Source organism: Centroberyx affinis, unplaced genomic scaffold (assembly GCF_046629955.1).
Source record: "Centroberyx affinis isolate AG114_WGS23_722 - 3 ecotype Tasmania unplaced genomic scaffold, CSIRO-AGI_Caff_v1 ptg000202l_1, whole genome shotgun sequence".
Taxonomy (NCBI): domain Eukaryota; kingdom Metazoa; phylum Chordata; class Actinopteri; order Beryciformes; family Berycidae; genus Centroberyx; species Centroberyx affinis.
In genome coordinates, this window is record NW_027278894.1 from 187,058 (window position 1) to 417,225 (window position 230,168).

Consider the following 230,168-nt stretch of genomic DNA (forward strand, 5'->3'; position numbering starts at 1 on the left):
ATGCATTAATATATGGCTACAGATCATAGCACCACTGAACTGAAGGTGCACCATACCAAACATGGAGGGATGATGAAGAGAAGAATGCAGACTTTCATCCATAATTCTTTTTCATGCTCCCCTCTATGGATATCATCCAGAGGAGATGTGTGGTTTGGCTTACTGAGCACTCATGTGGAAGCCATAGACACTTATGAGTGGTCTGGGACAAAATGGCCAAATGCCGATTGCTACAACCTGCAACACAGAGAGGACTATTTGCTTTTCCCATTTACATTGTCTCATATGTTTTACACATAATCAAGTTGTACAATGCTTTACATTGTTTAAGATACAAGCTTAAGATTAAGATAAAGCAAGAGAATTCTTAGGTCTGCTTTCCAGAACCAAAGTAGAGCACGCTGGGAATGTTGGAGGGTTTATGTGGCTTGTTTTGGAGAAAAGCTTTGCACCATATGTGGTTCTCATGCCTAAATCAGCATTTTTTTTCAAATCCACTAACACGCAAAGAACATCTGATTTACATTTATAATGAATAATATAACTTTGAATACTTATGACTTCTCTTTTGTGACACATGCTTGGTACTGTTGGATACTTGTGTGTGCAGAGTGGAGTGCTACTGTACAACGGGGCAAATGAACACACAATCCCTAATAACAGAGGATCTTCAGGATTGCTTTGAACTTTTGAAAAATTACAAACAGACCAACCACACTCCTTCAAACTACAGAGAGATGCTACATTTGATGCAGATGTTTGTAACTGAAGTTGTCTTGCAATGGTCTCTGGGTATAGATCCATAATTGATATATACTAATCAATGGACATGTAAGTTAAAGGATTAATAGGTTACACTTTTTACAGACATGCTGTTTTCATCAAAACACTGAGTCTGTTTTTAAACAAGTCTTTGCTGCCCCCCTATGGAAACTGTCCTCCCAAGCTCGTAGCTGATCTCTGTTTGTTGATATCCTCCCAGAGCAAATGTATTTTATGGTTGTAAACCACTACTGAAATTTAACATGAATTTGCAATAAAGACCATTATAACAATTTGATTATACTTACTGTAGTTTGCCTAATTAGTAAGACCTAACATCACTGACTGAGACTCTGGCTTTGCTCTATCTTGTTACACAAATTCAAGTTAAAGCTGCAATCCAGCCTTGTATTCACCATGCAAATCTGGGGGATCTACACTTGGTGTATAAAATATTAAAACCACCTTCCTAACACTGAGTTGCCCAATCTATGTTGCAATTGCCACAAAAACATTTTGTGGCATTTCTTTTTTTAAAATTTTAAACTGTCTCCTTCCTTTGATGTACATTTCCCATTCGTGACTGTGGATTAAATAGGTGAAATCAATAATGCATCATCAGCTTTCACCTAGATTTACTTGGTTAGTATATTTTATGGAAAGAGCCGGTGGTCCTAACATTTTGTACACAGTATACTGTATATAGGTATTTTCTGTAAGGGCTACCTGTTTATTAATGTTTGCCACACAGATTAGGCCTTTTAACTACGCTATCAGAAAATCAACACAAATATCACATTTTTTATACTATACTTTATTTGATTTTCATGGAAGAGAATTAACAATCCGTCTTAACTATTTCATGCATGTTGATGTGCTCTCTTATTTTAGTCGACGGCATAACATATTATGCCGTATATAACGTATTAATCATCAACAATTAATCAGCAAACACTGAACTAAAATTTTCTTATAATGTAAAGTGAGCAATGGATGGGCTGACACTAATCTGTGAAAATACAACACTTTGATCAATATAGGCCTACTTGCAATAGCAACAGGCGTTGCCATACAATTAACAATGAACGCTCATTTGCTGTAACCCGTATTGATTTTCACCTTGCATACATCTTAGTGAAATTTATTAGTGCATTGAGGGGAGCCTCCTCATCAAATGTTTCCTCCACAGAGATCTTATGTCTAACAGATACCTTTGTAGGACTGCTGAAGAAAGGTGTGTACTTGTTTGAGGTTGGATCATCCCAAGATCGTTCTGCTGAGGGCAGCGGTTGACAGTTTTTGCTGCTGTTCATTGCTTAAACCAGCAGGGGTCCTCACTGTTAAATGTAACTGAGACCCTGGATTGTAAGATGTGTGGACCGGATCCGGATTTAAACCTTAAACCAAATGGTTTCAGTACAATTCTAAACACAGCCTTCATCAGTGTAACTGAACAGTGTGGGCCAAACTTCCTACGATAACTTTCAGTCACAACGGCTACTTTCCTTCATGTCTCTCCTAATGCTATGTATGTAGTCAAGTAAAACTATAATCACTTCTCTGAGAATCATGATCTTGAATCTTGAGAGAGAAATCAAAGTCACAGTTCTCCTGCTCAGAGAGCTTGTCCCACATGTACCAGTATGCATTGTGTGAGGTTCTTAATGGGCGTGTCTACCTTGCTGCCAGCATAAGCTCCCTACCACGTTCCTCTACAGAAAGCAAGCATTTCTGCTTGCCTGTCAAACACGCAAACACAATCATTGCATGTAATGTTACAATACACATCAACTGAACAATGACCACTTTGTGCAGCTGGGAAGAGGCAGGTAAAACAATGAACGTCCCCATATTACAGTAGCTCTACTAACTAGCTGCAGTTAGCAGCAACTCTAACCACTTTTAGCAATCATGTAACTTCAGCAAACAATGTATATGTGCAAACTATTTTACATTTTAGAATAGATAAGATAAGATAAGATGGCACTTTATTAATCCCCTTTGGGGAAATTCAGGGATAATAATGTCAAAACAGCCTACAACATTCTTTCGATTGGCAAGCACACATATTGCTACAAAATGTAGCAAGGCGATATTACACTAAGCAGGTAAATGCAGGTTCAAAGCAATAGACCTACAACTTCCACATACCAGAAACACATCAAAATAATCTCAATATTCCCTCAAAAGTGGCTCATGTTTCTCCTGCTAGAGGAAACGTGACAAAAAGTCAGCTCTCAAAATATCATCCATTAATATTTATTATACAATGGCCTGGATGAGTACTTGATTCTGATCGGCTGGAGGGATGTTGATTCATTTCAGACAACCACATGGCTCTGACACACTAGTCCTTATCACTGGTCTACATTAATGCACCACGTTGAGATTTGCTTATGAATTGAATATTATTGTGTGCAAGGGTAGTAGCTAGGAGATGGGCATCACTTTTATGGCATCAACAACATTTTTAGCAAAACCAGGAATAGCCTACACTTATTTTAGCTTTATTAACTTTATTCACCATCATCTGAGGCTACCCCTCCTGCCTCCATTTGGCTCTGTTAAATAGAGAAGTGGATTTATTCAGAAGTTACAAGACTGATGACTGTCTTTTTAAATGACGATTCAGATCAGCTCAAAGATAATATATGATACACCACTGCAACATATTTAGCTAATGTTACAGTCAATCAAATAACAAGAGATAGCTACGTATTCCTTCATTCTCAGGTTTTAGGGCTATATTAATTTCAGTTATAAAGATCGTGTGAAAATGACAATGACACATCTGTCTGTTTACAAGTTAAATTCACTTGAACACATTGTTTTATCACTCACATTGGGCTGAAAATAAGCCAGAATGTCTAGTTTCTTCTTTCCCAACATTTTCTCCACACAATCTGTCAGCGGTTCAGATTAAACAGTCTGTGCCAGTCATTTTGTAACAGAGACTTTCCGTTATCATAGGACACCGTAATTATTGTACAGTATATTTGCACATAAAGGATACAGTAATTACACGTCAATTTATTTTGTAGTGATATTTATTGTGTATATTTGCAAGTTAATACATTCTGATTGCTTGTTATGATGACGTGTTGCAGACAACGCAGTGGGTGGAGTTAGCCAATCCACCAAAATGTATTGTTGGTATAATTGAGTATTAATATGTTGTTTATTTATTTATTATTCTTTAAACACTACTAAGTGGAGGCACCGCCATTTATTAATTCAGAGAGCTTTACTTATTTAATTTATTGTCAAATTGGAGTACTCAGTTTCTCCAGCAGTTCTCCTGTTTCGGCGTACTTATTCAATAAAATGTCATGTTTTAGTTAGTAACACTATGGAACATATGGTACAAGTTTGTCTATATTGCATGGGAAAGGAAACCATCCATTTTGATGAAAGGATGTGGTAAGGACTTTGTAATACCATGGGATTAAACATTGCTTTCTTTTACAGTACAGTTTCAGGTTACTTACTCCGTAAGTTGTAATGTCTTACTTAGTAACGTTGCAGAACATACATGGTAAAAGTTTGTGTTTATTGCATGGACAATGGAATAATCTGTTACAAAGGATATGGTAATACCATGGAAACAAACAAGGCTTCCTTTTACAGTACAGTTTCTGCTTACTTACTGAGTAAATTGTAAAAACATCTGCAAGGACGTACCCAGTATTTAAGAAGATGTACCCAATAATATACTATAATTTACCATATATTTACCAGGTAAATACGTAGTAATTAGGGGACCGTAAAAGGAGGGGTTACCGATTAGGGTTACTTGATGCTTTATAAACCACTCATTAATCATTAACTAATTATTATAAGCATTAGTTGCAACTTTATAATAGCCATCCAAATAATGTTTATAGATGGTATACAAACCAATTATTAACCATTGACAAAGTATTAACTATCTATCTAAATAATGTTTATAGATGTTTTACAAAGGATTTATTAACCATATAACAAGGCATTACAATCATCAGTTGCAACTTTATAATAGCCATCCAAATAATGTTTATAGATGGTATACAAACCAATTATTAACCATTGACAAAGTATTAACTATCTATCTAAATAATGTTTATAGATGCTTTACAAAGTATTTATTAACCATTTAACAAGATATTATAATCATCCGTTGCAACTTTATAATAGCCATCCAAATAATGTTTATAAACTGGTGGTTGGTTTACAAACCAATTATTAACCATTAACAAAGTGTTACAAATATCTGGTCCATCTATCTATGTAATGTTTATAGATGTTTTACATACGATTTCTTAAAGGTTTACAAATCATTTGGTAATCATTAACAAATACTTAATATAGTATATAAAATCTTATAATGTGTGCAACAATAAACTGTTAATAAATAGTTTACTAATGTAATCAGAATGTAATTTTTACCGTCTCTTATCAGCTATGATACAATATATAATTTATAAACAAATCATTTTATATTACACAAACTAATGATAAAATAACATAAATTATGGCATTACTAATAATTAGTAAACATTATTAATGATCATTTCATTGTTTGTTAACAGTAAAATAACTATTAACTAAAGTTTAATTAACTATCAATTTACCATTTATTAATGATGGTTATTATAAAGTGTTACCCTTGTCTGTTAAAGCACTTAAAGCAAATCGGGTATACACTTACCTGACATACGTACTTGATATAGCTGTGAAAAAAAAGGGTTATACACTTACAATTACCTGCCATACTTTGCTGATATAGCTGTGGAAACAAAACAGGTATAAACTTAACTGATATACTTAGCTGATATAGCTGGGAAAACAAAAGTATTGCAGGAAAGTATATACACTTTCCTGCAATACTTATCTGTTAAAGCTGTGTAAGGAAATCAGGTATACACTTACCTAAAATACTTACTTGGTATAGTTGTGAAAAAAACAGCTGGTAAGCTGTGGTAAGCCACAGCGTCCCTTGAAGTTATGCTTCACAGTTACAAAACATTGAACCATTGTCTGTTCTTTGAAACAGCTGAAAATGCTGGTCACCAGCTCACCATCATGGGATGGTGGTATGCTCGTCACCAGCATGGGATGCTGGTATGCGGGTATGCTGGTATGCTGGTCACCAGCATCACATGCTGGTAAGGTGGTGACCAGCATTTTCACCAGTTTCAAAGATGGCTCAAAGGTCTTTTTTTATCCTAGCATTTCCTAGCATCCCGAGCTGGGAAGCTGGTAACCAGCTTTTTCAACTGTTTCAAAGAACAGACGATGGTTCAAAGTTTCTTTAAGTTTGGTAAGCTCTGATAAGCCGGTGACCAGAATACCTGCATCCTATGCTGGTGAGCTGGTGACCAGAATCACAGCATCCCATGCTGGGAAGCTGCTGACCAGCATATCAGCATCCCATTCTGGTGACCAGCAACCCAGCAACCCACGCTGGTGAGCTGGTGAAAAGCATACCAGCATCTCATGCAGGTGACCAGCATACCAGCATCCCATGCTGGTGAGCTGTTGACCAGCATCCCATGCTGGAAAGCTGGTAACCAGCATTTTCAACTGTTTCAAAGAACAGACAATGGTTCAAAGTCTTTTAAGTTTGGGAAGCTGTGGTAAGCCGGTGACCAGAATACCCGCATCCTATGCTGGTGAGCTGGTGACCAGAATCACAGCATCCCATGCTGGGAAGCTGCTGACCAGCATCTCATGCAGGTGACCAGCATACCAGCATCCCATGCTGGTGAGCTGTTGACCAGCATCCCATGCTGGAAAGCTGGTAACCAGCATTTTCAACTGTTTCAAAGAACAGACAATGGTTCAAAGTCTTTTAAGTTTGGGAAGCTGTGGTAAGCCGGTGACCAGAATACCCGCATCCTATGCTGGTGAGCTGGTGACCAGAATCACAGCATCCCATGCTGGGAAGCTGCTGACCAGCATCTCATGCAGGTGACCAGCATACCAGCATCCCATGCTGGTGAGCTGTTGACCAGCATCCCATGCTGGAAAGCTGGTAACCAGCATTTTCAACTGTTTCAAAGAACAGACAATGGTTCAAAGTCTTTTAAGTTTGGGAAGCTGTGGTAAGCCGGTGACCAGAATACCCGCATCCTATGCTGGTGAGCTGGTGACCAGAATCACAGCATCCCATGCTGGGAAGCTGCTGACCAGCATCTCATGCAGGTGACCAGCATACCAGCATCCCATGCTGGTGAGCTGTTGACCAGCATCCCATGCTGGAAAGCTGGTAACCAGCATTTTCAACTGTTTCAAAGAACAGACAATGGTTCAAAGTCTTTTAAGTTTGGGAAGCTGTGGTAAGCCGGTGACCAGAATACCCGCATCCTATGCTGGTGAGCTGGTGACCAGAATCACAGCATCCCATGCTGGGAAGCTGCTGACCAGCATCTCATGCAGGTGACCAGCATACCAGCATCCCATGCTGGTGAGCTGTTGACCAGCATCCCATGCTGGAAAGCTGGTAACCAGCATTTTCAACTGTTTCAAAGAACAGACAATGGTTCAAAGTCTTTTAAGTTTGGGAAGCTGTGGTAAGCCGGTGACCAGAATACCCGCATCCTATGCTGGTGAGCTGGTGACCAGAATCACAGCATCCCATGCTGGGAAGCTGCTGACCAGCATCTCATGCAGGTGACCAGCATACCAGCATCCCATGCTGGTGAGCTGTTGACCAGCATCCCATGCTGGAAAGCTGGTAACCAGCATTTTCAACTGTTTCAAAGAACAGACAATGGTTCAAAGTCTTTTAAGTTTGGGAAGCTGTGGTAAGCCGGTGACCAGAATACCCGCATCCTATGCTGGTGAGCTGGTGACCAGAATCACAGCATCCCATGCTGGGAAGCTGCTGACCAGCATCTCATGCAGGTGACCAGCATACCAGCATCCCATGCTGGTGAGCTGTTGACCAGCATCCCATGCTGGAAAGCTGGTAACCAGCATTTTCAACTGTTTCAAAGAACAGACAATGGTTCAAAGTCTTTTAAGTTTGGGAAGCTGTGGTAAGCCGGTGACCAGAATACCCGCATCCTATGCTGGTGAGCTGGTGACCAGAATCACAGCATCCCATGCTGGGAAGCTGCTGACCAGCATCTCATGCAGGTGACCAGCATACCAGCATCCCATGCTGGTGAGCTGTTGACCAGCATCCCATGCTGGAAAGCTGGTAACCAGCATTTTCAACTGTTTCAAAGAACAGACAATGGTTCAAAGTCTTTTAAGTTTGGGAAGCTGTGGTAAGCCGGTGACCAGAATACCCGCATCCTATGCTGGTGAGCTGGTGACCAGAATCACAGCATCCCATGCTGGGAAGCTGCTGACCAGCATCTCATGCAGGTGACCAGCATACCAGCATCCCATGCTGGTGAGCTGTTGACCAGCATCCCATGCTGGAAAGCTGGTAACCAGCATTTTCAACTGTTTCAAAGAACAGACAATGGTTCAAAGTCTTTTAAGTTTGGGAAGCTGTGGTAAGCCGGTGACCAGAATACCCGCATCCTATGCTGGTGAGCTGGTGACCAGAATCACAGCATCCCATGCTGGGAAGCTGCTGACCAGCATCTCATGCAGGTGACCAGCATACCAGCATCCCATGCTGGTGAGCTGTTGACCAGCATCCCATGCTGGAAAGCTGGTAACCAGCATTTTCAACTGTTTCAAAGAACAGACAATGGTTCAAAGTCTTTTAAGTTTGGGAAGCTGTGGTAAGCCGGTGACCAGTATACCCGCATCCTATGCTGGTGAGCTGGTGACCAGAATCACAGCATCCCATGTTGGAAAGCTGGTGACCAGCATACCAGAATCTCATGCTGGTGAACCATTGAACCACTGTCTTTTCTTTGAAACAGTCGTAAATGTCTTCCAACTAAATACTTACCAACTCTCATGTCTTACCTTAGGTGACAGGTCTTGTCGTTCATTTTCTCAAGCCTCAAATCGATAGGGCATTGTTTTCAGTGTCCTTTTTGATCATTCTGACAAGGCAGTGTCCTCAAACCCCACCCTTTGAAAAGTGTCTTTCTTTGTTAGGAAACCTGCAAACGGAAGATTCAGACAAGCGGTGACGAGTCGCTGATGGTTGTGATGTATTATGCACAAACCAAGAATAGTTTGATTTTTGAAGATAAAAAAAAGAAGCATCACTTCCCTTGAGTGGGACGGATTTGCAATGTTCACTGAATTTTCTTTTGTTTGTCCAGAAATTCTTGCAGAATTTGCAACCATCATGTCTTGAGGCTATGAGGCTGAGGACATACATTGATAGGTAAGACATCGGCTTATTCGTTCATTAGAGAAAAAGCACATATCTGCAACAACTCTTAACTGACAGGCCTACATGGCATTTTAACTATGTAACTGAACTTAAGATCCACAGTAGAGCTCTGTCATTTACAGAATGCAAAATAGCAAATACACTGCTTGTCTTACTTGTCATTCAGGCCCTAGCTAGCTATCTACCAATTCATGTTCTTCAACAACAAAACATGCTGTAGAGCATGCCTTTTATATTAAAGCCAAAGTTTATGCTCACCTTTGTCAAATGAAGCTCGCAAGTAGTTTCAGGTTGAAAAATCGATGTGAAGAAAGTCAAGACAGAATTTAAAATACAAAATCCCAGTTGGCAACATGTAACACGCGCTCTTGTTCATTATTCATCGGAATCACTGGAAGAATAGCGTCCTCCGAGGCACACGTACAACGCGATCCACCAAATGAAACAGCGTCGACGTAGCATTGTTTCCCATGAAGTTACACTTCACAGTTACAAAACATGCTAAAAACATGCTGGAAAGCTGGTAACCAGCATTTTCAACTGTTTCAAAGAACAGACAATGGTTCAAAGTCTTTTAAGTTTGGGAAGCTGTGGTAAGCCGGTGACCAGAATACCCGCATCCTATGCTGGTGAGCTGGTGACCAGAATCACAGCATCCCATGCTGGGAAGCTGCTGACCAGCATCTCATGCAGGTGACCAGCATACCAGCATCCCATGCTGGTGAGCTGTTGACCAGCATCCCATGCTGGAAAGCTGGTAACCAGCATTTTCAACTGTTTCAAAGAACAGACAATGGTTCAAAGTCTTTTAAGTTTGGGAAGCTGTGGTAAGCCGGTGACCAGAATACCCGCATCCTATGCTGGTGAGCTGGTGACCAGAATCACAGCATCCCATGCTGGGAAGCTGCTGACCAGCATCTCATGCAGGTGACCAGCATACCAGCATCCCATGCTGGTGAGCTGTTGACCAGCATCCCATGCTGGAAAGCTGGTAACCAGCATTTTCAACTGTTTCAAAGAACAGACAATGGTTCAAAGTCTTTTAAGTTTGGGAAGCTGTGGTAAGCCGGTGACCAGAATACCCGCATCCTATGCTGGTGAGCTGGTGACCAGAATCACAGCATCCCATGCTGGGAAGCTGCTGACCAGCATCTCATGCAGGTGACCAGCATACCAGCATCCCATGCTGGTGAGCTGTTGACCAGCATCCCATGCTGGAAAGCTGGTAACCAGCATTTTCAACTGTTTCAAAGAACAGACAATGGTTCAAAGTCTTTTAAGTTTGGGAAGCTGTGGTAAGCCGGTGACCAGAATACCCGCATCCTATGCTGGTGAGCTGGTGACCAGAATCACAGCATCCCATGCTGGGAAGCTGCTGACCAGCATCTCATGCAGGTGACCAGCATACCAGCATCCCATGCTGGTGAGCTGTTGACCAGCATCCCATGCTGGAAAGCTGGTAACCAGCATTTTCAACTGTTTCAAAGAACAGACAATGGTTCAAAGTCTTTTAAGTTTGGGAAGCTGTGGTAAGCCGGTGACCAGAATACCCGCATCCTATGCTGGTGAGCTGGTGACCAGAATCACAGCATCCCATGCTGGGAAGCTGCTGACCAGCATCTCATGCAGGTGACCAGCATACCAGCATCCCATGCTGGTGAGCTGTTGACCAGCATCCCATGCTGGAAAGCTGGTAACCAGCATTTTCAACTGTTTCAAAGAACAGACAATGGTTCAAAGTCTTTTAAGTTTGGGAAGCTGTGGTAAGCCGGTGACCAGAATACCCGCATCCTATGCTGGTGAGCTGGTGACCAGAATCACAGCATCCCATGCTGGGAAGCTGCTGACCAGCATCTCATGCAGGTGACCAGCATACCAGCATCCCATGCTGGTGAGCTGTTGACCAGCATCCCATGCTGGAAAGCTGGTAACCAGCATTTTCAACTGTTTCAAAGAACAGACAATGGTTCAAAGTCTTTTAAGTTTGGGAAGCTGTGGTAAGCCGGTGACCAGAATACCCGCATCCTATGCTGGTGAGCTGGTGACCAGAATCACAGCATCCCATGCTGGGAAGCTGCTGACCAGCATCTCATGCAGGTGACCAGCATACCAGCATCCCATGCTGGTGAGCTGTTGACCAGCATCCCATGCTGGAAAGCTGGTAACCAGCATTTTCAACTGTTTCAAAGAACAGACAATGGTTCAAAGTCTTTTAAGTTTGGGAAGCTGTGGTAAGCCGGTGACCAGTATACCCGCATCCTATGCTGGTGAGCTGGTGACCAGAATCACAGCATCCCATGTTGGAAAGCTGGTGACCAGCATACCAGAATCTCATGCTGGTGAACCATTGAACCACTGTCTTTTCTTTGAAACAGTCGTAAATGTCTTCCAACTAAATACTTACCAACTCTCATGTCTTACCTTAGGTGACAGGTCTTGTCGTTCATTTTCTCAAGCCTCAAATCGATAGGGCATTGTTTTCAGTGTCCTTTTTGATCATTCTGACAAGGCAGTGTCCTCAAACCCCACCCTTTGAAAAGTGTCTTTCTTTGTTAGGAAACCTGCAAACGGAAGATTCAGACAAGCGGTGACGAGTCGCTGATGGTTGTGATGTATTATGCACAAACCAAGAATAGTTTGATTTTTGAAGATAAAAAAAAGAAGCATCACTTCCCTTGAGTGGGACGGATTTGCAATGTTCACTGAATTTTCTTTTGTTTGTCCAGAAATTCTTGCAGAATTTGCAACCATCATGTCTTGAGGCTATGAGGCTGAGGACATACATTGATAGGTAAGACATCGGCTTATTCGTTCATTAGAGAAAAAGCACATATCTGCAACAACTCTTAACTGACAGGCCTACATGGCATTTTAACTATGTAACTGAACTTAAGATCCACAGTAGAGCTCTGTCATTTACAGAATGCAAAATAGCAAATACACTGCTTGTCTTACTTGTCATTCAGGCCCTAGCTAGCTATCTACCAATTCATGTTCTTCAACAACAAAACATGCAGTAGAGCATGCCTTTTATATTAAAGCCAAAGTTTATGCTCACCTTTGTCAAATGAAGCTCGCAAGTAGTTTCAGGTTGAAAAATCGATGTGAAGAAAGTCAAGACAGAATTTAAAATACAAAATCCCAGTTGGCAACATGTAACACGCGCTCTTGTTCATTATTCATCGGAATCACTGGAAGAATAGCGTCCTCCGAGGCACACGTACAACGCGATCCACCAAATGAAACAGCGTCGACGTAGCAATGTTTCCCATGAAGTTACACTTCACAGTTACAAAACATGCTAAAAACATGCTGGAAAGCTGGTAACCAGCATTTTCAACTGTTTCAAAGAACAGACAATGGTTCAAAGTCTTTTAAGTTTGGGAAGCTGTGGTAAGCCGGTGACCAGAATACCCGCATCCTATGCTGGTGAGCTGGTGACCAGAATCACAGCATCCCATGCTGGGAAGCTGCTGACCAGCATCTCATGCAGGTGACCAGCATACCAGCATCCCATGCTGGTGAGCTGTTGACCAGCATCCCATGCTGGAAAGCTGGTAACCAGCATTTTCAACTGTTTCAAAGAACAGACAATGGTTCAAAGTCTTTTAAGTTTGGGAAGCTGTGGTAAGCCGGTGACCAGAATACCCGCATCCTATGCTGGTGAGCTGGTGACCAGAATCACAGCATCCCATGCTGGGAAGCTGCTGACCAGCATCTCATGCAGGTGACCAGCATACCAGCATCCCATGCTGGAAAGCTGGTAACCAGCATTTTCAACTGTTTCAGAGAACAGACAATGGTTCAAAGTCTTTTAAGTTTGGGAAGCTGTGGTAAGCCGGTGACCAGAATACCCGCATCCTATGCTGGTGAGCTGGTGACCAGAATCACAGCATCCCATGCTGGGAAGCTGCTGACCAGCATCTCATGCAGGTGACCAGCATACCAGCATCCCATGCTGGTGAGCTGTTGACCAGCATCCCATGCTGGAAAGCTGGTAACCAGCATTTTCAACTGTTTCAAAGAACAGACAATGGTTCAAAGTCTTTTAAGTTTGGGAAGCTGTGGTAAGCCGGTGACCAGAATACCCGCATCCTATGCTGGTGAGCTGGTGACCAGAATCACAGCATCCCATGCTGGGAAGCTGCTGACCAGCATCTCATGCAGGTGACCAGCATACCAGCATCCCATGCTGGTGAGCTGTTGACCAGCATCCCATACTGGAAAGCTGGTAACCAGCATTTTCAACTGTTTCAAAGAACAGACAATGGTTCAAAGTCTTTTAAGTTTGGGAAGCTGTGGTAAGCCGGTGACCAGAATACCCGCATCCTATGCTGGTGAGCTGGTGACCAGAATCACAGCATCCCATGCTGGGAAGCTGCTGACCAGCATCTCATGCAGGTGACCAGCATACCAGCATCCCATGCTGGTGAGCTGTTGACCAGCATCCCATGCTGGAAAGCTGGTAACCAGCATTTTCAACTGTTTCAAAGAACAGACAATGGTTCAAAGTCTTTTAAGTTTGGGAAGCTGTGGTAAGCCGGTGACCAGAATACCCGCATCCTATGCTGGTGAGCTGGTGACCAGAATCACAGCATCCCATGCTGGGAAGCTGCTGACCAGCATCTCATGCAGGTGACCAGCATACCAGCATCCCATGCTGGTGAGCTGTTGACCAGCATCCCATGCTGGAAAGCTGGTAACCAGCATTTTCAACTGTTTCAAAGAACAGACAATGGTTCAAAGTCTTTTAAGTTTGGGAAGCTGTGGTAAGCCGGTGACCAGAATACCCGCATCCTATGCTGGTGAGCTGGTGACCAGAATCACAGCATCCCATGCTGGGAAGCTGCTGACCAGCATCTCATGCAGGTGACCAGCATACCAGCATCCCATGCTGGTGAGCTGTTGACCAGCATCCCATGCTGGAAAGCTGGTAACCAGCATTTTCAACTGTTTCAAAGAACAGACAATGGTTCAAAGTCTTTTAAGTTTGGGAAGCTGTGGTAAGCCGGTGACCAGAATACCTGCATCCTATGCTGGTGAGCTGGTGACCAGAATCACAGCATCCCATGCTGGGAAGCTGCTGACCAGCATCTCATGCAGGTGACCAGCATACCAGCATCCCATGCTGGTGAGCTGTTGACCAGCATCCCATGCTGGAAAGCTGGTAACCAGCATTTTCAACTGTTTCAAAGAACAGACAATGGTTCAAAGTCTTTTAAGTTTGGGAAGCTGTGGTAAGCCGGTGACCAGAATACCCGCATCCTATGCTGGTGAGCTGGTGACCAGAATCACAGCATCCCATGCTGGGAAGCTGCTGACCAGCATCTCATGCAGGTGACCAGCATACCAGCATCCCATGCTGGTGAGCTGTTGACCAGCATCCCATGCTGGAAAGCTGGTAACCAGCATTTTCAACTGTTTCAAAGAACAGACAATGGTTCAAAGTCTTTTAAGTTTGGGAAGCTGTGGTAAGCCGGTGACCAGTATACCCGCATCCTATGCTGGTGAGCTGGTGACCAGAATCACAGCATCCCATGTTGGAAAGCTGGTGACCAGCATACCAGAATCTCATGCTGGTGAACCATTGAACCACTGTCTTTTCTTTGAAACAGTCGTAAATGTCTTCCAACTAAATACTTACCAACTCTCATGTCTTACCTTAGGTGACAGGTCTTGTCGTTCATTTTCTCAAGCCTCAAATCGATAGGGCATTGTTTTCAGTGTCCTTTTTGATCATTCTGACAAGGCAGTGTCCTCAAACCCCACCCTTTGAAAAGTGTCTTTCTTTGTTAGGAAACCTGCAAACGGAAGATTCAGACAAGCGGTGACGAGTCGCTGATGGTTGTGATGTATTATGCACAAACCAAGAATAGTTTGATTTTTGAAGATAAAAAAAAGAAGCATCACTTCCCTTGAGTGGGACGGATTTGCAATGTTCACTGAATTTTCTTTTGTTTGTCCAGAAATTCTTGCAGAATTTGCAACCATCATGTCTTGAGGCTATGAGGCTGAGGACATACATTGATAGGTAAGACATCGGCTTATTCGTTCATTAGAGAAAAAGCACATATCTGCAACAACTCTTAACTGACAGGCCTACATGGCATTTTAACTATGTAACTGAACTTAAGATCCACAGTAGAGCTCTGTCATTTACAGAATGCAAAATAGCAAATACACTGCTTGTCTTACTTGTCATTCAGGCCCTAGCTAGCTATCTACCAATTCATGTTCTTCAACAACAAAACATGCAGTAGAGCATGCCTTTTATATTAAAGCCAAAGTTTATGCTCACCTTTGTCAAATGAAGCTCGCAAGTAGTTTCAGGTTGAAAAATCGATGTGAAGAAAGTCAAGACAGAATTTAAAATACAAAATCCCAGTTGGCAACATGTAACACGCGCTCTTGTTCATTATTCATCGGAATCACTGGAAGAATAGCGTCCTCCGAGGCACACGTACAACGCGATCCACCAAATGAAACAGCGTCGACGTAGCAATGTTTCCCATGAAGTTACACTTCACAGTTACAAAACATGCTAAAAACATGCTGGAAAGCTGGTAACCAGCATTTTCAACTGTTTCAAAGAACAGACAATGGTTCAAAGTCTTTTAAGTTTGGGAAGCTGTGGTAAGCCGGTGACCAGAATACCCGCATCCTATGCTGGTGAGCTGGTGACCAGAATCACAGCATCCCATGCTGGGAAGCTGCTGACCAGCATCTCATGCAGGTGACCAGCATACCAGCATCCCATGCTGGTGAGCTGTTGACCAGCATCCCATGCTGGAAAGCTGGTAACCAGCATTTTCAACTGTTTCAAAGAACAGACAATGGTTCAAAGTCTTTTAAGTTTGGGAAGCTGTGGTAAGCCGGTGACCAGAATACCCGCACCTATGCTGGTGAGCTGGTGACCAGAATCACAGCATCCCATGCTGGGAAGCTGCTGACCAGCATCTCATGCAGGTGACCAGCATACCAGCATCCCATGCTGGTGAGCTGTTGACCAGCATCCCATGCTGGAAAGCTGGTAACCAGCATTTTCAACTGTTTCAAAGAACAGACAATGGTTCAAAGTCTTTTAAGTTTGGGAAGCTGTGGTAAGCCGGTGACCAGAATACCCGCATCCTATGCTGGTGAGCTGGTGACCAGAATCACAGCATCCCATGCTGGGAAGCTGCTGACCAGCATCTCATGCAGGTGACCAGCATACCAGCATCCCATGCTGGTGAGCTGTTGACCAGCATCCCATGCTGGAAAGCTGGTAACCAGCATTTTCAACTGTTTCAAAGAACAGACAATGGTTCAAAGTCTTTTAAGTTTGGGAAGCTGTGGTAAGCCGGTGACCAGTATACCCGCATCCTATGCTGGTGAGCTGGTGACCAGAATCACAGCATCCCATGTTGGAAAGCTGGTGACCAGCATACCAGAATCTCATGCTGGTGAACCATTGAACCACTGTCTTTTCTTTGAAACAGTCGTAAATGTCTTCCAACTAAATACTTACCAACTCTCATGTCTTACCTTAGGTGACAGGTCTTGTCGTTCATTTTCTCAAGCCTCAAATCGATAGGGCATTGTTTTCAGTGTCCTTTTTGATCATTCTGACAAGGCAGTGTCCTCAAACCCCACCCTTTGAAAAGTGTCTTTCTTTGTTAGGAAACCTGCAAACGGAAGATTCAGACAAGCGGTGACGAGTCGCTGATGGTTGTGATGTATTATGCACAAACCAAGAATAGTTTGATTTTTGAAGATAAAAAAAAGAAGCATCACTTCCCTTGAGTGGGACGGATTTGCAATGTTCACTGAATTTTCTTTTGTTTGTCCAGAAATTCTTGCAGAATTTGCAACCATCATGTCTTGAGGCTATGAGGCTGAGGACATACATTGATAGGTAAGACATCGGCTTATTCGTTCATTAGAGAAAAAGCACATATCTGCAACAACTCTTAACTGACAGGCCTACATGGCATTTTAACTATGTAACTGAACTTAAGATCCACAGTTAGAGCTCTGTCATTTACAGAATGCAAAATAGCAAAGACACTGCTTGTCTTACTTGTCATTCAGGCCCTAGCTAGCTATCTACCAATTCATGTTCTTCAACAACAAAACATGCTGTAGAGCATGCCTTTTATATTAAAGCCAAAGTTTATGCTCACCTTTGTCAAATGAAGCTCGCAAGTAGTTTCAGGTTGAAAAATCGATGTGAAGAAAGTCAAGACAGAATTTAAAATACAAAATCCCAGTTGGCAACATGTAACACGCGCTCTTGTTCATTATTCATCGGAATCACTGGAAGAATAGCGTCCTCCGAGGCACACGTACAACGCGATCCACCAAATGAAACAGCGTCGACGTAGCAATGTTTCCCATGAAGTTACACTTCACAGTTACAAAACATGCTAAAAACATGCTGGAAAGCTGGTAACCAGCATTTTCAACTGTTTCAAAGAACAGACAATGGTTCAAAGTCTTTTAAGTTTGGGAAGCTGTGGTAAGCCGGTGACCAGAATACCCGCATCCTATGCTGGTGAGCTGGTGACCAGAATCACAGCATCCCATGCTGGGAAGCTGCTGACCAGCATCTCATGCAGGTGACCAGCATACCAGCATCCCATGCTGGTGAGCTGTTGACCAGCATCCCATGCTGGAAAGCTGGTAACCAGCATTTTCAACTGTTTCAAATAACAGACAATGGTTCAAAGTCTTTTAAGTTTGGGAAGCTGTGGTAAGCCGGTGACCAGAATACCCGCATCCTATGCTGGTGAGCTGGTGACCAGAATCACAGCATCCCATGCTGGGAAGCTGCTGACCAGCATCTCATGCAGGTGACCAGCATACCAGCATCCCATGCTGGTGAGCTGTTGACCAGCATCCCATGCTGGAAAGCTGGTAACCAGCATTTTCAACTGTTTCAAAGAACAGACAATGGTTCAAAGTCTTTTAAGTTTGGGAAGCTGTGGTAAGCCGGTGACCAGAATACCCGCATCCTATGCTGGTGAGCTGGTGACCAGAATCACAGCATCCCATGCTGGGAAGCTGCTGACCAGCATCTCATGCAGGTGACCAGCATACCAGCATCCCATGCTGGTGAGCTGTTGACCAGCATCCCATGCTGGAAAGCTGGTAACCAGCATTTTCAACTGTTTCAAAGAACAGACAATGGTTCAAAGTCTTTTAAGTTTGGGAAGCTGTGGTAAGCCGGTGACCAGAATACCCGCATCCTATGCTGGTGAGCTGGTGACCAGAATCACAGCATCCCATGCTGGGAAGCTGCTGACCAGCATCTCATGCAGGTGACCAGCATACCAGCATCCCATGCTGGTGAGCTGTTGACCAGCATCCCATGCTGGAAAGCTGGTAACCAGCATTTTCAACTGTTTCAAAGAACAGACAATGGTTCAAAGTCTTTTAAGTTTGGGAAGCTGTGGTAAGCCGGTGACCAGAATACCCGCATCCTATGCTGGTGAGCTGGTGACCAGAATCACAGCATCCCATGCTGGGAAGCTGCTGACCAGCATCTCATGCAGGTGACCAGCATACCAGCATCCCATGCTGGTGAGCTGTTGACCAGCATCCCATGCTGGAAAGCTGGTAACCAGCATTTTCAACTGTTTCAAAGAACAGACAATGGTTCAAAGTCTTTTAAGTTTGGGAAGCTGTGGTAAGCCGGTGACCAGAATACCCGCATCCTATGCTGGTGAGCTGGTGACCAGAATCACAGCATCCCATGCTGGGAAGCTGCTGACCAGCATCTCATGCAGGTGACCAGCATACCAGCATCCCATGCTGGTGAGCTGTTGACCAGCATCCCATGCTGGAAAGCTGGTAACCAGCATTTTCAACTGTTTCAAAGAACAGACAATGGTTCAAAGTCTTTTAAGTTTGGGAAGCTGTGGTAAGCCGGTGACCAGAATACCCGCATCCTATGCTGGTGAGCTGGTGACCAGAATCACAGCATCCCATGCTGGGAAGCTGCTGACCAGCATCTCATGCAGGTGACCAGCATACCAGCATCCCATGCTGGTGAGCTGTTGACCAGCATCCCATGCTGGAAAGCTGGTAACCAGCATTTTCAACTGTTTCAAAGAACAGACAATGGTTCAAAGTCTTTTAAGTTTGGGAAGCTGTGGTAAGCCGGTGACCAGTATACCCGCATCCTATGCTGGTGAGCTGGTGACCAGAATCACAGCATCCCATGTTGGAAAGCTGGTGACCAGCATACCAGAATCTCATGCTGGTGAACCATTGAACCACTGTCTTTTCTTTGAAACAGTCGTAAATGTCTTCCAACTAAATACTTACCAACTCTCATGTCTTACCTTAGGTGACAGGTCTTGTCGTTCATTTTCTCAAGCCTCAAATCGATAGGGCATTGTTTTCAGTGTCCTTTTTGATCATTCTGACAAGGCAGTGTCCTCAAACCCCACCCTTTGAAAAGTGTCTTTCTTTGTTAGGAAACCTGCAAACGGAAGATTCAGACAAGCGGTGACGAGTCGCTGATGGTTGTGATGTATTATGCACAAACCAAGAATAGTTTGATTTTTGAAGATAAAAAAAAGAAGCATCACTTCCCTTGAGTGGGACGGATTTGCAATGTTCACTGAATTTTCTTTTGTTTGTCCAGAAATTCTTGCAGAATTTGCAACCATCATGTCTTGAGGCTATGAGGCTGAGGACATACATTGATAGGTAAGACATCGGCTTATTCGTTCATTAGAGAAAAAGCACATATCTGCAACAACTCTTAACTGACAGGCCTACATGGCATTTGAACTATGTAACTGAACTTAAGATCCACAGTAGAGCTCTGTCATTTACAGAATGCAAAATAGCAAATACACTGCTTGTCTTACTTGTCATTCAGGCCCTAGCTAGCTATCTACCAATTCATGTTCTTCAACAACAAAACATGCTGTAGAGCATGCCTTTTATATTAAAGCCAAAGTTTATGCTCACCTTTGTCAAATGAAGCTCGCAAGTAGTTTCAGGTTGAAAAATCGATGTGAAGAAAGTCAAGACAGAATTTAAAATACAAAATCCCAGTTGGCAACATGTAACACGCGCTCTTGTTCATTATTCATCGGAATCACTGGAAGAATAGCGTCCTCCGAGGCACACGTACAACGCGATCCACCAAATGAAACAGCGTCGACGTAGCAATGTTTCCCATGAAGTTACACTTCACAGTTACAAAACATGCTAAAAACATGCTGGAAAGCTGGTAACCAGCATTTTCAACTGTTTCAAAGAACAGACAATGGTTCAAAGTCTTTTAAGTTTGGGAAGCTGTGGTAAGCCGGTGACCAGAATACCCGCATCCTATGCTGGTGAGCTGGTGACCAGAATCACAGCATCCCATGCTGGGAAGCTGCTGACCAGCATCTCATGCAGGTGACCAGCATACCAGCATCCCATGCTGGTGAGCTGTTGACCAGCATCCCATGCTGGAAAGCTGGTAACCAGCATTTTCAACTGTTTCAAAGAACAGACAATGGTTCAAAGTCTTTTAAGTTTGGGAAGCTGTGGTAAGCCGGTGACCAGAATACCCGCATCCTATGCTGGTGAGCTGGTGACCAGAATCACAGCATCCCATGCTAGGAAGCTGCTGACCAGCATCTCATGCAGGTGACCAGCATACCAGCATCCCATGCTGGTGAGCTGTTGACCAGCATCCCATGCTGGAAAGCTGGTAACCAGCATTTTCAACTGTTTCAGAGAACAGACAATGGTTCAAAGTCTTTTAAGTTTGGGAAGCTGTGGTAAGCCGGTGACCAGAATACCCGCATCCTATGCTGGTGAGCTGGTGACCAGAATCACAGCATCCCATGCTGGGAAGCTGCTGACCAGCATCTCATGCAGGTGACCAGCATACCAGCATCCCATGCTGGTGAGCTGTTGACCAGCATCCCATGCTGGAAAGCTGGTAACCAGCATTTTCAACTGTTTCAAAGAACAGACAATGGTTCAAAGTCTTTTAAGTTTGGGAAGCTGTGGTAAGCCGGTGACCAGAATACCCGCATCCTATGCTGGTGAGCTGGTGACCAGAATCACAGCATCCCATGCTGGGAAGCTGCTGACCAGCATCTCATGCAGGTGACCAGCATACCAGCATCCCATGCTGGTGAGCTGTTGACCAGCATCCCATGCTGGAAAGCTGGTAACCAGCATTTTCAACTGTTTCAAAGAACAGACAATGGTTCAAAGTCTTTTAAGTTTGGGAAGCTGTGGTAAGCCGGTGACCAGAATACCCGCATCCTATGCTGGTGAGCTGGTGACCAGAATCACAGCATCCCATGCTGGGAAGCTGCTGACCAGCATCTCATGCAGGTGACCAGCATACCAGCATCCCATGCTGGTGAGCTGTTGACCAGCATCCCATGCTGGAAAGCTGGTAACCAGCATTTTCAACTGTTTCAAAGAACAGACAATGGTTCAAAGTCTTTTAAGTTTGGGAAGCTGTGGTAAGCCGGTGACCAGAATACCCGCATCCTATGCTGGTGAGCTGGTGACCAGAATCACAGCATCCCATGCTGGGAAGCTGCTGACCAGCATCTCATGCAGGTGACCAGCATACCAGCATCCCATGCTGGTGAGCTGTTGACCAGCATCCCATGCTGGAAAGCTGGTAACCAGCATTTTCAACTGTTTCAAAGAACAGACAATGGTTCAAAGTCTTTTAAGTTTGGGAAGCTGTGGTAAGCCGGTGACCAGTATACCCGCATCCTATGCTGGTGAGCTGGTGACCAGAATCACAGCATCCCATGTTGGAAAGCTGGTGACCAGCATACCAGAATCTCATGCTGGTGAACCATTGAACCACTGTCTTTTCTTTGAAACAGTCGTAAATGTCTTCCAACTAAATACTTACCAACTCTCATGTCTTACCTTAGGTGACAGGTCTTGTCGTTCATTTTCTCAAGCCTCAAATCGATAGGGCATTGTTTTCAGTGTCCTTTTTGATCATTCTGACAAGGCAGTGTCCTCAAACCCCACCCTTTGAAAAGTGTCTTTCTTTGTTAGGAAACCTGCAAACGGAAGATTCAGACAAGCGGTGACGAGTCGCTGATGGTTGTGATGTATTATGCACAAACCAAGAATAGTTTGATTTTTGAAGATAAAAAAAAGAAGCATCACTTCCCTTGAGTGGGACGGATTTGCAATGTTCACTGAATTTTCTTTTGTTTGTCCAGAAATTCTTGCAGAATTTGCAACCATCATGTCTTGAGGCTATGAGGCTGAGGACATACATTGATAGGTAAGACATCGGCTTATTCGTTCATTAGAGAAAAAGCACATATCTGCAACAACTCTTAACTGACAGGCCTACATGGCATTTTAACTATGTAACTGAACTTAAGATCCACAGTAGAGCTCTGTCATTTACAGAATGCAAAATAGCAAATACACTGCTTGTCTTACTTGTCATTCAGGCCCTAGCTAGCTATCTACCAATTCATGTTCTTCAACAACAAAACATGCTGTAGAGCATGCCTTTTATATTAAAGCCAAAGTTTATGCTCACCTTTGTCAAATGAAGCTCGCAAGTAGTTTCAGGTTGAAAAATCGATGTGAAGAAAGTCAAGACAGAATTTAAAATACAAAATCCCAGTTGGCAACATGTAACACGCGCTCTTGTTCATTATTCATCGGAATCACTGGAAGAATAGCGTCCTCCGAGGCACACGTACAACGCGATCCACCAAATGAAACAGCGTCGACGTAGCAATGTTTCCCATGAAGTTACACTTCACAGTTACAAAACATGCTAAAAACATGCTGGAAAGCTGGTAACCAGCATTTTCAACTGTTTCAAAGAACAGACAATGGTTCAAAGTCTTTTAAGTTTGGGAAGCTGTGGTAAGCCGGTGACCAGAATACCCGCATCCTATGCTGGTGAGCTGGTGACCAGAATCACAGCATCCCATGCTGGGAAGCTGCTGACCAGCATCTCATGCAGGTGACCAGCATACCAGCATCCCATGCTGGTGAGCTGTTGACCAGCATCCCATGCTGGAAAGCTGGTAACCAGCATTTTCAACTGTTTCAAAGAACAGACAATGGTTCAAAGTCTTTTAAGTTTGGGAAGCTGTGGTAAGCCGGTGACCAGAATACCCGCATCCTATGCTGGTGAGCTGGTGACCAGAATCACAGCATCCCATGCTGGGAAGCTGCTGACCAGCATCTCATGCAGGTGACCAGCATACCAGCATCCCATGCTGGTGAGCTGTTGACCAGCATCCCATGCTGGAAAGCTGGTAACCAGCATTTTCAACTGTTTCAAAGAACAGACAATGGTTCAAAGTCTTTTAAGTTTGGGAAGCTGTGGTAAGCCGGTGACCAGAATACCCGCATCCTATGCTGGTGAGCTGGTGACCAGAATCACAGCATCCCATGCTAGGAAGCTGCTGACCAGCATCTCATGCAGGTGACCAGCATACCAGCATCCCATGCTGGTGAGCTGTTGACCAGCATCCCATGCTGGAAAGCTGGTAACCAGCATTTTCAACTGTTTCAGAGAACAGACAATGGTTCAAAGTCTTTTAAGTTTGGGAAGCTGTGGTAAGCCGGTGACCAGAATACCCGCATCCTATGCTGGTGAGCTGGTGACCAGAATCACAGCATCCCATGCTGGGAAGCTGCTGACCAGCATCTCATGCAGGTGACCAGCATACCAGCATCCCATGCTGGTGAGCTGTTGACCAGCATCCCATGCTGGAAAGCTGGTAACCAGCATTTTCAACTGTTTCAAAGAACAGACAATGGTTCAAAGTCTTTTAAGTTTGGGAAGCTGTGGTAAGCCGGTGACCAGAATACCCGCATCCTATGCTGGTGAGCTGGTGACCAGAATCACAGCATCCCATGCTGGGAAGCTGCTGACCAGCATCTCATGCAGGTGACCAGCATACCAGCATCCCATGCTGGTGAGCTGTTGACCAGCATCCCATGCTGGAAAGCTGGTAACCAGCATTTTCAACTGTTTCAAAGAACAGACAATGGTTCAAAGTCTTTTAAGTTTGGGAAGCTGTGGTAAGCCGGTGACCAGAATACCCGCATCCTATGCTGGTGAGCTGGTGACCAGAATCACAGCATCCCATGCTGGGAAGCTGCTGACCAGCATCTCATGCAGGTGACCAGCATACCAGCATCCCATGCTGGTGAGCTGTTGACCAGCATCCCATGCTGGAAAGCTGGTAACCAGCATTTTCAACTGTTTCAAAGAACAGACAATGGTTCAAAGTCTTTTAAGTTTGGGAAGCTGTGGTAAGCCGGTGACCAGAATACCCGCATCCTATGCTGGTGAGCTGGTGACCAGAATCACAGCATCCCATGCTGGGAAGCTGCTGACCAGCATCTCATGCAGGTGACCAGCATACCAGCATCCCATGCTGGTGAGCTGTTGACCAGCATCCCATGCTGGAAAGCTGGTAACCAGCATTTTCAACTGTTTCAAAGAACAGACAATGGTTCAAAGTCTTTTAAGTTTGGGAAGCTGTGGTAAGCCGGTGACCAGTATACCCGCATCCTATGCTGGTGAGCTGGTGACCAGAATCACAGCATCCCATGTTGGAAAGCTGGTGACCAGCATACCAGAATCTCATGCTGGTGAACCATTGAACCACTGTCTTTTCTTTGAAACAGTCGTAAATGTCTTCCAACTAAATACTTACCAACTCTCATGTCTTACCTTAGGTGACAGGTCTTGTCGTTCATTTTCTCAAGCCTCAAATCGATAGGGCATTGTTTTCAGTGTCCTTTTTGATCATTCTGACAAGGCAGTGTCCTCAAACCCCACCCTTTGAAAAGTGTCTTTCTTTGTTAGGAAACCTGCAAACGGAAGATTCAGACAAGCGGTGACGAGTCGCTGATGGTTGTGATGTATTATGCACAAACCAAGAATAGTTTGATTTTTGAAGATAAAAAAAAGAAGCATCACTTCCCTTGAGTGGGACGGATTTGCAATGTTCACTGAATTTTCTTTTGTTTGTCCAGAAATTCTTGCAGAATTTGCAACCATCATGTCTTGAGGCTATGAGGCTGAGGACATACATTGATAGGTAAGACATCGGCTTATTCGTTCATTAGAGAAAAAGCACATATCTGCAACAACTCTTAACTGACAGGCCTACATGGCATTTGAACTATGTAACTGAACTTAAGATCCACAGTAGAGCTCTGTCATTTACAGAATGCAAAATAGCAAATACACTGCTTGTCTTACTTGTCATTCAGGCCCTAGCTAGCTATCTACCAATTCATGTTCTTCAACAACAAAACATGCTGTAGAGCATGCCTTTTATATTAAAGCCAAAGTTTATGCTCACCTTTGTCAAATGAAGCTCGCAAGTAGTTTCAGGTTGAAAAATCGATGTGAAGAAAGTCAAGACAGAATTTAAAATACAAAATCCCAGTTGGCAACATGTAACACGCGCTCTTGTTCATTATTCATCGGAATCACTGGAAGAATAGCGTCCTCCGAGGCACACGTACAACGCGATCCACCAAATGAAACAGCGTCGACGTAGCAATGTTTCCCATGAAGTTACACTTCACAGTTACAAAACATGCTAAAAACATGCTGGAAAGCTGGTAACCAGCATTTTCAACTGTTTCAAAGAACAGACAATGGTTCAAAGTCTTTTAAGTTTGGGAAGCTGTGGTAAGCCGGTGACCAGAATACCCGCATCCTATGCTGGTGAGCTGGTGACCAGAATCACAGCATCCCATGCTGGGAAGCTGCTGACCAGCATCTCATGCAGGTGACCAGCATACCAGCATCCCATGCTGGTGAGCTGTTGACCAGCATCCCATGCTGGAAAGCTGGTAACCAGCATTTTCAACTGTTTCAAAGAACAGACAATGGTTCAAAGTCTTTTAAGTTTGGGAAGCTGTGGTAAGCCGGTGACCAGAATACCCGCATCCTATGCTGGTGAGCTGGTGACCAGGATCACAGCATCCCATGCTGGGAAGCTGCTGACCAGCATCTCATGCAGGTGACCAGCATACCAGCATCCCATGCTGGTGAGCTGTTGACCAGCATCCCATGCTGGAAAGCTGGTAACCAGCATTTTCAACTGTTTCAAAGAACAGACAATGGTTCAAAGTCTTTTAAGTTTGGGAAGCTGTGGTAAGCCGGTGACCAGAATACCCGCATCCTATGCTGGTGAGCTGGTGACCAGAATCACAGCATCCCATGCTGGGAAGCTGCTGACCAGCATCTCATGCAGGTGACCAGCATACCAGCATCCCATGCTGGTGAGCTGTTGACCAGCATCCCATGCTGGAAAGCTGGTAACCAGCATTTTCAACTGTTTCAAAGAACAGACAATGGTTCAAAGTCTTTTAAGTTTGGGAAGCTGTGGTAAGCCGGTGACCAGTATACCCGCATCCTATGCTGGTGAGCTGGTGACCAGAATCACAGCATCCCATGTTGGAAAGCTGGTGACCAGCATACCAGAATCTCATGCTGGTGAACCATTGAACCACTGTCTTTTCTTTGAAACAGTCGTAAATGTCTTCCAACTAAATACTTACCAACTCTCATGTCTTACCTTAGGTGACAGGTCTTGTCGTTCATTTTCTCAAGCCTCAAATCGATAGGGCATTGTTTTCAGTGTCCTTTTTGATCATTCTGACAAGGCAGTGTCCTCAAACCCCACCCTTTGAAAAGTGTCTTTCTTTGTTAGGAAACCTGCAAACGGAAGATTCAGACAAGCGGTGACGAGTCGCTGATGGTTGTGATGTATTATGCACAAACCAAGAATAGTTTGATTTTTGAAGATAAAAAAAAGAAGCATCACTTCCCTTGAGTGGGACGGATTTGCAATGTTCACTGAATTTTCTTTTGTTTGTCCAGAAATTCTTGCAGAATTTGCAACCATCATGTCTTGAGGCTATGAGGCTGAGGACATACATTGATAGGTAAGACATCGGCTTATTCGTTCATTAGAGAAAAAGCACATATCTGCAACAACTCTTAACTGACAGGCCTACATGGCATTTGAACTATGTAACTGAACTTAAGATCCACAGTAGAGCTCTGTCATTTACAGAATGCAAAATAGCAAATACACTGCTTGTCTTACTTGTCATTCAGGCCCTAGCTAGCTATCTACCAATTCATGTTCTTCAACAACAAAACATGCTGTAGAGCATGCCTTTTATATTAAAGCCAAAGTTTATGCTCACCTTTGTCAAATGAAGCTCGCAAGTAGTTTCAGGTTGAAAAATCGATGTGAAGAAAGTCAAGACAGAATTTAAAATACAAAATCCCAGTTGGCAACATGTAACACGCGCTCTTGTTCATTATTCATCGGAATCACTGGAAGAATAGCGTCCTCCGAGGCACACGTACAACGCGATCCACCAAATGAAACAGCGTCGACGTAGCAATGTTTCCCATGAAGTTACACTTCACAGTTACAAAACATGCTAAAAACATGCTGGAAAGCTGGTAACCAGCATTTTCAACTGTTTCAAAGAACAGACAATGGTTCAAAGTCTTTTAAGTTTGGGAAGCTGTGGTAAGCCGGTGACCAGAATACCCGCATCCTATGCTGGTGAGCTGGTGACCAGAATCACAGCATCCCATGCTGGGAAGCTGCTGACCAGCATCTCATGCAGGTGACCAGCATACCAGCATCCCATGCTGGTGAGCTGTTGACCAGCATCCCATGCTGGAAAGCTGGTAACCAGCATTTTCAACTGTTTCAAAGAACTGACAATGGTTCAAAGTCTTTTAAGTTTGGGAAGCTGTGGTAAGCCGGTGACCAGAATACCCGCATCCTATGCTGGTGAGCTGGTGACCAGAATCACAGCATCCCATGCTGGGAAGCTGCTGACCAGCATCTCATGCAGGTGACCAGCATACCAGCATCCCATGCTGGTGAGCTGTTGACCAGCATCCCATGCTGGAAAGCTGGTAACCAGCATTTTCAACTGTTTCAAAGAACAGACAATGGTTCAAAGTTTCTTTACGTTTGGTAAGCTGTGGTAAGCCGCTGACCAGTATACCCGCATCCTGTGCTGGTGAGCTGGTGACCAGAATCACAGCATCCCATGTTGGAAAGCTGGTGACCAGCATACCAGAATCTCATGCTGGTGAACCATTGAACCACTGTCTTTTCTTTGAAACAGTCGTAAATGTCTTCCAACTAAATACTTACCAACTCTCATGTCTTACCTTAGGTGACAGGTCTTGTCGTTCATTTTCTCAAGCCTCAAATCGATAGGGCATTGTTTTCAGTGTCCTTTTTGATCATTCTGACAAGGCAGTGTCCTCAAACCCCACCCTTTGAAAAGTGTCTTTCTTTGTTAGGAAACCTGCAAACGGAAGATTCAGACAAGCGGTGACAAGTCGCTGATGGTTGTGATGTATTATGCACAAACCAAGAATAGTTTGATTTTTGAAGATAAAAAAAAGAAGCATCACTTCCCTTGAGTGGGACGGATTTGCAATGTTCACTGAATTTTCTTTTGTTTGTCCAGAAATTCTTGCAGAATTTGCAACCATCATGTCTTGAGGCTATGAGGCTGAGGACATACATTGATAGGTAAGACATCGGCTTATTCGTTCATTAGAGAAAAAGCACATATCTGCAACAACTCTTAACTGACAGGCCTACATGGCATTTTAACTATGTAACTGAACTTAAGATCCACAGTAGAGCTCTGTCATTTACAGAATGCAAAATAGCAAATACACTGCTTGTCTTACTTGTCATTCAGGCCCTAGCTAGCTATCTACCAATTCATGTTCTTCAACAACAAAACATGCTGTAGAGCATGCCTTTTATATTAAAGCCAAAGTTTATGCTCACCTTTGTCAAATGAAGCTCGCAAGTAGTTTCAGGTTGAAAAATCGATGTGAAGAAAGTCAAGACAGAATTTAAAATACAAAATCCCAGTTGGCAACATGTAACACGCGCTCTTGTTCATTATTCATCGGAATCACTGGAAGAATAGCGTCCTCCGAGGCACACGTACAACGCGATCCACCAAATGAAACAGCGTCGACGTAGCATTGTTTCCCATGAAGTTACACTTCACAGTTACAAAACATGCTAAAAACATGCTGGAAAGCTGGTAACCAGCATTTTCAACTGTTTCAAAGAACAGACAATGGTTCAAAGTCTTTTAAGTTTGGGAAGCTGTGGTAAGCCAGTGACCAGAATACCCGCATCCTATGCTGGTGAGCTGGTGACCAGAATCACAGCATCCCATGCTGGGAAGCTGCTGACCAGCATCTCATGCAGGTGACCAGCATACCAGCATCCCATGCTGGTGAGCTGTTGACCAGCATCCCATGCTGGAAAGCTGGTAACCAGCATTTTCAACTGTTTCAAAGAACAGACAATGGTTCAAAGTCTTTTAAGTTTGGGAAGCTGTGGTAAGCCGGTGACCAGAATACCCGCATCCTATGCTGGTGAGCTGGTGACCAGAATCACAGCATCCCATGCTGGGAAGCTGCTGACCAGCATCTCATGCAGGTGACCAGCATACCAGCATCCCATGCTGGTGAGCTGTTGACCAGCATCCCATGCTGGAAAGCTGGTAACCAGCATTTTCAACTGTTTCAGAGAACAGACAATGGTTCAAAGTCTTTTAAGTTTGGGAAGCTGTGGTAAGCCGGTGACCAGAATACCCGCATCCTATGCTGGTGAGCTGGTGACCAGAATCACAGCATCCCATGCTGGGAAGCTGCTGACCAGCATCTCATGCAGGTGACCAGCATACCAGCATCCCATGCTGGTGAGCTGTTGACCAGCATCCCATGCTGGAAAGCTGGTAACCAGCATTTTCAACTGTTTCAAAGAACAGACAATGGTTCAAAGTCTTTTAAGTTTGGGAAGCTGTGGTAAGCCGGTGACCAGAATACCCGCATCCTATGCTGGTGAGCTGGTGACCAGAATCACAGCATCCCATGCTGGGAAGCTGCTGACCAGCATCTCATGCAGGTGACCAGCATACCAGCATCCCATGCTGGTGAGCTGTTGACCAGCATCCCATGCTGGAAAGCTGGTAACCAGCATTTTCAACTGTTTCAAAGAACAGACAATGGTTCAAAGTCTTTTAAGTTTGGGAAGCTGTGGTAAGCCGGTGACCAGAATACCCGCATCCTATGCTGGTGAGCTGGTGACCAGAATCACAGCATCCCATGCTGGGAAGCTGCTGACCAGCATCTCATGCAGGTGACCAGCATACCAGCATCCCATGCTGGTGAGCTGTTGACCAGCATCCCATGCTGGAAAGCTGGTAACCAGCATTTTCAACTGTTTCAAAGAACAGACAATGGTTCAAAGTCTTTTAAGTTTGGGAAGCTGTGGTAAGCCGGTGACCAGTATACCCGCATCCTATGCTGGTGAGCTGGTGACCAGAATCACAGCATCCCATGTTGGAAAGCTGGTGACCAGCATACCAGAATCTCATGCTGGTGAACCATTGAACCACTGTCTTTTCTTTGAAACAGTCGTAAATGTCTTCCAACTAAATACTTACCAACTCTCATGTCTTACCTTAGGTGACAGGTCTTGTCGTTCATTTTCTCAAGCCTCAAATCGATAGGGCATTGTTTTCAGTGTCCTTTTTGATCATTCTGACAAGGCAGTGTCCTCAAACCCCACCCTTTGAAAAGTGTCTTTCTTTGTTAGGAAACCTGCAAACGGAAGATTCAGACAAGCGGTGACGAGTCGCTGATGGTTGTGATGTATTATGCACAAACCAAGAATAGTTTGATTTTTGAAGATAAAAAAAAGAAGCATCACTTCCCTTGAGTGGGACGGATTTGCAATGTTCACTGAATTTTCTTTTGTTTGTCCAGAAATTCTTGCAGAATTTGCAACCATCATGTCTTGAGGCTATGAGGCTGAGGACATACATTGATAGGTAAGACATCGGCTTATTCGTTCATTAGAGAAAAAGCACATATCTGCAACAACTCTTAACTGACAGGCCTACATGGCATTTTAACTATGTAACTGAACTTAAGATCCACAGTAGAGCTCTGTCATTTACAGAATGCAAAATAGCAAATACACTGCTTGTCTTACTTGTCATTCAGGCCCTAGCTAGCTATCTACCAATTCATGTTCTTCAACAACAAAACATGCAGTAGAGCATGCCTTTTATATTAAAGCCAAAGTTTATGCTCACCTTTGTCAAATGAAGCTCGCAAGTAGTTTCAGGTTGAAAAATCGATGTGAAGAAAGTCAAGACAGAATTTAAAATACAAAATCCCAGTTGGCAACATGTAACACGCGCTCTTGTTCATTATTCATCGGAATCACTGGAAGAATAGCGTCCTCCGAGGCACACGTACAACGCGATCCACCAAATGAAACAGCGTCGACGTAGCAATGTTTCCCATGAAGTTACACTTCACAGTTACAAAACATGCTAAAAACATGCTGGAAAGCTGGTAACCAGCATTTTCAACTGTTTCAAAGAACAGACAATGGTTCAAAGTCTTTTAAGTTTGGGAAGCTGTGGTAAGCCGGTGACCAGAATACCCGCATCCTATGCTGGTGAGCTGGTGACCAGAATCACAGCATCCCATGCTGGGAAGCTGCTGACCAGCATCTCATGCAGGTGACCAGCATACCAGCATCCCATGCTGGTGAGCTGTTGACCAGCATCCCATGCTGGAAAGCTGGTAACCAGCATTTTCAACTGTTTCAAAGAACAGACAATGGTTCAAAGTCTTTTAAGTTTGGGAAGCTGTGGTAAGCCGGTGACCAGAATACCCGCATCCTATGCTGGTGAGCTGGTGACCAGAATCACAGCATCCCATGCTGGGAAGCTGCTGACCAGCATCTCATGCAGGTGACCAGCATACCAGCATCCCATGCTGGTGAGCTGTTGACCAGCATCCCATGCTGGAAAGCTGGTAACCAGCATTTTCAACTGTTTCAAAGAACAGACAATGGTTCAAAGTCTTTTAAGTTTGGGAAGCTGTGGTAAGCCGGTGACCAGAATACCCGCATCCTATGCTGGTGAGCTGGTGACCAGAATCACAGCATCCCATGCTGGGAAGCTGCTGACCAGCATCTCATGCAGGTGACCAGCATACCAGCATCCCATGCTGGTGAGCTGTTGACCAGCATCCCATGCTGGAAAGCTGGTAACCAGCATTTTCAACTGTTTCAAAGAACAGACAATGGTTCAAAGTTTCTTTACGTTTGGTAAGCTGTGGTAAGCCGCTGACCAGTATACCCGCATCCTGTGCTGGTGAGCTGGTGACCAGAATCACAGCATCCCATGCTGGGAAGCTGCTGACCAGCATCTCATGCAGGTGACCAGCATACCAGCATCCCATGCTGGTGAGCTGTTGACCAGCATCCCATGCTGGAAAGCTGGTAACCAGCATTTTCAACTGTTTCAAAGAACAGACAATGGTTCAAAGTTTCTTTACGTTTGGTAAGCTGTGGTAAGCCGCTGACCAGTATACCCGCATCCTATGCTGGTGAGCTGGTGACCAGAATCACAGCATCCCATGCTGGGAAGCTGCTGACCAGCATCTCATGCAGGTGACCAGCATACCAGCATCCCATGCTGGTGAGCTGTTGACCAGCATCCCATGCTGGAAAGCTGGTAACCAGCATTTTCAACTGTTTCAAAGAACAGACAATGGTTCAAAGTTTCTTTACGTTTGGTAAGCTGTGGTAAGCCGCTGACCAGTATACCCGCATCCTGTGCTGGTGAGCTGGTGACCAGAATCACAGCATCCCATGTTGGAAAGCTGGTGACCAGCATACCAGCATCCCATGCTGGTGAGCTGTTGACCAGCATCCCATGCTGGAAAGCTGGTAACCAGCATTTTCAACTGTTTCAAAGAACTGACAATGGTTCAAAGTCTTTTAAGTTTGGGAAGCTGTGGTAAGCCGGTGACCAGAATACCCGCATCCTATGCTGGTGAGCTGGTGACCAGAATCACAGCATCCCATGCTGGGAAGCTGCTGACCAGCATCTCATGCAGGTGACCAGCATACCAGCATCCCATGCTGGTGAGCTGTTGACCAGCATCCCATGCTGGAAAGCTGGTAACCAGCATTTTCAACTGTTTCAAAGAACAGACAATGGTTCAAAGTTTCTTTACGTTTGGTAAGCTGTGGTAAGCCGCTGACCAGTATACCCGCATCCTGTGCTGGTGAGCTGGTGACCAGAATCACAGCATCCCATGTTGGAAAGCTGGTGACCAGCATACCAGAATCTCATGCTGGTGAACCATTGAACCACTGTCTTTTCTTTGAAACAGTCGTAAATGTCTTCCAACTAAATACTTACCAACTCTCATGTCTTACCTTAGGTGACAGGTCTTGTCGTTCATTTTCTCAAGCCTCAAATCGATAGGGCATTGTTTTCAGTGTCCTTTTTGATCATTCTGACAAGGCAGTGTCCTCAAACCCCACCCTTTGAAAAGTGTCTTTCTTTGTTAGGAAACCTGCAAACGGAAGATTCAGACAAGCGGTGACAAGTCGCTGATGGTTGTGATGTATTATGCACAAACCAAGAATAGTTTGATTTTTGAAGATAAAAAAAAGAAGCATCACTTCCCTTGAGTGGGACGGATTTGCAATGTTCACTGAATTTTCTTTTGTTTGTCCAGAAATTCTTGCAGAATTTGCAACCATCATGTCTTGAGGCTATGAGGCTGAGGACATACATTGATAGGTAAGACATCGGCTTATTCGTTCATTAGAGAAAAAGCACATATCTGCAACAACTCTTAACTGACAGGCCTACATGGCATTTTAACTATGTAACTGAACTTAAGATCCACAGTAGAGCTCTGTCATTTACAGAATGCAAAATAGCAAATACACTGCTTGTCTTACTTGTCATTCAGGCCCTAGCTAGCTATCTACCAATTCATGTTCTTCAACAACAAAACATGCTGTAGAGCATGCCTTTTATATTAAAGCCAAAGTTTATGCTCACCTTTGTCAAATGAAGCTCGCAAGTAGTTTCAGGTTGAAAAATCGATGTGAAGAAAGTCAAGACAGAATTTAAAATACAAAATCCCAGTTGGCAACATGTAACACGCGCTCTTGTTCATTATTCATCGGAATCACTGGAAGAATAGCGTCCTCCGAGGCACACGTACAACGCGATCCACCAAATGAAACAGCGTCGACGTAGCATTGTTTCCCATGAAGTTACACTTCACAGTTACAAAACATGCTAAAAACATGCTGGAAAGCTGGTAACCAGCATTTTCAACTGTTTCAAAGAACAGACAATGGTTCAAAGTCTTTTAAGTTTGGGAAGCTGTGGTAAGCCAGTGACCAGAATACCCGCATCCTATGCTGGTGAGCTGGTGACCAGAATCACAGCATCCCATGCTGGGAAGCTGCTGACCAGCATCTCATGCAGGTGACCAGCATACCAGCATCCCATGCTGGTGAGCTGTTGACCAGCATCCCATGCTGGAAAGCTGGTAACCAGCATTTTCAACTGTTTCAAAGAACAGACAATGGTTCAAAGTCTTTTAAGTTTGGGAAGCTGTGGTAAGCCGGTGACCAGAATACCCGCATCCTATGCTGGTGAGCTGGTGACCAGAATCACAGCATCCCATGCTGGGAAGCTGCTGACCAGCATCTCATGCAGGTGACCAGCATACCAGCATCCCATGCTGGTGAGCTGTTGACCAGCATCCCATGCTGGAAAGCTGGTAACCAGCATTTTCAACTGTTTCAGAGAACAGACAATGGTTCAAAGTCTTTTAAGTTTGGGAAGCTGTGGTAAGCCGGTGACCAGAATACCCGCATCCTATGCTGGTGAGCTGGTGACCAGAATCACAGCATCCCATGCTGGGAAGCTGCTGACCAGCATCTCATGCAGGTGACCAGCATACCAGCATCCCATGCTGGTGAGCTGTTGACCAGCATCCCATGCTGGAAAGCTGGTAACCAGCATTTTCAACTGTTTCAAAGAACAGACAATGGTTCAAAGTCTTTTAAGTTTGGGAAGCTGTGGTAAGCCGGTGACCAGAATACCCGCATCCTATGCTGGTGAGCTGGTGACCAGAATCACAGCATCCCATGCTGGGAAGCTGCTGACCAGCATCTCATGCAGGTGACCAGCATACCAGCATCCCATGCTGGTGAGCTGTTGACCAGCATCCCATGCTGGAAAGCTGGTAACCAGCATTTTCAACTGTTTCAAAGAACAGACAATGGTTCAAAGTCTTTTAAGTTTGGGAAGCTGTGGTAAGCCGGTGACCAGAATACCCGCATCCTATGCTGGTGAGCTGGTGACCAGAATCACAGCATCCCATGCTGGGAAGCTGCTGACCAGCATCTCATGCAGGTGACCAGCATACCAGCATCCCATGCTGGTGAGCTGTTGACCAGCATCCCATGCTGGAAAGCTGGTAACCAGCATTTTCAACTGTTTCAAAGAACAGACAATGGTTCAAAGTCTTTTAAGTTTGGGAAGCTGTGGTAAGCCGGTGACCAGTATACCCGCATCCTATGCTGGTGAGCTGGTGACCAGAATCACAGCATCCCATGTTGGAAAGCTGGTGACCAGCATACCAGAATCTCATGCTGGTGAACCATTGAACCACTGTCTTTTCTTTGAAACAGTCGTAAATGTCTTCCAACTAAATACTTACCAACTCTCATGTCTTACCTTAGGTGACAGGTCTTGTCGTTCATTTTCTCAAGCCTCAAATCGATAGGGCATTGTTTTCAGTGTCCTTTTTGATCATTCTGACAAGGCAGTGTCCTCAAACCCCACCCTTTGAAAAGTGTCTTTCTTTGTTAGGAAACCTGCAAACGGAAGATTCAGACAAGCGGTGACGAGTCGCTGATGGTTGTGATGTATTATGCACAAACCAAGAATAGTTTGATTTTTGAAGATAAAAAAAAGAAGCATCACTTCCCTTGAGTGGGACGGATTTGCAATGTTCACTGAATTTTCTTTTGTTTGTCCAGAAATTCTTGCAGAATTTGCAACCATCATGTCTTGAGGCTATGAGGCTGAGGACATACATTGATAGGTAAGACATCGGCTTATTCGTTCATTAGAGAAAAAGCACATATCTGCAACAACTCTTAACTGACAGGCCTACATGGCATTTTAACTATGTAACTGAACTTAAGATCCACAGTAGAGCTCTGTCATTTACAGAATGCAAAATAGCAAATACACTGCTTGTCTTACTTGTCATTCAGGCCCTAGCTAGCTATCTACCAATTCATGTTCTTCAACAACAAAACATGCAGTAGAGCATGCCTTTTATATTAAAGCCAAAGTTTATGCTCACCTTTGTCAAATGAAGCTCGCAAGTAGTTTCAGGTTGAAAAATCGATGTGAAGAAAGTCAAGACAGAATTTAAAATACAAAATCCCAGTTGGCAACATGTAACACGCGCTCTTGTTCATTATTCATCGGAATCACTGGAAGAATAGCGTCCTCCGAGGCACACGTACAACGCGATCCACCAAATGAAACAGCGTCGACGTAGCAATGTTTCCCATGAAGTTACACTTCACAGTTACAAAACATGCTAAAAACATGCTGGAAAGCTGGTAACCAGCATTTTCAACTGTTTCAAAGAACAGACAATGGTTCAAAGTCTTTTAAGTTTGGGAAGCTGTGGTAAGCCGGTGACCAGAATACCCGCATCCTATGCTGGTGAGCTGGTGACCAGAATCACAGCATCCCATGCTGGGAAGCTGCTGACCAGCATCTCATGCAGGTGACCAGCATACCAGCATCCCATGCTGGTGAGCTGTTGACCAGCATCCCATGCTGGAAAGCTGGTAACCAGCATTTTCAACTGTTTCAAAGAACAGACAATGGTTCAAAGTCTTTTAAGTTTGGGAAGCTGTGGTAAGCCGGTGACCAGAATACCCGCATCCTATGCTGGTGAGCTGGTGACCAGAATCACAGCATCCCATGCTGGGAAGCTGCTGACCAGCATCTCATGCAGGTGACCAGCATACCAGCATCCCATGCTGGTGAGCTGTTGACCAGCATCCCATGCTGGAAAGCTGGTAACCAGCATTTTCAACTGTTTCAAAGAACAGACAATGGTTCAAAGTCTTTTAAGTTTGGGAAGCTGTGGTAAGCCGGTGACCAGAATACCCGCATCCTATGCTGGTGAGCTGGTGACCAGAATCACAGCATCCCATGCTGGGAAGCTGCTGACCAGCATCTCATGCAGGTGACCAGCATACCAGCATCCCATGCTGGTGAGCTGTTGACCAGCATCCCATGCTGGAAAGCTGGTAACCAGCATTTTCAACTGTTTCAAAGAACAGACAATGGTTCAAAGTTTCTTTACGTTTGGTAAGCTGTGGTAAGCCGCTGACCAGTATACCCGCATCCTGTGCTGGTGAGCTGGTGACCAGAATCACAGCATCCCATGTTGGAAAGCTGGTGACCAGCATACCAGAATCTCATGCTGGTGAACCATTGAACCACTGTCTTTTCTTTGAAACAGTCGTAAATGTCTTCCAACTAAATACTTACCAACTCTCATGTCTTACCTTAGGTGACAGGTCTTGTCGTTCATTTTCTCAAGCCTCAAATCGATAGGGCATTGTTTTCAGTGTCCTTTTTGATCATTCTGACAAGGCAGTGTCCTCAAACCCCACCCTTTGAAAAGTGTCTTTCTTTGTTAGGAAACCTGCAAACGGAAGATTCAGACAAGCGGTGACGAGTCGCTGATGGTTGTGATGTATTATGCACAAACCAAGAATAGTTTGATTTTTGAAGATAAAAAAAAGAAGCATCACTTCCCTTGAGTGGGACGGATTTGCAATGTTCACTGAATTTTCTTTTGTTTGTCCAGAAATTCTTGCAGAATTTGCAACCATCATGTCTTGAGGCTATGAGGCTGAGGACATACATTGATAGGTAAGACATCGGCTTATTCGTTCATTAGAGAAAAAGCACATATCTGCAACAACTCTTAACTGACAGGCCTACATGGCATTTTAACTATGTAACTGAACTTAAGATCCACAGTAGAGCTCTGTCATTTACAGAATGCAAAATAGCAAATACACTGCTTGTCTTACTTGTCATTCAGGCCCTAGCTAGCTATCTACCAATTCATGTTCTTCAACAACAAAACATGCTGTAGAGCATGCCTTTTATATTAAAGCCAAAGTTTATGCTCACCTTTGTCAAATGAAGCTCGCAAGTAGTTTCAGGTTGAAAAATCGATGTGAAGAAAGTCAAGACAGAATTTAAAATACAAAATCCCAGTTGGCAACATGTAACACGCGCTCTTGTTCATTATTCATCGGAATCACTGGAAGAATAGCGTCCTCCGAGGCACACGTACAACGCGATCCACCAAATGAAACAGCGTCGACGTAGCATTGTTTCCCATGAAGTTACACTTCACAGTTACAAAACATGCTAAAAACATGCTGGAAAGCTGGTAACCAGCATTTTCAACTGTTTCAAAGAACAGACAATGGTTCAAAGTCTTTTAAGTTTGGGAAGCTGTGGTAAGCCAGTGACCAGAATACCCGCATCCTATGCTGGTGAGCTGGTGACCAGAATCACAGCATCCCATGCTGGGAAGCTGCTGACCAGCATCTCATGCAGGTGACCAGCATACCAGCATCCCATGCTGGTGAGCTGTTGACCAGCATCCCATGCTGGAAAGCTGGTAACCAGCATTTTCAACTGTTTCAAAGAACAGACAATGGTTCAAAGTCTTTTAAGTTTGGGAAGCTGTGGTAAGCCGGTGACCAGAATACCCGCATCCTATGCTGGTGAGCTGGTGACCAGAATCACAGCATCCCATGCTGGGAAGCTGCTGACCAGCATACCAGCATCCCATTCTGGTGACCAGCAACCCAGCAACCCACGCTGGTGAGCTGGTGACTAGCATACCAGCATCTCATGCAGGTGACCAGCATACCAGCATCCCATGCTGGTGAGCTGTTGACCAGCATCCCATGCTGGAACGCTGGTAACCAGCATTTTCAACTGTTTCAAAGAACAGACAATGGTTCAAAGTTTCTTTAAGTTTGGTAAGCTGTGGTAAGCCGCTGACCAGTATACCCGCATCCTGTGCTGGTGAGCTGGTGACCAGAATCACAGCATCCCATGTTTGAAAGCTGGTGACCAGCATACCAGAATCTCATGCTGGTGAACCATTGAACCACTGTCTTTTCTTTGAAACAGTCGTAAATGTCTTCCAACTAAATACTTACCAACTCTCATGTCTTACCTTAGGTGACAGGTCTTGTCGTGCATTTTCTCAAGCCTCAAATCGATAGGGCATTGTTTTCAGTGTCCTTTTTGATCATTCTGACAAGGCAGTGTCCTCAAACCCCACCCTTTGAAAAGTGTCTTTCTTTGTTAGGAAACCTGCAAACGGAAGATTCAGACAAGCGGTGACGAGTCGCTGATGGTTGTGATGTATTATGCACAAACCAAGAATAGTTTGATTTTTGAAGATAAAAAAGAAGCATCACTTCCCTTGAGTGGGACGGATTTGCAATGTTCACTGAATTTTCTTTTGTTTGTCCAGAAATTCTTGAAGAATTTGCAACCATCATGTCTTGAGGCTATGAGGCTGAGGACATACATTGATAGGTAAGACATCGGCTTATTCGTTCATTAGAGAAAAAGCACATATCTGCAACAACTCTTAACTGACAGGCCTACATGGCATTTTAACTATGTAACTGAACTTAAGATCCACAGTAGAGCTCTGTCATTTACAGAATGCAAAATAGCAAATACACTGCTTGTCTTACTTGTCATTCAGGCCCTAGCTAGCTATCTACCAATTCATGTTCTTCAACAACAAAACATGCTGTAGAGCATGCCTTTTATATTAAAGTCAAAGTTTATGCTCATTTCTGTCAGATGACACTCACAAAATGTCTCCACCTACTCATTAAGATGCTTGTTTGAAATCCAAATCCTACTTGGTACATATGCTCTCGTTTCTGGCAACACTTCATTGTCATTGGTACAATAATATATTGTGTTTATAAATAGAAAAAACTGAAGCATTCATGATGTTTTATGTACAAGTTCACATCAATGGACATACATTCATATTGCTATTGGTCTATTAGATTATCATTATTGATTACACCTTACATTATATCAATATTGAAATAAGGGGACATGTCATTGGGGCTGATGCCATGCTACATGTCCATTTTCTATATTAGATTAGATATTTACAGTTTAATCTGCATTATTTAGTTGTTAATGGATGCAATATAGGCCTTATGCTCACTTTAACAGAGATGTGCTTTAGACAGAGAAGACACTTCAACAGGATGGACATTACAATACATGTTGATTTTTCAGTTTAGGTTCATTGTTCAGTTTCCACTCTAAAGTAGATACCTAGTGTGTAGTGGGGACAAGGTATTTGGGTTTAGATAACATGAGTCCACTCTAAATGAGATTCCATGAAATATAACAGATAGGCTACTGCAACTATGAGTGTGGATTATCAGTAGTCTGTAGCTACATTCTGTTTATATATACATTCAATTACTGATAGCTACAAAGACCACATTGTACATCCATGTTACAGCCTATTAGTGGTTAGTGTCCTCTCTACAAAGTTTACGTTTTCATCACAGCATTAAATGCAAAATGTGGAGACCTCTTTGCAGGTCTATTTAACTGCAAACTGAAAAGTAAAATCCCAAAACTGACAGTGTCAACCGTCGTGATAACTTATAACAAAATGTCCTTTGAGGTTTATTTGAAAGTAAAATTTCCACTAAACCGAATAGGCTAACTACCACTTTGTCAGGTTGTAACTCCTACTTAACTTGACTTGAGCGTTCCTGTTGTTTCCTCCAGCCTTCTCACAGCGCGCGCTCTTCCCTTCTTGGAAATTCCTCCTTCAGAGAGGTGAGTCTTCGTTTGTATCAAAAGAAAACCGAAGTCAAGTTCAAGCCTACCGTCGTCCTCAAGTTACCTGCCTGTTCACCGCCCGACACCAAAAACACAATTTGGGACTTCATGCTGTTCTAGAAAGACTTGATTGATGCGTCACAACGAACTGTACACACTGTAAGACCGTATAGTAGCCTAATATTATAGGAATAGGCCTATTATAGAGATACCATAGGAGTAAAAAAACAACAACAACAAACAAAGCTACGATAAAGTCACAATAAACTTACTACTGCACAACACAGACACAAAAGACCCTGTAAGAATATATTGAAACCACCGGAGATTAAAAAAAAATAAATAAAAAAATAAGACGTGCCTATGGGAATATTATAGTTATTTTTTCTTCATGAAGGCACGGGAGAATAAAGTGTAGGCTATAGTGTGAAAAGTGCCTGTTTGGTGGAAAATATAGCCTAGGCCACCTAAGACATTGAAAACATCTGGGTATCCCTTTCAAGTGATCTTACATTAGTGTTTGTTGTAGTAGCGCAATAAAGTTTCTACTAATGTGTTATATAAGACAAGTCATATAGGAATTATTGCCAATTATTTTATAAATACCCAATGAAGAGAAGATTTGCCTAGTTTTTGAGTTAAGTGATGTAACTGACCATAGTGTACACTCCCTAACGAAAAATTACTGTAATATTCCTATAATAATCATATAGGGACTTTTTAACAATTTAACGCCAAACCTCATTGAAAAATCAGGGAATTTAATGTTGCCTTGCATATAGGCAAACGGACACACATAGTAGAGTAAAACCTAAGTGCTTGCACGAGTCTTTAGCATCCGCTCTTCAATTCGGCATAAATATAATACAGTTAACAGGTTACATTTCAATAAATTGTAAACTTATATAATTGGTTCGCCTGTTATTTATTCGTCTTCTTCCACCGCGTGGATGACGGCAGTGCAGAGTGAACCAACTGGTAAAGCTGTTTTTTTTATTAAAATAAATGTTGCTTGGTGAATCAGATTCATGCCGAATTAACGACTGGATCCTAGCGATTTAGAAAAGTTCTAAATCCTGTAGGCTACTACGAGGTGTGTAGTTTTGCCGATTAACAAGGCAATTAAATTGCCGTATTTTTTAAGAGTTTGGCGTACTCGAAAAACAGAACGTCTTCAGTTTCCTGTGATATTTGTAGCCTATAGTAGCCTACTTGTATTTCTAAAATATATTATAAGATTGCTTTAGTTCGTTTCGTAGGGTGCTAGTCCAAGGAGACATATGGATATGACAGGGCACATGGAGCCAGCAGCGCAAGTCATGTAGCCTAAGAATTATAGCCTAATGCTTTTCTAAAAACCAAACCACTTTCACTGTCCATTGTCCTATAACTTTTGGAGAGAGCTGATATAGTATTGGTTTCTGGATTAATTTAAAGCTAAAACTATATAAAAAATATAATATAATATTCTTATAATAATAACAACCCCATAGGGATTTTGTGTCTGTGGTAGGCCTACTTTATAGTGACCTTAATATAGCTACTATTATCTTTAATAGTAGACCTACTATTACTATTATAGTCTACTATATTTTTTATCTTCTGTGGTGTCACTATAATATTTATATAGTTATTTTCAAATTTCAAGTTATATTCAAGGTTATTACATATGGCTTATAGCCATTAGCCCCGATAAATCAGAAGTTATGAATTGTTTGGATCCTTCTTAATTAGATTCGGTTTACATCTAATCTACCAAGCAACGCTTAGTTTAATAAAATCTACATTTTTAGATTGGATTCACACCGCCTGCTGTCGCCCTCCACACTGTGTTTTGGTGGAGGAAGACGAAGGGATAACAGGCAAACCAATAATTTAAGTTGGCATTTTATTATGATAGGTGCTGCTTCGTGGATCAGATGAATGTCGAATTGAAGAATGGATCCTAACAGACTAGACAATAGCAATTAAAGATTTCTACGAGGTTTTTACGTTTGCCGATTTATGAATGGGTTTTGGCGTGACCCTCTCCATAAAAGGAATGTGGAATTTAGTAAGCCTTGACTGGCAGTTTTATTGCACAGATGGTGGGGAGCACATAGGCTACATACTGTAAATCTATTGCTCATCTGTATCTCTTTTATTGTATAGCCTGTATAAATATTTATAGGAGGCTAATTAATAATTAGCTCCCATCCATGGTCGTTCCCATATCTCCGATATCTTGGGCGTTAAAAAAACAAAACAAAACAAAACGACAGTTACAGTTATATACCAAGTTCCAATTTACTATACAGAGGCTGCACCTTGGCTGCAATTGGCTACTACAAATATTATGTTACCGTCTTTCACATAAAAAAATAGGATTTGGACTTTTTGCATTAATGCAAAGCCACTGTTACCAAAACATTTCAGTTTTTTCATTTTTTTTTAATCTTTACTGTAAATATAGTCTTAATATCTCTAATTAACTGCAGATGACAATTATTTACTTCTTTGTTTAGTGTACTGTAGCCTGGTTACTTGTATTGAAACTTTAGAAATAATGTAATTGTTCATAGGTACTGCAGGAGCCTAATAGTTACTGTCTCTTTAAGAAACTCGCTGATCAGTGTTCTATTCCTCGTGTACTTGTTTACTTACAAATTATAGATGAGTTAAGCTAGCCAGAATAACAAAATATAAGACTTCCGGTAATAGCCTTCAAAATAAAAGCATGAAAGTTTAAACGCAAACAACTATAGATTTAGCCTTTTTTTTCTTTTTCTTTTTTTTATTAATCATCAGACTCAGATTTATGTCTTCTGTCATGTTAATGTTAAAATACCATTTTGTGGCTAACATTTCATTTAATGACTTTAATGGCATTGTGCATTCATCAGATGTGTGTTTCTCATCCTTTAAAAGCAACACTGTGTGTTTTGAACACAGTGCTTTTTGCACTGGTTTGTTTTCTAAAATGGGGGAATTGTATATAAAAAGGGCTTCAATCCTACACGTTTCACCCAACATGGATGTAAACACCCTCAAATTGAAGCTGACAGTTAGCACTATAACCTCATAGTCATTGTTTCATTTCAAATACAGTGTGCTGGAGTACAGAGCCAAATAGGCTATAGATCATTATAGATATTTATAAATCAGTTTACATTTTTTCAAATGGTAGGTTACAGATAGGTCTACAAATCACTGTACATTTAGTATAGCATATAACACAATACAGGTATAATACATATTTCTGTTCTCAAGGCAATATACCAATATTTTAAAAGCATTAGTGACCCTTTTAAAAAAAAATAAAAATAAAAATAAAGCTCACTGTCTGCCAGGTTTATAAAAACTGCCAAAGCGGCAATAATAGTAGTAAACAACACACTATCATGTAATATTGCTTAAGTATTGTATCACATCAACTATTAATGAATGATACTATGTAGGCTACTGTACAGTTGATCACTTGTTTCACTACAGTTGAGATCACAGCATGTGTTTGTCAACTAAACATCACATTGCATTTAAATAGAGAAAATATACCTCGGTTTAGGAATGAGGATTACAAGGTTAAAATATATTTTTTTATCAGTAGCCTAAACAACTAAAAAATAAACAAGTCTAAAATGTAATAAGTAGGCTACTATTAATATGCATCACTGTTGTGATTTCTGATATAAATTCTTGGCCAGCAAAAATACTTTGGGTTTCTGTGCTGGATCCCATAGCATAAGTGCTACAAATATAATGCTATCACTTTGGTGAGTTCTGCATATTTTTATGTGAGATATTTTCATGCCAGTACAGTGTAAAAAGAACAAGAAACAGAGGAGAGTGCTAGAGAGCCAAAGTCAAACTCTTCCAGTCATCATGGTGTATGTCTGTAGAGCTAGACACTGAATGTTTTGTAATGGCAAAAACTAAAGCAGTATTACAGATTCAACATGTGTTCTTGATCCCATGTAACAGTCTGTGGTGATGATCTGCAGTGGTATATTGACATGTACCTATAGACGACCCTCTCAGTACCATTTAGTGGTTTTCCTTGGGATTACAGACACTTGGCTCCACTCGGCAGAGAAGATGCATGGTCCTACCTGACCTTTTGCAGAGCGGCCATTCCTCCATCATCTCACAGAGCCGTTGCTATCACCGTCACCTTGTCCTAGCCTCCATTCAAGTCTCCTCCTCTTGACTCACACTGAAAAATACATCATTATTTTACAGATGGCCTGGATGAAAGATGGAAGAAATTCAGTCATATTTCTCACATTGTGTGTGTGTGTGTGTGTGTGTGTGTGTGTGTGTGTGTGTATGTGTGTGTGTGTGATGGTTATCTTTCTATAAGTTGCTAATGATATGTAGTTTACTGTATGCCTTTAATATTTAGGCTAGAGTCCTTTAGTCACTGCTAGATTGGCGAGCTGTGTAGCCTATATATATATATATATATATCACATTGTTGGATTTAATTAACTTTTTTTCTCCTTCTACAACAGTAAACACCATATAAGCAATTTATGAACGAAATGATAATGCCAAATAATTACTGTACATTCATTTTAAGTAGTAGCAGCTATCAACCACCAGATGTCTCCTCCGCATGTTTCTCTTTGTCATGAAAATCCTAGTTTAGACCAGCGGTAACTTTGCATTGGATTGTCACACTGACCAAATGAGGAGGCAGAGGCTCCTCTAGCTACGTATGACTGATATTACAGATGCCATATGACCAAGTCTGTCGTGATAACTTAACAAAATGTCCCTTGAGGTTTATTTGAAAGTAAAATATCCGCTAAACCGACTAGGCTAGCTACCACTTCGTCAGGTTGTAACTAACGTACTTGACTTGACTTGAGCTTTCCTGTTGTTTCCTCCAGCCTTCTCACAGCGCGCGCTCTCCCTTTCTTCGGAAATTCCTCCTTCAGAGAGGTGAATATTCGTTTGTATCGAAAGAAAACCAAAGTCAAGTTCAAGCCTACCGTCGTCCTCAAGTTACCTGCCTGTTCACCGCCCGACACCAAAAACACAATTTGGGACTTCATGCTGTTCTAGAAAGACCTGATTGATGCGTCACAATACACACTGTAAGACCGTATAGTAATATTATAGGAATATTGTAGAGATACCATAGGAGTAAAACAAAAAATAGGCTACTATTAACCACGATAAAGTCACAATAAACTCACAAATGAGCAACACAGTCACACTTTACAATAAGGCCCTATAGGAATATTTTAGGATATAGAAAAATACCCTGGTTTCTATAAACTCACCACTGGGTATACTGTAGGCCTGCTACGGTCCCACTGTAAGCCCCCACTGGAATAGCCTACCATATTATAGTTATGTTTCCTTAGATAAGACACATTACAATAAATTCCCATAATGTGACAAGTGCCTGTCTGATGTGGAAAATTACCTAAGACATTGAAAACGTCAGGGTATCCCTGCAGTGCAGAAACCCAAGCCAAATGCAATTGAAAGATCCTTTAATATAATGTTGCCTTGATTATCGGCAAACGTACACACATAGTAGAACAAAACGTAAGACCTTTCACGAATCGGTAGTACCCACTCTTCAATTCGGCATACATACAATCCACCGAACAGCACTGAATTCAATTAAATTTCCAATTTTATTAACTAGTTCGGCTGTTATCTCTTCGTTTTCTTCCTCCAAAATATCGCTCGGATGGCGGTAGCGAGCAGTGTGACCCGATTTTAAAAGTTGAGATCTTATTAAAATAAATGTTGCATGGTGGATTGGATGTATGCCGAATTGAAGAGTGGATCCTATTGATTTAGAAAAGGTTGAAGTCCTATACTACGAGGTGTGTATTTTTGGCTATTAGCAATGGAATATAATATTGATAAGACTTGTGTATGGCGTTTGGCCTGACGTTCACTCCATTCAACACAATTGAGGCAAGAAAATGACGGGGCTGTAGGCAATAAATAAAAGTGAGTAGCCTAGTGCTGACCCTCTACTTCCCACTCCCAGCCTTGATATCTGTATGGCATCCTTCTATCATTTATTATAAGGTTTGGCCTACTATAGTTAATTTCATTGGAGATAACAGAAGAAACAGGAAAAATTGGTTGATCTGTGATTTACCTGTATATACATTGAACTCTGATATTTATGAACTTTGACATAAACATACTGTATATACATTGAAGTTTGATATGTATCTATCTATATATACATACTGTGTGTGTGTGTGTGTGTGTGTGTGTGTGTGTGTGTGTGCGTACTGTATATATTATATATATATATATATATATATATATATATATATATATATATATATATATGTATATACCTATGGCCACCCATAGGTATTTGTCTGGTGTGGTGAAAAACAAATTAAGAGAGCAAATTTCCTAACATCTCTCTGTAAAGGTATCTAATGAGTCTCAATCCCCTCAAGTCAGACCACAGGACAAGACTGAATTGGACTTTGTTGACATTTCTTATAATTCCTCCACTGAGGGAAATTGAAGGCTGCATGTTTTTCATTTCATTCAAGAGAACAGCATTATATCAGGACTAGACTTTTCATATGTGTAATAGAGTTTCAGTTTCACATAACTGACAATTCACATTCAATGCCTCAATATGAAATGCATGATTTTATAAAGTTGCAGCTGCCTAGAATAAAGCATCTCTGAATGCTTACTGGTGACTATGTATTTACAATTGGTTTATACAAAACAAGGTTATAGCATCAGTATTTTAAAAATCCTTATTACATTGTTCTCTCTTGATGAACCTCATGCCAGCCTAGATTACAGTGCCACTGTTGGCACCCAGGGGTCCTCAAACTGTTTTGTGTCAAGCACCCTCTGCTATAACATTGCTTCCTTATATATCCTTCCTTTTTCTTTTTTGACTTCCAGATTTATGTTTCTTGCCTAACATGATGCTGTCTGACCCCTGCCGCCGACCCTGACTTCACCTTTGTCCTCTATTGTACGAACACTGCTTACCTGCAGTGCAGTTTCAGAACCTGCAGCAGAGGACCGAACCATTTTTTTGGAAGGGGAGGAGGAAGGCACAGATTGGAAAATTAAAACTACTTTCATCACACATTCCATAATTTGTGGGTTTATTATTTTTATATTCCAAAGTATCCTCTTTGCAGAATCTATAGAGTACATTGAATTAATTCAGACATCAGCAATAGTGTACTGTTGGTGTATGACATGTTATACTAGTATCAATATATTGTATACTAGTATTGCTGCTCTTGGGGCAGAAACAATGTTCTGTAGGAATTTGACATTCTACCTTTGCAACAGCTAATGGTATACAGTTATGCTGCTCTTGGGGCAGGAATAGTGTACTGTATGTGTATATTGTGCTACTGTAGTATCAGCTTATTGTATATGGGATAATGCTGCTCTTGGGGCAGACATAGTGTCAGATTAGTAAGATTAGTTGTGATGCTGTATAGTAATACTTTTCTTGGGGCAGGAAAAGTGTACTTCATTACACGTTGTAAATATTCCATTAGTCAAAAGCTAGCCATGGTAGTTAGTTGGAAATTAGGGAGTTACTTGGGCACTAGAAATCAAACTATAACAGGGTTCCTACGCAGGTCTGGAAAGTCTGGAAAAGTATTAAAAATGAATTTGATCATTTCCAGGTCTTGAATAGTTTGGGAATTTGAAAAAATGTCTGGAAAAGTATGGAAAATGTTGTGGTTCAGGTCTGATACACACATAATTCTAGCTTTTATGTTGTTGTAGAGCCACTTTGAGTCCACAGTTTTTGTTGATGTGAAGAATAATGTTCAGATAGAGGGACGCTCTTATTACCCAGCCGCTGTCAGCATGCATTATATCAAATACCGACCAAAATCAAATCCAGTCAAGAACATAGGGTCTGGGAAAAATATGGAATTTTAAAATGGAAAGCGTGTAGGAACCCTGCCAATCATCTCACATATTCTGATATTTGTCGCTGTGAAGAACAGTCTTCATCTATACAGTGATATGACCTAGTTAGCAGGGGCAAGATGTCTGTCTGTGTAAATCATATTGAACACCAGAGAAAATCTTCAAAACAAATCAAGGTCTGGAAAAAGTATGGAATTTTTTAATTGAAAATGTGTAGGAAGCCTGCTATAAGATGTGTGTGACATAGATTGACCAATCACAAAGAGTTTGAGTGACACCACCATAATTTGCATAGTGAAGGAAAAATAAATTAGGCTATTTTATACATGGTAATGCTGTTCTTGGAGCAGGAAGAATATACAGTATACATATATCATGTTACCCTTTATGAGTGTATACAGAGTAATTCTCCTCTTGGTAGGAATAGTGTAGTGCCCTGTAGCCATATATCATGCTGCCTGAACTGATGTCAAAAGTGCTAAACAGCATTTGGCTGATAAATTAATCAAAGTGCATTTCTGCCACCTCAGTATTAAAGTAGTTCTGTATTGCTTGATTTGTAAAATCAAACAGCCACAATAAACTACTTTTATTACAGGGTCCATTTGTTATATCTGACCAAAAGCACTTGAATGTGCAACAAGTCCTGCTGAAGACTTTCAATGTTGTAAGTGGGAGCTTACCTATAGGCAGCATAAACTCTTTTTCTTGCATACCAGAAATCACTCATACAGAAATTGACATCTTAACAAATAGGTGTGCAAATTAGCAGAAGTTACACAATAGTAAGAACCTATACAAGCAATAAAATACAAAAGTAAATAAATGAAAACAAAAAAGCAGGGCTTTCACATGAATTTCCTATATAAACTCTGATGTCAGTGTTATAGAATGATGTATAAAGAGGCTTTTTATGGGCACATTTCTTTTTAAGAAAGAGATATGGTAAGACAGAGGTAGTGTAAGGACAGGCATCAGTTCTGTGGTGCAGGCGCAGTAACAGCACAGCAGGGGGCGTCAACCTCCGGGTTTTGCTTCCCCGTTACAGCCAACCAAGCTGCACTATCCAAGCCTTGACATTGCGAAGATGGAGGCTGTTATGATCTAGACCGGGATACATTAGCAAGCACGAATTGTGAGTTTCAGACCCTTGTTATGACAACAGTTGCAGTCGGTCCAGGTAATGATAAAACTACTGGTTACTTAGCTTGCGAGCTAACACTGGTCTCATTGCAAAGTTAGCTAGCACAAATGACAGCCAGCTCAGCTAATGTCAGCAAACGAGCTAGCGAACATTAGCTAAGCTAGCTACTAACATCGAATCAACTACAACGTAGTTAGAGATAATAGCTCATGTGTTCACTTCTGGTTATCCTTGCAATGTTTGACAACACTTAACTGTCTTATTCAGGGAGACAATCTGTTAACACAGAACCTAGTCAACAGCTAACTTAAGCTAACGTCATTAGCAAGATTACGAAGATGTGATGATATCGACGCTAGCTAGCTGACCAGTAACGTTAGCATTTCAAGAGCTGTTTCCTGGTTGTGATACCTCAGCTCTTGTTGTCGACCCGACGTTGCAGCTACAGTGTGGTTTGTTTATGCCATTACCTGACATTTCAAGGCCTAGAGAGCATAAAGCCAACTAACGAGCTAGATATAATGTAACGTTAGCCATGATACGTTCCATTCTCTGGTATGGAGAGAACACACGCCAAATTTCATGAAAAATCTGGCAATTGTGTCCTTGTTAACTGGAAAAAAATACACCCCTCGTTGAACATGACTTAAGACCTTGTACGAAATGTTTAGGATCCACTCTTGAATTCGGCATACACCCAATACACCAAACAACACTTATTGTAATTAAATTTAAACTTTTTACAGTTGATTTGCCTTTTAGTCCCGCAATCTTCTTCCACCAAAATACAGGGTGGAAGGCGGTAGCGGACAGTGTCAACCAATCCTATAAGTTGAAATTTTATTGAAGTAAAGTGCTGCTTGGTGGATCAACTGTATGCCGAACTTACCAGAACAACTGACGACTCACATAAAGGTCTGCAGTCGTGTTGTACGACGTGTGGACGTTTCTCAATTAGCAAGGAAACATTATATTGCCAGTTTTTTGAATGGACTTTGGATGACATTCTCTCCACACGAGAGTTAGTAACGTTACTGGTGCTATATACTACATAGCCCGTTCACTGCTTTCCTAGCCTGCCATATGAAGATATGTGATATGTGTGTCTTTGCAGGTGGAGGCAGGTGGTGTGAGTAGAGTGCAGCAGATATCGGCAGCATGTACTCTGAGTGGCGCTCGCTGCACCTGGTGGTGCAGAGTGACCAGGGCCACCTGAGTGTCCTGCACACCTATCCCGCCAGCGTGGGCACAGAAGTAGCCAACGCTGTAGTCAAGCCCCTGGGGACGGCTGTCAGCCCCGTGGCCACAGAGAACATCCTCAAGACAGACAAGGAGGTGAGGAAGAGGCCCACGCTGTTGTAACTCAGACCCATACATATATTATAACTCACTGGTTCTCAACCATGTGCCATCATGCGCAAAGATTCTGCAGGCTTTCATTCTAACCACACACTAAATTAAAAACTCAATTTTAATGACTCGATAATTGTTTGGTTCCTAGGTAAAGTGGACCATGGAGGTGCTGTGTTACGGCCTAACCCTTCCCCTAGAGGGGGACACTGTCAAGCTGTGTGTGGATGTGTATACAGACTGGATGATGGCCCTGGTCTCGCCCAGGGACTCCATGCCTCAGCCTGTGGTCAAGGAGCCCAATTTGTACGTCCAGACCATCCTCAAACATCTCTACAACGTCTTCGTACCGAGGTATGACACAGATGTTTAGTGATCCCTCATTAGCCACCAGGATTAGTCATTAGAGTTGTTCAGTTGGCTGGTTGTGGTCATTCCATTTGTCGTTTGTTTTTTTCCCTCGTCTAGTTTGCTGCTGTTTTTCTTATCAGTGCTGCAAACTAGTAATTCTGCTTTCATTGGACTTAATCTTGCGTTTTGATTGATTTTTGCAAATTTGTTTTTCTTCATATTCTCTGATTTTTCCTCATTTTTTATAAACTGCATATTTTTGATATTTTTATAGTTTTTCATTTATTTGCACGCTGCATATATGTTTACTTTGTATATTTTCACATCCTACATATTTTTCATTGATTTCTTTGTTTCTGCATGCCTACTGCTGTTATTCTGCACATCCTGCATACGTGCTGTTCATGTTGTTCATACTGTGCATTCACATAGAATACGCTTTAGTGTAGTCGTCCTCATCTGCTCCATTCTTAAGTTTATTTTTATTTGGTATATCCTTTAACTTGCTTCTACAATGACCAAATTCCCCACAGGGATCATTAAAGTTAAAATTCATCTTATCTTTCACTTGAGCCTCTCACTATTGGACTGTCTCCCCATTTCTTTTGCATCCACCAATTGTCCCCTGATGTGACTCACAATGCCTGATCTCCTCTCTACACTTCCTTTCTCTTTTCACCCCCCTGTATCTCATCATTTCTCCATTTTCATCCCTCCCCCACTTCCCCACTCCCTCCAGGCCTGAGCAGCACAGTCTGAACCACATCAGGCTGTGCCAGCAGGTTCTGACTGCAGTCCAGAAACTGGCACGAGAGTCTGTTTCCATGGTGAGGGAAACTTGGGAGGTGCTGCTGCTCTTCCTGCTTCGCATCAATGACACACTACTGGCCCCGCCCACTATTGGAGGTACAGCCTGCCTTGTCCACTGCAACCTCACTTGCTGGATTTACTTTATCAGTAGTAATGATAATATAATTATAATGATAATTCTTTATAGAGCACTTTTCAAACAGAGGGTGCTTTACGAGATGTAATAAATACATGTCAACAATAAAAAACAGTAATAGAAGAACAGCATACAATGGCCAAATGCACAGAGTAATTAAAGAAGTATAAAAACCCAATACAGATCATATTTCAAGTATAAGCAACTGTTGAAAAGTGCATTTTAAATGTGTTTTACAGAGGTAATCTGTAAGATTATATATATTTTTATTATCTAAATCATTGCTGCTATGCAGTCATTGCTGTGGTGTTTCTGCACTGCACTTCCCAGAGATCACCTGTCAATCAAACAGTTTGTCCAGTACTGTGACTTTCTCCTTGGATTTTCTGTTGATGCAGTTTGAGTTTCTCTTTTGTTTGTTAGGTCAGCCATGGTGGCTATCACTGTTCATGCTCAACTATGCAGTTCTTCTTTTCTTAAAAAAACACTATTGCTACAGGCGATGTAAAATGCATCACCTAAGCCTATTAAAGGTAAAGGTAGATTTTAAAATCAGTCCTAAATTATACTAGTAGCCAATGAAATAATGCTAAAATGGGACTAATATGCTTTGTTGTCTATGTTTATGTCAGGAATCTGGCTGCAGAATTTCGGACTGTGTGTGGCCAATGGCTATATAAAAAATGTTGTTGTTTTTTGACCCCAACTTTCAGAGCTAAGATCTATATGGCAGCATGAATGAATGCAAAATATGTCTACTTGCAGGTTTATTTACTGGATTCCTGGTAACAGTTGCTACATCATGTGATTAACATTGGTCCCTTTAGTGCACAGTGCTGTTTTCAATGTTTTCAGTAAACTAATCTATCATTTATCATAAACATTTTTTTTTTTTTTGCGTTGTTTCAGTTTTTTTTTACATTGGTGTGTTGAGACTGTTTTATAAAAGCAATAAGCTACCCAACCGGTTTTTCATTTTTTTTTATTTTTAGAAGAGGCATTTACTCTGCTTTGCACTGTGCCTAACAACGTCTCTTAGCTGTTTTAAAATCGCTGTGAATCACAGTCTCTCGGTGCTTATTGCTATTGACCAATAGCGACCCACCACTACCCAACCCCCCTAATATATTCCCCTCTGTCCAGTTGGGGTGGCAGAGAAACTGGCAGAGAAGCTGATGGCAGTGCTGTTTGAGGTGTGGCTGCTGGCGTGTGCCCGCTGCTTTCCTACGCCGCCCTACTGGAAGACGGCAAGGGAGATGCTGGCCAACTGGAGACACCACCCACCTGTTGTGGAGCAGTGGAGCAGAGTGGCCTGCGCCCTCACCTCCAGGTAAGAGGCTGATTGGGATATTTGTCCCATATACAGGTACTTCACTCAAAAATGCACATCAGCTCAACTGTATATGTGATAATATGTGCTTGCCTGCCTATCTTATTCAATCCAGACTGCTGCGGTTCACCCACGGCCCCTCCTTCCCTCCGTTTAAAGTTCCTGACGAGGATGCCAACCTGATTCCGGTGGAGATGGACAACGACTGCGTGGCACAGACCTGGTACCGTTTCCTCCACATGCTCAGGTGCGTAGACCTGCAATGGTACCTCACGTCACCCTCTTCCCGTTAAATGATTTCCCCTCTCTACTTACTCTACTTCCCATCTATGAAAAAAAAAAACTTCTAGCCTATTGTGTTTATACATGTTCTTTGTATCTTTCTGTCTGTTTTAATTTCCCTTTCTTTCTCACAAACTGCTTTCCCAAGAATGCAAATGCACAAAACTTTGTACAGTAGTCTGGTCCTGTCCAAAATGGTGCATACTGTAATGTGGGGCCAATCTTCCTAATGGTGGTGCTATAGCAACCGTCTAAAATTGAAAACATAGAAAATTGCACACCTGTAGCACATACAGGCTGATTTTTCATGCATTTTTTTGAGGATGCAGGCCCATGTGAGAGGAATGTTTTGTTCGCTGCTATCTTGTGGAAATTATGAAGTTCATCACTTCAAACTAATTAAGCTGAACTTCTCCAAAAAAGCCATGTATGAAACATGTCTGTTCCTCTTCAGAAATAGAATCCAAACAGGCTATATTGGCATGTGTAAGCTTTTCGCTGGACTTTAGCACCTGGTACCCTCTCTGTGGTTTCCAGCAATCCAGTGGACCTGAGCAACCCGGCGATAGTGAGCACCACCCCGAAGTTTCAGGAGCAGTTTCTCAACTCCAGCGGCATCCCTCAGGAGGTAGTGCTTCACCCTTGTCTGAAGCAGCTGCCCCAGATCTTCTTCAGGGCCATGAGGGGCATCAGCTGCTTAGTGGATGCCTTCCTGGGTAAGAGCACGCTGGGTTAAGGTGAAAAGCACATTCACGGGTCATTTGGGAGGAATTTGAGTGTCTTTATCACATTTATCCAGATGTCATACAACATGTGCCAAAGCTAACAAAAGGGATTCATCTCAGATTGAAATGGTAAAATGGTAAAACTCTAGGCTAAATGAAATGATGGGGTTGCACACAACAAAAATAGTTTTTAAAAGAGGATTATTTTAGTCCCAGCAGGTAAAACGTTTTCAGCTATGCGGCCTTCCTCAGTCCCCCTCTAGAATCAACCCTCTTCAAAATGACAGGTGCATGAGATGACTACAAACTAAATTAGCAAGTTCATTGACAATAACACAGATAAAGACTACAGTGTTAAATCTCTCATCACATGTAACACCACTCAAGTCATATATATTTACTGTTCTGCCAAGGTGGAAAATATTGGCCAAACATCTCGCAAACTCCAAATTAGACTAGATGAACATAGAAGCAATATAAAACATGGTGATATCACTTCACCTGTAGCCCACCACCTCACATGTATTGGAATTGAGACAGTTCGGCCAAATCACAGAGGTAGTGACACTGAAAAGTCTTTACTCAGAAGACAATGTTTTTGGATTCACACCCTTAAAATGCTCTATCCTAATGGCATGAATGAGGAGTGTAATTTGATGGTCTTTTTATAAAAGTTTGAGTTAAAGATTATCTCAAACTTCCTATTGGAAAGTCCAATTTGTGAATGGCCCAAAGCCTGATGTTAAACGGACAGCACTATAGTTTTTGGATACATAACTGTCTTTCAAATCTAATTGTATCAGGTTTATATGTAACTACTGAATACTGAAATTATACAATGTGCCTTTGATTGATTAACCTTGAAGAATTTGATTATTATATGTCTCTTGAGGATTCCCTGAAATGTAGTAATCTCATGCACCTGTCATTTTGAAGAGGGTTCATCATAGAGGGGGACACACCGCTAATCTACATTAAAATAATCCTCATTTAGAAACTATTTTTGTCATGTGCATTTCAATTAGCCTAGATGTTTTGATTACTAGGATCACAAACCGGCACAGTGGTTTCTCCTAAAATGGTAAAACTCAACATTCATGGCAGTGCCATGCATCAGGAATTTTCGGTTACAGCTGTTACAACATAGTCATTGAAGCACTACTCCTGAGTAAAAGCAAGGCTGAGAATGTGAGGAATACCTGCATGAATATTTGAATAGAAACATGTCAGTGTGTATTTCTCTCTTTACACTGTAGGTGTCTCTGTTGAAAAGAGAGATGTACGGGAGAGGGTGTTCTCTTTTTGTCCAGTGCTGCTGTCTCATGGTACAAACATCAGCTGACGCACCTTATAACAACATGGGCATATGGAGTTGTCCATGTTTATTGGTGGTGACGATGTTTAACACTTGGTGTTAGTTTTGTGCTTGAGCAAAATTACATGTCCCGGAATTGCATACAAGCTAAGCTACAAGATGATCATCAACAAGGTGTCTACTGCAGGCACAAAAAGTAAAGGCATTTGATCAAGGTGGATGAAGATCATGGGTGATTCATGTCTAACCGTTGTCTTGCATGCAGACCTGGTGTATTAATATTGTCTATGATCAACTAACTGGATCTGAAAGCACTTCCTTTTCTCCTCTCTCCTGCATAACATTAGAAAAGGCAAAATGCCTCCGAATTAGTTCATTTACCCAAAGTACAAGTTCTGTCCACTGGAAGAGAGAAGGGACAAGGAATTTATTAGTTGTAATATCATTTGTCTGTTAAGACTAATAAGACGATTTTTCCTCACTACGTGGGAAAAACTGTTTGTGCACATCTCATTTCACCTTCCTCTCAACAGGTATATCACGTCCCAGAGCAGACAGTGCCCCGCCCACCCCGGTCAACAGACTGAGCATGTCCCCGCCCCCCTCCGTCAACAACACCACGCCCCCTCACAGCCGCAAGCAGCGGCATACCGTGGTCACCAAAACCACCAGCAAGAGTTCAACTGTAAGTCTGAGCATGACATACAGCCATAACATAAGTGCAAAGTTGAAAAAGGTTGGAATCTTTACAAATGGTCATGTGAAGAAATCTCTAACAATGACTTGATTTTCCTTGCCTGGTCACTCTGGGCCTATGCTAGCAGCCTAATCAGACATTCACCACTGTCTCCCTATGTGCAGTTTGCTGACGTCACATCAAATGATTTCCTCTCGACTTCATGCCCCTAAACAATTTCCTGCTGTTCTTTTTTCTTTAAGGGGTTATTCCAGCTTTTTTCAACCTGGGCCTTATTTTCATAGTTTTTGCCATCATGACGAATGATTGTGTTCACTCACACACCCATAGGTCAAACACAATCTCCAACAGTTCAACCCAAAAATCGATTAAAATGTGATCTAGCAATTATCACAACATTTCAGTTCTAATAGTCCATTTGATACTTTTTTAGCATTGCTCACACATTTGTTTACTTTGCTGACTGCTGCTTTTCTGCTGTGTTCAGGGCATAATTAGCTATGTTCAATCAGAAATAAGCTGTGTCTGCCAGATTTTTGTTTTTAAATTGGTCTTAAATTCAATTTCAGGTAGCACTGATAATATCTTACTGTAAAACATCTTACATTTGGCTATCTGAAACCCACAGCCACCCTGTGAAGAAATCTCAAGCGATCACATGATTTTTCTTGCCTGAGCGCTCTGTATTTTGAAGGTATGGTGCTGTGTTAGCTATGCTAGTCATGTCAGCAGCCTAATCAGGCATCCACCTCTACCTCCACCCACCCCACCCCACAGGGCAGTGGTGGACAACCAACCAAAGCGTCCCAGCAGCAGCAGCAGCAGCAGACTTCGTCCTCCCCGACCCTGCTGTCCAGCCCCAACCAGAGCAGCTGGGAGTCTCGGCCCCTGCCGGCCCCGGCCCGGCCCAAGGTCAACAGCATCCTCAACCTGTTCGGGCAGTGGCTCTTTGACGCCGCTCTCGTCCACTGTAAGCTCCACAGCGGCCTCAGCCGAGACCCCAGCATGACTGGTAAGGAGCCAGCCTCAGGCGGCGGCCAATAGCTTAGCTGCCGTAACATGTTTAGGCCGACATTTCATTTGTGCATGGACAGGTGGGTGTTTCGTTGCTGTGTTCATTAGTACGTGTTTTTGTGGAGTTATCTGTGTTTTCAGTGTTTGCGTTTTTTACTGTATGTTGTGCAGGATATTCTTTCCTTTTTCGCCGTTGTTGAAAGTTCCTTGTGCCTTTTGTGTGAGTGGAGGGCTTGGTTAGAAGTGGCCTGGTATGAGATTTTAGTCTGATTCAAAAATCAATTTACATCTGCCCACTAATTAAACACAGCTGATACCGCATATAGGATATAACCATATGCGTTCTACATATCCTACGGGAGTCTCAAGATTTTATTCTGACACTCATAACATTGACTTCTTCATAACCTTACAGTGTAGAATAATTAATGGAGGAGTCAATAACAACGCACATTTATGCTAATAAGACAAGTATTTGAAGAGAAATTGGGCATATCAGTGTCTCTCCATTTATTTTCCTCTCTCTTTGGTGTAGTGTCCTGCACGTGTCTGCCATGTCTGAGTGATGTTCAACAGTTGTAGTGGGTCAAAGGTCATCCATTGAGGAGAACAAAAAACACAATTCATGCTTGATATGAATTGACCCCAAAATATTGGATTCTGCTTTGATTTTGTGTCTCTCCACTATTTCTGTTATCTTGCAGCCTCTTTTATCCAAATTCTCCTTTCTTATAAATCTTGTAAGTAGGAACGGCAGCTTTTTTTCTCACTTGATTCGCAGTCGGTTCTTGACAAATTCCTGCTTTTTAGTTCATTTCTTCATGATCCATCGCCATTGTTTTCTTTATCCTCATTTTTTTTTCTGTTCCCACTCCCTGTCATGAACGTTCACCAGCGTTCTCTCAGCGTTCTCCAATGGTGATGGAATGGGGCCACCAACTCACCACTTGTCTCGACCATAACGTTGCCAGTTTGTGACTACGCCACCATATTTAAATTTTTCATTTCCTTTTCTTTGGGTCACACTAATCCTTATTATTTAGCCTCAGACCCCCTCAAGTTCAGCATTAATGTTTCGTTTATTGTAATTTCCTTTTGTATTGTCAGTTCACTTGAGTTTGGACTATTGGTTTGGTGCCTCAATGCATGAAGTGAATGGTCTGTACCTTGAGTGACAGTGATATAATTGCAACAGCAAGGGAGCTGACACAGGGATTTTGCTTTGTGGTCTTGCAGCAGGGAATGAGTCACATTTTGGTATCAACACACTACACTTGCTTATGCTTTGTGCCAGTGATAGCCAGAACTTTCGTGGCAAACTCTTTGTGTCAGAGGTCCCTTCTTTGTATGCCTGTTAATGGCGTGAGTGTGTGTTTGCAGTCATTGAAGTCTTTGTTCTTCCTTGTTCTGAGTGTGATATTTTTTTTTTCTTTTGCTTTATGGTCTGTTGATGTTTCAGTTTGCGTTTTTACTATGTTTACTTTTTGTTGCAGTGCGCATATAGTAGATATACGTTTGCCTCAGTGTTTTTTTTTTTTTTTACATGCATGTATATACTGATGGCCACGCTTCAATTCAGGGTCCTTTCATTCTTTGTCTCTTCCCGTTCTCTACAGCCATAGCCACTCAAGTGGGTCTGGAGCTGAGGAGGAAGGGCTCCCAGATGTCCACCGACTCCATGGTGTCCAACCCCATGTTTGACGCCAACGAGTTCCCAGAGAGCTACGAGGCAGGCCGAGCCGAGGCCTGCGGGACTCTCTGTCGCATCTTCTGCAGCAAGAAAACCGGAGAAGAAATTCTACCCGTCTACCTGTCCAGGTAACATGATATATCATATCATTTTGGATGCAGAGTTAGTGTTGTGAGCTGTTGAAAAACCATCAAAAACAAGTAGGGAGCATAGCTACTGTATTTGAATTTGTCAGAAGCTCAGGGATATTTCTCTTTCTCTGCAGGTTCTACATGGTCCTGATTCAGGGTCTCCAGATCTTTGATTTCATCTGCAGACCAGTCCTGGCTTCTATCATCCTCAACTCTTCTTCTCTCTTCTGCTCTGACCTGAAGGGCATCAATGTAGTGGTGCCCTACTTCATAGCTGCCTTGGAGACCATTCTACCAGACAGGTTAGATTGGTAGTGGTTTACAGAATTATAGGCATAGTTAACGTATAATTAGCATCTTTTTAGCTGGTTAGTATCTTTTCGAATGTGTTATCTGTCAATCTACCCACCAAACCCTATGATTTCAGTGGTGGTTCTCATTAGAAGTCAATTTTTGGGATGTTGCTATAGTTTAAGAAGCTCAAGCTGATCAAATTTGCTTTTCTCTACCAGGGAGCTGTCCAAGTTCAAGATGTACGTAAACCCTACCGATCTGAGAAGAGCCTCCATCAACATCCTCCTAGCCATGCTGCCGCTGCCACACCACTTTGGCAACATCAAATCAGAGGTACAGTTTTGGTTCCTATCTGTCTTGTCTTCAAGCTAACAATACAGCCTTGGATTCAGTTGCAATGTTTGTTAATTACATGACATGAACTAGGGAAGTCCCAATTCAGTTTTTTTGGCTGCGATAACAATCCGGCTTATTAAATTTTGACTATCTACCAATACAGAGTAACAATCCAATATTTTCTCAGTAGACTTTTTAGCGATACATTATAGTCAGTTTTTTTTTTTTTTTTAGCTGACCACCTAAATAAAAATGTGAAACTTCTAAGCCCCAAAAAGTGTAATTGCATCTTTTTCTTGCAAAAGACCTTTAAATCACTCCCAGTCATACTTGAACATGTTTCAAATGGCTTTTCTCCTGAAGGTTGTCTTGTGCTCTTAGATGGTCTTCAACCACCCAGCCTTGTGCCCGAACTACCACATGGGTACCTTAGCCTTTAGTAAAATCCAGGGTGTTGACTGTGTTTTAGGTTCTGCTGGAGGGGAAGTTCAGTGAGGAGGATGGGTGTCCTCATGACCAGCCCGTGTCCTTCCTGTCCCTGAGGCTACGTCTGGTCAACATCCTGATCGGAGCCCTGCAGACTGAGACCGACCCCACCAACACACAACTCATCCTAGGTATCTATTGGCCTCTTTATATATTCAATATCTGTTCATTCCGCTTCTCCATATTACCTGTGCCATGTTTTTGCAGACACAATTAATTTTGGACTGTGTTCATATCTTTCTATTGTTGTCCCCCCCTTTTCAGGTGCAATGCTCAATATCGTCCAAGACTCGGCACTGCTGGAGTCCATAGGCGCACAAACTGAAACAGTAAGACTGATCACTATTGTCTCTGTTGATAAGCAACCAACCTTTTACTGGTGCTTGATGCAGTATGATGGGCTGGGTGTCAAGATTGTCGTGTTTTTGTCGTGGTAGGGCAGTATAGATGGGAGCCACATGACAGTGAGGAGCCAGAGCCACAGCCGCACCAGCAGTGGCATTAGCTTCACCAGCGGGGGCAGCACTGAGGCCACCAGCCCTGACTCTGAGCGTCCTGCCCAGGCCCTGCTCCGAGACTACGGTAAGGACACACTCGGCTACTCCACATAAACTAAGCTATCGTCCTAGTGCATGATGTTTTTACACGGTAGCCATAAGCACCAATAATCAGCTTTGGTTAGATCAGGCATAACAGCCTTGCTAGAAGACTATATAATTTCATGTGATCCATTACCTGGCTGCCGATCTGTATAGAAAATGCAACTCATTGGATTAACACCTCTGTTCTTCATAGCTAACGTGGTTAAAGTGGTATGCAGAGTTAAGAAGCGCTGGGTAAAATGTCTCTGTAGGTGAAACTTATTTGCTGTGATGCTGTGCTATTGGACAACAGTTTGCCGCTGGGTCAAACAAGTCTTGCAGTTTGTTTTTCTTTCTAATTGAAGAAATGCTGCCTAAACAAAGGCATTTCAAAGATTGTGTCTTTGCCTGGTCACTAATTTATTTACTGTATTCTGTAATCCAACAGTCTTTTAATAGTCATTGTGTGCAGTGTTGATTTGAAAGCCTCTTCTAATGCATGTTCTTTAATAGCATGACAAAACTAGTAACTGGGCATCCAGGATCCTCCCAGCTGTGTAAACCTTAGCTCTGATGTCCCAGCCTTGTCACCTCTATCCTGCTCTGTTCTTTTCTCTGCGGTGGTTGGTATTTCGTGGTGTTATATGCTCTAGCTCTTCCAGATACAGCGGCAGGCCTGCTGGTGCGCAGCATCCACCTGGTCACCCAGAGGCTCAACTCCCAGTGGAGGCAGGACATGAGCATTTCACTAGCCGCCCTGGAGCTACTGGCTGGGCTGGCCAAGGTAAGGCTACAATGTCCAGACACCACAGAGACTCAGTGTACCCTACCTAGGTCCAGTCTTCAATAACTTCTAGTCCTGGCCAAGGTAAGACCATGTCTTCCATGTTATCCAACCAGGGCTCAACCAGCTATAACTGGTATATTGCCACTTCACCCACTACTCTTTAACTTTCTTAAACCACAATGGTTCAGTGTAAATCTATCATTACTGTAATCAACTTTTGAAACTTGTCTTTAATGCACAAATGTTGAAGTGCAACGTTATGCAGTTATCACCACAACACCCATGTGCTGAAATTCTTCCCAAATAGATGGAATGGAGAATTTCACAATGTACCTTTTTTGTTTTGTATCTCTCCACCTGTGTGTTTCGCAGGTAAAGGCGGGGGTAGACTCTGCAGACCGTAAACGTGCTGTCAGCTCTATATGTGGGTACATTGTGTACCAGTGTAGCCGTCCAGCTCCTCTTCAATCCAGAGACCTCCACTCCATGATTGTAGCTGCCTTCCAGTTTCTGTGTGTGTGGCTCACAGAACACCCTGACATGTTGGATGAGAAGGTAAGTCTTCAGGCTAGATTCTCGTTTGGCCAGAATGTGTTAGGTTAGGTTAGGTAGGGTAAGGGTTATGTAGGTAGGGTTATGCTTTTTGGTTAACTGAAGTTTGAATACACAAACTTTACCCCACATTGTGATAAATGAATGGTCAAGAAAAAAATAGACTAAAATTCAAAAGGTCAAGTTTAATGACATGATTTTCGTACTTTCGTTTTCACTGCTATACCCAGATCTGGATGCAAATAAGAGAGGCTGAAGTCAAATGTAGGTGGTTGGACCATTTTTTTTTCTTTTTTTGCATCAGGACTGTCTGGTAGAGGTGTTGGAAATCGTGGAGCTGGGGATCTCTGGTAGCAAGTCCCGCCAGGAACAGGAAGTCCGACATAAAGGGGAGAAGGAGCACAACCCGGCCTCAATGAGGGTGAAGGACGCTGCTGAGGCAACTCTGTCCTGGTGAGGCTCCTTATGTCCTCAAAGCCTAGTCTTTCTTATGGCCCAGCAAAAAAAAACAGTTGATAGTACACTGGACAGACAGAGCATATTATTCTCAATATGCTCTTTTCTTGTAATTACAGTTTCCCCATGGGGATTATTAAAGTTTCATCTCATTTAATCTAAATATTATTGAGTATGATTTTCACTTGGAATGTGGAGTGATTTATTAAGTTTCCTTTTAGCAGAAATTAGTACTTTTTTCTGCTTAACCTCCACACAGCACACAAACGACCATTAGAGAAGAACTAGGAACCTCTACTGTACCCACTGACCCAATTTCCTTACATTTCTGTCCCTCCTTGTGTTGCTGTGGTGTTCCCCAGTATCATGCAGGTGTTGGGGGCCTTCCCCTCTCCCAGCGGACCAGCCTCCACCTGCAGCCTGCTGAATGAAGACACCCTGATCCGCTATGCCAGGCTCAGCTCCACAGGAGCCAGCAACTTCCGCTACTTTGTCCTGGACAACTCGGTCATCCTGGCCATGCTGGAGCAGCCTCTGGGCAATGAGCAGAGTGAGTAGCGCAGTCACTGTGGATCCTTCCTTTCACTTTATGTATGTCAGACTTTATTTGGATATCTAATGTTGACACTGAACTCAAGTGACTATAATGTGTCACTAAAAAGTCTACTAAGTTTCAAGTGAAACTCATAATTGTGTGAAAAGTAGTTTACAGATATTCAGTGTCTGGCCTGGGGTTGGGGTTAAAGTTAGAAATATGGTTAGGGTTACATAATTTGTGGAGATGTACCAAATAGGGAAATTATACTTTATTCAACACACAGCATTTCTATGAAAAATGTATATTAATCAGTTGGGTTGGTGAAAATTATCTTGGCAGGTATTTCTTTTTTTTTTCTTTTTTTTTTGCCAGCCTGTGGTTCACTAATGATAGGCCATCCTGCTGCTCCATAAATGATGATGTGTCTGTCCTCACAGACCCCAGCCCATCAGTCACAGTTCTGATCCGAGGGACGGCTGGAAGACATGCCTGGACCATGCAGCTCTTCCACCAACCCAGAGGAGCTCGGGCCAATCAGAGGGTGAGATCACATAGCATAGACTGCTGCATCACGAAAGGCTCTAATATTAAAGAATATTGACTCCAAAATGTTTTAACGTATGTTAGCACTATGTCATCGTAAAACTCCACATCCATTTCCTTGATGACAATAACTCTATTCCATATCCATCCACTTTTCTCCTCCCATACAGCAGGTGTTTCTTCCCGAGGGCCGTCCGGCACCTAACAATGACGTGGGGATCAAGTACAACGTCAAGCAGAGGCCCTTCCCTGAAGAGGTGGACAAGATCCCTCTTGTCAAAGCTGATGTCAGCATCCCTGACCTGGACGACATTGTCAATAAGGAGGTGAGAGAATTGCTCCCTATTGACCCCTCCATCATCCGGTTGTTGTTCTTGTGTGGCCAGTTATTGTCAAATAAAATCATTCTACAGGTATATGCTGGAAAGATTGTTTTCATGGCTGAAATGGGGCCAAACAGGAAATTTATTATTAATATTATTTATTATCATACAAACTCAGGTGGGTTGTATGGGCTGGCAGGATGAAGCGAGAACTACAAATACACTGAAGTGTAATCACCCACACGTGAGTTGTTGGAGAGGGTTCAAAGGTCACTCGGGTGTCTGGAGGAAAAGGGGTTTTCATAACAAATAATTGTTTTTCTCTCATAATCCAATATCTGGTTTGGCGCCAAACATTTGAACCATTGATATGAATTACCAACACTTGGCTGATAAATATATATTTCTTAAATTTAGCAAATAGTATATCTATCTATAATAGTATAATCCCAGTATATCTGTCTGGCCCTAGTTCACAGATGAAATGTTTGGTACCAACAGCAGCAAGGAAGACTAAACCTCTGGTGCACATTGACTTTGGGAGGTGAAACCTCAGTATTTGGACTGTGGGACAACAACTTTCTCTTTGTGCATTAACCACCATTCACCAGTGAACCACCATTCACCATCAGCTACGGCATCTTACAAACCCTAAAACTGCTCTTTTCAGCTGGAGGTTCAGCATGACAGGCTTCGCAGCATGATGACAAAGCAGATCGATTATGAGAACACCCTGGAGCGTCACAGCGAGGACGTCTGGAGGTCCAAGCCTTTCCCCGACCCCCAGACAGACTGCAAACCCCCTGCGCCCTCCCAAGAGTTCCAGACAGCACGCCTCTTCCTCTCCCACTTCGGCTTTCTGTCTCTGGAGGCACTGAAGGTCTGTAATTCTAGTTTGTTTGGTTGTTGTGGTTATTTGGTTGTTGTGGTTGACTGTAGTTCAAAAAATCTGTTGTATGTTTAAATTTGACCATTTCTGTGCCAAAAGATTTCCAAAGTGTTTCAGCATTTCGCACAGTGCTGTATTCTTGTCAGGGTGGAAAAGCCTCTGAAACAGCATTTAGACCACCATGGGACACTAAAACTCTCCACTGAAACACATAATAATAATCATAAAAATAATTATCGCCTATTCATGCATACTTATATTGATCAAAATGTCGCATTGGAACCAGTCAGATTAAGGGGTTCCCATAGGCAACCAGTGTAATATTGATAAATTTTACATAAATATGTAACCAAACAAACTACATCATATCCATCATATCAGAGGTGAACAACACCGACTGGTCAATATCTGATTTTTAATCAAAGGCCAGTATCGGCAAACCAATATATTAGTCTAAACCTAGTATGTACCTGTGTGTTGTCCGATAATTTATTTATTATTTCTATAGGAACCAAACAACAGTCGTCTACCTCCTCATCTGATTGGCCTGGAGTCATCCTTGCCAGGATTTTTCGATGACATCAGCTACCTGGACCTGCTGCCCTGCCGACCATTTGACACCGTCTTTGTGTTCTACGTGAGGGCTGGACAGAAAAGCAGCCACGAGGTGAGCGAATACAGCTTGATTGGTTCCAGCAAGACACAGTGCATTCAGTATAAAATAAGATATGATGTAAAAAAAAATTAAAAAGTAAAAATGATGCATGATCATTCAAAATTGAGATAAATGTCACAAAGAGTGTTGCCTATTGCAAGGGTTGGGTTGTTTGTATGGGGTAACTGCAGGTCCTGAGAGACTTTTAGATCTTATATCATGTTTCTATTATATTTCATTGTAACTGGCATTAAAAAAGTTTGAATATAACTTCAAAACTTAGACACTCTGTTGTTAGTCCTTTTTCAGTATATTTCCTATGTTGGAATATTTGTATAAAAATCTCTGAATAATCATGGATCTGTGCTTGTGGTGGTCAGATCCTGAGGAACGTGGAGTCATCGACCAGCGTCCAGCCCCACTTCTTGGAGTTCCTGCTGTCCCTGGGCTGGCCCGTGGACGTGGGACACCACCCTGGCTGGACGGGACACCTGGACACCAGCTGGTCCCTCAACTCCTGCTCTGACAGCAACGATGCACAACAAACAGGTAAGCTGTTCAGCTGAACAAAGTATTAGCTCTAAAAGAACTGAGCCCCTAACACCACTTTCACATTGGACTAGTGGCCCTGTGAAACTCTGGTCTGCTTGGTGTCAAAGTTCAGTGTTTATGAGAGGAGAAACCAAGATACAGTGTTGCTCCATATAAAGAAAATATTGTTTATTAGATGACGTTTCGGCCCTGCTGCCTTCTTCAAGATCAAGAGTTCAGTGTTTAACCGCTGTCGCTTTGTGTCTGCAGCATCATGCTGAACACAGACTGGAAACGCATCTGCTTTTGATGACCTTATATCGTGATGGCCCATATTACATTCCTGTGTACCAGGCTCAGTGTGAATTGCCTGCTACATGGGATTGATTTGGATCCGCATACCACAATACTCTCGGTTTGTGTGTGTGTGTGTGTGTGAACGGGATGTAGGAAAGAACTGAGCTTCAAATCTAATTGTGGCTGAAGATGCCTTTAGACACATGTTGAAAGGGGACTTCTCCAGTTTCTCACACTTTTATGGCTAGCTTTATGGCCAAAAGCATATCACAGTAACTCTTTGTCTGTGGTATATGTGTAAATGTTGAACAGTGTGAATTAATTTTCTTCCTATAGAGGAGGCAGCTACTCCGGAGGACACAGGAGGTTCAGTGTTCAATGGGGAGAAGAAGGTTTTGTACTACGCCGACGCTCTGACCGAGATTGCCTTCGTTGTTCCATCTTTAACTGAAAACTCTGGTCAGTGATTGAATTTCTTGAATATGAATTCCAAGTACATTTGATAGACATGTGATGAAAGCATAGCAAGGCACTCGTGGTTTACAAAGCAGCCGTTTCTTCTTTGGCGCTTCCCAGAGGAGTCGTCGGTGCACAGTGACTCTACAGTGGAGGCAGACACCAACTCAGACCTCATGCCTAGTATACTGAAACAACCCAATCTCACACTGGAGCTGTTCCCCAACCACTCCGACAACCTGGAGTCTGCCAAAAAGGTAATGTGTGATTGTATATGAACTGTATGCCGGTAACACTGATTGTGATCGCTAACCTGCATTGTATAACATGTTTTAGTGTCTGTTAAACCCTAACCTGTGTTGTGCTCTTTCTGTAGCTGAGTCCTTTGGTGAAGACCAAGAGGTCATCCACAGGAAAGTCTTTCCCGGCGCTGGGTCCTGAGACCAAGGTGTTTGTGGTCTGGGTGGAGCGCTTTGATGATATTGGTAAACACACATTGCCTATACTGCCTCCTCTCCTTGAGTTTCATCTTATGTGGCGATATTAAGTCTACTCTCCTCAAGTAGTTGGGGACTATTACTGGTGGGAAGAAGTCTTTCTATCTCTCTCCTTAGGTCTATTTCTTTTCATAGCACAGCGGTCTCAAACCGTGAATACCCCTGCTCTATGGTCACAGGAATATTGTAAAGGCACTATGGCCCTGACCTTTGACCTCCTTATTTTTGGTTGCTTGTAATTTTTGGTGATCCAGGCATTGAAGCTTATTCTGCTGTTGAACTCATTGTAAGTCACCCTGATTAAGTGCGTCAGCTAAATGCCCAAAATGTAAATGTAAGTTTTTAAAATGTTTGTTTCAATACCATGAACTGCTCTACAGTTTCTATATTGCTGCTGTATTGCTCTCCCCTTTATTGCTCTCCTATACAGTATAGAGCTACAAGTCTCAGTGAATTCAGTTCATTTCTAAAAAGTGTGAGACCAACGAAATGAGGAGAAAGTACATGAATGCCTTTATGTGTTTGTTTCCAGAGAACTTCCCGTTGTCTGATCTCTTGGCGGAAACCAGCACGGGCTTGGAGGCGAGCATGAGCAACAGCGCTTCCTGCAGGTACAGTGACAAGCCAAGTGGCTCAGGCTGAAGTGATACTAGTCTCAAAAAAGATTCTCAAGAAAATTCTCCTCCTCCTATCTCTCTCTCTCTCTCTGTGTTTTCCTCCATTTGTTGCTCGTGCTCCAGGTCAGGGTTACTAGAGAAGGACGTCCCTCTGATCTTCATCCACCCCCTGAAGACGGGCCTGTTCAGGATCCGGCTGCACGGAGCTGTGGGCAAATTCAGCATGGTGATTCCCCTGGTGGACGGCATGGTGGTCAGCCGCAGAGCGCTAGGTAATTGCTGACACGGCTTCCTCCCTTCCTCCCCTCCATTTCCTCTGCTTTTGCCTTGTCAGAAAAGAGCAGAGGCGACAGATTCTCATGCATCGCAGGGTTCCTACAGGAAATGTGTTAGGGTGGCGGGAGGGAGGGATCAATGAGAATAACCTCACCTAAATAATAACAGACAAGTGTTTGACAAGTTGAACTTGCATCAGCTTGCTTGTGGGCTAATGAAGGCTGCCAGTGGTTGCATGCAGAGAAAAAGGCAGTACAAATAGCATGGCTTGCAATGGCATGAAAGAAATCATTTGAGGTTTCTATCTTAATTGCAAACATAGCCAATTATAAAGGCTTTTAGACATGGATTGCTGATATTGTGGCTTTAAAATTAACTCACAGCATGATGCTCCCAAATATGCTCTTAATTATTGCTTGTGGTGGCACCATAGGCCAGCAGATGACACGGTTGGGAGCTGTGTTGCTTTGATCTCAATGAAAATAAATGCTTGAGTAATTAAAGTTTTATTTTTTTATGTTTTTATTTTTTTCTCAGTATTTTTCAATCAAGGCGGTAGTGTTACTTTCTGTAAGGCGGCCTGTCTTGACTACATAGCGCTGTGGGAAACCCTGCTATCTCCCTCCCTGATTTGCATTTGCAGTGTTTTTACCTTGTTAGACAGACGAGTGGTGACAAATGATAATGAGCTGCACCTGGAGGCTGAGAGAGTCCTGAATACATCCCAAATATACATCTCATATAGACCAAAAAAAACAAGATAAGGCAAGCCTAGTTTAGCCATCTGTGAATGCAGCCTGTGGGGAACATTGTCTGTCAGGAACTGAAACATTTGACCCATGACTTTCTGTCCATAAATGGTACAGGACCCTTTTTTCGTGTAGGTTCCAGAAGACTTTTCCCTATTGAAAGTCAGTAGTAGCGTTTCCATCAAGCCATTTTATGCAAAAATGGAAGTTTCGAATGAGAATAAGCTAAAAAAAAAGAAAAAGCTATAAAAAAAACTGCCCAAATATTGGAAAAAGGTTTTTGCAGGTGGATTTGTTGGTCTGTCGATAAAGAGCTTATTCGAAAAACAGCGTTGGAATAATAATGACGTAGAATTACCTTAACCCTGTATTCTGCACAACTGGCAGCTTGTATAGTCTCTCGCGATGTGTTCCTCTGGTGGAACTGGGGGCCCGAACGGCCCGATAATCCTGTACAGCAGATCAAATGTTGTTCTGGATCCAAAAGCGTTGCACCCAAAGGCTCTCCATAAAATGCCTTTGCACAGTGACCTCCCAGAATACGGCCACCAGCAGATTACATGACAGAATAATTATTACTTCTCCTATGGCAAATAACTCTTGGGAAGCTCATTGTGATCTTGTCTCACCCCACACACACGCAAACCTACTTATTCGGGTTAAAAGCCGTTAATGGAAATGCACCAGATTAGCATTTTAAGATTGTTGACTTTTCAAAAGTTTGCTTAGAATTTGCGCAAAACCTGAAGGGAAACAAAGCTAGTGAGACGAAGGGCAACATTTTCAGGCTTAGTGTAAAATATCAAGGTTCAACAATAGGGCATCTTCGGGAAGATCATTAATATTAGACATCTTAATGAAATCAGTGGAATTGTTAATATAAGATGGCAGTTTCTGATAATAGGCCTTAATAAAAAAAACAGTCAAACTCTGATAAAGGGGATAACAGAGAACCAGTTTTAGCTGCGATGGGTCAGCTTTGTCAGCCACTTTTTATACCAAGATCTTTATAATTAATCAGCTCATCTAAGGCTTTTCTCTCACCTTAAGTACGGTTGTAAGCAAATTTATGAGGCTGTTCGCATACTTTGAATAATTTGCTGAAATTGCTTTATATACCCATAAGAATTACAATACCGTCACATTCGGTCGCTCTCGACTCACGCCCCCCCCCCCCCCCCCTCTGCTTGGCGTCCTCCTCCCAGGGTTCCTCGTGCGCCAGACGGTCATCAACGTGTGCCGGCGGAAGCGTCTGGAGAGCGACCTGTACAACCCGCCCCACGTGCGGCGGAAGCAGAAGATCACCGAGATCGTGCAGCGCTACCGCAACAAGCAACTGGAGCCCGAGTTCTACACCTCGCTCTTCCACGAGGTGGGCGAGGGGAGGCCCCACCTCTGACGTCCCCGTCCCGTCCTAACACTGGCTCACAAGCGCACACAGGAACACACACACACACGCGCATACACACACACATAGAACGACATTCACACGCACGCACGCACACACACACACAGAATCTCTATATTTATACTGTACTATTTTGTTATTTATATCAACACATATATCAACACTGTCTGCCATTGACTCCCGAGAGCAAAGTGTCAAAAACCATGCCAAGGTGCAAAAAGCTAGATTTCTACATGTCTCAGCCACTCATTGAAGCTTTTGGATGGCTGAAGTTCAACAGTGACTGTCTCTCCTCGTTTAGGCTCACGCTTCGTGGCAAAAAAGAGTTTCTGCTTCTCTTTTAATCGCAATAGAATAGTTGACCTGTTGGCCTTTCTGAAACGGTCAAAAAAAAAAAAAAAAAAGCTGTTTGTTTGGCCTTGAAATCCTGTGATTAGACTGAATTTGTATGATGGTTTGGTAGCAGGGAGTTGTGTCCAAAATCCAGATTCGCACATCTGTTTTCGTTTTGATCAACGCAACACAGGTTGATTTTATAGGAGGATTTTTGGGAAGGAGATAAATTTGGAAGCAACGCAAAAAAAAAAAATGTCTCGTGATGCACATTTCTTTATTGCCGCTGCTTCAGGGTTGACGGCTGCAGTGGAGCGAAGAAGCGATTGACAGCATAAATCCGCAATCTAGTTCTACAAACAAATTTTGTCTTCTACACCCAGACTCCTGTGCAAAGTCTTCCTTGTGGGAACGGAGTTGGCCATCGCGGCAACTGACGGGGCACACAGATAATGCTGTTTTGTGTTTTTCTGATTTTCCGTCTTAATTTGTAGGACTCTTGCGTTCTTTTACTCTGTGTGGATGTTATTTTGACACCTGAGCTGTCTCCGTGCCAGTCTGAAAGTCATCCCATCTCACATGACAGCCACTACACTGTTTGCTTGTGTGCGTGTGTGCGTGTGTGTGTGTGTGTGTGTGTGTGTGTGTGTGCGTGTGTGTGTGCTTGTTCAGCCAGTCAAATCATTGGCACTACAAGGAGTCATAGGGACTCCTCAAAATCCTATACATTGGAAAAAAATGGATTATCGGTCACTTTCAACCAAGGAGAATCTCAAGATACTAAGGTTTGGAACGTTTCAAACTTCTGACTCAAGACGTCACCCTAGAATTAGTTTCCTCTTAACGCTTGCTAACATGTTCGTTTACAGATCAGAAGAGCAGTTACGGAGCTCCTGGAGCCAGTACTTGATGTTACAGGGCTGAAATGATAAGAGATACAGTGACGTTTTAAATTTTGAGTCTATTTTCTGCCAAGACCCAACAGAACCGTAGCAAAGTTGAAGTATCTTGCACCCCCCCCCTCAACAAATCTATAGTGATGGATTGAAAGGGCAAAATTGTCAAAGTAGCTCACAACAAACATTTGGCTGATCAAAAGTGAAAATTTAACTTCTAAACCCAGAGAAAGAATATAAATCTATCAGTGAGATTCAGTTTGAATAACAGAAATTGGTGCAGTTTTCGCACTCACAAATCTTTTTGCTTCACAGTTAGTTGACCCACTCTTGTTTACTCACTGTACTTTGGTTTTGACGCAAGCCCTTTTACTGTCTGCCTGTAACAATGTGAATTTATTTATCACAGAGATGGAGCAGGACAAACCGCCTCTAGTTTCTTTGTTCTATTGAAAAAGTCTTAATGCACTGAGCACATTTTTCCATTTATTTTCTATTCCCTTTGGTTACCCTACATGTCTTTTTGTACTTGTCTGCATTTTAAAAGACAACCCTGCTGAAGGAAGAGTTTTATCTTGTGAAATACGAATGAAGAGGAGGCATCGTCGATACGTTTTTAACCTATCATGTCTAATCGTGTGACTCACTTTTTAACGACTGTGCTTTGTGCACATGCCTTTTTTGAAGGAAAAGTACATTAAATATGCTTCAAAGAAACTACACAATCAATCATGCATCGTATCCTAAATTACTCATTTGATGTTTGGTCATATTTAAGGATTTTGCCATGTACAGAAACGGAGGATGATATGTAAATATATGATAGTGTAAGGCATATACAAGTTGTCTGTTGCATTCCTCGTTTGAAATGGCAAGAAAAGTTATGTATGTATGCAATTATGTGTGGGAGAATCACAATGGGTATTGAATGTAACATGCATCAATTAAAACTCTTAATGACCTTTTAATTTCTCCCCATCCTAATATTTGACTTTTTGTTTACAGGATGTCTATGAGGAATAAAATGAAGTTCCACTTTTATGCTTTTCATATTTGATTAGTATTTCAGTCGCACATGTTTATGCCCAATTTTAAGATTGACATCTTCTCCCCAGAAACCACATTTATTTTCTGAAACTAATATGAAATCACAACCATCCTTCTCAGATGGAGGAAAAACTTTAAAAGGAATACAGTGGCGCACAGTTCAGGCATTCTGAGTTGAGTATTTGCAGCACAAAAGGGAAGATGGAGTTTGTGAAAGTGGCTTGTGGCGTTAACGGTGCTCTTGTCGGGTGTGTTGGCAGTGACAAACAGGATGTGAACTGATACAACACACATGAGCTGTGTTTGACTCTGGAGCGTAACAGCTCCTCAGGCAAGAACTGTAAATGCAGGCGTGTCCCTTTTCCCTGAAGCGAACTAACTGAAAATATAAAACACTGGAACAATACTCTTATTTGTATTTGATTTACCATAACAACCAGTCTAGTCTATAAACTCAAGAACTTAACATCAACACATTGAACACATCTAATTGTGAAATGTTATTCAGTCATATGAAGCAACACTCAAAATTAGCTTGTTGCTACTTTTAGACTCGGCAACATGTATATTTATCTGTAGGAGCTTTGTGTTATGCCCTTCAATATCCAACTAATCAATGCATATTAGTTTGAGGATCATTGAGGTGAGGTGGAGAATTTTTTTTTATTTAGAGGTGTGACCAAGTCAGCATTGCTCGAGTCTCAAGTCTTGAGGCACAAGTCTGAATTCAAGTCTCAAGTCTAAATGTAGATTACCAAGTCAAGTCCATGTCATTAATGTCAAGTCTCAAGTCTAAATGTAGATTACTAAGTCAAATCCATGTCATTAATGTCAAGTCTCAAGTCTAAATGTAGAACAGGAAGTCAAGTCAGAAGAAATCAGGAGTCCAGTCAAGAGTCTAGGACTTTTCAATGCAATATGGTTTTAATGGGATAAAAACTTGGCAAGTACATCATGACTTTGATTTCTATAATCATAAAAAATATAACTTGCAATCTAAGTGATTTACACAAACACAACCTTTTCAAGTCAAAGTCTAGTCCCAAGTCACCAGAACCCAAGTCAAATCAAGTCTCAAGTCTTCTCTTCATACATCAAGTCAAGTCTCAAGCAATTCAAATTATGACTCGAATCCAAGTCATGTGACTCGTACTACAGACTAGACGCTTCTTTTCTACATAAAGGAAGACATGTTTACTGCTGGGCTGCAGCTGAGCGGTTAAACAGGCAGCAGCTGTGCTCGCTCTGGAGCCGACTGCTGCACCTGTGACTGAATCCACCAGAGGGCCCCTTCCTCTTAAATTTACCAAACGGGATCCTGCTGTGACACTCATCCACTGACTGTAACAATTGCACTATTTTGGTAAAGATTGCGATCAAATAATTGTTTACGAAATTATAGGTTATGCTCTTAGGTCCATGTAGCATCCTTTTAGCTTCATTTAAAGACTTAATTATGTATTCAACTCATGAATTACATTCTGTCTTAATAATTTGGAATTCACTGAACAAAAAAAGAGAGAAAAGTGAGTTTATACTGACCCTATGGTATTTTTTGTCTGCTATGGTATCACTATAATAATGTAAGGATATTCCTATATGGACATATAATGGGTTTGTGGTATTCAATAGTATAGTAATCTTACAGTAGCCTATTTTATGTTTTTTTTTTTTTATCCCTTTATGGAATCACTATAATATTAATTTAAGAGCTTATAGTGTGTTAACATATAATATCTGTATGGTATATATAAAGTTTTTCTGTGATATAGTAGGCTATTCCTATTATCTATAGGATTCCTGTAGTTCTTTTTTCTAAGGGGGTCTTTTCATTAGTTACTTAAGGGACCGGGGTAAAACTACACCCATTCAACGTTAGTGTGTTGTCATGGTCGTTACACACGGCCCCTTAAGGTCTGTGAACGTATTGTCACGTTTAGTGCGCTCAGAGCAGAAGTGGAGCCGTGGCCCCTGCGTGTGTGTGTGTGTGTGTGTGTGGCACTGGGTCCCGTGTGTTCAGATGCTTCTCACTGCTGTCCAGCTCGTGTGCGCGTTTCATTTATCACTGTTGCTGAAAAAGTGTTTGGTGCTGATCTCACTTTTCTTTTCGGAAGACGGGATCCCTCCTCCTCCTCCTCCCTTCAGTCTGACTTGATCTTCTGCTGCTGTGCTTGGTCTCAGCTGGTGTTGCCATCACACAGCCAGGCTCTCCGTTTGCGTTTGGTACTTTTATTTTTTTTTTTTCTGGTGAACTTTATCTCCAGAGTGTGGCGCATTGCGCATCATCGCCCGCGGGGGGAGGTTTTGGAAAACTTGCTGCCTCAACATGGACTGAAGCAACAACTCCGCGAAGTGTGGATACTTTTGGGAAGAGAATAGTATTTGTGTAGAGCAACCTTTTCTGGGGGTTGAATTAACCATCATGGAAGAGGAAGACGGGCATCTGGAGAACGGTATCCACGCCGCCAAGGACTCGGACCGACAGCAGCGGCTCAGGCTTTGCGTTTTAAATGAAATATTGAACACCGAGAGGGATTATGTTCGGACGTTGCTTTTCCTTCAATCGGTAAGATTTAACACTCTCCTTGTACGTTACCTATGGCTATGATGACTGAACCCCGGTCCTGATCCGCTCGCTCTCGCATGGAGAGAACGTGACGCCAAATTCCATTCATAAATCTGGCAATTTAATGTTGCCATGCTTATCGGCGAGCGTGCACACCTCGTAGAACAAGACTCGTGAGATTTTCTGAAATGATACGATACACTCTTCAATTCGGCGTACATCCACTATATCACTTAGCGCTTACTCAAGAAAATTTCAACTTTTAGAATTGATATGCCTGTTTCCCCCCGCATTCTGCTTTCACAAAACACACAGTGGAGCGCCGTAGAAAGCAACGAGAACGAATTCAAAAAGTTGATATTTTAATGAAATAAATAGCCGCATGGTGGGTCACTTACAAGCCGAATTTACCGGTAGACTCTGGTATTTCATACAACGTCTTCTTTCATGCTCTACGATGTGTTAGCTTTGCTAATAAGCAAGGTAGCATTAAACAATCCGATTTCTGTATTGGCTTTGGCGTCCCCTCTCTCTCCATACGACACTATGACAGTAACTTGTTTATCCAACGAAGCTGTTGATTCATTTTAACAGGCTGCAGAGGATAGAGACAGCTTGTTATATAGACTTACAGCTGATAAATCTATATTTGCTGTATAATGTGGCTTTCTTCTGCTATGATTGACAGCTTCCAGCGCTGCTGGACATTGCTATGATTTGACTTATCTGTGCGCGAGGCCAACACAACAACATAACTCACTGCATCTTTACCTAATATCGAATATGGGGATATTGGATATATCAATAGAGAAGTGAATGGTGGTTCATGAATGGTGGTTACCACTTGAGCATGAATGTCGGCGACATCATTAACGCCCCTCCATTGTGTGTTCACGCTCTGATTAAACTCAGTCAAATACCTGCCTTTACAAAGGAGCGCGCACAATTCACACTCGCTTGGCAATTTAATAGATATTCATGAGCATCGAGCGCCGCCCCGCCTCCTTTCTCCGGGCAGCGATAAGAAATCATCTCACTATACTCTTCGGCGCAGTCACTTATTCACACATTGTGTATCAGCAGCCAGTGATAAATGAGTGTCCCGGTAATTTTACACGCTCCTTTCAGCCGCCGACACAGCGCCAGTAGAGATGGGCTCCCACCTGCAGGCGACTGTTCAATTTGTCACCTCTGCTTGTCATATCTCTTTGTCTTTCTCCTCCCCTCGTCCCTGCCTTGTCATCTGTGTTGCTCTGTATGCACAGTGCAGGTGGTTTGGTCTCCCAGCTGAGCCATTGCACCACCACCACTGATGATACCTATGCTTTTTTTTTGCCAACAAAGTCCTTGGCCTTGGTTGCAAAATCTACAAATGGTTACATTTAACATGACAATAACAGTGTGACTTTATTATTAGACTATACTTTATTGCTCCCTGTAGGGATTCTCTTTTCTGTCCCCCCTCTACATGGAGGTCAAAGGTCATGGTCAGCTACAGAACAGCAGCCCTGCAGCTGGTGGGGATTCACAGTATCTCCTTACTATGCCACCCTGCTGCTGTTCTAACTCTTAAAAAAAAAAAAAAATGGCAGCATTTGCTCAGTTTTTTTTTTTAAGTTGCTGATTACAGGCTGCTTACATGGAAACGATTCTATGCATTCACCCATTTTAACATCTGGCAAGCATTTTTCTGTCAAACGTGATCACGGTTCCCTCATTGCAGTCATGCGTTTGGGAACTTCCTCAAAGTTCTTTATGTTCAGCTATGCATGAAAATACAGAGAGTTCCCGATAGTGCCCTTAAAGGTTCTTTTTTTAGGCCTTTCTATCTTCCAAGTCGAGGGTACAGAGAGAGAAAGCAGCAATTAACATTCGGGGGCCTCAAATCTTGGATCTTTGCGGGCACCGTCTTTTCTCAGTTGCGCAAGAGTCAGCCAGTGCTTATCTTCTGCGACGAGACAGACACAGGCAACAGCAGGACATGGCAGGACATGGCACCCCCCCCTCCCCCCATCCCTCTTCCTCCTCCTCCCCAATCCCTGCATATTGATAAAGATTCAGCGGAGAGAAGTCTTGGTTTCCCTCTCCCCAGCGGACAGCCGGAGCCCGTCGGTGCCAGCTCGGAGCCTGGCCCTGCCCATACGGATCGTGGCCCGGAGGGGGGGGGGGGGAGGGATATGGAAAAGCGCGAGAGATAAACTCCGCTATCACTTCCGTCTCCACCCTAAACACCCCCTTAAGTCAGGCTTCGGCTGCTGCGGTTTTTTGACAGTCAGCTTGCAGTGTCAGAGATTTGCTCCAGATTTGGTCTTCCTTTTTTTTTTTTTTTTTGGCGATAGGCTTATTTGATTTTGATTTCGATTCTTGGCAAGCCGCTGATAACATGCCGTGCATTTTAACGTCTCAAAAGTTAAGAGTAGAACAGTAGCTCTCGTTTTGCACATGTGCAGTGTGACAGTGTTGAACGCGGCTTAGCTGAAAAGCAAGCTGAAACAAACAAAGAGTCCTATTTAAAATGGTCTTGGATTGGATATACATGATGTCAGACATGGGACCGTTGTATCTCTCTTTTTGTATCATGTACACATTTGTAAGAGTCTGTGTTCTTGTGGGATAGATGCATGTAAATCTCCTCATTTATACTATCTTTGTAATGGCTCATAAGGAAGGTTTAGTTGACCCCCATTCAGCCACTGGTAAACGAATCATCATTCAAATCAAACACCTTTTGTACGCTCGCCTTTGTTGTTGATGTAATGATATCGCACGGCCTCTGGCTGTGCGTACGTACTAATCTGAATTTCTAATTTTATGATGGTGATAAATAGCTTTTGAAAGACTGTAACAGACCTCAGTGTGAGATGGGAGAATCAGTGTCTGCTTTGCTTCGCGCACATGTGTACATACAAGTGGCCTGCTTTTGTGTACTGTGTATTTATGTAATCTGGTAGCATGTGGATGTATGTGTGTGTACATGCGGGCCCCAGCACAAAGGCCACTGATCTCTCCAGCTAGAGACGGTGTGTCATGGTATCAATGGCTCAGCGGCTTACATAGTGAAAGGAGTCCATGGACATTTAAAAAAAAAAAAAAAAAATTACTTCAACCCCCCCACCCCCCCCCCCCCACCCCTGCGCAATCCTCTGCTAATCCTTCCCATGCTCTCCCTCCGCCCTCCAGGGTCCGGCCGAGCCCCGCTCCCCTCCTTCCCCCCCCTACCACCGGTGGGAGCCGGGGCTTTGTCACCACGCGGCTCACCGTGGTGTTGATAAGGGGAGTCTGGCTGTGGGAGCTCAGAGAACATATGGTTTCAGTAAAGATATAAGGGAGGCTGGGGGGTGGAGGTGTGTGTGTGGGGAAGGGGGGGGGGGGGGGTAAGTGGTTCCTCAGTCAGAAGAGGCTGAAGCCAATGATGGGCCTCCTCTTGGATCCTCTTCCACTGTTAGATCTCATGTCGTGTTGTGTTGTAATTTGCTTTTTTTTCTGGTGTACCCACATTTCCCTCAACCCGCCTCGTGCGCTTTGGCGTTCGTTAGCCATTTCCTACGTTTCCCAGAATGACTTTCAACCCCCAGAGAACGGGCGTGAGCGTTGCTCCCAGCTGTGGGTTGCACATGTAGGTTCTGAAAAGCGAGAGCGATAACGATAGTAAGAGAAAGAGAGCAAGAGTTTTTCCAGTCACGAAAAAAGTGAGAGTCGCGTCCCTTAACTGAAACCACAACATGGCTTGTGTCTGCATTGTATTCTGGTCTGTCGAGGCAGTGGAGAAATCGGTCTCTCTACTTCTAATACGATGGATTTCTCCTTGTGTGATTGTTGAACTTCGACTTTTACTGTTGATGTTTTAGAGCAGTGGTTCTCAACGTGGGGTCCGGGGACCACCAGGGGTCCTTGAGGGGGCTCCAGGGGGTCCCCAGCAAATTGACAAATTATTAAACAACACCATTATTTCATTTAGAAGAAGTTAACACAATTAGAGAATGTAGAAGAGTGACTGTTTTGATCATAGTTTCTCTGTTATCTCTCTACCTACAATACAGATAGTCATGGGGATTCTGGACAAAATCATATCTAACAATAAAGATATTCTCAGATTTGGGTCCGAGAGACAAAATGTCATCAAATGGGGGTCTGTGGCCCCTAATCTGGACTAAATTAGGGGTCCTTGATATGAAAAAGGTTGAGAATCACAGTTTTAGAGCGCTGAAGCATTTTCTATCAAAGTCCATCATAGCTGCACCGTTGCATTACAATAGCTGTTTTTAAACACAGTGTTTCAGGGTGGATTTTCCCTTTTAAAACCCTCCGGCTTCATCTCATTTACAGGCACCCGATGGTTTTGTTTTCCCCTCAGTCATCATCAGGCGCTCTATAAGGGTTTTTCCCCTCATGGTCCAGGGCAGAAATCAAACAGCAGCTCACTATTTGACCGCCCACCCTATTCTCCACTGCCTTATCACTGATTTACTTTCCACCTCCCTTTTGTGCTCCGCCTCAAACCCTCCACCCCCCCCTCCCCTCTATATCTTTAGCCTCGTCGCTTTCTCGATCGATAAGGGCGAACGATTGCGCGATGACACACAAAAGAAGATGCTTATCCGTGGGCTTTTTTGGCATCTCCAGCCCCTTCTTGCGTGTCACTCATCCCCTGGCAATTACCGGTGCCAACGAGCTCATCCAACGCGCCGGAGGGGAGGGAAGCATGTAGGGGGAGGGAGAGGTGAGAAGGGGGTGGGGGGGGGGGGGGGGGTGTGAATAGAGGGATTAGAGGATTCATTTCGCTCGGCGCTATCATTCCGCATCTCTAAACCAATTGCCTCTTCAAGTAGAGTCTCTCATTTGAACGAGCTTATTTCCATTCAATTCCCACTTATGCGCTGATAACCGCTCTCTCCGAGCTTTTGTGCCCGGCGAATCCTTTTTTGTTTGTGTTTTGAATCGGTCACTTCTTAATGCCGTAGATTAGCTTGGGGGTGGGGGGGATTTTCTTTCGGGGGAGCGCTTTGGTCGACTTAATCCACGCAACTGGATTTCCCCTACCGTGATCCACCAAAATGTAGGCCGCCTGTGACATGAAGACGGTTAGTGGTGTCATCCTTGGTAGGCATGAGGGATTTTCCTTCGAAACCATAAAAAAAAACCAAAAAAAAAACACAGGGGTTTTTATAATGAGTGACCATGTTGACCCACGTCTCGCTGCATCCTGCCCACTAAGGGCAACACTGGAATTATTCGGTCGATAAATTAGTCAGCTTTTGACCTTTCTTTATCGTTCCCACCAACCTTCAATGAGAGAGACAGAGAGAGACTGAGAGAGAGAGATGACCAGGAAGACTTGTCAGTACCATGGGAGAATAGGAAACATCTGGAAATCCTGCCCTCTCTGACCCTTGCTTGTGGCCACACACAAGTGTGATGTCACACGTGTGCATGTATGTAAGATGGATGTGTGTGTGTGTGTGTTGGCGTGTGTTTCCCTGTGCCAGGTATCTAGCAGTGTGGCTTCTTCACACCTCTTTCTCTTCCTCTTTTTCCGGCTGCTGTTGACTATTCTATAGGTACAACTGCACTTCCGATTTAACGAGGCTCACTATGCAAACAGGATGACACGTGTGCATACACGCACCGACCGGTGCCCAGGAAGTCACATCATGCAGGAAGCCACCCCTGTTTGCGCTTCCTCTTCCAAAAACTTCACCCTATGCCTACCCCCCCCCCCTTCCTTTCTTCTCTCTCTCTCTCCTCCATCTCTCCAGCCCTCCCCGGTTTCAGTGGGAAACACCAGCATCAGGTTTCTCTGGGCCGAGGGGGGGGGGGGTGTATAAGTGTATAAATAGCTCTGGTTTCTGACTCTCACCCTGGCCGCAACGCCAGTGGTTTCAACTCACTGCGACCTCAGACCCACTGAAGTCATACGGACCCACACACACACACACACACACACACAGGGGAAAACAGCCCGTAGAGTTCTTTACGGCAGGGCAGAGCAGTTACTATGGCGCACTGCTGGGGTCTTGTGAGGATTTTATTGTTACCGGGCCTTTAAAACTCACTGCAGCTTAATCAGACTTGAGAGGCAGGACACGGAGCCTCGTCATGTAGCTCGTAACTCCCAGATCAACCAGCCGAGTGCTGCGGGCGGCATCCAGTCAGGACTGATACTGCTGGCGTTAAGAGTTACTTGAGGAAATAATGAATTATCAGAGGAAGCCAAACTTCAGGACCCCCCTCCCCCCAAAAAAATCTTACCCTCCCATCCAAATGAGTCAGATGTTATCTCTCATGATCCTTTAATGGGATTCAGACTGGCAGAAGAAGGGTGGATCAATTCCAGGCTCGGGGCTTTATTTTTTTTTTTTGTCAGTGCACAAAACAATCCGTCTGACTCTTGAGCTTTGTGAGTAGTTCAGCGTTTTAAGCACCGTGCACCTTGCCATCTCTGTCCGTGTCGGTACGGCTATCGCCACGGCGACAGTGCCGGGCCGACCTATCGCAGCGCGGTGGTGCATTAAAAAAAAAAAAAGGGGGGGAAACGGCAACTTAATCTTTGTGCTTTTTTTTAGTCATGTGCGTCGATAAGCCAGTTCTCCGAGGCATAAGACTGCACCAGGAATTTTAGGAATTCAAGTTAACAAGTCTAAACCACTGTAGCGCCCGGGGGCATATATGATGTCAAAAAATAAAAAAAAACACAAATCCCCCTCTTTTCTACAGCGACGTTTTCAAATGTTCCTTGTTTTCCATGGGCGCTTACAGCAGTGAATTAGCATAGAGGGGAAGCGAGTTTACGTGATCAGCATTTGAAGATTTCTCTGAAGATGATGTTGATATCGATTTGATTTACGATTGTCATTTATTGGATTAAATGCATCTTTCTCTGTGAGTTGTGTAAAGCGGTGGTTAAGCGGTTACAGAAGTGAATCTGTGTGTCCTGTGGAATTTGAGGTGTTTGGGAACGGTTTCTAAGGTTAGAAAATCTTGGACCCTTTAAAAATGCAGGGATAGCACTACACTACTGATCTCTCTCTCTCTCTCTCTGTCAGATATCAGACTCCGCTCTGTCAAGAATGCAGACCACAGAGACTTTTCAGATGTGCAGTTTGGGGGTCACACGGGGACATTTTTTTTTTTTGACGGGAGTAAACGCCAAAAAAGAGACAGCACCGCCGTGGATGTGAAAAGCTCTGTGAAGTGCTTTTCAACAGGCTGATATATGAGACAATCGGTGACCTGGGCCTCGATTGTAAAAGCACGGGAACATGAGAGCACCGATGTCCCCTTAGAGAGCGTGACCCAGACAAAGTCAGGACAAGTACTTTCTCAGAGCGAGACGCTGGCTGCAGTAATTGTGCAGCCAGTTCTCTTCCTGAGGTGAATAGGTAGGAATGGAAGTGGCTCGGCTTAGACTCCCAGGAATTACCATTGCTCTCCCTGGGGAACTGGCCTCCTATTTGGTTTACGGACAGAGGCAGCGGGCCCCGCAACGTTTGTTGGGTTTCTCAAATACAACCAGATGTGTGGGTTCTTGAGAGGGTCAAAGGTCATTGAGAAATGCTAGACAACAAAACAGCATTCCACCTCCAGGCAGCCCTGCTGAAGCACGGATGATATGGCAAAGATGTTCGATTAAAGCCTAGATCACACTAGAAGAGTGTTCAAGTCTTGCCCAACCAGGACAGTTCACACTAAACCAGTGATTCTCAACCTTTTTCATATCAAGGACCCCTAAGTTAGTCCACATTAGGGGCATGGACCCCCATTTGTCTCTCGGACCCAAATCTAAGAATATTTTTATTGTCAGATATGATTTTGTCCAGAATGCCATGACTATCTGTATTGTAGGTAGAGAGATAACAGAGAAACTATGATCAAAACAGCCATTCTTCTACATTCTCTAATTGTGTTAACTTATTGTAAATTAAATAATGGTGAAGTTTAACAATTCGTCAATTTGCTGGGGACCCCCTAGAACCCCCTCAAGGACCCCTGGTGGTCCCCGGACCCCATGTTGAGAACCACTGCACTAAACGACTGGTCTGCTTTCCGTCTCATTGGGAAGCTGTTCACACTATGCGACGGGACAAAGATGTGTCACACATGAAGATGAGGCATCACACACCACCCGTTTTTGTCATTGCAAAAATATCCTCCCATTCGTTCAGAACAGTTCACTGTGAATTCAATCACAATGTAGGTGTTAACATTGTTTCTTGCTCCATGGCACAGAAGCTACAGCCAAAGCTTTATATGAGATTTATTCCTTCAAACAAAATTGCACAGCAGCTTAGCAAGAGTTGAGCACATGGAGCTGGGAATCTTACCAATGCAAACTATTTACATGAGTGGGTGTTCTCCTCCAGTGCATTCTCTCTTTCTTCCCCCCTGCATCTACACTCCCAGTAGCTGTTGCCAGTGTCACTCTCAGATTTCACTCTCGGTGAGTCTTGGACCGTTTCACACTACACAAGCCTGACCAGACCCGCCCCCACCCCCGCCCCCACCCCAACCCCCCTGGATCGGTACAGTCAAAATCGTTTAGTGTGACCTAGGCTTAAGGTTGAATTCTCGTCTTAATGTTAACCTAGCTGCTTTGATTTTTGCCATGGTTGTCATTTATTCTTGTTTTTTTTTAAGATTAGCTCTACGGTAAAATACTTCAGACTGCTAATTATCTGAGCTTTTGGCCTGTTTATGCTATTTAACCCCATGAGTTAAGGAGGCTGACTATGTTGTCATAAGTGCGTTAACTGCCTTTGACAGCTGCTGACAAATTTCCTCTTGCGCCACGGATGCTGAAGGGCTCTTATTTTGGCGTCGCTCCAGTGTGATGACATTTTTTTTTGCCAACTAATACCCCATGTTAAATGCTTGAGTCACACATGCTCGAGCCGTTAATGTGATGGCTGCGTTCTCCCGCGTTGACATGAAACCTTTACCGAAATGTTACCGCATTTACCCGCGGCCGATTTTTTTTCAGGATTTTGCGCTCCCGGCTCTTTATTTACATGACCTCCTGAAACAGAACGGATCTCTCTGACATTTATAGAAAAACATGCTGCGCGTGTGAAAGGAGTCCTTGTCTCCAGTGAGGTTTTTCAGCTGTACTGTTTTGCGTGTGGCCGCTCCCGCTGTACGTGTCGTGCGATTCGTGCGAGCGATCTCAGAAACATCACGCTTAGAAGTGGTAACTAACGTTAGCTGTTGTTTTCGGCGCGTTAGCGGCTGCCAAAAAGGGGAAGTTGAGGGAGAAATGTAGGTCATCGGTGTCAGTGTTTTCGAGGCTGAAAAAGACATTTGCAGAGAAGGGTTTTTTTTATCCAGCTGCTCTTTGGCCCGTCCGTTGAATGCAGCTCTCCCTCTCAGGTCGGCTACTGTCTAGCGTCTGATTCAATACCAGTGGGTGTCCTCTTTGATCCCCCCCCCCCCGCCTTGTCTGATGGCCATCACAGCATCGTGGGACGCTAATTCAGTTCCTCACCACCATCATCTCTGCGTCTGTGCCCATGACACTGCTTATGTCTGCCGAGCTGAATGCCAGGTGTGGCACTTTTAAGTGGCTTTGCTCTGGCGCACAGTGTTTATGGAAGCAAGCGCATGATTTTGTTCTCTCACACACACACACACACACACACACGCATGCAACTTTGTGCCATACTATTACACATAGTTCATTTCATCATAGTTATCAGGACAGGACTGGTGTGTACAGCCAATCTTTTTAAAGGGAACATCCAAACCCAAAACATTTAAAAAACAGTTATTGGCAATGCATCTTTCTGGGAATTTTTAATGGCACTGCGCAATACTTTTTATGATGACTATGTAATATTACCCATGACTTAATGCTACCAATGACGACTTGCACTCTTTATACATGACTTTAATTCTAATTCTTTTCTACTCTTATTCTTATTTACTTATTTTGTTTTTGTATTTTATGTCTAAAAACCGTTATACTGGACTGGTATAATGACAATAATTTGAATTGAATTGAATTCTGGGCCCATTCGGTTTGGATCTGTGTTTTTGTTATTCCTGTGGATAACTGGCCAAAGGCAGACAACTGCACAGCTACAGTGGAGTTTGGTTAGCAGAAGATTTTTCAGCGATCTAAAACATTAGTAAATGTCAGATTTTGTCCCTCAGAATCAAAGAGCAAGAGCTTCTTTCTAGAGCCGCCGTTTTGCACCAAGAGACGTTCAACGAACACACAGGGAGAAATCCATCGTAGAAGAGGGCAGAGAGACCGATTTCTCCACCTCAGTAGACCAGAATGCAATGCTGCCAGAAGACATGTTGTGTTTTCAGCTGCGATCGTAGACACACCCCAGTGTTCACAAACTAGTTGGCTGTCTAGCTATATTTATATGCCTCTTTGCCCTCTGTTGACTGAAAGCAAAAGCGCCTTGTCTGGGGGTTGTCGAAGAGGCATTCTGGGAAATGTAGAAAATCACTAATTGAAGTAGAAGTAGACGAGGCAGTAAATACAACACAAAATAACTCCTTGAATGCATCAATCACCACAAACTGATGAGACCTAACACTAGAAGACACTAGAGGATTTGTCCTTTAGCAGCCGACTCCACTACCTCTCTTTCCTCGGCCGCTCTCTGCTCTGTATTGGAAACCCGGCGGGTCTCTTGACGGCTCACTCGACGCCGCGCTCTTGATCCAGTCTCTGATCCCTACGTCTGTCGCCACCGACAAAAACACACGTCCCGACGTCCAGATGGCCTCTCCAATCTGGCCCTCGCGATGTTATCTCCAGCGCGCCACATGTCGCCCCCCCACCCCCCCTCGAACGGGACGGCCGGCCCCGAACCAGGCCCTCGCAGACAAAACCTGAGTGTCGCCGCTGATGGAGATGAAATTAGACGTCTATTTAGATGAGATGAAACTTGAACGATGCGATGCAAATTCACATCGTCATTATCACAAGGGTATATGTGAGAGAGAGAGAGAGAGAGAGTGTCCTGCCCCTCTGCAAGGGTGTGTGTTTTTGTTCCTATGGCTGCGTAATGACTGAGGTGAGAGCGTGTCTGTAATTATGCGGCAGGAGCGGCCCCAAACAAAACTTGAAAGCGCGGAGCCATCATAAAGGATATTTATAACGGATTCATTACACGTGCAGCCACTGTGAAAATGGGAGCACCTAGCTAAATGAGACGGTAAAGAGGGCCCGCCTCAATTTTGCACGCTCGGCGCCCAGCTTGGCCAACAGGCAACGCTTCATCATTACCGGAACCGATGGGAAGGCGAATGCCGGGGACTGCTCACTTGCATTACTGTCGTCACGCCATCATTTGGCTCGTAAAATTAGGGTTCGACCAATATGGAGGGCAATATTGATATTTTTGGATTAAAGCTGCCAAAGTATTTTGTGCCAATATTCAGCATCTTTAAATGTGAGCATGCTTGTGCCAAAAAAAAAATGTGTGTTTTCCCCAGAATTTTAATCTTGGTAGAATGGAAAAGCCCCTGAAACATCATTTAGATCAGTGATTCTCAACCTTTTTCATATCAAATTTAGTCCACATTAGGGCCACGGACCCCCGATTTGATGAGATTTAGTCTCTGACCCAAATCAGAGAATATTTTTATTGTTAGATATGATTTTGTCCAGAATACCATGACTATCTGTGTTGTAGGTAGAGTGATAACAGAGAAACTATGATGAAAACAGCCATTCTTCTACCTTCTCTAATTGTGTTAATTTCTTATAAATGACGGTGGAGTTTAACAATTCATCAGTTTGCTGGGGAGCCCCCTCAAGGACCCCTGGTGGTCCCCGGACCCCAGGTTGAGAACCGCTGATTTAGATCATGATGGGACACTAAAATTGCATTAGAATCAATTCAGGTTAAGGGTTTCCCATAGACAGCCAGTGTAGTATTGATGAATCCTACAATAAGTATGTGTTAAAACAAACTGTGTCATATCCGTTATATTGGAAGTGGATGACACTGACTGATATCTGATTGGTAGTGAAAGTGCATGATCCGCTCATGAATGGAATAGAGTGGATGTGGGCTTGATGAGCAGACAGTCTGGGTGCTGTGTTGTCTTCAGCAGGAAGTCTCCGGTCCGGTCCTGTCTGTCCGTCTTTGAGAGACCTCTGTGGCGGAGACACTGTCTCATCCCCCTGTAGCGCTCCCTTTCCGCCCGTGCGAGCCACTCAAAGAGCCCCTGAACTTTAAAGTCCTTTAAAGCGGAAGTGAGTGAGAGAGGGGTGGGGTGGGGGGGGAGAAAAAAAACACAGGACAAGACTCAAAGAAGACTTTGTGTTTTGGCGATGGGCACTGCCAAAAAGGGGTTTCTCTTGGAAGAGGGAGAGAAGGATGGAGGGGAGGGTAAAGGGGGGGAGTTGGGGGAGTTTTGGGAGGGTTAGGGGAGAGTTGTGAATTACGGCTTGAGAGAGAAAGAAGTCTGCCCGGGTTTGCTGGGGTCCCTCATTGTGGCGACGCCACGGGCCTTTCTCTGGCTCCGCTGTGCCCGGGCCACAAAGAGGGGATTTCTTCATTTATTTATTCAATTTCATGCCATGTCGACCCCAAAATGGCCTCCATCCCCTCTCCAAAACTGCCCTGTCCCCCTTTGTGGCCAGCCACCCCCGTCCCCTCTTCAAAATAAAGAGAGAGGCCCTTAATGGACGCACTGTTTTTAGCTTGGTGTTGTTTTCTGTTGGAGGTGGTTGGGTTGGGGGGCGGGGGGGAGGTAGAGAGTTTGGGAGAAAAGTCTTGAATCTGTGGATCTGGGTTGGTTTTTTTTCAGTAGGTGTGGGAACCGAAGCGAATTGAAAAGGGGCTCCCAGGGCCCGGTGGAAAAACCTTGACAAGTGTTCGAGCTGTTCTGGATACACGGGGGTCTCCTGTGGGACGGGCCCAGCCAGCGCCGAGCTGACTGAGATGGCCCGGCGTTGCTGCTGAATGCTGATGTGGCTCCGGTTTTGACCCGGTCCCCCCCCCCCCCCAAAAACATCCTATCCAGTTTTATCATGGTAGAACTGCTAGAATGGGAGAGATCTACTCCCCCAAAAATTGCTCTAATTCAACAAGACCAAAGTTTGATCATTCAGCTTCAAACAAATGGTGCAAGGACACATTTGACGTACATGCAGCCATTATAACATCTTCATATGCGTTTCCCATATGTTTCCTGTCAATTTGAACCAGCTTTGGCCAACAGGAAGCATGCAATCTGTCGGGTCAATGCCACATCTCGGTGTTTCCCTTTCTCCACTTTACTACAGAATCTATTTATCAGATGGAGGATTATGAACACAAGTTAACTGATGCAAAGTGAATTCCACTTGCCAGTACAGTACAGTAATATATGTGTTTCTCTCAATGTTATTGGAATATTCATCACTTTGTCTAGTAGAACAATAGGTAAACAATACATAGATAAGTATTTCCCATCAATTGTCCTTTTAGACGGAGAAGAACAAACACCCAAAAGTACATTATTTAGCAATATTTGAACTGCTGAACTTTGATTACATGTTCAGTTTGAGGCTTGTACACACACACACACACACGTACACACTCATATAAACACAGGGACACAAGATCAATGAGGCACCTTCTCACATCACTTCATTGTTGGTTTATTCTGCCATGATCCAATGTCAGGAAACCAGAAGTTGATTTGATTTGTTGCTTTTTTTTGTGATTGATTTAGGTCACGGGCCACTTCCACCTACAGTGCCCCTCATTGCATTACAACCTTCATGGCTTCAGCAGAAAGAGCTTATGGATTGATTTCATGGAAACAATTAATCCCAGAAGTAGCAGCAAACCTCTTTTCTCTCCACCGCCACCGACTCCGAACTCATCCCCTCCTCTGTCCTCTCCGCCTCACCAGAACGGCAGCGCAGCCTCTTTTGTGACTTCTGCTTTTTTCTCGTGCCATCCCGGCTCCCCCCCCCCCCCCTTCCTTCTCTTTCAGCCCTAAGCTGGAGAAGATCTGACCGTCAGCAATCCAGAGCCGCTGTGCGAAGTGGGAGAGAGAGAGAAAGAGGGCTTAGAAACGGCTTCGAACGCTCGCATTTCCCCCTTTTTGTAACCCGCGCACGTCTTTTTACGGCTTTGCTTCTTGCCCCCACAGCAGAATTAGCAACATAGGGTACACAAAAAAATATACCAGGCTTGGTGCCATGCTTCTACAGTAAGGATCAAAGAGGGTTTTATATATTTTTTATATTTTTCTCTGCCTGTGAATGGAAATTGCACTGCCTCTCCAGTGGAGCACCCAGAAAAATGTGGAGCTCAGTCTCAGAACCCTTCTTAAATGTTACAATTTTTTCTTATAGGCCTCTGTCAAAATTATGCAACATGCTCGTCAGTTGCAATATATGAGAAGGAGCAATACGTCATCAGCAGAATCATTTTTATGGTTTATTGCATTGTCCAAGAGCAGGGTGCTTTTATTAACCCTGTACTTCTGCGGAGAACTACTACCCCAATCCTCCTTTGTGGATCAGTTGTACCAGTCAAGACTCCATGATCAAACGTGCCCATAATTAGGCCAAGTTCTCATGAGCCTATTAATCTTCCCATTGGCTAACCTTTGCTGCAAACACATACCAGTTAAAGGGCCCCTCTCCTCATGACTGTATGCTAAGTGACCCTCGTGGCAACACCTCCTGCAAAACAGCATGACAGCAGCTTCCACTCGGTGTGCTTAACTGAACGTCTGAATGTACTCCACTTTCGCAACTTGACCCACTTTGAGTTGCGACATCCCTTCACTTCTCTCTAGTGGTTTTTAGCATTGTAGTTATGCTTATGCAGAGTTTCCCACGTTGAGAGATGATGTGTTGCTCATCGCCAAGAGTTGACGGGACGAGAACGCTTGTTAAAGAGACAAGATTCGGTGATCAAAGCTATGCCAGCTGATTCAGAGCGATTTCCTTCTATTAGACTTAAGTGAAGACCTTGACTGGATTGAAGTGAATCCCCTCTCAGATCATGCATGTCAGTCTAGCCGCAGGTAGAAGGCTCCGTTTAGAGGCAGACGAGGCAGACGCCAAGGCAGCAGGCCTCTTACTCACTGTCCAGTGGAGCGGACAGCGAGCCCACACCAGCATATGGACCATCTGCATCTTCGCACCTCGCTGTCTGGCCCCTCTCCGCTCCGCTAAACCTCGACAATCGGCCAACCCCACCAACCCACATGTGACCCTTTGGCTGTTGGTCATATGGGACTATGCCTTTGGTCAGCGGTGATGCCAGTTATTGGTGTTGAATGGAGTTCGCTCTGTCTGTGGTGGCGATGAAGGGTGTGGGCTACAGCTTTCCCAGCCTGTACATAATAAAGACAATGCTCATGTAGTTCTGTGAGCTGAATTTAATCAAGGTATTGAAGAATATGCATGATGTTGCACCAGTCATTAGGTAATCATTGGCACAAACTTGGATTGTGATTGTGTATTAGAGCTGAACAATGAATTGAAAAGAAATAGAAATCGCAAAATGAACTTCTGCAATTTCCAAATTGCCATAAATCCAAAAAACAAGATATTTTAGGTAATCTTTGGTCCATGAATCAAGTGCAGTATTGGTGAAAACCTTTCATCATACTCAAACTCAGTAAATCCTGCACACTGACATGTATTTTTATTTTTTTTAAATCACTTTTCTTTAAACAATTTTAAACTTCTAAAAAAATGTATGACAAGAAAAACTAGTGATGAAATGAGTCGCAGTTTAAATCGCAATTGCAATATTCTGTCAAAATAATCGCAATTCGATTTTTTGTGTATATCACTGCAGTGTAGCTACAGCACTACAGTGTTAAAGATGAAGTGCATGCTGTGACAAAAATCCTAATTTTACAACATATAGTCGGAGATGTGACAGTTTGTTACAGTTTGGTTGCACGCTAGCACAAAACTAGCAGGCCTCTGTTAGCACACGGCCTAGTTTGCAGTGTTCAGTCAGACATATCGTCCACTTCCCTTTCACAAAAGCCACACTTCCTGTCCAGAACCGACATCTGCTGCTTTTGTCTCAAGAGGCAGCGCTTCAACTCTGCATACAATGTTTATTTCCCTTCCCCTGCTGAGTCGAGCCGCTGCCTATCTGCTTGAAAGGAACAAGAATTTCTTAGGTGTCTGGAAACAAAAAAAGGTGGTGGCTTTTGTTCAATCGGATTTCTCGTGTTTTCACTTCCTGTTTGCATGCCACACACACACACACAAACACACCAACAAAGACGTGAATGTCCACTTCCTCTGTTGCAATTTGTGATTTTTTTTAACACTTGTCTTCAGGCCTTTCAGCGCACTCTTGCATGTGAAGAGTTGCAATAAAAGGGGATGGTGACTCTCAGCTGGTCGAAAAACCCCCCACCCTAACCCGCACCCCCCGCCACCCTACCATTCACCAAGTGACACATTTGACACCTTGTATGTAAACTAATTGACTCGTACAACTGTTTGTAAATGAGCGGGGGGAGGAGAGGGTGTCAGATTGGTGGAAAATGCTAATGAAAAGCTAACATGCTATACAAAGTTTACAGGCTTGTGTCTGGGAACTGGATCCTGTGGGTCCTATAGGATCGGCTCTCACTGTCTGAACTAACCCTCTTGAATGCGTCACTAATTTGTCTTTTCATGGAATGGAAATGTCCAAGTGCATACATAAGGACTTCATCTGTTGGGTTTCTGTAGCGGAGCATACATTTTATATTTCGACCTTTAGCCCAGATCATGAAATCCACATATAATTAACGCACACAGTTCTCCCTACATTTCACTAACCTATCATACTTCACTGCAATCCCTCTAGTGCCTGGTCCCTTCCTTTGTTGCCAAGAAATGTCCCCCACACATTTTAATATCAGGTGACATTTTGCTAATACCTGGTTATTGCTGTCAGGATTTAATAGTTTGCTCCTAGCGCGACCCCCCGTCGGATAATGGAGTTGAAGTGCACAGGCTTTTGAGGGCGAGGGGGAGATAGAAAGAGTGGCACGGGGAGAGAAAATGAATAATTCAGGACAATTGTTGAGCAATAGAAAGAACTCCAAGGAAACCCTGACAATGCTGTCAATGCTTGCATCACCCGCAGCGTTAACTATTAAAGCCGCCACTGCCAGGAGGAAGAGGGCCTCATACCTGGAAGCCACTATGCAGAGGGCTCTCAAATTAAATATTAATCACTAACTGGTTTGATGCTCATGACAAATCCCTGCTTTTATTTGGCTTGTTGATGGTAGTTGACACAGTTGTTTATTGTGGTGAAGTGGACCAGGTTGATTTCTGTGTGTCTTTTTCACTACAGTATGTGTATATTTCTGCATGTTGCATCTGTTGAGGGCATGGTTGACATTGAGTCAGTTGGCCATAAGCCAGCTAAACTCAAATTAATTAATGATGTCTCTGCCACACAAGCGCTGATAAGCACCAAGCGTTTGGAACCTGCTACTGCCACTTCATGCTAAATCATGCTGGTTGCTCACTCTATGAGTAAGTGATAGCGCGCTGCACAATTAATCATAGATATTTACATGCCATGATTTTATGTTTCCGTGATTAATAACTGTGTAATTCAGCGATACTGTTAAATTCCCCTGAAAGTTCTGGTGTGGTATGCCAAGCGTTGCCGTTACGCCTGACCAGTCACAGCCTTTGCATGTGGAACATGCACCAGAAGAGTTGTTCTAGTTCATAGATTCATAGACCACAATAAGACTAATATAGTAGGGGTGAAAACGAGACTTTCCAGCTGATGCTACTAGAAATACTTCACTGAAAAAGTAAAAAAAAAAAAAAGACAAATATATGTTGAGATGCAAAAGTGTAATGAAAAAAAACAAGTGTGGCTAATAATCATGATCACAATATTTAGCAAAATAATTGAGATCGTTTTTGCCATAATTGTGCAGCCCTAGTGAATGATCAATTTTTATATTCCAGCAAAAGCTCGGATATCCAAAAGCAACCACATAGTCATAACGCATAAACTATGCAAGGCTGCGAAAATGTGTCGTATTAATTATGCACATTTTGTTACATTTCTTTGGTTGATAAATCCAAGTAATTGACTCTTCTGGGCATTGTAGAGCATGCGAACATGCATATTTCGGAGTATGAATTTCTCTCATATGGCGAATATTTTATGGCTTTGACAACTTCCCTTACTGCAGCTTTTACTGTTCTAGCAGACTGATATCTTGGTGGTATAAGTCTGCATTAGTGTCGTCCTTGACAGCTATTTTGTGGTCTGTCTGGGAGGTCTAGAGTGTTGCTACTGGTCTCCTGTGGGATTGCAGCATGAGCAGTTTTCCCCATAACAGCCCATCACCCCTCTGGCAGGAGGCCGTCATGTGCAATATCTCTGTTCTGCTCTGTGCAGCAGCTGAGCCTCTGCGCAGCTGAATCACCACCATGAATCCAAGGATATCGAAAATGAATTTGTGTCCCATCTGACCAACTATTATTAACACATTATGTATTGATGCCGCTATTGAATTGAACTATTTTTAGACGTCTGGGAGTAAATGGGCAGCTCTTCCGCACAATCTGATGTGAGTTGCCCAGGGCAACAGATGTCGTCGTTTAGGAACGGTTACAATGTATAGCTTTGTTTTATCGATGAAAATCTGTCCTTTCAATGACCAAATGTTTTGCTTCAGGCAGCGGGCTTTAAGAACGAAATCATCTCCTGGTTCATCTCTTTCATCCAATTCTTTAACCAGTTTGGGTCGAGAGCCGACCTTCAGGCTGCTTTTGTCCGGTCTGGCACTCTAAATCGGGTGTCCGACAATCACTCTATCCAGCTCAACCAGTCTCTTCATCACTCTGAAAATGGAAATGGCATTCATCAATGCAACAACCTGTCCTTCACTTACCTCAACATGATTACTCACCATGAGCCAGAGCAAGAGATCACGCCGAGCTTAGAACCGGAGCCCTCCGATGACGGCGTATTGACGTCGGAAAACAGGCGGAAAGGTCATCTGAGATGTGGGTATGAAAATAAACGAGGAGTGTCAGCCGTGACCTGCCGCCTCACTGCCTGTTGATTTGGAAGTAATGAGCCTGAATTTAGTCATTCAAGAACTGTGTCCAATGGGTCGTGTAGAGTTACAATGTGTTTGCCATGACTACTGCGTTTGTTGTTCTTCATTGATCTCTCTTTTTTTCCAATAACACCCAGTATTTTGGAAAGGGTGGCGCTTTCAATATTCACGTCACATCTTTGTGTCTGTGCTTTCCATGCAAATTGTTTTCTGTGACTTGATGATGGGCTGAGGATTATCTGAGGGTACAATCACACCTACAGTTGGTTTCCTTTGGTCTGAATCAAAGTGGAAAAGTTGACTTTGCACTTTTGTCTTTGGTTCCTTTATGTTCACGCTGCCCAATTACAAGCTCCCCTGCAACGTTAGCTAAGCGTGACGGTCTCTGCGACGCTCTCCTTCTCTGGTGTTCATACCAGTTCAGAACACATGAGGAAACAGCTGAATATGAGCATGAGTCCAGACTTCATTTTGTTCTGCTAGGCTTTCCAAGCATGAGGAACTGCTGACTATCAGATGTCAACATCCGTGTTTTGTGGTTGCTTCCTATAGTTGGTTAGGATTACGTTCTCACTTCTAACGAACCGCACCTCAGTTTTCTTGGAGGAAGACCGAGACCTGCGTTTTCAGGCGTCTCGGTGCGATTATCTGGAGTTTGAATGGCATTGTTCTCTCCTGCCTAAATGACCTGAACTAAAGAAGTCGAAGCTCCAAAGTTAGAATAAACCGCTCCAAACATGCTTGGTGTGAACACCTCCTTACTGCGCTCCTCCTGAAGCCGGTGGCTCCCTTGTGACTCGAGGACAGAAAAACGCTTCCCCTTTTTCTCTTCAAATAAACTTGTGTGCTTTGCGATGGAACAATGCAGACAGCCAATACAACCCTGGGCGAGAACGGCCACGTCGGGGCGAGACCTGGACTGAAAGGACCTCTTTGTTGCTCCCTTCCCACCATCCACCTCACCCACCCCACCCCCCACCCCCCCTCCTACCGCCACATCTGTGTGGCACATTTTGTCTTGCGAGTGAATCTCGCCTGGACGGTAGCAGCACAGGATGTCAATCATGCGTGACTGTCTGGATACTTGGGAGTTTTTACCTCACCTTCTGTTCCATCCAAACAGGACTGCCGCTTTTCCTTTTTTTCCCTTCTTTTTTCCTCCCTCTCGCCCAGCTCTCTGTTGGAGTCTCCTCCATCCGAAAGAGACTGAGGAAAGCCTTGTTTCCTGGCCTGTCTTGTCCTCCCTGCCAGGGGGCAAATCTCTCACATGAGCGACTCCTCCAGTGTGGACACGGTACAAGTTGCCATATGGGAGATTTAATTAGTGTATGCCTCAAGCACAATCGGCCCTCCTCCCAAAAACCAGTCAAGAACACTACAACTACCACTTCCCTTTATAACCGGCTTTAATTAGGTCCCAGCGCACTGCTAAAGACCTTTTGCCTTCTATTTTGGTACGACCTGGGTAAATGCTAGTTAGGGGAAAAAAAAAAAAAAGCTGGAGCGAGTCCTCCCAAAGTGTTAGGTCTCGAGAGGAAACGATATCACAACTGCCTGACTGCCTGCTTGGCTGCGCTCTATCTTTAGAGCCGATGTGTGATTACAAGTGTCAGTCTTTCATTATAGGCAAGCGAGTTAAGTAATATATGCGCACATCTGTGCACATGTTGCATGTGTGCCTGAGGAGAGCATGCAAGGTTTTTTTTCCTCTCACGTCTGTGGACACTGTGTATGTGTGTGTGTTTGTGTGTATAGATGATAGTGCTGCTTACTGCATGGTGGCTTTGGGTTGGTAGGTGTGAAGCAGGCAAGGGGTCCGCATGGAACAACAGCAGTGAGCTTTGCCAATACTTTTACATTTAGTCATCGAGCCCTACACTCCCCCCCCCCCCCCCACCCCCCCACCCCTCTGTAACACACTTCTTCCACGTGGCAAGCTATCAATTTTCAGACTCGAGACGCCGAAGCGGAGGCAGACGCAGGCGAAAAGGAGGAGACTTGCCAGACGACGGAGGCGAGAAGGGTAGAGACGGAGAGACTGCTTTGGGGATACATATCTCCTCTCCCCGTATCCCTTTGTTTTCAAGGCAGTATTGACGTCTGGAGATGAGGCAGGCAGTCAGACTGCGACGAGTAAAGTGGCTCAGACACAGAGAGAGAAACGCAGAAAGAGGAATGGGGAATAGAGAATGAAAGAAACTGTTTGCAGATTCAGTTCCCTTCTCTCCATCACCCCCCTTTTTTTTTTCATCATTCAGGATTTTGAGTGGCAGGTTAAAGCTCCCTTAGAGGCTGCCATGTACACGCACACACACACAAACTCACGCACACACACATGCAAAGCTCAACTTGACATGAGCTTATTATGGTCCCCTTCAGTGAAATGGTGTGTGAAGACGCTGCGACAATGAGCCAGTTATTTCAGGTGGTGTCTCACAGCTGAATGCGCAGGTACCTTGGCCCCCGCTACAAAAGATCCATACACTGAGCGTCTGCCGTCTGCCATCAGAAGACAATGAGAAAGCGTCTGTCATATAGTGGGAAGCCGTACAGAATGGTAGCCGAGGGACAGTGAAGCCAAACAACTGTCATGCATCTATCTCTGCTACCAAGCAAGGCGGTTTTCCGTGAAGGATGTGAGCGTGCTTTCACATGAGTGTCCTCCTGCTCATATGCTCGTGTGTTTATGCTCATGCATCCATGTATCCACCTCCCAAAGCACAGAGTGCATACCAAATGTGAAATAATCAGTGGAAGGAAGCTGGACTTCCAGTTCCAGACCACGATATATCAAAATTCAATATATCACAAACCACAAAATAGCTGTCAAAATTCAATATATCGCAATGTGACAATATGTATCGTCACATTGCGATATATTGAATATGACAATTTGACAATATGTATCGTCACATTGCGATATATTGAATGCTACAATATATCGCAATGTGACAATACATATTGTCACATTGTGATATATTGAATGTGACAATGTGACAATATGTATCGTCACATTGCGATATTGTCACAGTGCGATATATTGAATGTGACAATATATCGCAATGTGACAATACATATTGTCACATTGCAATATATTGAATCTGACAATGTGACAATATGTATCGCGGAGCAGAAAAAATAATCACGATATTAGCTCCATTTTATTCTTCTGTAGTAAACACAGCAATCATGAATGGCTTGTGTATCATCATCATCCAGATTGTATTATTTGCACTTTGTGATGAGATTTTTAAATTGTTGTTTCCATTCTAGCAAGCCAATGCCATCGCTAGAAAGTTTTGTGTCTCAGAAATAAACAGAATTCTGCATAGTCAGACTTTATATCTAGACTTTATATCTATACTTTTATATATAGAGACGTATATCTTCATATCGTCCCATCGCTAGACAGAACACATCAGAGCACTTGAGTGCAATCAAACCCTCTTAGGGCGTTCAAAAGTTTTTATGCTGTGCTTTTATTTTCTGAGACGCTCCTATAAGCATCTGTAAGTGCAAGTCACTGGGAGTGCTTACAGAGGTAAATGGAATGGCCAGCGCATTTACTGACACTCTTTTTTTTTTTTTTTTCTTCCTTTTGTAAATATAACACAGATGATCTTGTGGCTAAGAGGCTTTTTAAAAAAAAAAAAAAAAAAAACTCTCCTGCTGCTGCATCCCACTGCGAGTATCAACAATGAATTTAACCACAACTGCCTCGTTTCTGTTTTTCTCCTCAGGCGTTTCTGCACCGAATCCGGCAGACCGCAGATGACCAACAGTGTCTCTCACCCGAACACGTCAAGGTATGACTGGCGTTCGAGTTCCTTCTCTAACCGAACTCCGCTGCATAAACACCCTGAAGTCCCAGCGGATTTGAAATTTCAGCTTTTTGTTTTTCGGGGGGCAATGAATATCATACAGAGATGATTGAAAAAGCTAATATTTGCTATTTATTCTTCAATTTCCCATCCCTCCTCCTCTCTCTCTCTATCCCCTCCATTTCCATATCATCCCCCCCCCCCTCTGTAGATTCTGTTTTCCAACATCGAGGACATCCTGGAGGTGCACAAAAAGGTGTTATCCGCCGTGGAGGCCACTCTGCAGCCCGAACCGCATCCTCAGCACGCCCTGGGACAAGTGTTTCTCCAGTTTGTGAGTGACACACACATGCATGCGCGCGCACATACGACAACACGCATACTATGTCAGCATGCAAACACACACGCAGAGGCACATGTGCGTTCCTCTTACATGCAAACGCACACAGAAACCCCTTTTCATGGGTTTCCGTAACCACAGATCCGGGAAAAGCGTGCAAAGCCTGCTGTGAAAAAAAACCCTTAATTCGCTCTTTCTCACATGCGCTCCCCCCTCCCATCTCCTACACACACACACACACACACACACACACAGAGAGACTACCTCCACCCCTCTGCCTTTCCTCTTTTTCCAAACAAGCCTGCATCCTGTCAGGCAAAAAGAGAGAGCCTCTCTCTCTCTTCCCTCCCTCCCTCTTCATCAACCCGTGCAAGGCTCTGTCTTTGGCATCTCCTCCTCTCTCTATCCATCCCTCCATCCATCCCTCCGCGGCTTCCTCTCCGCTCTGTGCCCCCCCCCCCCACAATCCCCCCGCCCTCCCCACTCCCCTCTGTTTGAACTCGTTTGGCCCCAGGGAACAAACAAAGAAGGGCCTGTGTCCGGGGAGGAAGAGATGGTGTGTCACTCAGCAAGGGGACAATGCCTCTACTGGTAGCGCTCAATCTCAAGCTCTCTCTCTCTCTCTCTCTCTCTCTCTCTCTCGCTCTCTCTCTCTCGCTCTCTCTCTCTCTGATTTTCACTTTCACTAAAACACGCAAACCCCACACACACACACAACAAGTTATTCCACCTTGTCAGCCTGTAGGACAGTATTTCAGTGGAACACTATTTACAGACTGCAGTTTCAGTTTTACAAACATGTTTCTCAGAGGCAGAGCTGCTCTGGAGGCAGAGATAATCTCATTGGTTGAGTTGCACATCAGTGGGCGGAGCCAAAGAACCACAGTTTTTCTGAGGGCACGTTAGCTAACTGGCAAGCTTTACTGGCAGAGATGAAACTGGTCAAACTATAAACAAAAAATCCAAATGGTAATGACTTCTTTTTTTCATTCACTCATGACTTTCATGGCATTCATGCTGATAGAAGGTCAGCAGGCTTGCTAACTAGCTTACCTAGATAGCTATCGGCTAGTATGGCTAGTTTGAACTTGGAAGGTCAGCTAGGCTAACTAGCTAACCTAGATAAGGATGGCTAGGTTGTATTTTTTCAGTTAGTAGTACTAGTCTACTACAACTACTACTTCTATCTACTACTAGTAGTACTAGTCTTCATAATATTAGCTTACCTCTTGTCATTTTCACTGGGCTTCAGTCTAACGCTACTTAGCCAGTCTAGCGCTACTTTGGCTCCGCCCACTGAGGTTTAACTCAACCAATGAGGTTATTTCTGCCTCAAGGAAATCCAACCTGCGCACTATTTGCTCACCCGGTTCACCACTCTGTAGTGAAACATCAGATAATCAATACTGATCTGTTCCATCTGCCTGCTTGTTGCGTGAATGACAGTTAATGACATCAGCGGGTAGCTGTTGAACGGGCTCATGCAGACGTGCCGTCACGGCCGTCAGAGGCGTCCTGGTCATCCCACAGAGAGTCTGTAAGGCCAAGGGTCAGAGCGGGGAATTGATTTAAGGAGCTCAACATGGTTTTTCCATCGCTCCGAGGTCAGACGGAGAGATAGAGAGGTCAGCCCGGATGGGTGATGGGGAAGCTGGTGGCGCTTCGCTTTCTAATTGAAGCGTTATGTCTGAAAGGAATGGTCTGGGTGTCTCTCTCTCTCTCTCTCTCTCTGACACACTCTCTCTTTCAGTTCCCTTCATATCAGCCTTTTCTGCCATGACAGGAAAGAAACCTATGTTGCCAAAGCAATATAGCGTATCAGTTCAGGTAATATCATAAGCATTAACAAATGACTAGTATTAATTAAACAAAGTCAATGAATGTTAGTGTTATTAGAAATAATAGTAAACATCTAATAATATTTCAATGCAATTATTCCATTCAATTAATTAAAACCCCTGTATATAGATATGCTTGAAAATGGAGGGCATATAGATATATAAAACAATATGTATGTGTGCGTGTGTATGTAGACATGGGTATAGTTGTATACACACACACACATATGTGTATGTCATATACACACACACACACATCTCACTTTTTTCTGTGTGTGGGTTTGTTCATGCCTTGTGGAAGTCTATCTCTTCATCTGTATCTCTTGTGTGTTTATGTATATGTTTCTGTGTGTGTGTGTGTGTATCTGTTACTATGTGTGCCACAGGGTTTGTGTGCCTGTCTGTTGACGCACTGAGCTTCCCACAGCCTCCACCTTTTGTTACTGTGTATCCATTACACTTCGCGCTCCAAACCTCCGTGACCTCTCTCTCCCTCAACACTGGCTCCTCTCAGCCAATCGGCCGGCCCCGTCTGGCGCCCTCCGACCCCGAGCCCTTGACCTCGGCCCGAGGTCAACGCCATGGCTGAGATTTGATTAACCCCCCCGCATTGTTCCGCGAGAGACTGTCTGCCACTCACGGCTAGGGGAGAGAAATGGGAAGATTCATTCCTCTGTTGCCAAGAGGGTTGGGGGGAAAAGAAAGAGCTCATCAGTATTAAAGAGCAAGGGAAGATCTTTTTAACTTTAACCAAATATTCATCTTGCTGACTTGAAGCAGAAATGCTGAATCTCAATTTCCTGCGAACACACCAACACACGCAGCTGTTTCAACCGCACCGGCATGCGTAGGATTATTCAAACGAAACAGATCTCACGTTAAAGGAGAATTCAGAGACATCAATATTTGCTCTGTTTCTGGGCGTGTGCCACCGAGGGCCACGCGAGAAGCAACAGTCATCTCCTTATGCACTTTCTGAACTACACTCATTATGCTTTGACTCCTCGGTGCGTGATATTGCCCTCTCGTGTAGCCTCTCGCCGTAACATTCCAGCGCCGGAGAATTAAAGCAAAAAAAAAAAAAAAAAGAGACTTATGTTTATCAAAAGGGACAAACCCGGCCTTTGAGCTATTCTGGGTACAAGTGATGTCCTTCAGAGCGGTCGTGGCGTTTTTAAAAAAAAAAGTTGACCCTGCGCAAATGAAAGGGGTCACATTTGAAGTCCCGGTAGAGCATGGAAGCTATTTAAGGAGCGCTCGGCTTGACTATCAAGTCGTCACGCGAGGAAAAGCTTGATTTCAGGCCTCGGCCTCTGACGTGCCAGTGTATCCAGGAACATGGAAGTGTAAACTGATAAACATGTTCCCTTATTGTTTGGGATGCTCAAATATTCGCCACACCCCGTTTTACGATAACCTGGAAACTCTTTGAGAAACCTGGAACGAGGTACCTGGGATATTCCGATATTATCTGGGGTACTGACGCATGTGAGGATGTTATCCTGTTTACTGCTGGGAAGAGAGCAGGTTATTAAAGGTGTGTATAAACAGTGTATCCTGAATGAGACTGTAACCGGGATATGAGCCAATATCCTGAATACGTAGAGAGAGAGAGTGGGAATAATCGACTTGGTTTGGTCCATTTTTGATGTCCATTTGCAAGTCTTGCCCTCCTGTCTCTCCCTCTAGCTGCGTAGTGTATTGAGTCAGTTTGACAGGATTTGGGGGTCTTGCGCCATATGCTGGCCCAGCTGTTGCTCCCAGTGGTGCTTTGGACTGGAGTCCCCTTTACACTCGTGTCATACATCCACAAAAGACTTGTAGCTCCCTGGTCATGGCAACGGCAGAGAAAGGGAGAGGTGGAGTTATATATATATATATATAAAGCCCATTAGCTTTTGTTTGGCTGCTGCTGTTGCCAGCCAGTGTCGGGGTTGCCATGCGAAACGGATGCGTGCACACATGCATTCGGCTGTGGCATATACTGTATGTAGTTTGTTGTGTGTGGGCGGTTAGGTTGCGGGGGAAGAAGGGGGGGGCGAAACCGCTACATAATCCTTTGGTGCATCCGTTTCTGTACAGGATGCTGGGTGGTTTAAATTTTTTTTTTTTTTTTTTTTTCGAGCGCATGAAAATTCAACCACCCAACTCTTCAGCAACAACAACAACAACAACAACACCGCCTGCCCCGTCAGTCTCAATAACTGATTATTGATTACTCCCTGGCCGAGCGAGGCCAGCTCTAAATGCGAAGCCCTCAGGCGAGCGGCGTTTCAGTCAAGGTTGCGAGGGCTCTCCTTCCGTTTTGGATTTCACTTACTGGGCTGTTTCGGATGACGGTTTTGGTTTCCAGACCCGGAGCTCGGACCACAGGCCCCACGACACTCGCGGGTTTCACATCCCCCAATTACTTTAGTATAGTACAGAACGCACAATAGGCTTAAATAAGCTTCAGGGTGTAAATTCAAGCGTATACGCCGTCGTCTACAGTACATCTGTATAAATAATGCATCTCAACCTATATCCACTGCCCCGGGTGTCATGTTACGAACTCTAATGAAAAAACGTCCCTTGGTGGCAAAAAGGCCGCTTCTCGAAAAGCTTCTGCATATTGACAGTGGAGTTGTTCCGCCTTGCTGCACAGTGTGACGCTACCATGGGGAAAAACAGGAAGCCTTTTATGGTCGCATGCTATTTATTTTGCCTGGTAGGCTGCAGAGTGCTCTCCAAAAACAGAAGTGTGACAAATGATTTCTATGAATACTTGTGCATAAAGAACAGAGAGCCGTGTCCGTGTCAGTATTTTTCTATTAGTTTAGGGTTAGGGTTAGGGTTGCAGTTACACTCTCTCATTGTAGTCTGGCAAGGCCAATTGCTGCAATTACTATAATAAGAATGATAATAGCTGCAGAACTACAATTGACCATAACTTTCCTTGCTGGAGTTTGACCTAGTCCTATGTCAATCTTCCTCACTGCCAGTTATCCCGGTGGAGTTATGCTTGAATTCTGCCTGCCAGCCAACAAAATATAATATAAAGTGTATCATCTGGGATTCTGACCTGTGTTTTTCCTCCTGTGTTTTGCAGAAGGGGAGTTTCTCAGTGTATGGCGAGTACTGCAGTAACCATGAGAAGGCCTTAAGACTTCTGATGGAGCTCAACAAGATCCCCAACATCAGGACCTTCCTACTGGTAAGACTCCCCAGCTTTACTTCTTCTACGTTCTACCGCTCCCAGTCCTCTCTTCTGATCTTGTCTTTTTATGAGCTCCCTTCTTCCTCCCTCTGTTATGATTTTTCCCTCTCCTATTCATTTCACTTAAGAGAGGTGAACTCTAGTTCCACTTTTTATCCTCCTCACCCCTTTACCTTATTTTCTTCCCGGGCCTCTTTACTACCTCCTTCCTTTTGCCCCAGATCCCTTTCCTCTTCTCTCCCTCGTTTCCTCTTTTGGTCTTCCCCCTCTCCATCCTCCTCCTTCTTCCTCCCATCACATCACCTCTATTTCCACATTAACACATGAATAAAGGACAGGAACCACAGCAAGGTCGGGGGGGGGGTTCTTCCACCACCCCCCCCCTCCCCAGGGCAGGACGTGACCGCCGTCAAGGTCACCCCTCGTCGCTGCCGTAGCGTTTTTTTCTGCCGCCAGCTGTTTCCGTGTTTTCGACACCCAAGCCGTCGGGGTCCCGGGACAATGAAGTCAGGATAGTGGCAGGGCCTTCTGAGCAGGGGCCCGGCCAATGAAGTCATCCACAGATCCCGGGCCAGCCAGCTGTGGACCGTTGGCAGCCGTTCTGAGATTGGCCGAGAGATCTGAGGCCCCCGTGTCCGTCGGTGCCTGATGGTTTTTCTTCCATGGCACTACTCTGACCCGCAGGACTGGGGACGGTGGGACCAGAGCATTTGCTGTGCGCTTGGGATATTTCGCTCCTCCTGGCCCGGTCGCCGAGTGGTAAATCGGTTCGGTCTGGCGGTTTTACGCGGCATCGATACGTCCAAAATGAATTTATTGCACAACAGCTGGCTAGACCTGCTCAGTATCATCTCAAGCATTGGACTCGCTCTTGGACTTTGTGAAGATTAAAGTCCCCATGAAATTAACTCCCATTGCTTTTCCTTCCTGGGAAACAGTGTCTCTTTAATGATGACCTCATGCTTCACCAGTAGGTGTACATATAAATTCCAACCAATAAAACCATCACAGATTTTTGAACAATCCCGCCCCTCTGCACCCCTCCCATCAAGTATAACTGCCTTTCTCTCCCTAACTGATCTCCCATTGGTTTACACTTTTGAATGAGCCGCCACTGCATTATGTCCCGCCCCCAACATCCTGTTTCAACAGGAAATGCATCAAATCAAGGAAGTAAAGATGCCGTTTTTATGGCGTCATTAGTGGGAAAAAAATGGCATCGGCTTGAAAACTGCACAGTAAATCAACCTGTTTCCGATTGAAGTCTTACCAGAATCCTCATCAATAGAATCAACGTGATTGATTCATTAAGAATTTGTGGAAGTGTAGTCCATTCAAAATATGTTGACTTACCAAAGGAAGGTGGTGATTGGTTCATTCTGAAATGGCAGAGCATGCACAATTTAGTAATCAGTTTTGAATTTACTCGAAATGATGACCATTGTGAATCGCTGTCAGTGTAATTAACACCATGGTGGCATGTGTTGCCATTGGCTTCTTTTCAGCCCTGCTTAATTCAAGTGGAGCTCTGTGGTGGCTTAAGCTATTTCCATGCTAATTGAATCGCACAGTGAAGGGAGCGTCTGAAATTGTGTGTCGAAACGAAGCGCTCATCGGGTCGGAAGAGAAGAAAGGGCAGAAGTGAAAGTCGGCTAGAAGGAGGTCAAAGTGAAGAGCGGAGGGAATTCTGGCTTCTGGGCCGGCGGATTACAAGTGAGCGGCAGACGAGAGGAAGAAACGAAAAGAGGAAGACGAGGACGATTTTGAAATTGGGGGGGGGGGGTGATTGAAGAGAAAGGCGGAGAGAGAGAGAGAGAGACTGTGAATGCATCGGTCTTGCCGGGCCTTCTGGAATCCGTGGAATCCTGAAGTTCTGCAATCATCGGCTGCGTTTCTACTTCTCGTTCCTCTCTTCCTCCGCTCCCTCGAGCTTTCCCCCCCTCTTCTCCCAAACAGCCGCTGCCAAAACGCCGCAAACACCCCCCCCCCCTTCCCCCCACTCTCCCCCCCACTCTCCCCTATTGCTCCGTTGCAGAGTCGGAAAGAAATTGGCATATGATTATCACGCTCGCCCCTCTAAACCGATCTCCGTTGCCGCCTCCTCCCCCCCCCCCTCCTCCAGCGGCGTATCTCGCATGGCTGCTTTTGATCTTTGATCTCGTCCCTTGAGCTCGTAGCGTTTTGACAGGCCACGCTCCTGCAAAATAGACGGCGCCGAGAAGCCATTACTGTAACTGTAACCCCTCACTTCTGAAGAAAGCCCTGTTCTTTCAACCGGTTCTGGGGGGAGCAATTTCTTGAAGCCCCGGCACAATGGTGGTTCTCCCTAGACACAGAGTAGAGAAACGTACCAGTTGTGGCCATGTGAAGAGTTTTGTTCTTCAATGAGAAATCCACAGTTTAGATACAGTATAATGACACTTCTGTTAACAAAAATTATTGTTGGCATCAAAATAAGACTAAAAATAGGTATACAAAAAAATCAGAAAACTGACATTACAGCTAGGTGTATGAAAACAAACTAAAACGTCTGCTTTCAAATTTAGCACAACTCAAATAAAAATGAGCCTTAATTCAGTTTAGCCTTTTTCAGTTTTAGTCTCTTCACTGTTGCCATATTGTGAGGGAAGCGTAGAGAGAATCATCTTGTAATGAACGGGCCCAGATCAATACATCGAAGCACAATTTTCAGTCAGTATCTGTAAAAAAAAAAAAGAATAAATAAAGGTATTTTCAACACACTTCATGCAGTATTGCCCATTGAAATGCTAAACTAACTGTATTTCTATTGTGAATCTCTCTTTCTCTCGTATGTCTAGGTGTACGTATATATGCAGTATATGTCTACAGCTGTGTGTTAAAGCCTGTGTGTTTGGGTTTCCTCCTCAGCACTGTATGCTATTGGGAGGGAAGAAAAGCACAGATATTCCCCTGGAGGGCTACCTTCTGACCCCCATCCAGAGGATCTGCAAGTACCCGCTACTACTGAAGGTACTGTGAGACTGCTGCTGTGAGACTAACACCATGCCCCTTGCTGTAAGAAAACAATACCAGTAGCCACTCTTGGGGCACCGCCGCCTGTTCAGACAACCGAAGTGCTCGGGACTTTCAGGGTTGTTGATCACTGTGATATCTGGCTTTCATAATCACTTTCTGGCCTGTAGTCTGTCAGTCAAAACTTTCCCTTCCGTTGGCATTTCAAGGCAATCTCCCCCCACCTACTCACATTTTCAACGGCTCAGTGATGGAGGACAGTGCCTCGAGCAGGCGACTGGCGCTGTTGCTGATAGAAACTGGTTAAGGTCATAGAGTGTAAAAATCAACCCCCCCCCCCTCTTCTTTCCCATCCTTGCCCATAGGAGCTGCTGAAGCGCACCCCTAAAAAGCACGCCGACTACCCGGCAGTGGAGGAGGCTCTGCAGGCCATGAAGGCCGTCTGCTCCAACATCAACGAGACCAAGAGGCAGATGGAGAAGATGGAGGCGCTGGAGCAGCTGCAGTCCCACATCGAGGGCTGGGAGGTGAGAACGAGAGAGAGAGAGAGAGAGAGAGAGAGGTGAAGAGGTGAAGTGGAGGAGAGGAGAAAGCAGTTATGAGGAGATGAGACAGGGAAGAGGAAAATAGGAGAGGAATCGCTTGTTTGAGAGCTGAAACCTTGAGAGAAGAAGGCATGAAGTGTGTGTGTGGGGCGAAGCCTGGGAAGTGCTGTGACATTTGGAGGGGGAAAATCAGACGGAAAGAGAGGGGGGAAGAGGTAGAGGGTGCGGGAGAGAGACGGGGAGGGAAAGGTCCTGCTAAATGGACTTTTAATAGAGCATCCTCCAGTGCACGAACCTGTCAGGGTTTCCGAAAAAAGAAAAAAGAGAGAAAGGCCCTCCGCCCGCCACCGTGACAAAAACCAGCCAGACCTCGGCCGCTTCCCTCCTCCATCTATCTTAAGAGTTAAGCGCTCGCCGCGGCCAAAATCGGCCCCCGCTCGGAGCGCAGGGGCCACGGGACCGGGGGGCTTGGGAAGGGTCCCCCCCCCCCGCTGCATTTTTCACGCCTCCCTCACCCGCCACAACGGAGGCCTTGTCCTCAAGCGGGCACCAACGGGGACAGTCTGCCCACTCGGGGGGGCGCCGAGGGGTGGGGGGGAGGATGCCAACAGGCACACGGCCCAATCAGGAGAGACTGAGGAGGCCGGGCTGTAGACTCACATGCAGAGAGAGAGAGAGAGGGCTATATGAGGGGACTTTTGGATGAGGGGGAGAGAGGGAAGAAAAGTGACCGAGGGAACCGGAGAGTGGGCCTCGCTGGGGCATCCCTCTATCCGCCTGCCAAAACGGACCCCTTCTCTCCCCCCTTCCAGTGTCACCATTTGACCCCGACGATTGTTTGCCCACCAAAGCAACACAAAACAAGAAGCCGTTGTTTATTTCGTACGGCGAAAGATCATGGAGCATGTTTTCTGTTCCCTCTAGTGATAAATCATTGACATGTCCCACAATTCTTTATTTTTAGGGGGGCGTTTCTGCTTTATTGGATAGTTTACAATGGAGTTGGGATGGGACGATATGCTTATCTCATGATATGATTCAGTACGCGATATGGGGTTCACGATTCGATACAAAGTCTGACCAAGTGAGCCACCATGATGCCCCCGATTCTTTATATTTACGTCTCAAATTGAACCCGCTCCCACAGTAAGTGCATTACCGCGAGTGGATCACTTTCAGATTGGTGCTGATGGTCTCTCACGTAAATGGCCAGTCTGTTGCGAACTGAACATTAGCGGCTATTATACCTGAAATAACATTAACCATTAAACAGACCAGCATGCCTCACTGGGTCAGAGCCAAAATCCACAGTTTTCTTCAGTCTACCCTCGAAACGGGACGCAAATCCGATTTCGTTTTCGGGGGGGGAAGACCTCGAACTGACACTGTTATTTTTTGCCGCCCCCCCCCCCGAGCCTCTTCGTTTCTGTTTCCCTCCCTCCCAATAGCTCGGTCGACGGCTCAGAGAGGCGCTCTACCCCTCCCCCCCTCCCCCCCTTCCCTCCCCCCACAGAGCCTTCCATCCTAACAGCATTAGTCTCACTCTTCTCCCCATCTCTGCAGCCACTCTCCGGGCTAATCACCTCCAGCCCTAATGGAGGAGGCCGCCAGTAGTGCCGATTCAGGCCCAGACGCATTACCGCTGCTCGGATACACCGCACGCACACACACACACACACACACACACACACACACACACACACACACACACGCATTTGTACACGTGCGCGCTCGCGTCGGCATTATAAATGCATGAAAGTGTACGCATGCTCTCGCACACACATGCACACACTCACCCCCATCACAGAGGCATGCCATCCCCCCCCCTCCACACACCTCACTTCAAGGCAGTTAACATGAGGTTGAATCGATCGGTCTGAAACATTATCCCATGCCCAGGCTCCAGTCGGCATCCACCTCGGGAGAAAGCTCAGAGAATCATTTTTCTCTGTATGAACTCGGGAGCAGTGAGCGTCCGTCATAAATATATACTCATGGGAATCAATTATGGACGCTCGAGAGGAGAGGGGGGGGGTGTGTGTGGTGGGCGAGGGTTTCTGCAGGTCTCTGGTGGACCCATGTCAGAGACATCAAAGAGTGCGGGTGAAGTCCAAATGTGTGTGTGTGCGTGGAAGGCGGGGGTTACTCGACAAGCCAACAGGGAGGTTGTCCCAAGTCCACACATGGGTGTACTTAGTTCCAGATGATTTGGAGTGGAACGATCCGTTTAACAATGAGCGATGAATTTTTTTTTTTTTTTTTTTTTTTGATGGCCCTGTTTTGATGTGCCTTTGTGCTCCAAATCTCCAAAGTCATCCATGTTAACTGAGACCTTTTTTACTGGGTTGTTTGAATCCAAATATCGGGCTGAAGACTCAACCAGCTCTCATCTCTTATTCACAGTCTTGCCAGGGATCATGTGTGTGGGTGTGTGTGGTTGCTCATGCATGCATCTATATCTCTGCATGTGTATATATATATGTATCGGCGTATATCTGTATCTCTAAGAGTGCGTTCTGACCTCTAGCTGAAAAGGGCAAAAAAAATAAAAGCCTGAAAATGTTTTTTCTGCCTTAAGAACATAATTGGTCCTGAAGTTCAGCCATGTTGTGAAAAGGTTAATTGGATGCCATGCTGTGGTGAATCAACAAGGCACATTTGACAGATCCAGAATGACATCATCAGCCTCATCATCCGAGATCACAAAGTGCGCGAACTCTTGATGAAGAAAACTAGGTCTAAATTGAGAAAAGAAGTAGGCTACTGCCTGATTCGAGATGATCAGCACAATTCAGACAACTCAATACTGAAAACCTAGTATTAGAAGTTGAATTGAGTAACACTGTATAGTTTAGCAGGGTTTTACGGTAAATGAGGTGTTGTATGTCCGCTGTGTATAGCCTGCAAAAGCCTAGTGTCTTGTTTCCGGTGTAAAAAGGAGCCTGTGGTTTAGGGCCTCTACCTGTTTTTCTGCAGTGGTTCTGTAGAGTTGAACAGGTTGCGGTGCACTGCACAGCGGATAAGAAACTGCTTTAAAGGAAGAAATGCTGTGATGGTGGCACATACTGATACTGATCTCCTGAAGCAGTGCTGTAGATTTGACAGATATATCACCTTGAGATCTGTTTTTTTTTTTTACTTTCCAGTTGCGGTCACGGAGGAACAAAACATTTCGATGAGGTTTTACTGCGGGACTTCAGCACTCTGCCAGAGCAATGTCGAAACTCTGACACTGCTGCCATAACACACGATAACAGCGGATAACAAGCCTTAACGCTGACTTGCCATGTTTATAATATTTTTCCCTCCTCTGCGCATGTATTTGTGTGTTTGCATCACGAGAGGAGAAGAAAAAGTCTTTGTTTGTGCATTAAAACAGGGGGTCCCACGGGGAGCTATATCTTGGCCGCCGCAGTAGTTTTTCCCCTCCTATTTCGGTGTTCGGTGCTTCCCGTTACCTTGCGCTTACACACTCCCTGAAAGCCCCAGTTGGAGATAACCCTGCTGTTCGGCTGGGAAGCCCTCCAGCTAGTGTGTGTGTTGACAACGCTCAGTGCGGCGAGGCTCAGTTTTGGTTTTACTTGTCAAAAGTTCAGGGATTGAGTAAGGTTAGGCTAACTGTCTTGGCAGAGAGGATTGTGTGCACTTACTGCTTTTGCTCCACAGGCTTTGCAGTCAGTGGGAGTAGATTGAAGCTGTGTGTGTGTGTGTTGGGATGGGGGGGGGGGGGCGGGAGGGGGGGTGATGCTGTGCTCATTCCTTCCTATCATTGACAATGGAATGAAAACAGATTGTTCACAATGTCGCAGCTGCGTTTCATATTGTTTCACCGAGGCTGTGAACTCTCGGAGTCGTGCGGCAGACAGCAATGTTTTGATTACGTCTCCTCCATTTAGACTGCAGCAAGTGATTCCAGCACGTGGCCACGCAGACTCCCTATCGGTCGTGGATCTCTCTCTCTACCCTGGTCTTTTTGTGTTTTTTCCTTCAGGGAACCAACCTGACGGATATCTGCACCGAGTTGCTCCTCCACGGAAACCTCCTGAAGATCTCCGCGGGCAACATCCAGGAACGGGTCTTCTTCCTGTTCGACAACCTCCTGGTCTACTGCAAGAGGAAATCCAGGTGAGAAATGAAGCGGCCCTAACCCTAACCCTAACCGGAAAGCCGTAGCTACCTGTGGAACGTATCGAGGGACAAGGAATAAGAAAATTGCTCAAGAATAGTTTTTATTACGGGATAATGTACGTACATATGTGTATAACGATACGTACGTACGTATCGTTATTGGATTTTACTTCAGCCCAGTACCTACGGATGATGAACATATGACTAAAACTTCACTCTTGACTGGAGAAATAGCCTCCTCCTAGAAAGAAGCCAGACATGGAAAATTAGAACTAATGTCCAAATTCCTGTTTGCGTAGACAGGTCATTAGTATGCAAGCAAAACAAAACGACCTACGTGCGTCTGCAGCCGCCCATACCTCCGCCTGTATGAATGTGCGTCCTTTTTCTTACAGTCGCACTGGCAGCAAACGGATATTTTCCCCTGCCGAGTGTAAACGCAGCGTTGTGTCTCATTTCCTAGGGTTTCTGGCAAGAAGTCCACCAAGAGGACCAAGTCCATCAACGGGCCCCTCTATGTGTTCCGAGGCCGCATCAACACCGAGGTGATGGAGGTGGAAAACGTGGAAGACGGGACAGGTTTGTTTTTGCCAAGTCGAGCAGCGTTACCCTTGGAAACTGTCTCAATGTCCATTCATCCATCTTTCTCTGAGCAATCGGTCAACCATGACCCATTTGTCCCTGGTTGTCCCTTACGTAACGGCTGTATAACTTCAGTTTGACTTCAGTTGACACAGAAAACAGTGCAGTAATAATGATAGTGACTGCTTCAAAAGGGGGCTGTTAGTGCTCATTTTCAGTTTCTGGATGTGCTCGAAGGGTGGATGATATGAATCTGGTACTTGTTGACAGTTTGGGTGGAGTAACGCATTTGCACCTAGTTTCACACAGGATGCAGCATCGGCCTCATCTACCACCTTTTGATGTCAGCTATTCAGCGTCGGGCCTCGGGTGTTGATACAACTCGGCGATACACTTGATCCACTCCGTATTTGCGAAGATAGTGTGCCAAAGCCAAATGTCTCACCTCTGAGCTGGTTGTAATGCAGCTTATTTTGCTGTTGCGGTTCCTCGCAAGGCACCATGCCGGGGTTGCTTGTTTGGCCTCGGGGGGGGGGGGGGAAGAAAAAAAAAACACACTCCGTCTTCCTCTCTCTCTCACGTTTCCTCTTTTTTTTTCAATTCTGTGCTAGCAGAATAGCTTTGCAAGCTCACATGACCTTTTTTTTTTTTCACCCTCTCGACTGTTGGCTGTCACACTCGGGCCGCTGAAGGGGAAACCACACAGAAAAACATGCCTGATTCGCAGAACTAATGGGTCCAGTGTGCAAGATGTGTTACTTACTACGTGCACCCCCAGATTAAGGGTTATCTGATTGTTTGAGTGGGAAAGATATGACTAAGTGGTATTGTGGTTGGGGTCATTTACTAAAAAATACTGACAGAAAAACATAGTTTGTGTTTCAGTAATAAGCCGATGTTCATAAACTACACACTGCAACCTAGAAAGCCACATACTAATAGAATTTTACACGTCATAACCCATATACACTGTGGGCCTGTTGTTATTCATGTATTGTAAATCGAGTGCAAGGCTGTTACCTGCCACACAAAGAAATGTCACCACGTCACTGTGAGTCATACACTTCTCTATCAGATTTCACTGGAATTCATCTTTTTTTTTTACATTTGCCGACAAACAAGACTAAGAATACGTGCCTCTCCAACCCCCCCCAACCCACTTCCCTGCTCTCCCAGGACAGCAGGAGCTGCTCCCTGTGGGGTCTGAGGTATCAGATCTATTTATATGACCTTTTGAGCGTAAGACTAATGCACCCCATTACCCAGGGCCATTCATTATTCAGCAGATATTCACCTGCGGCCAAATGGATGATAAAATTAGAATGGGGACAAGAGGGGAAAGAGGAGAGGTTTTTTTTGTCGAGTCAGTGGAAAGATTCACTACTCTCATGGTGCAACATGTTTGTCTTCTTAATTAGCTTGTAAATCTTTGCATGACTGGCAAACCCTTTTACATGGTGTATGCGTGTGGTTTTTGTGTCTAATTATCTTTAAAAAAAACCCAATTTATTCTTTATCTATCCAAATTAGTCCAGTTGACATCAAGGTTCTTTTACAAGAAAACCTGGCTAAGGCAACAGCAGCAGCTTTACAGTAGTGACAGACAGAAAAATGACCTAAAAAATAAATATTTCATCATAAATAATAGGTAAAATAAGAGAAAGTGAGAGGAAGAGACAGAGAACGAGAGACACAAAGCAGAAACAGTGAACCTTAGAGAATTTGCTGATCAACCTTCACATAGTTCGAACAACTATTTCAATTCGTTTCTTAGTTGAAGGGTAACTATATCCCTAAGTCTCAAATCCTTCCACAGTGTGTTCCACACAGAGGGAACAGAGTTTCTCATTATAAAAGTGATGTAAAAACATGAATGTGTCTGCAGCCTTAAAATCTTGACTAACACATACTCCAATATGGACTAATATGGGTTTTTGAAGGATGATACCATTACCGATATTTTGGACTGAAGCTGCCGATTTTGTGCTGATATTCATTCCATTTTCATGCCAAAATTTAAGTATTATGTTTTCCCCTGAACTCTCCATTGAAACCCAGGACAATAATAATGCAAACAAACTTTATATCCAATCAAACTGTTAGAACCAGTTCAGGTTAAGGGCTTCCCATAGACAACTAGTGTAGTATTGATCATTTATACACTAAATATGTAATGAAACGCACATGCATCATATCCATCTTAATGGAGGTGGACGACACTCACTGGCAGATATCCAGTTTTTAATATAAAGCCATAATAGGCCTGATATAATGGCAAATTGATACATTGATCTAACCTTACTCCTTAACCTTTTAATGTTTTTGATGACACCCATTTTTTTTTACTTTGGCAGCCGACTACCACAGCAACAACTACACAGTGACTAATGGCTGGAAGATCCACAACACGGCTAAGAACAAGTGGTTTGTCTGCATGGCCAAGAACGCTGAGGACAAGCAGAAGTGGCTGGACGCCATCTTGAGGGAGCGGGAGCAGAGAGAGAGTGAGTAGTCCTTGTGTTTTTAAAGAGTGTTTTTTATGGCATTTCTGCTTTATGGGATTGAATACAACAGAAAGAGAGAGACAGAAAGGGGTTGGGGGAGAGGTAATCTGTGAGATCCTTGTTTTTTTATTGTAACAAACCAGGATTTTCCCCCAGGAAAGACCTACCAGACACCAGGTGTTTAGAACAGCAAATGTAAAAGCTTTGATGAACTGGCTATAGGTTGAATCCACAGAACTTGAATTGATAGAATGGTCCTACTACTGTTTGTCATGGTAATTTGGCTAGTAGAGCATAAAATGGCGATTATGAAACTTTAAGGGTTAGTTACTATGGTGACAACGCAATTCTGGCCATTAAGGCCGTAAAGTCACACTTGCTTGAGAACTGAGCAGATGAGTCTGTTAGCAAAACTCCGCTGAAAGCTAACGTTAGCGACGAGGCTAACATAGCTTTATCACAGACTGTACTTCTCTCTCTAGCTCTTCTAGTCATTCTAGTCTAGTCATTAGCATGTTAGCAATCCATGGCAGCCAGGAAAGAGAAAAGCTGCTTTGGTTCTTGCTGTAAAACCTCTCAGCTCAGTGACTTGCCGTAAGTCGGTTTATACAGAAGCTAGTCCAACGAAACACATCAAAATGGGCGCCATTTCAACCATCCAGGAACGTTGATTTGAATGGGAATGACCATTCTATCCATTCAAATTCTGTGAACTATTCTGTTATTACAGTGATGCAGAGTAGCAAACTGGACATTTATTTCAATGAAATGTCGCACAATATTGCTTTAACCAAAAAAAAAAAACCTCTATATCTCTCTCCTTAGCTCTTACATGATCATTCTACAGTCACAGGAATGCTATAAAGGCACTGAAGCTTTGACCTTCGCACCTTTGCATAAGCGTGTCAGCTTAATGTCTCAAATATAAAACAAAGAGGCTCCCTCAGTTGGCACATAGTAATGACTGTGGACGTGGCTATGACCTGGATTGCCTCGTTTGTGTCCTACGGTTGTGTCCTACCTTGAACACGCTGGCCCAGCATTTTGTTTCATAAATAGAGGCTTAGGTGACATGACGTCTACCGCCAGCCCGGTCAACCTGCGCAACAAAGCAGAAGCTGGCACAGCAACGTATTGTTTACACGGAAAAAGTCAATTCCTGCTTACAATGCAGCCGAGGTGTTAGACTAATCAAAGCCTCGAGTGGGAAGCGAGTGTTCAATCAAACGTCTCATTCACACACAACACGAGGTGCGCTAAAAACAGCATCTTCGATCTTGGCCAGCACTTGAAATAGACTTGCTTTTGCTTGCCAGGGAAAGAGAAGCTCAACGGGGGAGGATGGTACCAAAATTAATTAAAATCAGGAGCATCTATTTTTACTGTAATTGAACTCTTGGTATGTCTAAACATCTGTGCAAGACATAGAAACTGAGTTGTATCTTTTTTTTTTAACAACCATACAATGATTTGACAGACCCACTGTGAAAAGGAAGCACTTGTCATCACTTCTGCTTTTCAACTTATTTGGAATTCTTCTTAAAGTGTATTGAACACAAAAAGATAATATGACAATCTGAGGAAGGGAGCATTTCCTTTAGATTGCTGATGTAACCTGATATTCTCATTGCTCCTTAAGTTGTTTTCCCTCCATAGTTTGACTTCCTTCTTTTGACCTAAAATGTGTTCCCACCTGTTCAGCACTGGCCATCTGTCTTTGTTATTGTGTGTGCATTAGAGGGTGTGAATAAAGCTTTGAAAGGCTTTGACCGGATCTCGGGGGTTGTAGACGACACGTCACCTGATAGCACTGATGGCTAATAATCAAAACTGATCCCAGCAGTAACAGGAGGCTCGAGAGTTCAGCTACACCTGTATTCTCGCCAAGTACAACTGTCACCTTAAATATTTCAAATGTCACTAATTAGCCTTTTGTAATTTGGACCGGACGCAAGTACACGGTCACAGCGGGGGTTCAAGGGTGCCGGCACCTGATCCTGTGGTGAAAGTGGAGGGTTACAGCGTATGAAGGAGTATGAAGGAGTATGAAGGAGCGTGCTGCGGCCGGCGGTGTTGGGTTACGACCCGGCGGAAATCGACCTGGGGCTAACAGATGCCAGATCAGTCACAGTGCCCAGTTTCCCCCCACCCCAGTCTAAACCCCGTTCTCAATGCTCTTACCTTTCTCTCAAACCCTTTGCTCCCATCTGGACAGCTACTCGATAATTCTTTACGTCCCCAATTTTCTCCCTCATCCCGCCCTCGCGCATTGTCGCATTCTCTCTTCCTGACACACCTTGTTCAATGCGACCTTTTCCGCGAATTGCCGCGGCCCTTCCCTCTATTGGACGCTCTGGCTCTCCTCAAACCCTCCCAAAGGACTTCCATTGTTCAACGACTGCCAGCTGGAGGTGCCTGGGTTTTATCTTATCAGATGTTTTCGTGGAAGTCGAGGGGGGAAAAAAATGCGTGGGTTAGATAATGTGATAGGGTACTAGCTTGTGCCAATGAGAGTGGGAAGATGAAGAGCAGCTCTGGACAAACTCCGACAGCTGGACCAGAAGCGGCGGGGCCTCCGCGTCGGGACAGGCCCCCGTCTGTTGTTCAATGACACTCATTGTTTAAGTCCGCTCCAGCTGCTGTCAAATGTAATCTAACCCCACCTCCATCAGAGGCTGCCAGTGCAGAGCCCGCCATTACGGAGCTGGAATTGTTTGAGTCCCACGCTGAAGTACGATCTCCCCCCCAAAGCCTCAACAGGAAAAAATAGGATCTTAAAGCGACAATGTGCAACTTTTCTCCTTGAGACAGGAAGTCCATTGTTAGTTCCGCCCCCCCCTCCCACTCAGTTGGTCACATTTCCATTCCACCACTTGTCACTTGTCTTGATTAGCTGTCATCTAGCCTGCGGCTGAGGTAACCGGCATCCATAAAGCCTCCACAGGCGGTGAAGAAGCAGACGCCGAACGCAGCCAATCTCCAATAAGAAAAGCAACACTGTTTTTGGCGGTTCTTTCTTTTCTTCTTGCTTTCCACCATTGTTGTTACTGCTATGGCTTCCTGCTCTATGGCTGCTAGCCTCGCCTTGATAGCCACAGCCAGCTCACTGCTGGCCGCACCCATATGACACAACCCCAGTAAATGGTGTACGTCCCGACATCATTGATAAGGCAATTTCAGGCTTTTAGGCATGAAGACACAGTGTCACAGACAGACAGATGTATAATATATCCAATTTATTTATTATTTTAATGACAAAAAAGTTGCATCTTGCACCTTAAAAGAGTCATTTTCACCGGTTTTGGATAGTGGACAGTATAGAGAGACAGTAAAGATCGGGGGAGAGAGAGAGGGGTGACATGCGGCGAAGGTCCCAGGTCAGATTTGAACCCAAGATGTCGCACATACATGGAATGCACCTTTGCCAATTGGACCACCAGGGTACCCCCGCATATTGCAGCTTTAAACTCATGTTTGTGAAGTGAAGTTTAGCGGCCGGATGAGTCTCTCAATAGAGTTAAGCGGCTCAGAGAGTCTCACGGTGCAGCTGCCCGAGTCCGAAAGCCTCGCAGTGCAGCTCCAGAGTTCATCAAGCCCCACGATGGAGTTAAGTGGCTCAGACAGGGAACTCCACGGAGAGGTTTTACCGGGGCAGTGGGCCTCACAATGGGGGCCCCCACATGTTCTGCCTCACAATAGAGAAATAATAGCCAACAGCCGCCACAGCGCATTGACAAACAAACACAGAAACGCGATTTTTTTGCCTCGGACAGATTAACATCTGGATTTGTTTCAGAAGGCGGTGGCAGACCCGAGCCGCCACGCTCCTTTCCTGCCACCATACCAGAACGCAACCAAGCCGTCCAGGCGAGGGCTTTGTCTCTCCTAACAGCCCCGTGACAGCTTTCCCCCCCGGGCTTCCATACATATGGATGTCTGGGGTTGCCGAGTGGAAATCTGTGTCCTGTAATGGGCCCCGCTGTGTTTTTCTTGGCATCGCGATGTGGTCACTGTTCTAGGCCCAGAATTTGTTTGCACGTTTACTTTCACTCCTCCATCTTCAGCCATCGGCTACAAAATAGTCAGCGTTACTGTTCTCACTGATCCCCGTGGAGCAGTTTCTTCAACTCTGTAATCCACTGCATAAATCCTTTGTTGTTCATAATTCAGCCTCAGCTGTTGGTTTAACAGCTGCCAAATCAACAAATACATTTGAATCTGATTTGTGTTCCTCTTGTTTTGTAGGTCTCAAGCTGGGAATGGAGCGGGACGCCTATGTGATGATCGCGGAGAAGGGGGAGAAGCTCTACCACATGATGATGACCAAGAGCCGGCACCTGATCAAGGACAGACGCAGGAAGCTCAGCATCGTGCCCAAGTGCTTCATGGGAAAGTGAGTTTGCCTTTGCCTCCTTAGCCCCCGGTTCATTTAGGTTCCAAGAATGTGACTTCAGTGCCATGCTAGGAATCGCCGTTCCCAGGCAGCCGTTCATCACAAGGACATCCTGACAAATTGTTATAAAGTAAGATTAGCAGGCACTTAAGAGAGCTGGTGCCCAGTCCTCCCAAGTCCTGGCAAAATGCCTAAACTGTTTTTATCACTGCATCCTCTTGTCCCTAATGAGCCACACTGTAATCACCTCTCAGACTATAGAAAGGGCTCCCCACACACTCATATCATCAAGCAGGCACTTCCTGAGTCAGCTGGGTTTTCTTGTTTTACTCACGCAATACACACAGACACACACACACACACACAAACTACCATCAGCATCCCAAGGCCCACTCAGTTGAGTAAGGAGACTCAAAATGATTTCCACTTCGGCTCAGAGCCAAAACGCTTTGTCAGGGGGGGGCTTGTATATTCGCTCCTATCAAACCGAGACGTGTGTACACACTCACACACACATCACACACACTTTCATTAGCGCAAGACCATCCCTTTTTAACTGAGGCTCTGCAACGAGCCGTTCCCCTTTCTGCCCCCTCAGTCTTTCAATGCCATGAATAGACAATGAGGGCCCTGCCTGAAGTTTTCCTCTGCGCCCCGTAGCTCCACACACACACACACACACACACACACACACACATACCCGTGTTTGTGAGATCCTGAGCAGCAATTAAAATTCTTCCTGGCACCGTTTTGGGGGAAAATAAACGAGGCAAGACCGCGATGGTGACTGATGACCGGTCTTCTAAAGAGAAACCAGGGAGCAAGCGTTTATGTCCATCCCCCATGTTAAATTGTATATTCTCGGGGAAAATCTGATGGACGACAACAGGGCGCGTGACTTCTATCCTCCTTGTTCAGTTTGAACGAATCACCCACTGCCAAGAAGCGGATGTAACAAGCTGCTTCAATATGTAATGGCGCTTCTGGGAGACGAGCTCCATCTCAGTGGCGTCACAGGTGATGCTCGTCTGGGAGTTTTCCACTTTCTGCCCGATATACCCGAGCTAGACGGTCTAGATCCCAAGGCCTTCCAGGAACTGCACTCTGCTACACTGTGTGTGTGTGTGTGTGTGTGTGTGTGTGTGTGTGTGTGCTCGTGATCATTTATGTACCAATGTGCATTAACATTGGAGTGTTTTTTTCCGCACTCTTCCTGCCTGTCAGCATCTAATGTATTAAGCCTAACCCTAAGAACAAGATAATAATATGTAAGGATAATGCCGCTTGCTGGTAGGGATTCAGTGTCTTGCTCAAGGGCACTTGAGCTTGCCACCCTGGGGGGTTTTGAACCCGGGTCCTATGGGTGAAGGGTGACCTCTCCAAGCACCAGCCCCCCCACCAGACGCTCTCTCCATCTATTTCTACCCTCTTTCACTCCCTCACCCACCGCTTTACCTCGTCTGCTACAGCTTTACTCCACTCCGTCCGCCTCTTTCACCCCTCCTCCATCCTCTCCTCCATCCCTTTCCACCATCTCCCTCTTTCCCCCCCTGCCTTTTATTACTCAATCATTTCCCGCTGATGAGTGCAGCCCGCATTAGCTCTGCATTCTGTCATTCTGATGAAATTATCAGCAAGCATAGTTTCAGAGGCTATTGCATTATATGGAGATGCTGAGTGCCGGGTCTGATAGCACTCTGTCATCTTGATAGCGTTAATTCCATCATTTGTCTGCCGTTCACCTCGGAAGACAGTCGGTGTTCTCGTTTAAACTCTCCTTACATTTCTTTATTGGATGATAATGGGCACTTTTTTGGGCATGCCAGTGCTCGCATCACATTATTATGGGTCTTTAAAGTGATAAAAGTTGAGATCCTCGTTTTTGTAATTATTATTTTGTCTCCAGCGTTGGTGCTGCCTTGTTTCTCCACTGCACTTCCCAGAGATCACCTGTCAATCAAACAGTGTGGGCGGGACTGTGACATCTTTCTCCTTGGATTTTCTGTTGATGCAGTTCGAGTTTCTCTTTTCTCTGTCTGTTCAGCCATGGTGGCTATCACTGCTCATGCTCACTACCCAGTTCTTCTTCTTCTGTTTATTCCAACAAACCAGAAATATAAAACACTTCCTGTGCAGCAGAGGAATTTTTCCCAGGAAAGAGCTACCAGACACCGGGTGTTTAGAGCAGCAAATTAAGAGTTTCCATCCAAAATGAGATGATAACCATTTAAACAAAATGACACCCACTCTCCCATACTGACTACTCGCAGGAAAGTTAAGCACATTATGGGTTAGTATTGAGGTTAGGGTGGAGGAGTCATCTAAAGGCATTTGCTTATAGAATAGTTTTTTGAGGAAGAAAATATTGCCAAAATGCTTATAGCAATCCCTTCAAATGTAAAAGCTTTCATGAACTGGATATAGGTTGAATCACTGTTGTGTTATAGCAGATAGAGAGGAGAAAAACAGACATTTACTTCCATGAAAATGTTGTGGATTATCACTTTAAAGGCACTATGCTCACACCTAGAATTTCATATTTGTGTTAAAGTTGAATAGTAAGATTGCATTATTAGCGATTGCACAACTCTATGAACTCTATGAAATCTGACTATTCACCAGTGAGCTTCCTCTCTGAAATGTGTACCTTGTGTACTTTTGCTTTTTTAATGACGAGGCCTCAAGCTGGGGCAAGAAGGAAGGAAGCCTCCACCATTGACTCACATATTTCCAATAGCTGACTGAGATGACTTCATCGATCGTGCTTTTGCAAAAGGAATGCGAGAACGGGCTTGCTACTGTCGCAGAGCTTCAGATACACACACACGCATACATGGCTAAAGTCTCTCTCTCTCTGTCTCTCTCTCTCTTCCCCTCTCTATCCTCCCTTCTCTCTACCCCTCTCTCGCTGACACACACACACTGTTCCTGCTCATCATATTAATTTCCACAACGGCTCTGTGTCCAAAATTAACCCGACTCTTACGTAAGAACCACACACACACACACACACTCTCCCCCAACACCCCTGCACATCCACTCGAGTCCCCTGTCAATGTCAATTAACAGCCACTGGCTTTGACAGAGATACACACACACACATGCAGAGAGATGAAGGGCACACACACACACACACACAAATGACACAGGCACAAAAACATATTTTCTCCTGGGCTTAGAAGAAAATGAAAGAAATCCTGCTGGGACTGACCCTCACACACACACACACACACACACACACACTCACAGAGGTCCTGGAGTGCAGTTGGCAGGTCGCAAGCAAGGATCTTATTAATTATGTTAAAATATTCCTTCTGTGCTTCAGCCAAACAAAAAGTAGTAGTGGCAGATGGCTCAAGGTGTCCGCGGTTCTGCATGAACTACAGTAGCAATCGTATGCTTTTAGCTCCAATTTACACACACACACACATGCACACACTCTTTGTATTGACATGCATGCTACTGTATGCAATCAGACACATGCACTCGTACAGTTTTTTGCATGACTTTGCTTGTAAGCATATTCAGTTTCCAGGATGGATTTGACATGAAAACACACACACACACACACACACACACACACATACACAAGCGGTTCAAACTAATTCCCAACCTGCTTGTTCAGCCTCAGCAATCTCGAACACACACACACACTCTCTCTCACACACTCTCACACACACACACTACTCCCCCACTCTCTTATTCACTGTTCATCATTCTCCGGGGAACTGATTTTGCTCAGCAGCGTGAAACGGGGGAGCAGGGGGAGAATGTAATTTTCTCCTTCAAACATTTGTCCGGCGCACACTGGGTGTGAAAAGAGGGGGAGCCGGGCGGAAGTGCTCGAGTATGGCTGGCAAATACATCTGCCAGAAAATAAGTCTGAGGGGGTATTTGCAGCGGGAGACAAGGGAGAAGAATAAACCCTAAGCGGGGTGGAGAGAGAGCGAGGAGGAGGGTGGCAAGGAATGAGAAGGAATTGAAAAAGATGAGGAAAGGTGAATTTTACGGTGGACAAGAAAAGGAATAAACAGAAGCCACCATGGCTGAAAAAGGCAAAGAAAAGAGAAACTCAAACTGCATCGACAGCAAATCCAAGCTCCGCCCCCACTGTTTGATTGACAGGTGATCTCTGGGATTGCAGAGGTGTCAACAAAAACAAAGGAACGAGGAACTCATGGTTTATGTCTCTGTGTTGTGCCCTCAGTGAGTTCGTGTCGTGGCTGATAGACAGCGGAGAGATCAGTAAACCCGACGAGGGAGTCAACCTGGGACAAGCCCTGCTGGAAAATGGCATCATCCACCATGGTGAGAAAGAACAAAACACTCATCTTTCTCTCTCTCTCTCTCTCTCTCTCTGTCTCAGTCTCTGTCTCTGTCTCTGTCTCTGTCTCTAGTCGATTCATCCTCCCTGCCTCTTGGCCTCTTCCTCTGCCTCTTTCCCTTTCTCTCTCTCTCTCTCTTCTCGTCACTTTCACTCCCCCTCCCCTTCATCCTTTCACTCATCTCTGTCATGAATCCGCTTCCCCCACAACTTCCCGCCTATCGAAAGCGCGATAGCATTCTAGGGACGGGAAACCGACGGCGGTCCGAAGACATTATCCGTCTGTAAGTTATTCTCTGCAGCGCTACATTCGCAGGTGCGCCCCGCCAGAATTATTGCATCGAGAAGTGGAACGAACACACACACACACACACTATAAATAATGTATGAAGGGAGTTTGCCAGTGCAGTGTGTTGCTGAAGGGGGCCGTTGTGTCCGCGGTAATTGCAAGCCGTCGTTGCGATTTATGCACACCGCCCCCCTCTCAGGAAAACACACTGAGACCCGGCGTTCATATTTCTGACACTTAATACCTGTGGAAAATCCCCTGAAATCCTGACGCAGTGATGAAACACAGGGGTTTGTGGGACACTAGTGAGGCTTTGTGGGACAGCGGGGGGGGGGACACTCTGGCCCTGCAGGGACAGTGTAGTTGTCACCAATTAGTCAGTGGCCCTCAAGCAACGGAGCGATGATGTGGAAGCAGAGGTTGTGTGACAAAGCGGGCATCTACCGGCACTGCAATGCATTTAGCTCTGTGAAAGTAACAGTGAAGACAGACCTGAGTGTGGGCAGAGATTACAGCAAACACGGAGCAGACTTGGCCTCGATCCAGCGCAGCCAGCAGTGTGTGTGTGTGTGTGTGTGTGTGTGTGTGTGTTTGAGCCGCCGAGATGCACCAGTTCATACTTGACTGGTACTGTATGTTTGCGATCTTGACAGCTCCTTTGCTCTCCTGATAATTAAGCTATCATTTCATTCACCGTAAAGGCCACGTTTGACATTTCACACCGGCTGATTTTCGCGGCGCATTCCAGCGCGTTTATAAGGGCATTTTAAGTCTAGACTCAGGAAAGCCAGCAGCTTGTTTGGCTCCGTCACAACAAGTTGGCAGGGGCTCAGACTGCCTCTGTTAGGCAGGTAGCAGTGCTGGCTGCTCCCACAGCCAGGTATTTGTGTACTCCTTGGTCATTTTCCACACTGGAGTGGATTTGTTATGTGCAGGAGCTTGTTTTTAGATGTTTCTGTGAGTGTTTGCAGCACTAGTTGAGAGATTTTTTTACGGGGATTGGCGGCTGTCTGTGTTAAATAATGTAGGTGTCATGGCTAACTAGAGACAGACGTGGATTTACAACTGAAGTGTTTCCCCGGTGCCACACACTGATAGACATGGAGCCCGGCTCAGTCTTTTAACTAGGTTTCATGCCTCTTTCCTTTCTTTTCTACGCCCACAACAAATATATACAGCAAATTGAATGGATAAAGCAAAGAACATCATAGCTAGTAGATACAAGTATCATTATTCATTTACCAAATTGCTTGAATTCTCTGTACACTGCAAAAAGACTAATCTTAACAAGCCATTTAGTCTAGTATTGTATCTTAAAATCTTGTTTTTGGAAAAATAAGTGAACAAAAATCAGTCAATGGTAGTGAGATAATTTCACTTGGTTCCAATGCAAATCAACTTGTTCAGATTTTTTCTTGACATTATCTTAATGCTAGTGGAGTGATCTGCCTTATTTCATATTTAGTCTACTCTTGTTCATGGAAAACGGAAACTTCTCCAAACAGGTGAAGCTGCATTGCAAACAAGTTAAATTATCACAGCCACTGGCAGATTTTTTACACTTGTTTTAATGAAAACAGGATTTTCAGATTCAATATTAAGACTAAATTACTTAAGATGGACAACTTTTGAAGTGTAGAAAAACTCAAAGCAAGGAAACACATGAAAAAAGACAATACTTTATGGGTTATGAACTCTGAACCACCAACTTGCAGAGTTGACATTTTGTCCTTCTGCTGACATTTCAGTGTCGGACAAGCACCAGTTCAAGAACGAGCAGGTGTTGTACCGCTTCCGCTACGACGACGGCACCTACAAGGCCCGCAGCGAGATGGAGGACATCATGTCTAAGGTAAGCCATGCTGGTCTGGGCCGCTTTAGATGGTGTGTGTGAAGAGCAAAGAGAGGAAAAACACAGAAAGATCAGTTTCTGCAAAGACGTCAGACGATGAATTTGCTGAATAAATTGAATTTGCAAGGCATGAAATCTAATGGATCGTTATTGAATTTAACCTTCAACTTGATACACACATCTGGCAACTTAGGAAAATGAGCAAATATTCAATCCGTCTGTGAGTGTATTGGTGCTACTGATAGTTTTCACTCACTAGTTGAGGTTTTGTTCTCTCGTTTCTGCACTTTCACTAGCTTTGTTTCCGTTGGGAACATGTAGAAAAATTATGCTCTTTGATGTTGGACTGAACCTTTGCTCGTTTGCTTTTCCTTAGTCCCCGATGTGTGTCTCGGAGAGCTCAATCTGAATTAAGAAAACTGGATTTGAATTAGGATTGATTTGAGACTAGATATCGTCTTAGATTTTGGATATCGTAATATCGTGCTATGGCATAAGTGTCTTTTCCGGGTTTTAAAGGCTGCATTACAGTAAAGTGATGTAATTTTCTGAACTTACCAAACTGTTCTAGCTGTTCTATTATTTGCCTTTACCCACTTAGTCATTATATCCACATTACTGATGATTATTTATCAAAAATCTCATTATATCGAGGTATTTGGTCAAAAATATGGTGATATTTGATTTGGTCCATATCGCCCAGCCCTAATTTGAATTGAGAAAACTAATTTGAAATTAAAGTTATGTTAATTTCAATGATAATTCCATACAATTTTGTATTCAATTTCAAATTGTGCCTTGCAAATTAAATTTTTGAATTTATTTATTCAACACATCATTTTTTTGAATTCAACAGGTCAATATAAGCATGACAAATTCAGAATATATGCAATGCAAATACAGCCTCTGCAGGTGCAGAGATTCCTTTTCTATTCCAACGAAAAGACGTAGAAACTGATTTCCAAAAAGACTTTGAGGTGTGTTATTTTGACCAAGATCAACATTCTCAGTTCCTTATTCACTCGATTCCTTCCTACTTTCTCCTCGTGTGACGTGAGCACACGCTTCAAATGATGAGTTCATGATGAATCAGTCCAAAAGAAACTAAAAAGCAAAGACCGCATGTCGAGGCTCTGCGGTGTAGAGATAGCCTCAGGTTAACTCCTTTCACCGTCAGTCAGCTAAATCCCCTGTCCTGAAGCCATGCTGGTACTTGTTTACTCAAGGCGTGTGGGTTACGCTCCGTGACTCAACAGCCTCGTTCTCCCTTCTCTTCCAGGGCGTCAGGCTCTACTGCCGCCTGCACAGCCTCCACACGCCTGTCATCAAGTAAGTACCCCGCCCTCCTTCCCTTCCCTTCCCTTCCCTCCCCCCCCCGCTCGTGTTAACGCTCCCCCCTCTCTCCAGGTGCATGAGCATGCATATTCATGAGGGAGTCACAGTCGGCCCACGCCACCTTTTTTTTTAAATTTTTTTTTTTTTTTAACACGACTGAACAAATAGCAGCGCTGCCAGGAGCGACACCTCTCACACCTCTCTCCTCTCCAAACCTGGCAAACCTAGCCCAGCTTTCTCTCTAATCCGCCGCTGTAGGTTCTCGTGGATTTAAGATTCAGGTCGAGGGGGTGCCAGGTTCTCATGACCGGAGGTTTACTGGGAGGCTGGGAGAATGCCATGCACTCGTCTCATTGATCTTTGCATTGTTATGGGTCTGTGTTATGGGTTATGCGTTTGTGAATTCTGGTTTGAGTTTTGTCGGAGTCGGTCTCAATTTCTCCCTCTCTCTCTCTCCCTGTCTCACGCTCTCACACACTTTCTCTCTTACCTATACACACATTCTTATGAGCATAAATATACATACACACACAACATCCCCCCTGACTGCTCAACCCGCTATACCTTGCTAGACAAACACAGCACTCCCATCACTCCTCATGTGTCTCTCAGGAGTCACCTTCAGCACCAGCCGTCTCACAGCAGAGCAGACGCTGCGCTAATCAGGGCTTCACACACACACACACACACACACACACACACACACACATACACCACAAACACACACACACACACACGCCTGTTTGTCTTACTATACTTGTGAAGAGGACCTTCTGAATTTTAATGCAGCAAAAGAGAGAGAGACGGCAAAAATGAACTCGCTTTGCAAAAAACGTCCTCGATCTGAAGGCCTACAACTCAGAGCTGGTTCTCACAAGGATAGAAGTGCAAGACACAAACACACACACACACACACACACACACATTCTCTCTCTCCCTCTACCCCCCTCATACCCCCCCCCCTTCATCTCTCTATCTCTCCCTCCATCTCTCGGCCACTGATTGAAGTGGCCGGGTTGCTATTGGCGCAAACAAAGAGCTTTTGGTCTGGGGACAAATCCCATTAACACACAAAGGCAAATCCTCCCGCCTGCCAGCCAAATATTATGTAATATTGCCAGGGTTATTATTACTTTTTTTTATTTATTTATTTTTTATCTGTCAGTAAATTGCCATTGCAAGCGGCAACCATTAATTATGCTATTTGGGTGATGGATGTATTGCATTTTAATTAATCTTAATGTTCTCGGTGAATCCTAAATAATCATAAATCCATTGTGTCTCTTTGCCCCACTTAGATTCTGTTTTATTGAATTTTGTTGAGTGACGAGGTGTCACGCCATATGACGTCCAACCGTGTTTACAAACAATCAAAACAGCCGGGGGCCTAGACTCAATCCTTGGGGAACGCCCTACAACAGAAAATGATCTTTTGAGTGAAATGTCCACAGCAACTCACTTTTCAAAGTGTGTTCAGACCATTGGTAACTTTAAAGGAGGGCAATCTCTATTCTGCGGCACGCTCTGAAACCTGACTGAGTTCTTAAACAGGTAACTAACATTCATAAGCCTTATCAGCTGAGAGGAAATTATTTTCTGTAAAAGATAAAATAGGCGGACTAGAGCCAGGTCTATAATTGCAAAGAGCGACAAACATGACAAAAGATTAAAACAAGAAGGGATTGGACTAGGAATCACCGATGACATATTTGAACCAAGTTCTTCAAGGCACTCTAGGAATTTAGGTGGAATTACATCAAATCATGAAGGGCAAGGGTTTCACATTCGATGCAGTTTCCTCTAAAGCCAGAAGATGACAGAAATCGGAGATGACAGAATTATCTCAATCGGCAGTGGGATGCATGAAGCCTTTTCTGTCCGCTTTTTTCTAAGGAAGCTTTAATACTGTGACTGAATGAAGGGCCAACAAAAGAATATATTAAACAGGACCGTAGAGTTGTGGCACTTCTTTGAAATAAGAGGAGATAAATGTGGATCTAATATCCTTTCCGGTGCTTTTGGCATTGGATCTTTTGGCATTAGATCTCATGGTCCGAACGTTCTCATCGAGCCAAGGTAGGGCTGTACAGTTTAACGTCTTTATCTTTAAAAGGTGTCGCCCTGTCTACTACTTGTCTGACCTTTGGCTTCAGGTCTGACTGTACCAGTTTACAGTATGGGCGGTAACAGAATCAGTCAACGTCTGAGACGGCAGAGCAAACAGAAGCTGCTGTTCTTTCTCGCAGGCCGCGTTACGCCCGTCATGTGTCACACATCCAACCCCACATCCTCTGCAGCATTTCCTGTTTTACACCGTTACTTCCCCCTTTAGCTTGGTGGTCAATGGTGGTTGTTAAGCAAATCTCATGGAAGATTAAAGAATCATGAATTTGTGTCCTCTGGTGAGTCGGACAACCTTAGGAGCCCCCGACTGTCTTTGGTGATGGGTCAGATATCTATATTTTCTGACTTTTGGGTGGAACGTTCGAGGACCTGAGAGCGGATGCCTTCTTTTGTCTGCTACCCATGAAATGCATCTTTTTAATAAGATGACACAAATACAACACAGAAGCCTTTTTGGCCCTCGGTCCGTGCCGCATGTGAAGTCGCTGACTCGGTGTTTTTCGCAATGTACTGTGCACATGACTGTATGCATATGACGACAAACGCAAACTCTCTCTGTTGTTCCTTCCAGGGACAGAGATCACCATTTGAAGACCTTTAAGTCTGTGGTGCCGGCAAGCAAACTGGTGGACTGGCTTCTCTCGCAGGTAAAATGGATGTCTGCCATGCTTTCACCTTAAACCAAAACCCACAAAACACCCACATGCTATTCCCATGAAGTGAGACACACAAGGCACCAAGGGTGTAACCCAATTACATCTACTCTCTTTACTGTAATTGAGTCACTTCTTTTGTGTAAATGATCATAAAATATTTAAAAAAAACAAACAAGTAGCTCATTTAAAATGTACTTAGATTAAAGTTTTTTTTTACGCCAGTGCTTTTTCGCAAAGCATCTTCTGCTTGAAGAAGATATTTTGGTATTTTTCCACCCTTGCAAAGCACCCATCCAGTGTTTCATCATTATGTTCTTTCTTTCTTTCTTTCTTTCTTTCTTTCTTTCTTTCTCTCTCTCTCTCTCTTTCTCTCCCTCCCTCCCTCTCTCAATTTTTTCAATTCAATTCAATTTTCTTTATTGGCATGAAAGGTTACAATGTTGCCAAAGCATGAAGGTACAGAGTGTGTGTGTGTGTGTGTGTGTGTGTGTGTGTGTGTGAGTGTGCTGGGTTAGCACTCATCATATAATGACTATCAATAGTCATAATAGTTCAACAAAAAAAAAAACATTCAATAAAGCAAGAATCAAAAACAAAACATATTGGTCAACGTGTGTATGTGTGTGTCTCTCTCTCTCTCTCTCTCTCTCTCTCTCTCTCTCTTTCATTAATTCTTCCAGTCTTTGTTCCATGTTGTCTATTCCTTCTTGTCATGCGTGCACACATGCTGCATGTAATACAATATATACTGTATATATGGTGTATTGATATAATGTGTATATATATAATAAGTGTTACGCATGCAGGCTCACACATCCCCATCTTCACTCCAGCACACACACACACACACACAGACACACACACACACACCTCAGGCCAGCTGTGTGTGTGAAGGTGTAAACAAGCTTTGTGACTGACTGGCCCGTGTGCGTCATCCGCTCTGGTTTCCCAGGGAGACTGCTCGACCCGCGAGGACGCCGTGACGCTGGGGGTGGGACTCTGCAACAACGGCTTCATGCACCACGGTCAGTTACCCTCTCCCCCCCCCACCCCCACACACACACACACACACACGAGTACACAGATGGTTAGAGGACAGACAGACAAAGACACAAACACACTGACAATTTCGATGAAATTCAAGTTCAGGTTCTTATCCGGAGTGATGTGAGTGGGCAGGTAAGGGTTCGGGCGTCTAGTTCAAGGACGCTTAACGTGTTTGCGGTGATCAAAACCTGTCACTTTCTAGGCCACCCCGACACCCCCGGGGCTACCACTCACAACGCGAATACACTTATCCTGTGCGCTCTGTTGTCTGTTTCTAATTATTTCCCTTTTTTTTTGTTTTTTTTCACAATGTTCCCTCTCTCCTGCGACAGCTCTGGTTCAAATTTCCTTAAAGCGATTTGTTGTTTTTCTCGCTCATTCCGGTCGTGTCTTCTCCCTACGCCGCCCGACTCCCTCAGTGTGCATTCCGCCACATTAGCCCGCTCTCTCCACCCCCCCTCAAATATTTAATATCTATCCTCTATTATGTTATTCCTTCTTAGGTCGAAGCGCGGTCGTGTATCCATTCCAGCCGAGTCCCAGTAACCCGGCTGACCGCAGTGTAGTAGGGTGGTTTTGGTTCCAAGCCCAGCGTGTTTGAACGTAAACAGCATTAGCACTGTACCCTAACCGGAGCTGTTTGGCTTTGCTACACGGCTGTCTGGGTCAGGTCGCTGAGCTGTGACCGCCGGTTTAAAAAAAGAGCTCCAGATGACATTGTCTGGAGTGGAGTGACAGCGCTGTCCCGGTGCTATAAAACAATTCTTTATTGACTTTATATGTGCAATACAAGCGGTTTGAAGGAGTGTAGCTTGTGCTGAAATACAGAAGTAGTACCAAGGTGAAAGTGCTTTCTGATACACATACTGTATAGACACAGGGCTGGGATATTGATATGCTGTACATATATCACTATATGGCTTATGTGCGCAAAATCATGTTAAATAATGAAATTGATGTTTATTTCATTGAACTAAACTGAAAACTGACTGAAAAATATTCCTTAAAATGTTTCATATGTCATTATTGTGAGTAGTTAAAAATAGCTTGTTATCAATTTAGGCAGCATGATTGTGTATCACGATATCGCAATATCATCATATCATCACGCTACGATTCCACTGCAACTCGATAAACAATAATATTGAATTACTGGTGACCCCCCCCCCCCCCGGAACCACCTCAAGGACCCCTGGAGACCCCCGGACCCCACTTTGGGAACCACTGCAGTAGACGATACACATAGTCAGCCGATACATTAGCTTCAGCCAAGGGTGTTACTGCAGTTGCAGAGGGGTGGTTTGAGGTCCAGTGCAAACTCTATTGTTACAGCAATGAATTAGATTATAAATGATTACACTAGAAGACAGATAGGCTGCATATTGACAATATGTCAGCACAAGTCAGTTCAAGTGATAAATTAGAATATGTATTCAGGTACAAAGAGTACATGTGATTTTAAAGCGAGCAAATCTCTCTGTATCTTGTGTAAATACTGTGCTGTTTCCTCTCTCTCCCTCTCACTCACACACACACACACACACACACACACACACACAAACACACACACAAACTCAAAGTACATGCAGGTATCAATATAGTGGCTTAAACTTTTTCACTTTTTTGTAACTTTGCTGACGTGCACGTACATACACACACACACACACACACACACACACACACACACACACACACACACACACACACACCTACACTTCCCACTGCCATCTGTGGGCTAGTGTCACCTGTTCTCTCTCACCTCTCTCTCCTCAGCCTGCCTGCACTCTAACCTCTCCTCAGTCCTTAGTCAGCACATCTGCTGCTCTTCACCTGGTTTCTCTTGAACTCTCGCCGCTTTTCGGTTTCTTTCTCTCTGACTCTCTTTAATTGATGAGAAGGCAATAAAGTTAATTTGCCTTTCATCTTCTCGTATTTGCTCGTATCTGTTGTCTCATTCTTCTACTACTCCGTCCTTCGCACCCTTCTCATTTTTACCCCTCTGGCGTCCCGACATAGACTGCAACAGATACAGTAGCAGCTTTCCTCGGTCATGCCTGCTGCGAAGGCTCAAAGTGTTGCTCAAAGTGGAGTCCAGGGGCCCACAAAGGTCCTCGAGGGAGTCCAGGCGGGTCCTCAGCGAAATGAGGAATAGTTTAATTTCATTTAATTCGCAAGAAATCATCCTAAAAAATGATGACTTTTCTCATCATAGGTTTCACTCCCACCACTGTTATCTCTCTATATACAGTGAAAACAGCTATACAATTCAATACTAAATAAATATTTTTAAGTAGTGTTTATTTCACAGTGGACAAAATGTTTTTCCAGCAACATCAGTGTCAGACACTTAAATGTAGGTAAACTTAAAAGTAAGTTTATAAGTCCCTGGGATATTGTCAGCCGCTCTCTTGCATTTTACTCTGCGTCATGATGGCAGATTTGAGTGGCAGAGTGCTTGAGTGAGTCGTACGTCTGTGTGTGTGTGTGTGTGTGTGTGTGTGTGTCAGTGTGCCGGAGCAGGGGAGTTTCCGGAGGCGTACTCCCTCCGGTTGAATAGGTGGTATTAAGGTATTATATGGCCACAGCCCCCGTGACTCAGAGGAAATAACTTCAGGTCGGGCTTCGTTTGAGTTGGCATAGGGCCAGTATGAGTGTGAGTGTGTGTGTGTGTGTGTGTGTGTGTAATCGTTTTTTTTGCGAAGGCTTTTGTTCAACTGAGGGTGCCAGATGCTCTCCAAATCTCTACACAGCTGGGTACCTTTGCCCCTCGGTGCTCCGCTCTACCCTACAGACACTTCTCTGCGTTCACACACCTACACACATGCATGTAATGTTCGGACATGGCTGTGTATGTGTGTATGTGTCTTGTATGTGAGCTTTGGGCCGGATGTCTGCCATGCCAACCCTGCACCATAAAACATCACACCCACATCATGCCATCACTCCACATGTCTTCCACTAAGCCAGCGTTAAAGCACTTCCTGAGGCGTGGTGATGTCACTGTCTCCTGTCAAAACCACATATAGCGGGGGTGGGTGTTACAGTGAGGAGCAGATGCCATGTCATTTAAAACTTACTTGTTGTATGGTTACACCTGGTAGAGTTGCAAGGAAAACTCATGGGAAATGATTGTGAATGGGTAGTATGTATCTACCAACACCTTCTTTAATACATTTCATATTAGAGCGTATGCAATACAAAGCTACAAAATTAGGATGGAATTGAACAGGAAGGGTTGTCTGAATAAATGCAGGCCCAGATCGACCAGGGCCTGATTTCAGTGGAGCTAGCTCTTTATTAGGGATGGGACGAGAAATCGAAATATCGATATATCGCGATACAAAAATGTGACAATACGTATCGTGGGGCAGAGAAACAAATCATGATATTAGCTTCATTTTATTCTGCTGTAGTAATCACAAATGAGACAACTTGCCCATCACAATTTCATAAGCTCTCCATCCAAATTATATTATCTGCAGTTTGTAATGACATTTTTAAATTGTTGTTTGTTGTTTGATTTGTGGCTCAGAAGTAAACATAATTCTGCACAGTCAGACTTTGTTGTCATTGAACTTTTTATTTATTACATCGTATCGTGGTTGTATTGAATCATGAACCCCATATTGAATCGTATCGATAAGCATATCGTAGGGCTGGGCGATAATTCAATATTATCGTTTATCGTCTTTCAGTGGAACCATATCGTGATGATATGAAGATATTTTAATATCGTGACACATTTCTGCTGTCTAAATTGATGATGACAAGCAAACTTTACTTAAAAACTCTCATAAAATAAGGTATGGTAGGAATATTATTTGAATATTTCTGTTTTGTTTGACATCACTCCTAACTACCATTCGGTTCAATGAGATGAACATTAATTTGATTATTTAACGTGATTTTGCATACATGAACCATATCATGATATATACTGATATCGAGAAAAGTCCTTATGATTATCATGAAATTGAGTTCAACCATATCGTCCCATCCCTGCTCTTTATCAGACAAATATACCTTGGAAGGATGCAGTGTGTTTTGGTTCAGCGGCCTGTCCAGGCTCCAAAAAAAAAAAAAAAACTGACGTGACTGGAGAGGCATCCATAATGTGCTCCACACCTGTTTGAGCTGCCCCATGTGTGAGAGCGGGGGCCGAGCCCAACAATGGGATTTACACACACACACACTCAAGCACACACGTGGCTTTGATGTGTCGAACCCACACACACACACACACACACACGCGACAGCCTGTTCCTTCCACGTCCTCCAGAGAGCCCTTTGCTAGCCCCGGCCTGCGTCGGATACGGCCCAGATGTGATGCGGGGCTCCAGATGTTCTCGCCGGCGTCATTAGCGAACGAGCTAATTAACCGTGGCTCGTTTTGTGTGAAGATGTCCGGGCGCGAGTCGGCGGCTTCTTTCGACTCGCGCTCCACGGCTCTTTACGGGTCTTTGAAGTTGCAAGCGACCTGCAAAGCCGTGTGGCTGGGCCCGAGTGTCAAAAACCCGACACGAGTTAACAAAATTGGAAAATTGGGCCTTGTAATGTCAGCGGAACCGCAAACAAACCGCCGATTAACAAAAGTCAAAGTAGCTCTAAAGCCGCGTATCTTTTGTTTGTTTACGGAACCTCCATCTGTTTTGCATGTGATGGATCATTTCCAGACACGTAAAAGCTCCGAGTTGAAGCTCGAGTTCCGTTATCGGACGGGCAGCCGAGCCCCCGGGGGTTGTGGCTAACGCTTAATCCCTTCTGGTTGTTCTGCAGCATCACTTCCCCTCGCTTCAGCAACCATTAGCTGACAAGACTGGGATCTGAGCTAGAGCATTAAGAACAACGCAGCGATTTTGGTAAGCAGACATCCAATTGGCTTCGTGCTTTGAAATGCGATATATACGAGCGGATAATGGATGTCTAGCCGCTTAGCTGCTCGATAATAAACACATTTACCGTCTTTCAAGGCATTTCCAGGAACCTGTGGTGGACAGATATTTTACATTTCAGGGCATTCAAAGCCACTTTTCAACTGTTGCGCAATGACACTGAATCATTCATCGGGCCGATCGTGCCAAGCCTAAGTCATTATTTATTCAACAAATGTGCTTCCATCGCTATTTACCGCAGTATTTCCTTTTGGCAAAGACACTTCTCCGCTCACAAGCAAGGCGTACAGACACTCCTGCGATAATGATGCAGTTTAGGTTCAGCCGTGTTGATATCTGGATGAAACCCAGCTACAGTCTGACAGTACTGTATCTGTTTTGTTTTTTTCCCCCCCCTCAGTCCTGGAGAAGAGCGAGTTCAAGGACGAGTCGCAGTTCTTCCGTTTCTATGCCGACGAGGAGACGGAGGGAACCAGCACCAAGAGCAAGCAGCTCCAGCGCAACGACTTCAAGCTCATCGAGAACATCCTGGCCAAGTCCCTGGTGGTGAGCTGGACCACACACACACACACACACACACACACACTTTGTTCCACTCTCTCGCACACTCACGTGCACTCACTCTCACTCTCTCTCTCGCACACTCTTTGACTCTCACTTACTCAAAGCGCTCTTTTCGTTCCTTCTCTCACTCAGTCTCTCTCTCTCTCTGTCTCCCCCCTCTCTCTCTCACTCTCTCTCTTTCACACACTCACTCACTCACTCACTCACTCACACACACACAAACACACAAACACTCTTTTCCACTCACGCACACTCACTCTCACTCTCACGCTCTTTTCATTCCTTCTCTCACTCAGTCTCTCTCTCTGTCCCCCCTCTCTCTCTCTCTTTCACTCACTCACTCACTCACTCACTCACTCACTCACTCACTCACACACACACACACACACACTCTTTTCCACTCACACACACTCACTCTCACTCTCACTTACTCAAAGCGCTCTTTTCGTTCCTTCTCTCACTCAGTCTCTCTCTCCCTGTCCCCCCCCTCTCTCTTTCACTCACTCACTCACTCACTCACTCACTCACTCACACACACACACACACACACACACACACACACACACATTCTTTTCCACTCACACACACGCACACTCACTCTCTCTCTTGCACACGCTTTCACTCTCACTTACTCAAAGCACTCTTTTTCTTTCTTTCTCTCTGTCTCTCTCTCTGTCTCTCTCTCTCTCTCTCACTCACACACGCACACACAACAATGATAATAACACGACTCGATATTACATAATGATTCACTGGCCTGTTTGCCGGCTAATTGAACTGGCATGTTGGCGACTGCTATATCCTCCACTCCAATCTGTTTGGACCTGTGTGCCTGTGTGTGTGTGTGTGTGTGTGTGTTCTCTTTCTGATCTCCGCAGCTCAAGGTAATTAACATCATTATACACACACACACACACACACACACCCCTCCCGGGACAGTCTCCCCATCCTCCTGCTTCGAAAGACAATAAACACCTTTTTGAATTCTCCCTGATCAATGTGCATCTTAATGAGCGCCGACTTGGCGGAAATGGAATCAGCTGTAATGACTGTGATAGAGTCCCCCCCCCCCCCCCCCCCCCCCCCCCCCCCCCGATGACATCACCGTTGTAGGCAGATACATTGTTATGCTCATCCTCATTTGGCTCCATTTCATATGATGGTGACATCTGTTTTGACTCATTTGATCCGGGCCTAGTAAAAATAATACACACTTTCCTCCCCGTTTTATTTATTTGCCTCTCTTTGTGTGTACTGACCTTTTTTTTTTAATTGAATGTACTAACCTGCAGCTTAGTTCCCTTATCTGAGAATGCAGAGCCTAATTAAAATTAACATGAGACCGTATCTCATCCCCCCCCCTCTTAGATGCCCTCTTTTCCTCCGCTTCTCACTTTACTCCCTTTCTCCCCTTTTTCTCCGCGGCGATGCGTGACACGTGACGACAGGTGCGGGGAGATATGGAGTGGAAAGGTCAAACCCCAAAAAAGGAAGGAAACCCAGAGAGCATCCATGCAGAGCGAGAGGTTTCACTCCTGCCCACATCCTTCTGCGCTTAAATCGTGTTCGGCTCTGTTGACGCTACTCTATGCTTTTTTTTTTTTTTTTTTTCAAACTGTCAGTGCGTTTGTTTGTTTTTTTTACATTAAAGTGGGAGGTGGTCAACAGCCAGATGAAAAGCGGACACTTGGGGAAAAAGTGGCACCTGACTATTTTTTTTTTTTTTTTTTTTTGGGTAGAGTGGAGTGCTTTCTAAAATTGCGAAAAGTTGAAGTTTTTAGAGGCTCGTGACTTGACTTGACATGACAGGTTATTGGGCCAACCAATTACCAGAGGTTTTGCCAAGTGTCTGAAAGTTGTATATGTAGTAATGTTTACTGGTAGAGGCTAGCAGCTTGACCTTATGAAAACAAAGTGTGTGTTGTGCGACCCGGCACAGCGTAAAATGAGGGTTGAGGCAGCACTTTTTCTACAAAAAAGCATAATGGTGTGAACATGCCTTACGTTTAGAAAAGTTCAACGCTCTTAAGTGGCTGGGAGTCGATGAGAGTGTCTCACATGCGGTCCAATGTCTTTTTTTTCTGAGAGGCTTATTTGATTTAGCCAGTTTAAAGGATAAGTTTGTTTGTTTTAGGACCTATATATAATTTGTGTCTTACATACTTGTAGTACTTGGGCCCACAGAGAATATTGGCTCCCAAGTCAGCTGTCAGTTGAAACTGCAAGCTCCCTTTGGTAGCCTCTTGCTGCTAACAAGGAGTCCAAACGGTATATGTCAAAATATCTAAGCTACTGCTGAGCTGCTTGTACGACCTAATAATGTCTTTACATTTGTTACAAAAAGTACATTTTGTTTAGCAGGTGCTCCTGTTTCTTGCATACATAATATGGCGACTACAATGAATATTCATGATGTTCTTACAGAAATTAGCTGCTGTATGCATTAGCTAGCCATCCTGATAGCTGGCTAATTATTCAAATTATAATGTAAGATAGCTCTGCTGTGCTCTGGGTCTAGTGGACGAGGGTTTCCATAGGCTGGAACAGACTGTGAACTATCCAAATCTGGATAGTGAAGTCCAGTATCTTCCAGAAGCTATTATGTCAGGCTAACATTAGCATGTTAGCACGCATTGAAGCGTCCCTTCGCATGTCAGAGTGGGAAGTCGGCTCGTTGTCTGGCTCTCCACCAGAAGTGTAGCCAAAAAAAATAATCCTCCCTCATGGCTATTATTACAGTGACGGAGCTTATTCACTCGCGCTTGCTGCGGGAACTCTTTATTTACCACCGGCCATCTCCTCAGATTTAACATTAGAGATCCCCATCTTATCTGGGCTGTGCAGCAGGAAGACGGCCCCCGGTAGCTTTGCCCTAATGGTAGCTGGCTAATGTGTTTGGTGATGACAGCGTTGGGCTAAGACTTCGCCCTGCAGGGGAATACAAAGAGCGTTGTCGACACCTGACACGTGATGACATCTAAACGTCACAAAATGCAACCTGCAGGAGTGAGACCATTATCACGTGTTGATAGATAATGTAGAAAACCATTGACCACCCAGGAAGCGTGTTACTAGCGTGGTAATATTACTCATTTCAAAGATAAGATCAAACTCAAACCATCCCTAATAAGGAAGTGGGTCATGGCAGCAGCAAATGGCAAAAGATACCCCAAAGAAATGAACTATAAATAACAATAGAGTAAATTGTGGGTATTAAACATAATGAAACTGACAGCACAGCACTAGAACACATTAAGTACAGTACTGTGCAAAAGTCTTAGGCACCCAAGAGTTTTTATATAAATTGTGTCTTAGATGTTTATTCATTTTTTTCTCCATTGGTGTGTCAGTAGACTGCTCTTTATAGTACATTTTTTGATACTTAGAAACTTTTCATTTAATTATTTTTGAAAGCATCTTCACTTTACTTTTTTCCTTTTACATGCGCCTAAGACTTTTGCACAGTACTGTAGAAATATAAGAATCGGAAGAATGAAATGACCATAGTAAATGGTTCTACTATATGGACTGTGTGTGTGTGAACTGGTCATTTCTCTATGCTGTGCAGATCCACCCCGAGGAGGAAGACTACGGCTTTGAGATCGAGGAGAAGAACAAGGCCATCGTGGTGAAATCTGTCACCAGGGGCTCGCACGCTGAGGTAATGGTCAACACACACTCTCACACTCACACACACACACACATGTCCTGTCCCTGCCCCAGTCCATTAGTCCCAGTAGGTAACGGCTGTCGACTGTTTGGACGGCCGCTGTCACTCTGTCTCTGCTCCCAGTGGAGGGACTCCAATCTGATTGGCTGGAGAGCTATTAGATATGCCTGCTCACATCACCCTCAGACACACACACACACACACACACACACACACACAGTAGTAGGCATTTAGCTACACACTTATCCAGGGGAAGTTACAAGGCAGATGTGGCCCTGACTATAGATGTATTTTTTTTGTGTCCTCGATGCTTTCTGTTGTTTTCCTCATTGCAATTCGTTCCCACATTGCTCTTCTCATCGTTTTCTCTCCCTATTTGCTGGACTCTCTCTCTCTGTCTGGATAATCCTTCTCTTTTCTACTCTGCCTGATTCCCCTCACTCCTTCCCACCCTCATGCCACTTTCTCTCCATTTCTCCCTCTCACTCTCTCTCTCTCTCTCTTATTCATCCCCAGTACCTCTCGTCCCTCTAGTCGTGACACAGCCTCACTGTGCCAGCCCCCAGTGAATGAAGCTCAGCTGATTCCCATGGGGCCTCTGAAAAGGGCTGAGAGAGAGAGAGTGTGAGAGAGAGAGAGAGAGAGAGAGAGCGCTCTTTCACTATATGATACTATTATAGAAAGTCACGTGCACGGTCACCCATGCTGTATAGACACACACACACACATTCAGGCGGCTGTGGCTCCTCCCAGCCTTTTCCTACATCCATTCTGGGCGGGTGTCCAGGGTTAAGAGGCCTTTCCAAGCCGAGGCCACCCCACCGGATCTGTGCCCAGGACACTGGACTCACACAGGGGGAAACACAGAGGCGGCATTATTCTAACAACGTGACCGAAGATGTGCGAGACGACTGCATTCGCGCACTGCTTTGTATCTGTCATTTTCAAAGGGGTTCTAGAAGCTGATATCAAGTTTTTCTGTGTCTTACAACAGTCTTATGTGTGACCAGTCTTACCCGGTCGGCATTAACATGAATCCCAGGGGGTCGGATTGGATTTGGATGTAAATGCACCCAAGACGCGATGAATATTTGATCAGCCAAACTTCCTCTGGAGGTGGTCAGAGACACAAATTTGTCCATATTCACAGCAAAGTGGAAATAAAGTGCATCTTCCAATCCACATGTAACAGCTTTGGAAATGAAAAAGAAACTTTCCAACCACCAGGAAACGCACTCAAATCAAACTCAGATAGTAACACGCTTGTCAAAAATGGATATTCAACATACTCCTGGGTGGGGAACGAGCGAGACGAGGGTGTTTACTGCCAATTTAAAGGACGTAAATATTGCAACCGGTGCTTTGGTGTGCGAAAGAGAAATCCAATTTCACTGTGCATACCGGAAACATGAGCGAAATTATATCTGGAAGCAATTTGGATATGTATATTAATACCAGGCGTAAAGGGGGCTTGAAGCACCTGGCACGAGTTGAGGCCATTAGCTACTAAAAAACTGATTTCTAGGTTGTTGTTTTTTTTATTCATTATGGTCAATTATGGTCAATTTCTCCCCATTCAAAACGCTGAAGTTGGGTTTCATAGGCAAAGCCGTTGCTTCTAGGGTGTAACTTTTCCAATTTGTCAAGGAAATGATAACAAAAACTCCCTCCAGAAAAGCCTCTCCATGTTATGCTGGAGACGCATTACACGACTGAACAGACACAATATTGGACAGTACAAACCTACTGGCTTTTTTCACTTGAGTTGGATCTGGGGAACACACACTAGACTTATCCAAGTTATCCGAGCCCTAGCCCTAAACTAGCGCTGTCTCGGTCCAGTCTTGAAACTCAGTTGTAATGGCCAATTTGTGGCTTTAATCAGCCTAAAGGTTGTGTAGTGTGACCTCAGCCTTAAGACCTATTCACACAGGACTAATACCTGGGGACGTCTAGTGATTTGTAATAAATGCATATTCCAGCACAAATTACATACCATGTTTTGGTGAAGACAGACATACCCTGATGATGCTTATCTTGTTCGAATTGAACTCTCGCTAATTTCAGCTGTTATTTGTTTTTCATGTGTAATTTCTTTTTCTTCTTCTAGATGCGTGATTTCTATCTTCCTCCTGTCATGAAAAATAGAGGCAGCGGTAGAGGAAGTTTTAAATGCATTTTCAGGGCAAATGTCACTTTCTGCTTCGCTAAATCAGAAAGTGACGAACTGGAACATTTTGACCTTATATGATGTATCCAGTGCAGCAGCAAATTCATTATAACAGCCAAATGTGTTTCATGAAACCCAAATCTTGGTGGTGGGGTATTCAATACGTACACAAGGTCCCGTCCAAATAGGACTTTGGAGGGAGCAGAAACAAGCTGAAAGCTGTAAATAACAGCAGTCGTGTCCCCTGTCTGTCCCGTTTGTCCTCCCCTCCAGATGGCCGGCCTGCAGGCGGGCAGGAAGATCTTCACCATCAACGAGGACCTGCTGTTCCTCAGGCCCTTCTCCGAGGTGGAGGCCATGGTCAGCCAGTCCTTCTGCATACGACGCTCCCTGCGCCTGCTGGTCGCCACCAAGGCCAAGGAGTAAGGGACAAACACACACACACACACACACACATGCACACACACACAGAGATACGTACACCCTGGTCTAACTGGTCTTTTTCTACACCAGGATTGTGAAGGTCCCAGACAACCCCGACAGCCTGTCCTTCAGACTCTGTGGCTCCGCCCCTCCTCACGTCCACGCCGTCAGGAAAGGTGAGATTCGATTGGTTGCCGCCACCAGTTTGATCACTACAGCAGTAGTAATGTTATTACTTTTCTCAGTAGTGTTAGAAATTACTACACTACTATAATACTAATTAGTTGTTATCCTACATTAAAGAGCAACTAAACCTAAATCTGTGTAAAGCCTCATATCTAATGGTAAAAATCATGCTACCTAAATTGCCATCTGCTATTGGCTAATCCTTGGTGCCAGGATGATGTCACCACTTGTTGTACTCTATAGAAGGTGACATCACCTGGCACCAAAGATCAGCCAATAGCAGATGGCAATTTCATTAGATATCAGGCTTTACACAGATTTATGACAAGAAAATTGGGACATTGATGTTTGTTTTTTTATTTGTTTTTTCTGATCAATTACATGAGAAGAAACTGACTGATTTTTGTGGGTGTAAAACGTAATCTAGCAAGTAGTGTAACAAACCACTGCTCCCAGGTAGTTGTAAGTAAATTAATAATACTTTAATGAAACAAGTGATGAGTGATATTTCTCTTTATGGAGATTAGTGGGGGGATTTGAAAGAATTTGACTTTGGCGGCATCAGTGCCAGTAAATGCTTAGGAAGCGTTTACAATTAGGCATCAGGAAGGTATAATAACTCTGGGTGAAGTGAAGGATGAAGATGAGGTAACATTAGCTTCTAAACACCTGTTACTTTCTGTTCTGCTTTTATTGAGACTCTATTAGGGTTTTTTTTATGGCCACCTGTCAGCCAGCCAGCCTACGGTCAGAGTTCAAACCCTTAATAGACCAAACTCCCCTTTTAACACACACACACACACACACACACATACCACCTGGCCCTCCCTCCTCTCTCTCTCTCCTTGCAACCTCCCAACCAGATGTTTATACTGCATAGACAGACTCGTTCACGAAAAATGAAAGATGAGAGTTTTATGATTAGGTGAGTGAGGGATCAATCCAAATGTGTAAACCAGGCGGGGGTGCGCACACACACACACACACACACACACAGTGAGGAGAGAAGCCACCGCTCGGTGCATCTGGGGAATTTGACGCCATGGTTTTACTTTTCCTTATTATGGCTGGGGGACTTCTCATGTTCCACGACCTCTCTCTCTCTCCATGGCTCTCCTTTCCCTTCCCTCTCTCTCTCTCTCTCTCTCTGGCTCTCTCTCTCTCTCTCCCGCTTCTCTGTACTTTTACCCTTCCAGCTACCTGCTCCCGCATGAGGAGTTGGGCTTTCAGGCTGAATTCAGAGTCTCCAGCTGTTTTCTCTCCGCTCCTAAATCTGTCCCCCCCCCCCTCCATGCAAGGACCAGGCAATCCTGTAGTTACAGTTTTAGATGATTGCTGCCTATTCCTGTGTGGAAGTAATGCCAGCGCGGGTATTTTTAGACGGGAGAGGAAGATGATGGAGGTGTTGATTGGTCTTCCAGGCTGTAAAGTTATTAGTAGACTGGGACGGCGTGTTACGGCACCGAACCATCATAGTTCATTTTCCCTTTTCCTGGGGGTGCTTGAAAAAACGAAGGGAGGCCTTTTGGGTCTAAAACATGGGTAAAAAGTCTTTACCCAAATGGAATGGATGAGGAATTTAATTTTAGAGATTTTTACTAGATGTTTTATTGTGTATGTTCTTTTTTTTTTTTTTTTAATACTTACCTATGGTTTGTTCGTGGAATATATTCATGGAATCCCACTACTCTAATTGGAGAGCGGTTTTTGTTTGTGTGTTTGTGTGTCCCACCATGGAGGAGAGGAGAGGAGAGGAGAGGAGAGGAGAGGAGAGGGGAAGGGAGGGGAGGGGAGGGGAGGGGAGGGGAGAGGAGAGGAGAGGAGAGGAGAGGAAGGGAGGGGAGGGGAGAAGAGAGGAGAGGAGAGGAGAGGAGAGGAGGAGAGGAGACAAGGAGAGGAGAGAGGAGAGGAGACAAGGAGAGGAGAGGAGACAAGGAGAGGAGAGGAGAGAGGAGAGGAGACAAGGAGAGGAGAGGAGGAGGTTATAAATTCTAGTACACAGTATTTGTAAACTACGCATGTAATTTTTGTAACCCTGATGAAGATGATTGAAGCTAAAATGTGTTCGTTTGCAACATTATGCTCTCTTCTCCAAGATGAATTGCATTTTTTCATTTTTTTCATTTGCTTTCATTCATGCACCTTGGAGGAGTTGTAACTTTTAAGACTTTCTTTCCCGCAGCAATGGGAGACACATGTCACACTGATATGTATATTTTCAGCATATACCCTCCTTTTCCCAGATTTAAATTTCACGATTTCATTATAGCCCCACATCTAAATTAGCTCTTTTTGGTCACTCTCGAAATATTGACCTTATTCACACGGTGGCCATTTTGAACACTCTACTGTATGCCGTGTCACCTTTTGACCCCCCCTGACCCTGCGCTGACTCGTTGGCAGGCTGGGAGGCGGCGGCGGCGGGCCTCCAGGCCGGCCAGGTCGTCCTGAAGGTCAACGGCAACAGCGTCAACCGCGGCGACTACCAAGAGGTCCTGGAGCACTTCACCGCACAGCACACACACCAGGAGCCGCCCCGTACGGTGAGGGAGACACGGACACACACACACACACACTGACACACAGCTGCTTTTGATCTGCCCTAATTTAAGCATGCTTTGTAGTATAATCCACTGATATAATTCATACATTTTGCTTTGTAGTATACTCTTCCACCACATTTGTACTGTGTGTGTGTGTGTGTGTTGTTATGGCTTTCAATCTTAAAGCAAGCACGGCAGCGTCATATTTTCTATCTTGTGATCATAACAGGAAAATCTAATTTACACTCCATACTCCATCATGGCCCGAGTGAAATCTGGAAACCGCGAAAACTCACGTCTGGCCGTTTTTAACATTCCTACGGCATCAATTATTTGGCTCCAGCCGGTATTTCCCTGGGCTGGAGACAGAGCAGGATGTCCTCTTGGTTACTTTATGAACTTTTCTATTTACCCTGGCCTACTTTTTCTGGCAAATCCCCTCTGCTGAATCCCAGTCAACAGCCTCTGCTGAACAGTTTTGCTACGGAGCTTCATTGTTCCCGATAAATGTTTGCCGGGTCGCTCGACAGCGGGATAAATTCCCAGGATGCTGTGGATGCGTCTGTGCCCTTATTTCACCCCCCCCCTCCACACCGTGGCTTATTCTATGTTGCAGTAGTATTTAATGTGGCTGTTTAAACCCTAGTCTGTGCCCTCTCAGTGTCAGTGGGTGTACCGGGCCTTTGAGGACGTGGAGGAGCAGCAGCAGGAGGGAGGAGAAGCAGGGGAGAAGGAGGAGAGTCCGTTCAGGCCTTACCCGGTGGAGAATGGCTCTGACCGCGAGGAGGAGAATGGCACCAATGGAACAGGTGAAACACAATGTTACAGCCTCTAAAATTGTGCTATTTTGCTGTACAATTGAAGGCTAACTATCACTTTGTAATAGTAAAGCCCTATTCGAAATGGGAGATGTCCACTAATGTCATTTTTAGCCTCTGTGTGTGTGATTCCAGAGGGCCTTTAAAAGGTATAAAGTATCATTACCGGCTCAAATTACTGCTTGTAGCCTGGATGTAAAAAAAAAAAAAATCGGTTTACGTCTTTGGCTGGTGGCCAAAAGCGTAACATTACTACATTACGGAGATGTGACTTCCACCTGGATTGCTATTATCAGATGACCTCTGACTTTGCTGAAAACTAAGTAATTTACTCCAGATTTTTTCTTACTTTCCAGACTTGTAAAACTTACAGACGCGGCAGATTCTCTGTATTAAAATTACACATGCTGTCGGTAATAATTAGAGTTACAGGACCTCTCCCAGTAAAGCTAATCCAGTGTGAACAGGGCTTAAAGTGAATGGCCCGTGCAAGATACTGTGGTGCGCTGTGGAGCTGTGTATTTGTCATTTTTACAGGAAGTTAATATCTGTTGTCTGCACAAAGCTGAGGATGTTGGGGGTTTATTTAATAAGCATGACTTTTGTGCATTTTTCATATGCAGCTATAATATCTGGCGAGAGTTGAGGCCATTACCTACCAAAGGACAGATTTCAAGTGTCTCTTTTATATTCAGTAGAGATTTAGTATTTCCCCCAGTCAAAACACTAAACGTAGGGCTATATTTTCAAATGGTACACATAAAATTAAATCTTAATTTTCTGTAAAACTGTATATACTTACAAGTGAACATTGTCGTCCCCAGACTACAGGCTGGGCAGGCTTTCTCTCTCGGATGATCTGCCTCTGGTCAGCCTGACTGTAGACAACGTCCACCTGGAGCACGGCGTGGTCTATGAGTATGTGAGCACTGCCGGCATCAAGAGCCACGTCCTGGAGAAGATGGTGGAGCCCAAAGGCTGCTTCAGCCTCACCGCTAAGGTAGTCATGAGTAATCTGAGTTGTTGCATGGTAAGCTGATTGGTCAGCTGCAGTTTTTGGGGTTGTTGGCAAGCCAGCTGTTGTGTGTTTGGGTAGTAAAATTCTGATGCTGCCCTCAAGTGCTCCTCATAAGCTTCTACTTCCAGCTTGTTTTCACAGTTGGAAATACAAGTTAGTGCACATTCAAGTGCTTTTGTTCAGAAATAAAAATGAACTGGACCCTGTAACAAAAACCGTTTTTTGGTGGCTGATGTGGGTTTTTTTTAGCACTTAAGCAGTGAGTGAAGTGGCAGAGTGAAGACTGTAATTGATGTTTTTAATCAATTTATGAACCAAAAGTTGTATAATACATAACGTGTAAGATCAGTTGTTGACATGGCTTCCATGTTCTCTGCCACCTAAACAACACGTCTCTGGAACGCAGCAATCATAGAAAATACCAGTTTGCCCAGTGATATTTACCACTCTGTTGGGTTGTTCATATGCACTTAACTTGTAATTACTATTTTTATGACAGCATTTGAAGGCAGCAAAAATTGTAGTTTTAGTTGGTAAGCTAGTAGTAAAGCTTAGCCGACAACCACAGGTGCTTTAGATCAGTGGTTCGCAACCTTTTTCATATCAAGGACCCCTAATGTAGTCCACATTAGGGCCACGGACCCCCATTTGATGAGATTGTGTCTGGTGAACCCAAATCTGAGAATATTTTTATTGTTAGATATGATTTTGTCCAGAACGCCATGACTATCTTTATTGTAGGTAGAGAGATAACAGTGAAACTATGATCAAAACAGCCATTCTTCTACATTCTATAATTGTTCCTGTAAATGAAATAATGGGATGCCCTCAAGGACCCCTGGTGGTCCCCGGACCCCACGTTGACAACCACTGCTTTAGATTACTGTCATTATCTAATGAATGAAAATCGGGGCAACACATTTTTCTGGGGATTCCCTGGAACCCTGGACTCCAGATCGGGAAACAGTGGACTAAATCGAGCCGATCACTGTGGTTGACGTTGAACCCATCTTCTCAAATGAACGTGGAATTTCACTCTAGGTGTGACCCATCCTTACCGGTGCTTCTTGTCTCTACAGATCCTGGAGGCGTTCGCCGGCGATGACAGCCACTTTGTGCGTAACTGCAGCCAGCTCATCTCCCAGAGCGACCGAGTGGTTTCCATGCCCCAGTACGAGTTCAGACAAATCTGTGACACCAAGCTGGAGAGCATCCGACGGCGGATCAGCAGCTACCAGCAGGTACTGTATGAGGAACAATCCTGCTCGCTCTGCCCAGCTTTAAAGTTGTCTAGAAAACAAATAGTTCTGGTCCTCAGTTCTGAGTCACGTTTGAAGCCTTTTTAAAATACCTGATAAACTCATACACACACCTGTGACCACATAACACATTTAAATGCTAATGCACTGAAAATGACTACAATGCTATAACTATATTGCTTGGTGGAATAGCAACATTTCAATATAATCACTGATTAAAAATAAAAGATTTATTACCTCTCCTCTAGCCTATTTATTTTACTGCTGCTTTGATTTGCAAAAGCATTACCCCACTCAAAGACACGCTTTACAGTGGTTTCAGAAAGCTCCGCCTCTCCTGTCACTGAGTAAATAGCTTCTCCAGAACGGATTCATATTTTCCCTTTGGGTCATGAGTCAGTGTCTATTAAACACACTGGCGCACTCAACAAACATTCTCAAACACATTCCTTTGTTGAAGACTAGCACAGATTACTGAACATATGTTACATCTGTAAAACTGATAATGTGAATGATTAATGATGCACACTGTACTTCAGCTCTGTAAATCTGATAATATGAATACCTAATGATGTATGTTTGCACACCATGCATGGTCATTGTACTTAACTGTAAATTTGTAAATCTGTAAACTGGCAGCATCTGTAAATTTGTCATGAACTATCTCTAGCTAATAGGAACCTCTGATAAAGACAGAATATTTTTCATTTAATATATGTTTTACGTATTGTATTTTTATCTACATCCTATTCTTTGCCGCTACAATGACCCAGTTTCCCCTCTGGGTCAGTACAACTCACCTTATTACGCACACGTGTTACAGTCTTGTCATTGAATCATCGTTTTCCTCCCTTTCCGCTCAGTTTGCCCTGGAATTGAGGAACAAGGCGTGGCCCACCTTCAAGCAGGCCGGCGTTCGCCCTCACACGCTGGGCTGCATGGACTTTGTGCCCACCAACTGCCACGTCAACCTGATGCAGGTCTCCTATCCCAAGTGCACTACCTCTGCCGGCAGGACCTTCAGCATCCGCTTCGGGCGCAAGAACTCCCTCTTTGGCCTGGACCCCGACCAAGGTAGAGGACACACACACACACACAACCAACACGCACTCCAACCCAGAAGATTTGAATCCGTCTCTCACGTCCATAGCTTATACTAAGCTTTGCCTTCACTGAGAGCCGTTCCCTTTATGATAATACTGCTTAACCCACTTAACATCGACGCAGTGATCGTTTCGACTAATTACCCTCTATGACCAATTAAATCCCACAACAAAGAGTAGGGAGCGTCAACCCCAACCTCCCACATTAGTCTCAAGCAGGGTTCCCATAGTAAATTCGTTTGGTGGTCTGCCATTAAGCCTCCATTAGCCCCGGGCAATTCCCATGTTAGTGACATGAGGAGGGAATGAACGACATCAACAAAGATGGCGCTTCAAGGCTTCAATGTAGGAGCCATGAAGCGTACACTGCAAGCTGCTACTGCAGAGGTCAAACAAGTGACCTCACCTAGGAGTCATTTCAAGAAACATTCCATTTCTCCATTGATACAGAAACGACTGTTAAAGAACCATCTGTCTGCGCGGCCCTGCTTTGCGGAGAGCGAGCTGGAAATTAATGGACAGTGTCTTCGGGCCTGTCTGCCGGCTGATGGACTCCCTCCAGTCTCAGGAAAGACAAAAACGCAGTCCAGCTGTCTAGACGGCAGGCGGCTAGCGTTGTTCCGGGCCGCCTCGTCCGTCAGACATCTGCTCAGCAGTTGTACCGACGAGATCTTCAGCGTTGGCGCTTTTCAGCCACCGACCACGGAGACGAAGTTTTCACCGTCGAGTTTCGTTGGCATCGGCGGGATCAGAAAGCGCGGAAATTACGAGGGATATTTCCTGAGGTGATGCAAAATTGCACACCGTACCGTGGCTTCGTGACTGCTAAAGGATGCACGGAATGTACATAAAATATATATGAGCTTCTCGACTTGATGGTAGTGTTTGCCGTGCGCTAATGTTACACCCACCGGGCTCGTCGTCGCAAGAACTTAATCAGTCTGCAGTGTTTGGATGTCTGAGGTTATTGCAGCTTAGTCTGGCATTCTACCCAAGTAAATAGTTGCACATCGTCTTCTCCCCGAGCGTATACAGTTACAACTGCCCTTTAAGGAGTTGTTTTGCATTGAGTCAAAATGGAGAACAGAACGTTACTTGATAGCGGTTGAACATCTGGTGTAGGTATGGATGTCTAAGAGAGAGAGAGAGAGAGAGAGAGAGAGAGAAGGAATGAAGGCTTCTATTCAATTCAGCCCTATTCTTTCCATACACTGCCTCCCTCCCCTCTGTATTTACTGTCTATCAGCTTCAACAGGCTTGTCTTTCTACACTCCTCCCTTAGCAGCTGTTGTTGTTGTGCCCTTGAGCAAACTGCTTAACCCCCACGGCTCGGGTGAAGCTACTCAGTGACAACAGTAAAAAGATTGTGACTGCTCTTCTGTGAATGATCAGGAAAACCAGACAGTGTTGATAGCCTTGTCATCTTTTTGCACAAAGAAATCAAAGCAATGGGAATCCTTCCACCCAGAGGAATTCAACATTCCTGCCATTTCTCATCTAAGCTATTGTAGTACGAGAAGATGCCAACTAATTATGAGCAAAATGAATCCGGGAGATGGGGTTAATCATAGTTTACTGGATAATTCAACTTGAATCTGATATTTAAAGCCCTGGGATAACAAAAGTAACAATGCTGAATAACTGGATTGGTTACTGTAATATTGGCAATAGTAATTGGTTACATTACTCATTACTGGGGGGGAAAAGTAATCATCTTCGTCCTCTCCTCTCCCCTCCAGCCTCTCTGAACCCCATGTCCCACACCCAGCACTGTGTGACCAGCATGGGAGCTCCCGCCTGGAGCTGCACGGGCCTGGAAGGGGAGGAGCCGGACGGCGAGGGCGAGGGGGCGGCGGACGGTGGCGAGGGCGGGCCGACGGACGGCCGGCGGGGGCCCCACGGCGAGGGCGGCCTGAGCTACCTGCTCAAACAGGAGGACATGGAGACCCAGGACGCCTACATCCGCCTGTACAGCCGCCTGGACGTGGCCGTGAGGGAGATGAGGCAGTACGTCGCCCAGATCGACGTGTAAGTGTATTGATCCCGTACAACCGATCAGCTTTGAAGCCTCATTTTTACTTCATATGTACAATACGCCTTTGAATCCCAATTCTTTGCACCCATCTTTCTTCCCATGTCATCTCATATCCATTCAGGAGATATTCGCAGCTGGTCCCGTGATCAAATATTGACATTCCAGCGGCGTGTACATCTGAATAGACTATTTTCGTAGCCTTCACACTGACATTTAAAGCTCTCTGCATAAAAAGGCGCGAACTGTTATCCGCAGCCCAGCCTCCCGGGGCTATTCGTCAGCCCCTCTTTGTCCGTCTGCCCTTTTCCTTGTTTAAAGCTGAGGATTTACAAAAGGAACATTCTTCAGGCCCAAAATATTTATGGGCCAGGCCCAGTACAGGAACAGGGAGTGAAGCCAGCATACCATTGAGAGAAAGAGACCATGTATTGTGTGTGTGTGTGTGCTGAGGAAGGGGTGTGATTAAGTCTATGTATAGACGTGTATATAGTGTTGGGCAAGTTACACGGAAAATGTAATCAATTACTCTTTACTTATTGCTCATTTAAAAAAGTAATGACATTACTTATTACTCAACAACAATAATTAGGAACAATAATTAGTTATATTACTCGCTACATCACTCCATTTCATTTGCAGCAGCGGCTCCTTATTTTTCCCTGTTTCACATTGCTGTGTTGCATATTAGATGCTTTGATAAATTGGATGTTGTGTTTTTTCGCTGTGGAAAGCGCTTTGCTGCTCACACAAAGTTTACAATGGACCAGAATGTTCTTTGCATCCTCGGCTGAGATCAATTCAAAGTAATGGGAAAACCTCCAGCTGCTGAAAGTCTGCGTCTCTCCCTCACCCTCCATCTTTTTTGTTTTGTTTTTTTAATCTAATAAGCGACTTAACCTGCCCGCGCATGTCCTTAAGATACATATGAGGGAAAAATACAGGGATTTGAAAAAAAACACAAAAATTTAGAGTAGAAAAAGTAGAGAAAAAAGTAGAGAAAAGAAAAGGTTGAAGGGGGGTTAAGGTTTAATTCAGTGTTACCCACACCATGAGTTTCAGAGTGAGTGTTTGAAAAATATATTAAGTTGTTCATGTAAACTAGTTCTTAACCAAGTCTTTCGATGACTAATCAGCGTCTCGACATTACTTTTTCTTCCTACAGCCTCTTATCCTCCATCACCGAGCCCACGCAGCTCCAGGGGGAGGGGGGCGAGCCTCCCGTGTACGAGCCCAGCCAGCCGCCCTCCCTGGCCCCCTGCGAGGAGGGCTGCGACCAGGACAAGGTGGAGCACGGCGGCATCAAGAGGGTCTGCTTCAAGGTGAACGAGGAGGACCAGGAGGACTCGGGCCACGACACCATGAGCTACAGGGACTCCTACAGGTGACTGCTCGACACTGTGCCGCCAATACATCAGACAGTTCTGCGGTAGTTCTGGTTTAGATGAGAATGTACTAACTTTTTATTTGGAGGAGGAGAATTGCACAACGATCTCCCAACAGAGATATTTTCTGTTTCTTGTTAGTTCTGCATGTTTGAATCTCTGTTTCCAACCTGAACTATTTTGATGGAACCCTCTGACTTTAACTTATAATTACGCCAAGGACTAACGTCATTCCGCTTTTTTTCAGCACGCTGCCTGATGTAAAGCACTATGAATCGTTTAACGTCAGAAAAAAAAAACCCGTAGGATTTTGCTATATTTCACCTGGTACAGCAACAGTCCATTTAAAAACAGCAGCGGAGACATGGGACCCCTCTGCCTCGCACCTGGAGTCGTTTTAACTCCGCGGGCTCCCGGCTATAAAAACGGGAACAACAACACGCAGCTCCCTCTTTTACTTTACACAACCGTGATGCCGCTCGTCCCCCCCCCCCCCCCCCCCCCCCTCGGAGGCTGGAACTCGTTCCAGATGCGGGCCTTTTCGACCCGGATCGAGATGCTAAAAACGTCTTCAAAATGTTTCGGTCAAACTTCGGTTATGTCATTTGCTTGTTTGCTCGCCACTGAGTTCATTCAGATGTTTTTCTGTGTGTGAGTGTGTGTGTGTGTGTGTGTGTGTGTCCTCTGGGTAGCGCTCCGCAGAGCCCCACCCTCCACCACCCACTAAGATGTAGTTATGGGTCGTTGGTGTGGTGGGCTGGTGTATAATAGAGCCAAACGATCGGGGCGCGGCCTCCTTGCCCACTCTGTCATTAAGGCCGCGCCGCGCGAAACACCACTACCTCACTGGAATGTAATGCAGATGTAGGCTGCTCTGTGTGTGTGTGTGTGTGTGTGTGTGTGTATTGCATGTTGCACACACACACACATAGAGAGAGAGCGGCTGGTGAGATCATTCACTCAGTGTATAAAGCCCTGTACACATGGTAGCGGTGTAAGAACACAATAGACGTGGATGAATCATCCCACTTGTGAAATTCAAAGGCTTTGGGACGTGAAGGAAAGTGCTACTGTGTTTCGGAGGGTGGGAGTGTGGGAGGGGGTCTCTTTTTTATTTTTATTTTTTATTTTTTTTCTGGAGTCCTGACTATGCAGAGCGAAGCAGACATGAAAGCCGGAGGTGGCGACAGACCACAACAGAGCTCAGCAGTCAGAGGTCATGGGCTCAGTACAGCCTGTGAGGAACATTATGTGAAAACGAGAACAGAAGAGACTGGCTTCAACACAGAGAGAGAGAGAGAGAGGGAGAGAGAGAGGGAGGGAAAGAGGGAAGAAGACAGGAAGAGAGGAGTTGTGTGTTGAGAAATCACTGTTCCAAACTCGGGTACATTGTGTCTGTTGCTGAGCTTTTGGCGTGTAAGCATGTGTGTGTGTGTGTGTGTGAGAGAGAGAGAGAGAGAGAGAGAGAGAGAGAGGGGTGTGTGAGCCAGATCTGTTACCAGAAGCAGGATAATCGTCACGGCGGTGCTCACACTTTTGGCGCGAGGTGTGTGAGGCTAAATTTGGAAAGCACCTCTTGAGAGGCACGATCGTGTGTGTGTGTGTGTGAGAGAGAGAGAGAATTAGAGAGAGGAAAGCAATGGGGGGGATGAGGTAGAAGAAGAGGGAGAGAGCGGATGGAGGGATTAGAATACGCTCATGTCGATATGAGTGTGTCGCGGCGTGTTTGTTTGCATGCTGTTGCTTGCGTGTCAGTGTGTGTGTGTGTGTGTGTGTGTGTGTGTGTGAATGAAAGCCAGGAGGGAGAATCCGAGCCAAACTACCGGCTGCTTGTTATATAAAGTTCGTCCCCTGTACTTGTGGCAGCTCTGCCCCCCACCTCCCCCACCACCTCCCCCCCCCAATCGAGAACCACAAAACAACCCGGCAGGTGATATCTTATCCCTCCTCCCCCATCACCCCCCCATTATCCCCCCAATTTTGTCACCCAGCCAAAGCAGGGCAGCCGCTCATAGGACATTTGTCACGGTAATTTCGGCTTGTGAATCACAGAGTATCGCCTGGGGGTGGGGTGGGGGGGTGGGGGTGGTGGTGTTGAAAACAGAGAACACGCTCGCTTCAATGTATAATTTGAGCTACATAAATCTCCCACGTGCGCGCGGTAATCATGTCGAATCACCAAAAAAAAAAAAAACCGACTAAGCCATTTCACACAAACTGTCTTGACAGTAATAGAACGCATGGACAGTTGAGGGAGAAAGAAAACATATCTATAAAATTTTACAGTTTCTAGTTTACAGTGTGCCCCGTTTCAGCGTTTATTGCTTCATGTACACATTTATTATCAGTTTTGGAATGTTAGCCACATATTACAGTATTTTGCTGGAATGCTACACAGTGAATGTCGGCGGTTGTTGTTGTTTGTGAGGACCGTTTAATTAGCTCGGGTCTCGCATAAATCAGCAGAGGCAGTTACAATCAGAGGGATTATTTGACAGTATAATTACAAGACGCGGCCTCCGAATTCTCTTCCCTGCGGTTTCGCAAGGGAATGAACCCTTTTCTTGATATTGGATTTTAACTGTTCTCTGTGTGTGTGTGTGTGTGTGTGTGTGTGTGTGTGTGTGTGTGTGTGTGTTTTCCAGTGAATGCAACAGCAACAGAGATTCGGTCCTGTCCTACACCAGCGTGCGAAGCAACAGCTCGTACCTGGGGAGCGACGAGATGGGGTCAGGTAAGGAAGGAAGGGGAATTTGGTTGAACTGCCCCTTTAGTGCAAATTAAAGGACACCTATCTGTCTTTAAATGGGGTTTTCATACACAGTTATAAACATTGGGTTGTAAGTAAGGAAGACGTTCTCATCCGGAATACCTGCAATAACTACTAGCCTATACTGTTTTCTATTGCCCTTTTTACTGGGAACGGCGCACTACTTTGTTTAGTAAGATAAAAACAGATATTGATTTTGTAAATATGGATGATGCACAAAGATTGAGTTGGCTGTTCACTTATGAAACATTTAGATTAGCTAGTTACCTGGAGAAAGCCTGGGAAATGAGAAAAAAAGCTCTTTATCAAGATGAACTGTAAGTTTGTAGCAGTTCTTTTCAGTGTATTGTTCATTTGAAACCTATCATTTCAAATATGTTATTTGAAAGAATATAGTAGTACTTTATAATGTAGTAATTTATTTATTTATTTATTTTTTGCTCTTATATGTATCACTGTCACTGGAAGATGTATGTTTTGTAAAATGGTGGTGTCCTGTAATCCCATGTGGGATGGGCCAGATGTTTGGCATGACAGAAATAAAAATAAACTAACTAACTAACTATAACTGAAAATGTCAAGTGAAGTTTGAGCAAAATTTTCAAAAGTAAGGAAAAAATAAAATCGGAATTAGGTGTTTTTCCCTCAGCTGGGTTGAAGTGAATAGACAGGATTCCTGAGTGGCAGAAAAACAGACATCCACGAGGAAAAAATGAAGAATTGATTAGTATTGTGCAAGCTAATTGTCAGCTAATGTTTGACATATTTCATGCTGTCTGAAGAGCAAAACATAGAAATGTGCTTGGCAATATTCTACTACACCAACTTATGTTCATCAGCCACAGCTGGGCCTTATACATGGGAGAAGCAGCATGTACTTTTTAACTGTTGTACAATGAGATTGAACTTGTCTGGCTGACCACGCCGAGCTTATGTTTCCATCATAATTCATCCCATAATTTCTTTGGCAGCCTCAAGTGAGTGTAAATCATTTCTCGCGCTGAAAAAGTTCGCTGTTTTCGATGCATCCTAAAAAATACCGCAAACAGTAGACTAAATGAGAGTTGAAGTTGTTAACCGTTTCTTCTTCTGTGGTTCTGCCCGCTAGGAGACGAGTTGCCGTGTGACATGAGGATTCCCTCGGACAAGCAGGACAAGCTGCACGGCTGCCTGGAGCACCTCTTCAACCAGGTAACCAGCCGCTGACATAAGGAGGTTTCTGGGATCAGTTTGGTGTCGAAGCTGAACTTTCTGCTTGTAGGAAGCATCGCTCTTATGTCATGTGTTTTTGGAATGTGAACACACACACACACACGCATATACACACGAGTATTACCCCCCCCCCCCCCCCCCCCCCCCCCCCCCCCCGAGCCATTTGGCTTAGATGATTGCGATAGTAATCAGTCAACATCTGGGCCGAGTTACCTTGCTCTCTCCTCTGGTGAGCATCCCGCTTTTCTCTCTCAGCTTTCACTTGACCTCCTTTCTGTTCCTCTCTCTCTCTCTCACACACACACACACACACACACACATAGACTCGCACTGATACACCGCCTCAGTCGCTCAAGTTCAAGGCATCCGTCCGGCTTTTCATCTCCTCTTACCGGCATTTGATGTCCTTTGACCCCCCCCCCCCCCGAGGGTTCGCAACCACTTTGGCTCCCGCGGCTCTTTCCACATGTAAACAGCAGCCCAGGGGGCCTTCAGACTCCGGGCTTGTTGTTGTTGACGCTGACAGACTCAAGTCAGAAGCCACTCGGGAAGGAGTGTATGTGTGTGTGAGCGTGTGTGTGTGTGTGTGTGTGTGAATGGTACAGAAAGAAAGGAGTAGCTGCGAGAGAGAGGTGCACAGAGTTTGATGGAGTGAGTGAAGTACAGACAGAGACTGATTGTTACCTGACAGCATTTCTCTGTGTTTCTGTGTGTGTGTGTGTGTGTGTGTGTGTGTGCGCAGGTTGACTCCATCAACAGCCTACTCAAAGGGCCTGTCATGACCAAGGCCTGTGAGGAGACTAAGCACTTTCATCCTGACCACAGCCAGCCAGGTACATGTTTGTGTTTCTCTGTGTGTGTGTGTGTGTGTGTGTGTGTTTGTGCGCGCGCTGCTGTGCTTACATTTGTGAGGTGAAAGGGTGTGTCGACAGGCTTCCGTTTATGCAACCAATTACACACCAGACACACACACACACGCCCGCTCTTACACACTCTTTATGCAAACAGAGTTTCGCCATACAGAAGACTGGACGGCTCGCTACCGCTACATCATCCACAAGAACATCCAGGAGGACCCTTGGAACCTGCCGAGCTCCATCAAAACCCTGGTGGAGAGCCTGCAGAGATTCGTGGACGGTGAGTGGACCCCCCCCCCCCCCCCCCCCCCCCCGCCCACACACACACATATCCCCTGCCATGTGATCGTATACGGTTACATCATTCCATCTTTTTTTCTTCTTCTTCTTCTGCAGATGGAAAGAACCAGCTCCTCCTGGCTCTGCTCAAGTGCACAGGTAGAGATTTATTTATTTTTTTAACATGTCAGTGTACAAAGTGAAGCTCATTCATATTCAGAGCGAGGTGGGGCGGATGGTCGGGCCCTATATAGACCAGTTCAAGTTTCCATGCCGTTTACCGGGACTGAGTCATCAATCAGCATACCCTCCGTCTCAGGCGGCAGGCAAGCCTTCGTACCTGAAGCATTTTAAATGGCTTCAGCGGCGTATCGCTGTTTGCAAATGAGATCGTCCATCAATGCTGAAACGGTGCAGCCAGTCTCACCTCAGGAGATCGTTAAAAAAGTCTGAACAAAGTCTTCAATTATTTAAATTTAAGGCCTAAATAGTGTTAAAATATCTTAAAAAACAGTTTTTAGCAGCCTTAATTTTTCACCATGTAAAAGCAGGTATATATTTTTAATTAAGTTCCATTTTGATATCTGAAATTAGATATAGATAGATTGGTAACACTTTACAATAAGGGTCACTAAGTTAAGGGTTAGTTAATGCTTAATAAGAATTAACTAACCCTTAATTAACAGTTAACTAATGTGTAATTTACTAATGGTGTTCATGTTAACTAAGGTATTAATTTATTCATTATTTAATAGTTTATAAAGATGACTATTAAATAATGTATAAATGTATACCTTAGTTAACATGAACACCATTAGTAAATGATTACCAGACACATTAGTTAACTGTTAATTAACGGTTAGTTAATGCTTGTAAAGTGTTACCGATAGATCTATTATATATTAGACATTCACTGATATCTAGTCAAAGCAGAGCAGATGCCATGAATTTCACCAAAAGATGTGAATGTAACCGGCAGTAGTGTCAGTATTATTTAATTCTTATTTCCTTTATCTTTATTACATCTTATTTTCTTCCAGTCGATCACAATAAATGTGATCCACATGCACATCCACTCTTAGATTAATACAGAACTGGGTTAAAACAATGTGCCAAATGCCGTCTGCCTCGATAAACCGTTGGACATCACGGCCCTAAACATTTCATTTCCCGACGTCCTTTTTCGTTGCTTTCATCATTCCACGTAGCATCAAAAGCTCCTAAAAAAGTCTTAAATTTCACTTTCAGAAAGCTGCAGATACGATCGTGGTATCCAGGTCTTTGGGGAAATAGGGTTGAGGCCGGTCGCGTGTGTTTGTACAGGGAGGAGGGAGCAGGGAGGTGTGGAAGCGGTACGACGCTCCAGCCACTTTGAAGTGTGCAGAGTGGCATATGGTGCTGGCTAATGGGAGATATCCTCCTGGGGGGATCCAGGCTAATGGAACACATTGGAGCAGCTCCAGGCCATGTCTGATTAGAGAGGCTGCAGCGGCAGGTTGGGAGGTTAGGTTAGGATGCAGGTAACATTTCAAAAAAGAGACTTAGCTGATTGATGATGGTGAGATTGTACATGCAAGGAGGAAGGGAGAGGGAAGATGCAGCAAATTGCAAGAAATTATGAGAAATTCATCTTTAAGCTTGTTGTTTTTGTCTGTATCTCACACTCTCCGCTACCTGTCTGGGGTTTTTTTAACATCTATCCCTCCATCCTCCCACCTCATACCCCCCCTCTCTCCAACCCCAGACACATCCCTGCAGCTGCGGCGGGACGTGATCTTCTGCCAGGCGGCGACGGGCGCCCTGTGCACGCTGGCCGAGCAGCTGCTGGCGGCGCTGCGGGCGCGCTTCAACAACGCCGGCGAGTACCAGGAGGACAGCAAGGAGACCAGCCGCAAGTGGCTGGAGCAGGTGTCCGTCATCGGGGTGCTGCTGCACTTCCAGGCCACGCTGGCGCCGCACCTGGTGAGGGAACAGCAAAGGGGGTTAACAGTGGTTTTGGTTGATAGGTCATTTAGGTATATGTGGGATATATGGGAAGATGTTATTGGAGAGTGAAGTCAGATTTACAATCAAAAGGGCAATCCAGGCACTCCAAATATTAAAAATATAACCACGAGGAAGAAAATATTTAAAAAGCCTTTATTGTAGTGGCTACATCATTAAAAAAAGCCAACATGTTTCGACCACTTCTAGGTCTTCTTCAGGGCTTTAAACACAGACAACACGGGTGTGGCCTCACCTATATAATAGCAACAGCCAATGGGAGGCAGTCACATGACCCAGATGATAACAGGTGTAACAAATTGAAAATAATGAAAAAAGTCAGATTTGCTTTTACTGAACAGAGGTAATCACACATATACAGTAGGATATCATTCCTAATTTTCATGAATATTAAAAATGATTAGAAAAATAGCAGGTATTTATATACAGTATATTCACGGATAAAGACATAGGCTGAGCAAGAGAAAGCAAAGCTAAAAGCTAAATTTAATAATAATCACATTCAATTTCAAGCCGTTGCACTCAGTTTCATTCAATTGTGCCTTAGAAATTGGATTTTTGAATTAAAAATCCATTTTATTTATTTTTTTTAACTCAGCATGACAAATCCAAATTCACACAATACAAACATAATCTCCATGTTGCTGTTCTGGGGGTTTTGACGGCTCATCTAGCCACACGGCCGTCCTCAAAAACTACCCCGCACTACTCTTCTTCTCTTCTTGGACCGATTTCTGAAGCTTTTTCCCCCCTCTCTTCTCCCTCTCCCTCTCTCCTCTCCCCCTCGTCCGGGCAGAAGGAGGAGCGCACCATGCTGGAGGACACCAAGGCGGCCCTGTTGGACCTGGACAAAGTCACTGTGTTCTTCAGGCCGCTGGAGGACGAGTGTCTGGTCGCAAGTAAGGGACTCCGTCAACCGCGACTGACTGGCCCCATTCAGCGCGGGGCGGCCCCGCGTAACGAGCAGCTGCGCGGCTCGGCCGGGCGCTGGATAAAGTTCCATTATTAGAGAATTTGCCGTTTTTTGCCGTCGCATGATTCCCATTTTCCGCTCGCTGGAGAGCCGATGAATAGGAGGCTGAAACACTATAAAGGCTTCATAAATCATGTGGAACAAGGGCAAAGCATGCGGTCTCTTAACGTCCGCGTTGTCCTTGCGTTACAGATAAGACTTTTGCTCCGTTTTCACACACACACATACGCATATGACTACATATTTAATATGTAAAATACTGGCATCGACATATATATGTGCTGCGGTAGAGAAATATCCTGTTGGAGCATTGAGGCGGGATTATTTGGGAGTCAGCATTTGAACGCAGCGGGAGGGTGCAAGCCGAATTGCGAGCGTCACTGACACTGATGGCGTTATTTAAAGCGAAAGACACCTGGGTGTTTTCCGCCTTTTTTAATTACCTCGCTATCTGCTCCTGGCTACCGGAGTTCAGACACAAAAGCAAGGCAGCCCGCATCCTGAATCGGTTCTCCTTTCAGCAGCGCTCAATGTGGCCGGCAGAGATTGCCGCTTCGAGGAAACGCACCGCACGCACTTCCCATTTTGCTAGGCGATGGGGATGGGGCAAGGATTTTTGGTATTCTAGGACGGTGCACACACACACACACACACTCACACGTTCATACTGTACGAGCATGTAACACAGGCATGCGTACGTATACATATGCATAACCCCGTTTTTGTGCCAAAAAGCCAATTTTTTTGTGACCAAAGGTGCGTACCTCAGCAGCTCGGACCGTCGCTCTACACTACACTTGACAGTATCGATTTGCTCAAAGCGGGCTTCAGTGAGCTCGGAGCTATAGGTTAGGCAGAGCCCGTGTAAGCACCGATACTGTCCGAGGCCTTCCAAAGTCGGGCCCCCGAAGCGTCACAGCCAATTCCGCAGCATTACGGCTTGATGGGGCTCTATAGGAAAGAGCGGCCGGCCCTAAAGGTCGCTCAGCAAAAGGTCAGCTCTTCCGTTTCCCAGCGCTGCCGGTGGGCCGCAGTCGGAAGCTATTAGTTAAAAGGGAAATTCAGCACCAAGTCGACTCGTTATGAGTTATCGCCGGTCGTTTTGTTGTTTGTGGAATTGTTAAAGGTCGCTGTTGTGCATCGCAGCAATTTCCAAAGAGGCTAGGGAGTTTTGGTGCTTGTGCAAGCTGCCTACAGTTGGCATGGTGTACCGCATCTACACAAAAATACAGAATATTCCAAAAGAAATTATATCTTAAGCTTGTTCTCTTGGTAATTTTCAGTTTTTAAACCCAATTGTTCAATTCCAAAATGCTATATATCCAGTTAGGGTTAAAAAAAATGTCGCCTCATTTCTCAACAAGACATTTAGTAAATTACATTTTGAAATTAAATGAATTAAAAATTCAATAAAGCACCAGAATGAGATATTCTTTGTTGCTGGTCACACTGTGGTATCACATTTCCCAAATGGTACATACTTCATTTTGGAGTGAAACTATTCTCCAGATAAATCTTAACTATTAATGTTGAATTTTCTTTTTTTGTGGAATGAATGATTCACAGTTCACTCTGTAGCTGGTTGTAATAAATGTTCAATCCAAGTTCATAGCTCCCAGCAAACCTTTTCTTTTATAGCTCAGGCTACCAGGGACCAAAGCTGCGACAGTAAAGTCATGTTAACTTTTCTCCTCTGTGTGTGTGTGTGTTCCAGACACGCCGGTGTGTTACCAGGTGGAGGGCAGCCGACAGGCCCTGAGGGTCACCCTGTACCTGGACAGCTGTCACTTCAGCGAGCTGCCCAGCCGGCTGCAGAACGGAGGCAGCCTCAAACTCCACACCGTCCTCTTCACCCGGGGTGAGCGGCTGGGCGACCTGGGACAGAGGGGAACCGGGGAGAAATTAGCCCAGTGTGTAGCTCAGTGGGTAGAGCATGACACAGACTGTGGCCGGGTTAGGGGTTTGGGGTTTAAAAAGCCTCTGTTCCCACTGTGGATGCCATTTTGGATACAAGTAATATTAGAAATAAAAGGCATGCTTATTTGAATTCATTTGAATGCACGTAGCTGCTTATCACATTATTACTGTTCGGTCCAATGGAGTCAAATGCATGGTCAGATTAGGTGTATTCTAACTTGAGCACAGTGAGCATGTTGAATGGGGAATATGCAGCATTTTATCATTTAAAAACACCAGTATCATTTAAAAATTCATACCAGTCTCTCTACACACATCTGCATTTCCTGTCAGGTTTTAACTGCTTTAATTAAATTATATTGAAGCCCTTTAGAGGCCGTTTGGAAGTCTCCACCTTCACATTCTCCTCCCCCGCCACGCTTCTTGATTCCCTATCAGTGCTCCGCTGGGCCAGTATGAATGGATAGCACCGTGCATCATTCCTGTCTGCCAGCTAGCCATTCATTTTCCATAGACAAGTGCCAGTTGGAACAGCAACCACATAAGAGAGCTCATATTGTTCTCATGTACTTCAAAGCAGAGCAAAAGCGCCGCATCACAACTGCTTCAGATATCTAGAGAAACATCGCCACCTAGAGGGAAATAGCGTGGGCTGCAGTTTTTGGGGGGGAGGATTACGCACTTGGTGATATTGCAGATGCAGAAGTGTGTGTGTTTTGTGCAGATGTGTGTGTGTGTGCATCCCAGCTCAAGAAACCCCAGATGTATGCGGTGAGATTGTGGCCACTGCTCGCCAGAATATGTGTGTGTGTGTGTTCTTCTATTTCTTACACTTATGAGGACCCAAATGTGTCCTCGCAAGGATGGAAAGATGAGGGGTTTAGGGTTAAGACTTAAGAATTAGGTTTAGGGGATTTGGGTTAGGGGATGAATCTAGTCCTCACAAGTTTCCCTGATACAAACGTGTGTGCCTGCGCCTGCCAAGCTAAACACCCCCCTCCCCCCTCCCCCCTCCCCCTCTCTCTCTGTCCCAGCGCTGGAGCGTCCGGAGGGAGTGAGCCAGCAGGAGCACACAGCCATGGAGGAGTTCCAGCAGCGCACCAACGCCGTCTCCCTGGAGAGGGTCAAGGCCTACTACCGCAGACTCAGGTACGCTGCACTGCACTGCATCACGGCCCCTCCACTTCACACTCTCTGGATATAGTTCACCTTAAAGGGAGAGTTCACACACACACACACACACACACACACACGCCTCACCCTCCCCCAGGTTGTTGCATAAGCAAGCAGAAACCACGCTTGGATCGCCGCGTCGCTTTTGTCTTTCAACTACTTTCAAAGTCAGGTATTTTTCAACGGAGGTGAACGCTCGCTGTAATAGGATTTACCCCGGCCTGTCCCTAAAAAAAGAAATACAAAATTCTTTAAAAAAAAAATCACATGATAGAATAGGATTCATAGGATTTTTGCCAGCTAAATGAATAGTCCATTTAGTCATGTAAAATGCAAAATGATGAATGATAAGTATATACTCCCAAACAAAGTTAAAGAACTTCCTATAATTTATTGTACTTTTTGTGCATGTGGACGGTGGAAAACTATAGTACATGTTTTTGCAGAATCTATTTATGCAAAACAGATCAAATTTACCATGAACAATACCCAGTTAATTTTTGATAGTGAAAAATAAATAATGAACCTGATCACCATTCTTTATAAATAAATATCATATTCAAAAACATTCAAAATTGTGCCTCTCATGAAACAAACAACAAATTCCTTCGGCATTTCCAATTTATATACTTCAGATTTATATCTATGTATGTGTTTTTATTTATTTTATTTTCTCTTTATTTCCTATGATTGGTACTGTTTTATTGTACTGTAACATGTTCACTGTATTGAATTGAAATGAGTGCGGTTGTTATTTCAGACGTACATACAGTATAAATATCCTGGAAATAACTCATGCAACACGAATAAATAAGGAAAATAATTACTCAGTGGACAAACATAAAACTCGTAGTCAGCTTAGATGGCAATGACTGGCAAGTCTGTTAATCAACTAAAAGGCTATATGTAGCAGAATCCCCCTCTATATAGTGCAGCGCTTGACTAGATGACTCAGTTTCCACACAAAGTGAGTCAGAGAGGCCATATCTACAGATTATCGAGTCAGACAAAGAGTTCTAAAAACTGGACTAGAGACGTGTTTTTTTTGTCCCAACAGGGCTTTCTATTTGGAGAAGTCCAATCTGCCTACAGACTCCAACACCACAGCTATGAAGATTGACCAGGTAAATACACACACATTCTGATTTCTGTCATTTCAGAGTATTTCCCGTTTACTGCTTTTGCTGTGGTTCTAGATTCTGTACAGTTCAGTGTGTATGGTCTTTTATCATTTTGTGACTGAATATAAATGCAAGCACAGATACTGGGCCTTGAAGTTAGAGACCTTCAACCAAGCATTTCCAAAGTAAGATGAACTGGTGTCCTGGTATCCCACTGGATTATTACTATTCCCCGGTAGCTCGTCAAGATTCCCCTATTAACCCAAACTAACTTCAACACTTCCATGTCAATGAATTCACTTCAACATTAAAAACCGATTCCATTTGAGTTTGAGCAATGAATAGCCTATTCATAGAATAGAGTGAATATTATAGTGCCCCAAACTGACCCTAGTTGAAATAGACTCCAGTGAATATAGCTCAATATCTAGAGCCTTATTCTCAAGTTTTCATTGTCTGCCTCTCAAAAAGAAACTACAAAGGGTTACTCCTAAACCTCCTTGATGATTTCCTACCTGCCTATGATTGTACACTGCAAGAAATATCCATTTTAACAAATTAGTTAGTCTAGTATGGAGTATTAAAATCTTGTTTTCCTTAAAACAAGTGAAAACAATCTACCAATGAATAAGATGATCTCACTTGTGTCTAATACAAATCGGTAATCAATTTTTAATCAAGTGACATTATTTTGTAGGGATGGGACGATATACTGAAATTCAATATATCGCAATACAAAAATGTGACAATTCGTATCGTGGGGCAGAAAAATGAATCGCGATTCTCAAAACAGGTTAAACTGCATTGGACGCAAGTGACGTTTTTTTTCCACTTGTTTTAAGGAAATAGAGATTTTAATACTCACTATTAGACTGTAATGACGTGTTAGGACGGACAATTTTTGCGATATCGTATTTCCTCTGCACCGATCCGTTTGACCGCCGACACCCCCCCCACCCCCCACCCCTCCACCTTCTCCTCGCAGCTGCTGCGGCCCCTCAACACCCTGGACGACCTGTGCCGCCTGATGCAGTCCTACGTCAACGTGCGGCCCGGCGCCCAGGGCCACCCGTCGGGCGTCAGCGTGCTGTGCGTGTCCTCGGAGCTGTGCAACCGCCTGGGGGCCTGCCACATCTCCATGTGCGGCACCGGCATGCAGAGGTCAGTCGATGTCCACTTCATTCCCTCCTGCACCTTCGAGACTCTTATGTGTTTTTTTTTGGCTGACCTTTGACCCTTTGCGTTCTTTCCAGATGCACCCTAAGTGTGACACTGGAGCAGGCTATGATTCTGGCCAGGAACCACGGCCTCATGCCCCGCTGCATCATGCAGACCATGGACATTATGCGCAAACAGGTACACCCTAGAGCGAGTGGTTCTCAAAGTCCGGGGGCCACCAGGGGTCCTTGAGGGGGGTTCCAGCAAATTGATGAATTGTTAAACTTATTATTGTTATTTAATTTACAAGAAGTTAAGACAGTTAGAGAATGTAGAAGAATGACTGTTTTGGTCATAGTTCCACTGTTATCTCTCTACCTACAATACAGATAGTCATGGAATTCTGGACAAAATCATACATCAACAATAACAAACAATACATCATATCAAACAATAAAAATATTTTCAGATTTGGTTCCAAGAGATGAAATCTCATCAAATGGGGGTCCATGGCTCTAAATCAGGGGTCCTTCATATGAAAAAGGTTGAGAATCACTGCCTTAGAGCAGTGGTTCTCAAAATGGGGTCCGGGGGCCACCAGGGGTTATAGGGGGTCCCACAGCAAAATGAGGAATAGTTTGATTTCATTATTTTGATTCACTAGAAATGATCCCAATGAGAGAATTAATGTGATTCTGATCATAGGTTTCACTCTCATCACTATTATCTTCCCATATACAGAGTACAGAAACAGTTATACAATTCTATACGAAATTGACAACGAACATATCAAATATGTGTGTCTATTGAGGATCTGTGACATGAAAATGTACCAAACCTCCTGCCTTAGTATGTGTGAACATTCTAGGTTTTTGGCTGCTTCACCATTCTGGGTGCAAGAACTAACTGGAATATTTTCATGTTGAAGCTTTTAACCAACCAGTTACATGTTCTCTCCTCTACCAGGGGACAAGAGTCGAGCTCTCTGCTAAAAACCTCAAGGTGATGGACCAGATGCCCCCCACCGCCCCAAGGTACTGTGTAAAACCACTTCCAGGCGCCTCTGTCTGTCAGCACATTGCACCGTGTGACCTTAGACAAGATGGAATCTGTCATTTTAAAGTTTTTCTGTTTCAACAGACTCTTCAAGCTGTGTTTGCCGCCCTCAGACGGAGAACTCTAAGAGGAGTGTCACTTCGGTTTCACTCTAGAACTCTCTCTGTTTTTACTATTCATCAACACGAGCCTCATCGATGAGAGGGTGAGCGTGGCAGAGGAAGACGGGATGAGAGATGACAAGTGAGGAGGAGTGGAAGAGGCTCACCGCTTTCCCTTCAAGAGACGCTGACGACGGCAAGACCCTTGCCCCCCCCATTGCCTCCAACTACACAGGGATCATTCCAACATGGCGGCACTACAGTCGCAGAGTTTAACTCTTCTAGCTCAACAAGACTGTACAGCCGACTGATGTCCTGTCACTTACCTGGGACTGATGCAGCCTAAACACCATAAGACTAGTCATGTGCAGTCTTACTGGGAAGCCACCCAGATAGAAGTGTTACCGTTCTGGCTGTCTGTCTGGACAAAGCTGACATGAATGACTTGACAAGTCATCAAGGAACTGGTTCAAAATATTCAGAGCATAGATGAGGAGATGTTGGCTTCGAGGCCTCAGCCTCATCAAGAAGACATCCACAGTGATTATGCTCATAGCCGAGCTATTATTAACTGGATTAACCAAACTACCTGTAGCCGACTCTCGCCCGAAATGCAAATGTTGTCCTTTTTTGCCTTGGACTGCAACTCCAGAGAGAGCTGTCTCTTTCTCTGTTCGGGCCGGCGTCCCGCAGGGCGCGATGTTTGGACCCCAAGTGAAGTCGAACCCCTGAAAACCCAGGCGTTCGTGTCCGATGGCTGGCTGAACGATCACATCAATAGTCGGAGAAAGTGAAAGAATAGATAGAGGGATGGAAGTAGGGATCGAGGGATAGATGAAAAGACGGATGGTAAAGGGGCTGCTCTTGCTTCGGCCCCGTTGCATGTGGTTAATGTGCAATTACTGTAGGTTTAGTGTGAGTACTGTATTACTGCACTATATGAAGGATAGTTATTTATTGTATCCGGAAGGAGCATTTTTATTCCTCACTTATATCAGGTATTAAAGAATTTAAAAGCATTCCAGCCTACATATTGAACAGTATTTAAAGGACCAATGGCATGCCATTTTTTTTAGACTCAACTGCTTATGTGTTTCGTTTTATTTATGTCTATGGAATTTGATCATGTCAGGAAGTTTTAAGCTTCAGGGAGTGCAGGCGAGAGGGGACGAATAGAAGCTAGCTAATCAGAATCAGGGGAAAGGAAGCTATAGCTAACTATACAGAGCTGTTTATGTTTGCCAATAGGCAGCCAAGTCAGCAGGTTGGGATATTGAATCATTAAGTTATTAATATATTTGTTAATAGGCGAAGGATCGCCCTCTGTTAACTCAGACATTGTGTTGATTTTAAATTGGCTCTTAAACTGTCTTGAGACCATAGTATTTACTGTAGGTATTGGAAAAAAAGCACAATGATTCGTCCAATCAAGTTGCAGTGTTAGCTCAAAGTACTGTAAGCAGTTTGTGGATGATGTGAACAAAGGGATCATTTGAGGACTGAGACACGTTGAGTAACGTTATTTTACTGAAATTTTTATTTTCATGTACAAACAAGCCGTAGCGATGTCTGCCAGAAAAAAAAAAAGTAGGATATGGTCTATGTGTCACGGCAGCACAGTAATGCTATAATTTAAATTGGGTTATTTTTATGGAGATAATATAGTGTGTAAAACGTTTCGGTTCTTTTTTAGTCATGATTGTACATTTTGAAGGGAAGCGGTTTCTCTTGGCCGAGTGTAACCTCACTGACGATGTTGTTGATGTTCTCGACTGGGTTAAAGCCTTGAGTTTCAGCGTGTGTCGGATCTGTGTTGACACGCTGCGCTCTTTAGACAGATCACTCAGCCCTCTTTATTTATTTAAACGCTCCTGTCGGCTCCCAAATGAGCATGTTGAAATTGCCTCCACACCTCCCCCGGCACTAGCATGGCCGCTGTGAATTTAAGTCCCACAGCAGGCATGTAGTAACGATCAACTGATACTTACATTTTTTACCAGTTCTCATATTAGCTCTCACCTCAGAATGCAGCATTACTTTCCCTTAACTTTGGTCTTAAATGCTTTGTTACAATTTTAAGTTTAATTTGGCTAACGACTGCAGTATGTTGGTGTACCTGGAAAAGCAAACGTGTCACTGATTACTCATTTATTTACATTATTCTAATGTTTCATTATTGTATATACTTTATTTGCAATGTTACGTTGCCTGAAAATAACTGTACAAAGGATTTTTTTGAATCTTTCTAAAATTATCATTGTAAATGCAACCTTAACAAGCTAGTAAATAAAATGTTCACAGTATGATCATGTGTTTGACTATATGCATATTTTAAAGTGCTAGAATGGAAACAGAGGACATGACATTGGAATGCCAAAACGCTTACTCAGACATTTGTAGTGGTTTGCCTCTGCTGAAGACTCTTTGTAAGCAGCAACTAACCTTCATGTACTATGTGTTGGTGTGGTATTTAGTCATTTACATGTTTCAGATTGTGCCCTATATGTTTATCCTATTCAGTCTCCATTACTGCCATGTCACACTAAGGGATTCAAAAGCAAAGGAGTGCACATTGAAAACTGTTTTATCTCTTAGCCTCTGCACAGTATATCAAGCAGCCTCTGACTAACCGGTGCTGGAAGGGAACAAGTGCAGCTTTCAGCCTCGCAGAATGGGACTTACAGCTGAAGTGGTTTATTTTTTCAGTCCACTCACTCCAATCCAATCACTTTGTTTTGCATCATAGTGCCCGAGATCTTTGATCACCCGATGCTTTCCACTCTGACCTGATGCTTATCGTGCCAAGTTGAATCCAATCAAAACATACTGATCCTCGTTAATTGAAATGGGGCTATTCACTGAGTATGAGTTTGCTGAAAATGGATCTCCATTGGTTTTCATAAGCCAGTCAAGTGTTTAGGCAGCCTCAGACATTCCATTTATTTCATTAACCTCTTATTGACTTTGAGAGATATTTCCAGGTTTTGGGAAGTATGTGTCCTATACAGTCGCTCAAGCAGGCCCATGTTAAAGGAAGGCAAGCGTAAAATACATTAGGCTGACATAGTTTTTGGTGTCCATTATCCTAACTGAAGGAAGCTCCAGGTATGAATATTGCATGAACATGCATCATAAAATGAAAGCCTTCTAGTTTGCTCTCTTGGGAGTGGAGGGAGTATGGAGGGGTATGTTGGGATGGATTTTTGGAGACAAAAGTTAATATTCTCATAACACAGTAATGATACTCTCCCATCAATCAGCAACTTGTAATTGGGATGTTTGATTCCTCCATATGCCAGAAAGCCATATGCCAGCAATTAGAGTGACTGCATGTTCTATTAAACTTGGCATTATTAGTCAAATTTTTTTGCCATTCTAAATAAATGCAGTCTATAAATCTCGGTGATTACACTATAGAGTGAAAATCAGGTGCATTTCCCCCCTCGCTGTGTGTGTCAAACGGCCGGAGGGGGCTAAGGTAAAAGCTTCCACATTGCAGTTTCGCACGGTTATCGCAATTGCCTTTTTTCTAGCGGGGTGGACCGACACCGACCGCATTCACCAGCAGCACACACCCCTCGCCGGTGATGCATCCCCGCGGCAAGGGCACGGACAACTCTCGCTCGGAGTCGTGTCGACTTTAGGATGGTGCAGAAATCTCTCAACGGCGGGGTTTACCCAACTCAAGCCGGAGAGAAGAAGCACAAAGTCGGCTTCGTCGGCTTGGACCCCGGCGCGCCCGAATCCAGCAAGGACGGGGCGCTGCTCATTGCGGGCTCGGAGAGCACCAAGCGGAGCGGCATCCTCTGCAGACCGAGGTCCAGCGTCTCCGCCGGCAGACCCCGGCCGTCCAAGAAAAATGCCAGCTATCGGAAACTCCAGAATTTCCTCTATCAGTCGCTGGAGAGACCGCGGGGATGGGCGTTCATCTACCACGCTTATGTGTAAGTGCGGGTGTTTTTTTTGGTTTTTTGGTTTTTTTTTAGGCATGTTGATGCTGTCGTCGCTGTTGACTGTGCCGTGGTTATTTTTGGGTGTTGTGGAGTTTTCGGGGGGTGTCGGGTGGTCTACATTGGTGTGTATAAACCTCTATAGCCTGAATATGGGTGGGATATTATCACTTTTCCCGCATAACTCCTTGCAATAACTCATAATAGGCTATAACCAATAGCAACTCTTATTTCATATTGACAATGATGCGTCGGTCGGCTTTTTAAAACAGTTTTTTTTTTTTGGATGATGTAGGCCATAGCCCACATCTGACACGGGCCTATATTTCACACGCCATTGATTTTCATTGATACTCAGTTTGATTAGTAGTCTATCACCATATGTTGCGGCAGTGCTGTGCGATTTGGTTTCAGCACCGCGGTCTGTGGACAGCTCCGCGCCGCGTCAGTACTTTCACTAATTGCCGTTGCAGTCATGCATCGCCCAGTCTTGACAGCACCCACTGCATGTCTCTGTGTAATGAAGGAAAGTCTTCTGGCTATTACAGTTATCGACGAGACTGTCTAGCTGGGGGAAAAAAAAAATAAAAAAAAATAAATCAGTGGTTCAGGTTGGTTGATACAGCCGGTGTGTGTGTGGTTTAGTGCGATCAAGCCATTGTCTGAGTCATGCAAGAGTTAATGCCTGATGATGGTATGATGATAAAGAGGATGGTGATCTATGTCATCATGAGGCAAACAGCCACCAATGTCAGCAAAAAAATCTATTAAAAAAAAAGCATTCATTTTTGCTTGCTATTTCCTTAGAAGACCCTCTTAGATACCCTCATATGTAAGTCACATCAGTTTATGCTGCATGCTATGAAGTTAGTACAAAGATGGAAGCTCTATTCTGCCAATAAAAAGGTGGGTAAACAGTGTTTTTAGTGGGTTTAGCCTCCACTATATATGCCTCAGACAGGTTATCCTTCTGATGTAAAAGAAGTTGGTTATTACAGCTGGTGTGGAGCTGAAATGGGCACAGCGTTAAGGAATTCATACACAGCATGTCGCCCCCCCCCCCCCCCCCCCGAGACGGCTGGATTGCCCAGAAGTAAGCCTGTGCTTTCATGTGGAGCTGCACACACACTCACACAGGCCCTCTGGGTTCCCTTTTAAATATTAATTGAATACTACAGCAACCCACTAAAACTCAGCTCCTCCTTCACATACCGATTTGCTTTTTTGGGAACCATCATTGACCGATGCTGTTGGCCTGAATCTACCACAGTCATAGGATAATCCAGAATTTGGAGGCGGGGTCATCAGCATATGTGTTGTCTTGAACCAGAATCCTATCAAAGGCAAAGACGTACATTAGTGTCAGAAAGAAATCTGATCCAAGAAAACACGTGACCATCTTGAAAGCCATCCGGACAGATCTATAGGGTTAAATGCATATCCTAAGCAACTTGAGAGACCGTGTTCATAGCATGCCATCCACAGAGCAAAAGAGCCTCTGCGTACAGAGTAAAAACGACTCTGCCTCCATTCCATTTGTGTCTGCTCTATACATAATTCATTGCCACCACACTTCATTTAATCTCCCAACTCTTGTCTTTACTTCCAGCCAGCTGATTTATAAAACTATCATGTGCTGACTTCAGTCAAATCGTTCCCCTTCTTCCATCGCTCATTTTCCTTATCTCCGCTCCAAAAGTAAAGATAGACACTGTTGCCTTGAACCTGAAGAAGAAATATTGCAATTCTGCTCACGTTTAGGCAATAGCTATCGCTTCTTGATTGGTATCCTATGTTGTGAGGCAGGTGAATTACTCCATGGTCATATTTGTAATGCATGTGTGAATGATCGATAGGTGGAACATGAGTACTTATGTCCAGAGCATTCTCTCTCTCTCTCCCTCTCTCTCTCTCTCTCTCTCTCTCCCTATCTATCTGTCTGTCTCTGAGCAAGGCCATCCGCCCCCTTCTGTTCTGTCAGCGCTCCAACAACAGCCAAAGCAGGGGAGACAAACGTGAGAGGGCTTGTCCATAAAACATCCCGAACTTGCAGAGCGTACCTCATCTTTCACCGAGTAGATTGCCAGTCAAGGATATTGCTTCGGATCCGCATCTTAAGTGTCCTGCAAAAAAAAAAAAAATCCAACACGCCGTGCCCTGTGTTTGAAACATTTCTACCAAGTGAAAGAGGGAACTGTGAAGAGACATTTTACAGTTTGTCTGTCTGCTTACAACAGCAAAGGCAGAACAGTTGCAGTCTGTCAGCATTCCTCGTAGACACAACTTCTGTACGGCAAGCCAATAATGTCCTGTGTCAATGTCCAATATGCAAAAAGACTCAGACACCAGATCTCTATGTCAACAGTTTCATTGCTGAAATAGCAAATTTGTCAGAAAGTCTCGACTAGCTAAGGAACAACCTGGCATCATAACTTAATTAGCTATGAGATATAGCCTGTGATATTTGCAGCGATACTAAGCTACACACATAGATACAAGCTGTGCAAGAAACATTCAATGCTTCTGCAAAGTGTGTCACTTCTGCACCAGAATGGAAAACAGGACACATCAGACTGGAACTAGTGAAGAATGTGCAAAGCGAGGAGGGCAAGACCTTGGAAAACAAATAACAAGAGTCCAGAAAGTGATCAATCAGCCAATGCAGAAGGTGAAGGAGGGCACTGTTTCTTTGTAGAACTTTATTGAAGAGATTCAGAGAGACAGATTGGGGACGTGGTCCAGTTCTTCACCATTCTGCAGCACTACTTTTGAGGAAATCCAGACTAAGCTAAAGATAAACTGGGAAAGGAATAAGTCGGAGGCAACAGATGTTGGCTGAGAACCCAGTGAGATGTGATCCATGTTGTAGGAGAAGAGGGTTTTGCTGAGGTGCAAGTGAAGTGGAAGTCTAAGAAGGGAATATTTATGCTGTAACTGGATATTGGACAATGGGTTAATGGATTCTAATGAGATTGTAGCCCACTGCCCCTGGATGAGAAGCCCCATAAAGCTGGAGTATTTTTTTTAGGATTATGAGAGAGGAGAGGTTTCCCTCCATGATGTCTTCACTGAGAGACATTGTCCATACTTTGGTTTAAGTGTAAATGTAGTGATGGGCACATTTGTGGCAGGGCCAGCTAACAGCAATACAACTTTTCTAGAGAGAAAAATCCAGTTTTGCTCAAATACATGAAAGTATATACACACAATTTTTATGTTATTGTGTTCTTTCTGCCATCTCTTGGGTCTGCTAACCAGCTAAAAGAAACAATAAAAAAAACAACAACAAGCCCCTCTGTCTTCTCTTCAATTTCCAAATGGCACCAATACATCTTTTGAAATCTATCCGCTTACAATGAATATTACAAATATTAATGGTAATAAAACTAAACCTATAAGATAGTGTAATGCAGTTGGTCTATAATGCCTGCTGTTCAATCTTCTAAAATGTAAACATGCTGTCAGCAAAATAGACCATTTTTAGTTCAGGATATTCACATTCACTAATTGTGCCACTTCACCACAAAAGCAATGCAAACTCACTTTGATCTCTGTCCTGGTTTATGGAACCACTGTAACTGGCTTCTCTCCCATAACTCCTGCAACCTGTCTTTAGACTTAGTTCATCTTTATCTCTTATTTCATGTGTTACAGTTAATAATCATGTAATCATGTGATAGCTTTAACTTCGGCCGACTCCTCTAATGCTACAAGAGCCATTATTTTAGTATGGGAGCTGGGCAGATTTATGTTTTGCTTTTGTTGAATTGATACTTAAACCTGAAATATAAGTGAGGAGTCCTTAATAAAAGCTTTTGGCAAACCTTTCCAAAAACCTTGAGCGGCTGCAAACTTCTTCAAAACTGCTTTGCATTCAGAGCCAGGTTCCTCAGTGACTCATAAGCAGCACGCTGACAGCAGTTAGCTCCATTAGCGGGCCTCCTCGTGTCTGTACTGTACACCAGAGGAGCGCTCCAGAAAGTCATCATCACCGTCCCTCAACTTCCCCAGAGGAGCCCACAGAGCGAAAGCCGCAGTGCTGGCACATGGTCTTCACAGGCACTATTTGCTTAGTGAAAATCTCCCTTTTTTCCCCCTCCGTCGCTCTGCTCAGGTTCGTCGCAGTCCAAATTTAGCTCGACAGCCGAGTCTGGACGGGCAATGTCTTGCTGAGCGGGGCAAATCAATGTTTCTTTATCTGCAGGCCTTTTCTGCTTCCAAGAACTGCCCCCTCATCTTGACTGATCGATAGTCACGTTTCAACAAATGTCGTCTAGACCTCTCCGGCAACAAGTGGATCGGTGTCTAGTTCCCGGAGGCTATGGCGAATCCGAGAGGGAATGCGATTTTCGCTCTGATTGGGTGGCGGGGGCTAAAAGTGGCGGTCCAAATTAGATGGCGTGGAAATTGAGCTCCATTGTGTGTGTGCGTGTGTGGGTGTGTGTCCAGTCTACTATATGCGTCACAATGTTGTTATATCAAGAGTTTCATTGAAATGTCCATCTAACTGCATATAATTAGAAGCAATCCATCCTTTTGTTACTGCGCCAATATCACAAACGAACACCAGTCTGGAATAATAATGCAATAATAGAGGGTCAATTTGACTCATATTGGAGTAGCAATTTAATTAATTAGCAATTTAATACAGGATATTGTTTTATGTTCATTCACATGTCTACAGATTTAAATTGGTGAAAACAAAGCTCTTTATTAAAATGTCATTGAGATTATTTATAGAAGATTAACAGCTTATTTCAGTTGGACAGTTTGTAGCATACTTGCAATGCTGTCAGCTCCTGTGTATTGCATTCTGCAGTGACTCTAAACATTTTTCATATCAAGGACCCCTAATTTAGTCCACATTAGAGGCACAGACTTCCATTTCATGAGAGTTTGTCTCTCGGACCCAAATCTGATAATATTTTTAGATGTGATTTTGTCCAGAATTCCATGACTATCTACAGAGATAACAGTGAAACTATGATCAAAACAGTCATTCTTCTACATTCTCTTATTGTGTTAACTTCTTGTAAATGAAATAATGCTGAAGTTCAACAATTCATCAATTTGCTGGGGACCCCCTGGAACCCCCACGAGGACTCCTGGTGGTCCCCGGATCCCACATTGAGAACCACTGGCCTACTGCATTGCTCTCTACTCACAGGACTTCATGTATATTTCACCATGATAGCCCCCTATGTGTAGACTGTTATAGCTGTACATAATGGAGAGGTATAAAAGAGTCTTTAGACATCACGGTCTTTTGATGATGCCTCTGCACTTATCCGCTGACTCCGTGGAAGGACAGGCGAGTTGATCTGGAAGCTAATTGTTCGGCTGCTTCAGGAGGCAAGTTGTGTTCACCCTCTTCATTAGTAAGTGTCCTCATTAGAGGCTACTGATGAGCTTGGCAGGAGCAGGTCAGGGGTGCTGCATAAACTGACGTCCAATTACACTTAAGGCCAGCCAACTTCTTTGTCCACATTTCATTTCATTGCTTAGTTTACCTAAGCAATACCCGAAACCCGATTTAAGAGCAGCTAAGATGCATTGTTGTGTTGGTGTTGCGTAACACTCTCCTAGCTGTTCTAAAATCACTGTAAAACACTACAGTGACTGGCTTAATGCATTATTATCTAAATTATATTTGGTATATATTTGGTATTTCATGTTGTCCAATGCGAATAAGCCAATCAGAACTGAGCACCGAAACTGTCTGTTTTGTAAATGTCCACAATCCTCTGGGTATTGTGGCTAATGAGAGGTGAAAGTTTGATTAAAGTATTTACATGATTGAAAGTAATGTGTTTCCCCCCTCATCGCCTGGGTTTATATTGATTTAATTGACCGTCTAGATATTTCTTTAGTGTAATGGTGCAGAGGTTGTCAAATTACTTAGAAAGGAACAAACTAAGTCTCACATCACATCAGTGCAAGTAAGTCCTGATTTTGTACAGTCCTATGGTGCATTTGTGGATTTACAAGCAAAAGCAAGCTGGCTAAAACACTTTAAAAACACATTGCTGTGAAATGTGACCAAAAAGTCCTTGTTGCTTGTTGGTTGATACAATATGCATTTCCAACAGTATACTGTACATGTTGACACAAGTCATCAAGATTGAGTAGATGGACTAGAGCTTTCTGAATATAAGAAGAGGAATCTGAGAGTTAAAATTTCACAGCAATGGAAGTTTTATTGCTCAATAAACAGCAGAGTTGATTTCCCCACAGGGAATAAATAAAGTCTAATACTATTAGTAGAAAATGAGTTTCACAAGTGCTGTGAACCCTAACAAGGAGTGAAGTGTCTGACTCCTGACTGACTGACTGAATATCGGAAAAAACAGGAATACAAGGCTTCTCAGGGTGCTTAGTGTACAAAAGCATGACTGGCAGCAAATTCACTCAGCTAAACAAACAACAGAAGAGGGATCCCCATGTTGTATTTCTGGACCTGGAAAATGCAATTGGCTCTGTGGATAGCATTCGATTTCTTTAGAGTACCAAACAGCATCAAAATCTGCTCAAAGCCGATTTCAAAACCTACATATCGAGGGCTTGGAGTCAAAGTGTAAGTGCGTAAGTGCGATTTTAGGCGAATATGAGTATCAATTGAAAGGTCTCAGTGAGATCTTTTCAGTGCTAAAAGGACACAACTGAAATCATGACCCATACGTTTTAATTACACAAAAACTGAAAGCCGTAACAGTAAAAGTAGGGTTTTGTTTGCTGCCAAAAGGGCGTAACTGCACTTACGCCCTTTTGACACCAAGCAAAACCCCACTTTTGACACTGAACAAGCATTGTGGGTAGAGGATTCTAACAGCACTTAGGTCAGCTCAAAATGCATGCTGATGTAAGTAATGCCAGCATGACAGCATGATCACATCATTTTTAGTATCCTATTCATATCCTAATTAATATTCTAGGTCAATATTAGATGAATGTAAATATTTTAATATTCCCATGAAATACTTCGACCTATAGATTCAAAATGTTATTTTATAATGTTAGGAGAGTGAACTGGTCAAGATGAGCTCTAATAGTAAGACTGCTGGTAGCTGAAGTTATCCCTCAGTGTTATGAGGAGTTTTACAGGTCTTTGAATGTGTCCCAAAAAAGTAGTAGTTTGAATCAAAAGTAGTTTCTTATGTCTACAGAGATTTATTAAAAAGGTTTATTAAAAGTTTTTAACAGAAAAAATGTATCAATCAATTTGATATGTTCCATGTAGCCTACAATTTTAAAGGCCTTGGTGAAAGTTGCTGAGCATTACTTCAAAGATAAAGATATTCATTCTGATCTTCTAAAATGAATGTGTTTTACAATTGTTTACTTACATGCGCCCATATTCTGCATGGCTGTATTGAGACATTTGTTTTGGCTCTCCTGTAAAATCTACTATAACGCACTTACGCCTCTTTGGCCTCCAAGACCTACATATGCTTCACAACATTGGAATTTTCCACAGCATGGCAGAGTGCGCAATCACCTTTTGCCATTCGGGCCACATCTAGATGATTGGACAACTATGCCTAAAGCAGCACCCTGTACAAAAAAAGACTGCTTGCCAAACTGAGCTGACCTAGAATGGGCCAGGAAAAAAGCTAACGCATGCTAATCAAAAAGCATTTCTTCTGTTCAGGGGAAACTGACAGACCAAATCTATATTGATGAAGAGGTAATTCCAAATATATCAGAGAGGCCTGTCAGCAGCTTCGAAAGATGGTATAACCTGAACTTTATAGACTCAGAGACTGGAGTTGACGCTGACAGAGTCTAACCAACAATAAATGTAGCTCCTACTCTAGCAACTCAACCCCTAAAGAAGCAGTTCAGCAAGCACAGTTGTGTCTCTTAGACATAGGGATACGGTAGGGCAAGTGCAACAGGACCATGGAAACCTTGGGGCAAGCAAACCTGCATGGAACAAAGGAACAGCCATTAAAAAGAAGAAACTAGTAGGAGAGCAAATTCCTTGCTAGCAGGAAGCCAAAACAGTCTCTCAATCTAGCCTCACGCAATGGATGAACTGGGAAAGTGTTGATAGGATGAACTTCAGCTCTAAAGAACTTTGGAATATGGAGGCACCTAGGATTAGGTTCATTATCAGAGCAACTGATGATGTGCTGCCACCACCCCAAAACCTCAACCAGTGGCTAGGTGAAGACCCCAAATGTCCTCCATGTTCAGACACAGTAACTTAGTAGAAATATTTGGTAGTATGACCAAGTGTCGGGCAGCAGTAACTGAGGGTTTAAATCAAAACAGAAGGCCAGGATGGAAATTGGATGCTATGGAGCCACATGTACAACTAACTTACCCAGGGAGTAAGGAATTTGATAAGGGCTTATTTAAATACAAATGGATAGGCGCCACACTCTCTCCATGAAAAGAAATGTCTATTTAACAAGAGAATATTAAAAACATAATGTTTCGGCCAAGAAGAATCAGAACATTTCTGTGGCTGCTCCTCTGCTCCTGTTGCTGGAGCCCAATTTCTGTCGTGAAGGGCTTTTTTTAAGGCCATAACGGCTGCTTCAGAGGTAAACAAACAGAGCAGCCAGTGGCTCTGGGCCCAAAATGTGGAAATACATCTCACGACTAAGATAGGAGCCTAAATTTATCATATGATATTGCAGCAGTGGTTAGTCATACTTTGTCTGCAGTTCCTGGTGTTATTATTTTTTTACTATTTTTTGCTGATGCAATGATACCTCTGAATTGCTTAACAGACTATTTCAAGCCAGAAGAATCAGCCTTCCCTTTAGCCTGTTGTTGAAACTGATGGTGAGGTTGGAAATTACTGGGTGAGATGTTGTGGGCTAAAGTGTGAATGCACTGTCAGCGCAGTGTAAGTCGAGGGTAAGTAACTGTCGGTTTTATCAGTGTTGAGAGCGGATGGTGCTGGGATGGTTGCCCACTCAGTATGAGCCGAACTCAACGTAACATCTGTGATGGGAGTCGACCTTAATTGAACTTGATTACACCAGTGACTTCTTGCTTACCCTTCTTTTTTCATCTGTTTTTTACGCATGAACCAATCTCATCGCACAAGGGATGGTTACATCTGATCCTGTGTATTGGTAAATTCCATCACTTTAGCGTAGTGTGAGAGCTTGAGAGTGTAACATCTCATATTGTGCTAAGGAGGTCTTCGCGGTCTTTTCCTAGTATCTCTATGCAATGATTAATGCCGCTTGCCCCTGCCTCTGATAGCTTCTGCTAAAATCCCCCACTGTCCCAGTATTAGGTTTCACTAGGCGTTCTCCATTAGCTCTGCATTGGACCCCATCCAGAAGATCTCTTCTAAAGAAAATCCCAGAGGACTGCTCCAACTGTTTGACAAGCCTCTCTCCTTCTTCCTGCTCGAATCACATGCTAATTCATTCTATTAAAGCTTCCGTGCTATGAAGTGCTCGCCTGATGTTCTCAGCCAATCGAATAAAAAAGACCTGTCACAATTTTCCGGCCGCATCTCCTCAATCTCTCCTGGAATGACATCAGTCTACTCAAAACACCGACCATCACTTTTCTATTTTATCAAAATGATATCACAGATTTTACTGATCGTAGATTAGATTTCCACCCGACTTAGGAGATGTTTAGTTTGCTCTAGTCTGAACAAGACCTACTATATTAGCCTCTGCCATAAACTGCATCAAGTCAAAGCTCAATGCAGTTGGTTTCCTGTTTCCCCCATCTCATGTTCAAAGATGTTAACAACTATGTCACTGATGACTTCTACAGAAGGCATCACTGTCCTGCCCCATATAAGAGGCTCAGACTGAAGGGAGGAGGTCGACAGGCAAAGTGTTTGTGCCTCCAGAGAGGAGCTACTGACTGACAGAGCCAATACTTACTGTCCATCTAACGAGTTCTGGCACACGGAGGCGGGCTGATGGCGACTTCAGTTGATTTGGCTCCACATTCTACTGTACTCTACTGTACAGTTGTGTGCAAACATAGTACGCTTGGTGTACACTCACCTGAGCTTTCTCATATAACAGCTTTAAATGATTTTCCTGGCGGATGTGAGTGAATTAGATTCATTAGAATCATTCAGGGAATAACATCCGTGTTCAAATGAGTCCTTTTGCCTGCCTTCCTATCTGGCTTTCTTCCTTCCTTCTTTGCTCTCACTCATTCACTCATTCACTTACTCTCTCACTAACTCACTCTAACAGATGTTGACATCGACTTTATGCAATCGGGTGTGGATTCCTCTGATGAGGCCACCGCCAAGCACCGGTGTCCTTAGCATTCAAACCCCTACTGTACCCACTTTGGCTTTTGAAATTCATGAACAGATGGCAATTGTTCTTTATAGTATAGTGCAGCTGGGGAAAAGTTGCCAGGTATGACATCAAGCCAGCTGTTTGGTTAGACGTACTGTACATGCTATCAAATCTGGGACTTAGTTTGTTGTTGACACACTTTAGATAGAAGAAGCAATCAATGTGTTTGTGCTCTCTCATATCTCTTTCAGATTCCTCTTGGTCTTCTCCTGTCTCATACTGTCAGTCTTTGCCACCATCAAAGAGTTCAAAAATAGCTCAGAGAGTGCCTTGTACATCCTGGTATGTATTTGCATAAAATCTGTAGCCCTTTATTCCATTTAATTTAAGTTCAACGCTCATTGAACCATTTGAGCTGCTTGATGTAGTCTTTTTACAAGTAGTAGTTAAGACAACTCTTTGGGGAAATTTGATACTCACCCAGAGTTTTACTACTATACAATATAATGAGCAGCCATGTCCAGTGGTGCAGCAGAGGGTAACCCCGCTATTTTGGCTTGTTCCCCAGGAAATCGTGACCATCGTTGTCTTTGGAGTGGAGTACATCGTGAGGATATGGGCTGCTGGCTGCTGCTGCCGTTACAGAGGATGGCGAGGGAGGTTGAAATTTGCCAGAAAGCCCTTCTGTGTCATAGGTGAGGAAACCAGGGCAACTTGTACCTTTAGGGTGTCATTACTCTCACCCAACTCTCACCTTGCTTTCTCTCTCCCTCACACACTCTATGAAGGTGAGTACAACTCAGTCACATTCCTGCACTGTCCTATTACTCTTCATTGCTAGCTTTCCTTCCCTGTCCAAAAGCTGGGATGTCTGAGCAAAGAAATGATTTCAATCTTGGTTAAAGGATTTCTGTTATGCTTTCATGTGATTTTCTGTATTCTTTGGCTTGAGGTTAGTCTTAAAACAAGGTGAAACTGAAGTGAGTGTTTTGGTTCTCTTTTAATAGCTATGGAAACACCAGCAAAATTGTGAAACTTCAAAGCAAGCAAGTGTTGCTTGAAGCTGATTTGACCAAAGAAATAGGAGGGACATTTCTAGCTTTCCCCTAACTGCCATCTGTGTGCTATTTTGTGATGTTGCTTCCCTCTTATCTCTCATCAGACATTATGGTGCTGATTGCCTCAGTATCGGTGCTGGCGGCCGGATCTCAGGGCAACGTGTTTGCCACCTCGGCCATCAGGAGTCTGAGATTCCTCCAGATCCTCCGCATGCTGCGTATGGACCGTCGTGGAGGCACCTGGAAGCTCCTGGGATCTGTAGTCTACGCCCACAGCAAGGTGACCTTTCACATGGGGAGGGGAGGGGGCAAGTAAGTGACATAACACATGCTGTGGTGGCCAACTAAATACTACTAGATACTATCAACTGGTAAACAGTTGAGTTGATAGTATCTCTAAACGTATGACTTGGCCATCTCAACAGAATTCAAGAGATACATCTGACTGATTTTATGTTTGTCAGCTTGTTAGTGGGAGCATATGTTCCCAGGGTCCTATGTTTCCAGGGTCCTATGTTCCCAGGGTCCTATGTTCCCCAGTTCAATATTCTGTTAACACACATTAACCCTCCTATTGTTTCAAGTTAAAATATTTCATAAATATTATCCAGTTTTTTTTTTTTATTGGAACAAGGCTTCAAAACAGCTATATAAACACAACAAAACCAATGGTTATCATTTTATTTGATTTTGAAGGTCTCTAACCCTGGGTAAAACATCTACACACAACCAACCTAACCCTAACCCTAGAACTGGAGAACATAGGACCCTGGAAACATAGGAATGACTCCCTTGTGGGATAGCTAACCATCAATGTCTTGTTGTTAACACATCTGCTGTGCACTCTAGCTTTGCAAAATTAGCCTGCTGGTTAGCTAGCTCACATCTCATCGTCATCGTCTCATAAAATTTCATGAAATGAGCACAAACTCTGAAACGCATGTTGTGGACACGAATAATGTGACGATAATACGTTCCTCCACCATGAATATGGATTACATGACAATAGCACATTTGCACAATTGACATTTTCTCCTGTTTGCCATGTGAAAATGTTAGCAAATGTTTATGTTTAAGCAACTAAAATAACTTTGGTTAAGGTTAGGGTTAGTCAACAAACTTTGCTTATGCTTAGGCAACTAAAACTATTTGGTAAAGGTTAAAGTAAAGTTTTGGTCATGGTTAAAAAAACAAAAACTTCACTCATAGTAGAAAACATCCTCACATGAGATAAGATAAGCAGATAAGAATTGAACACAGGTTGTCGGAGTTGAAGGCAAATGTATCCTCCCATCTAAATTTGGAAACAAATTACCTTATCAGGCTATTCCCTTTTACTTAAAACATTAATTGACCTATACCAACACCACAACAATATTTTTCAAGTATCTCTCTTTTTATAGACCAGTTATTTTATATTTAACCATTATTTCCGTACAGCCAATTCTCTGATGTACCACGATGATGGAGCCAGCCGTGGTTTATAGACGATTTGTGACGCAATGGTTTTGTTTAGATGAGATTTGAAATAGGCAGGGTTCAGTACTGATGCCAACCGTGCTTCCATCAGAGCCTGGAGACAAATATGTTGTGGAAAAATAGCAACTGCGACACTACATGTGTTTGTGTGTGGTGTGCGAGAGGGAGAGAGGGTGGGAGGGGGGCAAAAGGAAATGAGATTTTCAGAGAACAGATTTTCTCTTAATACTCTGTGTGCCATGCGGCAGAGGGCTTCCAGTTCACATAATTATATCCAATATTGTTCCAGAATTGTTTTAAGGCCATTTTTACCAGGCCACAGGGGTCACATCCCCCTTTTGGCAGCTTTCTGAATGATACTTTATTACTTTGAATTCTCCGACCCTTATTGCATTGTGTTTTTCCCTGTAGGAGCTCATCACTGCATGGTACATAGGCTTCCTGTGCCTCATCCTGGCTTCTTTCCTGGTCTACTCTGTGGAAAAGGACTCGAATAAAGAATTTGAGACCTACGCCGATGCTCTTTGGTGGGGGCTGGTGAGGCCGACTGTTTTAATTGTAAAGGGCAAACAATTCTCAGTGACTTGTCTGATTCTTGAGAGTACTAAGGTCTCAATATCAACTTTCTTGCACTGAAAAAGGGCCAAACTATTATACTGTAATGTTATTGCACCAATTTTCCATTATTACCTCCATTCTTTACTTACACGACAAAATATCTATAACTCGTTACCTCTCATTTTTCATTTTCTTTTACAACCAATACTACACTGCACTACAATCAAGTAGTGATTTTGATTTATCCTTTAACTAGATCACTTTAACCACCATTGGCTATGGTGACAAGGTTCCCAAGACCTGGAATGGACGCTTGCTGGCTGCCACATTCAGCATGATCGGAGTGGCCTTCTTCGCACTTCCCGCTGTAAGTTTGGGTGCTGATCAGGGCTACTTTTGAATCCAACGTTATTTCTGTATAGGAATTGTTTTTATAGATTTATGGTTAGGATATTCACTGAGTTACATTTACATTTTAGGAATTTGGCAGATGCTCTTTCCCAGAACAACAATAGAAAGATTAAAGTGCTAATCTGCGAGATTCACATTTTTGTTAGTTTGTCTCCACCTTTGTTGCTAAGTGCTTGAGGTGTTTTTTGTCTCCATATCATGGTGGCTATCACTGCTCATGCTAACTACCTAGTTCTTCTTCTGTATATTCCAATCTACTCTGACAGTTTACTCAGGAAAGACCTGACAAGAAGTAAAAACTCCTGCATAGTCAGCACCTGCAGGTTTTTTTTCTTCTTTTCAGGTGTTTCCTGAAAAGCAGTTTTCTCCTGCGCACCTGTCACCTGCTCCACAGGTGTGCAGAGGCTTCCCTTTGTTTTTCCCAGGAAAGACCTTCCAGACACCTGGTGTTTAGAACAACAAATTTAAAAATTTCATGAACTGGCTACATGTTGAATCACTATGGGGTTATAACAATCAGCGATACAGAGGAGCAAACGTCTATCTAACGTCTGTCTAACGTTTTCTGTAAAAAATCGCAGATTATTACTTTAAAATGGACAATATAAGTAGCCAATAGAAAGGAGAGCAAGAGTTAAAGCTATAGTGCTAATAAGTCAATACATGGAACAAATACTTCTGGGTCCCTAGAATGATTATGTATTATAGAGAGCTTCATAAAGAAAGAGTGAGAGAAAAAGTAGAAAATTGTCTTTTTAAACAGAAAGGAACATTGCCATTGGAAGAAGAGAAGGAATATATGGGAGGGGGGTGTGCGGTACGTGCCATTACGCACCTTGGCCTCCTAATAATGTCATGTGCCTTGGATGATGCTGTTTTAGTCACAGTAATGCACTCTGAAAGGCAAGTGGTCTTAGAGAGCCATTCTGTTACATTACATTTGTCCTCCACAAAACGCCGCTATCTGTTCTGAAGTCCCCCGCAGTAAGCTTAAGGTAAGCAGCTCTGGTCTGGTGCAGGAGAGTTTGGGATGCTGTCCAATCTGCATCTTCTGTCAGCCGCACATAGGGGTCACCTGAGGACAAGACTACTGTAGACTGCTGCATTAGTGTTTAGTTAACAGGAAAGCAGTCACTATTTTCTTTCACATTTTGACTTCTAATGGGCTTGGAAGAAATCATTTTTTCTCACATTTCTATTGCTTATAGGCTTGGCAGAAAGTCCTATCTGAAACTAAATATGAAAATTTGTTTTTGCCATATTTTCAGTTTTGAATCTCTCTTTGAATCTAAACTATCTTCATTAAACTGTCTTCATTAGAGTATGAAGAGGCCAGACGCTCAGATGATAAGTTTTCATACACAATATATACTTCTTTTTTTCTTTTTTAACCTTTATTTATCCAGGGAGGGGTTGCTAAGCACATTCCTTTTCAGCATCATCCTGTCTCATATTCATTTAGACACATTCACTAGTAGCAGCTCACTGGAGCAATTGGTTGCCTTGCTCAAAGGCACCTTAATGGTAGTTTTTGAAGGAGGCAATAGCATTATATATTCACTTTGCCTAGTTTTTTCACACCCAGTCCAGGGTGTGAAAAAACACAGTCCTCCTTCTCTAACCTTACGACTACTGCCATCCCATTTAAAGGGGCAATAAGTCAGATTTTTTTCTGCCGCATAGCACAGAATGATCATATTAAATCTGCAGGCGGTGATAGGGTTGTTGTTTAAAACGAATGACTCAATTACTTTGCCAGGTGCTGAGATTTCTGGCTTTCAAAACTCACTCTCTGACCGATACTCCCCGCCCATTGGCATTTCGAAACACCATTGGCATTTTCAATTGCTCAATTATGGTAGACTGTGTAGCTTAGTGAGCGACCGGTGTCACCTCTGCAGGCTAAAAAGCCTTAAGCAACTACAGAAGGTGAAGAGCGCTGCGGCGGGTCCTAAGTGTGGGATGGATGGGTGCTCTTTGGAAGTGGGTGTCAATTCAGTGAGAAAGAACAACAATTGGGAAAAATCCACAGAATATGCATAGAAAGGTCATCAAAAGGAAATGCCAAAAAAAATAGTCCAAGGCACTCTGTCTCTTTCCAAAAGTTAAAAAGCCTTTATTGGTTACATGGCTTAGAGTATTAAAAACATTGAACCAACATGTTGTGGCCTCCTGGCCTTCATCAGGGAAGCTTGTTCTCAAGCCCAATAAATCAGATGACAAAGCAGTATCATTATTCTAGTAATTAGCATGGTGATATATTACCTCTTCACTAGATGTTTCTGCTGGACCTCTGCTCCAATTAGCTAGCTTACTCTTTTCTATTGTGAAAATGTGACTTTATTGTAAGTGTCAATTACAGGCCATTGTACCTCAAGGTCAGGAGAGATGGGTGGGGGGACTGTGCCAGAGACTTGTGTATGAAGAGACTACTTCTGCTGATGTTGCAATTCCTACTGGTCGCCAATAGAGGCCGATAAAGGTCACAGATAACTTAATGCCCCTTTAATCTTATGGGCTCCCTGTGTCACCCTCACCCTCACACAGGGCATCCTGGGTTCTGGCTTTGCCCTGAAAGTCCAAGAGCAGCACAGGCAGAAACACTTTGAGAAGAGACGCAACCCTGCAGCAGGCCTCATCCAGGTAACATACTGTACAGAGCAATCTAGTGGAGATAATCTCTGTTCTGTGCTCCTGACAAATAGCTAACCAGACTTTTCATATCTCCAACCAGGGCGCTTGGAGGTTTTATGCAACCAACCTCTCCCGTACAGATCTACTGTGCACTTGGGAGTTCTATGAGCAGACAGTAGCTGTTCCAATGTACAGGTAACTGACCAAACCGGCATTAAATAATACATCCCATTATTCATCATGTCCAGTAAATACCACTGTTTTCCCATATCGTATTCTGCCATCTTGCTTACGTTGGGGAGCCAGTTGGAAAAATGACCCTGATTCAGCCAGAACTACAGAATATCCTCATCTTATTGCATTCCAAAGTCCATCTAACAAGCACAGACTGGTATGACTTTTCACTTTTAGCTCTAATAGGGGTATTTTTGAGAAAGGGTGCTGCTGGTGCCTTGGCAGCGACACCAGAGCCCTTTTTGAAAAGGCATTCAGAAGACGAATACTGCCAGTAGCTACTCTGAAAGATTAACCACTTATTTTGCAGTCCAAGTATGTGGATCAGAAAATAAGCTGCTTGACTTTCACAAAGCAGATTTCTGCCTTTTATGCTTTTACAAGTGCATCGTCGGAACGCCACTTGCCTATTCTATTTGGAAGTGGTTTCATGTTGGGTTTCGTTCCAGCGGTAAGTTGAGGGCAAAGGTGGATGGCTTGGAGACTAGACGACCACTAAACTAAATGTAATTAGCTTTAAAGGGCCCAAAGGTGAGCTCTAACCTTTCATCGGACTTGAAATGGACTTGATGGATTGAGAAAACGGTCTGTTTTTCTTTTCCCAGACTGATTCCACCACTGAATCAACTGGACCTGCTGAGGAATCTGAAGGGCAAGTCATTTAGGTATGAATACGACAATAAAGATGACTAAGTTGGTGATGGGGTGGCATGACTATGATCTCTGATGACACTGATGATGATGTAGGGATACTGATGATAAGGATGATGATGCTGATGATTGTAAGTAGATAGATAATTATGATGATGATTATAAGGATGATGATGATGATGATTATAAGGATGATGATGATGATAAAATGATTAAACAAAAATCTCAAAAATAAGGAAATTTGCACTGTTCAAATGCAACTATGCTGATTTAACAGACTACATTGTTGCCTGAATTTGAAATACTTTTCTCCATAATAGCTTGAAACAGATTTGCAGCAGCAGTAACAGTCCAGCAACTTGACTTGTCATTTCATCTTGACCTTTTTTGCTCCTTATTGCTTGATCCTTGATTCTAATCCATCCTTCGCTGGAAGGCCTGCAGCAGTGTTGGCCTTTTTAACCATTCGCTCTGGTGATGGGTGCTACATGGTGACATGTAATGAATGATTGCATTACATTGTCTAACTTTGTGTGTGTGTGTGTGTGTGTGTGTGTGTGTGTGTGTGTGTGTGTGTGTATTTGTGTGTGTGCACGCTGTCCCCACAGGAAGGAGTCTCAGACAGAAACCTCTCCCAGGTCTGTGATCAGATTGGTCTCTATCACTCTTCACCTCCCCTTTGGCTTCTCTTCAATTAAGCTCTTAGCTGCTGCTGAGGCACTCTTCTTGGGGGAGTGTGTGCATGTGTGTGTGTACGCGCGTGTGTGTGTGTGTGTGTGTCTGTGCGTGAGAGGTTCCCGTAAGTCCAGGAGTCAGAGGATCTGCTGACGCTCCCTCTTCACGTGTGTCAGACATGGATATGGCTGTGTGTTAAGTGCCTCCTTCAAGAACGGTCATGCTGCATTTGCCCACATCGATGCTCCAAGATCAGCTCACTTTGGCCTGACTACCAACTTACAGCGTTATTAAATATTCACTGATAAGCTGTTCTTTGATACTGTAGCTTTCAACATCACTTCTAGAAAAATGTTCATGAGCACATCAAGAGCCTTCTTCAATTTTTATTACATTGTTTCTGACAAAAGAACCAAGTGAATATTTTTGACATGTGGTAACACTTTATGGTGACTTAGTCCTTTATAAGCCATTTGCAAATTATTTGTTGACCTACTTGACTATTGACCAATCATTAATGAATATTTGCAATCATTAGTAGGCATTGAAAAGTAACATAAAGGGCATGCACAACCAATACCATTTAGTAGTACTGATTGCTGATTTGGCTTACAAATGAATTATAAGACCTAGCTATTATAAAGTGTTACTGGCATCACAGTATGACATACACTGCTATTTTATTTGTCAAAGGCACTCACTTTATCCACTGCTCTTTCATTTGACGAAGGCACTCACTTGATCCCCTGCTATTCTATCTCTTGTGTCTCCTCTACTGCCCACCACTCCAGTAATGAAAATGCACACAAAGACAGACTTTGTGGGTGCTGTCCAAGAACCATTAGGTATAGTTGCTGCACAGATACTAACAACCGCACTGCAAGTATTTCAGTCTGTGTGTCTCCTTCCATTCCCACCTCTGTTCCTTTCCCGCGTCCGAAGAAGCAAAGCCCAGTAGAGGAAGCACAGAACTGCCACTAGGTTTTTAGAGTACAGCGTAGATCTTTCTTTCTTTTCTTTTATTACGTCTACCAAGCAAATATTGTGATAGAAATAAACACCACACCTCTTGCCTTATTTCCGAGAAAACTCAGGTGTACATCTTTGTTTATCGCCCTGTCACAGTTGATTTATGGTTTCTGTTTAGTAATGTCTTTATGCAGTTGATTTGCTTGCTGCCTTTTTTGCCCAGTTAGCTCCTGTAAACTTCTGTTCAGCAGACAAGATGCATATTGCTGAGTACCTAACTATGCATTTCCTTTGAACGATTCCTGTGTATCAGGTGGAGCAAATGATGGTGAATCTTTTTTCGCACGATTTGTGTTTACTTTTTGCATAGAGCGAGACCACAGCTCTTCCTTTTGAGGCGTGCAGTGTCACTGTGCTTCCCATGCATGCTTGCTTGTTGCTTCCCGCTGCTTGCCTGATCCACTGAATGCTCTACTGTGTTCGTACATGGACATGGCTCCTTCCGCTGCCCATTTTACGTTTCTGCCGAGGTAAGATTTACTATCGCATCAGTGCTGAACATTACCACTACCCAAGATTAGCCTTTACTGCAGCATTAGGATAATCTGAAGACAACATTTAGTTACAGACAGTTCTACAATGCTATTTAACAGCGAATGACAGACAAGCGTTTCTTATTACCTGCTCACTCGCTGCTGTGCTTCCTGGTTCCCTGTAGCCGGAAGGCCAGCTTGAAGGACAAGGTGTTCCCCAGTCCTTCCAAGGCTCCCACTGACAAAGGGAAGGCCCAGTCTCCAGGGGCAGAGGACGGGGCCGAGGGAAGCCCCAGCAAGGTCGCCAAGAGCTGGAGCTTTAATGAGAAGAACCAAGGGCCCAAGCACGCCTTCCGAGTGCGAGGCAGCACCTCGCGCCAAAACTCAGAGGGTGAGGGAATTCCACACTTGAATTGCCACCTACATTACAGTACACTATCTGACCAGCTTAATAATGAGTGACAGACTATCTACAGACCAGGGTTTGACCGGTATGGGCTTTTGAAGGCCAGTAACGATGACAATACTTTTGGATTTAAACTGCTGATAGGCGAATATTTTGTGCCAATATGCAATATCTTTAAATTTGACTATTTTCATGCCAGTAAATTCCAAGGATTTAGTCTTTCCTGCAGAATTGTATTCTTGTCAGGGTGGAAAAGCCCCTGAAACAGCATTTAGACCATCATGGGAAACTAAAACTCTCCATTGAAATTCTAACCCTAACCTTAACCAATGAAATTCTTTTAGGATTAGCAGCTCTTTAAGCCTTAGTTAGCGTTCAGATCACTCAAATTATCTATACTGCTACTGTTAATAAGGTTAGGTACAGTAGCTTAACTTGACTAGAATTCACTTTGTTGACACAGGATCTATTCCTCAGCTCCAAATTCAGTAGATTTGGAAGGATGAAGTGTTCTCAGTGGCTCCATGCCAGCTCTCGCCCCAACAACTTGCTAACTGTGTGTTTTTAGAAGGACGGTGTTGATGGCACTTAATTACAATCAAGCGTCTGGAAGATGCACGCATGTTGCAGACTGTGCACATGTAGATAATGTTGCAAAGCATCTGCTATAGTTTTTCCTGCACGTATTCCGACCTGCAAGGAAGACGAGGGCGCTTTTCCCTCGGCCGACATTTCAGTATTCTGCTGGGGAGTTAGAGATCGATCGATCCGGATGTCGATCTCCAGCCATCATTTATTGCTAGACGGCCCAGCTGCATCCATATATCATCCAGGCCACTGTATCACTATCGACAAATATAATTCTCTCCTTCACCATCTCTTTGCCTTTTTTCTTTTGACTATTTAAACCAATTCTCATTAGTTGTTTTTCTTCCTCCGCTTCATGGCATGTTAAAGTGCTGATTGAAATGCAGGACGAAGACTTTCGACGGAAGAGTTCTCCAGGTTAGACAAGTCATCATGACATGTCTTCAATTTAGTTACTGTACGATTTGAATGTCTAGATGCACATTTTACAGTTACATCATATATACAGTCAGTAAATGTAAACTTAAGAGAAGAGAGACCAGCCCTTTCAAACATGAACCAGAAACCATGCAGTGGACTCCATAAGTTCCCATGTTTGGAATTGATTTGTCTGCCATTGTCATCATGCTAGAATCCATAACAAATCTCTTTCCATGTCTCTCCTCTCTCTCTCTTTGCAGCAATTGAAGGTTTAATAAGTAAGACATTGGGATATTTTGTTGGTTGGCTTCTATGGGGGAAAAAATCCAAAGACAGCAAGTCACCTTCACCGGTGTGGGAACCATGCATGCCTAGATCCGCTGAATTTTGCTCACTTGACATGAACCCTTTGTATTGGGATACTAGGAGTTTCTTGACATGATGGCTGAAGGCAAGTTTTAACAGCATGTTTTGCTAATGCAACTGTAGCTAACAACCAGTAACTATTAGGATCTTTCAACTCGACACAATTCATGATAAGTATTCCTGCTACAGTATATCAGCGGTAGGCCAAGCTAATAGTGGGTTCAAGTCAAGTGGTGCCAAGAAAATAGAAAAGTGACACCGAGACAAAATGTCCAAAAGCCTCGCTTTACCTTGCATGAAGAGACCTCACTTCCCCTACCTGACTCTGATAGCATTCCTGATCAACAATGCCTAGACACTCTTGCCTGTATGCGATATGCTTCACAATTTATCACCCACAGACCAGCTAAACCTGCTAGCTAAGATGCTAATGTAGACTGTAATTGGTGCTGGGAAGAGAGTACTTGTCATCAAATGTTTCTGTAAAGCTGGAACCGATCAGCACTATCCTTCAATTCTGCACCCAGTCTTTTCTGTTGTTCCACAAAGCCCACTCAGTCCCAACCAATGCTACGGTCACAAACTGGCTAACTGGCTTGAAACCAACTTGGTAATTGAATTTTGCACCTTTGAAGCTAAAAAGGCCATACACAACAATTTTGCTTTGCTTCTGCTGTTGACGCTAGTGGTGTGGAGGCCAATGAATTATGCTTTAAGAGTGTCCTTGTCTTTGTTCTGCAGAGGCCAGCCTCCCAGGAGAGGACATGGGCGATGATAAGAGTTGCCACTGTGAGTTTCTCACTCAAGAATTATCACCAGGCATGAAGGTCACAATAAGGGCAATCTGGTAAGAGTTAGGTTTTCTATCCAATCTCTATGCTTATTTAACCCATGGAAGCTTGTGGTTCAGAAACAAATAGGCACTTATGGTCTGTGTTTATGGCTTCTATTTATGCTGTGGCCATCTATGGTACAAGGTTTATTAGCTCTGATAGTCTTTTAGAGTATAACTTGGCCAAAGAAAACACACATTAATTTGCATCTAATATATAACGCCAGGGTTGGGGCCATTGATGAATTGAATTGAGAATGCATGGTAAATTCCCACTAAATTCCTGGAATTGGAATTGGAATTGCACCTAGCTCTAAGGAAACAGAACTGAATTGAATTCCATTAAATTCAATGAAATTCCACTTCCACTAAGAGAGTTTGTCTTGACTTGCTAAACATTATAAAACAAACATTATGAATCAAATAAGTATTCAAATAATTCAATCATAATGTATGTATTACAATTACATGTTACCATTAACATTTTATGATATAAAAAAAACAACAAAAAAACATGTGATTTTCTGTTTCCTGTAGGTTTTTTCAAATTCCAATTCCTCAGTTGAATTGGAACTCCTGAGTTCATTCATGACTTGACCCTAAACCCTGTATAACACTGACTTCACGTCACTGCGTGCCGCATTTGAAAATGAGCTGTCTTCCCCTCAGCATCATGAAGTTCATGGTGTCAAAGCGTAGGTTCAAAGAGAGCCTGCGGCCTTACGATGTGATGGATGTGATCGAGCAGTACTCCGCCGGCCACCTGGACATGCTTTCTCGCATCAAGAGCCTGCAGTCCAGGCAAGTGCACATTCTCTATATACTGTATCTGCATCTGTGTTTAGCCCAAGCCACGCCCCTTTTCAGGATACCTCACGTGTTGCACTCCAGCTTTCACTAGTGTACACTTGTAACACATCATCACTCACTATTTGTGAGGTTAAACATCAAACACCATGCTGCATATAGTGTAGAATATTTTTCATAATGATATGTATGGATTGTATGGATGCATTTTCATGTTTCTCCCAACTGAAGAGGCTGATATCTTTGATTACAATTGAGATTAGATGTCAGCGTTTGTGGTGTCACTGGATACACACATGTTGAGACAAATCATTGAATTGCCTGTTTCATTTGTCCAACTACATGTGTTGTATTCAGGCTTCTGTTTTATTTCAGTGAGCTTTATCTACATATCAAAGTGTGATCCAATCCTCCAGCTACGTACGCCTGAAAAATTCATTCTAGATATAACAGTGTTGTAAAATTGGCATTGTTTGCTATATTGGTCTGTCTTCCACAATAACCTCCACACACGTTCTGATAACACACAGAATACATATATTCCCATAATGAAATGCATACTGTGTGTATACACTTTCATCCACACAGCAAGTCAGAATCGCTGTATGTCTTATGTGCGTGGAATATATTGATTTATATTATATATATTTATTTTCCATAGTTGATGTGATTCCCACGTTGTTGCTTCAATTTGCATTGCACTCATATCGTCTCTGTGTGCCTCGCCAGGATAGATATGATTGTGGGGCCCCCTCCCCCATCAACACCTCGCCATAAGAAGTCTACTGAAGGTCCTAGGTTAGGTCAATAGACTGCACCTCTATATAATAACCATTTTACCGGCATTATGCTACTTACGTCATAGTCCCAATGTTGAAGTGGTACCATGCTACCCTATTGTTTTGGTTGACAGAACCCCTTTTGAGTTCAAGCCACGTGACATGACCCATGTGTGAGATTTCATATTTCTTTGAATGAGACGTTCATGATCCAACAGAATGAATCGGAATGCATATTGCTGCTTAACGTTGCTTCTGGATTCTGGAGTCTGAATGAATAAGTGGGTTGGGAACGGTGTGGCCGAGTGAAAATCTTTCTCATTGTGTCCAAATTATACTTGAACATCAAATCAATCAAAATGGGTTGATATACATATGTGGAACAGCTCTTTTCAGTAAGCTATCTACTCTGTATATTCCAGCCACTCAAAAGAAAAGGCAAAACATATAGTGTGAGACGTCCCAAACACTTATGCTAATGAGCCGTGTCATGTAGCCGCACTCAACAGGGGTTTGACAGTGCTAGACGACTGTATGCTTGCTCTCATATTGGAGAGAGAGAGGGAGAGCTCCCCCAGTAGGACGCAATGGAAATGAAGCATGAAACATAACGAAAGCATGTGATGCATTTGACAAAATGTCCCCTCTATTGACAGTGTTTTTCTTTTCTTTCTGTATGAAGAATGATGCTTGAAGCATGCATCCACACTGTTCACCTGCACATCGAAAATCAACACTTTGTCAGGAAATGCTCCTTTTCTTCTCAGAAAGTGTTAAGCCATCATTAATTAACATCATTCATTAATCATTCCATTCATTCAAAACAGTTTTTTTTATTTGTAGATTGTTAAATATTACTTTCTCCATGTGAAAGTTGATCACATTATGGCATCATATGACCTAAAATCTTTTTAAGTTTACAAAAAAGGTTGATGTGGCAGGGCAGAGTGTTTTTTTTTAAAATCTCAGATATTGCCTTTCTCAAACGCTAGAGTTGACCAGATAGTTGGTAAGGGTCCTAAAGCTGAAGGAGAGACTGTGGATGACCAGAGCATGATGGGACGTCTGGTGAAAGTGGAAAAACAGGTAAGAATGTGTTTCTCAGTCAACTCTGGTAGATGGAAGTCCTTTAAAGTGATGTTGAACTTTGGTAGTACCCCAAAATCGTTGAAACAAAACAAAAGTGAGAAAACTTGTTTTTTCATACATTGGAAGAATCTGCTTTGTCAAAGTCCTGTCTCCCACTATCTACAATTATTGGTAAACATACTAATTTCTTCATTCCATTGGCATAAGTTTCCGGATTTTGGCGTGACACTTGTTCCAACTGAAAGGTTAATAAACCACAAATGAGCGACATGACTAGTTTTTGTATTGGCCTGTATTGTCAGAATCTGCTTTGTTCGCGTTCATTTATGTGCTAGAAGTGTGATTTTCAGACCTGTTCTGCCATACAGTGAATGGAGAGAGAAAAAAAACGCAATTAACCATTCCCCTCGCGGCGCAACCAATTACAGATAATCGCCTATTTTGGGGTTATATCATGGCCAGGAAGTTACACAACCCAAGGTACTACCAAAGTTCAACATCACTTTAAGTTGGTTCAAAAATTTCCACTGATGTCAAATCATTAGATTTGTGTCTGTGATTTACTTTTCCTGGCAAGCAGTGTGTTTTCATTCTGTGGTCTGTTTCCCTGTAGGTGTGCTGCATGGACAGGAAGCTTGATTTCCTGGTCAATGTGTACGTGCAGCGCATGGGCATCCCCCGCTCTGAGACAGAGGCCTTCTTCAACTCCAAAGAGCCGTATCCCGCCCCGCCGTACCACAGCCCAGAGGAGAGCAAGGAGGTGAAGGAGGGGAAGGAGGAGGTGAAAGAAGAAAAGGAGGTGAAGACCTGCTCGGCCGCCGAAGTGGTGTGCTCCGAAGGGTCTCTGGAGAAGAAAGACCCCTTGCTGGGCGTGTCCGTGGCCGGATCGGCGGGCACTCCCTCCGGCAGCCACGGCTGGCCCTCCACCTCCTGGCAGCACCAGCTGCAGCACCCGCTCAGCCAACCGGCCTGGAACAGCAGCGTGGCCAACACCCCCTCGCCCGTCGGGGGCACCGGCGACCATTCGCCCAGCCTGTTCCGCCTGCCCCCTCCGCCCGCCCCGCTCCACGACCGCTCCTCCTCCGGCCCGGGCGGCAGTGGCCGAGACAGCGGCTCCCAGAGCAGGAGGCGCCACAGGAGGCAGAGGGGCCAGCGGGAGGCGACGGTCGCGGAGAGTGACACGTCCCTCTCCATCCCCTCCGTGGACCACGAGGAGCTGGAGCGCTCCTTCAGTGGCTTCAGCATCTCCCAGGCCAAGGAGGACTTCTTCGGGCCTTCTTTCTTCGCGGGCTCCGGAGGGGGGAACGCGGCAGGGACCGAAGCCGGAGCCGGACATTCGCTCTGCGCCAGGGTCAGACCCTTCATAGCAGAGGGCGAATCAGACACGGACTCCGACCTGTACGCTCCCTCGCCTCTGTCCTTCACTGGAGAGGCTGCCTGTGGAGAGAGGGGATGGCCGGGACTCAAATAGGTCAAGAGTGACTCTACCTGCTCCACCTGGCTCATTGTCAAAGGAGCTGGTGGTTGGATTGCCAATGCATCAAGCTGATACCCCATAGCCAAACTGAGTCACTACTGTTTCTCAAAATGCTATTACATAGCTCAGACTTAAGTAGATGATGATGTGTTGTTTAATGCCGAAGATGGTAAAAATATGTTCTCAAATGAAACAAAGTGGTCGCCCTTTATCACCTTTATTGTTTTTGCTGTGACAGTTCAGATACAATGCTAAATTGCATTAGCATTATATCTATCAAGATCCAGTCATCAGAAGCTTTAGGGACATCTCCTTAACTTGGTTGGGAACGTTTTCTGCTGTATTTATTCGTGATGAAAGGTTTATGATTCTTAAAATATGACTTTGGTATGAGAGTGTGATGTAAGTTATTTTGCATTGAACATATACTTGAACTTTATTTATACATACAGAGGACATCTCCTTGCTTTTGTTTTGTCAGTGTAGTGAGTGCATTCCAGCACTTCTTATGTTAAACACTCACCACTTGGACTTTCAGAACACAGTGGGAACTAGCGATGTATTTCAGATGCGAGATTGTTCAAATCTTATCACACGGTTAGCGTAGTGTCTTGATAACTTCTATACCTTTGAATGACTTGAGGTGTTATGATGCCAAAACCCTAGTTATGATAATCAATTAGATTCTTGCTGAGTTAAAAAAAAAAAAAAAAAAGAATATGCTTGTTTTTCAGCATCATTAATTCAGCCTGGCGTTTATTGAATACTACAAAACAGTTTCCTTCAAAATATTGCAGATATTTTCCCATCGATGAACCGGTGAACCTCCTGCATGGCATGTTAAACGGTTGATTTAAGGACTGTGTCAAGTAGGCTACGAACCAAACAACAGAAACAGAAATTCAGCAGAAAAATTCCATAAGTATTTTTCTTCTGCACAGACATACAGGGTGGTAATTAAAACGAGAAAATACGCATGCATGACTGGTTTCAAGCTAGAATATGTTCTTTTTATTATGGGGCTTGCTTGAACTCCAATCATGTAAATGCAACATGGACTTGCTGATTTCAATGGCTCTTCTTTTCCGGGCAGAATATGCCTTCACATCATGTACAGTGCCAATACAAAGGCCGATATTTAATGCAACATAGCAACAAAACATGGATTCAGATGGAGACTACAGCTCACATATTTTTTATTGTCATCCCGCAACATGCAGTCTCGAGGTTAGACTGGGTAAAGTGTATGGGACACATGCAGTAATCAGATTTTCGGCTGCTATGTCAGTCCTGGGATAAATGAAGAAATGCAATACAAAGTAAACGAGGCAATCGAGAACCATCCTCTGCAAATATCAATTAACACGGCCTTAATTTTCACGCCGAAATCCATGGTGTTACAGCTACCTGAATTACCATTTTAGTTCATTTCATGAAAGCAGTGAAGTCTCCAATGAAATAATAATACACATTTTTCGAGTATTATTTAGATGGTTCTTTGGCCTGAGAGTAGTTTAAGTTCCAGGTAACACTTGAATGCATCGTTTGGGTCTCAGCAAATGCCACCAATAGTCCTAAATCCTTAATAATGATATAATTCGGAAGCCTTTTATACCCCAAACTTGAAACTTTCCTTTACCTTAATAATTTGCATTCATCCACTGCTCTCACTCCAAAGAACCACCTGAATATAACATAAAATGTGAAGAATCATCTTTGATAGAGACTATTCACACATAAAAAAGAAGACACACAATCCATATTTTTCTGAAAAGGGAAAAAAAAGCTTGCTGGCATGTTTTCTACAACCCAAAGAAAGGACCTTTAAGTTTTACATGATACAGTAGCTCCGAGTTCAACACCGTCATGTAACTGCATACACTTTCTTCTTCTTCTTCTTCTTCTTCTTCTTCTTCTTCTTCTTCTTCTTCTTCAGTAATAAAACTTTGTACATCACTGAACATGTTGTCTTTGGTCTCCTTCTTCACATTCTGTGTCAATACAGTAACAGTTGTGCATCGTGCCCAGCTTTGTTGGACAATATTGTGAGAATGGCATTAGCAGCATGGTGTAATGGTGCACAAGTATCACTAGGTGGCGCCCAAGAACTCCATTTGAGTATATGGGGCCTTGTTAAATTGGATGTGTGAGTGAGGGTGAAAATCATCGGAAATTACATTGACCAAAAATATGACTCAAAATAGAGGGAATATCCTATACAGTAACATCATACAGTTTAAGCATTTAATCCTCCAATCCAGAGCAATTTATAATGAATGTGCAATTGCAATGGCCTCAGTTATTTTTGAATGATGCTGGTAAAAGAAATCACTGATAGGTCATATGGTTTCATGTGGAAAGATGGAAGAGTCTATGGAGCCTTTTCATACCATATGCTCAACCCTAGGTCAGGCAATTTGTTAAGTGTTCTGAGGCCAGGTTCTAGTTGAAAGGTTGATATGAATAAGAATTGATTTGCTCATTAGTAAAAGTCAGATGATGGTAATGCAAACGCCCCAAGGCTTATTTACTCTCTGCAGCATCCAGGGAATTACAGACATCTTGACCATGCAAGGTAGTGAGTTATCTAATAGTAAACGAGCAGTGTGTTTGAATTGGAATCTATATTGTACGTGTGCATGATCATTCATTTCAGTAATCAGCATGACAAAAGGCAAGTTTGCAACAACAAAGTGCAGAGGGCAGAGGTTGTAGGTTTGAATCTTGCTGTTTTGAGACAAGAATCATGTCTTTCCCAGCAGAGACTGAGATCTATTTCACATATATGGAACACATTGTCTCACTGAAGCTGATGCAATTTGAATGGTGACCTGTGGCTGCTGCCGTTCTCTACAAGCAGGGAGTCATATTGCCATTCAGCGATGCGGAATGGATCCGCGCGGGACATTTATTCAAAGACCAGAGATTTGTGTTTAAACAGTGTCATTAGGTGGAGGTGGGACATTGACCCCGCGGTGATGAATGATAAAGCCCGGCAATCAATGAAACCATTAGTGATCCGACTCGTACGAGAGGCCTGTCAAAGGAGAGGCCCCCAAAAAACAGATGGGCTCTATGCATTTTGGTAATGGCATGTGTGCTGACATGTCTCATCGCTGATGGCGCTCAAGACATGAATGCAATGAAAATGGATCAAGGAGGTAGATTATCAGTGGTGGGGATTTGTGTGTCTCTGGGTTGAATACACTGTGAATAAATGGATTTTTATGCTGTTTTGGTTTCTTTAAAACGATCCGAGATTAAATGTGAAGCCTTAAGCTGCTGGAGAAGTGCTGATGGGAAAAGCATGCCATGTGTCCTTGGCCCTGTGTTGTGTTTGTGTATCGGTCTGCTCTGACTCCATGTAAACATTTTATTTATGTATAGTGTTGGTTAGCATCAGCAAAATGCCATCGATGACCACCAAGGGCAGGCATGTGAGCCCCCTCTCTCTCTCTCTCTCTCTCACACACACACACAGGTCCATAATGACGATGGAGGTGTGCATTAAATGTTGTGTATATGATATCGATTAGCGTACATCACAATTTAGATTTATTACTCGTCCACTGCGTTTCAGACAAAGGCTTTGTAACGTGACAAGGGCAATTTGCATTGCTTTACTGCTTCATAACAACTTCATGAATGCAATTGCCTTTTTGGTTAGTGTCACTTTTGATTTTCTCTGCTAACCCAAGTGGAAAAGCTATAATTTGATATTGAGACATTAATGTGTGAAGGAATATTATGGGTAGTAACTTTTCAATACGTTACCACATTTCAAATGCATGGAAAAACAGACAGATATGTAATGTGAACCTCTAGACCTCTAGACTTGGCATTAATCTTATACAGTCATTTATAATAGACATTAATGTGAAGTGGCCGGCCTTTTCTTTAAAAATGACAATATACAAATTCTGTATCAACAATATTTTTTTTTTAAAAATTCTGCAATCCAGATATTGGTTGTAGGAGAATAATACCTCAGACTAAATCTAATTGAGTACAGACAGCTTATCATTTATCATCAGACAATTACTGAATTGGATTGATCTTAATTCCCTCAAGGCTTTAGCCAGAGGCAAGTGTAGCCATCCATTTATCAGATAAGAGGAAGGATATGGCAATTTTATTGATGTATAGCCTGACTTGACTAATTAGCTTGATATACTAGTTATTAGAAGCAAGGTTCGCTCACAACCAGGTATGCTAACCTACTTTTGTAACAGCAGAGGAATCAAACTGCTATGTAACTATAATGCACACTATATAATAATAACAATAATAATAATAATGATTATTGTTATCATAAAATAAATTAAACAAGCATAAAATAGAAGGCACCCCAATATAAAAACATAATTTAAAAACAATATATAATTATAATAAAATTAAATTAAATAGTATAGGATAAAATACATTACTTCTAGTCTATAAAAATAAGTTTTAAGAACTGATTGAGCCTAAAATCCTCAGGCTGGTCGCTCCAAAGCCAAAAGCCTGCTCACCTTTAGTCTTAAACCTGAACTCTGGAATGAGGATCTGAGGCTGGTCTCTGGCTCATAGGGGGTCAAAGACCTGCGATACACCTCAGCCAGACTTAACCATGCCTCAAAACTGAACACCACAATCTTCAAATCAATTCTCAACCCAACAGGTAACCAGTGAACAGATGCCAGAATTGGGATTACAGCTGCTTGGGTGCCCAGGTGGATTCATGGAGCAGCTGTTTGTCTTGGACACTGTCCATGTTCAGTTTGCATGGCTTTGAATGTGCTTCATGCTGTACTAAGACAACTACTGTACCTCTCCATTGCTTCGTACCTGCACTGCACTGCACTGCTTGAACCACTAGTAAAATTGATGAATGGGCATTGCACCCTACTTTATAAAAACAAAAAACTTCCTGCTCCCTTGTTACGACACATAGTAAATAGTGTCCTATATAGTTATATAATTATATAATTAGATACAAACGAATAGGAACAAAGATAAATGTGTCTGAAGACATGATGTGAAATTGTCATTGTCACTGAGCTATTTTTCCCACGGCACCAGATGTGCTCATCAGTGACCAGTAAAATTGATTTGAACCTAAATTATAGCTTCAACTACTGTGCCATAAGCAGCTATCTATTTTTTTTATGATCAAATCAAATCAAAGTAGTTTGAAATGTGTTTTTTTCTTTTCAAATTAAGTTGGTCACAAAGCATTTCACAGTGTAAAGAAATAGATACATAACACAATGGAACACAACATGAAAACAAACAATCTTTTGTATTTTTTTTGCACCTTTAAAGTAGGCCTTCAAGGTCAACAGACAGAGAAAGAGAGACTGCCCATGTCTGTTGGTCACTGATGGAATTTTTCTGTTGTTTACTAGCTTTAACTAACTGCAACGTTATTTATAACACCATGGCAGATTGATAACAGGAGGAGGGAAGGAAGGGGAAAGGTAGAAATTGAAGTCCTGTGGTCTTTCAGAGCGTCTGAGTGGGTTTATAGGGAGTAAGCAAATCTGTAATGTATGGTGGGACAAGACCATTTAATGTTCTGTGGGTTAGAGGAAGACATTTATGATTAATTTGTTCCAAAATTGTCAGACAATTAAGTTCCCTGGTTCATGCCAGTGCTGGGTTTGGAATAAATTGAACTTTTTTTAATGTAAAACTGGGACAGCTGGAGAGTAATGCATTGTAGAAATCTCTTCTAAATGAAACACATGGATCAGTTTCTCTGAGCCAGCAGAGGAAAGAAAGTAGGTGATCATGGAGATATTTTTAACATGAAAATGAATATTGCCTTGATTTGATTATTAACTGGATGGTCAGGATGAAAGATAATTTGTGATTTATGGAGTTCATAGACATCCATTGTCTTCACAGCTATATCAATACTTACAATAGAAACTCCATGAAATTCTAAACTGCTCGGTAGTTTATTGATCATTTTACTGCCATTGTTGGTCATTTTCAAGGCCCTTCTTACTTCCTCACTAAATAACATACTTCACTCACTGGTAGTTACAGTTGAAACATGACAAGGTTCTTTTTAGTTAGGTAACTATACTCTCAAATGTTGTTATACAAGGAACAGATGACTAAAATAGCCAGTAGCTACCTTTAAGACTGAAAACCCCAAATTGATGTTGACAGCTAAGTCTAGTCTTCATTTCATACATTAAAATTAATGATGTCTCACGCCAATCATACTTACCCTTTGATTTCTCCAACACTCCGGCTGAATTACAGATGTGTCAAGGATATTCAATTATATAATCTGACAGTTCACGCTCAGTGGGGTCGTCTCAGATCTTCACCAGATAGACAGTAGATAGTTAAAGTTTCGCTGTAGTCGAGCTGCTTTCACGCAGTTTGGGCCACTTAATGGCAAGCTGACAGCTGGTTTATATTCTCAAGAGGTTCCTTAGGCCTCAGCGTACTGTCAGGATCCAGTATTTACTTCACTGTCGCCTGGGAGAAATTTATTTTGGGCTCAATGCTGTGGCATAAAAACAATACAACACAAAAAAAAACAGTACCATATATAACACCTATGACAATAACAAATTACACCAGGGTCTGCCTCATCCTTTACTACCACTACTACCATTATTAGAAATACTACCACTACTACTACTACTACTACTGCTAATAGCAATAATAATAACCTTATTATTAATGTACTAGTTGTATTTGTATGGCATGTATTTTTTGTAACAAAGTGCTGTGAAATAGAAGGAAATGAACAAACATTATAATCCGCTATAACAAAAGGAAGACTCGCACTGCTGACCACGGCTCACTAAAGCCTGCTCAGCAAAATTCACAAAACATATTGAACTCCAAGCAAACAAAGCACCGATGCTACTGAAGCAGAAATAAAAGCACAAACAAGTGCAGTTAAATGCGTGTTTATAAGAAGACAGAGTTTTGATTAACGGTGTTCAATTTCAACCTGAGGAGCCTTAGCATCAGCCTGCAGCCGGAGGAAAGAGTATATACACTGGCACCTGAAATGAGCAGAAATGGACTGAAGAGAAGGATGACCTTCATGGCTGTCTGAACCAGACAGAAAAGCTTAGATTTCATTGTGACCGTCACATTGACAAACCAGACAGCGATCCCACATTGCGAAATGCTTTCTGTGCCTTTCCGGCCGGGCTCCAGACAGCCTGAACCCCTGCAGCATGTAAAGGTGTTGTCAGACTCTCAACAGTCACTGTGTGCGCCCCAACATTTACCTGACAGCACCTGACCGCTGTGTGCATTGTGTATAAAGGTAATAATGATAATGATTACGTGATGCACTTTAATTCCTGAAGTGAGATTCTCTGCAGAGTCGGCTGCAGCGCGGCCCCCCCTGCTGCGGCTGAAGATGAAGTTGTCAGTGTGGCTGCTTGTACATTCATTAGGATTCAATGTGAGTCGCATGATGGATCTCACACAGCCTTGGGGCGAAGCCATACTGATGACCCTAGACTCAGACAGGGACCTGCTGGGTCCTGCTGGTCAGGAATGAGTGGTACTGTCTGATGGCAACAGGTGGAGGTAGCTGTAGGGGGAGTAATGCTGAGCTAAAATACACAAATAACTCATGGCATGACCTTTATTTACAGTGATAGAATGTTTTGGAGGTGCATGAGAGTGCTTTGGCAACAGATACCGATACCTGTTTAATGCCAATAAAGCTCATTTGAATTGAATTGAATGGAGGAATGGAATTGAATTGAATTGAGAATGAGATGCATGATGCTGAGGATGGCATCAGTACATTTACTGTATATGTGGATGCAACATAGTGTATAGGTCTAGTTATGCATTTACCCATGACTTGCTCTTGCACTATGATCTTTCCCAGACACTTCATACAGATGGGAGTCAGAGCCACCAGTCTGTGGTTTTCCCTAGAGTTAGACTGATATATCAAGCTGATATTGGCCAGTCATGTTGTCCACTGCTGCTATGATGGAGGTTCCTCCCTGACCACAGCTACAGAAAAACAGTCTGGAAAACCTGCACTGAAATTGTATTTTCTTTGCCCATTTTATGTATTAAATCATTTTTTCAGTAGTGTTTTTGTTGTACATGTATTCTTCATTTAAAGGTAGTAAACCCAGTTTCCCTACCACTGGATAGGTGTGTGTGTGGAAAGTTTTAGTGTCCCATGATGGTCTAAATGCATTAAATTCTTAGACATTTTTTGGCATTAACATGGAAAATTTTGAAGATATTGAATATTGGCACAACATATCAACTGTCAGCGACTGTAATACAAAAATACCTGTATTGGCCTTCAAAAAAATCTATGTAGGTTGAACCCTGGTTTTCAGTTTCCTTGGAAAAAAGTCCTTCTTGGGAATAGAGTGATAATGACCTTTACCGCTCATAGTAGCGGTACGATGTGGGAGTCCACAGACTTCAGTGTGAGCTGCTGTTCACGTTATTAGCTGGCTGGCAGAAACATCGATCCTGCCCTGTTGCCTTATTAGTGCCTGTGTGCACGACTCGGTGTAATTTCTAACCTGATATCAGCGATTCCAACAGTAATAGTGCCAAACACATTATCAAGCTCGGCAGAGGAATCTTGTGAGCCTTATCTTCCTTGCCGGTGACAGAACCAATGCATGTCTGCAATGTGCAATACACACTTCTGTTATCATTTAAGTGTATTTGGACCGGTCACATGTCCCGCTGCCTTCCTATCACACACTCAGCCAGCAGTGGAGCTCCAATAATGGACGCAATTGAATTGGTTGTTCCCAATAGTCCAGTGTGTTTCCACGCACGGTTGCCTTCCTGCGTTTAGACCAAGGTTAATCTATATGCTGGCACACAGTGGGATTGCTTGTCATGCTGATTTTAGTTCTGGTCGATTGGTGCCATTGGGAATCGTCCGCATGTATAAAGAGTGTGTTGATTAGGGTTGTGGATATCTGCTTTGTTTTTGACTTGGCCAAGTGGTGATTCAGCTTATTGTGATCGGTGACTGATCTAAAGAGACAGTGTCACAAAAAATCATCCAGTGTTGGGGGTACTCAGATTACCTTTTTTCTATGTTATTATTAGGGCTGTGCAAAAAAAATCGATACAGCTGAGTATTGCAATATTTCTTTCCATGATACTGTATCGATTTTCCAGCCCCTTGTATCGATACCTTAAAAAAAATTATTCATGTTTTAAACGGATTTAAAATGTCCTTAAATTTCCCTCAAATCCCTTTGAATTAAATAGTTTTGACTCAATTTGTCCGCTGAGTTATCAATATAATGTGATGTACTTATTAGACTATCCAGGTGGTACACAGCAAGTTGTATTTTCAGCTCTATTTTTAAATTTTCAGTAAATTATGTAGAGTATTGCAATGTATCGCAATATGTATCGTATCACAATGTATCGTGATACAATGGTATCGTGACCCATGTATCGTGATACATATCATATCGTGAGGTCCTTGCCAATACCCAGCCTTAGTTATTAGCTACTTTTTCAAATTAGAATGTCGTTACATTTATTTTCTTTCATACTGTTTCATTTGTGAGAGTGAAAGTGAAAGTCCTGCAGCATCTTGTGCAGAAAACATGCTGCTAATTGAAAAAATGCAATCTACCTGTGCATGATATAAATGAGATTGGCTTACTGTTTTAAAAACAGAGCGATTGCATTACATTTTAAAATAATGGACAACACACTTGGCAGCACAAGCTATATCGCTGCAGCATGTTTTTTGAAGTGGATAACGCAAAGTACTGAACAAGTACTTTTATTAAAGAGTAACTATGTGATATAACTAATTAACTAGTCACTTTTTGAGGTAAATAACAAAGTAAAGTAACAACTTTTTGAAGTAACTTTCCCCAACAGTGTCTCACATGAGATTGATGAGCAACTTTCACTACATCACCCATTAAATTTGCATTAGTGCTTGCTATTGCCTTACAGTTACTCACATGATATTTCACACCAGGACTTCAGCATGAGAATGTTAGAAATAGAAGTACAGATTTGTGCTCCTTCATTTTGGGAAAATGATACAGCTCAAACAGGGTAAGCCAATTGTCTGCCATCATCTATTCATACCAGTTTCAACAGAAATTGCCATGGTCATTGTGTATATGACATTGTCCTTCCTCTTCTCAAGGTTTGGACCAGTTCCACTGGAGCTGTTCCAAGCCTTTTGTTCACAATCGAAAAGGAGAGCCGGGACAAAATACTTTCTGGTCATGTATGGTAATAAATTGAGTAATATTAAAAAGCAATCTCAGATATCAAGGATGGATAATTTCAAACTTTAGCTTTGGAATGTCATGACTGATATATGGAATGGTCACACCTAAAAAACAACTCAACTCAGCAACTTTCTCAGCCACTCTGCCATCTCCTCTAGCCATTAGTTATTGCTTTTGGAATGGAAATAATTTAACGCGCTCTCTTAGAGAAAAAACAAGTGTGATGTTCTCTGACCTCTGATGCATTAGTGTTATTTGGGAGAGCGGTGAGTTACTGTATAATATAAAAATCCTCAGGCTTGAGGTGGGGTGGGATATACAGTATGTAGAATTATGGCAATTGGTCTTCCTGGCAAGGCAATACTTAAGCATTAATGTGTTCAAAGGACTCTTCAGAAATTGCTGTGTTGCTGAAATGTCTTCTTTCGTCGTCTGCTGGGATAGTCCCAAGTGGATTGGGTCTAATTCATATGGAAATATCGAAATGAGATGAGTCTGTGAGGTCAAACACCTCTTCCAAATGAATGCTGGTTTTTCTATTGAAGCCTGAGTGAAGTGATCTGACATATGGGAGAAGAGAACGTAACCTTCTCAGCCATTTCAGATTGGGAAACTGCAAATTCGACCCCAGTCTAAATCCAACAAGGAAGTGCAGTGATCCTGACTGTAATTCTATGACTCAAATAACACAGACAGCCATTTACAGCTCATTATATCAGTTTAATATATTCTAAAACAAATAACACGCAACTTTATGAACTTTACCACATTGTACCAGGCATATGATGGCAGTGCTGTGAAGTGTGCCTCAAACCACCGTGGGTGGTGAGGGACGGTGCGAGCGCGAACCCCAGGAAGTCTTGTCAAGCTCCGCAACACAATTATCGCTCATCCATCTTTAATATCTCATCCATCTTCTCAATCTCCACTGACAGAGAGGTACTCACCTTGTAATTATTATCACAGCTGGCGTCCAAATTGGAGGGAACAGATCTTCTGCCTCGCATAAATGACTGATGAGGACAACAAATGGACGTAGACAACATTAACGGTGCATTCTGATCGTTTTTACACTCCAAAAGCATTGGCTAGTTAGAGACTTTAAGTAAGAGGTGCTTCAGTGGTTAATACCGACACTGGCTTGAGTGATCTGTGAATTCTTACCTGTCCTGAAACAACCTTGAGTGCCAAGTTGCCAATTCCTTATTCAGATCGCAAAGGATGCAAGACACAAACCTGTGATGTTCAATACATTCCAGGAGTTATTTTGTGATGAAGTGTTGTAATTTACCTTTGTGGTGGACCCACTTTCCCTCAACCTGCCTTGTCTTCTTCTACTACAGTTAGTGATTTCCTTCATTTCCCAGAATTACTTTCAACCCGCAGAGAACAGGTGTAAATGTGTTGCTTTCAATCAAAGAAGAGTGTACAGACATATAAATACAATAGTTAAGGAACATAGGAACATAGCCAAATAGTTCAGGAACATTCAGGCCTATGATCGCACCCTTACTCAAAATGCAACATGTCTTGTCGCTGCATTGCATTCTGGTCTGTTGAGGCTACTGTCAGTGGAGAAATTGGGATCTCTGTCTCACAAGGTTTCTCACAAGGTTCCATTACCTTCAATCATTTAAGAACCAATTTGTGTTTCTACCTCACACATTCAACATTCCACTTTTGCAAGAAGTCCTTATTCAGGAATGGAAAGTTGGCTCCTCATTGTGCTGTTGGAGTGAGACAAGTGTAAAACAGTTTGGCCATCAATTTGGACACTGTTGAAGCAACGGCCATTAAATTAAAAGTGCCACTGGATAAGAGCCCGAAGGCATGAGTGCCCAAGACTCATCTAATGAATTAGGAGGTGTATATAAAGACCAAGGGCTTTGCTTAAACACCACTCCGAATTAACTGCATAGCAAAGTAACTTTGCATGACTAAAAATAGACCAGTTGGCCATAGCTGACTGTCATTTGCATTAAACACTTATCTTTCTTAAGCAAAGATGGGTTGAAGTTGTTAAATGCACTTGCCATGTAGTCATTTGTCATTGAGCGATGTTTCCGCGTCTCAAGGGAGCAAAGACTCGTACCTATCTATTGAGAATATGCTGAGATATTGACAAGAGCCCACTCCCATTGGACCTAGGGGGGTGACCTTAAAATCACTCAAGCAGCATTAGTCACTCAGGCTGCACTTAAGTATTCCCCATTTAATTAAGGCTATCAAAATGAGGTGGTCTTTAAATAGGGCAATTTGTAGGCATTAATGAAAGAGTCAAAACAACAGGCAAATGAAAGTTTAAGCACAGCTTAAGTCTTAAAGTTATGAAAGTGGGGTACCAATAGTTTTTATGTTGAGGTTATATTATGTTGATTAGATCGTGGGTTTTATGTGTAAAAGAAGATTAGTGCTGACATTGTATTTGGGTGGTTTTGCTATATTCATGAAGATAATGTGTCTCCAATGTAATAATGTGATGCTGTCAATACAATATTCTTTTGTATATTCTTCTCTTTGGGCCAATTTAAGACATCACTCAAGCAAATGAATGAATTCAGCTCTAATGTAGAAAGTCATTTATTAGAGAGATCTTGATTCTCTCTGATGTCACATGAGCCTTCTGTAAAGTGACCTGAATGAATTAAGTGAACTGTAAACTGAGCCTGATTTCATGGCATTTGGTCACATTTTGGTCCAATGACAATGATTAATACAACCAGCAAAAAACTCTCTGCGACACATCTAGTTTTTAACACTGTGTCACGTGCCTTTTTTGCTTCAGAGAGAAGCTTTTTTGGGGGGCCGAGCGTCACGGGCGTGGGAGGGTACCACACTTGAGTGGTAGGAGGGCCTTCAAACAACAACAAAAACACAGCCTCGGCCCGCTCCTGTGGTTTTGAATGCGGAAATCTCCAGAGTGGATGCATCATGAGTTGTTTACTTCATTTCACTCACTACCGTTCAGCAACCCCTGCTGATACTTACTAGTCATATTATGCTTCAGGAAAGCAGAAATAGTACACACTGCACCTTTAACAGAAGAAATTCGCACCACAAAGTAATCATGGTAGATGAATTGACAAAAAGAGACACTGGAAAGTGTCACTTTTTATTGGAATCATCCAATGTCCACAAAACAGCTGAGTGCAGCAAGAATGATAATATTTTCCATAGTAGCGCCATCCTCTTAACTTACCTTGGCTTGGTACCCAATGGGGGATTTACAGTATTGAGGTCATTTCCAGAAGCATGACACTTTTTTTATTTATTCATCTTTTTTTGCCTACTACTTTCACAAAGAATGGACTGGCTCCTTGTAGTTCCAGAGGGACTTATCCTTATAAATAAAAGATCACCATGAAACAAACAAAAAAATTTCCTAACACAACTAGACAATGTCTCCAACATTTCATGCCAAAGACTGTCGACAGGAATACCCAAGACGCAGAGCCATGGACAGCCCAGTCACTTTATAGTGCCGTCTCTAGCGGTCCTCCTTGGTCATGGCAACATGCAGGAAATAGCTAATCAGACTGCAAAGCTATGTTCCTAGCTTCAAAACAGTAGGTTGTAAGACAATTATAAAGGTAAACAGGCATAAGTGAATTCATTTACTGCATTATCCTGATAAATTACTAACTCACTCTCCACTTGTAAGAAGTAAGTAGAATCACTCTAGAGTCACGCTATCCTCCACTGTAGGCTGAAAACTAATCTTTTCAGGAAGTACCTCATGTCACCCTCTCCCCACTGAAAGGGATAGGACACCCAGCTTTTTTCAGCTGCATCAGCAACTAGCGGTTGAAATTACTTTATTTGAATGATGACGTTTTAGTGGTGCAGAGAACACAACAGTGACTCAACCTATAGCCAGTTCATGAAAGCTTTTACATTTGCTGTTCTAAACACTGGTATGTCTTTCCTGGGAACAATCCTCTAGTGACAGGAAATGATGTGTTTTACATTTGCGGCAGCAGTTTGTCTGGAATAAACAGAAAAAAAGTTAGCATGTTGTCATAGCTATCATGACCAGCAATAGCCACCACAGCCACCCTGTGTACTAGGCAGAATTAGGCGGTCGTCTAGGGCGGCACTAGGACGCAGGGCTGCAGAGATCCACTGTCCCTCTGAACTCAGTTCTTAAGTCTCTCTAAGCTCCACTAGCTAGCTAGGTACTGCACTGAGCCAGTTTAGCTAACAACAGTGCTCGTCTTTAACAAGCAGCCAAAACCACGGGTGAATTTTGAAGCCAATAAGGAAGTGGCGACAGGCGGCAATTCCTCTAATGTCCGCTCGAGGCTGGCTCCAAAAAGTCTCCATGTAAGTCAATGGGACCACAACCCAACTTCTCACTCAAAATATAAAGTCAATACATTTTTTCGACAAGAGGTTGGTCTCAGTAGCTAATTTCATGTCTTCTAATGTGTGTCCTTATTAGGGCTGAACAATTAATCAAAATTTTATCGAAATCGCAATATGGCCTACTGCAATGTTCAAATCGCAGGAGGCACAATATTTGTTAAAGGCGAAATGTGTTTCAAAATACCATTTTAAATGAAATATTGTGGTGCTGCAGAGATGTCCTGGCCTACACATCATATTCTACAGACTTAAGAAAACGTCTTTGTTTGGTGCAGATCCCCGCAAAAATCACACCATAATCATTTTAATACGTTTTTCAATGAAAATGAGAATAATGATGTAAAAAATTATCATTCCCTCTAATATCGCAAATCATATCGCAATTGCAATATCAGTCAAAATAATCGCAAATAGATATTTTTTCAAAATCGTTCAGCCCTAGTCGTTATGGCGATTTCAAAATAATTGTGTCATTAACGGGAAATAATGGATATAAAACAGGGTTGTTTTCCTAGTGACTGAAAGGTCGATCACTCGACAGGCGACCTTTCAATCACTAGGAAAACAACCCTGTTTTATATCCATTATTTCCCATTAATGACACAATTATTTTGAAATCGCCATAAGGACACAGGTCGCCTGTCGAGCGACCTGTCGATCACTCGACAGGCGACAATGGGGTTGTTTTCCTAGTGACTGACAGGTCGCCTGTCGAGTGATCGACAGGTCGCAGATTACGGGCGGGTTAGCAGGCGGAGCTGCGGCTCTGTGGACGACCCTCAGCTTTGCTCTGGCTGCGCTGGCTCCAAAAAATTTCAACAAGTCGCTGATGGTAAACCCAATCTTTTGGCTTCAATGGCCCTTCAGAAACCTATGGGTGAAGTCACACTCACTACATCCATCTTTTTTTTTTTTTTTACAGTCTATGGTCTTTAATCAGTAAGCCTACCAGGGCAATTTCATCTGGTAGCCAAGTGTCCACGATTTTTGCCACTCCTCTCTCTGTCAAATAAAGAAAATATCCCTTCCACACATACAGTAGCTACTAATCTTCCATTCTCTCACGAATTATGGATATAACATGCCTATATAATAAATGAATGTACATAAATTAATTCCTTATAGGTAAATCACCAAATTTTAATCAAATATCAGCATTATTATCAGCCCAGGTTATTGACTGTATTTATGACAGTTAAAGAGGAACACTGGCTATTTAAAAAAAAAAAATTGTCCAAGGCTATCAAGATGCCAAACACAAAACGGAATCACATCCTGTTACACATGGGTGACTCTTAGTCTTACCAGTGGAAGACCAAATTAAATCCTAGATGCAATGCAACTGAAGAAAAAGTGCACTTAAGCAAGTTACCATATGGACACACCTGGAATTATAACTGATGTGGTTCTCTCAATTCAGTTGGCTAAACAAATTTGCTCATTGATGTCTTCCTGTGTGGCCATGAAGCGAGTATAAAACTAGCATAAACTTACAGGGAGAGAAAGGGGAAACAGTGTTTAAGTTACACCTGGAGCTCAAGTTGAAGCTGAAGTCTTGGCAAAAGCTCAAGTAGTCAGCCTTTGCTTTCTGGGCCCATAAACTTTCCAAGTCCCTGTCTGAGGCGTTAACCACCCTCAGATACTCTTACACTGTTAGATCCCATCAATCTCTGATGTCCAATGCATTCCAGGAAGTTATTTTGTGATGAAGTTTTGTAATTTACTTTTTTGGCATACCCACTTTCCCTCAACCTGCTTCGTCTATACTGTACTTCTACTTCAGTTAATGATTTCCTATGTTTCCCAGAACCCCCAGAGAATGGGCATGAACGTGTTGCATTCAGCTGTGGGATATACGTGCAAGTGGAGAGAGAACTAGAGATAGTGGAGCAAGAGAAATTGGTCTCTCTGCCTCTTTTACAATGGATTTCTCCCTGTATGATTGTTGGGTTAGTGTTGAACAGTGTTTTAGGGTGGAAGAAAGTCAAACTACATTTTTATATTACTTCTTAAACAGTTTCACAGAAGACATTAATCTACATTATTTTTCTATCTTTCAGTTTTTTTTAAATAGTTTATCTTAATCGCTGTTTTGTTCTCGGTTAAGGACATTTTAACTGTCTTGAAAAGAAACACACGGTTAACTCACCTCAAAAGTCTTTAAAAGAAAAGGGAATTAAGTGGCCAAGATTATCATATGAGTGGCTGTGGGAATACACAGCACCTGTAGATAAATAAATCTTTCAAATCCTGTTCGAGATACTACAGTTTAAGGCATGTGAAATACCATGAGGTCATACTCTGAATGCAAATTTAGTAGCACATTAATATTGAGGCCTGGTTGGACTACTTTCCTTCCAGGGTTTCTGAATTTTGTAGTTTTAAGCATGGGAATACGGAGGTGAAGTGCCTCAAGGCTTCATCGGGTTTTTTGTGCAGTAGTTGAAATGAAAAATACTGACTGGCCGCAACTCGACCTTGCTCCCACTGCGAATACAGGTGTGCATAGTTATTGCGTTATTGCATGCAGTGTGCTTGCTGAAGGGAGAGGGAGAGAGACAGCGAGTGAGACAAGGGCGAGGGAGACAGAGAGAGAGTGAGGGGAGAGGGGAAAGGAGAGAGAGAGAGAGACACACACACACACACAATCAGATCATTGCTTTTTCAGCAAGTGTATGAGAGAATGAGTGGGAGAGAGCTGGGGGAGCGTCATTCCTAAATAGTCAGTCGTCACTGTCCAAGGCCTCAATGTCGAAACCTTATATTTTATTCAGAGGAAAACTATTCACATAAATATTTCTGATGGAGGGGCTCCAGCCTTTAGGCACTCCATTGCAAAGGAAGAGGTAGAGGAAGATTCTGCAATTGGCGATAGAAAACATATTGAAGAATGTCACGTGTTTAGTTACTTTTCAAGAGAACTTTTCAAGATCCTTCAAATGGTGACGGAGCTGCGTGCTGTACTTTGCCCAACTTCCAACGCAAACACCACAGTGTCTTTTTAACAGATGAATAAAAGTGGATGTGGAAATTGTAGACAACAAGCCCCCCCCCGGCTGTTGACACCCCAAAAAGCTGAGCAGCGTAAACGACTTCCTCGTCCATCTCCGAGGAGCTCTCCGCTGCCTGGAGTCAGCCAGCCTCTTCCTCCTCTGTGATTATGCAGGACCGGGAAATGAGATCGCCGGCATTGTGTTTATTGCTCTTCCAGTTGGTGAGCCGCCACTTGAGCTACATATCTGCAAATAAGAGAGGCGGTGAATATTATTATTTTTCATGTTTCAGTGGAGCAGTGGGTGGGGCTGTGATGGGGTAGTAGTAGGGGCTGGAGTTATAATATGCTTTGTGCTATAAAAGATACATGCATCACGTTGCATTCTAACTACTTTTCTAACCCCTTGGACCCTGAGTTTCACCTTAAATTTCCCCATAAGTAGCTTCAAAGTTAGAAAAATACATGTTCTGTATCTGCTTGTTCCAACGCTTCATTGAAGCTATGGCTGCTTGTATTGAGTGCAAACCCAAGATGCCATTTTTTTATGGCTGCACCATTACATCAAATGGAAAAAAATCTAGATGTTTGTGCATCATTTTATACAGATTTCTCTGTAATTCAGCCTGGCATGTTTGGTATCTTTGGAAACCTTGGGATCTTGACTAGAATTTAAAATGAAGTTCTGTGGGTTTGAACAAAGCTTGGCCGTGAAACATGTGCTTGTAATGATAGACCGGCATGAGGGACCTTAGGGTAGAAGTGGTTTTAAGTTGATTATGTGTAAAACACAGGGAACTAGGTTGATTTCTGCTCACTGCCCAGGATCACACTCACCCAATTTGTCGGTAAATAGGTTGACCATATAGCAGCGATGTAAAGTCCTCTCAAATGGACTGAGAACATGAACCTGGACTGAGAAGAGCAATAAACCCACGATAACGACGGCCACACACAGCGGGTCGCCACAAAACTGGGCACAGTGCATCCTCGCCAGCAGGTTCCTTATGGAAGGGAAAGCAGGGGAGCAAGGGTGCCAGCGTGGTGACATGTTCCCCGTTCTGATCATGTCAGTGATGGATCACCGTTTGTGAAAAATCACGCATGGCTTGTTGGGAAGCACAGCAGGACGGGCAAACGGGGATCAGAGGCTAACAGTCATAGACGTCGCCCCGGCACATGCTGCCACACTGGGCTGTCGTGTTGACTGGTGATGGATGAGGGAGTCTGTTCCAACATGCTAGAGAGGGAGCCAGGGACGCCGGGGATCCTGGTGTCAGCGTGTGGTCTCCTCCATGTGGCCCGAGACAAATGACTCTTATTATGCATTGGAGATTTCCCCTAATTCGCTTGACATTTTGCAGGTGTCTTTTTAATTCAACATTTTATTCATCAAGCAACTTGGGGGATTCTGGGGAAGGCGATCAAAGCACACTGAGCGCAGAATACGGGAACACTGTGTAATCTGCATCATATTTGACAATCTTAGCAGTTAATCATTTTTACCATATTATATCCACCAGGAATTATAAACCTTTTTGATCATATTCCTGGAGTATTTGGCACGTATGAACCTACGTGCCGAATAAAATAAAAAACCCCAAATTGAATTTCCCCCACAGAGAAAAGGGCAAAGCTCTCCGCTGTTTCCCCAAGGAGCCCCCTCAGCTGTTTCTCCTGATATGTTGCTGACACACCAGGGACCTCACACCATGCTCCCCCACATACTACACTATCCTCTAACCAGATCCTCCAGATATATCGCATTCTGCAGCCACATCATTGCTTGGAGCAATATTTATCATGGTTATTTTACTCCGCGCATTATGAGAAGTTGATGCATGGCCGTATCGTTGGCTAATATTGATTTTTTATTGCTTTAAAAGGCAATAAAGAAGCATGAGAAATATGTATGTATATATGGGAAATCCCTACATATTAAAACACGCATGCATAATATTCAGCCCATGCGGTATTGTTCGCTTTTTTTTTGCTGTTTGTAATTCAGTTCTAATGGATGTCTTCCTTGAATCCAAGTGGAACTGGAGGATGTTCAGGAGCTAACGGCGCCTGTTTCTGCTTGAGTCTTTTGACTGAGACTTATACTGTCAGGCTTGTTCTGCTAAAGTACAAATGTTCTGATGTTACTGTGCTTTCCCAGTGATCTGGAAGGCTTCATTCAAATCCTAAGAAAAACGTGATGTTTTTAAGATACAACATTGCTTTCAAGTCAGGTTATGCGGTTCATTCATTTGAATAGTCCAACTGATGTATTTAGGTTGCCCACACACTTTGTCCTTGTGTTGAGGTCATATCGGAAGAAAGGGAAGAACAGGCTTTCTTTGCTTTCTTTGCTTCAGCTTGAAAGTATCAGAGTACTTAAACTAGCTTACAGTAGTTAAAACAACATATATAATACCGCAATATATGCAAGTTTCAGGCCGTGGATAATCAGAAATCGGATGTAGGTAGGTCCCATTGAGTGTTATTGTGTTGAAAAGACACGTTTTAATCGCTTTTTGGGTAAGTAAGTGATGACATTTCGAACACAATCAATTGTCATGATTGCAAAAACTAGGAAAATAAGGCCAGGTTGAAAATTTTGTAGACTGGGTGGAATATTATTCGATTTTCAGACAGCACAGTGAAAACAGCCACGAAAGTGAGGTGAGATAGGAGAGTGTGAGCTGAAGTTCAGGTACGTGGGATAAACATTAGCAGACTGAGCCAGCAGGATGGCTCCGGCACTCAAAGAGTTAAGCCCAAATCGGCATTGTAGTGGGTGGTCCTCTACCAAGGCGGATGAACATATACCTTTGGGATGACAACAATGGTGGCACACTTGCAGTTGCCTCTCATTTCCCATTTGTAATTATGCTGTGCCCCAAGCGTTCACATACTCACTATGATGCAAACGTGTCTCATATAAAGCAATATTGTGTGTTTGACAGATAATCCCCCCCTCCAGGGCTGATACCTGGAAACTCACAGAGAGAAGGAGAAAGAGGGAGCTGCATGAGTAGAGGGACACTGTGATTAAACTCATTATACAATAGAAGTTAATAAAGTCAGAAGTTAACCAACGGAGTCGCTGAATTAGTCTATCTCCAAACTTAAATGGACTTATTTGGCTCTGCGCTTCACAGATGGTGTTCCTCTGCGTGCAGTTAAACAGAAAGCACATACCTTGTATAGAAAACACTGAGTCAGCAGAGACAGCAGAAGAGTGTACGGCTAGAATCTTTTGTATATAGTAATTAAAGTGTAATTGAATTTTGCTGCACCCACCGAGTACCAACTGATTTTACTGTATTAGCTTAAACCTCAGGTGGCTTTTGAGTTAATCAAGGTTACAAGTGCAATGAGGACATTGCATAATCCCAACACGACCATAGCTGTAGTAAAGGCCCAGTTACAACAGGAAAATATTAAGGCGACATATACAACTTTGTCAACAATTATGACCAACACTGTTTTTTCATTACAGTTTTATTCCATATGGTCTACTGCAGTGGTTCTCAACGTGGGGTCCGGGGACCATCAGGGGTCCTTGAGGGGGTTCTAGGGGGTCCCCAGCAAATTGATGAATTGTTAAACTTCAGCATTATTTCATTTACGAGAAGTTAACACAATTAGACAATGTAGAAGACTGTTTTGATCATAGTTTCACTGTTATCTCTCTACCTACAATACAGACAGTCAAGGAATTCTGGACAAAATCATATCTAACAATAAAAATATTCTCAGATTTGGGTCCGAGAGACAAAATCTCATCAAATGGGGGGTCTGTGGCCCTAATATGGACTAAACTAGGGGTCCTTGATATGAAAAAGGTTGAGAATCACTGGGCTAGATAACCAGCTTAACTAAATTGCTACATGTATGATTAGTTTGAACTTGGAAGGTCTAACTAAGCTAGGCTAACTAAATAACAATATCTTGCATTTTTTCAGTTAGTAGCAAGAGCACTAGTCTTCACAATATTAGCTAGCTCCTCTCTTACCCCTGACTTTTTTTGGATTGTATTTGGCCATCTTCGCCTTTATTTGACAGTAGAGAGAGACAGGAAAGATCGGGAGAAATAAGGGAATGAAATGTGACAAAAGTTCCAGGCCAGATTCAAACCAAGGACATCGGCGCCACATGGTACATGCCTTTAGCCCACCAGGACGCCCTGACCCCTTGCCTTTTTAATGGGCTTAGCCATGTTTACTTAGCCAGAAACACTGTGGTTCTTTTGCTCTGCTAAAAAAAAAAAAACAGTGTATGTACCTTGAGTGCTTACAAATGGCAAAAAGTAAGTGAAGTGAAAGCGAACTAAAATAAAACTATAACTAAAACTCTAATCTGCTCTACTGGGCTACTCAGCAACATGGTCTTAGTTGAAAGGAATCACTGTCACAAAATAGACTGAAAAAGACTGACTGTTCGGAAAAGTAAAAATCACCACATAGGCTACAAAAGAATAACCTTAACATTTTTAATTTTCATCTGTTATTTTTCTTGACTGGGCAGTTGTCTTGATTTCATGGAGAGGTGTCTGTAAATTCAACTCCAATGTATTTACAAAGCAAATTTAACGGTGTCTTTAGCAGGGAAGGACAGGTTGGGAAGGGAACGGCTGGTGTGGGAGTTAAGGTAGAGAGTTGGCTGTACTGGTCCTGAGTGTGGACTTGAATTTTGAAACAGCATCTGATTCCCTGACAAATGCATGAAGATTATTCAAAAGGGAGGGGGGACCTGACAGAGAAGGCTCTGCTGCTGGCTGTTTTCTTTCAAATATGGGGAGTAAACAAGTCCTGCATGTATGCTGTGAGAGGCAAGTTTGACTATGGAGAATAAGGACATCTGTGTTTTACTGTATGGGAAGGCAATTGCTTCATATAATTCATATATTTATTTGAAAGATTACACTGAAAGATACCATTAAACCATCACAGCTGAAGCGATAATTGCTAGGAGAAGTGACATATTGTGATTTGGTAAGATTTGCAATTGTAATCTAGTCATTTTCAGTTATGTTGGAGAGGTATGCAGACCTGACTGCATCTAAAATGCAGCACAAAACAGCTTGTTCACATTTTTAAAGGTGTACCTTGAAAGCAGTGGGCTCAGCTGTCCACAAGCTGGTGAGCTATAGATATCACTGGGGAGTAAATGTTAAAACTTTTTCCAAAAATGTGGAAAGTGCATGGCAAAAAAAAAAAAAAAAATAGCATACAAAAATGTCAAGGTATCCCTTTAGCATTAGATAACATCAATTCATTGTGGTTCTTATTTAAATTTTAATTGCCTGTCCTATTTCTATTTTAAAAGTCTGAGTGGCACAGAATATATTTGTGATGGGGGGGAATGTGGTGAAGAATATGATGAAGGGCGATGTTGAAAATGCAAAAAGGCCAGGTTATTCATTTCTGGGCTCATTACTATGCTATTTATCTACTATTCCTCACCAGCTACCCAAGTGAGGAATTATTTCCCCTAAGTGATTAAAACATGTATTTTCTTGAACTGATGTTGTATTCTCATATTACATGTAAAATACACATCAATTTGTGATTTTAGAAACTAAATAGTTCATTTTCCCAGTTATCTACTCTGTACACTAGATATATAGTGACATGAATGGTGCCACTAGCATTAATTCTGCTATATGTGTATGCTACAGCTGACCCACCGCACATCTCATAGCTATCATTACTTCTACTATCTTCTAACATCCATGAACACTGCTATAATGTGACACTCATGGGAATATAATATCATGTCCATGACCAAAAACAGTCGATGGAATACAACATATAATTGCATGACCACTGTGTCATTCGTGGACATAGCATCATTTAGTTTAATGGAATTCGTGCCTATTGATTTTCACTGTCATCAGAATAATATTGATCTCAAACATTGGTGGTAATAAGCCAGTGAAGTCAACTGGATGATCAGAATTGAGCATTGTCCCTGAATGACCTTAGTCAAGCTTTAATCCAGTTTTTTTGAAGCAGTCTCAACTAGTGACCGGTAAATGGCACCCGCCAGCCTGCATAGATGACTTTTCAATTCTTATGACATCATCTCGACGGACCGGAACATCCTCACTGTCTTTCAAGAAAAGAGAAAAGGGGTTGAATTCATTTATATGCAACCCTCTTCTCAGAAATCAACAGCGATGGCACCCTCCTATGGAAGTTTGTTTAGGCCGTGTGTATGTGACTAACAGATGGCATTCACCCTGCAGATGCCCCGTCTTTGCTGGCACCTGTTCGCTGCCCATCTCAGATCACCCCTGGGCTGCTGCAGGTGGGCTCATGGTTGGCATCGGAGCATGTCAATATTTCCCTTTGCCCGCTGCATTCAGGATGGCTTTCAACCTCCACTGCTTCAGGGAGCCGGTTCCATCCAATTTGACTCCATTCTTAAAGCAATCTTGAGGAAAAAGAACAGTACGTGACAGCAAAGGTAACAATGCTATGCTTATTTATGCCCAATAGATCTGTCCTTTCATTCTTATTCATACAATTCAGTAGCAGAAAAGTAAATGTAAAATCCCTGTATTTTACACAGCTAATTCAGGAACTGCCACAGAGTTTTTGTCCCTTCTTTAGAGAAGCAGTGCCCGTGATTGACAGGCGATCTTGGCATCCCTGTTTATGCATGCATGGGATGAGCCCCATGACTGTGTGTGGGCTGGTGTGTCTGAAGGTGGACGTATGTCAGTGTGTTAGGAACAAAGGAAGGTGTGTGAATCACTCAGGCAAAGCTTGCGCTGTTGAGCGCTAGCTGAGCCGGTGAACACAGATCCTAAGGCTGTTCCAGGGAGCTAGCCTGAAAGAGATTGGCTTCAGTGGGAACACACACTGTGGACTGATCAATACTACAGATGCTTCACTGGGTTTTGGGAGCGCATCAATAATGCTACTATTCTCACGTAAGATGCATTTCCCTCATGACTACTGTTGGTTGTCTGATTAACATGAAATCTATAGCTTACCCTCCCACTATTCTTGTTGTCAGAGAATAGGGCTGCGCGAGAAGTGCCACACGTGTACACTATATATGTTACGGTTACTTATACTGTATATCTATATCTATATATGTATATAGTGCAAATGCCTTTGCCATAAAGTCTGTACCCCAAATCATCTAATAGGTAAACATAACAGCCTCCCTCCAGGCATTCATGCAGTGCCTTGGCTAGCTTGCACATACATTACTAGCAAATTTGTTGCTAAAATTTGTTGTTAAAATAAAATAAATTAGAACATATTACTTGTGCCTATGAACAATAATGGATAATTCCAGTTATTTTCACCTGGGCCTTATTTTCATCATGTTGTGTTCAAAATTTCATCACTTACTTCAGCTTTATGTACCTGCAGTTCCCCAGGAGTGCTGCTCTCTCTGGTCTGATCTGAGTATACTGAGCTTCTGGCCTGTCTGTGCTGCTCTGCTGTCTGTGCTGCCCTGATGTTGAAGTGTGCTGGCTTGCACTGGGCTGACCTGAGGAGTTCAGCCTATGAGGCTGCGCTACGCTTAGGCTGAATTCATCACAATGCACGTTAAATATGTTATAAAGTGTGTGTTGGTTGATATCAATGGTGCGTTCGATTTTTTTAAACATAAAAACACTACATTCATAGCCTAATTGAGACATAAATACAATTTTGACACAAAAAAACAAGTTGACCACTTCAATACTTTTCAAAAAAGTGTATCATGAAAAGCCTCCTCTTCTCCTGTGTGCCTCTTTCTCCGTTCACTTCTGAAGATTGTTGTGCTTTCTGGTCAGTATTCCACCAGCAATAGTGTTTTCCAAGGTCATACAGAGACAAAGCTTATGTTCAGCCTTTCAAATTCAGGAAGTAATGTTGACCTAGCTAGCTAGACCTAGCAAACCTTGGCTAATGTAACACAACGACTGTAAACCAGTTGGTGTTAGGTTAGGTAGCTAGTTAATTACTGTTAGAAGTGCTCTAAGTGAAATATGTAAATTATTGAAGAGACCAGTAGAAAGTGGCCATTACGCACACCAAATGGGAGTTCCACTAGTTTGCCACACAAGAATCCACACATTTGTTCATCATGTTACCGATGTGAAAGATTTATGCTGTATTCAGTTAAACTTGGAAATTTGGAACACCTATTGAGATTTATATCTACATACATGCCTATTCTCTCGAAAATGTGGGTTTTTTTCTTCTTCTAATAATAATAATAATAATAATAATGATAATAATAATGATAATAATAATGATAAACTTTATTTATATAGCACCTTTCCAAAACAGGCTTACAAAGTGCTTTACAGGGTAAAAGCAAACAACAGGAATCATGAGCTGTTAATCATAAAAACACTAAGAACAAATAGCACAATAATAAACCAATATAAGCAATAAAACATTAAACAACAAACACAGTAATAAAACATAACAATAAAAAATAAGATAAAACAATACAAACAAATGGAGTAGAAAAGGTAAGATGGGATCACAGGAAAGCTAGCCTATAAAAGTGCGTTTTAAGAAGAGACTTAGATATATAGACTTAAAATATAAATATAGACTTAGCCATCCTAATCTCGTCTGGAAGGTTGTTCCAAAGTCTGGGGGCCCTGATGGCAAATGCTCACGTCACCTTTGTTTTTTAGTCTGGATTTTGGCACCACCAGGAGAGCAGCATTTGAGCACCTCAGGGCCCATGACAGCACATGGGGAGTTAAAAGGTCAGAAATATAGCTTGGGGCCAGGCCATTCCGGGCTTTAAAAGTGATAAGTAAAATTTTAAAATCAACTCTAAAACTAATGGGCAGCCAGTGCAAAGACGAAAGGATAGGAGTAATGGTGTAATCTTGACCGTTTCAAGATTTTTGGTAGACAGAAATGGCTTAATTTTAGACATTTTCCTAAGTTGAGAAAAGCATGACTGTATGACAGATTTGATATGGCTGTTCAAAGTGAGGTTGCTGTCAAATAAAACACCAAGGCTTCTACACTGCGGAGAAATAAAATGGGAGTATGAACCAAGGATGTTTCTAATTTGAGTGTTGGAGGAGTCAGTGCCAAATAGAAGTATCTCAGTCTAATGTGGGTTCCCAGCCCCCAAAAGGAAAACACGGCCCAGGTTGAAGATAACTGGAATTATCCATTAAAGCGACGATATGCAACTTTTCACCTTGAGGCAGGAAGAATATTGGTAGTCCCGCCCTCCTCCCCCTCAGTTGCTCTTGTTCCCGCCCCAACACTTTTCACTCATCTTGATGAGCTGTCATCTTAGCCTGAGGCCGAGGTAACCGGAATTGCAGCCAATCTGCAATAAAAACACAAGTCTGATGTTCACTGTCTTTCGGAATGGGTCTTGTCTGCCACAGGTTTAGTGTCTTAAAACATCCCGAATATGACTGACAAGCAAATTTCAGGCAAATAGGGTATACACACAGGGCCAGAGACAGACACACACTGATGATGTATAATATATCCTAATTATTTATTATTTTTATGTCAAAAAAGTTGCATATTGTAGCCTTAAATTAGAATTCAGCCATTCAGAATTCATAAGGACATAGGCATTCTCAGAGATTGATTAGCCCCTGCACTCAGGTTAGGTTAGTGCACCGCATTTGGGATTGCATCTAACCCCCCGCTGCTTACGAACGTGGTCAGAATGGGTCAGTGAGCGCCGCCGTGTCGTGACGACCTGACGCGGGAGAAGGTCACAGCGCTTCCTCGGCGATCACCAAAGCCTCGCCACTATCGGGGCAAGTTGAATTATTAAGGAGGCTGCTGCGAAGAGGTGAACGCTGCCACCCCTCATGCTCCCCCGCAATCCAAAAACACCCAGAGCGCACAGATGGCTCTCCTCATCAGCTGAGGTGCGTGTGAGATTGCATGTGTCTACGCGTGGGTGTGAGATGGACTAGCGTATGAGCATCAGCCACCAGGCCTTAATTGGGCCATTTGTACGCCCTGTCCTTTATACTGGAAGTGAAATTGCTTCTCAGAGAGGCCTCCTTCAGCTGCGTTGTATTCCTGTTGGCTTCCTGTCAGCACTCCAAGAACATAATCGGGTATCAAGTCTCTGCCGGTCAGAGGCATCCACGCCACACCGCACATCCGCCTCGTGTCTGCACACACCGGTGAGAGGAATCTCTTCATCTGTCAAGTCACTGTTAGTCATCACCGGATCGGGAGAGCATGTCTTTGATTAGAAAAAAATCAATGTGTACACTGCGGAGGCTTTTCTCTGTGTGCACACGGTGTATTGAAAAGAAACGCATCTGACAAAGACATCCACCCCAGCAAACGATGCCTCCGCCTAGACCTCTTTCATTGCGCTCTGTCGTGTAACACGCAGTTAGAAGGATTTCTGTCGGAAGTCAAAAGCCGGCTCGCCCGAGCCGAACTCAAGTAAACAGACGATTCTAAAATCAAGGTTTTTTTTTTATTTTTCAAGTGTCTCTCTTCATTTATACTCTGTTTTTTTCTCGCCGTGCCATCAAAACAAGACATCCTTGGCGATGCCGGGGGACAAGTGAAAAGATGTATGGCAACAGTACCTACACCTCAAGCAAACGCAACTGCCTTAATGAATGGCCGGCCTTGGCATTGAGCTCTGCTGACATATTAAAAGCTGTAAAGCAGAGTGGCAGGGGAGCGGGGAGGTCGCGGAAAAAGAGAAATCTCGATCTGTGCGTTAGATGTTCCATGGAAAAGGGTTTGACAGCAGGTGAGGTGTCAGGGGCTTTTAAGAGAGAAAGGAGGGATGAAGATGATATCCTTCTGGGCAATGGGATAGAGAGGAGATTGAACAGTATCTAGAGGTCCTATGACTCACTGGCATTTCTACCAGACTGGACTAGGATAGACACACACGCAAGAGCTGCTTACACACTGATAACACAGCCCACATACAAATAAACAGTCTGCACACATTCAGTACACACATTCAGAAACCCACACTGACAGCATGTATATATAATAAAAGCCCCTCAAATCCAATAGATACATTCTCTCGCTCTCTCTCTCTGTCAACAAAAAAAATGTCCCCCAAAGTTCACTGGTGTTCTTGGGGGGGGAAAAAAGTGAAGGAGAGAGACAGAAACTGAGACAGGGAGAAAAGAAAATAGGTGGGAGGGAAAGAGAGAACGCAGAGACAGAGGGAGAGAGAGAGATGAGGTGAGGAGATGAGGAGGCGGAGAGATGAGAGGGAGGGAGGGAGTAATGTAGAGAGGGAGGGTGGAGGAGAGAGGGATAAGCCACACTTGGCTGAAGGATTCCAGGGGAACGAGGAGGGACTTTGAACTGTGGGATCAGGGGAAACTCTGCTAGAGGTGTGAGGTCCTTCATACTGGCACTCAGACGAACTGAAGAGCTGGATAGATGGAACCAGGAAGAAACCGGGCCATGGAGAGACATGGAGAGACACGGACGGACATGAACACTTCATCCGACCGTCTCACCTAAACTGAATCACCTGCTGTTCCAGTGTAGGATTCCCAGATTTTCTCACCTGGGTGTTTACCTTCAACAAACCTGACCTGGGATGACTGAAGTCCAATAGATGTTGGAGGGAGTTCGCTCATAGAGTTCTTCACTGCTGGAGGCACTATGGATCCCTCCAAGTGTTTACCAATGATGGGCATACTTCTCTTCACCCTCCCCTGGCAAGGTAAATCCCTTCCCCTTCTGTCTTTTACAGTTGCTTTGTGTCTCAATATTTTGCTCGGCAAAAAAATGATGCTCCAGTCCCATTTATTCTTCTGTCGGGAAGACAAAGGTTTGCTGCGAAGACTAATCGGAAATGATGAATAATGCAGGAAGATCATTTACGAAAACACAGAAAGCGCTATGTATCCTTCAGGACAAAAACTTTGTCCATTGGATGTTTTGCAGATGGAAACCTCTGTTGCTCACTGACCTGGCAACAGGCATTGTCTGCCTTATTTGAGTACAGCATTCACTTGTGTGAAGAAATTGGTATTTGCTGCTCATGCATTATTGGCCTATGAGAGTGCATTAATCAAATGAGGACAGAACTAGGTCCAGTAGCACTGATAGCAGATGACTAACTGGGGCGAAAGGGTTATGCTGTTTGCTTTGTAAAACTATATGTTTGTGAATACACTATATGAGAAATAATACTTTTAATAATACTCTTACTATTAATTTTAGCACCAGGTCTTGTGGATATCAATGGATGGTTTCAATATTATCTATCTCATTTGTTTTTCATTCTCTAAACAACAAAAAAAGTAAATATGTACTGGTCAACATCCCCTGAACAGCATCCAAGAGAATAGTATTGAACTAAATTGTTTTATTTTGGATGGACTGGAGCTTCTCAGAAAACTGTTGCATAATTTTCAATGGACAGCCAGTCAACTGGAAGGGTAAAGTTACAGCATGTAAGGTCAATTCTCCCGAGTCTGAGTAACTAAAAAACAGGTCTAGTATCCACAGAGCTTTTAGTCTTCCCCAGTCCAGGACCAACAACACTCACCTACTTTCTGCCAGGAACAGGGCCTGCATGCATTACTGCTTCGACCCACACATTTTCATTGCCAGGCAAACCTGCAAGCTCTCGCGTCTAAACGGATCAGTTACAAGGTTGCTTTGGAATCCGCTGTAGCGTCGCCAGATTTTATAGCAGCAGCATTCAACAGTTTCCGACCTGAACTGACGTGATGAAACAAAGATACCTGCGTCAGGGGCTATTTTACAATTTCTCACATCTGAGAACTTGGAGACATCTCAAGGTTGCCGATGCGTCCGGGCATGTCAAACAGATTCAGGTGGAAACAGGAAGAGAGGATGTGGGGGAAAAAAAAGGGAACTACTATATCCATTTAATAAGATATTGATCCTAAGCCTTTAAAAATTGAGGATGCCAGTTTTCAGGCAACTGAAGGACAACCCATCAGCTTTGATTGAGTGGGTAGGAGGACCCGAGAGGAAGGCCAGCAGCATACCAACAACACCTGCGTCCCTATTTTAAGGGTACAACTTACAACAGCATAGCACAGACAGATAGATAGAAAGACAGATAGATAGAAAGATTGATAGATAGATAGATAGATAGATAACTTTTTCACAGAGGAAAAAATCAGTTGTCAAGACAGCAAATTGCTGTAATAAAGCTAATAAAAATAAAAAAACAGCTATATTTGCGTCCCTGTACAATCACCCCCTGTATACAAATTAATATTTTGCACAGTAAGCAGTAAATACAATAGAACACAACAAGAAAGACATTGGCCATTATGAAATATGAGTGAGGACGGTTGGATAAATCATGGCCAATGATATATTGCTGTGCCAATAAATTACCTGCACAGACACACAATGTCCTGAATGGAAAAATGTCTAATTAAATAAATAAAAGAGGACCCGGGATACAAAGGAGATTGTATTCCACAGGCCTTTGTACGATCCCCGTCTCTTTAATTGTCCCCAGACCTCGTTAGGTCATCGGCTGTGCTATGTGAGCCGATTCTAAAGAGGAGGAATGTGATTGAGTTCCTCCATCCGAGCCCGACAGCACAGAGACATGGAGAGAGAGAGAGAGAGAGAGAGAGAGAGAGAGAGAGCGAGGGGGCGAGCCAGGGATGAGACGTCTCGACAGATCGCTCCATCAGCATGTCTTGTTTAGAGGCACAACGGATGTCCTCCGATTCAGATTCATCCGTCCTCTTTTTCCTCTTCCTCGTCTCCTGTCCCCCTCTCTCTCTCTCTCCCAGCTGTGTGTCTCTCACCTCTCAGATACAATCTCATGTAACCATACGCCACCTGTGTATAGAGGTCACCCTCCTTTCAGGTTACACTCTGTAGCTGCTGGGTTCTTTATGGCAGAGACAGACTCATTACATATGGGCGTATGTAGTAGAAAATGTATGCGATATCACGTATGTAACCTCATGGTTTCTACTTCGGATAGTTTTCTATTAATAGAAAGACACTAGAGAAAGATTCCACTTAAATCCTACACAGTAGAAGAGACAGAGTTAATTAGAATTGTGCAAAAAGAGAAATAATTTCACACACAACACGTGATGGTTATATTAAGTGACCCAAGAAAAATCGATGGTCATTGACATAAAAGTGCACAATGGCTAATAGATAGCATTCTAATCCCATGTATATAGAAACATAGTACATTTCTTCACATAGATAAAAGATGTTGATTGCACAAAACAGCCTTACACAAAGGATGATTTCAATGAAACTGATACAAAATAATAAAAAGGTACTGATTGACTCTCCTCTCAGTCTGTCTCCAAGGTGGGCCTCGTGCCCACGCTGAAGAGAAGCTGCTCCAGGATCTGTTTGCCAACTACAATAAGCTTTCCCGGCCTGTGGAAAACACGTCAGACGTGGTGCTAGTCCACTTCGGCCTGTCGATCGCCCAGCTTATTGACGTGGTGAGTAAGGCCTCATAATTGTTCGACTTTAATCCAAGATATCTTTCTCAACAAGGTTTAGGAGCCATTTATTACAGGTAGGTACAGTATAACAGTGTAAATAATACTTTCAAAAGGACCCCTGCTTTCATATATTTTTACTCAGTACGTCCATTGGTTAAAGCTACACTAGGCAAGATTTTATGTAAAAATATACAACAGAGAAGAGAGTCCCATCCCTACTAATTGAGACCCTGTAGATTTGCCCTATTTGCCCAAATTAAATTCTGGACACTGGCGGGAAATCTGACAAATCGAAACTGTCAGTAAGCAGCGCTCCGTCCAGAGAAAGCTGGACTCATCAAAGTTAGATCTTTTTCCTCTCTGGTCCCTTTGGTATAAAGCATCACAGACCGGCCGGGTTGGTAAACATGAGTGTGCTGTGTGCAGTTT

At 43.5% G+C, this 230,168-nt stretch overlaps 5 protein-coding genes across 10 annotated transcripts in view; all 5 read left to right on the forward strand.

The window, feature by feature from the left end:
* vwa1 (von Willebrand factor A domain containing 1) overlaps nt 1–1,242 on the forward strand; it is an 8,876-nt gene extending 7,634 nt beyond the window's left edge. The window contains exon 6 of the mRNA XM_071539236.1: nt 1–1,242. Coding sequence (XP_071395337.1) covers nt 1–29 — 29 coding nt within the window. The 3' untranslated portion in view covers nt 30–1,242.
* A 48,641-nt stretch (nt 1,243–49,883) lies between these two features.
* LOC139660862 (ral GTPase-activating protein subunit beta-like) lies at nt 49,884–73,314 on the forward strand. Of its 6 annotated transcripts, none has more exons than XM_071539123.1 (32): nt 49,884–49,991; nt 51,070–51,290; nt 51,457–51,659; nt 52,396–52,562; nt 53,746–53,932; nt 54,048–54,179; nt 54,752–54,930; nt 56,196–56,264; nt 56,788–56,939; nt 57,729–57,963; nt 59,582–59,783; nt 59,921–60,088; nt 60,299–60,413; nt 60,886–61,033; nt 61,167–61,231; nt 61,340–61,484; nt 62,137–62,267; nt 62,643–62,825; nt 63,127–63,275; nt 63,641–63,828; nt 64,254–64,357; nt 64,530–64,685; nt 64,861–64,926; nt 65,353–65,562; nt 66,080–66,238; nt 66,607–66,775; nt 67,391–67,513; nt 67,631–67,767; nt 67,887–67,995; nt 68,540–68,618; nt 68,748–68,896; nt 70,855–73,314. In XM_071539123.1, the coding sequence occupies exons 2-32, from the start codon at nt 51,114–51,116 to the stop codon at nt 71,046–71,048; spliced, it is 4,650 nt and encodes a 1,549-aa protein (XP_071395224.1). In that variant the 5' UTR covers nt 49,884–49,991; nt 51,070–51,113; the 3' UTR covers nt 71,049–73,314. The 6 variants fall into 6 exon arrangements, with proteins under 6 accessions (XP_071395224.1, XP_071395232.1, XP_071395240.1 ...); XM_071539131.1 differs by having other exon boundaries at nt 62,146–62,267; XM_071539139.1 differs by lacking the exon at nt 64,861–64,926.
* A 2,006-nt stretch (nt 73,315–75,320) lies between these two features.
* prex1 (phosphatidylinositol-3,4,5-trisphosphate-dependent Rac exchange factor 1) lies at nt 75,321–169,872 on the forward strand. Its single transcript, XM_071539113.1, has 40 exons — nt 75,321–75,899; nt 98,666–98,731; nt 98,958–99,080; nt 104,013–104,117; nt 107,010–107,111; nt 107,480–107,641; nt 111,651–111,784; nt 112,251–112,366; nt 114,724–114,873; nt 119,119–119,266; nt 123,474–123,574; nt 125,628–125,731; nt 127,011–127,060; nt 129,762–129,837; nt 130,799–130,871; nt 136,186–136,331; nt 139,918–140,010; nt 142,463–142,611; nt 142,703–142,788; nt 145,202–145,341; nt 146,003–146,150; nt 146,984–147,159; nt 148,257–148,418; nt 149,300–149,510; nt 151,279–151,567; nt 152,737–152,955; nt 155,602–155,690; nt 156,835–156,917; nt 157,681–157,771; nt 157,947–158,075; nt 158,192–158,233; nt 159,819–160,036; nt 160,875–160,977; nt 162,766–162,909; nt 164,003–164,117; nt 165,199–165,265; nt 166,248–166,423; nt 166,516–166,618; nt 167,387–167,454; nt 167,561–169,872. Exons 1-40 carry the CDS (start codon nt 75,756–75,758, stop codon nt 167,601–167,603), a joined length of 4,944 nt encoding a protein of 1,647 aa, XP_071395214.1. The 5' UTR covers nt 75,321–75,755; the 3' UTR covers nt 167,604–169,872.
* A 1,350-nt stretch (nt 169,873–171,222) lies between these two features.
* kcnq2a (potassium voltage-gated channel, KQT-like subfamily, member 2a) lies at nt 171,223–188,107 on the forward strand. The gene is made up of 8 exons (XM_071539019.1): nt 171,223–171,521; nt 182,020–182,110; nt 182,337–182,463; nt 182,931–183,106; nt 184,717–184,842; nt 185,120–185,230; nt 187,822–187,917; nt 188,009–188,107. Exons 1-8 carry the CDS (start codon nt 171,223–171,225, stop codon nt 188,105–188,107), a joined length of 1,125 nt encoding a protein of 374 aa, XP_071395120.1.
* Nucleotides 188,108–190,923: 2,816 nt separating this feature from the next.
* Nucleotides 190,924–198,178, forward strand: LOC139660914 (potassium voltage-gated channel subfamily KQT member 2-like). Its single transcript, XM_071539193.1, has 6 exons — nt 190,924–190,967; nt 191,156–191,361; nt 193,507–193,597; nt 194,252–194,383; nt 196,161–196,254; nt 196,871–198,178. The coding sequence occupies exons 1-6, from the start codon at nt 190,924–190,926 to the stop codon at nt 197,726–197,728; spliced, it is 1,425 nt and encodes a 474-aa protein (XP_071395294.1). The 3' UTR covers nt 197,729–198,178.
* Nucleotides 198,179–230,168: the final 31,990 nt, after the last annotated feature.

Coding starts and splice junctions, on each gene's coding strand:
- LOC139660862 (XM_071539123.1), top strand. CDS start 51,114: ATGTACTCTGAGTGGCGCTCGCTGCACCTGGTGGTGCAGAGTGACCAG. Junction 51,291..51,456: donor TCCTCAAGACAGACAAGGAG/GTGAGGAAGAGG, acceptor TTTGGTTCCTAG/GTAAAGTGGACCATGGAGGT. Junction 57,964..59,581: donor CCGAGACCCCAGCATGACTG/GTAAGGAGCCAG, acceptor CGTTCTCTACAG/CCATAGCCACTCAAGTGGGT.
- prex1 (XM_071539113.1), top strand. CDS start 75,756: ATGGAAGAGGAAGACGGGCATCTGGAGAACGGTATCCACGCCGCCAAG. Junction 104,118..107,009: donor ACATCAGGACCTTCCTACTG/GTAAGACTCCCC, acceptor TTTCCTCCTCAG/CACTGTATGCTATTGGGAGG. Junction 145,342..146,002: donor ACCAGGAGCCGCCCCGTACG/GTGAGGGAGACA, acceptor GTGCCCTCTCAG/TGTCAGTGGGTGTACCGGGC.
- kcnq2a (XM_071539019.1), top strand. CDS start 171,223: ATGGTGCAGAAATCTCTCAACGGCGGGGTTTACCCAACTCAAGCCGGA. Junction 184,843..185,119: donor ATGCTCTTTGGTGGGGGCTG/GTGAGGCCGACT, acceptor TCCTTTAACTAG/ATCACTTTAACCACCATTGG. Junction 187,918..188,008: donor CTGCAGCAGGCCTCATCCAG/GTAACATACTGT, acceptor ATCTCCAACCAG/GGCGCTTGGAGGTTTTATGC.
- LOC139660914 (XM_071539193.1), top strand. CDS start 190,924: ATGGACATGGCTCCTTCCGCTGCCCATTTTACGTTTCTGCCGAG. Junction 190,968..191,155: donor CATTTTACGTTTCTGCCGAG/GTAAGATTTACT, acceptor GGTTCCCTGTAG/CCGGAAGGCCAGCTTGAAGG. Junction 193,598..194,251: donor GTCACAATAAGGGCAATCTG/GTAAGAGTTAGG, acceptor TCTTCCCCTCAG/CATCATGAAGTTCATGGTGT.